This window comes from Chelonia mydas, chromosome 4 (assembly GCF_015237465.2).
Source record: "Chelonia mydas isolate rCheMyd1 chromosome 4, rCheMyd1.pri.v2, whole genome shotgun sequence".
NCBI lineage: Eukaryota > Metazoa > Chordata > Testudines > Cheloniidae > Chelonia > Chelonia mydas.
This window is the reverse complement of record NC_057852.1, coordinates 123,374,725-123,600,811: the sequence shown is the minus strand read 5'-3', so window position 1 is coordinate 123,600,811 and position 226,087 is coordinate 123,374,725. Positions and strand designations below refer to the sequence as shown.

Genomic DNA, 226,087 nt, shown 5'->3' with positions numbered 1-226,087 from the left:
CTGACATTTAGCTGTGTGTGGAAAATCGGACAGATTCCACGTCTGACCAGAAGGCGGAGTCTAAGGGAGCAAACAGAAGAGAGTAAGAGACATCATTGTGCGGAGCATTCTCATCCTAGCAACACCCTCTGCATGAGTGGAAAAGGGAGTGGTGAAAGAACTAGAAGCAGATACTGTAGTTGAGCAAGAGTGGAGCAGCAGGGAAGGAGAAGAGAGTACCAGGCTAGATTGCTAGGAAGGAAGCAAGAATGTGGCAGTGATGACCACATTGATTTAGACCAGTGGTTCTCAACCTATTTACCATTGTGGACTGCACACAACATATATGCTACGTTGCTACCTATACATCTACCCCCTTCCCCCAAAAAAAGGTTTAGTATTTATTATATGATAGCAATACAATTCAAATCGATATAGTATCTTTCATTTCAACACTTGCAAATATCTACCACAAGCATTTTAAATTGGCAAAATTAAGTCAAAACATTAACTGTTAAAATTAATTAATTTACTGTAAGGGCAGCATGGCATGGTGTATTGCCACACTCACTTCCGCACTGCTTCTGGTACTGTGGCTGGGCTGAGTGCCCAGAGAGTGCATCTGCAGAGCCTGCCTGCAAAGATGGGGAGTCTGGACTGCCTCCCATGCACGCAGCCCCCCTCCTAGAGACTCCCCCCCAGCACGCAACACCCACATCCAGGGACTATGTCCCAGTATCTAGCCCCCCATCCAGGGACTGCCCCCGGCCACCAGTTACCCCACCTAGAGTCTGTCCCCATGCACGGGCTGCATCACCCTTCCTATGCCTCATCCCCCTGTACCCCACGCCTCTAGCCTCCTGCACCCCAATCCCTGCTGGTCTCCTACCTCAGCTGCAGGTAGCTCAGCCATGCAGCCCGCCTGCCGCTGGGGTCACTGCAGGTAGCTCAGCCATGCAGCCCGCCCTGCCCGCCTGCCGCTGGGGTCACTGGACCCACGATTGTGCAAGGTGGGTGGCCTCCTGACCATACTGCTGGGCCCCATCCTGCTGGTGGGGAAGGGTTGACACTGGGCCTGATCCTGCACCACCCCATTTTTGCACACACCCCTGCTGGCTCTGTGCCCTGGGGAAGTGCTCCTCCCACCCTACCCTAGTTACAGCTCTAAGAGTGTCACATGGGCCGCAGCTGTGTGCTGATCGGACCACAAGCAGGCCACGGGTTGAGAACCACCGATTCAGACTTTGAGAACAAAAGAAGCTTCTTTAGTGATAAAAATCTACCCATTAGTTCTAGATGATAGGAGGAAGTTTGAGACTCAGGCAGTATTGCCAGCACTAAGCATTCAAATATCATCATCCAGGCCCAAAAAATCATGAAATTGGCTTAATAATTGTGAGATTTAAAAAGATAAGGTTTTTTTTGTTTGTTTTTTTGTTTTTATTTGCCTTCTGATTTTTTGAGTCTTTAGGGGTCAGGTTTGCAAACTTTTATCTGCAATCATGAGGACTAGAAACCTACTTTTTTAAAGAAAGCTGATATTCTCATGTAGTCCCTTGACTCTAGGAGATGGTACTTTAAGAAAAAACACCTACTATCATGAGACTTGCAATAAAATCGTGACAGTTGGCAACACTGCTCGCAAATCCATCCTGAAGCAGGACTAGAAAAGGGAACAAATACCAAAAAAAAAAAGGGGGCGGGAATCTAACTCTGAGACTAAAAGAAGCCTGTGGAACCCATAGACACAGGGTCTGATTCTGCATTCCTTGCACCCGAAACTTCAGTGAAGCCATGAGGGGTGTTAGGGACGCATGGAAAGTAGGATGAGGCCTGCATACAGGAAGGGGGATGCGTGTGAGCCTGTGTTGGTTGAAGCAGCAGCAGAGATGTACCACGCCAAGTTAAGAGGATTTTCACCATTGTCCAGGTCTATTCCAGAACTGGAAAGATGGAGAAAATGAGGTACTCCCCAGAGTCATCCCTGTAGCAGTGACGGAGCAGGACTATCAGCATGAGGCAAGGAGAATTTTCTGACTAAACTGACTAAACTGACTGGCAAGGACTGAGGCTGTTTGTGACAGAAGGGAGGCAGAACAAAGCCAGACTAAACATTTTTGTTAAAATTACAAGTAAGGGAAACCTTAAGTATGGTTTTATTTGCCGAAGCTGGACAGCTAAAACACTTGTCCATGTCCTTGTCCTCGCCTGTCTCAGTTACGGTTACCTCCTCCTTGCTGGCTTCCCTGATGTCCTTATCACTCCTTACCAATCAGTCCAAAACACCACAGTCAAAATGACTTTCCTTTCCTAATCAGATCATGTCACTCTTTCCTTTGATTCGTTGCATGGGTGTCCCCTTGTTCATCTTGTCAGGGTTAATTTTCAAATGCTAAACAACTCAGATGAAACCTACATACATCAAAGATCTCATATTTTTATCTTGTTCCCCGGACCTATCTAAGAACCCCCATCTTCTTCCATGCTCCCTCCAGCCCATGGAATGACCTCCCAATCCCCATCTGCAAGCCCTCCTTCCTCCCCCCTTATTCAAGTCAAAGATCTGCTTTTCCTAGAGACACCCTTCCCCGCAAGATAATGAAAAGCAGATTAACGAGATTTTAAAAACCACAGCAATGCTTCCTTTGGATTGTCCAATGTGTTTTGCCTTTCTGTGTCCATCTTCTAGATTGTAAACTGTCTAGGCCAGGGGCTGTCTGGATATCTGTGTCCTGTCCCCAGCAGTGAGCACACTGTTGTGTGGCAGATCTTGCAAACACTATTATGTACACTTCACTTTACTACTGTGAATATCAATGGAACTATTTGTGCTTGCAAAGATAAGCATGTGTGCAAGCATTTGTGGGATCAAGGTCTTGCTTGGCAAATAAATTATAAGTGCTAGGTTGGGCTGGAGATAGAGTGAAATACTTTATCTTTGTACTTGAGACATGGAGAAAGTGATGGGCTAAGAGGTAGGTACATTATGGTAATTTTGAGGAGAAATCATTGGCAAGATAGGTCATGATTCAATAGCAAAATAATGAACAGGCATCACCACATCTAAGTCTTAGTGGTGTCTTGCCAGTGTCGTTTTTCTCCCTTATGTGGCTGCATTTCATGCCTTGCACACATGGGACACTTTGTCTGGCTTCTTCCCACTATCACCAACCTCTGTTCTCTCCTTTTCTCTCCCCATTGATTTTATTCCTTTGACTCTTAGTGGGTTAATAGCATGTAAGATTATAACCCCCATCTGTACCATTGCACTTACACCTGCACGCACCCTGTACAAACAATGGAGTAAAATTCTTCCTTCGGCTAATTTGTTCTCTAATTCCCAGTATTAATTCCTAGTTATGCGACCCCGAGGAACTGTCCTTTGCAGTGATACCTACACAAAATGTGACAACTGTTAAGCTGCTGGTATGCTAAGGCCACTGCCTGTCATACTGACCATTGTTTCCTTGTACTCCCTTATCTTTCTTTGTCCATCTGTCTCTTGTCTTAAGCTTTGATTGCCAGCTCTTTGAGGCAGAGACCATCTTTTTGTTCTGGGTTTGTAGCACAGTGGGGTCTTGGTCCATAACTAGGGCTCCTAGGCACTATGGTAATACAAATAATTAAATAATAATGATTTATTTTGTCTACCAACTTTTATCCAAGATGGCAAGATTATAGTCGGAAGAAGATTGTTGTCATTGCTGATAGAGACAAGACACGCTCAGTAGGCACATGTGAGGTCCCAGTGAAGGATTCACCTAGAGATAGACTAGCCAGTCCAATGCTTTGTAAGGGCTGAAGTCTGCTCTGAAAATGTGCAAAAGCTGGGAGCCCTACTGTAGGCAAGGCATCAGACCATAGCCAGCATTTTAAGCATTACCTGATTAGGGCAGTTCTAAATGACATGGTGGCAAACACACGAGTCACAACCCCGTACTTCGCTCTCATTGTTGTTACCACCATCAGAGCAGCAAGGGTGGGAGATTTTTCAAACAGAAGCCTAGTGGAAGCAAGGCTGGAAAGGGGAAAAGTGTTTGTTCAATTAATAGCTTATGCAGAGAACACTGCAGCACTAAGCTACCCCTTAGTAGGGGTAAGGAACTTACAGTTTCCTGGACTTTCCAATCGCAGCTACCCCTTTGCATCATTTATGCAGACCACAGACCAGACTTCAGTACCATAATCTGCCTGGCAACAAGCTACCCTTTATCTCCCCCTAGTGGGTCATCACCATGAAAACAGTGAAGATATATAAAATTGCATTCTGGTATACACAGAAATTTCTCTCTCTCTTGCTCCTGCCACTGGCTTTTGCTTGTCAGCATCTTTTACCTCTTTTGCTTTTATGTTGTAATCTGTCTCCCCAAACCAATTCAGTGTTGTCTCATTGCCCTTCTTCCTCATTCAACATTATCTTCTCTGCTTCTGTGTTCTTGTAGCTGTCAAGTTAAGAGCAGGATTTCAGTCATCGTTCACCTGCACATCTACCAATGTGATATATGCCATCATGTGCCAGCAATGCCCCTCTGCCATGTACATTGGCCAAACTGGACAGTCTCTATGTAAAAGAATAAATGGACACAAATCAGACGTCAAGAATTATAACATTCAAAAACCAGTGGGAGAACACTTCAATCTTTTTGAAGTCGATTACAGTCGATGAGGTCGATTACAGACCTAAAAGTGGCAATTCTTCAACAAAAAGCTTCAAAAACAGACTCCAACGAGAGACTGCTGAATTGGAATTAATTTGCAAACTGGATACAATTAACTTAGGCTTGAATAAAGACTGGGAGTGGATGGGTCATTACACAAAGTAAAACTATTTCCCCATGTTTATCTCTCCCTTCCCCCCCCGCTGTTCCTCAGACGTTCTTGTCAACTGCTGGAAATGGCCCACCTTGATTATCACTATAAAAGGTTCCCCCCCCCCCCCCGCTGGTAATAGCTCACCTTACGTGATCACTCTCCTTACAGTGTGTATGGTAACACCCATTGTTTCATGTTCTCTGTGTATATAAATCTCCCCACTGTATTTTCCACTGAATGCATCCGATGAAGTGAGCTGTAGCTCATGAAAGCTTATGCTCAAATAAATTTGTTAGTCTCTAAGGTGCCACAAGTCCTCCTTTTCTTTTTGCGGATACAGACTAACACGGCTGCTACTCTGCAATCAGTCATCTATGTCTGACTGCCAGCATGCTGACATGAGAGCAGAGAAGTATGGCTGGGAAGAGCAATATAAGAATGGATCCAAAGCAAAGTATCCCAAGAAAGCTGGCCCTCTAAAATGGCCATCCTGTGCAGCCCTCAGATGTTCAAGAGACTTAGGAATTTGGGTGCATGGAAGCTCATAAGCCCTGAGCTAGATTTTTTTCCTGTGGTTGATTACTAATGCTTTTTATCTCTAGAAACACTGTAAAGGATTTCATGATCCAAATTTGGTCAACCTTAAAACTGAGTTCATCTGACTGAGAAAATATTCCGGATTCTATCTTGTTGCTTGATTGGTTTATTTTAAAATTTGCTCTTCTGTCGCTGTGATAGGGTGTTCACACCACACCTGAGGGGGTTAAGGTAGTACAGATAGGGTCAATTAACCTTATAGGTTGCACTTGGAGGACAGTCTGGGCTGATAAGGTTTAATTGATGATGAAGCCCCGCTGAGCAGAGGCAGAGTGAGGTGGGTAGACAAAAACCTGTGAGGTGCAAAAGCTATGGAATCCTGTCCCTGAGAGGAGTTGTAGGAGAGAAAGCCTATGGAAGGCAGAAGAAGAAGAAGCCCAGGGAATGAGTAGCAAGGGTTGAAACTGTGTGGACCTTAGCTGATGATGATAGGGTCCATGGACTACTCTGGGTTCCAATGAGCAGGCCTGGGTTCCCCTACCAGTCACTGAGGAAGTGGCCCAGGGTGGGAATAGGCATGGAAGACTGTCTGAGATGGTGACTGGAGGGACTGTGATACCCCAGAAGGGAAAGACTGAGCTGGCTGGAGGGCTAAGTCATGAAGATTGAGCACACTGAGTTGAGAGAGACACACCATGGGATGAACAACTGAAGGAGGGGATGCCAGACCAGGATAAAGCTAGTCCCCAGTGTACCCAGATGGAGGTGAGGTGCCACTGGTGAGTGAACTCTGTTACAGTCACCAAAAAATTAATAGCAAAATACACTAGCCATCAGGGTCATATCTAAAGTTGACTCTGCAGCAGCAACAGTTAATTACCAAAGACTATTCCCAGAACCATACTGATGCTAATTGAGAATGATGGATCTCTCAAATATGTCAAGACAAGATGCTATAGAAATTGATTTATCCAGAGCATGTTTTCTGTCAGTGAGACTGTATTCTACCCTTGCATAGTGATGCACAGTCAAAAGACCTCATTGGTGTAACTCCACTGAAGCCAATAGAGTTACACTAGGGATAAATCTGACCCTATGACATCAAGGGTCTTGCCCTTCTGTAACTACTATGATGCTGTTCTAAGTTTAACACTACTTGAAATGCAAGGTGAAGGTGTCAATATTTGCCAAATAGAAAACAGGAATAACTGGGAAAGATTTGCTTTTCAAGCTTCTAAGGTATGACAGGAAGAGACTAAAAGAAACCGCCAACATTTTTTTATCAGTTCCCTACGTGTCTACAGAATCGTATCTACTTACTTCAGTGACAACCGATTCTTTATTGCTTTTTGCTCCTTTTATCACTAAAAAGTCATCATACAAGGAAATAGATTCTAATCCTTGTTCATCTGCAGCAAAATAGTGTTTAGTTCCAGCTTTTTACACTTGTGCAAACCTATTGAGCTACACAGGTGTCACTGGGGGCAGTGACAGTGAAGACAGTGGTGTTGCACAAAATAAATGAGGAGATAATCTGGCTTGCAGAACCTTTATTTCTGGTAGTGATGTGCAAGAAAGAAAGAAAGAGCCCAATTTGTCTGTTGGTTCCCAGGTTGTGTTGGTTGAGTTTGTAGTTAGAAAGACATACTCTTGCTTCCTTTTGAGAACATTTAATCTGGAAATCATTGCATAACTATACATATGGAAGCCTACATTGCTGATACAGGCCCTTTGATTAGATTGTATGTGAGCTTAGTTTTATTCCATCATTACTGAGAGAGAGAGAACGAGAGAAGTACTGTAGTCTAGTTGCCTGAGCACAGGAATGGGACCCAAGAATTTAAGTGTACTAATCTGGCTCTGTCGCTAACATAAGTTGTGGCCTTGAGAAAGTCACTTAACCTCTTTGTGAAATGAGACACAATCTGTTGAAATGGCTATCTACCATATAGGCATCTTGTGGCGATTAATGTTTGTGAAACATTTTGAATATGAATATGAGCTCTCTCAAGTATTAGCCATTATTATAGAGGTAACAATTATGGCTCCAGAGTTAAGACTGCACCAGGATTCATTATTACATTGATTAGTAAAATAGCTTTAAAAGAGTACTATGCTCTGCTCTTCCTACTGCAAGAATTTTCTTTTATTAAATGTTCTCCCTGGAATAATTCTATTTTTTCAAAACCAACCTCATCTCTAGAATGTTATAACTTGGCAATTTCAAGGCATATTAATACAAATCCAAATGCATGTGTCATAACGCATTGCAGATTTCATCCAACAGCAGAAAATGTATTCAGAATGCAATATCATCTTATCAGTATTCTAACACCATAAGCTTTCTAGCAACGAGCAGGGTATGCTCATTATAGTACAACTGAAAATGGAATAACAACGATTGATTTATAAGACCCTCACTCAGCAATGTCTTAATTCTGAAATAATCTCTTAATGAAATCTTAAACATTGTGTAATGTTGATTTATTACTCTTAAAGGAAGATGCTCAGATCTATGCATCAACAGACTAAACAGCTTGTAAGAGAATGGTGCAACAGATCATGAAGACTGCAAGAAAATGCAGGTTGATCATGTGACTGTGCTCCAAACATTGTCTTATGCAGCCAATCCACAAATTTGGCTGCTCTGAAAGCAAGTGAAAAGCATTATGCAGACGTGTTCTCTCAACTGCTCAGAAATCCACATTGACTATATATAATATTGGTGGGTTTAAGTGCACAGTACTAAATTAAACTACAAACCAATTGCTTACTATAAATCACAGGAAAACATTTAGAAAAATCAGTCTTTAGGAAAACTGGGCCAGATCCTGATCCCTGCTATGCCCCTTTTACAGCCTCTTTGTGCCAATGAGCAGCACAAAATTGCTATCACAGATAGCTAAGAATTCTCCCCACTGTAGCTCACTCTATATGTTATCCCCTCTTCACCACCGGGGCATGGAGTGCACTTTGGGGGGCCTTCCTTGGGGGTGGGAGGACATGGTCAGAATGCTACAGTGATCTGATGGCCTTTACCATTGAGTGTTAGAACAACCATGCAAGCGATTTGAATCATTTTTAAAAAGGTTATGAGCTGAATGAAACCTTGTTATGGGTTGAGTTAAAACCTCAGTGAGATGATGGGTATGAACACACCCTTCAATTAACATTACTGTAAAGATAAGTTAATCATAATCCTCCACATAAGACAAAAGGGTTATATGAACCCACCCAGGTGTTTTGCACTGTATAGACAGAGGGGTGTTCACTGAGTTTTTGTTTGTTTGTGTTTTTGGAAGGGTGGGGGAAAGAAGAGGCAGAACACAGAACCAGAAAGAAACAGACAGCCTGAAGAAATCCAGGCAGAATCCTATAAGCATGGTGTGACCATGAGAGAACCCTAGACACAGTTTCTGCCTTGGGAGGTACTGGTGTAAGCTAAGAAACTAGTCCTTTTGTTTTTGGTTCCTCCTGCATTTGGAGAAGCAGGACTTTGTACATTCCTTGTAAATAAGCAAGACTTCATCAGAGAAAATACCAGACTCTATCAATTTCTACTCCTAACTGGGACATCCCTAGGGCTCCAAACTTTGACTAACTGCTTTGGTCAAAAAGGGTAACTATTATAACTGCTCGTGAAGCAGCTGGGTTTTTGAAAAACAGATAAAATTGATATTGGTTGGGATGGAAAGAAGGCTGGGGTTTTTAGTTTTTTTGTTTTGTTTGGGGAGGGGATGGAGAAAGGAATGTACTGACTCTCACGAAGGGAAACATCAACTAGATACACTGTTGGGGTGGATAACGGGGTCTAAGTTTGTTGCTTATAGCAAAGTAGAAACTGTCTGACTCTCTTTTATGTATTTGTTGAAAGGAAAAAAGAAACTGAGGGTGAATCAAAGTTAGGATACTTGTTCTCTTTAGCAATATGTAAACCGGTCACAAGAGTAAGATAAAACAGAACATTGTGTATTGATAGACACTAAATACTCTCCTACCAGGAAAAGATTAAGATCTCCACCAGCCCTAAATACAAAAGAAAATAAGAAAATTACTTTTATTCATTACTTAAATAGCCCTGTAAGTGAATATGGCACATACCAATGTACATGAATACAATACGGCTAAACACAGATTCTCGGCTCTGTAAAACACTATCTAAACTAAAGCCCTGGTTCTGCAAACACTTACGTGTGTGCTTAACTCTAAGATGGAGAAAAGTCCACTGAAGACAATCCCATCCTAATTTAGCTGTTTAAAAAAAAAAAAAAAAAATCACAAAAGCATCCCAACCTCTCAATAGTGCACACGTAAGTCAGGCCACTGCAGCATCCTTTGTGTGATGAGGCCTTTGGAATGTAATTAATGAGACAAAGTGAATGAGTGTCTAATATCCAGGGACAAACACAGCTACAACACTGCATACAATAACATAATTAATGATTGTGCTAGGAGGTGCTGATAAAACAGGGACATATATCTTCCAACCTACCACCTAAACACAGCGAAGAATTGGAGAGTAGAACCAGAGTTTATTATTATGATCGTCAGCAATGATTAACAGTATCTACTAACCCAAACAATCCAGATCCACTCATTGGGTTGCACCAGCTTCTGTTGAAGAAATCCAGCCTGTGGGCCAGGAGTGGTGGAAAGACCCCAAGGACTAGGGGTACAGCAGCATGGCCACTAGCAATCCCCACTCCACTAGGGGACATGGAGCCAGCTGAAGAAAACCACAAAAGGGATGAACTATCTGGGAAGGAGGCAAGAACATTCATTACCCAATTTGGCATGTCTTCTGGGCAGCCTCCAGTGGCAGTACCACATTTGTTGCCCTTCCCTATTCGTTGATTTCTCCTCTGGCACAGGTCCTGGGTGCAGAGAGGTGCAATTTTCACCCATGTCTCTACAGGAGTGAATCTGACCCAGTTTTGATAAAGCAATGTCGATATATGCAGGGTCTGAATGAGCTCTCCCCTGATGAACTGGAGGAAAAAAACTTCATGAGCTGATCATATTTGAATAGACACACTTACTCTGCCTAGGTGCTTAGCAGATGGAACTGTTTTGGTTTTGAGTTATTGCTGATTATGTACTATATATATTGTATTACTTTTAAAAAAACCTTTGTACTTTGGGGAAATTTAAGCACTATACCCAGATGTACAGACATTCTTTCCTTAACCTGCTGTGACAGGGTCGGGCCAGATGGCTACAGGAGAGTAATTTTTTTTTTTTTTGAAGCAAAAAAAAGGTATTTTTTTTATTTGCATAACACACTTACAAAACAAAACAACAGCATATGCAATGTGTAACACAGCAACCAATCACAATTGTTTTCTCATTAGCTTCAGGGGAGGGAAGTGTTCAAGCTTGCCTGGGCTCAGAGCGGGGGGCTTCCTCGACCCTCATGATCTTCCACCCTTCCGAGTTACCTGGCGGTCCAGAGCAAGGGGGCTTCATCGACTCTCAAGGTCTGCCACCCCCTCGAGTTACCTGGCGCCACACCCGAGTGTCACCAACAATTCCCTCCTCTGAAAGCACCCAACAAAAGGGGCAGGCTGTGGGATGGACAACCCAGGGGGGGAGCACATGCACCCATGTGTGAAAGGACCCCTCTAAGGTGGTGGTGTCCGCAGCAGCAATGGCTGGGGCTGGGGTCCCTTACTCTCTCCCCCAATCAAAGGGTCAAAACAAAGGGAGCCGGACGGGGACACCGAGTAGAGAGCCTTGGACAGCGCCCACTGCTCCTCAAAAGCATCAAGGGAGTCGGTGGACGCCACCCAGAGGAACTCCGCCTGGATACATGAACAGACCGAGGATCGGAAAACGGCCCCACAGTCACAGGAAACTCCATTGGCCAGCCTCCTCTTTCTGGTTTTATAGATGGCCGTTTTAGCCAGGGCCAGGAGGAGGTTAACTAGGAGATCCCGCAACTTTGTGAGGCCATGGATGGGGAGTGCATAAATAAAAAGGTGAGGGGAAAAATGCAACCAAAAACATAATAAAAGATTTGTGAGGACCCGGAACAGGGGCTGCAGCCTGGCGCACTCCAAATATACGTGCGCCAGGGTTTCCCTCACACCGCAAAAGGGACAAGTATCTGGGATGGGGTTGAACCGCACCAAGTACGTGCCCTTGCTCACAGTTCCGTGAAGGAGCCACCAACTGATGTCCCCGACGGGCCTTGGAACCAAGGTGCAATATAGGCTGGCCCACCGGGGCTGCTCACCCTCCAAAGGTGGCAGAAGGTCTCGCAACTTTGTGTCCGGGCGGGACACTCGGGTGAGGACGTGAAGGGTGTGGAGCACGAGTGTGTATAGATGTTTCCTTGGCACGGTTTGGAAGCATACCGGCTGCAGTTCATGCAGCCGGCTCGCCGTAAAGGAGTGAGGGGGTCGATTGGGTCTACGGGGCAGGGGTCCAATTAAAAGGTCCGGCGGGCCTGGGGTAGAGGGTGGGCGGGGCATGCCCTCGAGCAGGACCCGATCGAGGTAAGCTCTGGCAGCGGGCGGCAAAGCAGCCTTCACCTCCTGAAGTACGCGCCGGGGGGTACGAGGTCTGGAGAGTCCCATGCGCCGAGCGAGCGTCAGGGGATCCAGCCAGTTTCCCCGGTCGTAGTCCAGGAGGTCTGATTCTCGTGACTTCTGCCAGGATCAAGCTCTGGCGCACCGAGAGGGACTCCGCCACCTGCACACGGAGCTGGGGGTTGTGTAGCAGGGGCTCCGCGAGGAGATCTGCCCCCTCGGTGGCCGCCACGGACCTGGTTGTTACAAACCATTTCCAAGTCCGGAGGAGGTCCTGGTAGAAGACCGGCAGCCCGGAAAGGTCTCGCGGAAGACCTCCCGGACAGAGATAAAAGAGCTGCCGGTCATATCGGAGCCCTTGGATGCGGCGCAGGATGGCGTGTGCCAGTATGCTCCACGCCGAACTGCCTGCACTATAAAGGAGCCTCTGTAGGGCCTGGAGGCGGAAGACGCAGACCTGAGTGTGCAGACACTTCAGGCCCTGTCCTCCTTCCTTCAGGGGTAGATGAAGAACCCCTACAGGGGCCCAGTGCATTCCTAACCAAAAGAACCCCAGAATCGATGTCCGGAGGTTGGTCGGGAAACCCGGGGCCGGGACCAGGGTGTTGAGCCGGTACCAGAGCTTGGACAGGACTAGTTGATTAAGCACCAGCGCTCTCCCACGAAGGGAGAGACATTGGAGTTGTCCCGTCCATTTCCGGAGCCACTCTATCACCCCGCCCTCTAAACAATCAGGAACCTTCTGGAGACAATTAAGACAGGCTGATTAGAACACCTGCAGCCAATCAAGAAGCTGCTAGAATCAATTAAGGCAGGCTAATCAGGGCATCTGGGTTTTAAAAAGGAGCTCACTTCAGTTTGTGGTGTGTGAGGCGCTACGAGTAAGAGGCATTAGGAGCTGAGAGTGAGAACGTGGACTGTTGGAGGACTGAGGTGTACAAGCATTATCAGACACCAGGCGGAAGGTCCTATGGTGAGGATAAAGAAGGTGTTGGGAGGAGGCCATGGGGAAGTAGCCCAGGGAGTTGTAGCTGTCACACAGCTGTTCCAGGAGGCACTCTAGACAGCTGCATTCCACAGGGCCCTGGGCTGGAACCCAGAATACAGGACGGGTCCGGGTTCCCCCCAAATCCTCCCAACTCCTGATCAGACACAGGAGTCGTCAACCTGGACTGTGAATTCAGAAAAATGGCCAAGCTGAGGGCTGCCGTGAAGTTCCAAGGCGAACAAATCCGCCAATAAGCGCAAGACCCGCCAAGGCAGAGCAGAAACTTTGTCACACTGCATATATCATTTTAACATTAGCATTTAACATTAATAACAAATTTTAAATTTGAATGCAGGGGTAAGGAAATGTTGTTATCCTTATGAGTAAAGGGCAACAGAACTGTACTTAGCATGCCCCAATTGAGAGGTCACCTAAACAGAATCTCACTTGCTAAGTGGGGGTTAGAGATGCCAAACAAATGCCAGTGAAAGAGAGGGTGAAAAGAGATGCTCCTATCTGGTGGCATGGACTCTGCTTAAAGAGTCTCAGACCAGGTCTATACTACAGATCTTTATCGGTATAACTACATTGCTCAGGAATGTGAAAAATCCCCATAGTGACACCAACCTAACCCCCTATGTAGATAGCACTCGGTCAATAGGAGACCTTGTCCCATTGACATAGTTCCACCTCTCAGGGAGGTGGAGTAACTCCATTGATGGGAGAAGCTGCACTGCTGTATGTGAAGACAAGCCCTCAGATACCATTTGACCTTCTCCTCGCCAGTGTTTGAAGACATCTGTTTAGATTGATTAGAGATGAATCACTGATGAGCAGGTCTAGGGCCTAAGCCTGAGACCTGGTGTGGGAACAGGCCTTAGCTTAAATAAGGTATTTTATACACACCATCACCTAATGTCCGAACAGTATAATACAGTTTTTAGCATTGCATTACAACAACAGTGGTGGCAGAGAATGCAGTGGCAGAGATAACAGAAGCAATAAGCCAGTTGCTGAGGCACATGGCAGCAGCAGAATTGTCACTTGATGCCCGCCCCCTCTTTCAGGGAAGGGAGGTGAACCCAACATGAGGGCAGTTCTGAACTCTGGGTCTTTGCTGACCAAGGACAACCAACTGTGAGTGGAGTGCCATGGAGGGAAAGAGGAGTGGTATGTAAAAGGGACATTCATTCATCAGACTTTCACACCACAATGTGGGAAACTGAGGCAAAGGACACTACCCAACATACTGTGTGGTGAGTGTTTGCTTATGGTTACATGCATGATGCTTTCGAATCATAGTTATGGTGCTTTTGCAAATAAGGGTTCCTTTTCCTTTTTAATGAAAGTTTTCTTTTTTTTATACATAGACTCAGTGCTTGTGTGCCAGGAAGTATTGCCTCTTAGAGGTGCCCAGGATTGGTGTTTAGTTTTCCCAGATTACTAGGTAGGATCTTGAGTCAGTTATTAAGAGGCAACTCCTAGGTATTGAATCCAGTTCTTGTTGCTGCCAACCAACTGGCAGAATAGTAACATCCATTAAAATTTTAAAAACCCACTAGGATGTTTTACAAATACCTGTCCTGTGAGGAAAGTGTTTATAACCCTAGTTTGTGAGGGTAGCATGAGCATAAATAAAGTAATGTTTATAAAGTAAATGTTATATATGTGCTCATTTTTATCATTATTGCACCCTTAAAACAGAGTGGATATCCGAACTGCAAGAAAAGCCAGGCTTGTGAATAGGTAGAAAAGCGAGACGCTGATTTTCAGAGGTGCTGAGCTCCCACAACTTGCATAGGAGGGCACTGGGAGCTGTGAATACTCAATGCCTCTACAAATCAGGCCTAAAAGCATGGAGATGTGTGAATGGAGCCGTCCCAAAGGCAGCCAGAGATTGAAGGATTTGCCCCCGGAGAATGCGTGAGTGAGAACTCAGAACAAACCTGTAAAATACCAGTAAAAGAATACTTGATACAGAATACACATAGTAAACAAGTATATTTGCAACAGAATGATTTTTTGAAAGAATATTTTACTCATACCTTTCAAAGGAGGAACAGAAATAGGCAGTTGGAGTTTCAGGAAGTTTAAATGTGATTTCTTAAATGGGTAACTTATTAAAAACCATTAAGAACAGAAATTGCTTTCTATTGTTTTTTAACTTTGGAATTATGTAAAGTGTGGCACTTTATATAAAGCATGTTCTATATTACATATAGTCACAGTCACAATTACATAGATGTCTTCACTTCACTAGAAGAGCAGGCAATTTTATTGTTTCCATCTCAGAATTCCTGCAAAAGAGTTTTGGTGAGTTTTAAAGAGAATGGGAGTTGGAACAGGCCCAATGAATACAAGTAGCAGCATTCAGAGGATGCATAGTTGTTATCATTTGAAGCTAGTCTCGAATATCTCAGTCCTGTGATCAGTGTGTTACATGAGGCTTGGGCTACTGATCAGATATCTGGTCTCCTCTTACAACTTTAGCCTGATCTTCTGCACATAGTGCAGAATTTCATTTGAGCTTCTGGGAATCATTCTATTACACAGAAAATAATTTCCCTTGATTCTATAACCTTAGTGAGAGTTGTAGCAAACTGGCAGTTCTGTCCTGCCTCAGACTCTTTTTGCCCAAAGAGAATAGTTTTTAGATGCTGCTACTCGCAGTTCCTCCCTGAAGTTGTATCTTGCTTCCACGTCAACCAGGATATAGCTCTACCCAGTTTCTTTTCCAATCTTAAGCCAGAAAAAAGAAAAGCTCCCATTCCCTCAACATGCAGAACAGAGAAATGGCCTTCTGTAGTTTTTGTATACTCTGCTAGGGGCAAAATTCAAAGCATTAACAAAGAATTCTTCCATCTATCTAATGACAGGTTTCAGAGTAGCAGCCGTGTTAGTCTGTATTCGCACAAAAAAAAAAAAGTACTTGTGATACCTTAGAGACTAACAGATTTATTTGGTGCCACAAGTACTCCTTTTCTTTATCCATCTATCTACTGCATCTCACTAGTTATGGAAAAACCTCTTCTGTCACTATAAAAGTGTCTGCATTACAGCACTGCTGCAGCACTGCATGTGTAGCGCTTGTAGGGTAGACAGATCCACAGTCAGGCCAATGTGAAAAGGAATTGGAGAGAAAAGGCAGAGAGCAAAAGGAGAAACCAACAGGGGAAAAATGATAGAAATGGATAGAGAAAAAGAAACAGATCACTCCAAACTACATCTGAATTTCTGCCTCACGCATCTTTTGAGGATAAAAGGCTTTCCACTGTCCCACCTTGGGGGTGGTGTGATGCCCGCCCCCTCAAGGGGTAGCTCCAGCAGAGGATCCAGATAACCAAACCTGTTCAGCAAATGCAACATAAATTTGTTAGTCTCTAAGATGCCACAAGTATTCCTCGTTCTTTTAGCCAGATACTCTGGTCATTACAGAAGAGTTGAGAATCATGACCATACCTCTTTGGGTTGCTAGTGCCAATGAGGGTGATAGGAGGAACTGCAATTGTCCCCAGAGCCTGTGTGAGGAAGAGCAAGGTGTGGAGTCTTCTTGTGCACTCTCCTCCATAAGCACCCAAACAGTGGCTGGGCACATTGTGACCCTAAAACTTTTCCTCTATTGAAAGAACGAGGACAACTTGTGACAAGCACTCCTCGTTCTTTTTGCTGATACAGACTAACACGGCTACCACTCTGAAACCTTTTTCTCTATTGAGTACATTCTTAACTTTGACAGTAATTAGTTCTGCTGCTGGGTAAATGGGGGTCAGAGGCAATTTTTTTTGTAGTGGTGTATTTATATCACATGGCTATAGATTTGGAGTTACCAACACAACTATCATGCATCCGATGAAGTGGGTATTCACCCACGAAAGCTCATGCGCCAATACATCTGTTAGTCTATAAGGTGCCACAGGACTCTTTGCCGCTTTTACAGATCCAGACTAACACGGCTACCCCTCTGAAGCTTAATTATCATAATAGGTGCCTGCAGGTCATTCCTGCAGCCTCTTACAGAGAGTGAACAGGAGCATAACCTGACTGGCTAACTCACTGCAGTTTTGTTGTAGCTGTGTGTGTCAGTCCCAGGATCTCTCTCTAATGTCCTGGGACGGACACAGATACAACGCTCCACCTTGTCTCTCTAACTCACTGGAGGCAGATTAGTAGCCACCTGTGACTGAGTGCTAAAATCCTAATCACCAGACAAGGATGGCTGGCAATATGCCTGCAGTGATTTGCAAAGAACAGGCTATGGCATACCTACTGTCATTGAAACAAACCAATATAGTTCAGAGAATTTAAAAACGTCTAGGGTGAAGATGGGGATAGTAACATTTGGGGGGGAAGGGAAGAAAAATCCTACTTTATTCAGTAGTCACAGCAAGAGGGAAAAAATGTCAGCAGCGGTGACCTTTCTACGGTATGGCCTACGTTCTCAAAAATGTCTGCCCTTCCACTCTGGGTGCCTAAATTTAAGATATCTTGAGCCAGATGTGATAGGTATCCACAGTTCCCATTAAAGTCAACTGTTTATGGAGGGTCTTGGTACCCCTGCAGAACAGGCCATAGGCATCTCAAATTGGGCCCCCAAATATTGAAGCACCCAAACATAGTGGATTCACTTGAAAATGCCTGCCAAGACATCCTCCTAAGAAGAAAACAAACAGATTGAGGGAATGAGCAGCAAACCCTCAAAACAGGAAATTGATCAACATAACTACAACCAGTTAAATCTGATCATAACGACTCAAAGAACAATTACCATTAACAGGGCAATGGCATGCTTAAAAAGAGTGAAATTAACCCTTACAACGGGTATACTCATCCTCACCATTCAGCAGTGAGATAGAAAGGATGAACATATTTGCAAAATGAAGAGTTGCTCAACATCATTAAGGATTGCAGAAGATTGTAAGACAATACTATTGTCTTACAATCTATTTAACCCTTAAAATGTTTTATTCTTTGGCAATGGTATACAGTGGAAATACTGGTAGTCTCTCTTCTACTGATATAAAAAAAGCAAAATTTTTCTCAATTACTTGTACGTGGAATTCACCCTGACTTATTTATTGCTAGACAAATACTATATTTAAAAAATTAAAAGTGAGAGCATATATGTGTCAATAATTTAAAGTAAAATACATTATTAGGATGTAATCATCAAAACTACTGTTATAAATCCAGGAAATCCAGAGTTAAGGTTAAATTTAAAATAAATCCACACAAGCTACGGTATAGAAATGCTCAGTTAGGGCACCTAAACTGTCTTATTTTTGTCCTATAGTGATGCCATGTAATAAACAATCATATGCAGTGTTATTTATTATTAGAGAATATTATTTCAGACTGAAGAAACTTTCAGTTATTAAGAATAATAGAAAAAAACTACTATTATTCCTATGCATGAGATAAAGGTGAATTTTAACTATATGAAATGTTTGAAGAGTATGTGTGATCTCACTACTGAGATCACTTGAGACTAAAAAGATTTCATACTTAATGCTAAATTTCTTAAAATATTGATTTCTGGCTTAGTGAAGTGAGGTCTTACACTAGTTGGCATTTCTCTGGCTGTCATATGGTGACTTAACACTGCACGAAATTATCTCGAAGTGTACCATGGCCTCACCCACTCCCTCTGCACCTTTCGTAAGGGATGGTGCAGTGTATATACAATTCCTTCTAGCGGTCTCACTGTGGCAGTGAAATGCTGCACCACCCATAGCATAGACCAATTAATTTTTTTAACGTTTCCAGAAAAATATGCAATCATTACATTTGTTTAAATCGGTTACTTCAATTGAACAAAGGAATACCCAGCGTCATACTCTCTTTATACAGTATAGCCATAAAACTGAAAGTAAGGAGTAATGAAACAGCAGATACTAACAAACAAAAGAGTAATTAGCAAATGAATGCTATTGCCTACTCAAGTCAGAGACCATTTAGCTCCAATGATCTGTTCTGCCACCAGAACATCAACCTGTTTTTAAAAAAAAGATTGGCTAATTCAGAATCATAAGAAATGCAAATGAAAGAATGAAAACACTGAGAGCTCTGATCTGGAAACTACAGGAACTTGCAACTACTGAAAACAGATCAGGGGCCTTTTGCGTCAAGTATTTTAACCCCACCATTGAAAAACATACATACTATGCATCAGATTTGATTGACAATACCAAGAGCCTCTTCTGCATTGCTCTGTGTAGTGATTTAAACCTGTGCAAAGTGAGTTCAAAATTCCTTTGAGCTCATTTTGCACAAGTGTAAATGACGATACAAGGCAGATGGCAGGGGAGAATCAGGCTGAACATCTATTGTGTAGAGAAATGGAAGGATTTGCTTGTATGGTATAAGCTAAAAAAACCAGACTTTTCTTTTTAACATAAAATTTGTTGCATTCATTTATTAGGCAAATGGATTATATATTATCTAATCTACATTAGAGAAATTTGCACCAGTGTTAACTACACCTATGTAGACATATTACACAGCTGTGAAGTCGGGCTTCCATTGGTGCAGTTTACTCATATACCCAGATTACAGCCAAGCTATACAGATGTAATTAACACTGGTGCAAATTTCTCTAATATAGACCAGGCCTATGATTTGAATAAGTGCATACAACATTTTTGTTATAAGAAGTATCTCTATCTTCTTGAGCTTATCTTATGAAAGTAAAATCCTTCCACCAAATCTTATACTGACAGAAGAGGGAGGAAAAAACAAATGTAAGAATCACATTGACTGTAATGATCTTGTACATTTTAATACGTGCAGAATAAAAATGTGATTCTCTTGCATATAAATCTAGGTCTATGTCTGCAACTTATTAGTGTAACTGAGCACAGAATTTGCCCCCAAGAGTAGGTAGGCAATTTATTTGTAGAATTCCACTTACTGGTAAGTAACCTAGTTTTCCCACTTCAGTGTTTTCCTGCGGGAATCACCAGTGTGTTTCATCTCTCAAAAAATAATAGTTTGGGAGTTTTATATTTCCATGTAACATTGTACAAAACTGAAGACACAAGAAAAGATGAGGAAATTCTATGTGTAAATACACAGATTGGGAGCATGGCAGTTTTGTTAGGGTTGCATTCAGACTTCCATTTTAAGTCCTACTTTCTACTCAGCTGTAATAATTTTAATTTTGGAAGAAATTATTTGACTGAAAACATGCTATTAATATATGCTAGGAGATCTTGAAAATTACAAACAAACCCTTTCAGGTGGTACTTAATCCAAATTTAGCTATATTAAAATTTTACAACAGTGTCATGTTTCTTTGGCCACTTTTTTCTCAGCACAGGAAATGTTTAAGAACTCCAAATTTCATACTCGTAGGCAGGGCTCTATACACTTGAGCATAGGGTAGTTTTCATAGAAGAGTCATTAAAAAAATTATTAATGAATCTTCATCATTATGGACAGGACCCCTCCAGCCACTTTGAAATTAAAGCTTTAATTGTTGGGTGATTAAAACTTTAATCACTTGATGATTAAAGTTACCATTACTAAGCAATTAGCACTTAAAGTTTTAAGTGCTAACCACTTAACTGCTAAATGCATTTCAAGTGAAGATGTACCATTAAATACATCTGTAAAAACTCCCACGAACATTAAAAGCTATAGAAATACAAAGTTAAGAGTTATATAAACTAGTGGTTCTCAACCTTTTTTGGACCAGGACCCATTTGTAAACATGGATGGTCAGGCCTGACCAGTGAATAGCTTAAGTAGAAAATATGCAACTGTTTTGGCCCCAACATCCTTATTACCCATTACGCAGCATCATCATCCCCTCCTACCTGCTGCTTTGTATACGCAGCCTTAGCCCTGTCATGAACCTTGCAATTGCTGAAACCTCTCCCCCGTTTACTTCCTCACCCATGGTTTGGTGCTCTGTGCATCCTCCCCAGGAGCAGGGTACCAGCCCGCAGCAGAGCGCAGACCCAGAGCCTCCACCTCTGCATCCAGTTCTCTGTGGGGTACTGAGCCCAGCTGTCCCTGAGCTGTCCAACTTTACCAACTTTTCCGGAAAGGCCAAACGTGGTGTGCCAACCCCCCAGCTTCGTAGCAAGCCTTGCTCAGCCCCCAAGAGAGCCCAGTGATTCTGCTAGCATGTGCATGGGCAGTTCCGGCCCCACCACAAGCACCCAGTGTGCAAGGTGAAGTTTGCATGGGCACATGCAGGGTGCTAGAGGGCCAGGTGCAGTGGCTGCAAAGGCGCCCTGCACAGACTCTCCCCTTTACACAGCTCCTGTGGGACTCTAGGCCTTCGGGACTTTGCTTTTCAAGGCAGGAATAATCCCCCTTCCTACCCTGAAGTGCTTACCAGCTGCCCCAGGTCAGGAAGGAGCTGCTTGGGGCCAGCCTCCCTCTCAGGGCTGCTGCAGCCCAAGGCCAGGTGATGAACCCAGAGTGCTGAAAGTTGCCCAGCAGCATTTGGGGGACAGTGCTAGGGCTGGGCAGAAAACCTTGGCAGCTCCTTCTTGCCTGTGCTTGCCTTCCTCGCCTGCAGATTTCCATCTCCTGCTCTCTCACCTGCTTCCCGCCCAGAGTTGCAACATGTCCTCTGACAAGAGCAGTGGTCCGCTTGCAATGCAACTGGGCGCCAGGAGAGGCCACCACGCACATGACAGAAATAGGCGGGTGGGCCAATAGTCCCTGCCACATCCCTTTCTGAGGCAGTCAGCTGCGGGGGCAGGCATGTGAGACCCTGGCTTTCCAGTGCAGTCTTTCCCAGAATTCTTTGTGCGTTGCATTCGATTGGCTAATCGGTGGCACCTGCGTATTCAAATAACTTCATTGGCATGCATAGTGCTTCACTGAATGTTAACACAAGCAGCATCTATTTAAAAAAAATTAAATGAAAAATATGATCTATTTTTAAAGTTTGGTTGCAACCCTTTTATACATTCTTGCGACCCACTTTTGGATCGTGACCCATAGGTTGAGAAACACTGATATAAACCACTGACACCAACCTTAACATCCAGTTCACAGACCATTAAAAGAGGTAGATTCTCCTTGACTAGCAAACATTAAGGCCCCAATTCTGAAAAGACCGACAAGGTGCTTAATGTTATAACTTTGCATCTGGATTTGTTTCTACTTGAAAAATCAATCCAAACTTACATCAAAGTCATAGATTTTAAGGCCAAAAAGGACCATTAGATCATTTAGCCCAGCAGTTCTCATCTGAGGGGGAAAATGCATCCAACTTTCTAGGGTGCATTGGCAAGCCTTCTCACTCATTCACAGGATCACAATGCCACTCATTCCAATTTGGCACAGCTGCCTCGCCGACATGAGGGAGGTGGCGGCTGGGCTAACTTGAGTGAGTGGTATTGTGACCTGGCACAAGGGTTGTAATGCCTGTTCACACTCTTCAATGCTAATATTGAGAAATACTGCCCTGAAAACTTTGTGGCTATTAAGGTATGCACTTTTAAAAGATTTCCTACCCTATTCACAGCTAGACAGCAGTATCAGCAAGACTGATTTATTTAAAGTAGAATCCCTTTTATTGGAATCAACGTTTTAATGACTCCAGTTCCATCTTGATTACATTGAAAAGATGCATTTTATGAGGAGGAGGTGCCTCCTACTAAAATAAATAAATAGGGAGTGGGGTGTGATTCAAAAAAGGCTGAGAACCCCAATCTAGTCTGACCTTCCGTATAACACAGGACACAGAATTGCATCTAGTTATTCCTGTAGTGTAGTTCTTACATGTTTTTTCTCCCTGTCAAGCTTTTTCTTTGAGTTTAATGGGAGTTGTGTATGACCTTTTAAATAATAATATAAATTTGTGCAAAATTTTACTTACAATTCCCACTGAGTTACATAGCAGCTGTGGGCTCTCAGCACCTTTGAAATTCATGTTGCTTTTATTTAGGTGTCTAAACTCAGGCAACCAAAGTTTGAAAATTTTGACCTGGGATAAACAAGTATTATGTGCTTTGCATCATCAAGTTTGATGGTTTATTACATTAATTCCTGTTTTGAGGTAATGGACATATTTATGATCTGGTATCAAGATTAGCTTTGTCTCCAATTATATTTGTCTAGTTAGAGGTAGAATTATTTTGTACCCCAAGGAAAGAAAAGGAAAAAAAAAAAGATAGCCGGATATGCTTATATAGTACCGTGATAGGCAATATGGATACGTTTTAGATAGTCATGAGTGGTTAAAATGTCTTGGATTTTTTTAAAATTAGTTGTACGGAAGGCCAGAACGTTTCTAATCTTTGTAGGAGTTAAAGTTAGGTAATACTGTTTTTGTGTACAATTCTCAAAAGAAACTATGCTATGAATGCTAGGGTTCATTCACACTTTGCAATTATTGTGACGGTTAGGCCTTGTCCACACTAGGATTTAAAAGGTGATGTTAGCCCTTATTTAATATATTTTAAGGGTCTAAGGTAGGGAAGTAGGATTGCCAACTCTGACTGAAGTTATTCTGGGAGATTTCCCCCCCCATACATGAGTCATTTTCTTAAAATATCCTATTAAAATCTACCTGATTGCTTTCAGTAGTCACTGGGAGATTGATGCTGATGCTGGGAGACTCCAGGCCAATCCATGCTGTCTTTAAGGTGTTAAATAGGTCAAGTTAAAGCACAGGGACAGACTAGCTAACACAACATCCCACCTTTAAATCCTAGTCTAGACAAAGACAAAAAGGTAGAGTTAAGGTTGTTTGGATTCGAATGATGGAGACGATGCCTTCTACTTACTATTTACACCCAAATCCTCCACAGCTGTAGACTGATGTCTAAATGCTTGGGAAAGGCAAGGCCTCAGGTATGAAATGGAGTGAATTTATAACCAAGGGTGAGAGGCAGCAGAGTGTTTACAACTATTGATCTACAAAAGGATCCAGAAAAGGAGGAAATAGTAGGGAGGGAGCCAGAGCATCTGCCCTGGCAGGCTGAGCCGTGGGTAGCCACAGGGACGTTTAAAAGGGAAAGACTCCCTCCATCCCGCAGCAGAGAGGGAAACACTGTATGGGACTCAGCGCAGCCGCCGCCCAGAGGCCCAGCCTGGACAGGGACGGCAGCGCCTGGGGCCACCCCTTAGCGCGGTTTGAGGGCGCAGGAAGTGGGGGGGGGGGAAGGCTATGGGGGGCTGAGGGGAGTCGCTCTGCCTTTGGCGGGCGGGGGGTGAACGCGTATGGGGGTTTCACAGGGGCAGCTCCTCAGGTCTACTGAGCCGTGACTCATGAGGTAGGCAAGACACCGCCCCTCCCCGGTTCTCGGGAGTCCCCACCCCTCCCCGCACTCAGGGGTGCTCTGCGGCAGCTTCCCTATCTATCCGTCCTCCAGGCCCCCAGCGTTTGCAAGCAAGGTCCCGTTACCGCTTGTCGCGGGGGCTAGCGGCCCGAGTCAGAACCTGACCCCGCTCCCGGCCGCTGGGCTGCGTATGCGGGCGGTTCCGTGCGGGGGGATTTGAAACAGCCGCTCCAAGGGCCGCGCGGCGGCGGCATCCAATCAGCGGCGGGGATTTTTCGCGCTGGTTCTGGCCGGAGGAGGGGGCGGGGCCGCCGCGCAGGATTCCCGGAGCCGCCGCCGCCGCCGCTGCTGCCGCCGTTACTGCCGCTGCGTCTTCTCGGCTGCTGCCGTTCGCGGGTATCGAGCCACCGCCTCTCTCCTCGCCCGGCTCCTGTGTGAGAGGATGCGCCAGAGCACAGGTCAGCTGGCCGAGCCCGGCCGGTGTCCCTGGGATGGGGGGAGGCCCCGGGCACGCTACCGCAGGCCCCGGCTGGAGGCGGGAGCGGCGGCGAGGTTGCCTTGCTTGCTCGCAGGGATGCTGTGCCCTGGCCCCGTGCGCTGCCGTGGGGAGGGAGGGGGAGCGGCTGGCAGCGGGGGTGGCCCGCGGCGCTGAGGCGAGGAGGGGGGGCCCCCAGCTTCTCCATCACCCAACGGCGTTATGCCCCCGGTCTCCCGATCCTCGGGAGAGCCCAGCTTTCCCCCGCTTAGCCGGCTCTCCCAGCCTCCTCCTGGGCTGAGGGGGAGGCTCCCCCAACCTCCCCGGTCCCTCTCGCTCAGCTCCCGCCTCCGGGTGGCTCTCGGGGCCCCCTGCAAGCACCCCCCGGCTTCCCCCCCCCGTGCCTGCCCATCCTCCCGCCGGAGGCTGCAGCGGGATTACTGGTGTTAGCTGGGCCTCTGATTCTTGGGTGTTGGAGGAGCGGAAAGGGGCAATGCCGAGGCTGGAGTCCCGGCTGTTGCTGCTTCATTCTTTTTCTAGTTACCCCCCACCCTATCTCTTCATCGCTGCTGCAGGAGGCGAGAGAAAATGTGACGGGATGGGGTAAGGCGCCTGTCGGTGTCACCTCCCTTCACAGGGTGAAAATCAATCAGTGCAATATATATGCACGCACACACAAATGGGAGAAAGATCTACTCGAGGCTTTAAAATACTTCGTTAAATGGTGGTGGTGGGTATAAATGTACCCCCCCATTGCACTGACTGTGTGTGGTGTAATCATCTGAGGGCTGCTACTGCTGCCTTCCCTGTGGGTAGAACTAGGATTCCATGGCAGCAGGAGTGAGAGAGTAACTCTGGAAATGTATGGAGGGGGAAGCCATGTTTGATTTATTCCTCCACCAAAGACTGGTGTGATGATCCTTATACTTACCCCTGCTGCGGTTCATTCCGGACCTGTATGGGAGGCGAAGGCGATCCCTATTAGAGACGAGGAAATAAAATGTTACTGCCAAGACTTACATGCTCATTGGCTCAGTCTTTATTAAGTATAAGAGGATAGGTCTCTCGTAATTTGAATTGATACTTGTGTGTTAAAAGGGGCAGTGGAACTTGTATTTCCAAGGCCATAGTTATAGCTCATCCGTTGTGGGTTATAGCTCTGGGAGTGGGGGAGGGAATTCACCACACTTCTTGATTTTATTTATACTTGGTTCTTTCAAAATATGTCTGCTAAAAGGAGGGGCAAATACTATCAAAAGTATAGGAGCAGTAAATAGATATTGTATTAAAACAGATTTAAGGAAAAAAGGGCCATTTGCTAACAGACCAGTTAGACAAACATGAGGCAGGTATAAGGCACTGCCTGTTTCTTGAATATTTTCCTATTGCTTTGTGCATTAAAATTGGTTTATAATTATTCTTAAATTTAAGATTGAATGCTGCCTATGCTGAATAAACAGGGTCTCTTATAAAAGGGAGATTGAGTCTTTTCAAACCTAAGACAGCAGCCCCATAGTGTAAGTTAGCTATGAAGTGTTTGTGTGGATTTTGCAAGATCAGCTTGCTGGTAGTTCATGTATCATTGTTGTGCTTAGTAAAGGTCCCTTAAATGTGGGAAATACTATTAAATCTGATCAAATAAATTTGCTCTTCTTCAGTATCTAAATACTGTTGTAGTGGAATCTTTATAAACTAATTGTTGAAATTATTATTTATTGTGGTAGTGCCTTGGAAACAGAACAAATGTACCTGAATAAACTCTCTAGTACCATTTAATGAAATTATTTGACCTGTTGGATGTGCTTGGTGAATAAAACTGCTTTGGAGCAGTACTAGTCAGTGCTCAAATACGCACTAAAAACTAAAATGTGACTTATGTTGGATTTATGTGCCAGTGTAGAGCCACAAGGAGTGTTGATGAAATTTTTTAGGTGATATTAATTTATAATTAAATAGTCTTCACCTCTTGGGTAGAAATAAGTTATTTCTTGTTAAGAATATGGGAATAAACATTCACTGCCACCATTACACTCTCTTAGAAATATGCAAATATTGACAGGTTAATAAAACATAAATTTATCCAATACCTTAATTAAATGGAAATGTCAAAAAGGTATAAGTACCGTTTTATTTCCAGTAATTGGAGTGTAGGGGAAGTACTAATACTGACAGTTCATAGTAGTTTTTAGAGTTGAAATTAGTCAAATTAAAAATATAACTATATTTAAACTACTCTCAAATAACTAAGAATCCAACAGTAATGATGTTACAGAAAATGAAAAATGATAGTGTTTAATATCTTTACAATCATGTAAAGTTTCTTTGTCTTGGTATCATTTCAAATATCAGAATATTACCTTAAAAATTGTGTTAGGCCTATGAGACTCTGGCTTCTAAGACGTGGGGTTTAATTATTTTAGGCTGGGAACTTAAAAGGGGCTATGATGTATCTTGCTTAAAAGGCTTACTGAGTTCTAAAATTATGCATTCAACAAAACAGTGCAGGCCTGAAAGAGAGAGCTGTTACTATGTCCCATTGTTTGTGGCTCATTCACTTCTCACTTTTGCTTTGAATGTATTGTGTTTCTTTCATGCCACTAGTATTAATATGTGTCTAAATCTAGACCTCAGTCCTGCAATCTGATGTGTGTGGACCCTTGTGCTCAAGTAAAAATACTTTATTGGTACTCCATAGAGGCAAAAGGCTCCACCTGCCTTGGTCGGATTGCTGGAGAGTTGTGTATGCTGTAAATATTATAGCAGCCCTGCCATCTCCAGTCATTTCTTCTTTCTGATGCTTACATAATTGCACAACAGAATTTTAAATTTAAAGTATAAATATTAAAGACTTGCAAACTTATGCAAATTGCAGGCATTTCCTCCACAGAACTCTGTAAAGCATCTGACTTCTTATAGGGAAAAAACTCAAATCCCCAGAAGAGCTGAGCACTGCACTGTGGAACGCTTCTTAGCTGGTGCCAATGTAAGCAATATGCATACCCTGATATTCAAGAAGTCTTTCTAATGGAATAAATTTGGTATTCAATAGAAAATTTGACTGTTGGCGTATTTGTCTAAGCTTTTGTGCCACACTCATCACTGTACTGTCCTGTGCTTATTTAAATCTTTTAACTTCATTACATTTTTGTAAGGAATAACAGGCTAAGACAAATGAGTTGGCTGTGTGGCTTGGTGTATGTTCACCTGCGTAAGAGATCTGAATGTATAGGTGTCTTTTACCTTTTGACCAATGAAGAGTGGACATATTTAGGCAGAATAAAGTGGATAAGCACATCTACTTTTCTAACAAACATCTTATTTTCTTGTCAGTGGAGTGGCTTTGAAGCCTATGTGTGTCCTCACCGAAGAAAGCTTGACATCTCTGCTGTATAGTTGGCGAAGAGAAGGTGAAATATGGCACCCAAGGATGAATGGCCAAATGGGGAGGAGAACCAAATTAAAAATGTACATATCTAGCAAATTGTGAATGGGTGGGTTTCATTTTGTAGTTAAAGTAGAAAATGAATAGTTGGGAGGCCTTTGTGATTGACAACAGAAAGAAAACGGAAGAAAAGTGTATTGAAATGTAAGAAACGCACCTTCAATCCATAGAGATATTGTCAACTTCAAAATCATACTTCTCTCACTTTTTTAACCTATAGTTATTACAAGTAGCACCTAAGATAAAGTATAATTATACAAAAATCAATTATTTTTATTTCAGATTACTTTGTGCATTTGACAAAAATTGAGAAAATAATAAAAATGGGAAAATGTGATAGTAAAAATTTTAAACTACTTTTAATGTTTTATTTGGCTGACTAGATTTCAAGTTGATAGTGACCCTTTTGAAATGAGCATATAGACTTTACCCTATTAACGTAGGGAAACTTAACTTTTTTTTTTTTTTAAGGGGGGCTGTAATATATGTGAAATTTTAAGATAGGATAGGTGGCATGCACTTGCAAACTGAATGCTGGGCTTTGTGTCATGTGTTCCTATTCTATACCCTACATTCTCAAAACAAAAAGGACAGACAGACAAAGTACTGAGATACCCAAGAATTATGGAGTGCAGATGTCTTGCACATCTCAATACCCTGTGCCTGTTGATGATAAATGAATGTGTACAATGTGCATCAGTGTGCTCACCATCAAATATCTTACCTGATAAATGTCAATTTCAATGTTAGGGTTAAGAAATCAGTGTTTCTATAGTGTATATAAAAAGCTATCTCTTACTATGAAGGGAAAAATATAATAAGAGTATCCAATAAAAGAATAAATATTTTAAATATGTTTTCTCTTTGCCATAAACCAATAACTGTTAACTGTATTGGACCAAAAGTAAGTCTTCTGTGGTTGTGTTTTTTAGTGATTAAAAATAACAGAGTTGTATGGGAGTTATTTAGATAGGCCATGCTATAATGGGCCATAACATTGAACGTAAACATTTTAAAGCATCTGCCTGAACATTTCATAGCAGTGTATTCTGTAATTACTTTAACTGGCTAAAAGGTCTGGAAAGGTAACATGTTAGCTTATACGTATTTCAAAGCTTTCTAATGTTGGGCAGAATTCCTTAGCCTTGGAGCACAGTTGACATATAAGCACTGGTGTTTGACATAATTTGAAACTAAGCAATAAACTATATAGGTGGTTAAAAGAGTGTAAATTTACAAGGTTTCCCCAACAGGTTGTTGTCCTGTTTCTATTGTTTTTTCCCCCTACACTTCAACTATCCTTTCTTTAACTTAACATAAGGTGATGTTTGGTACTAAAAATCAATTGAACTTCCACTTCTGTAGCACAGACTGTAGCTATTTGGTGTAATTCCTCCCATTGCAAACATTGGAGGGATGGGAGGAAAGCGAAAAATTATATGCATAGGGAGGTATAAAGCATCAGATGGTGGTCATATTAAAGATACCTAGATAGAAAGCCAAAGGGCTAATTGCCCCCATAACTGATTTTTTTTTAATTTTTTTTTAAACTGCATGCTCTCTCATGGTGCCTACTTAAGAAATAGCTACTAACTGAAAAATACAGAAGTCTTTTCTTAAGTCTGACTATTTAAACTTCTTCATAAAGAACTCTTAATCAGGTTAAAAGGACCTTACATAATGGTCTTAGAATCTATAGCCTGCTTTGTGTGTCTGTAGAAGCTACCTTCAGTTTGTCTGCTGAGTGAAGTCTTTAAAGTAGCCACAAGTTTGATGCCTCTGTTATCTCAACAGAGAAACTGGCCCGCCTCTGAAACTTGCTTCAGTCTGTACCCCTTGTCAAAATTTTTTGTGGCAAGCTTATGTTAAGTATTTACATCTCCAGTCAATAATTAAAAACATACACAACAAATTACAAACTTACACTTGAAAACAATAAACGATGTAGTTTTATTCAACATTCGAAGTACTGAGATCAAGATTCCATTTTTCTTTTGCAACAATTGATAATATCACAAACAGAAAAATGAGCATTATCCTTTTGTCTTCGTCCTGTCTGTGTTTTATAATGAACCAGTGTTCAAGGAATAGAAGATGAGGGCTAAATAAGATCTTTTAAAAAATAATATTTAAAATCAATTTGAAATATTATGGAAAAACTGATGTGATAGAAGAATAAAAGAATTGACTAATAATTTTAAGAATCCTGGTAAACAAAGCAGTACATGCACATAATCTCCTGTCATAGTGTACAGACCCTGAATGATTTACTGCCAGGTTTGTGATAAGTAGTGAACAAATGTTCTTTGAAATGTTATTCGAGTGTGTATTAGTTTGAGGAGCAAAGGTTTGAGATCATGAAACTTGCCACCTTGATGATATACTATTGAAGCACTGTCCACACTGGCATTCAGAAAAGGCTAAATCAGAGTGTTATCTCTATAGAAATGAATGCCCAGGTTATAGTCTCATAATGGAGACAAGAAGCAGCATATAAATCCTTAAGAGATCAAAGCCAGTATGGGCCTTGAGGATCAGTACAGAATATAAGGTTAGAATATGGATCACTACACTGTAAGTTCAAAAGTGGTAGCACCACAAACTTTGAATCAAATACTTTAGAAAAATTACAGCTCTAATTGAAGAATTTCCTATGAGAAATACGGATTGCCAAAAGTTGTGTTTTGGTAGCTTTTATGAGTGAACTGAAAACACATTTTTTTTTTTTTTTTCAACAGGCAAAATACTGCTGAAGAAAAAACTGAGTATGATCAGTATAGTATTTGGGTTTTATAAAGACATAATATAAAATCCCTGTGTAAGCTTCGAGATACTTCATTGTCAAAAGTTGTCAGGCATCACAGATCTTAATCTTACTGGGGTAGGATCTTGAAGCAAGTTCTGAAGAAAACGTTCTCAGTACTTGTTAATGGAAATCAGTTTTACTTTCTAAATTATCCTTTTTGCTGATGATGTAACCCATACTGAAAACAGACTATCTTAATAATGTATTTACAGATTTGCCAAACATTAGGAACAAGAGAGGAACAAAGTGTAGATCCACTACTTAGTGGGGAAGGAGAGCTAATAATGGACAGCACCAAGAAGTGTGAGATGTTCAATGTTCTGCTTCATTCTCTGCTAAAAAGGTGTTAATTGTGTTAACGCAAGGGGAAGGAATGTACGCCAGAATAGGGGAAGAAGGGGTTAAAGAATATTTTGATAAATTAGATGTATTCAAGTCAGCAGAGCCTGACAAAATTCACTCTCAGGTCCTTACAGAACTAGCTGAAACAATCTCAGAACCATTAGTAATTATCTCTGAGAACTTACGGAGGACGGGAGAGGTCCCAGAGGACTGTAGAAGGGCAAACATAGTATCTACTATTTATTTAGGAAGTTTTGACCAGTTTACAAAATCTTGCCATATAAATACCAGAAACAAAGCAATCATTACAACAATTAGCTTTTATTTGAAGAGACATTATAAAGGAATATAGTCAGTGCTTTCTATTTACCAGAGTATTACCATATTACAAAGTGAGCATCATTACAATACGTGTGTTGTTTCTGGTGGCTTTATTAGATAGAGTGAAATCTCTATACACACATTTAACAGACCAGGCATGTACGTAAAATGTTAATATTTAAAAAATAATTGGACAGATGTGCTGGGTTTTTGCAAGTGAATGTACTTTGCCTGAGTATTGAATAAAAGGTAACCATGTATTTATCTGTCCTCTGCCTATTTTGCTGAGTACATAATTAGTATGTTAACTTTTCCATTACAACTTCCTGTAGTGTGTGTGTATTTAATTTTGAACTATTCCTCTATGGTTGGACTGTTTTATTTTCCCTGTGAGAGGCTCTCAGTAGTTGAACAACTCATAGTATCTATCTTGAAAAACAGGAACAAAGAGGACCCAGGGATTTATAGACCAGTCAGCCTAACTTGGGTTCCTGAAAAGGTACTGGAAGAAATGATCAAACAATTAATTTGTAAGTACCTAGAGGATAATAGGCTGAAAAGTAATAGCCAGCATGGATTTGTCAAGAACAAATCATGCTAAATCAACCTAATTTCCTTTAATGATAGGGTTACAGGCCTAGTAGATGTGGGGAATGGAGAGGGGAGAAGCAGTAGGTGGGATAGATCATGATTTTGGTTATGCTTTTGTCACAGTCCCTTATGGCATTCTCATAAGAAAACTAGGGAAATGTGGATTGGAGATGAAATTACTGTAAGGTGGCTGTACAACTGCTTGAAGAACCATACTCAGAATAGTTATCAATAGTTTGCTATCAACTGGAGGCCATATCTAGTGGGATCCTGCAGGGGTCTGTCTTGTCTGGTACAACTGTATTTAGTATTTTCATTAATGACTTGCAATATGGAATGAAGAGTCTGCTTATAAAATTATGGATGATTCCAAGCTGGGAGGGGTTGCTTGCACTTTGCACTTGCACATTCAAAATAACCTTGATAAATTGAAGAATTGATCTGAAATCAACAAGATGAAATTCAGTAAAGAAAATTGCAAAGTACTACACTTGAGAAGAAAAAAGATCAAATGTACAACTACAAAATGGGAAATATCTGGCTCGACAGCAGTACTGCAAAAAAGGATGTGGGGATTATAGTGAATCACATATTGAACATGAGCTAACAATGTGATGCAGTTGTGAAAAAAGGTACTGTCATTTTGGGGTGACAGGCATGTCATATGTAGGACATGAAAGGTAACTGTTCTGCTCTTCTTGGCACTAGTGAGCTCTCAGCTGGAGTTCTGTCCCATTCTGGACACCACACTTGAAGAAGGATATGGGGTATTACAAAGAAAATGGTGATCAGTTGTTCTCTGTGTCCATTTGAATGTAGGACACAAGAAGTTATTGGCTTAATCTGCAGCAAAGGAGACTTAGGCTAGATATTAGGAAATCTTTCTAACTATAAGGGTAGTTAAGTAGTGGAACAGGTTACCTAGGTAGGTGGTGGAATCTTCACCATTGGAGGTTTTTAAGAACAGATTGAACAAACACCTGTCAGGGTGGTCTCAGTGTACTTGGTCCTGGACTATTAGATATCACTTTTCTTATTGGTTAGTAATGAGAGGTAAGTATGTTTGTGAATTTGAGGTACTTGTGTAAAAACCTACTCTGTTCATGTTGACAAGTATTAGAGAGCCCCAGTCAACAGCCTGATGGAAGTTAAGCAATAGTAAAAGAACAAGGGGGATAATCAATTAAATTATTAGAGCAGATTTAAAATTTATAAAAGGAAATGCATACACAATGTATTTGCCATTGGAAATCCCTGGTACAGGATGTTACTGATGGAAAACGCTTAGATTCCAAGAACTAAGCAAATAAAAATGTCATCAGCAGTTGCATAACAAGACATGTATTAGGAGAAGGAGCTGCACCAATAGGATAACTCAGGGGTCCCCAGCGCGGTGCCCGTGGGTGCCAGGGTGTCTGCCAGGGCATTTTTGTGCACCCGCAGGACACGATGCCGCTGAGAAGCGTTGCCGTTTCTTGGTGGCATTTAGGCGGCAGCGCTTCTTGCCACTGCTTCTTCTCGGTGGCGGTATTTCAGCGGTGGGGTACGGGCGCCTGCCGCAGTCTTCTGGGAATAGCAGTATGCTATTCCCACAAGAAATGTTGGAGACCGCTGGGATAACTAATTTGAGATTAAATTTGTCTGTCATCCAGGGACCGGTAGAGGTTTAGCAATATGACAGACACAATACTTGGAGCCCTTCTGAGAGAGTCACCTCATTGAATTCACTAGCGATCTCTAGACAACTGGAGGAGTGTCATTAGTAGGCTATATTATCCAACCCTCCTTTGCTAGAGGAAGGGCCGCTGTCATGTGGTGCTATTGTGGATGCCCAGAAAATAAGGGAAGCTTCAAGTACAGTCTTGAAAAATGTAGCAGATACAGTTATTTTGGGAGGTTATGGTGGGGAGAGAGAGAGGAGACTTCATAGTGTTTATCAGGTGCTGTACCCTAATAAGAAATCCAGTGTAGTTGCTCCCATGTAGCTTTGGGTGGCCAGGAATTAGGGGGGGAAATGGCATGCTGGTGTTGCCACCAGAATGCGATGCTTGGATCCTGCAGGAGATGCCCACATCTTCAGTGTATGCCTTGTTTTGGTATGAGTGTGTGGTCAATTTGAAGTTCCTTTGCTGGGCTGGAAAAGAGTAGTTCTCCTCACTCTCTTCTTGCTGTGTGGCTGTGATTGGGAGGTTCAGCTGTTTCACTATTGGTATTTAGAGTGGAGATGGGGCTCCTCTTTCCTTCCATTGTTTTGTGGTCCGCTCCCTGGATTATGCTGGTACCACTGTTGCTGTCCAAAGTCTTTCCTTTCTTTCCAATATGGAGAATCTGATCAGTTTCAGTCAAGCTTCCTGTTGTTTTGAGCAGCAGGAGTGAAACTTAGAAGACTTTCTTAAGCAAAGTGAGAGAGAACTCTTCTTCCTCATGATTTTGCAGAGATTATATTTAATCTTTCCTATCACACACACTTCCAGTTCCACCCCCAGCAGTGGTTCTTTTGTTGCAATTGGTCAGGAAAACTTTGGGCAAAGTGACATTGATCAGATTTGTGTAATTATCTTTGCTGCACCAGAAAAGCAGTGTTAGTACTTGCAGAAGAACCCCCGCTTGCCATCAGTGCTTATTGATTCTGGGACTTAGTGTGGTCCCTCCTGTCAGTATAAGGAAATTAAGTTTCCAGTTTCTCCTTGCTTTTCATTGTGGGAACAGGTCTTGAGTCTCCTGAGTTAGGAGGAAATCTGAGCGCTCTTTCCCCTTCTCTCTCAGGAAGTATCTTCTTCTTTTTATAGCTTCCTTACTTAAGCATAGCTGTTGTTAGGTTACTGAGACATGTAGCCTAACAGGCCACAGCTGTCAGCTCCTTCTCTCCAAGCTAGGCAGCTCTGGCAGTCACTTAAAAGGCTGTTTTTTCTCTTGTCACATAGAGAAGGGTTTCAGCCCCTTTTTTGTTCAGGCAGGGATAAGCCACATGTAAACCTTATTTCTCTTAAATGAAAATATACTTTCATATTAGGGTTTGAAACTCTGCTCCTTCTTTAAAAACAAAAAATTGGGGCCAGAACTGTATTGCTAGAACTACTTTCAATATTGCTTAGTACATCTTAGCACTTTTGATGAATAGTTACTGTATATGTGCATATATTGGCCATTCAAATCTTTTAAAAAAAGTACTAAAAGATTTAATCTTTCTATGTAAATGCAACTTATAAAGAGAGTTTGGTAAACTTCAGTGTCTTATGCCTTCATAAGATTCAATTATCCCAGTTTTTATTAGGTTTTTTAATATAACCTGGCATTGCATCTCAAATACATTAGTGTTGTATGATTCTGGTTAAGGATGAACTTTAAAATTCTTGCATTTAGGTGCCTATAACTTTCTTAGAACTTAACCCTTTGGACTAAAGTTTCCCATGTTTGTTTTCAGACAAATGGCACATTTCTTTTTTTGGTAAAATTTGTTTTGACTGTCTTATTTATCAGTGTGTGTCATGCTCTTTAAGTTTTTAATGCATTGATTTGCATTTAGATAACTCAGATTATATTTAAAACATCAGTCTTGCATATATTTAGTAGTCAATGGGTCAGATGCTTTTGTTGTGACAGGATAAATTTGGGTTAGAAAGAAATTGGCCAGTCTGGTGGGTTTGTTTGTTTGTTTTGTTTTTTTGGTGTGTGTGCAAAGTAATTTCTATTGAAGTTAGCAGTAATTTTGCCTTTCTAACAATTGGGGAACGAGGTCCTATGTTAAAAATGTCCTGAGCTGCACGCTAGTGCTGTACTGCAAGAAACATGAAAGTCTAAATGTTTCTTTGGCATCATGATTTTATATAGAAGAGAATCTGAACGACCACGTGTCCAGGATATTCAAATTTAGTATTTAGAAGAAGGTCTTATCCCATCCCTAATCCTTTTATTTATACATGAATCATGTATGGATTCATTTAATTCTGATCTGAGAACAAGCACAAATTTTGAATGATTTCAAGATGGACGAAAGAGGAAGAGAGAGAAATCTCTTAGGATTACAAAACTAGCTTCATCTTATGTTTTCCCTCTCAAAAGACTTCCTACAGAAGATCTGCCGTCTGTTGGCTTTTTTCAACTTCAATTGAAAGCCTGATTTGTAGATGATAAAGGTGGTGTTTGTGGATAAATGTTTTTAAAAGTTTATACACATTGATATATTAGAGGGCAGGCAATTTTTGTGCTGTTCATCTTAGAAGTTTTCCTGAAGCTTTTGAGGAAGTTCAAGTGAAGTTTTCTTTTGATAACTTTCTTCCATTTCCTTGATTTGGCAGAAAAACAATCCCACTTGGCAAGCTCATAATTTCAGTGACACAGAAAAAGCATCTCTGAGATTGCTGCCAAGGTGGTAGAAAAAAATAATAAATAATACCATATAAATGCTCTTAACAATCTGGACAGTAAAACACAGGAATGTGTTTTTGACATGCAGAATAACCACATTTGGCACCTGACTTGCTGTCATATAATAGATGCTCAGCTAGTTAATAAAACTATTACAATATACACAAAATAACTTACTCCATGTATGTAGAAACATTCCATTAATTATAAACGGTATATACAAAGCCCTTGCAAGAACATGCATTTGTCCCATTAAAATATCCAGAGACCTGTTTCTCTGTCCAAATCCCACTTAAAACAAACAAAAAATAAAAAAAAATCTCACTTCATTCAAAGAAAATGGTGTGTTCAGATACCAAAAATGGGTTCCTGTGAAAATAAGTATCCATTGTTTTCATACAGCAAACTACTAGGCCCCGGACTTTCCTGTCTTTCCTCCTTGCTGATGTGCTTGGTGGGTCATTGGTCAGTATCATATTAAGGCATTAACTTGAGCTTATTAGCTATTACTGATGTTTGTTTCAACCTCTCCAGTCTTCCTTTTCTACCCTATGCAAAGCACTCCAAGTTAGAGGTTGGGCTTGTAGCTGTGCTTGTACAACATGGTTTTCCAACAGGAGCAGAGTGATGGTAACCCTAATCTCTGTATCATATTATATTCCTTTAACATTGCTCAATCGGGTATCTCTTTCTGACCATCTCATTTCATTTAGTATTGTTACACTCTCATTCATAACCTCTAAGATCACAGCATTCCTGATGTATCTGCTACTGTTGACCCTCTCCTGTCCCTCCTTTTCTTCTTCCTCCAAAATGGATTCTGTGGTCACCTCCCTCAAGTTTTCTTAATTAATTGTTCTTCTCTCCATTATGCACATTGTTCCACTTAACTCCATCCCTGGCTAACACCTTAGATCTTGCTTCATCTATTCCTTAGCTGCTGAAAACCTCTGAATGGAAACTGGACACTAAGCAGATGATTATGTAGTGAATAAAGGCTTTTTCTTTAATTTTCTTCCATTTTTCTAACCAGTCTTTTTCCCACCTCTCCTTTGAGTTCAGGGTTCACACACTTTGCCTCCTGTATGCTATCTTTTGACTTCCTCCTTCTCACCTTTTATCCCTATGTGCTGACTTTCTCAAGGCTTGTCTGCTTGGTGCTATAATGGACACTGCAAAAAAGGGAGGGAAGATTTCTAAAATGCACCCTGAGCTCCCCTCTCCAGAAACCCCCAACAACCTGCAGGGTGGATTGGATTTAAATCATGATTTAAATCACTAGTCCGGAAGACTCAATTTAATCATGGTTTTCCACATAAAAGTGCGTTCTTGTTGGTTGTTATAACCTTAATACATATTCTTCACAACTCAGAGATAGATGTAGGTTTCATTGTTAGAAGGTACGCACTGTACATTTTTAAAGTGATTTATTTTGAAAACTTTCAAATTAGTTTTACAGCTATAACAGAAAATGAATGATTTTTTGGTTATTTCATTTACCAACAGTAATTGAAGCAGATATTTATGAAGTCATTGGGAGGTGAACTATCTCCAATTCAACAGGTTAATCATTAATATTTGGAGGATTTTCTTGCCATGCTCTATTCGGAGGAGAACATCACCAAACAGACATTTAAATTGTTTTATTTAACTAAAACAACAACGTTAAGTATTCTGGATTTTTTTTCTTTCAACAACAAACATACAATATTTTAGCAAAACAAACATATGTCCCTTGCATCTCACATTTATCGCCAGACTTCTTCTCCTTGTCCAGATCTATTCCACCCCCACTAATCTGTTCATTGAACTTTTTGAAACTTTGCACTTTTAGAGAGAGGTAAGGGATTGACTCTTTGTACACAGATTTATAGAGTTGAGGTCTGTTATTTCTCACCTCTCTCTATTTATTTATTTATTTATTTATTTATTTATTTATTTGAAACATTTTTGCTGTTAACAAGCATGTTACCTCTGGAAACACAAATCCACAGTTTGAAAACTGCAAAACTAAGCCTCTCTGATGGTATCTTCTAGACTGAGCACTGAGTCCCATTGGGTTGATAGAAAGATTAACCTAAATAATCTATACAGAAGCCTGTGGAACCCTGTAAGATTGGAGCCCTAATCCATGAACTGTTGGAACTCTTTTTTAAAAAACTTTTCTTAAACATTACATGAATATATTGTCTCATACTATAGAATTAGAATTTATAATCCCTATTCCATGATATATCTTTGAGCTATAATGTATCTGAATTAAAACTACCTTTAGATAGGTTTTTTTCCCTCAAAAAGCATTTTATTAAAAAAAAAATCCAATTTAAATTTTAAAAAATCAGATTTTTTTTTAAATCATTGATTTTTATCCACCCTGACAACCTGTCCTTGAACTTGTGTGTGTCTCAAACTACTCTACTGTCTGTGCTGTCTCCTTTCCATTTGCCTCTAAACTGGTTACAGTGACTTCCTTTTGTCTAATTCACTCCTTGATCCAATATACACTTTTTGTATAAATTAAATATTGAGAGAGACTGACTCTGTATTACTCTGGTTAGGACACTCATGAGATGTGGTGGGCTCAGATTCAAGTCTTTGTATTGTGTCTCCTGTGTCCCATGTGGAGCACTAATCACTAGAATGAGTGCATGCTGTCTAGGTTTTGAGCAGAAATTCCGTTGTGGACCTAAAATGCTGTCCTGATGAAAGTTTGGTTGAAACTACTAAAAGCTTTGGTTTCAGAGAATTGGGATTTTCTGATGAAAAATTGTTTCATCGAAAATTCCCAAATTGCTGTACTTTTCAACCCTTTCTTCCAGTTCTTGCAATATTTATATTTAAGTGGTGTGATGATCAGAGATCTATAGTTTTCTCTCTGCTGATGTGCATAGGCTTACTAGAAAGACAGCATAGTTTAATTTGATTATTGAAATAATTTCAAGCTGTCTGGTTTTGTAGGTTAAATTTCTTTTGTCAGATGACTTTCTAGTTTAGAAAAATAAGCGAGAATGAGAATCCATATGTTGTTAAAAGAAAAATGTTAATGAATTAGTAGTGAGAATAAAGACAACGGGGTTGTCAAATACAAACCTCTTAATCCAATAGGCTACGCTACATAGTTGTTGATCAGATGTTTGATTAGTCACCAGAGGGAGCTCTTAGCTTCATGAAGGTCTCTGTATATGGCAGATTTTCAGAGAGCTTTTTAGTATGCTAAGGCAATTTAGATGTTTAAAATAAACTACTGGCTTTTTGTGCTATAAAATTAGACTAAGAATTTGGGTGGGAAGTACAAGATTAGTCATAATATATCATTCATAGTAAAAATAAGTGCTCAAAAAGGAAACGTGCTCATTGCAATAACTTTAAATTTCATAGTTTATTCTGTGATGGTTGTCTCTTTACAGTGAGACTAAAAATCTGGCTAAATTCACTATTTGGCTAAAATCATTATTTTTTGTAGGAACAATTCATGCTAAAAATTCCATTGAATCTGAGTATGACAGACTGGAATTTACTAACGTGAATTAGGTTTTCAGTTTCATTTTTCTGTCAAAAATTGAATCACTGTTTTTAGAGGAGAGTTTCTGTCATGGTTTGGTTTTGTGTGTTTTCACAAATTTCCTGTACAGTTACCAACTCTTTAAATTTGCCTTGCAAATACTGCTTGCAGCAGCACTAATCATTCTAATAATTTATCAGGTACTATACTTAATTTGTTTGTTCACAGTAGTGCTTTCCAAATTGTCAGTTTCAAACATCTTCCAATTATACCATTGGGAGAGTGCTTCTGTAGAGGAGCACTCTAGGGATAGGAATTGATGTGTAGCTTTAGGGTTTACCTACATGCATAGCGGTGCAGTTGCAGCGCGTCTGGTGAAGACGCTCTCTGCCAATGGGAGAGAAGCTCTCCTGCCGACATACAGCTGTCCCCGCAACATAAATTATGCCAACATAAGCTGTAGTGTAGATATACTCTTCATACTCTGTCACTTGGAGTCGTACAGTGAGAGAGGTTATGGAGTATGAAATGGGGTGAAAACACAGCATTTCCCCTGACCTTAGGTGAATTTAACTTCCTGATTAATATAATTATTTTTAATCTTTACACATGGAGTTTGCTTTTTTTAACCTTAAAAATTCTTTTGCCATCCAAATCTGTACTGATTCTCACATCTCTCCTTCATCTTACTCCTGACACTTCTTTCTGGGTGTCCCACTACCATCTTATTTACAATGAGAATTTATCTTTTTGGATCATGTAGTCCATCTAGTTCTTTGACTATAGTAGTAGAATGATGACTGTTCAGGTAGGCATAATTACAGTAGATTATCTGTACATTGGATTTATTCAAGAATGCTATAGCTTTTTAAAAAAGAAGTTGTTTAGACACAAGAAATGGCATTCCTTTGTGTAGCCTAAATCGGGGTTCTCTCAGCAAATTTTTTGGTGGCCTCAGAGTGCGGCCACCAACACTTGCTGGTGGCTGCTCTGAAAATTTTTCCTAAAATAATTTAGGAAAAACAAATAAATATGTACATACACATGTCCAAATCATATTAACTTACTTATGTGGTTTTTTTTTTCCAGACTCAATAATAAAAATAATGTACAGTGGTCTCTATTCTTTACTGGACCTAAACGGAATAAAAACACAAATAAGGTGCTTTGCACGTTTTTGTATTTTTTGTTGTTTCTTTCGCTTCTTTGGTTGCTTACTAGCTGGTAAGTTTGCTGGTATGAAACCTGATACTTGTATGTTAATATCACTTTTCACAGCCTCCAAGCTAGCTACTAAATCTGCTGTGAAAAGTGATATTAACAAACATACAAATATCACTTTTCACAACAGATTTACTCAACCCCAGCAAGCCCAGGGACAAATTAAGCCCTGGATTGGGAAGTGCTCCTCCAGCATTTGTGTCTCCAGAGGGGGGCCTTGTGGGAGGGGCCGCTGCTTTGTCCACCCCCCCAATCACCACCCAAGAGGCTGTGGCCACAAGAAAAGCCTCTGGTGGCCACATGCGGCCATTGTGGCTGCATTTGAGAAACACTGGCCTAAATTATCTGTGCAAAAGGCCTCCAGTCCTTACTGTCTTTATTTTTGCTAACTCTGGTATAACACTGACGGAATCAGAGCCATCTACAACAAATAAAACAGTAAAAATGTGACTCAGCTCCACATGTAAACTGGCGAAACATCCCATAAAGACAAGATTTAGAGAAACAGTTTCTTGATACCTTAAACTATTGTTTCAGGGAACAGCTAGCTCTGCAGCACACAAGAGGAAAGGCTGTTCTCAGTGTAATCCTAAGTAACATAAGTAATAGTGACCTCAGTATAACTCAGCTCAACATCTTTGAGGAAAAAATCCCACTGAAAACTAGCACTATGGGACAGAATGTCACAAAGGAGGTATCCGCTGTCGTGCATAAGTCCATCGTTAATTGATAAGGGTTTGGACAAAAGTACTCTATGGTAGACCACTATTCAGTGGTTGCCTATTATGGGTTTTCTTGCACCTTCTTTGAAGGTATCTGATACTGGGCTAGATGGATATGATGTGAATCTGATCTGTTATAGCAGTACCTATTTGATTTATGTCAAAGCAGAACTTGGTTACCTTGTGAATAGGTATTCTAATTCCATTCTTCATGAATTCATAGCTGTGTTGTGCTTTGCCTGTATTAATTATATATGAATCTATAATTAGAATTCTGATCTGGGTCCCGCTAATGTTAAACTATGGTGTATGCATATAGAGTAGCGGTCCCAAAACTGTAGGGTGGCCCAGGCCAGCCCCCGGGGAGGTAGGGAGGCAGTGCCATCTAGCCCTTCTCCACTCCCAGCTCTGCTCCGACCCTGCCCCGAGTCTCAGGCCCCAGCTCTGCACCCGGTCCCAGCCTTGGCCCCTGGATGTGGCTCCGTTCGCAGCCCCACTCCCAGCCCTGACGCCAACTGCAGCCCCAGCTTCGGTTCTCTTACCCCTGTCCGCGTCCACCCCCTCCTACCCCTTCCCCCTCGGGGGCTATGGCCTGGCTCTGGCGAGGGAGAAGGGGTGAGATGCTGAAAAGTTTGGGGACCACAGATATAGGGGTTTATGCTACAATAAAAGTATCTATTTCCCACTGTTCTCTAGAAAGAGAGAGAGAGAAAAGTAAAGCCGGTGCAGATGGTTTGCCTGATGCTTTCTGTTTGAAAATGTAGGGGTTTTAACACTAAAGTATGCTGAGTTTTCCTTTTTAAATTAATTTTAAAAACATGTCAAGATCAGATTATGCAGCTGAAACTGCATTTGTGTATAAAATTCTTCAAATCTCCTTTGTTTTGGGGAATGGATGTCAAATCATCATTAAAAACCTCATTTTAGCTATAGGTTGCTGGTTTAAATTTTGCAGTTTGGTCATTGGCCTGAGGGAAGTGATCTTATTGGCATCCATCCAGTTCCTAGTGGACAAATATCCATATCGTAAAACCACCACCGTAAGTGGAATTAATTACTGGCAGTCTTAGCAGAGAAACCAAGGGTAAAGCATGAGGAATGATCTACACTTTTTCCCTAGAGGGTGGTGCTTTGATGGCAGTGTTGGCCACCATTTGCAATGGCCACTAGTTTGTCCTTCCACTTCCCATGGTGTATCTGTTATGTGAATACACAGGCAAGTTGAGTCTATGGGACTTTTTAATCTGGCACACTTTACTAGAATTAAACAAATTTTTTTTACATGGTTTTGTTACTAATACCATGTTATGTCTAAACTTTTATCTTTACACACTTTATAATGTTTTTGAAATAAATGGAACTGCTTGTGTAAAATATATGAGAAGGATTTGGGCTGTAGATGTTTAAAATTAATACTCTAAAATCACTTTGTTTTCCTATTTGGACTTTGTTAGAGAATGTTCAGTGAAATTAGAATGATTTATCGTCAATTACAACTTGTTAGAATTTTTGGTACTTAAGTACTGGCAATAAGTAATACATATTACAATGCTTAGGTTGCATATTCTGTAGAAAGAAATCTACATTTTAAAAAAAGAATTATGTAGGTTAAAACCTTACAGAAGCAGCTTTAACCAGACACTAAAAATGACAATTCATTTAGCATATTCTTCTATATTTCTGTATTAAAAAAATCTTTTTTGTTTTTGTTTTGTTACAGCAGTGTAAGACTGGAAAGATCTGGGCTGAATGGACTTTAGCATCAAAAGAAGTTCTCCTCTGTTAACTCGAAAAATTGTTAACCACATAAAAATGAAGCAGGTACCAGAGATCCTTGGAAATGCCAATGGGAAAACGCAGAATTGTGAAGTGAATCGTGAGTGTTCTGTCTACTTAGGCAAAGCACAACTTTCTGCCACTCTGCAAGAGGGTGTCATGCAAAAATATAATGGCCATGATGCTCTTCCATTTATTCCAGCCGATAAATTGAAAGATCTAACTTCTCGTGTGTTTAATGGCGAGTCCGGGGCACAAGATGCCAAGCTGCACTTTGATCCCCAGGAAATAAAAGGAGTTGGAACACCACCCAACACTACTCCTATCAAGAATGGCTCTCCAGAGATAAAGCTGAAAATCACTAAAACCTACATGAATGGAAAGCCTCTTTTTGAATCTTCCATTTGTGGAGACAGTGGAGCAGCTGTGTCCCAGTCAGAGGAAAATGAACAAAAACCAGCAAACAAGGAGAGGAGAAATAGAAAAAGAAGCATAAAATATGACTCCTTACTTGAGCAGGGTCTTGTTGAAGCAGCGTTAGTATCAAAGACTTCAGGCCCCTCTGAAAAAAAGGTAGTAAGTGTTGTTTTTTTTTTGTTTTTTTTTTTAAAAAAAAATCTTTTTGCCACTAGCCTTGTTTGTTAATCAGATTATTGCCGCTTGACCAATGAACGTACCAGGTATTTTTATTTCAAGTATTTTGAGTATGCACCTTCCCTCAAACAAGTGAGTCTTGTCGATGTTCTTAAATCCAGAGCCATTTAGATCTTTGGACCTTCACACTGTGCCAAGTTCCTAATACTCTGAATGTTTTCTGGCTATTACTCTTCTATTTTCTCTGGCTTCAAATGAAGTTGAACTACTTAAAAAGACAAATTTACTTGAAAAGACAAACTTAAAGACAAAAGCTTTCAATGGCTAATATAGAATAGTTTGTATAGAGAAATCAAGACTAACATTTATTAGCAGTATGGCCAAAAGAAAGATGCTACTCTTTTTTTTTAAAAAAAATTCTTTTCAATTAAAGGTATAAAATTAAATGATTATATATAAATACTGAATAAATGATAGCTTTATTTTCTATCAAAGCCATGTTTGGGTCCTCTTTGCTGTCATCCTGGGCTTAAATCTGACTTTACAAGAACTTTTATGTTTTGTTTCCTAAAAATTATTAAATTAACAGCATGAAAAGATTTACAAGTAATTTTTTTTTAAATTCGTATCAATTGGACTATTTTCATAAGTATCAGGAATGTTACTCGTGTTCATCTAAGAAATTTTAGATCTAATATACAGGATGAATAATAAACATTAGCACTAAAACATTTCTAAGAATTTTTGTTGACCAAAAAGCATAAAATAGCTTATTGTGCTATACAAGGAAGTACATAAATGTAGCTAAATCTACCAAATTAAGACTTGTAAATTCAGAGACTTAAAACTTTAAATTAAAATGTTACATTTCTCCAAAATACTATGTTAAAATGATCTCATTAGAAAGTTATTTCCAGCTACAGAAAATGCATAAAATGGTAAAATAAGACTGTAACTGGTATCTAACAATTAAGCACAAAGTAAGCACTGAATGCAATCTATCTTCTTGGCACAGTGATCGCCGTAGTTGTTTGGGACAGTGGGTCATGAGCCACTGATGGCTTTGAGTTTCTAGAAGTAGATTTGTGGACCACTTGAACGTATTCAGCAAGCATCTCGGTCTGAGAGAACCAAAAAATCTGACATTTCTTTCTAGTTGTAGCAGACCAACTGATCGCTTTTCTATAAACCATCTATACACAACACTTTGTGTCTATCAGCTGTAAATTTGGCCATTGGATCATTTCCCCTGCAAATTTGATTCTGAAGTGATCCATTGATCATATTTGTGGATGACGTTAAAATTTGAGGTAGCAAAGCCAGAAGAACAGAACGAAATTGTAAAGTGACCTGGAGAGATTAAGAGCGCTTCAGGCAACAAGGAACAGAATACTTAAGTTGGCTGGAATGGTTGCAGAAAGGAGTGGCTCCTCGTACAGTTGAGCCCAGAGACCCTTTTTTACTTGTCTTCGCTTAACAATGCTTCCCATATTTAGTAAGCTGCCAATTAAATGTGCTGTTTAGTGTTTACCCCTTCTTACAGATAATTTAATGAAGATGTTCTTTAGGGTACTGAAGAGATGAGTTTTCTTTAACATCAACTTGCTTCTTTCTCGTCTCTCAGTCAAATGTTACTGTTTTATAGCATGATTCCTTTTAAAACATATTATTTATGGTCCATAGTTCTGTTGTCCTACTGTAGGTTTTCTGTTCTTGAAATATTAGATTCATTATTCTATTAGGAACTGAAATTGGATTTTTTGAGTAGTTAACTGTAAATCACTTGCTTTAAAATTTTTTTTTAACAATGGTATACTTCCTTTTTTCCAATCTGGTTCCACCAGATCCCTGCCACTATTGTCCATGTATTAAAAAAGACTGTGGTTCAATAAGTTAGCTTGCTAATACCCTTAACATCTTGTGCTGAATATCTAGACCAGGAGTTCTCAACTTTTTTTCATAATGTATCCAAATTCCAGTCACATTTGTGATTTCCATAATCTGTCATATTTGCAGCCCAATAACGTTCTCGTACCAACCACAGCAGTTGTTGAAAAGTAACACTAGAAAAGGATAAGTGGCACGTTAGAGACTAACAAATTTATTTCAGCATAAGCTTTCGTGGGCTAAAGCCCATTTCATCAGTTGCATGCAGTGGAAAATACAGTAGGAAGATATATACATACATAGAGAACATGAAAAAATGGGGGTTGCCATACCAACTCTAACGAGAGTAATCGATTAAGGTGGGCTATTATCAGCAGGAGAAAAAAAACTTTTGTAGTGATGATGAGGATGGCCCATTTCAAACAGTTGACAAGAAGGTGTGAGTAACAGTAGGGGGAAAATTAGCATGGAGAAATTGTTTTTAGTTTGTGTAATGACTCATCCATTCCCAGTCTTTATTCAAGCCTAATTTAGTGGTGTCCAGTTTGCAAATTAATTCCAGTTCTGCAGTTTCTTGTTGGAGTCTGTTTTTGAAGTTTTTTTGTTGAAATTTGTTAGTCACTAAGGTGCCACAAGTACTCCTCGTTCTTTTTGCTGATACAGACTAACATGGCTACCACTCTGAAACTAGAAAAGGATTGCATTTTTAGTTGACTTTAAGGTAGTGTAGCAGATTCAAACAAGGGGAGCCAGCCCCACATGACCAAATGGTTTTTGTGGACCACCAGAAATTGCTCCACAGGCCACTGTTGGTGTAGAGACCACTGATGGGGAATAACTCATGTGGACCTCACAATGAAAATATATTCAAATTTTCCATGTATTTCCGTTACCTGCTTATAATCAGCTATAAAAAGATCTATGTTGAACTTCTACAGTTATTTAATGTATGTACAGCACTTCACATTTTCCAAGTGCTAGATAAGTGCCGGCTGCTTGTTGTATAGAAGGTCTTGGAGGAAACAGATTGAACTGCTAAGAAATTACCCTGTCTGGTGTTGCCCAGATAAATGGGACTTCAAAAGCAGTACTTCCCAACCATTATTTATTAACTACTGTTCAGAAGGCAGCATCAGAGCATCATAAAAGCAACTGGGCCAGATCTCATCAACGTTGAGGTAATACCATTGACTTCAATGGAGCTATGCCAGTTTACATCAGCTGAGGATTTGGCCCAGAGTATTTAACATAAAGTGACCTATCATGCATATGCAAAGTCCAGATGATTGCTCTGTGTAATTTGTGGAGAGGCTTCTGATTTCGTCACTGGTACTGTGACCTACCCCTTGTTAGAGTCCACCTTTACTGCTGCAGAGTGTTTAAGACTCTAGGCTTCCCTAATAACTTTCTACTAAATAATTTGCTTTTCTCAAGGCCATCAAGCCTTTCTTGGTGGTTCCTAAGAAAAGCAACCTCTTGAAATAATGCTTCAGTGCCCTTTTTTTACACTGTGGCTATGGAATGTCTTATGATTTTGAGGATTTAGGCACAAAGTGGCTATGGTTACTTGCTGACTTAGGTGGAACTGAACCAACACCTTAGGTAAGAAGTTAACAGTTGGTTCTTCTTCTAGTAGTGTCCCTATGGGTGCCCCATTGTCGGTGTGTCTGCGTCCCTCTGCTGCTGATCAGAGAACTTTGGTAGCAGTGTCCGTTCAGCCCATGCATGCGCTCTGCCCTGGCTCTGCCATGAGACTAAACAGTGTGCCCAGGTGAATCCTTCTCAATTTCCCTTGGCTGGAGATGGAGCTTTAGCTGTCTGTTCGTGGATTGTTAACTTTTTTTAGAATTTGCAAATTTTTAGCTTTCTTCTGAAGCCTCTTTTCTTTCTTTACTTTGTTTACGTTTTTATTTGGCTGTTGCTAAAAAAAGAAAAGACTTTGTTCTTTCATCAAGCCTGGTTGGGGGGACTCCCCTGGACATGGTATGCCTGGCTCCCTGGGCTTCAAGAAAAGTCTCAGTGGCAAGTAATCTATCCCTTTGATTGACGGACACTCTGTGTGTCCTCTGCCTGGGGGAGAAACACATCCCACAGAAGTGTGGTTTGTGTCAGCAACCGAAGCCCAGATCCAGAAAGGACAGAGAACTGAGGCTTAAACTCCTACTCATGGAGTCAGTCCTTCAACCAACCGAGCCATGGTGGGAGACCTCAACTCTCTGCTTTGAAGGGAGGTGAGCCTAAAGGGACACCCGCCAGCCATTCACGTAAGGCCTCTAAGAAAAGGTCCGTGAGTCCCCATAGTGAGCCCCGATCGACCCAAAAACAATCAGTTCAATCAGTAATCCTGGGTACTGACAGCACTGTAACCGTCTAAATCCAGTACCTAGGATTCATGTGGTATTGTCTTGATAGAGAGTGTCAGATTACCTAAGGACCCAGTGGGCAAGAGAAACAGAAAATCCATCCTAGGGAAGGCTCTTGCAGTATGGACATCGGTACTGCCTGTGGTACGCCAGGCACTATCAGGTCCATATCACTGGCCTCTTTGGTACGGGCATCTTGGCAGCGACAACAGCCACTGGTACTGACGCCTTTGGCGTCACCAGACTTCAGTGCATGACAGACTTTTCAGTGTCTAATACTCCAGTACCGAGTTCACCTGGTGTCTTTGACTTGCTGACAACCTCTGCCGTGCACCACCCTTTTCGTCTTCTGAGTCAGAAAGTGAGCAAGAGGATGTGGTCTCCCGCCACTCTTCTCACCCGCTGAATGATGCCCAATTTCACTGTGGACCTCAGTCATATCGTCATCCTGATCCACAGCCTCCCTGGTTTGGTCAGCTGTCGTACCAACCACTGCATCCTTTTCTATCACAGTGGCCCTATTGGGATCATTGGCAAGTTCAAAGACAACAAACCTCCCATAGTCCCAGTGTCACCTATACGCAACCAGGGAGACACCCTCCTTCAGCTGCTGCTTCAAAGGCATCTGAACCCCCTGATCAGACAAGAGAGAAACAGGAGGCTGAAGGTGAGGAGAAAATTACCCCTCAAGCCCATTTCTCATCATCCTCACCAGATGAGACAGTGATGTCCCCTCTGCCATCCGTGGCAGACTGCTTTAAACTGTTGCAGGACCTGGCACAGCGGGTATCAGAGGCACTAAAGATACTACTACAAGAGGTGACCGAGTCACACCACAAGCTAGTGGATATTTTACGTTCTTCTGCCTCATCCAGAGTAGCCCTCCCTATTAACGAGACACTCTTGGACCCTGCCAAGATCATATGGCAGCCCCCTGTGTCTGTCCCACGGACATGCAAGCAGGCTGACAAAAAAATATTATGTGCTGGCGAAAGACTGTTTCCCTTCTCCCACCCACCTCTCAATTCGTTCATAGTGGATGCGGTCAACTCAAAGGGCCCCAATCCACCCACTGTGACCCGGACTGGAAGCACCTGGTTCTTTTGGGGAGGAAAACATACTCCTCGGCTGCTCTTCAGTTCCTCATTACAAACTATCAAGCCTTAATGGCAAAATACAATTACCAGAATAATTTGAAACTGAACTCTTTTATAAAACAGCTTCCTGATTCGCATAAGGAACAATTCAAGGCCATAGTCAAAGCAGGCCAACTGGCGGCTAACACATCTCTCCAGTCTGCACTTGATGCAACAGCAGCACGCTCCATTTCTACTGCCATCATGGAGACCAGCCTCTGCTCTAATGTGCGTATGAAGGAATGGGACCAACTGCCAGCACCAGTAATTCTTTATGCAATGTTGTTGGGCACCAGTAGGATGATCACTGGTAAGACTGATGTTTGAGGAAAGGGAGGAAAAATCTAAGTCAGCAAGAAATCTAGGGATTGTGGTCTGCATCTACTATGATGTTTTCCCATGAGGCTTTCAGATCCATGTGGGGAAAGTCCCAAATCTCTGACCTCAGTTGATATATTCTGGGATTGTGTCCTAATTTCCTGCTCTGTGGCTGACTGTGACTCTGCCACTTGATTCTTACATTCAGTGCTCCAGCAATATTTCACCCAGTGGGAAAACTGCAATATTTTCAGATTCTAAGGCCGGAAGGGACCATTGTGATTATCTTGTGTGCCCTCCTGTACTGCACAGGCCATAGAATTTCCTCAAAATAATTCCTTTAGAAAAAACATCCAGTCTTGACTTAAAAATTGCCAGTGATGGAGAATCTACCATGACCCTTGGTAAATTGTTCCAAGGATAAATTATTGATAGTGAGAATAATTAATGCCCTATTTTCAGTCTGAATTTGTCTAGTTACAACTTCTAGCCTTTAGATTCTGTTACGACTTTCTCTGCTAGATTGAAGAGCCTATTATTAAATATTTGCTCCCCATATAGGTACTTATAAATTGTAATTGTCACTCCTTAACCTTCTCTTTGTTAAGGTACGTAGGTAGACTCGAGGAGCTCAGTTAGTATAATGTACTATTTTGTAATGCCCTTGCTTTGGGTGCTTTCCTGGTTAGGTAGTGGATGGTAATGACATCAACCATCTGTGGTTGCTGACCATGTGCAACAGAGCTTATAGCATTTAGTATAGACAACTTTGTATGGATCCTTTCACCTGTAAGTAATATCAGGCTGGATAAATTCTTGCAATTCAATTTCAGCCTCCTCAATTCAAGATAAACACTTCATTTTCTGGTGTCAAATGTGGTATTCAGTTAGAGCAGTTGTTAGGGAGCTCTTGTAGTAGCATAGCTATGGTAGCATACATGCAGTACACAATCATCAGCCACATGTAGCATGGGGAATAAAATCCCAGATCTTAATCCAAATCCCCCTACCCAAGGTTTTAATCACAGAATGAAGTGCAAATTTTCTTTTGGTAGGTGATAGTACTAGACCTTATTTGATGTACACTGACTAACAATTAGAAGAAAGGTCTGGTTCCATGTGGGAGTGGTGAAGACCTGTAAGCCACTGTTACTCTTCTCCTGATGTTAACTTGGCCAGATTATCCCCGGAAGTTGAGAGGATGATAGACTTTTGGTCTTCCTCAGAATTTTCTCTCCTCCATTCATCCATCTGTAACAGTATGAAAAGGTCTTACTGTCATAGAGATATGTCCGGTACTGCAGATACTTCGAAGATGTGATAGGTTTTTTTGGTTCTTGGGTTGTGGAAGAGTTTGTGTACTTTACTCATACTGTTTAATGCAGTTTGCCAGATTGTGGTTGTTTTCCCCCCAAACCTCCGCCCCTGAGTGGCCAAAGATGTAGCTTGCTGTGAAGAGGCACTTACTTCATATTTTCAAGGTTAACCATGCAGTCTGTAGAAATTTTTGAGGGGTAAAGTGTTCCGTTCCTTTCAGAGGTGGTAATTTAGATGCCAGTGTTGGTACTTGAAATGTTAGCATTGTTAGCCATTTCACTGTTCATCAAAACAAAGAAGAGGAAGTATATTATACGGATCTACACAATCTACTCTTGAGTGACTGCTCATTTTGGGTAGGCCTTTAACAACACACAGCAAAATTTAGGCTGAGTGTAATAGATTTAATTTTCCTGAAGCGGGGCTCAGCTTTCAAAAGTTTGAGGAAATTCTGGTTTCGTGGATGTATTGTGATAACTATTATTTTTGTGAATGCATCTAACGATTGTTAATCTAATAGGCTTCTTTTATAAAAGGTTAACAATAATATGCTGTCTAAGTGGGGTTGGACTTCGGTTTCTCTGGAATCCTTCATTTGACCAGAAGGAATCAGTACAAAAGAGCATTGTTAATGACTTCACTAAATTCTGAATGTGTTGGCAGGAGAGTTAGGGTTAAAGTTTGTCCCTGAACTGTGCACTAATCTAGGTCACCAATCTAGGAAACCAGTTCTATTTTGGTCCCTTTTGACTATTCTTTCTATAACCACCTTAGGTTTTGCAGGTCTCTGTCTCCTTTTACCGGCACACCGACAGTGAAGGATCTTACCTATACTGTTCTTGTATTTTGTGCTTCTCCAGCAAAAGAAGCAGAGTGAAATTGATCTGAGGATCACAAGATGTTGCATTCAACTGCTGCTCTTGCTTGTACAGTACTTTAGGCATTAGCATTAAAGACAGGATCCTTCACAGAGAGGTTCTGGAATTGTGTAGTTTAAAAAAAAAATAAAGGGATAAAATGAAGGATGGTTCTTAGAGTGCTTGTCCATATATATTCTACTCTTGGTGATGCATTTGAGCTCCATGCTCTTGATCAAAGTCTTTTAGCCACCAGTGTCTGTTGAGATTGTGCCGCTTGTGCAGTCATGCACATGTAAAACACCACCCCCCGCCCCAAAGGCATAAAGGGTGGAATGGGGTCAGCAGGCACTCAGTTTCTTCTTTACTGTCTGTGACTGTGAGACAGAATTGAAAGCAATGTCCCTGTCTCTTGCACTCTTGTGATTTAAAACTGATTTTTATATGTAGTTGCCTATTCAGTATAGATTACTAGTTAGTTTAGGATAGCTTTTCTTACTGGGTTTCTGTTCTTGGTAGTTTTTCTTCTTTCATTACCTGGTACTAGGCTTCAGCCCTTACGCCTGCTCAAAAATTGCTGGGATTCAAATACAGCTGCTCACATGGGAGGCAGTCCCCCTCTGTGGTAGACATAACAGGTGCATGTTGTGTTTGGGTGAAGGACATATCAGTGCCAAATGCTTGATTTGTTGTTCCTCTTTCTAAAAGAACCCAAAACCTAAAGGAAACTCATTTAGGCTCTTTCTGCAGGACAAGTTGATGAGGCTGGCCTCTGATCCAGGTAAGCAAGATCCACCTGAAGTGCTCTGTTGACTGAGTGCTATGATCTCCTCTAGAGAGTCCTAGTTCCTGAGAAAATATTTCTCTCCTCCTTCCACATCTAAGCCTTTTTCATCAGTAGAAAGAGGTATTATGCAGCTCCACTCTTGTAAAGGCCATCATCTGAGGAGACTCTTAGGCATGGGCCACCCCCGGCTCCTCTCACAGAGGTAACACAAAGCCTGATGTAGGTCCTGCATTCCAATTTCTGTATACCAGTATTGGCCAAGGAGCACCCTCATGTTCTCAGCTACGGCCTGCTGGGCACTTGGTACCAAAGACAAAGCCTCCTGCTCCGGTTCTGATGACCTCAGTATCAACCTTGTTGGCATAGTCTACTCTGGTACTGACCACGGTAAAATTCCTGCTTACGGTACTGACAGTCTCAACACTGAGATTCAAAGTCCTGGGATATCTGCCTTCTCTGAGTCTCCGCTGTTATGGACACAGTGAACATTCTCCAGAAGTACCAACCATGGATATTTCTCCAGCACTGAGTATGTCTGTGATATCTGAAATATTTTCCCAGCTCAGATCCTGGGACTCCGATGAAGTCGCTGCCTCCACTTAAGGTGGAATAGTTATTCTTCTTTGAGTGGATCCTTATGTGTGTTCCACTTCACGTCGGCATGTGCCTCTCAAGCCCTTAATCAGAGATGTTCAGCCTGCACATGCGCCTTAAATTGCCTCATACAATATCAAGGTTGGAAGGGACCTCAGGCGGTCATCTAGTCTAACCCCCTGCCCAAAGCAGGGCCAGTCCCCAATTTTTGCCCCAGATCCCTAAATGGCCCTCTCAAGGGTTGAACTCACAACCCTGAGTTTAGCAGGCCAATACGCAAACCACTGAGCTATCCCTCCCCCCATTGAGTTATCCCTCCCCGCATGCCACGTCATGCCAGACACCGAGGCTATATAGGGGTGCATGAGTGAACCATCTTTGTCAACTACCTCAACCTGAGCCAGAGCCTTAGCGTGTCTGCCTTGAGCATTCCTTAGGCCAGAGATTCTCAGTCTTTTTCTTTCTGAGGCCCCCCCATCATGGTATAAAAACTCCACGGCCCAGCTGTGCCACAACAACTGTTTTTCTGCATATAAAAGCTAGGGCCGGCTTCAGGAGGTAGCAAGTAAGACAGTTGCCCAGGACACCACAGGGGGCCCCACAAAGCTAAGTTGCTCAGGCTTCAGCCCCACGTGGCAGTGCTTGGGGCCCTGGGCTGCAGTCCTGTGTGGTGTGGCTTTGGCATTCTGCCCTGGGCCCTAGTGAGTCTAATGCCAGTCATGCTTGGAGGACCCCCTGAACCCTGCTCGTGTCCTGTCCAGGGGACTCCAGACCTCTGTTTGAGAACCACGGCCTTAGCCTATTTTTCCTTAGTTAAAATAATCTAGTAGCTGGTAACATAGTTGTTCATATAGTTATAGTTAGTTTGTATAGGGGATTGTTGCATTGTTTTTGTTCTCTCCTCTTTGCCCCACTAGGAGACTTTGTTTTCTTGGAAGGACATGCCTGGCTCTCTGGGCTCCAAATGCTGCCTCTCCTACCAAGAGGCTACTCCTGTAAGCCAGGGTTCTCAACCTTTTTCCTTCTGAGACACCCCCCCGCCCCCCGAAAACATGTTTAAAAACTCCACGGTCCACCTGTGCCACAACAACTGTTTTTCTACATATAAAAGCAGGACCAGTGTTATGGGGTAGCAAGCAGGGCAATTGCCCTATGCCACAGGGGACCTGCGAAGCTAAGTTGCTCAGACTTCGGTTTCAGCCCCAGGTGTCGGGACTTGTTTTCAAAGTGGAATAAAATTTTTATCCTTTCTGCTGAGATGCGGTGTTACCATGGTTACCAAGATACCTGCTCATGAAGGATTTGTGCAGTAGCAAACTGGTGATTTAACAGCCTTGTCTTCTAAAAATAGAAACCGTTAAGAAAATGCTACTTGGCTACTAGAAGCTAAATACTGCAACAAAATTAAAACCAGGAGAGACAAATGTATGTTGTTAAAATTTGATCGTTTGGTATAAAGTTCAAATTTGAGCAGCATTTGTGTTTTAAAAATATATCGTTTCATGGAATTCTCATTGTCACTTCTTAGTCACAGGATGATGATGGAGCAGCTCTCCCCCTAGATCAAGTTTTTTGAACCTCTGAAATGGTGGCAGCTTATTTTGACACAAGCTTTTGTGGGTCCTTTCCCCCTGAAGAACTTACAGTCTAATCAAGAAGAGGAAGTGGATGAGAGATTCTTCAAGTAGGTACAAAGATTAGCTAGCACACATGAGCTGGTATTAATGGGGGATTTTAACTTCCCAGATATGTGTTGGAAGATTAATACAGCAAATGTAATATGTCCTGCAAGTTCTTAGTATGTCTAGGGGACAGTTTTCTGATTCAGAAAGTAGTGAAAACTAGAGGGTCATCCATTTTGAGTCTGGTTTTGACAAACAGGGATGAATTCATCGCGAATGTGAAGGTGGTCAGGAACATGGGGTGAAGTGATCATGATCTGATAGCATTCAAGATCCTAAGGAAAGGAGGACATGAGAACAGCAAAACAAGGACACTGGACTTCAGAAAAGCCGCTTTCAAACAACTCAGAGAAATAGTATGCAAGGTCCCATTGAGAAACCAGTTAGGAAGAATAGGAGTCGAAGTTGGCTGGCAGTTCCTAAAAGATGTAAACGAGAGGCTCAACATCAAGCTATTCTGATGCAGAGGAAAGACCAGAAGAGTCACAGGAGACCAAGATGGCTGCAAAAGGAGCTTTTTAGCTATCTAAACATCAGTAGGGATACGTACAGGAAATGGAAGGAGGGGCATGTCACCAAGGAAGTATACATGGGAATAGCACCAGTGTGTAGAGACAAAATCCGCAGAGGAATGAGTTTTAACATTTCTTGCCGGTTATGAGATAAGAAGGGGTTCTACAAAAATAACAGACAAAAAAGAAAGATGGTGTATGTCCACTGCTCAGTGAAGATGAGCTGGTAATGGAAGATAAGGTGGCGCTGCTCAGTGCCTACTTTGCTTCAGTCTTCACACAAAAAATAACTCTGCTAGTCGGATCACATGTTATCATAGACAAGTAAGGGGACGGGATGCAGATCAGGATAAGTAAAGAACACATCAGAGATCTTCTAACTAATTTGACCGACTTAAGTCACAGGGCCTGATGCTGAAGGAATTAGCTGAAGAAATCTCTGAGCCACTGGCAATTATATTTGAAAACTGATGGATGAGAGGTCCTGGAAGACTGGAAAAGAGCTAATAGTATCCATCTTAAGAAGGGGGAGCCAGGGAACTATAGACCAGTCAGCCTGACCGTGATACCTGGGAAGCTACTAGAGGGATGTATAAAACATTCAGTTTGTGAATACTTGCAGGATGACGGGGTGATCACTAGCAGCCAGCATGGATTTACTGAGAACAAATCGTGCCAAACCAGTTTGATTTCCTTCTTTGACAGGGTAACTGGTTTGATAAGGGGGAATGCAGTGGACATAATATACCTTGACTCCAGCAAGGGGTTTTGATACAGTTCCATATGACATTCTCATAAGTAAGCTGGAAAAAATATGGACTCGACAGAACTACCATTAAGTGGATAAATAATTGGTTAAACAACCGCAAATGAAGAGTAATGATTAATGGAATGATGTCACTTTCGAAGGAGGTCTCAAGTGGGGCTCCACAGGTATCTGTTCTGGGTCCAAACATCTTTATTAATGACTTGGATGTAGGAATAGAAAGCATAATGATCAAATTTTGGCAGGGGGTCGCAAACTTTTTGAAGGATAGGGCTAAAATTCAAAAGGATCTTGATAAATTGGAGAACTGGACTGTAGACAATAAAATGAAATTCAACAAAGACAAATGTAAGGTGCTACACTTAAAAACGAAAAAACCAAATGTGCAAATACAGAATAGGGGATAACTGGCTTGGCAGCAGTACTGCTGAGAAGGATCTGGGAGTTGTGGTGGATCACAACCTCAACACGAGTCAGCAATGTGATGCTGTTGCAAAAAAAAAAAAAAAAAAAAAGCAAAAGCAATTTTGGGTTGCATTAACAGCGATTCATAGTATGCAAGTTACAGGAGGTTATTGATAGCTTGTCGCTGGTTAGTCCTCTGCTGGAATAGTGTGTCCAGGTTTGGTCACCAATGTATAGAAAGGATGTAGAGAAACTGGAAAAGATCCAGAGGCGAGTGACAAAGGTGATCAAAGGGATGGAATGCCAGCCATATAAGCGAAGGCTGAAGGACGGGGTATGTTTAGTTTGGAAAAGGGGGGACATAATAGTGGTCTTCAAGTACTTGAAAGGCTGCCATAAAAAAGATGGAGAAAAATTGTTGTTCTTTGAGTGCTTGCTCATGTCCATTCCATATTAGGTGTGTGTGTGTGCTCGTTTTCCGTCAGTGGTGTACGTAGGGGACTGGCGCCCCCAGGAGTGGCGTGCACATGCTGTGATACAAGGCATGCCACCAGCTACCCCCACCCTCCATTCCTTCTTGCCGCCAGTGACGGTGCTGGAATGTCTGCTGCTTTGACTAGCTTTTCACTTCATTCAGGGTGCGTCTCAAACTTTTTTCCCTGTAAAATACTGTATATAGTTAGTAGTTTACCCTTAGTGTTAGTTCTAGTTAGTTGCTCCCAGACAGGACTCCGGCCTAGGGACTGGGCATGTCCCGGTCCCAGGCTTTAAGCCATGTGATTGTTGTAAGTGGCCTGTGCCATCAGTGACCTGCATGTTAGTTGTTTAAGGTGTCTAGGCGAAGAGGACACACAAGCGACAAGTGTCACATCTGTAAATCATTTAAACCACAAACAACAAAGGAGAGACACATCATGATGGTGCCAGCGACCATGCCAACTCTGGAGTGGAGGTCTGACTCGGCCCCAAGCACTGTAGCATCGGTGCGGAGCTCCCCGTCAGGGCATCTACAAGCTGACAGTGATCCCCGGCCAAGAAGCCCAAAAGGACCCGCGTGGGGAAGATCTCCCCCTTACCCATAAGGGAAAGAAGAGGGCCAAAGGAGAACCAAGACCTGTACTGGGCTGCTCAAGCGCCTCAGTCAGGAGTCAGCCTCCAGCTCAAGTCAAGCAGTCCTAGCCCCTCTCATACTATGTCTGCCACACCGGACAGTGAGCGAGGGCCTCCATCAACTAGAAGTCCCGTCAAGTCACAGGAGATCCTGACGCTAACCGGTGGCCGCCCACACCGCTCTGGCAGTACCCAAGTCTAGGGGTAAACCTGCCTTAGGACTGTTCTGCGTGCCCCGCCTCAGGGCACCATTCCCAATCGCAGGGGATGTTCCACCAGCACTCACCTGCACAGAGCCGTCATGCCTCAGAAGTAGGGAGGCAGGCTCAGAGAAGCCCTCTTTGGTCTCTGGACCCTGGGCACCAACAGCGGGATTCGAGGCGAGGCTCACTGGTAATCTGGCGCAGACCTGCGGAGGCACGCACCCCCTAGCATGAGCGTCGAGACAGACCCTTTGTGTCTCCAATGCCTCGGCACCAGTCATGCAACCGATCGGTTGCACAAACCCACTGGTCACTCGCCGGCACCTGTTGCCAAGACACGAATCCGCACGGTCGGTGAGATCCGACGACCAGCCTGCTCCTGCTCTCAGGCCTGCTCTAGGTCCTGGTACCAGTCGAGCCGCACAAGTCGTAGATTGCTGGTCTACTGACGCCGATATGCCGAAGATCCTCAAGGGCCCAGGTGAGGTACTTGTCTTGATTGGACAGGTCGACGTCGAGGCACAGCAGCCAGCACTGTTCTAACTTCTGCGTATTTCTAATTTATTTTTTTAACAAGTCTCATGGCCTTTATTATGCATAATAAAGTTGGACCTTTATTGTGCATCAAGATCTGTGTATTCTGTGGCTCTCTGCTAGAAACTTTGGAAATACTGCAGGAGCTTCAAAGATTTCTTTTTTTAATGGAAGTTTTATTGAGTAAAACAATAAACACAGATATTTATATTCAGTTATTTAATATTCATTTTTCAGTATGTCATGGGTTATTTTTCTAGGTTTCAAAGTTGATATGCTCTTTAATATGATTGGGATTGTTCGTACCTCATAGCTGTTTTTGGGCTATCTACAGACTTGGGAACTGATCACTATATTAGTTTTACACTCATTTATAAAGTTTTCTTCACAGCCATGAATGCTAGAAACATGCAGGTTTTTAAAAAGTGCAAGCTTGAGGTCTTGGGGAACAATTCTATGGCAAGGGATAAATTCTGCAACAAATTCACCAGCTACAAAATTAGGCAGGGGTAAAAAACAGGGCCCTCCATCTCTCACTTTTTAAATTGCCTGCTGTCTAAAACTAAACATGTTATTTATAAAAAAAAGTCTCTCCTTTAAACAAAAATAAAAAAATAAAAATTCTAACCTTATACATTGTATTGTGTATCTTAAAAATGTTTAAGGAAGATTCTTCTGGGCCTGTATTTTTGTTTTTATTTCCATCAATACAGATTTTTCATTCAGATCAAATCTCTAAGTGTTTTTTCATAATTCCTTTCTGACCTTAAAATCTACAAATCTATTTATCTGGTCTGATTTCCTGTGTACCACGGACCCTGCAATATTGCCAGTATGAAGCCCATAATTTATGGTTGATCTAAAGCAGGGGTCTGCAACCTGTGGCACACGTGCCAATTTTACTGGCACGCTGCTGCCAGCCAACACTCAGCCCGCTGCCTGCCTGGGTGAACAGAACCCAGGCCGGCAGTGGGCTGAGCGGGGCCTGCGGCCGGGACCCCGCTGGCAGGAGCCGGGGGACGGAATCCCAGACCGGTGGCAGGCTGAGGTTCTGGCTGCCGGCCCCTTGTCAGCTGGGGTCCTAGCCATCAGCCCCGCTCAGCCTGCTGCCGGCCTGGGATACCAGCTGCCAGCCCCACTCACCTCGCTGCTGGTCTGGGGTTCCAGCTGCCTGGCCTCTTGCCAGCTGGGGTCCTGGCCGCCGCCCCGCTCAGCCCACTGCCAGTCTGAGGTTCCATCAGGGGGCCCTGTAAATGTAAAATTTATTACTGGCACAGGAAACCTTAAATTAATGAAGACTTGGCACGCCACTTCTCAAAGATTGCCGACCCCGATCTAGAGCATGTCTCTTAGAAGGGCCTCCAGTCTTGATTGAAAGACATTGTGATGGAGAATCCTGATCTCCCTGCCATTTTAGGAATTGGCTGGCTTTAGCCCTGCTTGGATACATGAACTACTTTGGATACAGATGTCTTTTGTTCCCGTACTTGTTTTTGTGTGTTGTTGCCACATGATGATGTAACATCACATTCCCATATAATATCATTACCCTCGTGGACAAATTTGTTGATTTCTCTCCTCCTGTTTTCATCTACTTTAACAACTGTCTCTGACTAACTGGATATCCAGTACCAACTCTCTTTGCTTGGTGACGTTCTTTGCTGGGAGTGACTAGATTTCCTGCAGCATCTCTTATACCTAGGCATAGCCTTGTGCATTTTGTGGTCACAGAACTTGCTGTAGAATCCACTCATTGTTGCAGAATTGTGCTCTAGAATGTAAGTGTTCTCGTGTGTGTGTGTGTGTGTGTTTTGTTTTTAAATGATTTCTAAGCTCTTATGGTTGGGAAGGTCCTTTCTAAATGTGAATGACAAAGTAATGAAATACTGGCTTTCTGATCCTGCAGTCAGCTTGAAACAATAGTTGTAAGGTGTCACCTGGCCCATTCATATAACTTATGTAGACTCTGAAACCTAAGGACAATTTAGATGTTAGCATTGTTAACTATGTCACTGCTCATCATTTTAGAAGAAACATTCAGACAGTATATTTATTCCACAATCCCAAACTACCTTTCATTCCTCTCTTGGTGTAAAAAAAGCTTTATTTGTCCCTTACTGGTTACTAATATGCTCAGTTTCCTCCCACCTCCACATACTCACAAGACAACTTAAATCATAGAATCATAGAATATCAGGGTTGGAAGGGACCTCAGGAGGTCATCTAGTCCAACCCCCTGCTCAAAGCAGGATCGATCCCCCAGTTAAATCATCCCAGCCAGGGCTTTGTCAAGCCTGACCTTAAAAACTTCTAAGGAAGGAGATTCCACCACCTCCCTAGGTAACACATTCCAGTGTTTCACCGCCCTCCTAGTGAAAAAGTTTTTCCTAATATCCAACCTAAATCTCCCCCACTGCAACTTGAGACCATTACTTCTTGTTCTGTTACCTGCTACCACTGAGAACAGTCTAGATCCATCCTCTTTGGAACCCTCTTTCAGGTAGTTGAAAGCAGCTATCAAATCCCCCCTCATTCTTCTCTTTTGAAGACTAAACAATCCCAGTTCCCTCAGCCTCTCCTCATAAGTCATGTGTTCCAGTCCCCTAATCATCTTTGTTGTCCTCCGCTGGATGTTTTCCAATTTTTCCACATCCTTCTTGTAGTGTGGGGCCCAAAACTGGACACAGTACTCCAGATGAGGCTTCACCAATGTCGAATAGAGGGGAACGATCACGTCCCTCAATCTGCTGGCAATGCCGCTACTTATACATCTCAAAATGCCATTGGCCTTCTTGGCAACAAGGGCACACTGTTGACTCATATCCAGCTTCTCGTCCACTGTAACCCCTAGGTCCTTTTCTGCAGAACTGCTGCCGAGCCATTCGGTCCCTAGTCTGTAGCGGTGCATTGAATTCTTCTGTCCTAAGTGCAGGACCTAACTTCTGTGATAGTTTTATACATTTTGATACAAACATTTGTGATACTTCCAAAATTTAATATATATGAGCAGAATAAAATAGTCTATCAAAAGTCAAAGAAAAACTAATTGGCATTATTACTTTTCAGATTATCCAAATTGCAGAATTTCCAGTCTCTTACACAAGACTACTGCAGAAACTAGAAGCCCTTGCCCATAGGTTAAAGGTGCAGCTTGGCATAGATTACACATGTCCACATGTTTATGATCATTTTATAAAGTAACATTTTCTATCCCATTGACATCCTGAAACAGAATTCTCCTATTTGGGAGTTGGACCAGATCCAGGTTAATACAGTGAGTGAAGTGTTACAGGTTGGATTCTTTACTCAACTGTAGCGTTAACTACATAGCGATGTCATCAAGTTGCAAGCTGTAATGTTTCACCTTTTCTGGGTTGAGAAAAAATAGCTAGTGATGTCACACATTCTTATGGATGAACCATAAGAATGGCAGTGGTTGCTTATCAAATTTCTGAGGAGTATAAAAACCAAGGTATTTGAAATGTGAAGGACTAAGGGAGAAGGTAATTTAAAATTACAACTTTTACTTTTGAGCCCTCTCCTGCCCGTTTCTCTTCCATCTTTTTTTCATAAAGCTGGTACCCTTAAAGTATAACTTTCCACTTCAACTTAATTGTGATTATGAAGCAACTCTGTTTCTCTTAGTTAAGAAAAAATGAATGAAAAGCAGCCCAACCACTTTTCAAATCAAAGGCTTCTCTTGGAGATTTATCCAGGAAGCAAGGTATATCTCTTTTGGGATTAGATGTCCACTATACCAGCTACTGGCCATCTGAAAGTGCTGTAGGACTTGCCAGTACTGGGACAAAAGAGGCCCAGCGGGCAGCCATCTTCTGTATACTCCAAGCATCCTATTATCTTGTGATTTTTCCTCAGACTTCAAGTGCTTGCACATGTCCATTCCAATGTAGGTGTATGTGTGCCCTGAGCACAGCTGCTGGAATTTTTTCTCCAGAGGTATCCATTGGATCTGCTCCAGTGTCCTCTGGTGCCACGGACTCATAGCGCTGGTATAAAGGGCCACGCCGACTCTGCTCTCCTTGTGTTCCTTCTTACTGCTTATGACAGTTGCTGGAACCTCATTGCTCAGGCAGTCCTCCTAGTGGTTGTTTCTCCAGGTTTTTAGTGTAAACAATTGTTTGTTTTAGTAGTTTTTAGAACTTAGGCAGTTTTGGATGCCCCCACGCTTAGTGGGGTTGTCTGCTTCCGTGGTGCTGGGGCATGCCTCGGTTCCTGGCTTTCAAACCCTGCGCCTCCTGAGCTATATCTATGCCTTTGAGCAACCCACATCCGAGCTGTCTCAAGTGCTTGGGGAAGTTCACAGGAAAGATGCCTGCCAAGTCTGCAGGGACTTTAGGCCCCAGACCAAGAAGGACTAAGCTGCACGACCAAAGGTCCTCCTCCTGGAGGCAGCCTTAAGACCTGCCTCAGAGCCGTGCTTGGACTCAGCACCTAGCACCTCAGCCTTGGTGCAGAGCACTCTTCCAAAGGCTCTGGACTTTCGGCACCAATCGTCTTCCCCAGTGTCTAAGAAGAAACACTGTAAGCAGCAAGAGAAGAGCCAGAGTACGGAAGGCAAAAGGAGATGGAGAGAGCAAGACCCGGGTCGGGCCGCTCTTCATCCCTGGCACCGCATCATCAGGTGCCTGCAACTCTGGTGCCGCAGCAAGCCCCTTGGACACCTACTGGGAGCCACCTCTGAGCAGACAACACACCAGGCAGTTTGCCGTGCTGTCAACCCATGAAGCTTTTGCAGGGGCCAGGGACCTTCTCAACCTACTGGTACTGGGGTCCCTGGAGGATCAGGACTCAGATGCCACTGAGCAACAGAGAGTTATCACCCAAACCTCGACCCCCGGTGCTGCAGCTGCCGTCCAGGGGAAAACCCGTGTTGTCAGCCTCAGGGTCATCTCGGCAATCTTCTGTGGCATGGAGTGGCAACACACACTCTCTGCACCGCAGCTCCTCATCTCCGTCTTGGAGGTTAGAGCGCCCCCAACATCACGCAGAGACACTAAAGACCTGGACTCTGGTACCGAGCACAGGACCAAGCCTCTGGAGAAAGCCCCACAGGCTGCTGTACGTGTCAAGGAATCCACAGAGGCTCCTCAGCCCATTTTAGCCGCCTCATTCTCCTCTCTGGATGAGGTGATAGTGAGACCAGGAATCTCCCCTCCACAAGACTACCACATGGCTTACCAGGACCTGTTAAAGCAGGTAGCTTTGAATTTGGGAGTCCAAGTGGAAGTGGTCATGGAGACAACACAGTCTCCTGAACATTTTGTCACCGGTGGGGCCCTTTAGAGTGACTCTACCACTTAATGAAGCCATCATGGTCCCAATCAAGGCTCTGTGGTAAACCCCTGCTTCCCTCCCTCTGACAGCAAAGCACACAGAGCGCAAGTATTTCGTTCCCGCCAAAGGGTTTGAATTCCTTTTCTTGCACCCTCTCCTGGGATCCCTGGTTGTAGCAGCCGCCAAAGAAAGGGATTGCCAAGGACAGGTGGGTACTATCCCAAAGCAAAGGATCCAAAGAAATTGGACCTGTTCAGACAGAAGGCATATTCCACATCCACTGGGGGCCTGCAGCTCCACATAGAGAATTAGCAAGCCTTGTTGAGTTATGATTTTAATATGTGGGAGTCCATGTCATAATTCAAGGATGTACTCCCCCAAGACTCCAAACAGTTTTCCTCCCTAATTTGAGGAGGGGAAGACTGGCTCATGCCTCTCTGCAAGCACCCCGAACGCTGCTGATTCAGTGGACAGATCAATGGTGAAAGCGGTAAAAGTGCACAGGAGTTTTTGGTTGCAGTCCTCAGGGCTCCCTCATGAGGTGCGACAGACTATTCAGGACCTCCAAAGGCAACTTTGAAATTCCTGGGACTCTGTGTGCCAGCAGGGTTAAGGAAGCAGTATTATAGGCCACAGCAGACGGGCTGTTACTCTTCTCAGTCAGCCAGATAAGACCAGCAGAGAAGAAAGAGCAGAGGGTTCAGGCGCAGACCTCTTCCCCCATGCTTCTTGGCAGGTCCTGCAAAGTCTGGCCCCAGACATTCAGGGTCTTTGAAATACTCATCCTCTTTCAAGTGCTTGTTCATGTTTATTCCATGTCAGGTGTGTGACTTTTCTCCAAGGGTATCCATAGGGCCAACTCTATTGCCTCTGGAGGCCCGTGCTCATGCACTGGAATAAGTGGTGCCGCTGGCCCTGTGCCCTCTCACTTCCTTCTTACTACCCATGACAGTTGCTGGAACAATATTCTTTTGTGCTTCAGCAGTTTCTTCCATTGATTTTTTTTCCAAACTCTTGTTGTAAATAGTTGGTAGTTTTAGTAGTGTGTCAGTTAGTCCCCTTTCAGGACTTTGTTCCCAGGATGGCGCATGCCCTGGTCTCCGGGCTTCAAGCCATGTGCATCCTGCACAAAACCTATGCCCACAAGTGATCACCACTCAAGTTGTCTAAAGTGCTTGGAGGAGACCCATGTAAAGGACAGGTGCAGGGTCTGCAGGAGTTTCAGATCCCACAGTCAAAAAGACAGGGACATTAGATTGAAAGCTCTGCTTATGGAAGCCACACTGAGACTGGTCTCCAAGCCGAGCCGCTTGGACTTGGCACCGAGTACATCTGCCTCGGTGCATAGTGCACTCCCGGCATGGGCTCTCCCAACACCACTCTACCTCCCTGGTACCAGCAAAGCAGCACAGGAAGTATGCCTAAAGGAGACCAGGAAAGCTTGGGGGCGAGATGCGACCCACATTTGGGCCACTCATCAGCCCCTCAGAGGCATATGCCTGTGGAAGCTATGCCACCCACGGTACCTAGTCCGCTTAGAGATCCTCCAAGTACACCAGGCACTAGTAGAAGCAGGGCACACCTGAGGGAACCGTCCATGCCAAAAGCACCTCTGCTGCTTTTCTAGCATAAGTCCCAATTCAGGATATCTGCAGGGCAGCAACCTGGTTGTTTTTTCACACATTCACAACACACTATTCCATTTTCAGCAGGCTAGAGACAATGCTGGCTTTGGGCGCACAGTTTGTTAATCAGCTTGAACTCCAACCCCACTTCCTGTACAACTGCTTGTGAGTCACTTTCATTGCAGGCACTGAAAGAAAAAATGGTTATTCACCTTTCTGTAACTGTTGTGCTTTGAGATATGTTGCACATGTCCATTCCAAAACCTTCGTCCCCTCTTTCAGAAGCTGTTGGCAAGAAGAAACTGAAGGTGAATGGGGTCGATGGGGCCTTTTATACTGGTGCTATGAGCATGTGGCCAGAGGGCGCTGGAGCTGACCCAACGGATACCACTAAGGGAAAAAATTCCAGCCGCTGTGCTCGGGGCGTGCACACACCTACGTTGGAATGGACATGTGCAACAAATCTGGAAGAACAACACTTAGATAAAGATTAGCAACTTTTATCCTGTCCCAAAACAGAAGAAAAGAAGTTTCTTCTGCTGTCTTCTTCCTACCTCCCTTAAAGGAGGAGGAAGGATCTAAGCATTTTTCTTCTGCAGGAAAGGCCAGTAACATCTTACTCAGGTGCTCCTTCTCTGCTCCACTCAGATAATTGGCAGAAAATTATTGGTGAAGATGAGCAGGGCAGTAAATTGTGCCTTACCTGTCCAGCTACAGGAGAACCTAAGGTACTTGCCCTGATACTCTGGGGGGGGAGGAGATGGTCTGAGCCCAGAGTGATGTGTTAACTTTGCTCCTCTCAAAGGCAAAACAGTGAGACCAATTTGGGGAGAAGGATATCTCTGGTAGTCTCTCACTCTACACAGGTCCTTCTCCTTAGCAAAACAGGGAGTACACACTGCTCAAATTCAAGCTGCTTCTGCTTCAGTTGCTAATGTACTGGCTGTATGCCTATAAGAAATTAGATGGTAAGTTTGTGTCAAAGTACTTGAATTATTTTTCCCATACAAAATAAAATCATCTGGAAATAAAAGTTTTTACCTTTATTTTATTTTTGTGGACCCCCCCCATGTGCTTTTAAAAACACAAAAGCAACTTTGCCATTCTTCAGTTCTTTGTCAATATACTACCAATTTAAAAAACAGATTTTTGTTTAAGGAAAAACAGCTCAACTAAAGTGTGAACTTCACCTATCCTTATCTCTTATATCAGAACACTAGGATTCCACAGATGTCAAGAATTTTGCCTCGGTAGCAGTAGGAATGTTCATTATCATGACAGCCCTTTAAATACAGCCCGGTAACCATCTGAATGCCCAGACTAACTAAAATAGCATTAGACTGGAATTATTAGGATGGAAATGAGTTAGACAGCTTGTGCCAATAATGTATGTTATGTCTTAGGAGGTCTTGTAGAATTGCTGTTAACAAATATTACTCTGCTGTGCTTTCACACTGTTTTTTCCACTGATGTGATGTTAAAGAAAAGTCCTGGAGTGTTAGTTAAATTTATTTTAAAAAACTACAATGAGCTATACAGATCATCCTTAAAGATACCATTACAGGATTTTGACTCTTGGGTCTTGTGCCTTCAGTCAGACTTATACAAGAACTCTTTGGTCTTTTTTTGGACCTCCGAGGCACCTATACGTTTTTTGTGGACTGGTCTACTCCTCACCTTTGCCCAGCCCCCTGACCATGCTCCAAGAAGTGCTTCCAGAGGCTTCAGAATATTCTAGACCGTTCTTTTTCCTTTCTGTAGTCAGTGAAGCAGCTCTCTGTAAGAGCTGCCCAACAATAGCAGCTCTGGCTCTTGTTGCTCACTGCTGTTTAGGTGGACATGAGGTATCCTTTATCTATTTCCCTGGGCTATATCTACTGGCTGCTTAATACTCTAAGGCTGGGGCCATGTTTATACTATGGGGACTGTAGTGGCATAGCTACAGCACTGTAGCTAGTCAGATAGTGTGTACACAGCCTACAGTGATGGAAGGGGTTTTCCATTGCTGTAGGAACACCAGCTCCCCAAGCAGTAATAACTAGGCTTATGGAACCATTCTTCCATTGACCTAGCTGTGCCTACACTGGAGGTTAAGTTGACATAGTTACAGCACTCAGGGATATAGATTTTTCACACCTCTAAGCACAATAACTGTGTTGACCTAAATTTTTGGTATAGACCAGGCCACAGAATCCTGTGCATCTGGTGCCTTTTAAGGAGGGCAAACTAACTACCTTGTAATTTTACTTTTGAGATACTGGATACGGTTGTCAAAAGCACATTAAGTTCTGTTTTTAAAGATTATTAGTAGGGCCCTACCAAATTCACAGCCATGAAAAACATGTCACTGACCATGAAATCTGGTCTTTGTGTGGCTTTTACCCAATACTATACTGGTTTTACAGGGGGGAGACCAGCATTTCTCAAATTGGGGGTTCTGACCCAAAAGGGAGTTGCAGGGGGGTGGGAGAGGACAAGGTTATTATAGGGGGGTCATGGTATTGCCACCTTACTTCCACGCTGCCTTTAGAGCTGGGCAGCTGGAGAGTGGCAGCTACTGCCTGAGGGCTCTACTGTTCTGCAGGCCAGCAGCCGAACTCTGAAGTGCAGAAGTAAGGGTAGCAGTACCAGAACATGCCCTACAATAACCTTGCACCCCCCCACATCTCCTTTTTGGTCAGGACCCCTACAATTAACCACACTGTGAAATTTTAGATTTTAAATAGCTGAAATAGTGAATTTACTATTTTAAATTCCTATGACTGTGAATTGACCAATGAACTGTGAATTTGGTAGGGCCCTAATTATTAAGGCACTTACATCATTTTTGGAAATGGGTATTAGGTTTGTAAATCAGTTGCTTTTGAGAATTTTATCCATTATCTTTCAGGATTGCTATCCATCTACTTATTTCAAATATTGAAATTGTATATATTCTGGTATTAACTCTTTCCAGCACCCGTTCTTTGGAATTTTGTACACATGTGGCTTTGATGTAGTTTGTCAGTTGTTGTTGTATTTAACTGCTAGGGAGCAACTTTTTATTTCTCACTTTGAAAAATATCTGCTGGAATGTTTCCGGGTCTTCTGAGAGTTTCTGGAGTTGAGCATCCTCAGTGGGAGTGGAACACTTGGGGGCCGTCCTTACAGGCCAAAAAGCTTGAGAGCAATGGAACACAATTCTTACTGGAGGGTATGGACCCAAGAGAGTTAGTCCTGATGATCTTCAGAAAAGCTTAATTAGAAAATGAGGAGCTATCCCGTTCATCACATGAAAGGGGTTCCCCTCCTCCCAACCCTGGAAAGCTTTTAAAAAATAAGAAGCGTTAGGCATTATTTCACAACTAGACCAAAAAAAAAAATCAATAGTTAAAAAAGTTAAGTATCATAATCTAAAATCATTATGGTGTAGCTAGGTTTGTTAATGTTTGTGTTTAGGAAATCATGTCTTAGTCATAGATTTTTTAAAGCCAGAAGTACTATTCTCATCTGACTTTTCTGTGAATATCCTGACTTAGTACTACATCTCAAAACACTAGGACTACTTAATTCAATTTTAAAAACACCCTAGATACTTCATCTCATCTCTTCTCTCCCTTTTGCTCAATTCTAACAATCTAAAAGCCTAGAGCCTAGAAATTTTGGTCCACCTTCTGAACATTGGAATGGTGCTACAAAAAGCTAATGATGTCACATTTTACATAATTAAATAGTAACAGACCACTGGAAATGTGAATCAAAATGTAGCGTTTCTTTAAACATAGCTTTAATTACTTATTATGCTAGATTTAAAAACGTGCACTAGATCTACGCGCCTGTTGATACCGAATACAGGAAAATAATCTATTCTGGATAAAGTGAAAAGTTAGACACGGTAGAAATAAAACATGTAAAGAAAGGCTTATGCCAGCGTGTGAATAAATCTGTCTTTATTATAACTCGACTATACTATGATATGGCAAACCTGTTAGTATGTGTGACATATAGTTACAAGGGGGAAATTGTTTTTAGTTTATTCTAAATGCTTTGCAGTTAACTTGGCAAAGAGTCTTAAACCAGAAGTATTTATGCTTTCCTCACATTATTTAAAATAAATAGCTTTGGGAGGGACCAGCTTAAATTGTAAAGATTTTACTTCTACCATTGAAAGCATTTTTTAAAAAAGTGACTAGCAAAAGGGGAAAAAACGTGTAGGCTTTTGCTGTAGTTTGATGTTCTGACATACGAAGACGACCTGATATATAGGAGGATTCTTTTTCCTTTTGCTTAGAAATGTAGGTCCTACGTCGGCTGGAAGAATCTACAGTAGTGTTTTTTTTTTTTAAACTTCATTTGACATGCTTGTCTTAATATTTACTAAACTTTAGTGAACAACACTTTATACAAAGAAAGACTGTTGAAGATTTCATATCCTGTACTCTTCATTTAGGGTGTTAGAGCTCACACTGAACATCCCTGGGTATATTTACATTGAAGCCTGGAGTGAGCTTCCCAGCCCACATACACAATCTCCCGCTAACTCAGCTCAAGCTAGCATGCTAAAAACAATAGCATGGATGTTGTGGCTCTGGTGGAGACTCAGGCTAGCCACCTTAACTCAGACCCAGGGGACTGGGTGGGCTTGAAAGCCTGAGCTACTGCCCAAGCCACAATATCCACACTGCTATTTTTAGAATGCTAGCTCTAGCTGAGCTAGCACAAGTCTGTCTATCTGGGCTGGGAGGTTTGCTCCTAGTTGCAGGGTAGACATAGTCCTTGAGATGTCCCAGAGGTCATCCAGTAAAACCAGGAAAGGAATAAATTTTACATTACTGATATTTCAGAGGTTTAAAAAAAATAATTCTGCAACCAACCAAAGTTCAGATTTTATTATATACAGAAAGGAAGAAAGAGAAACAAACAAAAATGCAAACAGTTTAAAAAAAAATCCTTTTTCAATACCCTTTCTAATACATGTGAAATACTATCTATTTACTACCCTTTCGGGCAAACATTATTGCTTTCTCTTCTGCCATGCTATTTTTTGTCACTGCTATCACCCCAATCTGCCTCTTTCACACAATAAAATTTATAAGCTGTGTTAGTTGATTAATTAGTATTTCTTATGTGTATGCTATTTAATCAAAGTACAGTTTTGAAGGGGGAAATATGATAACACAGTGTATGTTTTCTTTTTTTAAAAGACTCCTGCTAAGAAAGATTCAACTCCAAGTACTGTGAAAGAAGACAAAGTCCATGTGTTGAAGTACAATATAGGGGATTTAGTGTGGTCTAAAGTGTCTGGTTACCCGTGGTGGCCATGCATGGTTTCAGCTGATCCTCTTCTTCATTCCCACACTAAACTAAAAGGTACGTCTTCATTGCTGCACACATTTTCATGGACACAGACATTAAATTCTGGAAATTTCATTTCTTCATTTTGTCCATTCAGATAAATTGAGAAACCAAAATCCTTTGTGCTTCAGCACTTGTCTATGCTGCTTGTCAGTTAACGTCTTACTAGCTAGTAACATCAGATTGCATTGGAAAGAAGTGGTGTTCTGGGGAAGCTTAATTTAAACGGAAATTGGAAAAATAGTTTAGGGAATATGAAGGTAACACTTTCGATAACAATGAATTAATAGAAACAAAGGACTGAAGTAGGAGAGAAAATGCACAGTATAGCTTCTTATTTTGAAACTTGTTTTCAATATTTTAATGTTTGTGTTTTCAGTTAAATCAAAGAGAAGTTGATGTTACGTCAGCAGTGAACAGGATAAATTCTTTTAGTGTCAGTATAATTATTTGTTGCTGCTTTTCATCAGGGCAGAACATAGGTAAGGCCTTGCCTTGTAGCTTTTCTTATCAAAAATCTTCCTTTTCCCCGTGAAGCAAAAAAGGAAATCCTGTCTGCCTGCTAGAAGGATGGGTGGCTGGTTTGTCTCTTCCCTTACATTTTTCATTATGGAGTGACCAGTTCGGGCTCCTCTCTAAATCCAGGACAGTTTTATCAATCTCAAAACGGGTTGAAGTTTAAAAAAAAAAAATTCTATGGAGTTCAAAATAAATTGGACACGAGGTTTCAGATGATGTCACAAAATTGTAGGGTTCAATAGAGTTTGAAACACATTCTAAACTTTGCTACTGTTCAGCAAGTTATGGAAAGGAGGAGAGAGAACCTAGGTTTTACTAGGCTTCCAGGCTGAGATCTGGTGACCAATTTTTAGTTGATTACAATATATTTGAAAGTATCAAGTCTTAGTAGAAACATTTCTGTAGGTTATAAATTTTCACAAGATTATATAGGAGACCTCTGAGGGAAGATTTTAAAAACTGGGTTTGTTTAGTCTAGAGAAGAGAACACTGAGGGGACGTAAGTTTTCAAGTACATACAAGATTGTTACAAGGAGGAGGGAGAAAAATTGTTCTCATTAATCTTTGAGGATAGGATAAGAACCAATGGGCTTAAATTGAAACAAGGGCGGTTTAGGCTGGACATTAGGAAAAACTTTCTAACTGTCAGGGTAGTTATGTGCTGGAATAAATTGCCTAGGGAGGTCGTGGAATTTCCACCATTGGAGATTTTTAAGAGCAGGTTAGACAAACACCTGTCAAGGATGGGCTAGATAATACTTAGTCCTGCCATGAGTGCAGGAGATTGGACTAGATGACCTCTCGAAGTCCCTTCCAGTCCTATCTGTGATGTCAAATGGCTGCTGGAGGCCTGTATTTTACATTATTGTTGGGCAGGGGGGGAATAGCCCTTTTTCTTGCACAAAGAGATGTCAAGTTTAAACAGAGAACTAAGATGTCTTGCCAGTAAAGAAGGAAAAGTTCTTTGAGTATGTTTTCAGCATGGATCTCAGATTCCACTGTATGCGTGCATACACCTGAGATCAAAATCTTTTGAATAGCAGTTTCTGTCAGGGGTGCATATGTCCTGTGCCACCTCATGCTTCTGGGTAAGAGCATAAAAAGCAGAGCGATCACAAACTTCCTTCTTACCACTCAGGCAGTGAGGAAGAACACGCCTGACCTGCTACTCTCTTGAGAGCTTGAACTTGATTTTATCTGTTGCAGAGGAACTTTACCTTCACGTTTCCTTTTGCTTTTTCCTCCAGTTGGACAAGTCAGTCCTCTCTGTATACATTCTTACAGCAGAGCCAGATGCTTTGTGGCCCACTACCACGCTCTCGTGTGGATAGTAAGTCTAAGGGTTCAAACCCTTTCTTTCTGCAAAGGACTGATTCCTTGAAGGATGGATATAGCTGATATTTCTTCTACCTAGGAGAGAGCCACATGCCAGTATATGGTCTGTGCACAAGTCCTTGTCCGCCAAGGTCTGCAAATCCAGGGGATGTTCACGGTACCACGTGTTAGTAATCTATGCAGGTCACTTCAGATCCAGAGGTAATTGACTATCAAAGTGAGGCTGAAAAAAAACCGCATCAGCAGCACTCCCTCAAGCAGGCACCACAACTCCAGGTTTCAGTCAGTGAAAAGGCTAAGAGTACAGTGACCAAGCCAGATTTGGCAATAAAGCCAACACCAGTTCCTCATGAAAAGGTGACTTGGTGAGATGCAGGGCAGATGGAGCCTTAACATAGCTCCAGACAAGGACAGTCCCAGGAAGGAGGACTTGAAACAAAACTCTTCCTATGTCCTCCACAAAAAAACTGGAGTAGCATGTGGGGTACAAGAATAGTACTGACCTTGATTCCCCATGACTGTCCCTGCAGAGGGCTGTGTTACAGCCTGGAGACTCAGTGTCCCGTGTGGAGACATCTCTTGCACTGAAGTGATGACTGGCACTGGAAAATATATCACGATATGAGACAGCCGTTTGAAGAAGAGATCTACTCCTCCTCTTGTTGAGCCACTCCTTTTCTCCAATGTCTAGTAAGCTCCCTCTCCCCACCTTTGAAGAGAATCACTAGGGAGCACAGTAGGCTACCCTAACTGAGACATCCCCCTGAACGGCATTGGGCCAGCCAGCTCAACCAGGCCAGTATTCCTATAGCGTGCCACCTTGGCTATATTGTCTTACTTTTGTCGGCAAGTGTCTAGGAGCAAGACCGTTCACAGACATCCAGAAAGAGGAGGCGATACCCTTCCCTAGTGGCATCAGTGGCTATACCACTAACACTTGAGCCAATAATAGCTTCTGAAAACATGAGGCAACGGAGTGGACAGTGGCAATCCCCATCTCTACCCCAAGGAGTCATCCTCATCATGAGATGAGGCATTGGGCACTAGTCTTCATGCCAGTAACTGACAACTTTAAAGTATTCCAGGACCTCCTGTCCCAACTCTGAGAACATCACATATGTTGAAGAAACACTCATATAGAAGTCCCATTGTTTTTTGATGTCTCAGGCTCTACAGCTCTGACCATGATCTCCTTTCTTATCAGCAAGATGTTCTTTGAGCTGGCTAAAGGACTGTGACAACCCCTGCCATTCTTCCTCCCACTTCCAAATGAGTGGAGAAGAAATACCTGGTGCCTCCAAAAGACTTTGAGAACTTATGTACCCATACAAATTGAGGGTCGCTCGCTGTGTTGTCACTGCAGGGAAATTCCAAGTCCACAATGGCATAGTTAAGGACAATGATCTTTAAGAAGCTGGTCTTATTTGGATGCAAGACACATTCCTTGCCATATGGAGCTCCAGGCTGTGAACTACCAGGATATGTTTGCAAAACAACCCTTTCCCATCTGGGAGAGGGTCATCCACTCCCTGTCAAAACTCCTGCAGGAAAGGAAAGTTATCAGAGAGGTCCAGATTGTTGCTAGAACATCTTTGCAGACCGTTATGGACACATTTGGCACAGCTACAAGATTGATGACCATGGCTGTCAAAATGAGCTCGGGCTCGTGGCTTCAAGTAACTGGCATACCATACAAGGTAGAAGCCTCAGTAGAAGATTGGCCCTTTGATGGAATGGAGCTCTTTAGCCAAAGAACAAAGTACTTATTTCCTTAATGATTCAAGGCCATCCTGTGGTCCCTGAAAACCTATACACCTGGTCTCTATAGGAAACCATGGATAGAGGACACTGTGGTACTCCCATGGTTGAGAGCCAGACTGCCCACAAAAGAAAAGGTCCAGGTATTCCACGCGATTAATTCAACACCATCTGAGGGACGAGATTTGAGGGGAGCATAAAGAGTCACATGTGCCAATCCAGAGCGTGTTTCCACCTCCATGAACCACCTTGCCCCTTTTCCACAGCACCTGGGTGTCCATCAAAGCTGACAAATGGGTAGTAGACGTCATTGACCAAGGCTACCATATCAGTTTCTACTCCTTACCCCAATCCACTCCCATTTCTGCCTCAGCTGGAGCACTGGTTTTGGGGGGAGAGGGATAGCTCAGTGGTTTGAGCATACTTACAGAGTAGAAGGGAAGAGGCTGTTTCTCCTGGTATTTCCTTATCCTGAAGAAAAAAAGGGGTATTTATCCTATCCTAGACCTGAGAAGGCTGAACAATACATGTGCTACCTCAGATGCAGGATGATAGTGTCTGCCTTTGTCATTCCATCTGTTCAGATTCAAGACTGGTTCGTGGCTTTTGGCTTACAGGATGTTTACTTCCACACAGCCATCCACCTGGCCCACAGGAAGTTACTAAGATTCACAGTGGGCATTAATCATTACCAGTACTCTCCATGGCACTGAGAGTTTTCACAAAGTGCCTGTGAATAGTAGCAGCCTATCTGTGAAGGAAGAGCGCTCATATCTACACCTGCCCGGACAATTGGCTGATCGGAGGTGTATCTCAAAAGGAGACAATGGCAAGCTTGAAAAATGCCCTTTTCCTGTGTTAACAGCTAGATCTTAGTCTGCAGAAGAGAAGAATGAGGGGGGATTTGATAGCTGCTTTCAACTACCTGAGAGGTGGTTCAAGAGAGGATGGTTCTAGACTATTCTCAGTGGTAGAAGAGGACAGGACAAGGAGTAATGGTCTCAAGTTGCAGTGAGGGAGGTTTAGGTTGGATATTAGGAAAAACTTTTTCACTAGGAGGGTGGTGAAACACTGGAATGCATTACCTAGGGAGGTGGTAGAATCTCCTTCCTTGGAAGTTTTTAAGGTCAGGCTTGACAAAGCCCTGGCTGGGATAATTTGATTGGGGATTGGTCCTGCTTTGAGCAGGGGGTTGGACTAGATGACCTCCTGAGGTCCCTTCCAACCCTGATATTCTATGATTTTATGATCTTCTGCTGAACTATGAAAATCATCTTATCTCATCACTAAGGATAAGATTGTAACGGAAGTCACAGATTCCGTGACTTTGAGACCTCCATGACATTTTCTGCTTCAGCCCTGGGGTGACTGGGCTGGAGCTGTCAGCTGGTGGGGTCCCAGAGCCCTTTGGTGGTGGGGGCCTTGGAGCCTTCCCCTCCCTTGCAGCGGGGCTTGAGCTCTCAACTCCCGCATTCCACAAGTTTCTATGAATTTTGTTTATTGCCCGCGACCTGTCCATGACTTGTACTAAAAATAACTGACAAAATACTAACCCTGTTAATCACAAATGATAGTTCATTGGGGTCTTCAACTCCACATCAGTGAGAGCGTACCTTCCCACGACAGATTCTTGTTAATGCAATCTCTGTTAATTGGGATAGATAAACCTGAGTATGATGGTACAGATGCGTGTGGGGCTGTTTGGGCCATATGTCAGTGTGCATGCCACGGGCTAGGCTTCATCCTGTGACTCTGGCTCATATCAAGTCCGTACTCTGAAACACTGTATATGAGCAAAAAAGTCATGGTTCCCTCTTCCCATCATCACAGAACTGAGGTAGTAGCAGGAACCCAAGAACATACATGGAGGAGTGCCAGTGTCGGTTCCCTTCTTTATAGTGATTAATCACGGCTATGTCAGGGAAAAATTGGGGAGCCAACTTGGACTACCTATGAATACAAAGGACCTGGCCAATAGAGGACATGAAGCTTCCTGTAAAGGCCCGGAAGCTCAAGGCCATCAGGCAAGCTTACATAGCCATACTGCCTGTTCTCCTGAACTCAAAAGTGCAGGTCCTGGTGGCTAATATGTCCACAATGCACTACATAAATAAGGAGCTATATGCTTTTCTTCATTCTTTTGGTCTGGAAGCTATTGAACTGTGATCATGCTGCCACTGAAATGGGATAACCCTAATGGCTCTTCACCTCTCACAAGATAGCAGCAAGTTGGTCGATTTTGTGAGCAGGCAGTCAGTTACCAGTCACGAGTGGTCACCGCAGAGGTCCATTATTGGAACAGATATTCCTTCATTGGGAAATTTCCAGGGTAGACATGTATGCCACCAACAACAATACCAAATGTCAGAACTCTTGTTCCAGAGGGAGCATGAGCCTGGATTTGTTACTGGACTCCTTCTTTCTCAATGGTCCCAAGGCCTCCTTATGCCTTTCCACTGATTCCTCTGCTTCTCAGGGTGATATTCTAGATTAATTGAGACATATCAGCCTCGTGACTCCCTACTGGCCATGGCAGTTTTGGTAGATGGATCTGGTATGTATGTCCATCTAACCGTCCGTATAGCTCCCAGACTACCCACATCTGATTTCACAACACCACTGCCAGATACATCAACCAGACCTCAAATCACAGCACAGGCGTTGGCTGGTTAAGTACCATGGACAGAGACTGTTCCCTGTCAATCCAGGAAATCCTGATAAAGAGCAGGAAGTAATCAGCCAGAAAGACTTACTTATCAAAATAGGATTGATTCTCAATATGGACAGCCCAGCAGGGGCTGGACCCAGTGCAGGCATCTGTACTGAAGTTCCTCAACTACTTATTGCATTTTAAAGAGTTGGCTTTTCACTTAGTTAAAGGTCTGTCTTGTAGTGATCTGTTTACCATCGCTTAGTGCAGTCTTTTTCAATCATTTCCAGTGGTGTCCAAGTTTCTGAAAGGGCTCTTCCATACTTAACCATCAGTTAGAGAAGCTACTTCTGTTTGGGATCTCAGTATAGTTCTCCTGAGGCTCCTGGAGCCACCCTTTGACGATCTTTCAGAACGCTCCATCATCTCACTCTGAAGGCAATCTTCCTAGTTGCAATCCTGTTGGAGAGAAGAGCTAGCAAGCTATAGCAATTTGTGTGATTCTCTTTACACAACAGTCAATAGAGAGAAAGCGGTACTGAAACTTCCCCCAAAATTCATCCCAAGCTGGCCGTGGAAGTTCGTCTGAATAATTGTTTACCTGTCTTCTTCCCAAAGCCACAGCTCCCAAAGCCTGCAAACTTAACTTCAGTTTAATAAAAGATTTCTGTGTCATCTGGGTGTAAGGAGAAACTTTCTATCCAGACCAATAACCCAGCGTTCTCTAGTTAAACTTATCCTACCTTATTTATTTTTTAAACCAAACATTTTATTGTGGGAGGCAAAAGAAAGAGCCTTTCTAGCCTCTGTTTAGATCCTCTAAATTAATCTTAAGTTAACACCTGGTTTTATACAGAAGGAACTGATTTAACCCACGTATCTGGCACCCAAGTATGTGTGTCATACCTCTGGTTTTGAAGAGATCACCAGTGCTATTCAATTCAGTTACCATGTGAACCAATTTACCCTTAACGTGTGTAGATAGATCAGCTCTCTGCTCTAAGTTTCCTTCCACTCTAAGTTTGAGTGCCTCAGAAACATTAATTTAACCTCCAAACATTCTTGAGGGGAGAAAAGTTAGAACTATGCACAATTTTTGTAGATGAGAACTGGGATACATGAGACCAGCTTATTGTGGTCCAAGGTTACACAATGAGTCTTTAGCAGCGCTGGAAGAGAACCTAGGATCTTTTGAGTCCCACTTTGGTGTCTTAAGCATAAGACCAACATTCCTTTTTCCAAAATAAATGGCCAGCACAATGATCATACTGCTGCTCTGACCTGCTGTCTGAGGGTTCTGTTTGGATTAACATAGGAACTGGAGTAATTTCTTTTACATGAAGCTTCATAGATTAGCTTACTAAGAGAGTCAAACTGTTAAATCTGGATCTTAGAATGAAAACTGGACAAACTGTATTTGTCATTGCTCTGCATGCTGCAATTTACTGAAGGATTTCAAAGTGTGAAAGCTATTATAAACCAAAAGCAACCCAGTAACTTGTATAAACTTACTGTTAAATTTTCAGGACAAAAAAAGAGTTTTCTCGTCAGTATCATGTACAGTTTTTTGGTGATGCCCCAGAACGAGCTTGGATATTTGAGAAGAGCCTTGTGTCATTCAAAGGAGAAGAACAGTTTGAACAATTATGCCAGGGAAAGTGCAAAACAAGCCCTCATTAAAGCTGAGAAAATAAAGGTAAGAGGCTACATCCCCCCGCCCTCCCCGCGTGTGCACACGCCTTCCCCCCCCCCCCCCCCACCCTCCCCCCCCCCCCCCCCCCTTTTTTTTTTTTTTTTTTTTTTTTTTTTTTTTTGCTTTGCAGCCTTTTTACATTGTTATAGAAATGTCATCTGGTATCTAAACCGCTGGAGAAACACAATCTAGAACACTTTCATGACTGCTTGTTTTGTAGCTCTTCTAGTTTTGCATTTCACATTTAAAACACAGAATACATGATGGCTCAGTGAATGCTCATTACTTTTTGCAAATTGACAAATGTCACTGATTCAACGCACAGAAAGATTTATTTAGTTCTTCCTTTATATCAGGACCATTCATACAGATGCCACTGGAATATTTGGAATATAGACATACTGTACACTCCAAGTCTTCTTCTAATTGTTTTTAATTAGTATTGATGTTTTGTAATAAAAAGTAAGCGTCTCAAACTGGCTTATATTTTTCTTGCAGATGTTAAAGCCTGTTTCTGGGAAACTGCGACCTCAGTGGGAGATGGGCATTAAGCAAGCTAGTGAAGCATTAGGCAGGATGACAGTGGAAGAACGGAAAAGCCAAGTTCACCTTTATCTACATTAGGGACAGGCCTCATCTTAATCCTCGAGTGGCAAAGGAGGCTGGTATTTGCTGTGGAACCGTTAGAGGAAATAGATTGAGTCATCTTACTCGAATGAAGAAACCACTCAAGTCTGAAATCGATGAAGGAGTCTGGCATTCCTGGCAAGAGAAGGAGGACGGACATCAAAAATTGCTTGCGACTAATGATGCACAAGAAAGTGGTCAGTCAGGGACTAAGAATACTACCCCCCAAAAGGCATTTGAACAAGGAGAAGCCAAAAGAGGGATAGGCTCTCCCATCAGTAGAAAGAAAGCTGCAGCATCCACTCCACGAAGCAGAAAGGGAGATGCAGTGTCTCAGTTTTTGGTCTTTTGTCAGAAGCACAGAGATGAGGTTAAGTTTTTTTTTTTTGTTGCGCGAATAACGTGTAAGTGTTGTTCTATTTGTGTTCTGTTTTTTTTTACACATATAGAAATCTCTTCCCTCTCTTAGTTGGACAGAACACCTGAAAAGTAAGTTATATTTTTTTACAATGGCAGCCAAACCTACAAGGAATTCCACAGATGTTTAAGAAGCTAATCCCTGTTTCGAAGAGTTTTCTAGTCTAAAGACACAGACAAAAAGTGGTGATGAGGTTAAGGAAGGAATAGAACATAAAATAAAGTGATTGTGATGGTACATTGTGTTAGTGCCATTGTCTTAGTGCCGTTTTTTTATTAATTTACGTTTAAATATTTATCCCCTACTGACCTTTTATTTAGTCATTGTTAGTTCCTCTTTACATTTATTTTTAATGCATAAACTTATGTTCCAAGTACCCTTTCTGGCTTTCTGTTTATCCTTAACCCAGCCATTCCCCATAAGTTAAGTGGATTTATTCAATACTACTTGTACCCTTGTCTTACCAGTTTCCCAAATGCTCTGCTTAGCTACCTAGGAGGGAAGGGAAATTGCAATCTTTCACCACCACCCCACAAAAAAAAAAGCTCTCAACAATTGTCCAAAGTCTGTGGTAGGTCTGTAGTCTAATAGGATGTGGACAAAGGCCCTCCTTATAACCCCTCTGGAGTAAGGATGATCTTGTGTTTAAATGATAATCTTGCCCAGCATCCCATAGGAAGTCTGGTGGAGCCAAAAAATGAAACCTAGCTCTCTTGGGTTCCTAAGCTATTGCCTTAAACACATGAACATTGGTCTCTTCCTGCAACCCTCTTCCTCATTCTGTTTTATTCTGTGCACTGAATGAGGCAGGTGTCCTCTAGGACAAATAATCTCTAATGTAATAAAGTTTTTTATTATATTATCATAACATTTTTATTTGACAGTTTTTTTAAATGTAATTTCCTAAGCTTTTAAAAAAATCAAAACACAAATTCCACTATGTGGAACCATATTGACCATCTGCAGTATGGGTCCTCACCAGTGCTTGATCCCAGGACCTTTAGAGATCTCTACCATTTAAGATGAGGGAATAACTGTTAGCAGTAGTAGGTTGTTGTCCTCTGTGTGGTCTAGCCGCTAGAGGGGAAGATGACACGCACTTTCCTAATGGCTTAATCAGTTATTTGCTAGGCAGCCAAAGAATGCTGGGAATCCGAATTTCTGACTCTGGAGAGGAGAATACTCTAGTGCTTACAGGCAGCCTAATCAAGCGCACAGATTTGGCACATTCATTCTGAAAGGCTAAGGAGATGAGTCTTGGGTCTGCCATATTAGACAGCTGATTTCTATTTCCAGCTCTGCTAGAAATTCCCTTGTGAAACCTCTGTAAAATGGCAGGGAGACATATTACTTTCCTTCCTCTTAAGGTTAGGGTGTGTGCCCTTGCCCAGTAATAATAGGCTGTAAGGTGAATGAAATTAATAGCAAATCGGTGGAAGAGCTGAGACTACAACTGATGATCTTCTGATTCCCAGCAGAGCCCACATTCCCATAGACTAAAAGATATTTAGCAGCTGCTGCTTTGTTTGTGTACCATCTAGAGCAGTTTAGGGAATGCCATGGCGGTGTATAGGAAGCTCTGAGGAGATGGCAGCATGCTCAGTACAGCTGAAATCTTCAAAGATTTTAGGAGCAAGCAAAAGCTCTACTTAGCATGTGTAAATTATGATTTTTTTTATCATCCCCCTGAGTTTTATAACTTGAACAAAATCTGGTTAAATTTTTCACCAGAATAACAAAAAGCACTCCTCTGACTTTTAGGATCATCCTGAATGAGCACGAGAAAATTTAACAAGACAGTTAAAGTTCAGCAAAGTTTTATAAGTAACCGAAAACTGATTTATAAAGGAAATTGTTGGGCAACCTTAATTCTCTAGATGTTGCTACGAAATCTGTCTAGAGTTATCTTAGTAACCAAATGGTTTTTGGAATCCATTATACTCCAATATTACAACCATTTCTATATTTAGAGAAAGCCAACTGGGTTTTGAAAGCTTTTGATAATGGGATGAAATAATCTGCAGTTAGGAACATCTGGATTACTACTCTTTGAATGCTCTTTGAATCAGAAACACATTAAAAACAAAACGCCCCCTTTCAAATAAAGCAGTTCTTCTTGGAGTGTTAGTCCCAATTGTATTCCACTTAGGGTTTACGTATGTGCACCGTGTGTCCGGAGCTGGAGGATTTGAAAGAAGTAGTGTCTGTTAGTCCATGCATGCGCCCTTGCTTTTCCTCATGGTTTCATCTGAGGTGATAAAGGGCAGGGCGGACCAACCGCATATTCTCACCATCACGTGGTCTGGGTCAGCACTATAGTGTGCGTATATATAGAGCCCTACCAAATTCATAGCCATGAAAAATGCCTCACAGACTGTGAAATCAGATCTCTGTGAAATCTAACTATTGTAGGGGAAGGGGAGGGACAGGGCTGGGGGCATCCATCTGGGTGTTCCTACTGTGCCCTGGGGTCCAAGTAGTAGTCCCGGGGCTGGAGAGGAATGGGACTTCCTCTTCCCCTACCTGGCTGCTCTCAGACCAACCTCCAGGTACCTTTTCAAAGGCAGCACAGAAGTAAGGGCAGCAGTCTCATGACCGCCCCCCCGGCCCCCCAACATCTTTACGACCCCACCCCCACAATCACTTTTGGGTCAGGACCCCCACAGTTACAACACTGACATTTCAGATGCCTTGGCTGGGATGATTTGATTGGGGATTGGTCCTGCTTTGAGCAGGGGGTTGGACTAGATGACCTCCTGAGGTCCCTTCCAACCCTGATATTCTATGATTCTATGAAACATATGAAACCGTGAAATTGACTGTTTTTTAAAATACTCCAACCATGAAATTGAGAAAATGGACCATGAATTTGGTAGGGACTTATGTGTATAGTGGGTTTTTTTTTTTTGGTTTTTTTTTTTTTGTAATGTTTAGCTGTTTTTACTCATTTTAGTAGTTATTTAGAGTTGATTTGGGACTTTTAGCGGGAATCTGTTTATTTTTAAACCCTCCACCCCGTACCCATGCATGGGTACTGGACTATGCCAAAGATCCCAGGCTTTAAAATCTGAACCTTCTGCCAGCTGCACCTTCTGCCCATGTTCCTTCCTGATCAGCAACAAACATCAGTGCTGGCTCTACTGCTTGGTAGAAGCCCATATTTCATCCTGGTGCAGAGTCTGCCAGTCCTTCCCAAGTCATACCCAAGAAGGCTAGGATCCCCGCCTCAAAAAGCACTTCATGGAAGTCGCCATGAGACCTCAGTCAGACCCAGGCCAGGAAACCCGGCGCATGCATCAGCCTGAGATAGCCAGGAGTGTGTACCTGGTTACATAGATAGATTACGACTCCAGTGATACCACCACTATGGACCCCATGCCAGGGCCTAGTCAAGAAGTAAGGAAGCATTCACATAAAGCATGGCATTAAGTCTTCCTCTAAACCGAAGAAGGGAGATGCGCCTTCCAGGAGTTCCAGCAATGGGGAAGCAGTGTGCTCCAAGACACACAAGCATTACAAGAAAATGCATGTACCAGCAGATCTGCCAGTGTCAGGTACCAAGCCATGACATTGTCAATGGTCTCCATTAAGGTATGGGTCCTGTTGGCTCTGGGGAAGTCCACCGCTCCGGCTATGGAAAGGGTGCCGTTAATGCCAGGGAGGTCCGGAAAAGTGCCAGAGCCACACAAATTGTTTGCCCTGAGAGAACTGTGATCTCCGTGCCTTCTAGTCCCATCCACCTCTGAGGGATCAGATCTCCCACCCAAGACGTACCACAGTCTCAAAGCATCCTTCATCACATCCTCCAGTGGTCCACACGCTTCCACCAGTTCCAACAGAACTGCCAATGGAACCGGGGTCTGAGCTTCTGTGCTCAGAGGATTTGGAAGAAGCACAGGGTCAGCCCATCCCTTACTGCCTCTCCGAGTACCTGAAGAGACGGTCTACATTGTGGCAATATCCTCTCTTCCAACCACAGAGGAGCCACTGGTTCCCTACACCCTGAGGCCTTGTGCAGCACCCACTGGATCCATCATGCTGGCCCTGTTGGGGATCCAATCCCCAATACTCACCCTCCGAATCTGCCCGTCCTGCAGGGAGATGTCACCTCTCTCTCCATCTAGAGCACCGTCAATTAGGTGCGCCAAACTGATCATGGAGGAAGAACTGCTCAGTCCAGTTCCAGTGCATAAGCGCTTTCCATCTTCCTCATCAGATGCTGCAGTGACTTCAGCTTCCTCTCACGCCCCAGATGACTTTCGGCAGTTCAAACATCTGTGTAGAGTGGCAGGTGACCTTCACGTCGCTCTGGAGGAAGTACAGAACACGCAACGTCAGCTCCTGGACATACTTCAATCTTTGGTATCAGGTAGGATTGCCCTGCCAATCAACAATTCCATTCTTCAGCCAGCTCAAACAGTTTGGCATACTCCGGCCATGTGCATGTCTGCCCCCAAGGGGGTAGAAAAGCGATACTATGTACCAGCTAAGGGATCGCAATTTTTTTTTTCTCATTTCACCCACACCTCCCCTGCTCCCTCCATTCCCTTGTGATACAAGTTGCAACAGAACAGTCCAGACAGCAACACCCACGCTCCATTCTGGCTGATAAGGAGAGCAAAGAGTTGGACCTTCTGGGATACAAGGTCTTCTCCTCAGCAAGCCTCCAGTTTAGGATTTCAAACTATCAAGCATTGCTTGCCAAATATGACTTCTTGAATTATCGCAAACTGGAGGATTTAGTTGAGAAACTGCCATAACAAGATGAAACCCAGTTCCAGCCCATCTTGGAGGAAGGGAAACTATTAGAGAGGACAATGCTTCAATCAGCGGTAGATGTGGCAGACACTTCCTTATGCTCGATGGCTATGGGCATTTCATGTGGAGGAAATCATGGTATCATTGCTCTAGTTTCTCCAGGGAGGTACAAAATACTATTGAGAACCTCCTTTTCAATGAATCTCATCTTTTAAATCAGAAAACAGATGATTCCCTCCACACCCTAAAGGATTCAGAAGCCACACTTCTCTCGCTGGGTATCTACACACTTGCACCCAATCATAAATTTCTACCAACCAGCACCCACACAACCGTACAGGACTTCCCAGTTTTTCCACCATACAAGCCACCATGCAAATGCAGAAAGATTCAACAGTCTCACCTTCAAGTCTGCCTTCACAGCCTTCCTCCTCACACATGCAACCCTTTCAGAGAAGATATTTCTGAGGAACATTAGAGAGCTGTCAACTATCCCACCGTTCGGAGGGTCGGCTAGCACTCTTTCTACTAGCTTGGAGTTCAATAACGGACAAGTGGATGCTAAATATCATCCACTATGGCTATATGATCAAGTTCATAAGGCAACCTCATCTGCAACCCAATCTCTGGCACCTCTTCAGGGACCACTCTTACGACAGCATGCTCACCCCAGAGGTGGACTCTCTTTACTGCAAAGACGGGTGATAGAGCAGGTTCCTCTGGACTATCTAGGGACAGGCTACTACCTACTTTCTGAAAGGCAAAAAGAAGGGCAGTTGGAGACCAATCCTGGATTTCTGTTGTCTCGATCACTTCATATGAAACTTGGGTGAGTGGATGGTCACCTTAGCAGCCATCATTTCATTCTTGGAAGGAGGCATGTGGTTTACAGCTCTCGATATATAGGATGCCTATTTCCACATCCACATCCATCTGGCCTACAGGACCTCAAACAATTCCTTATAACCATAGTAAGGAGTTGCTTGAAACTCCTAGGACGCATGTCATCTTGCACATATGTAGCACAACATGCGTGACTCAGATCTCTCCAAGCTTGGGTAGCATTTGTGTATCAACCGAGCAGGCACAGCCTAGACAAGGTAGTTACCCTTCCACCGGGGATTCTCAAGTCGCTTCATTGGTGGCTCAACCCACACTTGGTATGTGCAGGGGTCACTTTCTCCAGACGCCATCACTCCCTATGTCTAACCACCGATGCCTCGGCATGGGGTGAGGGGCAAACCTTGGAGAGCACAGAATTCAGGGCCTCTGGTCTCTGGAAGAGCTGATGCTTAACATCAATGTGAGGGAGCTCAGGGCGGTCCAGCTGCCATGTCAGGCCTTTCACCCTCTCCTGGAGGGCAAGTGCATATCTGTCCTGACAGACAATACAACAGCGATGTTTTATATCAACAGACAGTGGGGAGCATGCTCCTCTCCCCTGTGTCAGGAAGACCCCAAGCTCTGGGAGTTCTGCATAGCACACTCCATACTCTTGGAAGCGTCCTATCTCCCTGGGTCTCAGAACAAGCTAGCAGACCATCTCAGCAGGTCTTTTCACAATCACAAGTGGTCTGTTCGCCCAGACATAATAAACAATATCTTCCAACGGTGGGGAGTTCTTTAGATGGATCTGTTTGCCACAAGGGGCAATAGGAAGTGCCTACAATTCTACTCCTTCTTGAACCACAGCCCGGGTTCGTTGGCAGGTGTGTTTCTTCTCTCCCTCCTACACCGTTGGTTCACAAGGTCCTCCTCAAGATCCAGAGCAACGGAATCTCGGTGATCCTGGTGTCACCAGCCTGGCCATGTGAGCATGGTACACCATGCTACTGGAGCTATCGGTGGATACTCCAGTCACTCTACCGTTAGTTCCGGACCTCATCACTCAACATCACGGTGGTCTTCAGCACCCCAATCTCAAATCTCTCCACCTCACTGCTTGGAAGCTGCATGGTTAAACCCGCTAGAGCTCACATGCTCAGACCCCGTTGGGGAGGTTCTTCTGGGTAGCAGAAAACCTTCAACCAGAGCTACTTACCCAGCCAAGTGGAAAAGATTTGTGAATTGGTGCTCGCAGAGCCGTATTGCTCCGACACAATTGTCAATCCCCTTTATCTTGGACTATCTCCTAAAGTTGAAACAGCAGGGCTTGTCTCACTCCTCGATAAAGGTTCATGTGGCCTGCCATCTCAGCTTTTCACCGAGGAGAACATGGCTGCTCCATCTGCACTAACCAAATGGTGTGACAGTTCCTCAAAGGGTTGGACAGATTATATCCTCATATTCAGCGTCTCACCCTACCTTGAGGCCTTAACCTGGAACTCTTGAGACTGATCGGGCACTCGTTCGAGCCCCTAGCGACATGCTCACTACCTTTCCTATAAGGTGGCCTTTTTGGTTGCAATAACATCAGCCAGAAGGGTGTCCGAGCTCAAGGCTCTCACATCTGACCCTCCATATTACCATTTTTTTTTTTTACAAAGACAAGTTGCAACTGTGACCTCACCAGGCAATTCTCCGGAAGGTGGTCTCAAATTTCCACTCCAAGCAAGACCCTATTCCTTCTGGTCTTTTCCCCAAAGCCTCATGCCAGTAGCTGCGAGCAGAGGCTCCACTCTCTGGATGTGCAGCATGCACTGGCATTTTATACTGAAATGAACTAAGCCGTTCCGCAAGTCGAACCAAGCTGTTCTGTTGCAGTAGCAGACAGGATGAAAGGCCTCCCAGTGTCCACACAAAGGATATCATCGTGGATTTACATCCTGTATCCAGGCTTGTTATGAGCTGGCAAAAGGTCACTGCCCCCGCTCTGATTGCTTACTCCACCAGAGCTCAGGCATTGTCAGTGGTCTTCCTGGCCCAGGTCCCGATCCAGGAGATATGTAGAGCGGCAATGTGGTCCTCAGTCCACACCTTCGCTTCCTGTTACTCTAGATCACCCAGCAAGCCAGGGACGATGCAATGTTCGGTAGGGCTGCGCTTCAGTCCGTGATTCCAGGAACTCCAACCGCACCTCCTAGGTAAGGCTTGGGAGTCACCATATTGGAATTGATATGACCAAGCTTTCAAAGAAGAAAAAAACGGTTACCTGCCTTCTCGATGTGTTGCTTCTATCCATTCCAAACCCACCCACCTTCCCCTCTGTCGGAGTATCTGGAAAGAAGGAACTGGGGAGGTGGCGGGTTAGCAGGGCCCTATATGCCATGCCATGAAGGTGCAACTCCAGGGGGCTCCAGAGCCGACCCAACGGATGCTGCTAGGGGAAAAAGTTTCTGGTGACACCTAATTGGAATGGACATGAGCAACACATCTCGAAAACAACAGTCACGAGAAGGTGAGTAACCATTTTTTCAGGATGATTAGCCTGGCTGCTGTAATCCCTTCAGTAGGGACAGGAGGTAGGTTTTTGGCTCTTGACCTACAAGGAGTTTATTTCCACATAGCGATAAACCCATCTTACAGAAAATATTTACACTTTACTGTAGGAATGATATCAGTACAGAGTACTTCCCTTTGGCGTTTTCTTGGCCCCAATGGTGTTCTTAAAGCTCCTACTAGTAATCAATGTTCCCTCTAATTTTTTACATCCGTGTGTGGAATGACTTTTGTTATGTGCACCAATATGGAGGTGGTGTGGTGGGGGTGAGGCCGAGGGGTTCGGAGTGTGGGAGGGGGCTCAGGGCTGTGGCAGAGGGTTTGAGTGTGGTGGAATGAAGGCTCTGGCTGGGGGTACAGGCTCTGGAGTGGAGGCTCTGGGGTGGGGCCAGGGATGAGGGGTTTGGGGTGCAGGCTGCGGCAGGGAGAGAGGACTCCCCCCAGCCCTCTCTCACTGCAGCAGCCCGGGGTCGGGGGAGAGGCCCCTTTCCCCAAACATGGCAGCGCTTAGGCTGGGGCTGGGGGAGAGGCACCTCTCCCTGCCTGTGCAGCCCTTGATAGCCTGCTGCCCAGCCCCGTGGCCACGCAGCTTAGAGGGAACTTAGTTGGTAATGGCCACTTACCTTCCTCAGGATTTTAGTCTTCCTGTACCTTGAGACCTGGCTGCTCAGTGGTCTGTTCCATGAAGCAGTACTGTCATCCACTCAGACGGCCCTTTCTCTTTCCCAAGAATTAAGCTCAATGTAAGAAAGTCCATGTTGACCCCTGTACAGAGAATAGAGTTCATTGACAGCCAGGGCATACCCTCCCACGGACAGATTCTTAACTTTATCAGATCTAGTCAGGACCATTCAAGGGAGTCCTCGAACTTCAGAAAGAAACTGTATGAAACCTGTATGAAACTTAAAGGTCTCACAAGATCTCAATTCAAAGCAGTGGCAACCTGTTCTTTGCTTCACTTATCCATGAAGACTACCTTTTTTTAGCTATCACGTCATCTTGTAGAATCAGAGAATTTGGGGCCTTGATATTAGATAGGCATTGACCTTCTATGTAGATAGGACCAAGTAATTTTGGAAGTCTGTTAGACTGCTCGTTTCCATCACAAACAGATCCAGGAGGTCTCTGCTTAGAGACTGTCAAAGTGGATCTCTGTGTGTGTGGTTGCTTGTTATGATGTAGCTGGTGCTTAATCCCCACAGTGGGGTGGATGCGTTCCAGTATCCAAGGTATGTAAGGATGCTGCATGGTCATACAGTACATACATTTTCTAAACACTGTGCCTTGATCCATGCCTTTAATGCAGATGTAGTACTAGGTAATTCAGTCCTGTCTTCAGTTCTGGACTCAATTCTGAAGGTTCTTCCTCCCTATTGGGAGTCATCTGAAGTAGAACACCTATACAGATGCTACTTGAAAAAGAAAAGATGAGGTTACTCAGCCTGTGCAGTAACTGTGGTTCTTTGATATGGGTGCTCCACTACCTGCCCTCCTTCCCTTCTGCTTTGCACTGTTCTCTGTGGGACATTGGATGGAGAAGGAACTGAGGGCAGTTCTGCTCAGTCCTGTGTAGCTTCAGTGTGCGATATGAGGATGTATATGCTGCATGTGCAGGCCCAACAGACACTGCTATTGGAAAACCTATCAAGGGTTCAAGAGGCACATGTGCATCTGAAGTGGCGCACCCATGGGAGGGACATTTTGAAGAACCACGGTTACTGCACGGGATGACTAACCTCTGCTTCCCCATTATAGTTACCTATAGATGGTAATCAAGTCACCCTTTAACCTTCTCTTTGTTAAGCGAAATAGATTAAACTCTGACATAACAAACAACGTAACTCATAACAAGGCATGTCTTCTAATCCTGTAATCATCGTTTTTCTTCGAGTGCTGTCCCTGTGGGTGCTCCACTCTAGGTGTCTGTGCGTCCCAGCACCATTGATCGGAGATCGAAGCAGTGCTTGGTTGGGACGCAGGTGCTCAGTTGGTATCTCCTGTCTGATTGGAATCTTCCTGAGCGCATGCGTCCCGCACCCCCCTCAGTTCCTTCTCAACCGTCCCCGGCTGAAGACGGGACTTGGGGCAGTGCTACTTCTCTTCCCTGGTCTCTGTAGGAAAAAAGTAACAAAAAATATAGAAATAGTTACATCCCAGTTGTTTCCCTTCCTTTAGTGTAGTTACATAGTCAGTTACTTAGCTTAAAAAAAAAAATTTTCACTTCAGACTTGTCTCCTGCTGAGACACTCTCCCCTGCCATTTCTAGTTCGCAATGCCAGGGGCTTCAGGATTCAAAAAGTGTGTTTCCTGTCAGGACTCCATGCCACGGTCCGATGGGCACTCACATTGTGGGAATGTGGGTTTCCCCGGTGCACTTCACACAATGTGCCTCCATTGTACGAGCCTCAAGTCAAGGGCTTAGCGTGACAGGGACCTGCGGCTTAAAATGCTTCTGTTGGAAAAATCCCTGCAGCCGCTTTCGGAGACGGGGAAAGTTAAACCCGCTCCTACGTGCTCCCCAGCCAGATCCGAGCCAGTGGGGAACGTTGCTTCACCCTCTTTGGAGCAACGGCAAGAAAGGACTCTGACAAGGGTAAAGGGTCTCTGTGCTGACAGTGCCACAGGCAGGCGCCTCAGCTCTTTCTAAAGTCTCAGCTGCGGCTTCCGCAGAGGCAGGAACCCGACCTCCCGTACCGGGAAGGTTTCTGCTGCGCTGAGCGCCTCAGCGCTAAAAATAGCCTTGGTGCCGGCTGTGCACTCTGCCCCGGTGCCGACAAGGACGTCCTCACCGACCCCCTCTGCGCTAAAAATACCCGCGGTGCCAGGAAGAATGTCATCACTGAGCCTGCCTCCTACTTCAGCACCAGCAGCGGACCTCCTGCCGGGCACCTCCAACAGAGCCGTGGCACCGCTGACACTTTCACTTTCACTTACTAATGTGCTAGAGCACAGTCCAGGCTCAGCACAGCCCAGGGAGCAGGAGCAAGAGCAACGGTTCCTCACTCAGTGTGACTTCTCAGTGCCACCTGAGCCTAACTCTCCACTCCTGGATATGCAGGGCTCACTCTTCAAAAAGTCACTCTCACCACCTGAACTGGCTACCTTCACTGACAGCGAACCCGATATATAGCAGCAGGCGGAGTTCTCCCCATCTGCCTCTCCTCCTCCACAGGAAGCTCTTCCACCTCAGGCTATGGTCCACAGCCACCAGACTCAGTTTCCCTACTTTGCCCCCCCATGGACGGCACCTGGGTTCTCCTACCCTATGCCTTGGCCACATCCTCTTACCACTCCCTATAAATGAAGCACTCTTGCAACCAGCTGACACTCTCTGGCAAACTCCAGCTTCTTTATTACCTACCTACAGAAAGGCCAAATGTAATTACTATGTTCCTGCTAGGAATGCTGACTTCCTGTTTTCTCACCCACAACCGAACTCTCTCGTCATGGATGCAGTCGCACAAAGGGCAAAACAGCCACAATATCGGCCCACCCCGCAAGACAAGGACCTAAAACGCCTTGACATCTTGGGTCGCAAGGTTTACACATCCTCCACTCTACAATTCAGAATTGCAAACTACTCTGTACTCCTCGCGAGCTACGACTTTGATAACGACAATAAACTTTTTGAATTTGCCTCCTACATTTCAGAAGATAGGAGAGCGGACTTTAAATCAACTCTGAGAGAGGGCCAGTTGATTTCCAGAACGGCCCTACAAGCCTCTGTAGACACGGTGGACGCAGCTGCCCGTACTATTGCAACTGCTGTGGTTATGATCTTCATGGCTTTCTGCATCTGGCATCCCTAAAGATCTGCAGACCAAAGTAGAGGACCTCCCCTTTGATAAAGACAAACTGTTTTCCCAAAAAACTGATGAACTACTTCACACCATGAAAGATTCTAGTGCAACACTGCACACCCTGGGTATTCACCCATCTCTTCCCAGGAGACAACGATACAAACCTTACCAAAGACTGTGCACACAACAATATTATCGGCCTCAACCCAAACCATATGACTTAAATAGGAATCGCTGTAGACCCTCTAAGTGCAGACAAAATCAAGCTCAAGCAACCACCTCCCACCCATCCGGGAATAAACAACAATTTTGAAACGTTGGTCAAGGGTCTGCGTGACCACCCCTTGATTCCACAGCCTACTTGCCCATTTGGCCACCGCCACCAGTTTCCAATGCCTGGCAGCGTATTACACAGGATCTCTGGGTCCTCGAAATAGTTCAGTCCGGTTACTCTATCCTATCCTCCTATCCTTCCCCCTTTCCCGTCCCTCTTCAGGGACCCCTCTCATGAGCACCTACTTCACGTAGAAGTGGCTCACCTTCTCCAGCTAGGCGCAGTGGAACCTGTGCCGACGCAACATCGAGGGAAAGGGTTCTACTCCCATTACTTACTGACCCAGAAAAAGACCGGGGGATGGAGGCCTATGCTAGATCGCTGCCAACTGAACAAATTTGTGAGGATACAAAAATTCAAGATGGTCACACTGGGCACAGTAATTCCTGCACTGGATCAAGGGAACTGGTTCACAGCCCTCGACCTACAGGATGCTTATTTTCATATATTAATTCATCCAGCTCACAGACACTTCCTACGATTCACAATCGGTCATGACCATTTTCAATACAGAGTTCTTCCTTTTGGCCTCTCCACAGCGCCGAGAGTCTTTTCCAAAACTCTAGCCGTGGTCGTGGCTCACCTCTACAAACATGGGATCACGCTTTTCCCCTACCTGGACGATTGCCTCATCAAGGGCAACTCCTATGGCAAGACACTTCAAGCTACCCGTTTCGCCATATCCCTTTTTCACAGCCTAGGCCTCCAAATACACATCCAAAAATCCACCCTGACACCTACACAACAGATCAAATTCATCGGAGCTCGTCTCGACTCAATCCAGAGCAGAGCCTTGCTCCCATATCACAGATTCCTTGCTATCACGCAGCTCATACACAAGCTCTCTATTCGTCCCAGGACACAGGCAAGAATCTGTCTACAGCTCCTTGGTCACATGGCAGCCACCACCTTCGTGGTCCAATATGCTAGGCTGCACATGAGATGTCTTCAGGGCTGGCTCAATTCCAATTTCAAACCCAACAGACACACCTTAGGGACGCTGCAGACTCCTCCTCCCAATGTTCTACCTTCCCTACATTGGTGGACAAGACCAGAAAACCTCTGCACGGGGGTTTCCTTCCATGCTCACCATGGGCGCTTCCCTAATCAGTTGGGGAGCGCATCTAGGGGGGCACAAGGCAGGTGGTCCGCATCAGAGACGCACCTACACATAACTCTCTTAGAGCTCAGAGCAGTGAGGCGAGCATGCCTTCACTTTCTTCCCCTCATAAAGAACAAATCTGTTCGGGTCTTAACAGACAACATAGCACATATGTACTACATCAACAGACGGGGGGAGACCGGTCACATTCCCTTTGCATGGAAGCCATTCGACTATGGAATTGGTGCATACAACATCAAATACAAATCATCGCTTCCTACCTACCAGGCTGCCAGAACACTACTGCCAATGCACTCAGCAGACACTTCTCAACAGAACACAAATGGGAACTTCATCCCGCAATACTTAAACAGCTCTTCTCCCTCTGGGGCACCCCATCAATATGCCTGGGTTGTGGCAAGGAGAATTGAAAATGTCGGCTGTTTTGCTCCAGAGCGGGACTCGGGACTGCATCCCTAGGAGATGCGTTCCTCATCCCATGGAACAACTCTCTCCTCTATGCCTTCCCAGCAATCCCTCTGATACACAGTGTTCTTCGGAAGATTGTAGCCGACAAGGCCTGGGTCATCCTTACAGCCCCAGCTTGGCCAAGACAGACGTGGTATCTTTACCTACTCTGCATGTCCTCCCGTCATCCACGGGCTCTCCCCAACAGGCCAGATCTCCTTTCCCAGGCCAACGGACGGGTTCTTCACCCACAGCTCCAAAAGCTCCATCTGACAGCCTGTTTCCTTCATGGTTCCAAACCCATGAACTAGCCTCTTCCGACCAAGTCCGATACGTCCTCCTGCACAATAGAAAAGACTCCACTCATAAAACTTATCTGCAGAAGTGGAAGCGTTTCGCCCTCTGGTGCTCACATAATCACTTAATGCCCAATACGGTGATCCTCCCTAACATTCTAGACTACCCCCTGAAACTAAAACAGGACGGATTTTCGCTCAGCTCCATCAAAGTACACCTGGTGGCACTTACCACCTTCCATGACCTGTTAGAAGATTATTCACTCTTTACCCATCCCACCATAAAACAATTTCTCACTGGCCTGCAAAATCTCTACCCTGAAATTTACTCAGCCGCAGCTACGTGGAATCTTAACCTCGTTCTTCATGCTCTCATGAAACCTCCATTCGAGCCTTTGGCTACCTCCTCTCTTCTCCATATGTCCATGAAGGTAGCTTTCTTAGTTGCAATAACATCAGCAAGGAGAGTAGGTGAAATAAGTGCCCTGATGGCCCATCCTCCCTACACAATCTTCTCCAAAGACAGTCACTCTAAGACCACATCCTAAATTTCTCCCTAAGGTGGTATCCACTTTCCACCTTAACCAACCGATATACTTGCCTACTTTTTATGCCAAACCTCACAAGACTCCACACGAGACATCTCTGCATACTCTCGATGTCAGGCGAGCAATCGCCTTTTACTTAGATAGGACTAAGCCATTTTGTAAATCTCCACGGCTTTGTCTCCATCACCAAAAGATGGAAAGGTACGGCTATCTCTAAACAACATCTGTCCAAGTGGATCTCTGACTGCATCAGATCCTCTTACCGTATTCAAAATATTCAGCTGCCCGAAGGCATTAGTACTCATTGCACTCAAGCTATGTCGACTTCTGTTGCCTTCCTATATAACGTACCCATTTCTGACAGCTGTAAAGCGGCTACAGGGTCATCTGAACACACATTTGCCAACACTATGCTATCACGCAAGATACCACGGCAGACACCATAGTTGGCCGTACAATACACTCTACAGTACTCACTGTCGCATCTCCAAAGTCCCACCGACTATAGTGGGTACTGCTACACATTCATCTAGAGTGGAGCACTCACAGGGACAGCACTCGAAGAAGAAGGGGAAGTTACTCACCTTGCAGTAACTGAAGTTCTTCAAGATGTGTGTCCCTGTGGGTCTTCCACTCCCAACCCTCCTCCCCTCTACTTTGGAGTACTAGTATAATCGCTCCACGGTAGAGAAGGAACTGAGGGGGGTGCGGGACACAGGCGCTCAGGAAGTTTCCAATGAGACGGGAGATACCAACTGAGCGCCTGCGTCCCAACCAGGCACTGCTACCAAAAATCTCCGATCAACGGTGCCAGGACGCACTGACACCCAGAGTGGAGCACCCACAGGGACACACATCTCGAAGAACTTCAGTTATTTCAAGGTGAGTAACTTGCCCTTGTGGCTCTTCTCTGAGCCCTTTCCAATTGATTAACATCCTTCTTGAATTTTGGGCGCCAAATTGGACACAGTATTCCAGCAGCAGTCGCACCAGTGCCAAATACAGGGGTAAAATAACTTCTCTATTCCTACTCAAGTTTTCCCTGATTACGCATCCCAGGCTCACAGTAGCTCTTCGGGGCACAGCATCACACTGGAAGCTCATGTTCAGTTGGCTATACAGCACTGTCCCTAAATCTTTGTGTCACTGCTTCCCACGATAGTCCCCCCATTTTATAAATATAGTCTATATTTTTTGTTCCTAGATGCATACATTTCCATTTAACTGTATTAAAACAGATTTTGTTTGCTTGTGCCTAGTTTTATCAAGCAATCCAGATTGCTCTGTATCAGTGACCTGTCCTCTTCATTATTTACCACTTCCTAATTTTTGTGTTATCTGCAAACTTTATCGGTTTCTTCCAGGTAAGTGATCAAAATGTGAAAAAGCATATGGTTAAAACCAATCCTTTCGGGACCCCACTGGACATGCATGCACTTGATGATGATTCCCGGTTTACAATTATATTTTGAGATCTATTAGTTAGCCAAGTTATAATTCATTTAATGTGTGCCATGTTAATTTTATATCGTTCTAGTTTTTTAATCAAAATGTGTAGTACCAAGTGAGATGACTTACAGAACACGATTATCTTCTCAACCACACCTGTAACTTTATTTTAAAAAATCAAGTTAATTTGATAGGATCTATTATCCATAAACCTATGTTGATTATCTATATTACACTCCTTTAATTATTTTATTAGTAGAGTCCTGTATCAGGCATTCCAGCATCAATCTTGTCCAGCATCAATATCAGGCTCACAGGCCTATAATTATCCAGGTCATCCCATTAACCCTTTTGAAAAATTGACCCAACATTAGCTTTCTTCCAGTCTTCTAGATCTTCCCCAGTGCTCCAAGACTTATGAAAATCGGCATTAATGATCCAGCGAGCTACTCAGCCAGCTCCTTTAAAACCCTTGAATGCAAGTTATCTGGACCAGCTTATTAAAAATGTCCAACTTTAGTAGTTTCTGTTTAACATCCTCCAGAAATAACAGTGGAATCAAGAGTATTCTCATCACCATATGATGAGGCTATATTATGTTTTTCCCCAAATACAAACCAGAAATATTTTTGTCTTTTCTGCATTACTATTGATCATTCTACCATTTCCGTCTAGTAATGGATCAATACCATTCTTCTTGTTCCTAATATATTTTAAAAAACAAAACAAAAACACCTTGTTGTCCTTAACTTTCGCCATTAATTTCTCCTTGTATCCCTTTGCTTCCTTGTCACTTTCTGCAATTCCTAACTTCAGAATTATATTGATTACTATCAACTTCCCCTTTCTTCCATGTCTTATATATTATTTTTTATAGCTGCCTTTGCTTCCTCTCTAAAACAGGTTCATTTTTTGTAACCAGCAGAACCTAGTGGGATTGTGGCTTTTTGTGCAACTAATAAGGTATTCTTACGTGATTCCCAATTATCACTCAAGTTTTTTATTAAATTCTTCTTTCCAGCTGAATTAGCTCATAATTGTTTTCTGCTTTGTGAAATTGGCCCTCAATTATTGTGCCCAGGGATTGGACAGTAGTTGGAGTAAACTGCAAGGTCAAGTGATGGCTGCTTGAATATTGGGCCACCTATTGTGTTTTTCAAGGAGTTTGATAGGTGGGCTTCTCTGAAAGGGAAGCATTAACTATTTCCATTGGTAGTGGGCATAGTTATTCTATGCTGGTTTTTACTAGAAGGGAGGGGCATGGATCTCATTCACAAACTGTGGCTCTAAAACTTTCCTGGGCTGCTTGAGTTTTGGTATATGTAGGGAGGCCAAACTCCGTAAGGGTGATTTGGTCGATGATACTCTCTGATCTGGGGTGGAATTCTTGTTACTGATTATCACCATACATGTTCAGTTGATCTCATAATGAAATATGCTGACAGCTCTCAAGAGCAGCCCATGCTTGGGTCTGATGTCTGGGCTATGCAGTTTGGGTTGATGAGAGCTTGTTCAGAACAGAGAATAGCTGTGCTGGACATAGCTCTGCTGGGTCGATTGTGGAGGAATTTCATACTTGTTTTGTACCCTTTATTGCAGTGGTGCATTCCTGTAGGAGTGATTTGTGCTGCTGGCAAATGGATTCAGAATGTGCTTTGTGCTGCTGGCACTCTTTCTGCTTCTGCACTTGATTTTGTGAACTTTAATTATCTCATTAGGGGTTGTGGGCTGGTATCAGTAGTAATGGATATCATGTGATTGGACTGCTGTGCTAACTCATTGACGCTTTGGCCTTGTATTTGTGTGGCTTGTTCTTTTAGGTTAAGTTGAAAACCTGGAGAGTCCCTGGGAGTGGACAGGCTTGGGTTGTTCACTGTGCTAATGGGTAGGAAGGAAGGCTTTGATCTTTGCCTTGATGAGGTGGTGGTGAGACAAGGAAAGTGAAACGTTGGCAACGTCTCCCATATCCACTCCTGAGCTGAAGATAGGTTTAAACCTATGTCTAGTTGCATTGTAGGTGCAGAAACTTCCAGGACAGTCCCATGGTTTTCATGTAAGCCATTAGATCAAGTACTGTTGTATAACTTGCATTCCATGTATGGAGATTGAAATAACAGGACAAGGAATTGGGGAGATTCCAGTACTATTGGGCAGTCATTCTGAATTCTTCCAGGAAGTTGAGAAGGTTTCTATATGGACCTCTGTACACCACTAAGCACCCTAAGTGTGTCTTGTCCTTCTCCTCATAGATCATATAGGTGCACTCAAATATTTTTGTCTTGGATGGGATAAATATTTTTGTCTTGGGTGGGATGTTTTCTGCAACTGAGATGGTTGGGAAACAGGACTGCTACTATTCTCTCTCTCTCCCCCACCCCCACTAGTGTCTGTCTTTGTCCTGGGTTGTATAGAGCAGGGGTTCTCAACCTTTTGTTTGTTTGTTTGTTTGTTTTGAGGGGCCCCTCACATGATAAAAAAAACTCCAGGGCCAGTCTCCGGGCTTCAGCTGCCGGGGCGGGGGATTTGGGGCTCCTAGCTTCAGCCACAGGGCGGGGTGCCCTCAGGGCTCTGGACTTCAGCCACTGAGCAAGGAGGAGGGCTTGGGGCATTAACCCTGTGGAGTTGGGAGCTCAGGGGCTTCTGTCTCTCGGGGCTCCCAGCTTTAGCCCCACAGGTTGGGGGACTCAGAGCTTTAGCCCCATGAGTGGCACCGCGGCTCGGAGCTTTCAGCCCTGCGAGAGCACTGGGGCTCGGGGCTCTAGGTTTCAGCTGCAGGGCCCCATGGGGCCCTGAAACCAGCTTGCGGCCCCTTTGGGGCTGCGAAACACTGGTATATGCTGTGCGGTTGGGTATGTTAGGATAGGGTTAGAAGTGACATTGAACCAAATCTTAGTGACGTAAGCAAGGCTGGGTGCTTTATTGAAAATAAGATAATGAATGGTGCTGGTTTTATTGGTGGCTGATCTTGTGTTCATCAGCAGAAAATTTGGGTTGTTGTTTCTTTCTCCATTTAGTGATTTTACTGTTGGAGAATGTGGTTTTAGGGGCCTAGCCTTCGGGTTTCTCCTAGTGTGTGTGGTGCTTTTGAGGGATGCCTCCTCAGACCAGTGATAGCTGGGATTTGGGAGGATGAATAGTACTCAGTCTAGAACATCTGAAGGTGGTTATGATTCAGTTCTCCAGATCTGTAGATCAGAAGACTTGCATGATTTTAAACCACATATTTGATATCACTTTAGTATCCCATTTAATATTTTTAAGCTTTTAAATTTAGTATCCGCTTTTCCATTTTTGTTAAACAGACTTCTCTATGCTACCTTACTTTCCAAGAGTATACGATCAAATCAGGGCCACTATGCTTAAAACTCAAATGGTTTTGTATCCTAAGGATACCTACCACACTTGGGCTTCTTCATACTTGATTAGATTAAACAAAGTATAAAAAGAAAATACAGAATGTAATCTAAAATATGTAAAGTGGTCTGGGAAAATGTTAACTAAATTATTGCCAGCACGTATAATAATTAATCTATCTGCCAAACTACTTCTAAATACTTCTAATTTAGTGGAATCTATGAAGGCCATCACTTGTTTATTCCAGTAGTGTTCACCTAATTTTTTATTGTGGTATTTATTTAAGTTTTGCGAACTATGAAATTACAAGGATTTTTTTCAATGATGTGGTTCGTCCGTACTCAGTATTCTGAATGTTAAAAGGGGTCCAAGTTATTTTTTTAGAATTATTTAGTGTACTTTATAATTCATGCTGCTGAAATCTGTGTTGCTAAAACCTTATTTTTAGGGATAAATGGGATATGTAGGGAATCTTCCAATCTGTACTGTAGTAGTTCTTTATGAATATAGTAGAAATTTTAAGTGGGTTTCTATGTATTAAACCACTATATTAGAATAATACAAGTGTGTACAGCACTCTTTTAATGTTTATCTCTTTAATGTGTGCCCCATTTTTGCATAAACAGGTGGTTGCTGAACATCCGGATGCTTCACGTGAGGAGATTGAAGAACTGCTTGAATCGCAGTGGAACATGCTTAGTGAAAAACAGAAAGCTCGCTATAACACAAAGTTTGCCATAGTGACCTCTCCCAAATCTGAAGAAGACTCTGGTAAACGTAAAACTGTGCTAGTGTACTCTAACTAAATTTGATATACATAGTGATGTTAAACTAAGCACATATTTGAGACCTGTAGGGAAAACAGCTATCATTGTTTTCTGGTTTTAATTCTTGGTGTTTGTGCCAATAGGAAAAGAATGCCAATGGTTACAATAAAAGCAATCCATGAAGTCTACATTCCTTGCTCATTGTTCTACAAAGTTGTTATATGTAAACATTCTACTGTTTAGAGATTGGTGGTTTCTCCTTCTTCTTCTGCCCATAAGCAGTTGCCATTATCTTCACTGCCCACTAAATGTGGGTGGTGGGAATGGGAAAATCAGGCATTTTTGTTAATGTAAACGTATGGGTTAGTTCTTAAGAATAGTTTAAGAAGTGGTTTATAAAATATAACCAGTACTGTCCTTTCTTTATACACACACACACACACACACACACACACACATTTTTAAAAAAGTGTTACCTCATAACATTCATTAGCTCAGGAAGCAAGTATTCCAAACTTTATTCTAAACCTTTCTTCCATTTTGGCATTTTATTGTGGTGTACTGCAAAGCTTTTAGGACAGCATAAGAAATTGCAAGATAACTTTTTTGCTGTTAGCTAAGATTCATGGTCTTGATAAACAACAGTTTATTTAGAATTTTGATATGATAATTTGAGTTCTTTGGAGTAGCTTCCTTGAGAAGGAAGAATGGAGGGTGTGTGGCATTTTCTTGACCCTTCTCAGTCCAGTTATAAATGTCTGGTATACATAGTGTTTTACAGCACTATAGGAAGGCCTGTTGTGGAAGTATTTGAAGCTACCAGGTGCTGCTTTGGGCAGTGACAAGAATGAGAGGGAGTGTGTGAAAGATCGTCAGATTTGGAAAAAGAAAAATGTATAAAAATGGCAGTCAGTTTTGTTATCTTTGTGTGTGAAATAACATTTTGTGGAAAATTGACGAAGTTTTTAACAATTTTAAGTGTCAAATATTTGGATATCCTTTTTTAAAAAAAACAAAACAACAACAACATTCTGTATCTCTCAAGGTTCATCATTGAAGAATATTGGAGAGGCCAAACGTAAAGTGTTTCAAGACTCACCTAAAAGGAGATCAAGATCCAGAAGTAATTGAAATTTGTGTTATGTGCAATTAGTTCATCATTATAAGTAGCTATTGAGTGTACCTTTTATGTAATCACCCACGTATCATAACCTCTTTATTTCTTCTCAGATGTTGTCGTCTTTAACTTTAGAGTTTTAATGGATCCCAAATTAAATATCTAAACACTGTAGTACTGAATTTTGTTCAACTTCCTCAGTGTCATATTGCAAGAAATGTAATTGGAATTGTACCTGTACCAGGTGTTGCTAGTACATATCTTCGTGTACGTTTTCGGTTCTCTATAAATGAAAACATGTCAGTTCAATCGTTCCCCCATCCAGACCTTACCAGAAAACGTATTGGGTTTTTTGTTTTGTTTTGTTTTTTAATGCTGGCTTTTTGTAAATAGCAGGTTCTCCTGGAGCCATTTTAATTTAAGTTTGCAGATTCAGAGCTGCGTTGAATTTAAGATAATAAAAAAGTCCTAAATCAATTGGATATAGAAAAAAACCCAATTTGACAACTATTCTTATTTTTAAGGTTGCTGCCTTTATTTGAAATATTTATCAGAAATCAGTTCCCATTGAAACAGCACACTTCTAGCTGTAGAACAAATTTAAAATGGTACTTTTGTGAAAGATTTTTAGATAATAAATTTATGGTCTGGGACTCTGTAATTTCTCCATGTTGAACATGCAATGTGGCCTCTCAACTGGAGGGTCAATGTTAAGAGTAAATGTAGTAGGTCCCATCATGCACCATAAATGAACCAGACCTCTTTCTAAGCCATTATCATACCAACTGTACCTCAAAAAGGTAGATAACTAAACTTAGTAAGTGGCTATGTAGACCAGTAACTGACCTTTTGTGTTTGAGCTTTACATTAAAATTAATCAAATGAATTATGATGTAAAGAATTCATGTACAATAAGTTAAGTAATCTTATTAAATCTTCTTTAAGGTTTTGGTTCACAAAACAGAAGTATAATGGAGTTTTTAAGGCCTTCTATACACTTGTATGTTTAAAGATAGGAATTGCCATGCAAGAAAAGGCCAATGGTCCATATGATGGGTGATATCCTGTCTCTGACAGAGGCCCCTTAATAGGTGTCTTCAGTCTCCAGTACCTGTATCTATATCCTTGGGAAAACTTAATAAAAGAATGAGGAAGACATTAAAAACTTTTGTTCAGTGGTAAAGCACAGTTATAGCTTTATAGAACAGCTCTATTTTATTTGATAGGACACAAATGTGGAAAATTACATATTCAGATTTTAGACTAGTGCTTATGCAGATGGATCTGTCTTACTAAATAAGTTGATTATTTAGCAATTAGGAGTTTGGATACATTTTAGAACTAGCATTCAGTAATAAAAACTGGACCCTTAGGCATCAAGGGGTTAATCAAATTTGTTAACATTTTTAATCTTTTTTTTAAAATAACTTAAAAGAAATATAATATAGATCAGTTTAAGATAATTTCGAAGTGAGCTTTAGATTTTTTTCATGTAAGTTTCCCCCATCCCCCACCCCAAGGTAACTTACATGGAAATAAAAGAAACCAAAAAAAGAGGACAAAGGAACCTTCAGAAGATTTTGAAGTTCAGGAAGCACCTAGGAAAAGACTCAGGATGGATAAACAGAATAATCGGAAGGTAATTATATCATTGGTTTGTTTAAGTCAATTATAGCAGCACCAATCACTCTGCTATAGTTAAGTTTGTCAGCATTTCCATTTTCAGGATTTAATATTTACTGGTTTTTAACTGCATCAAATGAAGCAACTGTAAAAATGTCTGTTTGGATGCACTTGTTAAAAAGATTTTGTTAATTTAGTGTTGAGGAGGAGACATCTGAAAAGAGGTCCTTGCTAGTTATTTGAACCTAGCTGAAAAAATATACTAATAGAATTCAATTCCCAAGGGCAAGGGCTCAGCCCACTGGTTTTCTTGCTTTACAATTTCATCCCTTTACTGTGTGTCAAAATGTAGAGATGTATATGTGAATGTTACCACCATTTGTCTGAATCAAAGACTGTGTCCTTAAAAATAAATAAAGTACAAATAAACACTTCTAAGAATCAAATTTAAACCTGTAAAGCAGTTTAGGCTGGCATTGTGTCCTGAACTCCAATCTGTTATATATACACTTCAATTTCTAAATTTAACAACTTGTTGTTCAGATAGCAGGCCTTTAACTCGCTCCTCTTCAGTCTCTAGCTTGTTTGTCAGAATTAGATCATTCTCCTTCTTCTTTGAGTAGTGTCCATATGGGTGCTCCACTGTAGGGACACAGACACACCTACAGTGGAGCACCCACTGGGGGACGCATCTCGAAGAACCATCTTTACGACACAAGGTGAATAACTTCTTTTATAGACTTGCCTAGATCACTAGGGATTCTGTTTATAACAGTGAACCCATAGTTTGCAAACATTTAGGCGTGTGCTTAACTTTTTGCATGTGGGTAGACCCAGCAAACTCTGTAGGACTAATCTTATGAAAACATAAGCACGTATGTAAGTGTTTTCCAGATCAGGCCTTAGTAATATAGTATATGAAGACTTATTGTAAAATAGTGTTGTGAATCCCCTGGGGGAAGGAGCATTGTGATCCAGTGTTTAGTAAGTAATTTGGGAGCCCTGAATACATACGTGAATGCTCTTGTTATGCCTTTAGCTCCAGAAGGTCTCAGGCATAGCAGAATGGTTGCTTTCTTATTACTTTGTATGAATTGCCTTTTACCCGTTTCCTCCTCTTAGAAACCTAGAGTAGTTCCAGCTGTCCACTTTATCACCATAAACAATTTAAAGATCACTTAGCTGTCATCCACCTATGGAGTGGTGAAGAGCATTGAAGCTGCACTTCCCGTTCTTTAGTTTCAACTCAGTGGCAGATTTTTAATATCCTCTGTCCTGGGGAGTAAGAAGCTTTGGGATTGATCATGAACCTTTGCTCCTTGTGAAGGAGCAGTGTGTTGCTATTGCTATTCTGTGCCCTTAATTATTCTTTATGAAATTAAATGTTATAGAACGAAATGATTAGGTAATAATACATATTCATAGAGTCTGTCTGAAAAATTTGTAACTTATGGCGCATATAGAAATCACATCGGCACAATGGGAGCTGCATTAAAGGAGCATAAATATGTAACACAAGCAAGGACACTTTCAGTGAAGAGTGAATCAGACCATGGATCCTCAATCATCTTGTTAAAAAATACATCAAGATATTTATGAACCTGATGGAACTATAGCTTCTAGTTGTCTCAGTGATAGGAAGTTTATGTAAACACAGACTGACTTATTCAGCAAAGAATATGGCTTATGGATAGGCAAAACTGCTGTTGGTTTCCATTAAGGTGGGTTTTTTGATCCAGCAGGGCCACTTCTTCCTCTGTAGTCTGGTGTCGAGGTATTCTACAAAAGTTTACCAGCTCAATAATGGATTGACTGAGGAAAATCAATAAATACTTAAGCTTCCTTTAGAAAATCAAAATATATTTGCAGTTGGGTCCTTCCATAATGCCCGTCTTGTTGATCAGATCTGCATCAATTTAAGGTTAAGCAACGTTGGCTACTATTTGCATGATTTACTACCTCAGTGGATCCATAGCTCATAGTTAAGATATTCATGGCAATCCCTGTTGCTTAAGTAATTAAGGGAGGTGCCCTATTTTTGACCAGGTGCAATGTCCACAGTCAAACAGCTGAATGTAAGTTCCCAAATTTCTCAAAATACTTCTTGGCCTAAAATATTTGACAAGTTTCAGTCTGACACAAATTTATGCAATATCAATATTCCATTGAAAATAGTATTTTATAATGGAAATGCTGGCACAACCTTTAACAATAACAGTGCAAAAAAATGACACTGCTACAAGTAGTGACGTTGACGACAAGTATCCGAGACTTAAAATTCAGTGTAGGGTTGATCCTCAAACTTATGTATTTCTGCTGCAGTTACGTTAGTAATGTAAAGGTTTTAGCTTGACCAGTTTGGACAAAAGAATATTAAAGCTGACTGAAATGCTTTGTCTTCATATAGCATTTTCCTTTTCATGCAGGGGTTCATATTTCAGTTTCAGATGGATAGGTTAGACATTGAATATCAAGTTGGGGTTTTTTGTTTTTGTTTGACAGTTTTATAGCCTCTGCAGTTGGTGGTTTATAAAAAATAAACATGCCTAAAATGGAAAGTTACCATAGCTGAATTACATTACAATATAGATCAGGATGTTTGCAAAGACATTGTCTTTCTAATAACAGAAATCCAAAAGTAATTGCCACCTTTATCCAATCACTCATAAATTAGGAGTTTTTTTCTTTTTTCTTTTTTATTTTTATTTTGTGACAGAGGGAGACAAGCAATGACAAAACAGCAAAAACAAAGGTCACAGAAACCTTCTCTTCACAAAAGAACCAGTCAGGTAATGTGGTCAGAATAAGTTTTAATTAACTTTTTCAGTTAAATCATTTAAACTAAACAGGTTGTCTGAGACAGCCATCTAAACTTTGCTGAAGCCATATTGAGTTATATTCATTAAACCCCATTTTGAGGGGTTGCACTCTTTTCTGCACTGCCAGCATTTTGCAGTACTATATTTGATTGAAATTGTGTATTGCTGATTTTAAAGCAGCAATTCTGAAGTTCACCATTTGATGGCACCAAATTAAAACTATTGCCCATTGATATTGTAAAGTAGCAATATAAACCTTGCTGTTCAAATGCATGATTAATTATACATTTATCCAATAAAATAAGTGTATATAGTAAATAGTGACCATCAAACTTAAATTCATGTGTGATTCAAGAACTTCTTTATAACAATTGGTTGATGGGAGGCAATGTGGAGAGTTGAGAGGGTGTTGTAAAACAATCTTGTGTGCTAAATGGTTCATTGATCAGATTTGTTAATCATGCACATGTTTAAGGTAACTTTTTTATAAGAACACAAGAACACATGTATTTAATTCTTACATTCAGTTTCAAAAGTGTTAATACACTGCAAAAAGATCTAAACTAATATACGTGGTATTGTTGCTATTTTTAGTGTAAGCATCCAGTTCCTTTAAAAATAACTTTTTTTAAAAGGGGATGTTAACAAAGTGAATCTGATTTTGCTGAGATCATATAGGCCTTCTAAGTAGTGTTTGAGCAAATTAGTGTTACATCTCTTTTTAAAAAGTCATAAATTACAGAGTATTGTAATTTAAAAATATTTAGCAAGCTCTTTGGGAAATTTTTAACAATATTTTTAGTACATATTTGTTTAATTGGAGATCTCTTGAGTCTTCAAAACAAAACGCATCATTATTTCAAAAACTTAATTGTGCACTGCTTACTCAGTACTACATAGGCGCCCAGAAGACATACCTACACAATTCCTTACCTTATCTGAAGGAATATTTTAAATGGCTTCAGGGAGATAACGTTTTAAAGTTCCAAACTTCACTTTGTAAACCAAAATTATTTTACAGCAACGAAAAATCTGTCTGATGCATGTAAACCACTGAAGAAGCGAAATCGGGCTTCAGCAGCAGAATCTTCAACTCTTGGTTTTAGCAAGAGTTCATCTCCTTCAGCTTCCTTAACTGAGAATGAGGTAAAAAAAAGTGGTGTTCACACACAGCCATATAGTTACAAAAAGTATCAGGTGTAAATCTTTTTTTAAAAACACAGAACAAAAAAAAAATGACATTAAATTCTCTAACCTTGCTCCTAGATGAGTTACAGTTCTGGCCTCTGTAAAACCTGTTAGTGTGTGTATTGCAAATTCATTTATTGTAACAAACGTCCACTTAGGGACTCGGATATTGTGTTTTTTTAAATGTATTTACCAAAAAAGTTTTTGAATTGTAACCCTCTCTTAGAAGCAAAGTAAAATGCCAGTGTGTTGTGTTTTTTCTTCCATGGATTTTATTTAAGTGTCAACTATGTTAATTACATTGTGTAACAAAACTGTCATGTTGCCATAGGTTTTATATTGAAGCAAGTTTCTTGATCCTCTGTATTTGGTCTACGCCAGTCTTGGACAGTTTTCTGAGCAGTGGCCTTTATTCTCTCAGTCTTTTTCGATCTGTTCAATTGGGTACTATTTCTGTGGTGCAAATAACTTAATCTCCAGCATACTTAAACAGGCAGTGAAGGATGTATCTTTTTGATATTTACTTATCATAGTCTTAGGTCTGCCTATTTGGTATTGTAACTCTCTCAATTGACAAAAAATAAATTAAGTGTATATTCATATACAATAAATGGAATCCATTCCAGCAGTCATCTGTACTGTTAAAACAAACAGCCAAAGAATGGTAGCATGAGAACAACCTATGCACGCTTTTCTAAAGGGGGTTCCAAACACTTAGCAGGAACAGACATAGGCAACCTCAGAAGTTCATATTTAAAAAGTCAAATGTTAAAAAAAAATCATGAAGGTTTTAGGTTAGTCAAAGTAGAGAATTAGTGTCTTGTTTGCAAGGCAATAGGACTTCAAGCTGCAGTTCCTTTCACTTCTCCCATTTCACTGTTTTGTTGAAAATCTAAGGTGCTCAGATACCATCATGAGTGCAATATAATATAATATAATATCTAGACTGTTTTCTGTAAATGGCTTATTTTTACAAATTGGAATGATTGCACATTAACTGCTGTGTATAGTTACTATGACTTCAAAAATGTCATCCCCCCCCCCCCCAAAAAAAACAATAACGACAAACAAACAACAACCAAAAAACACAAAAACCCTCAGGAAGGAATGCCTAGTTAATACTAGTTCTCATCTTTATCTGAATCAGCTGATTTCCTTCTTTTGGCTTAAGCTTTCCACTTTTTTGGGGCAACAGTTGAGCCTTTCTGCCTAATGCTGTATGTGTTTGTGGAATTTGACTTGTCAGCCAGATCCACGTAAGGAGGAAATTGTCAATCTGTTTGGTTTAAAATGTATATCTCTTGATGTTGTAATCTGGGAAGACATGTTCTCTGATTTCTAAATATCAATTAAAAAAATTCACTGTCCAGAGATCTTTTTTCAAAGGCTCAGTTGTTTTAGGACTTAAGAAAACCTAGGGTCAAATTCTGTTTCTACCTACAAATGATTGTGAGCCAAATTGTGCAAGCTCATGGGCTGAGTTGGAACCTCTCTGAAATCTCCGCTGCAAACTCTGCACTATGCATTGCAAATGAGATAAGAGGAAAGGAGGAAGAGCAATACACACTATTGCCAGAGCTGTGCTTACACAATACAGGTTTGCAAACAAGGAAGTGAATTATTTTAATGTTTTCTAAGAGAGGTTGGAAAGAAATTTGACAACTTAACATTACTTAAAATAAACTTTTCACAAACAATGGAGACTTCAGAATAATAGTCGGTCATGTGCTGTGTCCTTACCTGGTGTAAATCAGCACTGACTTTAACTTATACCAACTAAGGATTTAGCCTAGTGAGTTTTCTATGATGATAGCTATTATGCCAGTAAAAAAGGAAAACATGCTAGGCATTTGCTTTTGAATTTATTAGTGATTCTTCTGTGAAACAAAATAAGATGTAAATAAACTTCAGATCTTGTGGGTGGTTTAAAAAAAATGTGTAATGTTACTTTAGCGGTTGCATGTTTGGCAATGTAGACATGTGGCCTAAGGGTGTTAATCAACAGAAAAATCTCCTGGTTGGTAAAGGAAAGGGAGTGTTCAAAAATAAATATAAAACAAAAGATGAGGTGATTAAGCAAACTGATATTCGTTTTTATGTGAGAGTGGTGCAAAGCTAATTGATAGGATGCAATTCTTTTATATTAAATATATTTGATCTGCTTAAGCTATAAAAGTGACCACAAAAAATATAAAAGTGTTGAGTTAGACATTGTCTTTTAAGGTGGATGAGAAAAATAACACATACCCTGCTTATGTATGCACACACATTCACATTCACAGTGCAATGTGGAAAAAATTCTGGCCTTCTTGCTCTTTTCAGTAAATGACTGTAGATTGATTCCAGGATGGGACCAGATTCAAATACAACAAAATACTTTTCTGGGATTGTTGGAAGCTGCATTGAGCCCTCTTACATTTGTCTTCATTGCTACTAATTTTTATGAAGGAAGTATTTTAGTTTAAAACAAGGGAAAATAAACTAGTTATATTAAAAGGGACTTTTAAAAAAATTCTGTATAAAATTCACATGAATAATCAATTAAGTCCAAGATTTTCAAGTTAATAGTGACTTTGGGTACCTAACTTGAAATACCTTAAAGGGTTTTGATTTTTCAGAGAATAGATGCTTAGACTTTTGAAAGATCAGGCCCTTCAAGGTGTCTTAAGTTGAGCACCCAAAATCACTAGTCACTTTTGAAAATCTTAGGCTGCATCACCAGATGAAACTTAGTTTTTAATTCTTTTGTAGTTGTTAATGTAGATCAACACCTCAGAAATAAAACTACTGATGAATCTAATTTCAGAGAGAAGTAGTTAATTTTCTGTATATGCACTTTGCATCAGAAATGTTTGTCTTTATATCCCATATGAAATGTTATTTTTGAAGTGAAAGTCTTAACGAATTACCTATTGTGGAATGGAATTAGAATTTTGTTGTAACACTGCAAGGCTATAAAGAATGAGAAAAGTCTTGTATATTATATAGAACAAACTGGTATAACACCATGTAAGTTTCATGATCTTTATGAGAAGACATATAGTTATGTCATTGATCTCTTTTTAGAGGATAAAACAAGTGGTGTTTAGTTTTACTTTTTGGTTCTTTACATAAAAAATGGAGTAATGGGTAAATTTTTATGTATTGCATGTTGGTTCCCTTAGAGTGCAACTGTTTTGTTTTTGTTTTAAGCTCCAGGCCCCTAGGACTGGTAGATTATTGGCACACATCTTTCAATGTGTTTGCAATGAGGCATACCTTTTTCAACATTTCAGTCAAATTTGATGGATATAGATTGCATTCAGTAAAATGGGTAGACTTTTTTTAACATTTCAAAACAGATAAAGTATCATCTTCATGCAGTTTAAGGTATAGGTACATTCCCAAACGTTGACATGGAAAAAAGCGTAAGAAGTATGGGACTTAGCGTATTCTAAGTTCTTAGCCAGGCTGTCATTTCACACACATGGGAACAATGAATTGAGTTGGCCATCATACAGCATTTTAAAGAAACCCATGAAAGGGTTTTTCCCATGCAAGGAGTTTAACAGTATTATATTAATACTGCATAGTAAATTCTTTGTCCTCTTATGGAGAAAACTCTTAACTTAATTAACACCCAGTATCAAACAAGGTGGGTTTCTGTTCATAACTACAACATACAATGTTTAGAATGACATAATGTTCCAAAACATCGACTTCAAGTTGTACTGTTTTTGCATACAGTAAATAATTCTGTCACTATCAATTTGTGGCAGATTTGTTATATCATCTGTTTTTACTGGTGTTAGCAAATACGCACACAATGGAGAAATCTTAAGACAAGGTAAGATATTTGATTAAGAAGACAATCCCAATAAAACGTGTGCAACTTATAATTAAAACACCACTTCAATTCCATTTATCTACACAGCAGTCTAATTTTACTATAGTATACAGATAGAATCCTCAAAATACAATGATTAAAAACATATAAAGATACTATCTTAGGAGGAGAGATCCCAGAGGATAGGGAGAAATGAGTTCACAGGATTTTGAAGAAATTACTGTGCTAAAGAAAAGTAGTTCAAGCTGTTCTTGCAAGCCTGGAAAACTAAAATCTGTATTTCTAGCACTGTTTTTTCTAGCTATCCTAGATAATCCCCTCTGCAAAACAATATTTAAGAATAAACCAAAATGAAAAATCATTGGAGGCCCTCCACAACCTGTAAATCCAATGTCTACTGGAGTTTTTCTTGTCTTTGTCCTGTGCACATTAGCAAGAAATGTTTGCGGGTGGGGGGGATTAACTTTTTGATATTTTTTCCCTATTTCATGCCACCAATAAACATCTGAAATGGGAGATCATTGCAAGTAACAGAATTTTAGTCTTTTACTACTTAACATCACCCAAGGCCTGCAGTAACTGAAGAGACCTGCGTTGCCTGCCATACCTTACTGCTTTATTTGGATGCTTTCATGTTCACATGAGAAAGTTCTAAGCTTGAATGTTGTTCTTTGGCAACACGTTTTTTAAATAGAAAATTGAATTTCTCATGTATTATTCTCATCTTGTAAGCTCTTTGAACTTCCAAAAGTTGAGATTCTGTTTATAACATGTTCACATAATGTAGGTTTTTATTCCGCATCCATCACCATGGTGTCTTGAATACCTGTATGCAATCAATAATATTAAATAAAGTTCCATAGTTGTTGTTTATAATCCAGGAATATTCAGCAATGCATACCTTATCTGAAACTTCAAGCCACTGCTAATGATAAAAGGTGAAACATGTCCTAGAGTTTTTACTGTCATAGTACCGTGTACACTTATGGCACAATATATTTAGAGAATAACATATCCAGTTTAACAGTTCGGGCCAAAACATAAATCTTCAGTTCAGGATCTCCTATACTGAAATAAAAGAAATTTTAACCATAACTCAGTTGGCTCTGTCAGTTTTTCTGTCTCTCTCCACAATAGATTTTTATCTTCTGAATACAGTCTGTCATTTGCACGTTGAGCTATGATATTCCCATATCAGTTTTACTTAGATTGAAAAACCACAATAGTTAAGCTGTTCGAAAAGGTGAACAAACAATTAAAGTAGGTTCTTTACCATAGAAAACATAGTTTTTGGTTTGTCAGAAGTCTCAGGCCTGGTCTACACCTAAAAATTAGATTGACCCTGTTACATTGTTTAGGGCTTTGAAAAATTTTGTGCCCCCGGCAATGCCGTCAACCTAACCCCCTTGTAGACTCAACTGGAATTTTTAAGGTGACCTAGCTACTGCCTCTTGTAAAGGTGGATTGCCTACATCAATAGAAAAACTCTTTCCATCGCTGTAGGAAGCATCTACACTACAGTGGCACAGCTGCAGTGCCGTATGTGTGCCACTGTAGCGTAGACATACCCTCATGCTCAAGTTTACACAGAAAACTATTTCCTGGATTACTATGACACAGAAATCAAGTCTTAGAAGTTGCTTCAGGGCTTAAAGGGTGGATGTCCTTAGTCTTAAGAGTCGTGGAAGTGAATAGCCAGCTTTCAAGTCCAGACTTCCTGAAACAGCTTCTAAACCTTGATTTCTGTGTGATCATAATCCTACTAATGTGTTTATAAAGGAGAGGGAGGCTGCCTGATCGAGGATGCCACTTAAGCCAGCCCAGTGTCTTGAGAAAACTCATAAACTGTTTAGTGGGGAGATGGGGGAGGTCCAGGGATGTCTAGGGAAAGCAAGGCATTTGAGTTGGTCTTGTTTGTAATTCTGTAGAAATGATTTGTTTAACAGATAACAGTAGGAGCAAATGAAACCTTTTTGACATACCCTGTTTTCATTTTAAATATCCATTTATTAAAAATATGAATTTGCTGAGTATTTTTTTAGATTGCTTGTGATTCTAAACATCAGTGCTTAGTTAAAATGGGAAATTGGGAGGGCTAGCTTTTCTGGTACTGGGAACGTTTTTCTTTAATTTCTTGGATATCTGTCTGATTATAAAATGCATAAGCACAATGTTAGAAGATAATAAAAGCAAGCAATACTTAACTAGGAAGTTGTGACTGAACATGTCTTGGGTACAGTGTGAGATCTAAGGCCACATGCTGTAGAGCATTTGGGGAAGTGCTGTTACACATGCACAGTGTTGGTATTATAACAGGCATTTTATGCAAAAATTAAATAATAAAAACATGAAGGGTGAGTCTAAGGAAAAAATAGTTGAAACTAAAATTACACTTCTGGTGGCTTGGAAATCTGAAAGGAGACTGGCTATGTGAGGGGCTAACTCTACCTTGGATTCCATTCTGTCTGTGTATCAAAGGTGGAAAACAAATAGTAAAAACATAACTAACATTTTTACACTTTAAAATGCTGTTTGTTTTGAGCCTTACTATGCTAGAGAGGATTTGCATGTTTCTGGGAAAGCTTGTGTAAGTCAGGGCGACAAGAAGGAAAGGTTCATAATACTAATGCTATGCACAGAAAATGTACTTAACCCTTCCTAGCTCTGCATTTGCTAACACATGATGGATAATATTCAAAACTTGCTTCTGTTTCCTTTCATATTCTTGCATCAGCAAATATTTGCGTTTTTTTCTAGGCCATTTAAAACTAAGTGATGTCTTGGTTTGGGGGGTTTTTTTAAGGAAAAATACATGGACAATGAGACATTCAAGAAGGCTCTATAAATTCATTTTTAAAAATTCTTAAATTTATAGATAATCGTAAACCTAGGACAAAAAAATCTTAATGTTTAATTTTTTAGGTTTGTTGTAGGCTAAGGGCCAGCTGAGAAAAACAAATTGCATTTTCTTGTCTTCCTTTTATTTTATTTTATTTTAAATTCTTGGACTGCAGATTGGATAAGTGCAGCCTTCTTTTGCTTATCATTCTGGTACCTAGAATTCCTATACCCTTCACTCTCTTCCCCCCCCCCCCCCCCCCCCCAACCTACAGCATTTGATGGTTTTGCATTGGCCCCTTGAGGTTTTTGTATTTAATATTTGGAGCTAACTGTTTAAAAAGTAGTATTTTTTTTCTGTAAAGAAGTGTGTATGTGGAGGGAGTGTATGTTGCACATGCTTTTTTGTTTTTTTGTATTAAATGAAACTTCAGAAATAACTTACTTTGGTACGTGCTCATTTGAAACTCAGGCTAAGATTTCCTGTCTGCACTGCCTGACTGCTTATCACAGCGTGGCTGGAGGCCAAACCAATTAAATCAATATGTTCAGTTCACTTTATACATGAGAAATTCCTTTGTTCAGGTGTGGAGCCCATGTTAATACTTTGCGTACATCCACTTAGTTATTATGTGAAGTGGGTGTGTGCAGATAACCTTAATTTTAAAAGATCATTTGCTCTAGTTCCCTATGGTATGGTGAATTGGCTTGCTGCTCCATCGATATCCATTAAATACAATGATGGAACTGGCATCAGATGTTTGATACAAAAACATTGTGATAAATGACTCTACCTGTAAAAGGAATTGCTTTATCTCAAATTTAGATAAAATGCCTAACATTCGTGTGGTATCTATTGCAGTGTCATAAATACTTATCCTCTGAGCCAAGACCCTTCTGATGAATGATTTTTAGTTGGCAAAATAATTATAGCTTGCAACTGGTGGGAGTTTTAAATTAAGAAAATTGAAAAAACTGACTTTTTTTTGTACATAAACACTACTTTTAATCCCCCTTTCCCATTTGTTCCAGAAGAAAACACACTGCCAAACAATTTCACTAGACACATTAAAATTAGAAAAACTGACTCCAGAAAATATACACTGGTTCTTGGGCCTTAAAGTTATCTCAACTTGTAAAGACAAACACCTTATTTCTTCCTTCTTCACTCTTCCCTAGTACCCCCCACAAAAACTGAATATGAGCATACCCTCATCTCTTCAACATCTGTTTTCTCAGGAAGGAAACTGCGTTAGTCCACAGAACTGTTTCATTGTTTTGTAAGGTCCATTGAGGTTTTATTGTGCATTATTATGTACTCATTCTGCACAATGCTGCTCGGCCAAAGTAATTGAATACTGTAGAAAATATTGGGCCAATATTTGCAAAATTATACCCATAAATATGGACTAATATGAACCAAAATTTAGGGTCTGTTACTGGTTTAGTTACAATAGGTTTGTGCATCAAATACTGTGGTAAACAAAGCATTCTTGTTATGTAAGGAAACAATAGTGAAGAGAGCTTTTATAAAAATTGTTTATGTAGCTTTCTTAGAAGTATGTTTACCATTGTCAAAGACAATCCACTAGAACTCTGCCTTTGGTAACCCTGCAAAGGACTGTAAGGCAACTGAAAGGTGTATTTCAAAAAAGAAGGGTGGAGGGGGAAACTTCGTAGGAGATGAGGCCTGAATATGCTCTTTCGTACACCAGTATAAATCTGCAGTAACTTCACTGAAGACAATGGTATTACACTAATACAAAATGTGTGGGAGAAGAGAATCAGGCTTACTGATGACATGCTTTGCTTGATTATATACTATCATGTTTTATATAGCTTTACATAACTTTCAGTTGCTGAAAATCAGGAGAAACATGGCAATATTAAAACAAAATATTTTATAAATGCATCTGAAATTCTGCTTCTTTCAGTTTGACTCAGTACTACAAAGTCTGTTAATAACAAAACTATGGAGAAATTAAATTTTAAAAAGCAATGCACTTAAATTTCTTGAATAGATTCACTTTTTAAAAGATCTCATGTACTTAATCAATATTTAATGTATAGTATGCACAGGGAATATGAGATCTTCAGGCACTAAAGGAGAATTTGTTACTCCTGCAAGTGACTTAATTGAATGATTAATGAGGTCATTGCTATTTAGGTGCCGAGCAAAGTCCCAAAGTAAAATCTTGGCCCAATGGAAGTCAGCAGCAAAACTCTCATTGACTTAAATAGGGCCAGAATTTCACTCCTCCTTTCCCCCAGTTTCCAGTGAAGAAATTATATATTTGATTTCTAAAACTCCCTCCCTGTCAATTGACTATAAATCATTTGCTGCTTTGTCAATACTATGCTGGGTAGATGCTTCAGAGGCCGTCCTTCCTAACAACTTGGGAGAGGAGGGGAGTTAGGGAGAGACTGATAAAATCTTTTACTGATTACCCTATTAGCAACTGTAAGTTTTGATAGTATTCGTGTTTCTATATAGGTTGATGACTCACATTTTATTGTGTACACAATGCACAAAAGAGTAATGGAACACTGAACTTTTAAGTAAGGCCACATCGAAGAAAACTGCCAATTTTTACAGTAAATATTTTAAACAAATGTCTACATTGACTTCAGCTTATTTTCCCATTAGTGGGTTTTTTTTTTTTGTTTTTTTTTTTTTGGTTTGTTTTTTTTAAGTAGTACTGAGTGTGTGAGGAGGAAAATATTCCTTTGTAGGTGTAAAAGGACACATAATAAAATTAAAATTGCAGGCTACCCATAACTAAAAATATCTGGTCTTGCCACTATGAGTGATAGTCACCCTCAATTTTGATTGAACATCAAGAAAGAGAAGTTAATTGTACACAATTTATGCCTTATTAAGGAGATTACTCTACAATTTGTATTATGAATACATGCACATTTAGTGGACTTGGGGTAAATTCTAGTAAATAGGAGCTTACATTTTAACCCTCCACAACCCACCCATCAAAAAAGTACCAAATATGCAGAGTGCTGCAATCTAGAAGCTTGCGCTTGATCTTTTGCTTAATGCTTTCACTATGAAATATTTTAACAGACACATTAAAATAGTAATCTTCTTAGTTATGTTCCACTCTAGAGGTGACTGCATTACAGTGAGTGAACTGATCCTTAATTATACTTTTGTTAGTTTAAAAAAAACCACTTTTGGATTAAAAAAAAGTGCTATGAAATTCTTTCATCACCCAGATTAATCTGAATCCTTCCCACAATATCAGACATTGCTTAGGGCATGAGCAAGGCACTGCCATCTCTGTCTAGCCTGTACACTTTGCATGTGTCCCGTATGTCAAGTCCCATGAGTTTTCACTTCTCTGCTTGGCATAGGGTTTCTTTCAGTTGGCTCCTTTTTACATGTACCTCCTGCTGCCCAATAGCATGCCTACAATAGCAGACACTTTGGCTTTATTCTTAATACATGTACCAGATATTTCCATCCTCTTTTCTGGATAACTTTGGAGATAGGAAATTGTTGAACTCGCTAAAAAATCTTGATGAGATGAGAGCTAAAGAATGTGAGAACATAAAGATTATGATGTGGCAGATATTTGTGAGATTCTTTACATATGAGAGGTTCATGAAGCATGGTTATGAGACATATTTCTCCACCTTCAGAATGACTTCCATCTACCATCTTGCCCTAAGTGGCAGCAAGACTGTTGTTTCATAGCAGCAGCCCACATGAGGCACTTGGAGGCTTTGGTGCAGAGTGGGATATAGGGGTATTGTTACTGACTACATATGAGGCTGATGAGTTTGGAGAGAAGCTTCGATGGAATTGGATTGTTGGAGAGATTACTTTGTGGAAGTGGTTAATAGTCATGTTTGGGTGAGTGTTTCGTTAGGCCTTTGCAGTCTGCCCCCAGTTTGGTAGCTGTGTCCTTTCAGTGGCTATGGGCAAGTCTACACTGCAAAATTAAGTTGACTTGACTTACAGCCACTGCAGTAATTAAATCATTTTTGCATGTCCACACTATGCTGCTTGTGACAGCAGTGCAAATCCTCACCTGAGCACATGCACTGATTTAACAGTCAGTGAAGGGCATTGTGGGGGCGGCTTCTGAAAGGCAGCAACAGTTGATGTAAGCAATGCAGTATCTACACCTTACTACATCAACCTAGGCGCTATGCCTCTTGCTAAGATGGAGTTTAGTGGGCGAGTTACATCAATGGGAGCTACATTTCAGTGTAGACGCTTAGAGTTAGGTCGACATAAGCTGCCTTACATCGACCTAACTCTGTAGCGTAGCCCAGGTTTACCTTAGAGTGACAGGGTTGAACAATGCTACTGTGCATTGAAAACATGAAGCACTTGGAGGATAGAAAGAGGGATTATGGGAAGCTCTGCCTGTCAGTTTGTGTGGTAGTTGTGGACGTAAGCAAGTTATGTGAAATTGTGTTGTGGACATAATGAAAAGCTGATATGTTTGATTTTAGTTCTATTAGCTCTGGTCTACACTTCAAAGTTATGTCGACGTAAGGCAGCTTACGTTGACCTAACTCTGTACGCATCTACACTAAAGTGTAGCTTCCACCAATGTTACACACCCACTGTACCGACTTAATAACTCCACCTCCGTGAGAGGTATAGTGCTTAAGTCGATATAGTTAGATCGACGCAGTGTTAGTGTAGATACAATGTTGCTTACATTGACTCTTGCTGCCTTTCAGAAGCCATCCCATGATGCCTCACACTGACAGTTAAATCAGTGCAAGCGCTCCTAGTGAGGATGCTCACTGCCGACACTAGGAGCACAGGGTGGACATGCAAAAGCAATTTAATTACTGCGGTGGTTGTATGTCGACATAACTTAGGTTGTCTTACTTTTGTAGTGTAGACTTGCCCTTAGTTTTGTGTATTGTTATACTATACAGGTATAACAGACCTGATCAGTGGACACTGTAGGGCCACTGTTGATGGGTTTGTCTCTGTTCAGATATATGATACAGTCTGGAAAGGTATTTGAATGGTGGTATAGTTGTGCTTTTTTTTTTTTTTGGTTCTGTGTAGGTGGTCTTCCTCAAAAGTAGATTTGACTGAGAGTGTCTATGTTATGTTAGTATCCCAGGAAGGTGGTAAGATGCCTTTAGTATTGGTATAGACTGTAGATTGCCTTGTTACCCTAAGTGGGCTGATTAAGTCCATCACCGCAGTTGCATGGAGGTGCGTGGGTTGATCCTTTCTGGTGGTGCCAGTGTTTATGCACATGACTGTTGTATTTCAGGGTCTATGCTGATTTCCTTTTAGCTTCTGGGTTGAGTTTAAGGTATAAAAACCCAAATAGTTTAGCACTTGTCCTCTGCTGTTTTGACATTGAAATATTTCATAGATTACAAAGCCAGGAGGTACCATTTGTGGTCATCTAGTCTGACCACCTGTATAACACAGCCTACAGAGTTTCCCCAAAATAATTTTTAGAGCATATCTTTAATTTAAAAAAAAAATTCAGAGAAGGTCTTATGCTAACATTGCTCTGGCTTAAAGAAAAAGGAGACTGGGAATGAGGAAGGCATTTTCCATGTGAGGATTCTGGAACATTCTTACCCTTTGATGCAGCAGAGGCTATGTTAATCTTTAAAGCGCACTTCACCACTCATCTCTCGAGTTTTTGGGAATGCTTTTTGATGATCTTTCTTTGGGGAGCAACTAGTATTGCTGTATTTTATTAATTTTACATTTTGTAGTTTGTGGGGTTTTTTTTATTGTTAAATCATATAGAGCAGAGTTAGGTGCTCTGAAAGGAGTCAAAACTTAACAGCTCCTGCATGTTTTGTTTAAAAATGATCAATTTGAGCCATCTGTAATGTGAACATACTAGGAGGTGAAAAAATGGGAATACAAAACGGTTTAAATACTGCTCATACAAATTAAAAATGTGATTATCTTAAACATGGTCAGTGTGTCAGATAATTTAAACCAGGATGGAAATGGTTCTGTATTGCCACAAACTCCAAATACTGTCTGTCTCAAACTCATTTTTCAGTAAATGGCTGCTGCTAGTGGTGCACTCAAAAATTTCATTTTCAGCTTAAAACTATATGAAACTAATTATTTTAATTGATTGATTACTTTTCTCAGAGAACAAAGTTTCCTTTAACTATTTAAATGCTGAGATTTTTAAAACCGCTAAACAAAATTCTTCAGTGTTTTGAAATGGGGAAAAATCCTTTAATATGTGAGTATAGATGTAAAACACACGTACGCAGTCCAAGAGGATTACAAGGACATTGTCAAACTATGTTTTTGTCTTTAAAATTACCGTTTTTAATCAATTATTTGTAAAATCCTACAGCCTTTCTGGACCTCAATTATAAGAAATTTCCTGTTATCCAAATCAGGATCATCTCTTACATCAGTTAACATTAACATTCATTCAGTTATCCAAAACTTTATCTGAACATATTCGAAGAAACACCTTTTCCCCTTCTCCTCCCTCTCTTCCCATTGCAATATATGGATTTGAGCCTTTGTGTAAAACTTTAGAAGTTTGAAATAAAATGTCCTTGCCTACAAATTTTGTCTTTCTGCGTTTAGCAAACCGCCCCCTCACCCAAGTTTCCGGGACCACAGAAACTCTCTACAATCCAAATGATCATATTTACAACAGTTATAGTAGGTAAATATTTTGGGCCTTAGAGTGGAGACATCTCTTACCTGTTTGAAAGCATTTACCAGTTTTAGCAGTCTTCCCTGTAGAGCAAATATCTCTTACAGGTAGAAGTTGCAAATAGGTAGAAATATTTTAAGCGTGAACACTGTGTAGATAAGCTAAGATAATATATAGATATCTGGGTTTAAAAAATGGGGTTTTTTCCTAATTTTTCGAAGATGATTTAAACAATCAGGCCTAGGGATCACCCTGCTCTAGGGAGCCAGCTGTGTCACCAGATGTAGAGCATGTACCCTAAAGAATAGGGTTTTTTTAAAAAAAAAATTCCAGTTACATCTGAGAGATGAGCTTGCAGGTGTTTTCCTGTCACTGTATTTCACAATGGTAAATTTGAATATCTGTACCATAGATATCAAAAGGGCTTTAATTCCTGGTTTTGGAATAGGACTAGAGCATTTAGGAAGTCAGCTGGATGTTTTGTAGCTATTGGAGTCAGCATAAAGGGCCATTTCATTTTCATGCAATGTCTCCAAGAGAATTCATTTGTATATTGAAATATGTTAGCTAGGATGACAAGTACCCGAAGTCTTCAGCTTCGCTTTAGTGTAGGGCTAAAGTGGCATTGATAGCCTGCCTCCATAATGTTTTCATTGTAGAAATCTTCAGGAATGCTGCACTACTGTTTTGACTTGGCTTCTGGGTCTGATGCTTACTTTAAGAGGACAGTTTTGCAATCCTTTTTATTTAGAAGTCTTCACAACATGCTCTTCACAACTGCTCTTCTGGGGTGAGGGAGGAATTGATTGCTTGTTAGACTCCTGCTGGTAGGAATATGCAGAGGCCACCCTGAAAAAGGGGGAAAGATGTTATTTACCATAGTAAAGGTGATTCTGAGAGTGTTGCCTCTGCATATTCACACTACAGGCCTACCTACCTTTCCCTTTTCCTTGGAGCTGTGCACTGATGAGACTGAGATTTAGTGGAGCAAGTCAAGGTAGCTGGGGATGTCCTCACATGTTCTAGGCGGGGCACCAAAGTTCAGTTTTATGAAGTGATGTTTCTGCTGTACCAGTGGGGCAGTGCTTTTTCTGCAAGGTATCGAAATCTCAACAGCACTGATTATATGAGTCTAATAAGTGTGAATTTGCAGACAACGTTCTTCAAAGAAACACACTTACTAACACGTGTTTTCTATGCCTTAGACAACACATTGACCATTCATGTGCATATGGTACAATCTGTTACCTTTGACTAGTTATAATAGAAAATTGATTCTAAAATGGCATGCAGCAAGAACTTGAGATTTTTATCTACAGTATTTGTTTAGTCTGTGAAAACAATGGTTAGTCTTTTTTATAGGGCATCCACCAACATGTAACTTCAGTTTTTTAAGAAAATTTACTTTTGCGGTGGCAAAGCAAATAATAGTCTGACACAGTCTTAGTCTAGACTTCCATCTTCATGTTTCCTTTAGTAACTTTCTCTCACAAAACTGATTACACTCAGCCATTTTCCTTTGTGAATTTGATAGATTTAATGCATACATTTAATCTTCAGATCTCGGATGGTCAAGGAGATGAGCGATCAGAGTCACCCTATGAAAGTGCAGATGAGACTCAGACAGAAGCATCTATATCATCCAAAAAATCTGAGCGAGGAGCAGCAGCAAAAAAGGAGTATGTGTGTCAGGTGAGAGACATTAGTTAGTCATTTGTTACTGTTGGATTTTCTCTTTAGAAACATTTTTTTTTTTTTTAAGATACAAAACTGAGACTGGAAATAGGGTTTTGGGGACTCGGGGGGAGTTAATGCTTCATCCGAGCCTGGATTATTTACATCTCTTCAGAGAGGAATAGTTTAGTGATATGAGCACTAGACTAGAAGAGAGGGATTGTTGAATTCTAGTTTATTGCTCTATTTGACCATGGGCAAATCATGTAGCCTTTCCACTTTAGTTTCCATAACTGCAAAACAAACATAATACCTTTCTCAAAGGAGGGCAGGTAACTAGTTAGTGTTAGATTGTAAACCCTACAGCTCAGAGGCTTGTCTTTGTGTGTGTGTATTTGTAAAGTGTCAGTGACTACCACAGTGAGACCCGGATTATGGCCTCTGGGCACTACTGTAATATAAATAACACTTTAATGATGGTATTGGTATAGTCAGGCTTTTTTTAAAAAAATTAAATGCTGCTACCAGTATTTAAAAAGGGATCATTATTTGTGAAATGAGGTAGCGTACATCAGGGAATATCAGGTTTGTCTCCAAGGGCCAAACAAGCAAATTCTCTCTCTATCTAACTCTTTACATATAGTATAATGAAATTACATTTATTTTAAAATGCTGAGGTGACTAATCACTTAAACTGTGCTGTCATTAGAGCGTGGTAGTTTCTAGTAGTTCTTCGAGTGCTTGCTTATGTAGATTCCATTTTAGGTGTGTGCGCACCCACGTGCACAGTTATCGGCAATTTCTGCCTTAGCGGTATCCATTGGGCTGGCTGCGGCTCTCCTATGTGGTGCAATTATCAGGTGCTACCAGCCGTGCGCCCTCTCAGTTCCTTCTTACTGCCCGTTAAGGTTGGTTGGAGCACCTTGTCTTGCTTCGCAAGAGCAGCAGCATTTGTCCATTGACTGGTTTAGTGGTTGTTGTACGTAGTTTCATAGTTAGTTAGTTGATAGTGTGTGATAGTCAACAGAGTCCCACTTGGGAGTTTACCCTGAGCGGGGCATGCCCCGCTCCCCCAGCTTCAAGCTGTGTGCGTCATGCAGCAGGCCAATGCCGATCAGCAATCTGCACAATAGCTGTCTTAAGCGTCTGGGTGAAGGCCACAGGAAAGACAGGTGTACCATCTTTTGCCTGCGGACCCAGAAAGAGCAGGATATTCTCTTGAGGTCATTATTGATAGAGGCTGCTCTTCATCCGGCATCGGAACCCTCCACCGCGGCACCCACGCCCAATGCTTCAGCCTTGGCGTGCATCGCCTGCATGTTCCATTTCGCCCACGCCAAAGAACAGGCTGAAGAAAAGAAAGCCCTCAGCACCAAAGGAGAGAGGGGCCACGGGCAAAGGACTTGTCAGGTCATGCGCCTGCTATGGGGCTTCATGGGGGTACTGTAGAGGTCGGACCCGCCAGGGCCCCCCCTCCCACCCCAGGCAGCAGCAGGGGTTCCCAGCCAGTGATGGGGCCTTGAGTGTCCGAAGTGGTCCCAGTGGCTAAGGTGCAAGGCCGACCAGCTCCACAGGTGCCGCGACAGGTGACTGATATGGCTCCGCTCATGGCACCAAAGGGGAAAACCACTGGGGTGCTGCAGCATAGACTGGTGTAACACCCCAAGTTGCTGGATCGCAGGCGCAAGTCCCTGTTGCTGTGACCTCGAGACCCAGCACAGCAGCCTGTCTCGCCAGCCAGCACGCCTAGATCTCCATCAATATCCCCTTCTACTAGGCAAGGGACTCCGGTCTCGTGGCGCGGCTCCCTGTACTGACGACCCTCTGGCCATAGGTCGCCTAGATGCTGAACACCCTCTCCCAGAAGGTCTCCTTGTCGTTGGCCTCTATCCTGGAGGTTTCATTCAGGATTTCGACGTCATTCGTGTTCGCCTTGGTACCATTCCTCTGGCAGGCGGCATTACTCCTGTTTCCCCTGTCGATTGCCTACCAGGCTCAGTAGGCAGACCTAGGCCTCAGCGGACCCGCCATGGTCACCGGAGGGACAGTAGTGAGGGTCGGACTGACTTTAGCCCGTTGTCAAGACGTGGCGACTTCCCTCCAACTCAGGAGAGCAAGGTGGCTCCGGCCATGGTTCCAACACAGCAGGGGCTGTGGCCCCCCCAAGTTACCGTGCTGGAACCCGTGGGAGGTGCCAATGATGCCAGTCCAGTACTCCCAACCCCTCCTGGCTGCATTGGGCCAGCTGAGGTACTGCCAGTGCCGCAATCAGAACACGGTTCCACGGTGGAAGCAGAGCCCGTGCACCCATACCCTGGCATTGAGGGAGCCCTCCCCTGACAAGGGAGGGGGTGACACCATCTCTCAGGTGACACAATCATCCTCATCATCCCCAAATGAGGCGGTGGCCAGACCCTCCCATACCAGAAGTCCCCCGGACGATTTTAAGGAGCACCAGGCCCTCTTTGAACGGGTGCCTGAAAATCTAGGTCTGCAGATTGAGAAGGTCACTGAGGAGGCAGACAACCTCTTCAGTGTCATCTCAGCCACCACACTGGCAAAAATTGCATTGCCCGTTCACCCAGGTGTGCTCAAAATAACCAAATCAGCGTGGCAAACCCCTCATCTATTCTGCCGACGTGAAAGAAAGTGGAAAAGAAATACTATGTCCTTGCAAAGGGCTTAGAGTATCTATACACTCATACCCACACAGCATCGTTGGTTGTGTCTGTGGTGAATGAAAAGGACAGGCAGGGTCACCCCTGCGGAACGCCAAAAAATGAGGTCAAAAGACTCGACTTATTTGACAGGAAAGTTTATTCGACAGCCAGCTTACAGTTTAGGGTCTCTAAGCACCATGCTCTACTGGGACGTTATAACTTTAAGCTGTGGGACTCCCTTAATAAGTTCACGAAGGCCCTTCCACAGGATTGTGTCCAAGAGTTTGCCGCATTGGTGAGTGAAGGCATGGTGGTGGCCCGGGGAGTCTTCCAGGTGGCCTGGGACGCAATGGACTCGGCTGCTAGGGTGGTCTTATTGGCAGTGGCCATGAGACGTAGCTCCTGGTTGCAGGCTTCTGGGCTGTCCCAAGAGATGCAGACCACAATCAAGGACCTGTAGTTCAAGGGTTTGGTGCTCTTTTCTGAGCTAACTGACTCTAGGCTCCGTGGGCTCAAGGACTCCCAAGCCACCCTCCAATCCCTGGGCTTGCACACCCCTCAGCAGTCCAGGAAGCCGTTCCATCCTCTGCCTCTTCCGACGCAGTCTAGGTCCTGCAGGGCTCCCAGGTCTGGCTTCTACAGATGAAAGGACAAGGACAAAGGGCCTAAGAGGCTACACCTTGCAGTTTATAGCCAACCATGCCTCCCACCCTCCTTCCCCATCCCTCTTCAGGGACCTTTCTCACAAGCAGCTCCTCATTCAGGAGATCGAAAACCTCAACCTACGTCAGAGAACTCAGGGCTGTTTGACTAGCCTGCCGAGCCTTCTACCTCATATACAAGACAGCGTGGTTCAGGTCCTGACGGACAACATGATTACGGTGTTCTTTATCAACAGGCAGGGCCAATCCTGGTTGTCTGCCCTTTGCCAGGAAGCCTTCTGGCTCTGGGACTTCTGCCTACATCACAACGTCCATCTCATGGCTGCTCACCTTCCAGGGTCCAAGAACGCTTTGGCAGATCGCCTCAGCAGGACGGTCTCTTCTCACCACAAGTGGTCCCTTCATCTGGACGTGGTCAGTTCCATCTTCCGCAGGTGGGGAACTCCCTGGGAGGACCTGTTCGTGTCCAGGCAAAACAGGAAATGCTACATTGTCTTCTCGACTGGGGGCATGGACAGAGGAACCCTGTTGGACGCCTTTCTGCTCCCGTGGTCGGAGGCTCTGATGTAAGCCTTCTGTCCGGTGCCGTTGCTACCCAGGGTCCTCATGAAAATCAAACAGGACAGGGTGAGGGTCATCCTCAGGGTGCTGGCGTGGCTGCGCCACCATCTGCTGGACCTCTCAGTGGTGACCCCATTCCAGCTACTGCTCAGGTTGGACCTGTTGTCCCAGAACCATGGCAGTCTTCTGCACCCAACCTGGCAGCGTTATATCTGACAGCTTGGCTGCTGCGTGGCTAAACGCACAGGAGCAGCAGTGTTTGGCCGAGGTTCGGTGCGTTCTGTTGGGAAATAGGAAGTTCTCCACTAGAGCGAACAACCTGGCCAACTGGAAACAATTCACCTCTTGGTTGCGGACAGGTGTTCATCCCGAGCGGGCTTCGCTGCAGCTTATTCTGGACTACATCCTGCACCTTAAGTTCCAGGGCTTGTCCCTCTCATCGATCAAGGTCCATCTAGTGGCCATCTTGGTCTTCCACCCGCCTTTCGAGGGCAGGTCAGTTTTTGCTCAGGCTATCACGGCCAGATTCCTTAAGGGCCTAGAGTGCCTCTACCAGCATGTCAGGGACCCCGTCCCTCCGTGGAACTTGAATCTGGTGCTGTCGCAGTTTCCAGGTCCTCCCTTTTGAGCTGCTGGCTTCCTACTCCCTCCTTCTCCTCTCCTGGAAGGTTGCATTCCTGGTTGTGGTGATGTCGGTCCACCAGGTATCCGAGATTCGGGTGTTCACCTTGGAGCCACCTTACATGGTCTTGCACACGGTCCAACTAAGGCCGCACCTGGCGTTGCTTCCCAAGGTAGTCTCATTCGAGTTTCATTTCGAGCCAGGACGTTTACTTACCAGTCTTCTTTCCGAAGCCACATAGGTCCGAGGAGGAGCGCAGGCTATATGCCCTAGACTTCAGAAGGGGCTCTGCCTTCTATATTGACCAGACCAAGCTGTTCCGTAAATCAACGCAGTTATTCGTCATTGTGGCCGACAGAATGAAAGGTCGCCCTGTATCCACTCAAAGAATAGCTTCTTAGATCCCTGCCTGCATTCGCTTCTGCTATGACCAAGTGAAGTTGCCACCCCCGGCGATTGTCACCACCCACTCAACCAGGGCACAGGCTTCTTCGGCAGCCTTTCTGGCCCATGTGCCTATCCAGGACATCTGTAGAGTGGCCACCTGGTCATCTGTCCACACTTTTCCGTCCCATTATGCACTGACCCAGTAGGCCTGGGATGATACTGGCTTCGGTAGGGCAGAGCTGCAAGCCGCTAAGCTGTGAACTCCGAGCCCACCTCCACGGATACTGCTTGTGAGTCACCTAAAATGGAATCTACATGAGCAAGCACTCAAAGAAAAAACAATTACCTGCCTTTTCGTAACTGTTGTTCTTTGAGATGTGTTGCTCATGTCCATTCCATTTCCCGCCCTCCTACCTTTCTGTCGGAGTTGCCGGCAAGAGGGAACTGAGAGGACACAGGGCCAGCAGTGCCTGATATATCAACACATGGGAGCACCACTCACACTGGCCCTATGGATACCGCTAAGGCAGAAATCTCTGACAACTGTGCACGTGGGCGTGCACACACCTAAAATGGAATGTTTCAGAGTAGCAGCCGTGTTAGTCTGTATCCGCAAAAAGAACAGGAGTACTTGTGGCACCTTAGAGGCTAACAAATTTATTAGCGCATAAGCTTTCATGAGCTACAGCTCACTTCATCGGATGCCCCCCGCTCTCCTGCTGATAATAGCTCACCTTTCCTGATCACTCTTGTTACAGTCTATATGGTAACACCCATTGTTTCGTGTTCTCTGTGTATATAAAATCTCCCCACTATATTTTCCACTGTATGCATCCGATGAAGTGAGCTGTAGCTCACAAAAGCTTATGCTCTAATAAATTTGTTAGTCTCTAAGGTGCCACAAGTACTCCTTTTCTTTTTGCTAAAATGGAATGGACATGAGCAACACATCTCGGAGAACAACAGTTACGAAAATGCAGGTAAGCGCTTTTTATTCATGTGCCAATGCTGACAATTCAGGCATGGAAGTATCACAAGGCCTAGCATGTTAAGTTAATGATTCCTGGTAAGGAGAAAATAAGGTTGCTTTTAACCTTACATAGTCTGCAATTTCCACATGTAGGAAAATTGTTTAAAATCTTTTTGTATTTATTAGATTGAATCTACATTATTTAGCGCTATCTGTGTGTGTGTGTGTCGAGAGGGCATGCATGTAAATATTTTGTGTTTACTAAATACATCCTAAATATTTGTAGGAATGGAAAAAACATTTCTGCTTGGAAACTAGATAATCTGATGGTTGTAGAAGTGTCTTTTCCTCCACTTCAGATAGGAAGAGTGAGAGGAGAATTGGGTGAGAGAAATAATGAAGAAAATAATTAATCCTATATGCGTATTTTTAACGCTCAATACTTTTCTGATTTAAAAGCTGTGTGAAAAACCAGGTGATCTCCTGCTATGTGAAGGCCTATGCTTTGGAGCTTTTCATGTAAGCTGCCTTGGGCTCCCTGGAAGACCAGCAGGAAAATTCATTTGTCGTGAATGTACATCAGGCAAGTCTTGTCCACTTCTGTTAATAAAAAGCCATAGTAGTCATATCATTTGTCCTAACAAATCTTGTTAGCTCAGAGTATGTATATCTGAAGGAACCATTTTTCTCCTGGTGCCAGGCAGGATGGGAGCTCACATTACCATTAATTTTGTCTCTTCATGTAAGTGCTAGAATATCCAGGTATCCAGCATTTTTAGTTGAAACTACGTGCACCTTGAGCTAGTTTAGCATGTGCAGTGCATAATCATAACACTTGCAGAATACTTGTCATCATATGTAATTCCAGAAGACTCAAAACCTGTGGAAAGCATAAGAAGTCCTACAATCAGGTAAAAGAAGTAGGTTCAACAATTCCTGTTCTTTTTTTTTTTTGTCTGTTTTTCCCCTTAATCTTCTCATTTTTCAATCTCCTCTTCGTCCTATAAAAAGCCTAACTGTATTTCTTGCTATTAATCTTGGTTGCTTTTTCTCCTGTAATAACTACTGCTGGTTTATAATACTTAAACATTATTATAGTCCTGTTGCATCTTCAAACAGAAGACATACTGAACCTTGTTGAAGAAAACTGTGAAGCATAATAATGAAGTTTTCAAGACCTGGTTTTCAAGTGGCACAGAAATAAGCTTCATAAACTTTCTCACATTGTAGGCTGATCTTAGCTTCTGCAGAATCACAGGCAACCGATGTTATTGACTTCATTGTTAAAAACAATTGCCCTTATTGTACTCCTGTGGTAGTAAGAGGTTCGTTAAATAAGAACATGTAAGCAAGTCAGTGATTGAGGAGTTGGAGTTTAACTGTGTACAATTTAAACAGTAATTGATTTATATTGTAGTTATATTTTATTTGATTTGTTTTGGGATGGGTAGATTAGAAGCCCTTTAATTCTCAAAGTTATAAAGTTATATGTTCCCCTGCCCCCCCACTGCCAAAAATAGCCTAAGTACAGAAACTCAAGTAAGAAATAGGATGTTACTTTTCTTACTTTTATTTTTAGGTGTTCACACGTGTTTTGTGTGTAAGGAGAGAAAGGCAGATGTGAAACGCTGTATTGTATCCCAGTGTGGTAAATTCTACCATGAAGCTTGTGTGAGAAAATTTCATCTTACTGTGTTTGAGAACAGAGGTTTTAGATGTCCTCTCCACAGCTGTGTGAGCTGTCATGTTACTAACCCCTCAAATCCAAGAATATCAAAAGGTATTCCTTCATTTTTTTCAGAATTTTTAATGAACTTTGAGTTGCTATTGTTTTTGTTGTACATAAAGAATTAAAGGTACCTCTGCTAATTGAGCTATTAATCTTGTTCAACTCATTGAACATACTTTATTATAGTGATGTGGTAGGAGAACTCTGGTTATAATTAAAGAGGCGTTTTCACTCGAAGCCCTAGTTATAGTTTTCTGAAAAAAAATTATCTTCAGATTTATGTATTTCATGATGGATCCCTGATCAAAAGTAATTTTTTTCCTAAGTTGAGTAAAATTCCATATGGCTACTTCTTCTTTATGTTCTTATTTTATCTATAACAATAAAAATTAGGGCTGTCAAGTCATTAAAAAAATTGATTGCACAATTAATCACACTGTTAAATAATACAGTGGTTACAAACCGGTTGATCGTGATTGACTGGTCGATCCTGGAGACTCCCAGTCGATTGCTATCTCCAGCCACTAAAAGTCCGGCGGTGTAGTGGGGCTCCCTTCCTGCCCTGGCCCCACGCTGTTCCCGGAAGCGGCCAGCATACCTCTGCAGCCCCAGGGGAGGAGGGGGAAGGGGTCTCCGTGCACTGCTCCTGCCTGTAAGCACCACCCCTGCAGCTCCCATTGGCCAGGAATGGGGCCTGTAGCCAATGGGAGCTGCAGGGGCAGTGCCTGCAGAGGGGCAAGGCGCGGAGCCACAGACATGGCCCGTCCCGTTCCCCTCACATACACACCCAGGGGTCGTAGGGGCATGTTGGTCCCTTCTGAGAGCAGCGTGGGGCCGGGGCAGGCAGGGAGTCTGCCTTAGCCCCGCTGTGCCGCCAATCGGGAGCCGCCCAAGGTCAATGCCACCCGGCGGGAGCCTGCACCCGAAACCCCTGCCGCAGCCCTGACCCTCCTCCCCGAGCCAGGATCCCATACCCTCTCCTGCACCCCAACTCTCTTCCCCAGCTCAGAGCGCCCTCCTGCACCCAAACTCCCTCCCAGAGCTTGCACCCCTCAGCCCCTCCTGCACCCCAACACCCTCCCCCAGGCTCAGTAAAACAGAGCAGGAGACATACAATTCTCCCCCAAAGAGTTCAGTCACAAATTTAATTAACGCATTATTTTTTTAACAAGAGTCATCCACATGAAAGCATGTCCTCTGGAATGGTGGCCAAAGCATGAAGGGGGATACAAATGTTTAGCATAACTTGTAGCTGGCATTGCAAGGTATTTACGTGCCAAACTGCCATGCGAACGCATGTGCTCACTTTCAGATGATGTAAATAAGCAGCCAGCATTATCTCCCCTAAATGTAAACAAACTTGTTTGTCTTAGCAGTTGGCTAAACAAGAAGTAGGACTGAGTGGACTTGTAGGCTCTAAAGTTTTACATTATTTTGTTTTTGAGTGCAGTTATGTAACCAGAAAAAAATCTACATTTGTAAGTTGCACTTTCACGATAAAGAGATTGCACTACAGTACTTGTATGAGGTGAATTGAAAAGTACTATTTCTTTTATCATTTTTACAGTACAAATATTTGTAATAAAAAATAGTAGTGTAAGATGAGCACTGTCAACTTTGTATTCTGTGTTGTAATTGAAATCAATATATTTGAAAATGTAGAAAAATATCCAAAAATATTTAATACATTTTAGTTGATATACTATTGTTTAACAATGCGATTAAAACTGCGATTAATCGTGATTAATTTTTTTTAGTTAATCGCGTGAGTTAACTGTGATTAATTAACTGCCCTAATAAAAATGTTTTTTTTTCCCACCTTGATAATTCAGAACAACTCAAGAAGGAGTGTGTGCTATGTGTAAAGTAGAAAAATGGTTGGAAAAAATGTTAAAATAGACTGAAATGCCATAAGGCACCTATGTAGTATACCACTTTTATTACTGCTTCAGGCCCCATTCCTTCAGCACTTGCATATATAGTCTTGTTAACGTTAGCTGAACTACTCATACGAATGAGTACTTACGTGAGTAAGAGTAGCAGAATTTGCCCTTTAGTATGTGCTAATTGCAGATCTCCACACATATATTCAATATTGAGTGTATTATCTGGAAAACTATATGTAGAAGTACATGCATAATTATCTGTCATTATAAGTATTCTTTCTTGTGCCTTGTCAAGTTGTGCCAGTCATGTGTCAAAATAAATACTGAAAGGTAGACATCTCTTTCCTAAACAGCCTAGAAATTAAATGACAGATATGGGAGAATGCAAGTGAGAGAGCGTTGGGAATATTTATATAAATAATATAGTGCAATGAAATGCTTAATTTGGAGACCCTTTGGTGAAGCTCTTCACATTAGAATGTTACAGTGCCTTTAATTCAGTGTGGGATCTCTTCTTCCTTAAAAGCAAAACTCAGTGCAGAAAACCTGCATTAATTCAATATTCTGATTGAATTTAAATGCACAGTTTTTAAAGATATAGTGTTTGTCACATTTTGTATGTATGTCTATAGGCTACATTATGCAGCAATAAAACACATTTTTTTGCATGATATCTGCAGCCCAATTAAATCGCAAGTTAAGAAAGATAACATAGAAGTATTCTTCTTTTGCTAGGCAAAATGATGCGGTGTATTCGCTGTCCTGTCGCTTACCATGCTGGAGATGTTTGCATTGCTGCAGGGTGTGCAGTGATCACTTCCAACAGCATTGTTTGTACCAATCATTTCACTGCCATGAAAGGAAAAAGTCATCATGCGCACATCAATGTGAGCTGGTGCTTTGTGTGCTCAAAAGGTAAATCGATATACAAATCTTTATTTTATTATTTTACTAAAAGTATAATCAACATCTAAATATTCATTTTTCACTTTAATGTATTTTATTAAGATATTTAAAGAAAAACACCAGACACATGGTGTAACTTCAGATTTCTTCAAAGTGTTGTTGAAGGTGTTGGAGTATCTTGTTAGCTGCAGGTGTCATGAAGTTTTTTAGGTTTTTTTACTTGACTTTGTCCAACTACCCTTTGATTTAATTGTTAGGCAGAGAAGCTTAATGAGTGCAGCCAGTATGCACAGTGCTGATTAGAACATGGAGGAAGCAAACTACCACACCTGATGACAAATTAAATGAACACTGTGGAAGCTTGTTAAGCCACAGTTTGCTTAGCTTCCCACTTGAAAATTCATGCACACTGTGACAGGGTGCAACCTGGAAATGTGGTATGTCTCACCAACCTGGGCTTCCTCTCACACTGTGATGCTGTGACAAGCTGCAGACCTCCCCAGGTACTGCACTTAACACAGACGTCCAAAGGCAGGGACACACGCAGCTGCATTACATGAATACTTTTGCTAGCTACTCATGAATCAACAGTAGAGAGGCTCCAGCCAATTCCCCACACATCCCAAGCCCTATGACCCAAGAACATAAGAATGGCCATACTGGGTCAGACCAAAGGTCCATCCAGACCAGTATCCTGTCTGCTGACAGTGGCCAATGCCAGGTGCCCCAGAGGGAGTGAACCTAATAGGTAATGATAAAATGATCTCTCTCCTGCCATCCATCTCCACCCTCTGACAAACAGAGGCTAGGGACACCATTCCTTACACATCCTGGCTACTAGCCATTTATGGATTTAACCTCCATGAATTTATCTAGTTCTGTTTTTAAACCCTATTAAAGTCCATAGCTGTACCATCTTTCCCTGGTCAGAAGGCTGACCAGTGTAAGTTTATTACCCAGTCCACCACCTCAATGTGGAGAGGACATGCACCAGCTCTTGTTCCTGAGTAGATTTCCCAAGCACTTCAAGCAAAACTCACTGTTTTAGGTAAAATATAAAACAGATTTATTAACTACAGAAAGATTTTAAGTGACTATACGTGGTAAGCATACAGATCAAAGTTGGTCACCTAAGAAATAAAAGTAAAATCGCAATCTGAGTTCTATAAACTAGACAGGATATGAATTAAGTAGTTTCTTACCCTGATGGTATAGTTCCTTAATACACAAGCTGGGATTCTCCTTTCCAGCCTGGAACCACCTCCCCAGTTCAGTCTTTGTCTCCAGATGTGTTTCCAGGTGTTGAGTTGTGGGGGGAGAGAGGAGAAATGATGATGTCACTTCCCCTCCTTTATAGGATCCTCCAGCTTGCTGGAAAGATCTTTTGCTATGAGGTGAGTCAAGTAGTCTCCATTGTCTACGTGTTCTTTCTGAGAGGTCTCCATCGTATATAGTTCCTGGGGTAGTCCTTGTGCGCATGTATGCCCCTTACTGGGCCATCAACGCTGTCTGGCTTCTCCATTGTTGTACCTGAAAGGCTGACTGTGGGTGTTTCCCAACATATTTCAGTAACACACACATATAGCAAAACTTCATAATTTCTCATACAATGATAGCACATACAATCCAACCAGATATTAATGTTCAACAGATCAAGACTTTTAAAATGATACCTCACAAAGCATGCTTTTCACAAAACACATCATAATTATATCACCATGGTGAATATGGGGTTGCGAGAGTGTTGCTTTGGGGTACCGAATGTGACACATGCAAAATAGTGATGTGATATCCCTCTCCTCAATAAAATTTTATTGGAAAAATTCTGTAGATACTAATTTTTATTAAAATTTTACATACTGTTAAGCATCGTCATAAATTAAAATGGAATTGTTAAAATGGAGTAATTACAATTTGTGATGCATTATCCTAGCTTTTATTTTACTGTTAGTTCACGTGCTAATTTGTGAGACAAGGCGGGTAAGGTAATATTTTTTATTGGCCCAACATCTGTTGCTGTGAGAGACAATCTTTCAAACTTACACAGAGCTCTTCTTCAGGTCTAGAAAACTCACTCAGTGTCATAGCTAAATAGGACTATAAAAACACAGCATATTGCTAGTTTGTATAATTTAGTAATCAGAGTTGTCTGTTCACCCAAGTTAATGAGGATTTCTGTGGCTTTTTCATATGAATGGGTGATGTCCATTTGTTGCAGATCAGTATGTTCTAACCAGTTTTTTTAAAAATGTAGTATGCAGTTACATGCTATTGTGATTTAAATCAGACTGAAATGCTAAACTTTTTTTCCCCCTTGAAACTTAAACTTTCCATCTTTTTTTTTTTTTTTTTTTTTTTTTTTTTTTTTTGTACAGGAGGAAGCCTGTTGTGCTGTGAGTCATGTCCTGCAGCGTTTCACCCAGACTGTTTAAATATTGAAATGCCAGATGGTAGCTGGTACTGCAATGACTGTAGGGCAGGAAAGAAACTCCGTTTCCAGGATATCATTTGGGTCAAACTGGGAAATTACAGGTCTGACTAATAGACTTACATTTTTTCATTTAATATAAATATAATATAAAATTACTTTTGCTGAAAGTAACTTGAAAACGAAGTTTTGTGTGTGGAAATCTGTTAAACTAGGGGGTTGCATGCTTTGGTGCTTTTTGAGGCCAAGGTCACTGCATGAACCAAGGGTTCCTTGCTTGACTCCTTTTCTCCCCCACAACTGTTCTGTGTGCTACCCTGTCATCCTCTTCTATTTCAGGGACTCCCAGCAACTAGGGGCTCTGTGTGCCCCTCAATTCTCTGCCCCCACTCCCGGCCAGGAACTGTTTATCCCATGCCCTTTTCCCCCATACTCTTGTGACTCATTCTCCCTTTGCCCCATGCAGGGGCTCTGTGTGTCCCCTCTCCCTTACCAGGGATCCCCATTTCCCCCATGCTAGGAGCTGTGTGTGTCCCCCATTTCCCTTGAAACTGCTCCTATCTTAGCCTACCTGTGTCTAGACTAGAGTGTCACCCACTGCTTCTGTAGGCCAAGCTCATGGCACACATCAATAGTTCCTTGTATCCCTCTCTCATTTGAGTGATGTTCCCTATTGTATTCCACTAATGGTTATGCACATGCACCCTGAGCTTTTGAAAATAGTATTGTCCGTTGGTCCGCACGTGCACCCTTGCTCTACCTCATGGTTTTGATTGAGGTGATAAAGGGCAAGGGGGACTGACCAGACCCCTCAGTTCCTTCTCGCCACCATATGGTCCGATTCAGAGCGTTATCTGTTCTCTAGTCTCTTGTGACGCACTTTCCTCAATACAGGAAAAAAAGACTGTTCTATGCTTGTATACAGTTCGGTGTTTTGTTATTTTTGTAGTAGTTTTAGTGTTAGCAGTAGGTTTTAGGATTTTAAGGACTTTGGGATACTGTTTTACTGACCCCCTTCATTCCCCAGCACCCACGCTTGGGTACTGGATTATGCTGAAGACTCCAGGGTTCAAGATCTGCACTTCCTGCCCTCGCTCATTTTTGATCAGTGACGAGCACCAACGCTGCCTTTACTGCTTGGGGGAAGTCCACGTTGCATCAAGGTGCAATATCTGTCTCTCCTTCCCAGCCCATACCTAGAAAGGCCGGGCTCTCCGCTTCAAGAAGCAGCTCATAGAGATCGCCATGAGGCCGCGGTTGGATCTAGGCCACGGAACCCCCCTGTACATCGGCTTGAGCAGTCGAGGAGCACGCCTCCTACTGCGGAGTCCCAATCTGGTTCTCCCAGTGGTAAGGACCCCATGCCAGGGACTAGCCATGAGGCAAGGAAGCATGTCATAAGCATGGCAGTAAATCTTCCTTAAGGCCCGAGAAGGACTTTGCATCCTCTAAGTCATGGAAAAGCAGTGCGTTCCCAGGCTCACAGGCATGGCAAGAAGTCGCATAGAACGCTGGACCTGTTGGTCCCAGTTACTGAGCTGTGTGCGCCTTCTGGATCGGTACCACCAAAGTCACAGGAATCATCGGTTCTGAGGCAGTTCTCCGTTCATGAACTGTTTGTCCTGGATGAGGTGATATCACCTCATCTCCCAGTGCATTTGCCTCATAAGAGACCCCGCTCCCTTGCATTGGACTTGCTGCCTTTGGATCGTGTTCCTGAGCGCACCCCTGTGACTCACTTGGTTCTGACAGCACTGCAATTCAAACAAGGCTGTGACTTCTCAGCATTGGAGGACTGAGATGGAACACCAGGTCCGCCTCTCCTGTACCGCTGACATAAATACCAGAAGGTTTAACCTACTCAGTAGCAATATCCTCTCTTTCCTCAGCACAGGAGCCACTGGTACCCCATTCTGTGTTGTCCACTGCAGCAACTGCCGGATCTTTCTGGTTGGCTGTACTGTGTCTTGGCCCCAATATCCCCCCTTCAGAACTTTCCCAATCCAGCTGAGAGGAGCCCCCCATCTCGCCACTCGGGCCTTCATCTAGTAGATGTTCAGAACCAGGATTGGGAAGATGCACCAGCTAGCCTGACTCCGGTGCCGCCGGATCTGGAGCTGTTCCCATTGTCTCCAGATGCAGCAATGTAAATTCCTTCCTCCCCATCCCAGCCAACTACCACCAGTTCCTGGAATTGATATAGAGGGTGGCTGATGCCTTCCACATTTCACTGGAGGAGGTGCAGGACAGCCAACATCAATTACTTGACATTCTTCATGCATCGTTACCAGCTAGGGCGGTGCTACCAGTCAACAATGCCATTCTTCAGCGGGCACGCACTGTCTGGGATACTCTGGCCACTTGCGCGCACACCTCGAAGGGGGCGAAAAAAGATATGCTCCTCTAAAAAGGACCTGAGTTTCTGTTTTCTCACACCTCACCCAATTCCCTGGTTATTCAGGCTGCTACTGAATGGGCTAGGCAACAACACCCACATTCCACTCTGACAGATAAGGAGGATAAGAGATTTGACCTCCTAGGTCATAAGGTCTTTTCTTCAGCCAGCCTTCAGTTTCTAATCTCTAATTACCTGGCATTACTGGCAATATATGACTTTTTGAATTATGGCCAGTTAGACCTTGTGGACAAGCTTCCCCGGCAGGATCGTACCTGCTTCCAGGTTATTTTAGAAGAAGGCAAACGGGTTGGCAAGACAACGCTCCAGCCGCAGTAGATTCAGCGGACACATTTTTGCGCACTGTGGCCACAGGAATTGTCATGAGGAGGATGCATTAATCTCGTTTCCCAAGGGAGATACAGAACACAATTGAGGACCTCCCTTTTGATGAATCTCACCTCTTTAACCAGAAGACTGATTCCCTGCTCTCCCTTAAAGACTCTAGAGCCACCTGCAATTGCTTGACATTTCTACACCAGCTCCCAAGTACAAATTCTATTGTCCACTCCAGCACAATGGTTCAGAGTTCCTCAGTTCGTCCATCTGAGCCTCCCCATAAGCATTGAAATATCCAGTGGCCCCATCTGCCTGGTCCGTCAGCACAGTCTTCGACATCACACACTCCATGTTTGAGTAAGCGATATTTCTGAGTGGCTTTTAAGAGAGCTGTCAACCACCTTGCACCCCACAGTTACCCACCCTCTTTGGGAGCTACCTAGCACTCTTTTTCTACCAGTGTGGAGTGAGGTCTTGGATGTCATTCGGATATGGCTATACGATCATGTTCATGATGCTACCTCCATCCATATCCCCTGTCCTGATCCCACCTTCGAGACCACTTTCATGACAGTATCCTCGCCCTAGAGATGGACTTCCTCTTTCAGAGAAGAGCAATAGAACCTGTTCCCACAACCTTTCAGGGTGCAGGGGTCTTCTCTACCTATTTCCTGGTACCCAAGAAAAAGGGAGGATGGAGACCAATCCTAGATCTCAGTCGTTTCACACACTTCATACACAAGCCAAAGTTTTGTATGGTTACTCTTGCAGCCATCATACCCTCACTAGAAAGAAGCATGTGGTTTATTTCTCTCGATATGCAGGGCACTTACTTCCATGTAAATATCCATCTAACCGTTTCTCTACTTGGCCACAAGATGGCGTGCACATACGTCACCCCATTCGCTCACGTTCACTTCCGCTGTCTACTGCTGTGGCTACAGAGAGTCCATTCCTGAGGCTCCATTTCATGGACAACCTATTGACTGTCCCCCACCCCCAAGGTTCTTTCCTCTCTTTGGTGGTGGACAGACCCAGCTCAGGTGTGCACCGGGATGTCTTTTCTTCTGTCCTCCCCAAGCCTGACGCTTGACAGATGGGGCGCCCAGGTGGGCAAACACATTATACAAGGGAGTTGGACCGTTTGGGAATCCAGGATACACATCAACATCCTGGAACTTCAGATAATGAGAGCAGCATGCCATGCATTTCTCCTCTCCCATCTGCTCCCGTCATGTTCTCATCATGTCAGACAACACCGCCACCATTTACTACATAAAAAAGCAAGGGGGCATAAGGTCACCAGTGCTTTTTTGCAGAAGCAGTTCTCCTCTGGAAATGGTGCATCGCACACAGTATTCTGGTGTCAGCAGCTTATCTCCCAGGGACTCAGAATATGATTGAGGATGCTCTCAGCAGGAATTTCATGGCCAACCACGAATGGGAGCTGCACGACTCTGTGGTCACGGGCATTTTTGACCATTGCGGGACTCCAAACAGGGATCTTTTTGCCTCCCACGCTAACACCAAATGCTTCCAGGACTGTTCCAGGGATGGGATTGGAGCCTGTTCCCAAGGTGATGTCCATGTCATTTGCTGGTCGAATCATATCAGTTATGCCTTCCCCCCCATCCCACCCCCATACCCTTCCTGCCCCAGGTCCTCCACAAGATTCAGCGGGAGAGAGCCATGGTCATCCTGATTGCCCCATTCTGGCCTCACCGGTTCTGGTTTCCTCTTCTTCTCTGTATGTTGAAGCATCCTCCATTTCCACGACTGACGTTCCCTGAACTGCTCACACAACACAATGGCAGGATCAGACATCCTGTTCTGCAGATGCTTCACCTGAGAGCCTGGTTTTTGGATGGGCATCTTCACTAGAATGAGTGTTCATCGGCAGTACAAGACATCCTGTCGAGTAGCAGGAAAGGGTCCACGAGGCGGTCCTACCAAACCAAGTGGAAATGTTTTGTCTCCTGTTCCCATGAGGCCGCAGACATTTGTCTCCTTTTAGACTATCTCCTGTTCCTGAAAGCGTCTGGACTCACTCTCAACTCCATTAAGGTATACATAGTGGTCATTAGTGCTTTCCACCCCTCTGTGGAACGGCAGTCTGTTTTCCTTAGCCCATCGACTGCAAGGTTCTGAAAGGGCCTCATCTGAACGTATCCTCCTATTCTCCCTATCGTTCCCCAGTGGGACCTTAACTTTGTCCTCACAGCATTGGTGAAATCGCCCTTCGAACCTCAGGCCTCATGCTTCTGTTCTCTTCATGAAAGTAACCTTCCTGGTAGATATTACCTCTGTGAGAAGGGTGGGTGAACTGGGGGCCATGATGGCGGACACCCCCCACAACCACCACATTCCATAAAGTTCCACCACATTCCATTTCATTCCATGAAATTTCCCTGCGCTTGCATCCCAAGTTTCTTCTGAAAGTTGTTTCTGGCTTTCACTTCAGCCAACCCATACGCTTACCTTCCTTCTTTCCGAAGCCGCACACCTCAGTGGAGGAACGGTGCCTTCACCCCTTTGATGTCTGTAGGTCCCTGGCCTTTAACCTGCAGAGGACTATTTGTTGCTATAGAGGAAAGGATTACAGTGCAGGCCAGCTCCACTCAGAGGATTTCTCAGTGGGTTTTGGGGTGCATCACCCTGTATCGATTATATGGACTGTCTCCACCTCTTGGGGTATGAACCCACTCCACAAAAGTGCAAGCATCAACTATATCCGCACTTCACAATATGCCACTCATGGACATATGTAGGGAGACCACATGACATATGTAGGGAGGCCACGTGGAGTTTGGTACTTACCTTGTCTTCCCATTATACCCTGGTGCAGGACTCTGCGATGGATGCCTCATTTAGCGTGGCTGTTCTCCTTTCCATAGTTCTGTCATCTTCCTCACACCTTCCTCCTAATTAGGTACTACTTGGCAATCACCCTCAGTTAAATACAATAGGGACAATCACTCTAAGAAGCTATTTACCCATAACTGGAGGTTCTTCAAGATGTGTGGTCCCTATCTGCATTCCAATCGTTCACTCTTTACCCTCTGCTATGCAATTTGCAGCGAAGGAACTGAGGGTGCAGTCGGTCCACCTAGCCCTTTATTGCCTCTGTCGAAACCGTGAGGCAGAGCAAGAGTTCATGCACAGACCAAGGGACACTACTACTTTCAAAAGCTCCGGCTTGACTCAGGGCACATGCGTATAACCATCAGTGGAATATAGATAGGGACCACACATCTCAAAGAACCTCAAGTTGCAGGTAAGTAACCTCCTCTTCCCTCCCAAGGTCTTTGTGTGCAGCTTTCATATCCCCCTCTATTTGAGACATATGTAAATATGTATTGTTAAGATTGTATAATCTGTAGCTGGCTAGATTATATCTTTTCAGTTTGGAAGAGAAGTCTTTCAGGGCGTCAGCATTTTAAACTCCATTGGAACAATGAGTAGAACTGAGTTTGAGGGGCAGAGTGTTTTGCTGGAAGGTATTAATGGAACCATCAACCAGTTCTTTGATCTATAGACAATTAAAGACCTGGTTAAAGCTGTTGGTTTTGTTACTCAGATGTGAGCAGCTCGGTGTCCCCCACTTTCTCCTTATTGGTTTTTGACTTTAATCAAAATCAATAAGGTGTTCTACCCATTGATACCTAGAACATTCCTTGAAATTTGAGAATTGATTGGATGCAGTGTTTAAAATGCCACTGCACTGAGAGCAGGGCCACTTTTTGGGGGGGAGGGGGTAGGTTTAAAACTACTCTATTGTGTTTTGTTGTCAAGTGACTTGCACCCTTAAATCTTGTTCTACATGACACCCTATTCACAGTACATTAAGTAATAATAATTGATTACTATTAAGCTACTGTTGCTAAATTGTCTTTTGGAGGAAGGTTTAACTAAAATGCTGTCCTCTTTGTTTTATTTGTACTTCTGTGATAGATGGTGGCCTGCAGAAGTTTGCCATCCAAAAAATGTTCCCCCAAATATCCAGAAAATGAAGCATGAAATTGGAGAATTTCCTGTGTTTTTCTTTGGTTCTAAGGATTATTACTGGACACATCAAGCTCGTGTGTTTCCATATATGGAGGGAGACAGAGGAAGTAGATACCAAGGAATTAAAGGAATTGGGAAAGTCTTCAAAACTGGTATAGAGCTTTAATCAAACAATAATTAATCTTGTGGAGTGTATGCTTTGCTTTTTTTAAATAGGATACTGAGCCCAGGTCTGCTTATGTAGTATCTCACGTCACAATATACAACAGGAGAATTGTTCAGAATGCTTTAGTTACTATTATTACACTGAATTAAAAGCTTTGTTTCTGAGACTTCTAGCAGAGTATAACCTAAGCAGTGCATTGACAATTTTGCTTTTCTGATAGGCAAGCCTTAAGCATAAATGACCATCCACAAAACTTTAAGAAAATCCTTTAAATATATTGACATCCTGTGAATAAGGAGAGTTTTAACCCTGCTACCTCCTTTTGCTGTACACTGTACTTTATAAGGATGTGTGTATAACAGAATGCTGTAACATTGAAATACAGCAGAGGCTTAAAAGCTGATAATTATGAAGTTAGAATAAATACTACTTACTTCACTCATGCAAAGTCATTTTACATTGGCAGTTAATCTGATTGTTCTTCAAGTGATGGTTCCTACACGTATTGCACATGTGGGTACACATATACCTGAGTCTGGATGCTTTTAGCAAGTAGTGTCCATTGGTCTCCACATGCATAGTTGTTCTCCTAGTGCTCAAAATCAAGAATGTAAAGGGCAGTGCAGACCAGTGCCTCTCCTGTTCCTTTTCTTACTGCCACACGGCCTGAGTTGGCATCCTCCATGTTTGCTTTGATCTTCCTATACTGTGAACCTATGAATACAATTTGTAAATAGCTTTTAATAGTTTAGTTTTTTAGTGTTTTCATAGTTAACATAGTTTGTTCTCCCTGTAAAGAGGGACCTGGGTTCAAGAATTGTCTCCCCTGCTCCTGTTCAGTCTTCTTCAGCGATGACCACCAGCGCTGCCTTTATTGCCTTGGGGAAGCCTATATCGCCACCAAGTGCAGCATCCTTCCCTCCCCTCTGGACACAAGCTCTGGTGTCAAGGCAAAAATTATTAAGCCTAAGAAACTCTCACAGTTGAGTAGGGGATGAGAACATAGGCAGGTACATATCTGCCTCTAATAGAAAGGATCCTTCCCCAGTCGGTCAAAGTCAGGCAAGTTCTCGTGAATGGGCCCTAAAGAATTAGTTCCATATAAACCTAGCCAAGAAGGAAAGGTGAGAAGGAAGAAGTATCCAACGATACTAGCTCCAACTCCACCCCACAACCTAATGAGCAGTACCTAATGATTCCATCTGGAAGTTCAATGCTGGGACCCCATCTGATGGCTCTGATGTTCTCCATGAGGTTTCCCCTAACATTAGACCACCTTATGATCTGATCCTCTGGTACTTTTCTTAGGAACAAACACCAGGGAGGGACTGAAGCCTTTACCTTGCTGGAGGAGATATTCACCTTGTTCGGCACACAGTCTCCCCTAATATTGTGCCCAGCTCTTCTTAGAGATATCCCTACACCTGGGGAAAACATCTTGAGGGGAAGAGTATCCTGCCTTCTTGCAACCACAACCCAGAACATCCTCCCACTGGTACTGTCAACATCATTGATCGAATAGGAGCCTATCATTTCATCAAGAAAAATCTGATACTACAGATGGGGTTTCTCCCCTAAGAGAAACAAGCCCAGTCGGAGGCCAAGGATAGTATTGGAACTATCCGCTTCATTCCAAATATGGCTACACATGGGGCTGCTGGTACCCAATGCCTTGAGGCCTCCCCCTCTGGTTGAGCTTTCTGGTCTTACGGAAGCTTGTGGGATCCATACAGCAGGCACCCTGGATCTGTGCAGGAAGCACACCGACCCTCCGTTCCCAACTGATGCCAGTTGGCTCCATCAGAATTTGAAGACGAGATAGCTGAGCTGGACCCAAGAGTTCTGATGGTCATGTTGTCCTCCTCACTGGATGAGGCGATTGCATCCTCATCTACCTCTCCACCCAATGACCACAAGCAACCAGGAGTTGTTGCAGAGGTCCAGGACACACAATAGGCCCTACTGGACATCATCTGGCTCTTCAAGATTGGCCCTTCCAGTTAACCAAGCCACTTTGGAACCCACCAGATCAGTATGGCACACCCCTGCCTCTTGTCCCATACCCTGAAGAGAGCCTGGAAACAATATTTTGTGCCATCTAGTGGGGAAGAGTTTTTATTCATTCATCTGGTGCCCTACTCCTTAGTGGTGCAGTTGGCTACAGAAAGGTCCAGGGTGCAGTACTCCAAGACTGCTCCATTAGACAAGGTCACTAAATGCCTCAGCCTTCTGGGTAGGAAAGTATTCTCTTTGGCTAGTCTCCAGTTCAGAGTTGCTAACTACCAGGTGGTGGTAACAAAATATGGTCTCCTAAATTATGTCAAATTTGCAGACTGTAAAGACAGACTTCATAAACTCCCATATGAATCCACATGTAAGAAGCTTCTTTTCTTTTTCTTCCTTTATGCCACTTTTCCTGGAAAGAGTCGCGGTGGCAACGTGGACAATAGGGTGGGCCAGACCCCCCTTTCCTCAGCAACAGGTTCAATTTGCTGGAACTAAGGGTGGTCCATTGTGCCTACAATGCATTCCTCCAACTCATCTGATCTCGTTATAGCCAGATGATGTTGGACAACATAACTGTCTTCTGTGTAATCAAGCAGGGGAACAGGATACCTCCCCCTGTGTATAGACAGTCGACCTCTGGAATTAGTTAATCAGATATTACATCACTCTCTCACCAGCATACCGATAAGGTCTCAGCAGACATTTTTCAACAGACCTCAAATGGGAGATTGACGATTCCTTTTTTAACGGGATCTTCAGCTCAAGGCATGGTATTCGGATGGACATCAGGTGTACAGCATTCATGTTCAATAGCAGTTCAATCCAGTGTCAATCAGATCAGGAAGGAGTCTGCCAGGAAATATTATTCAGCCAAATGGGAAGCATTTCTCCTCCTTGGTCACATCATCAGTTGTTTCCAGAGTTCCCTGCTATCCTAGTTTACTGATTGACCCTTAAGACATCAGGTCTCTTTATCAGTTCCCAATGGGTCAATCTGGCAGTAATCAGCGCTTTTCATCCTCCTATTGTGGTATCAGTGGATGTTACTTATCTGTAACTGGAGGTTTTTTGAGATGTGTGGTCCCTATCTGTATTCCATTACCCACACGATAGCCAGATTTGCAGTAAGAAAAGGAAGTGGAGATGTGTCAGTCTGCATTGTCTAATTATACTCTGATTGGAGCACAAAGAGAACTACTACTTGTGTGTGGACCAACGGACGCGGCTTAGTAAAAATTTATGGATTCAGGCACATGGAGTACATGTGTACCTAGAGTGGAATACAGATGGGGAAACCATACATCTCAACCTCCCATTACAGGTAAGTAAACTCTAGTTTTCTTCACTTGCAGTGTAAAGAAAATTGTTTCAGCGGTCTTTGCATATTAGTCATCTGTGTAAATACCCATGTATGTTAGCTTTTGAATGTACAAGAATGCATTCTGTGAAAAACAGTTCAAGCTGGTTGGGTGGAGAAGTTACAGTCTTGGGTACAAAGTAAATTGTGTCATTTATAATAAATACCAGCATAAGCTTGGCACACCATCTGGAGTGGCTCACGACAGTAAGTGCCAGCCTCAGGGCAGACTGTCATGCCCAGGGCAAAACCCCCAAACTGTTATATGTTCTGTAATTGAATTTCACCAGCCCAGAAACAAGTGTGAACTCCTAAAGTACTATAACACTCTTACCGTGGAGTCACAGACAGTCCCCTTGGGTATTCCAGTCTATCTTGCTACCCAGGAACGCTGGACCTTGCTTACACCAAAAATCATATCAATATTCAGGTTACTCCTAGTCCCAAAAGACTAGTTGCTTACCCCTGTCAACTGTACTTCAGATCTCAAATCAAAGAAAATGCTTGTAGCCAATCCTATAATTAACTAAAGATTTATTAACTAGGAAAAATAAATGAGAGTTATTTACAAGGTTAAAACAGGTAAAGATATACACACACAAATGAAATACAGTCTCAGGTTCCAAAAGTTGGTCGCAGCTGCTATAATATACATGCTTGATAGATCCTTTAAGGCTAACCCAAGCTAAACGGTTGGGGACTCCTTGCTTGTGCTTAGAAATCCTTGCCCCTCAGAGTTCAAGCAGTGGATGACCACAACTTTCTTCTGGTCAGGCATTTTTATTCCCCTTCCACAGAGTTCAGACTGACAGAACACAAGCATCTGAGCTGTCTTGTCTTCATGTGAGTGGAAGGGCAATTGACATAGTCTTCATCCTTTTATGTTACACAATGGCTCATTTGATTTCAATGGACCCTCTTTTCTGCAGCCTCAGAACTTTACAGTAGTTAATGCTTCTTTCCTGTTTGGTGAGTTACAGAATTATAGAGATTTATAATGCAAACATTTGCTATTGCTCTATAACATTGGGTACAGATAAGTGAAACTAATATATGCGGCATCCTACAAGCAATAAAATCTAAACACATTCTTCTTACTCTGATATCTATTTGAACAAAATTAACCAGACTGGTTTCCAGCTATGCATTTGTTAGTATTGATTGGGGCCTGGTGCCATGGCACGTCTGCCAGCATCACAAAGCTAAACCAGAATTTTACAACCACTACAATAAAATCCTTGTCCCAGATATCAGACACTGATTAATCGTGTAAAATTCTCATGGTTCTAATTGCTCAAAGTCAATCGAGACTGGATCTTGAGGATCTCAGCTGTTTACCTCTAACCTATATTCCACTTTGAATTTAAGATCATACTGTTTCTTCTGCTTGGAATGGAGGCTGCAGGACTTCTTCCAGAATGGATATCTTTATCTTTTAAATTGGATTGTACATTGTGGCTGCATAAAGTGACAAAGAACCCTACTCTTACTGAAGCATCTCCATATCCCCCCTTAGGAAACAGAGTACTCATGTTTTACCTTTCCACTCAGCATTCCCAGTATGTCACTGAACTAACCCAGTTGTTTTTATTTCTTACTCTTTTATGTTAGCAATTCTTATAATATCCTTACTATAGAGAGGCGTTTCTATACAGATACTTATTTGTTTCTGTAGAAGGGGATTAAAGCGTCTAGAAGGAGAGGCAGAAGATACTATGGGATTAACTAAATAAAAAAGCCAGGGAGGGGCATGGCGGGCTACAGGGAATAATAGTCTGTCTGCAAGTTCTAATGATATAACTTTTTTTAGCCTTGCAAGAAGCTGAATCTCGATTTCGAGAAATAAAACTTCAGCGAGAAGCCAAAGAAACCCAAGAAAATGAACGTAAACCTCCACCGTACAAACACATAAAGGTAAGGTTTGAGGAACTCTGCTGTGGAGGAGAAAAAGGTGGACAAATTTGAAGTTGCAGAATTTATTTTGACATGTATGGATATTGAACTTAAAACAACTTTTAAAAAAATGCATTTCTCTTAATATTTGATCTCCAGCAGTGCCCTAGGGAATCTAGTCTAAATTGGACACAGTTCATGATAAACTCAGTGAAGGTCCAATCTTTGGACCAGGGGTGCAGATATCTTTGGAGAATGAAAGAAATAATTTGATCTGTCTTTGGGGAAAATAATATTGAAATGTTGGTGTGAGCAGCAGTGTTTTGTTTGGATTGGATGGGCAATGTGAGATGGGGATATCACAAAGGAGAAGGTTGCAGTTGAGGCAAGAGGTAACAATCAGGACTTGGAGAAGGATCTTGGTGATAAATTTAAAAGAGATGACTTTTCAAAATCTTGGAGAGGAGAAAGATGCAGGATTTAAGAAGAGCTATGAAGGTGGGGAAAAGATGAATCTGACATTGAAGTTACAATCCTGAGTAGCTGAGAGGACAATGGCAGTGCCTACAATTAAGAGGAGGGAATGAGAAGAGAGCTTAGGAGGAGGAATAAACCTTTTTTCATCATGCTAAGTTTGAAATGATAGCAGGACATCTAGAAAAAGATTGAACACAGGAAGAGGTCACCATGAGAGATGCAGATTTGGGGGAAGTCAGCATGTAAATTATGAAGCTGTGGGAGCAGTTGTGCTCGCTCAGAAACAGAATTGAAAGCGTCTGGAATGTTTAAAGTAGGCATCTGAAAACAGAATTAGGGTTGCTAACTAGTAGTTGAAGAGAAGACACTGAAAGATTCGATGGAAATGTAGGAGGAAAAGCAGAAGAGTATACAGTCACAAAAGCCTGGGGAGAGAATGATCATCTCTGAGGAGCAACAGGTGGATTAAGGAAATGTACAGAGAAAAGAGGTACTTTATCTCACTCCTTGTGACCAAGTTTATGACCTTAGTGAAAACAGAAAAGGTCACTAACAAAGTGAATTTTATATTCAAAGATAAGAGCCTTCAGTTAACAGAAGAAAAGGGTCGTATTGGTCACCTAAGGACAAAAACGACAGATCCTAAAGATAAGAACGAGAGATGGCAAAATATATCAAGGAACTCTATAGTGATAAGCCTGAAAAACCTCAGCTAGATGTGACTCAAGTAAGCCTGCCAGTAATGGATGATGAAATCATGTCATAAATAAAAAAGACTTCTGAATGGAAAAGTGGTAGATAAGGATGGAATACCGATTGAATTTTTAAAAGCATACGAGATACAAGCTTGAAAGGCCTGTCAAGAGGTAATGAAGAATATGTTTATGGCAGGAGAATTGCCAGAAAACTTTTTACAACCTCACTGTGTACAAATCCCAAAAAAGACCAACACTGTGGATTGTAAAGACTACAGAACAATCAGCCTAGCATTGCATTCTTCTAAGATACTTTTGTGAGTTGTTAAAGACCAAATACAAGGAAAGATTGGTAAGGAAATAAGTGAACAATAATAGTGTCAAATAGGGAACAAGCACAATAAACACCATTATGAACTTGAAGCTCTTATTAGAAAGATCCGTTGATGGGGAAAATAGTATATTACGTTTTATTGACTTCCAAAAAGCATCTGACAGAATCTACAACTACAAATTGCTCAGCATATTAAGATCTCTGAGATTGATGGATATGAGCACCAAATAATAAAACAATTGTACTTGAAGCAGAAGATAAATATAATGGGAGATTAAAAAAATAAAAATTTGAGAGATCAAGAGGAGAAAATGTTGTTTCGTGTTACTGACTTTATTTAACATTTATTGAGAGTGTTTGATTAAATGAATCAAAGAAACATAAGGTATTAAGATGAATTGATAGTGGGCGAATTGCATTTGCTGTGCAGATGACAGTGCTTTTGGCTGATTCTGATGAAGTTCATGAAGATTATATATGAATATGGTCTAGAGTTGAATGTGGACGAGACAAAAACTATGGTGGTATACAAGGATACTGTGAAAATGTGCACACTTTCCAGTGAATGATGCAGCTGTACAGCAAGTGAAAAATTATTCCAATTTAGGTGGTGGCATTACAGACCATGAAAATAGGGATACTGAAATCAGCACCACAACAGTAAGACATTCTGGAAGAATAAACATCTGATGAGAAGGGACATAAATCTAAAGACTAAATTCCATCTCTCTTAAAAACTTAGATTTGACCTGTGTTAAATCACAGCTGTGAAACATGGGCATTCGAACAATTGATAATTTAAAAAACTACAATCCTTTGAATTATGGTGTTGTAGAATAATTCTGAAAATATCATGACTAGACAGCATAATCTGAGAAAAAGTACTGGAGATGATTGGAACTGAGCAAATGCTGGTCAGTGATCTTATGAAAAGAGACAATTTAAAGAGCACGTTTTAGGAAATTTAGTGGTTCATGTATGTTTTATGGGGACTGGAAGGTAATGTTGTGACGGCAGAAGAAACATGAGGCAGAAAAACGATGATCTTGGATGGACGATGTGGTATCCTGGGTGTATCAAAAGAACTATTCATTCACAAAGACATTAGAAGAGTATAATACAGAATGGGCTACCCTGGTTGCAAACCTCCAGAAATGGAGATGCTATCTAAGGCCTGGTCTGCGCTGGGGGGGAGGGAGGGGGTCAGATCTAAGTTACACAACTTCAGCTACATGAATAATGTAGCTGAAGTCGACATACTTAGACCTACTCACCGCGGTGACTTCACTACTGCCGCTCCCCTGTCAACTCTGCCTGCTCCTCTCGCAGCGGTGGAGTACAGGACTCGACTGGGTAGCGCTTGGGGTCAATTTATCGTGTCTAGACTAGACATGATAAATCGACCCCAACTGGATCGATCGCTGTCTGTCAATCTGGCGGGTTGTACAGACATACTCTAAGAAGAAAAACAGTTTCAATGGAGTGAAGAGTGAAAACTGGATTACATGGGGGTGTTTCTAGACGACACAGTCAAAGAGCTCTGAGGCGTTTGAGAAGGGTGTGATGGAGAAGAATTTGGATAAATAACTAGGGTCAGGAGGGTATTAGACCATGTTTGAATATAAGTGTAAGGGAGTGGAAGAGAGGGAGTGAGAGAGGTCAGTAGCTGGGATGAAATGGGACAAGAGTTAGAGATGAATCAGAGATATGACTAAGTCCAAGACTGCTGATGGAGAGCATGTAATGGGTTGTGAGATGGGGAGGAGAGCTTGTACTGGATAAACTCTTATACTTGAATATATATTAACCTATAAATGGTTTTTTTAAATCTAACAAGTGTTTTAAAATAATATTTGAACTATTTTTGTTTTATTCAGGTGAACAAACCTTGTGGTAAAGTTCAGATTTATACTGCTGACATTTCTGAGATTCCCAAGTGCAACTGCAAACCCTCAGATGAAAACCCTTGTGGTTTTGATTCTGAGTGTCTAAACCGGATGCTAATGTATGAATGTCATCCACAAGTTTGTCCAGCTGGAGAACGGTGCCAAAATCAGTGCTTTACCAAACGCCATTACCCTGAGACAAAGATCATCAAAACTGATGGCAAAGGGTGGGGTCTGGTCGCTAAGAGGGACATAAAAAAGGTAGGAATCATGACATTTCTCAGGTCCTGATTATGGAATATTAATTTGTATAATTACTTGGTATGTTCATACTAGTGACATTCTTCTATCCGTCAGGGAGAGTTTGTGAATGAATATGTTGGCGAACTAATCGATGAAGAGGAGTGTAGGGCAAGAATCAAATATGCACATGAAAATGACATCACTCACTTCTATATGCTCACTATTGATAAGGTACAGTATTCTACAATTTTTCTTATTTGAATGTAATTATAATTTTAATACACTTTTGACTTCCTTTCCTAAGAAAAACAGTATGGAAGATAGTAGGCCAGAAGGCTTGGCCTATCAATTATGCTTTGGTTTGTAGCCTCACACTCAAAATTCTTTTCACTTTGTGGATGTTTGCTTTGTTCAACACTTAGAAAAGAGGTGATAAGCATTTCTGGAAATGTCTATAGAAGATTCTTGTCATTTTTACTTTCTTGCCTGCAGCAAAGCACAGCAAAGATAAGCATATACCCATTTAAAATCATAGGGGAAAATTTATACGTTTGTTAGATATAGTAAGTCTGTGAATTAAAAATTAAACAGGTCACTTGAAAGGGGAGGGAGGAATTGTAACTGGCAGGGTAGGTCAGGTTTTTTGGTCTTCTAATCTGAGTTTTCAGCCATTACCTTTGTCTCTGTTTAAAGCAGGGATCTGCAGAAAGACACCCAGGAACACCATGCTCTTTTGTAGAAGCTCTTTCCAGAAGTACTGTCTGCATATTGCTCACTTCCAATCATCTTCACTATGCATAGTACAGTTCTCTGTGTCTCTGCAGATGCTCTTACTTTGTCCTGTAGGATTTAGTTACTATCAAAGAAGTAGCTCATCACCTAATGAAGATTAAGCTATAACCATCCAGTTACTTTTCAGAGTAACAGCCGTGTTAGTCTGTATTCACAAAAAGAAAAGGAGTACTTGTGGCACCTTAGAGACTAACCAATTTATTTGAGCATAAGCTTTCGTGAGCTACAGCTCACTTAAGGGGTAAAAATCGAACACACCACTACATAGTTTTAACTATCAATACTGGAAATTTGTAATTGACCCTTGATGTAGCCAACAGCCTGTGGTCATTAGAGTCAGTTTTTCATAGAATCATAGAATATCAGGGTTGGAAGAGACCTCAGGAGGTCATATAGTCCAACCCCCTGCTCAAAGCAGGACCAATCCCCAATTAAATCATCCCAGCCAGGGCTTTGTCAAGCCTTAAAAACTTCTAAGGAAGGAGATTCTACCACCTCCCTAGGTAACGCATTCCAGTGTTTCACCACCCTCCTAGTGAAAAAGTTTTTCCTAATATCCAACCTAAACCTCCCCCACTGCAACTTGAGACCATTACTCCTTGTCCTGTCATCTTCTACCACTGAGAATAATCTAGAACCATCCTCTTTGGAACCACCTCTCAGGTAGTTGAAAGCAGCTATCAAATCCCCCCTCATTCTTCTCTTCTGCAGACTAAACAATCCCTGTTCCCTCAGCCTCTCCTCATAAGTCATGTGTTCCAGTCCCCTAATCATTTTTGTTGCCCTCCGCTGGACTCTTTCCAATTTTTCCACATCCTTCTTGTAGTGTGGGGCCCGAAACTGGACACAGTACTCCAGATGAGGCCTCACCAATGTCAAATAGAGGGGAACGATCACATCCCTCGATCTTCTGGCTATGCCCCTACTTATAGATCGCAAAATGCCATTGGCCTTCTTGGCAACAAGGGCACACTGTTGACTCATATCCAGCTTCTTGTCCACTGTCACCCCTAGGTCCTTTTCCGCAGAACTGCTGCCTAGCCATTCGGTCCCTAGTCTGTAGCGGTGCATTGGATTCTTCCGTCCTAAGTGCAGGACCCTGCACTTAACCTTGTTGAACCTCATCAGATTTCTTTTGGCCCAATCCTCCAATTTGTCTAGGTCCCTCTGTATCCTATCCCTACCTGCCACCGTATCTACCACTCCTCCTAGTTTAGTATCATCCGCAAATTTGCTGAGAGTGCAATCCACACCATCCTCCAGATCATTTATGAAGATATTGAACAAAACCGGCCCCAGGACCGACCCTTGGGGCACTCCACTTGATACCGGCTGCCAACTAGACATGGAGCCATTGATCACTACCCGTTGAGCCCGACAATCTAGCCAACTTTCTACCCACCTTATAGTGCATTCATCCATCCCATACTTCTTTAACTTGCTGACAAGAATACTGTGGGAGACCGTGTCAAAAGCTTTGCTAAAGTCAAGAAACAATACATCCACTGCTTTCCCTTCATCCACAGAACCAGTAATCTCATCATAGAAGACGATTAGATTAGTCAGGCATGACCTTCCCTTGGTGAATCCATGCTGACTGTTCCTGATCACTTTCCTCTCGTGTAAGTGCTTCAGGATAGATTCCTTGAGGACCTGCTCCATGATTTTTCCGGGGACTGAGGTGAGACTGACTGGCCTGTAGTTCCCAGGATCCTCCTTCTTCCCTTTTTTAAAGATTGGCACTACATTAACCTTTTTCCAGTCATCCGGGACTTCCCCCGTTTGCCGCGAGTTTTCAAAGATAATGGCCAATGGCTCTGCAATCACAGCCGCCAATTCCTTTAGCACTCTCGGATGCAACGCATCCGGCCCCATGGACTTGTGTACGTCCAGCTTTTCTAAATAGTCCCTAACCACCTCTTTCTCCACAGAGGGCTGGCCACCTACTCCCCATGCTGTGTTACCCATCGCAGCAGTCTGGGAGCTGACCTTGTTCGTGAAGACAGAGGCAAAGAAAGCATTGAGTACATTAGATTTTCCACATCCTCTGTCACTAGGTTGCCTCCCTCATTCAGTAAGGGGCCCACACTTTCCTTGACTTTCTTCTTGTTGCCAACATACCTGAAGAAACCCTTCTTGTTACTCTTAACATCTCTTGCTAGCTGCAGCTCCAGGTGTGATTTGGCCCTCCTGATTTCATTCCTACATGCCCGAGCAATATTTTTACTCTTCCCTGGTCATTTGTTCAATCTTCCACTTCTTGTAAGCTTCTTTTTTATGTTTAAGATCCGCAAGGATTTCACTGTTAAGCCAAGCTGGTCGCCTGCCATATTTACTATTCTTTCGACACATCGGGATGGTTTGTCCCTGTAACCTCAATAAGGATTCCTTGAAATACAGCCAGCTCTCCTGGACTTCTTTCCCCCTCATGTTATTCCCCCAGGGGATCCTACCCATCAATTCCCTGAGGGAGCCGAAGTCTGCTTTCCTGAAGTCCAGGGTCCGTATTCTGCTGCTTACCTTTCTTCCCTGTGTCAGGATCCTGAACTCGACCAACTCATGGTCACTGCCTCCCAGATTGCCATCCACTTTTGCTTCCTCTACTAATTCTTCCTGGTTTGTGAGCAGCAGGTCAAGAAAAGCTCCCCCCCAGTTGGCTCCTCCAGCACTTGCACCAGGAAATTGTCCCCTACATTTTCCAAAAACTTCCTGGATTGTCTATGCACCGCTGTAGTGCTCTCCCAGCAGATATCAGGATGATTAAAGTCACCCATGAGAACCAGGGAGTGCGATCTAGTAGCTTCTGCGAGTTGCTGGAAGAAAGCCTCATCCACCTCATCCCCCTGGTCTGGTGGTCTATAGCAGACTCCCACCACGACATCACTCTTGTTGCTCACACTTCTAAACTTAATCCAGAGACACTCAGGTTTTTCTGCAGTTTCATACCGGAGCTCTGAGCAGTCATACTGCTCCCTTACATACAGTGCTACTCCCCCACCTTTTCTGCCCTGCCTGTCCTTCCTGAACAGTTTATAACCATCCATGACAGTACTCCAGTCATGTGAGTTATCCCACCAAGTCTCTGTTATTCCAATCACATCATAATTCCTTGACATCACCAGGACCTCCAGTTCTCCCTGCTTGTTTCCAAGGCTTTGTGCATTTGTTTATAGGCACTTGAGAGAACCTGCTGATCGCCCCTCATTTTCAGTATGAGGTGGGAGCTCTCCCCTCACAGACGTTCCTGCCTGTGCTTCCTCCCGGTATCCCGCTTGCCCACTTATTTCAGGGCTTTGGTCTCCTTCCCCCGGTGAACCTAGTTTAAAGCCCTCCTCACTAGGTTAGCCAGCCTGCTCGCAAAGATGCTCTTCCCTCGCTTCGTTAGATGGAGCCCGTCTCTGCCCAGCACTCCTTCTTCATGGAACACCATCTGATGGTCAAAGAATCCAAAGCCTTCTCTCCGACACCACCTGCGTAGCCATTCGTTGACTTCCACGATTCAACGGTCCCTACCCCGGCCTTTTCCTTCCACGGGGAGGATGGACGAGAACACCACTTGTGCCTCAAACTCCTTTATCCTTCTTCCCAGAGCCACGTAGTCCGCAGTGATCCGCTCAAGGTCATTCTTGGCAGTATCATTGGTGCCCACGTGGAGAAGCAGGAAGGGGTAGCGGTCCGAGGGCTTGATGAGTCTTGGCAGTCTCTCCGTCACATCGCGAATCTTAGCCCCTGGCAAGCAGCAGACTTCTCTGTTTCCCGGTCAGGGCGGCAGATAGATTAATCAGTCCCCCTGAGGAGAGAGTCCCTGACCACCACCACCCGCCTCCTTCTCTTGGGAGTGGTGGTCGTGGAACCCCCAACCTCAGGACAGCGCATTTCATGCCTTCCAACCAGCGGAGTCTCCTTCTGCTTTCTCCCCCCAGACGTATCATCCGGTCCACTCTCCGCATGGTACCTGTGGAGAGAACATGAAAACGGTTACTTACCTGTGTCTGCGTTGCTGGTACCTGGACATTCCCCCTTCTTCTTCTGGAGGTCACATGTTGCCAAGCTTCTTCACTGGCCTCTTGGCTCCACTGTGCAACCTGCTCTAAATCTTTAGAGCTTTGTGCCCGTAGAAGCATATCCTGACTTTTGTCCAGAAAATCCTCAGATTCTCGTATGCAACGCAGGGTCGATATCTGCTGCTCCAGACCTTCGATCTTCTCTTCCAGTATGGATACTAGCTTGCACTTTGTACAGACAAAGTCGTTTCTGTCCTGTGGAAGAAAGACAAACGTGGCACATCCTGTGCAGGTAACAACAGCTGAACACCCCCCCCCCCCCCCCCCCCCCCCCCCATATCACCTTCCTACTATGAGCTTCCTCAGAGAAGCTGGCAAGATGTAAGCCTCACTGGGCTCACCCCAGGCGAATTCCCAGTCAAACTCCTGCTGTGTGCTGCTCTGCTGTTCCCCGCTGCTCTGCTGGTTCGCCGCCGCTCAGCTGGTTCGCGGAGCTCTGGCTATTTTTAAACAGCCAGGCCTCCCTCAAACAAACAAACAGACACCCCCAATACCCGCCCCCTGCAGGCTACCACCCAATCAGGCACTCGCTCAGGCTTTCAAACTGCCCTCCCAGCAAACACACACTCGGATACTCACTCAGCAAACACGCACTCAGATACTCACCAATCCCAGGCAAACTCCTGCTGTGTGCTGCTCTGCTGTTCCCCGCTGCTCAGCTGGTTCACCGCCGCTTCAAAAATATCCATACATTTGCGTGCCCAGCATGTGCATGCAGATGTGATAACTGTATGCAAATGACCAGTTAAGCCTGTAACTGGCCATTTGCCGACAAAGTTACTAGATTTACACACACAGAGTCAGAATAATTACACACATGCAATATAAACTGGCCCTAAATTACAAGGATGACGTTTTAATAACGTCATTTAAATACTTTCCTTTTCTGATATGTTGCTTTTGAAATAACAGCAGAATGCAACAAATTAGTAAGTAATTTTGCCTGCCAACTCAGTAAAGTGCAATATAAAGTCTTCGTCCGCTGCCCAGCTTCAAAAAATTAAGAACTCTGAATCTATTATTTCTGTCTTAAACTATTGTTCTACCTGAAAGATATAATGGTACTGTGTTTTTCACATAAGTTTTTGATGGGTCTGATCTCATAGGATGCCAAAAGACTTACCTAAATATAGAGGACGCTTAAACAGCTCTTCAAGGAGTCATGTTTTCAAAACTATTTTAGGCTACTTTCATTATTTCATTTTTTTATTGTATATGGTGTCTTTGGGGTTGTGGAAATTAAAAGACCACTGGGTGTAAGGATGCAGTTGCTTAAAGACAGGTTTCAGAGTAGCAGCCGTGTTAGTCTGTATCCACAAAAAGAACAGGAGTACTTGTGGCACCTTAGAAACTAACAAATGTATTAGAGCATAAGCTTTCATGGGCTACAGCCCACTTCATCGGATGCATAGAATGGAACATATAGTAAGAAGATAGATAGATATACACACACACATACAGAGAAGGTGGAAGTTGCATATCTATCTATCTATCTACTTACTATATGTTCCATTCTATGCATCCGATGAAGATGTGTATATATACATACAGAGAAGGTGGAAATTGCATATATGGAACATATAGTAAGAAGATATATATATATAGATATATAGATATATTGCATATCTCTCTCTCTCTCTCTCTCTCTGTATATATATATGTGTGTGTGTGTATATATATATATGTGTGTGTGTATATATATTGCATATCTATATGTTCCATTCTATGCATCCGATGAAGTGGGCTGTAGCCCACGAAAGCTTATGCTCTAATAAATTTGTTAGTCTCTAAGGTGCCACAAGTACTCCTGTTCTTTTTGCAGTTGCTTAAAGACAATTTACTAAACATTTTTTTTGGCTTGGACAAGGATATTTTTTTTAAGAAGTCTGTGAGGAACTTGTAATGCCTGCAAACAAGTGGCTAATTGACAAATACTATTTAATACGGTATTTTCAAAACATAAGTGTTTCAAATATAGAGTTAAAGGTAAACTGATTAATTTGGTTTTTTATTTTTTGAAGCTTTTACCTGTATAAATCAGCATGCTCACAAGCAAACCTATCCTGCCATGTGACTGTGATAGATGTTGGAAAAATGTGAGCAAGATCATGAGTATTGCTTTGGGAGTGTCTCATTCCAGTTTATGAGAGACACAACAGTTTTCAGTACAACATGTAAAGTTGAAATGTTTGCATGCTTTTGGGTGAAAAGAGCATTCATATCCTTCAAAAATTACATGAACACTTTAAAATAACTTATGTAATTTCTTCTGATGAATAAAATTTTCATTTTATTACTCTTTAATTTCCAGGACCGTATTATTGATGCTGGCCCCAAAGGAAACTATTCTCGTTTTATGAATCACAGCTGCCAACCAAATTGTGAGACTCTAAAATGGACAGTGAATGGAGACACTCGTGTAGGCCTGTTTGCTGTGTGTGATATTCCTGCAGGTGTGTATGCTTGTGTTTTAATACATGAAGTTTAAACCTACTGCTACATAAATCTTTGTTGAATTTCTGTCAAATGAGACTTGATGTGAGACAGTTATGGTTTGATTTAACTGATTAAATTCAGAACAAGTGTTCTTCAGGGAGCTCAGTTTGTTTTCTTTTCATAGAAAAGAGAATGTGGATTCATTCATTTCCTTTAGTAAGCTCATCCTTATTATTGCGCCTTAGACAACCCTAGAAAAGGATGCTTTTTATTATTGCTTATTATTTGTATCATGGTAGCTCCTACAAGCCCATTTAGTATTGGGGTCCCACTGTGCTGTGCTCTTTTACCAATACATAGCAAAAGATGGTCCTTGTCTTAAAAATAATTTTGTTCTTTGAGATGAGATTTAGCATGTGGTTGTAACAATCAGAGTGGGGAAGGGAGGATGTAACAAACAGTAATAAAAACATGTTTACATAGGCCAGCTGTGTGCACACCTGGATGGTTTCACATCAGTTTATATAAAATGTATAATTGAATAAGATAAATATTAGAAGTCTGTACTGGACATCTACCTAGTCATTATCAATGTTTGTGAACTATACAGAGGGAAAAATAAGATGTCTGATCAGAGACCAGACACTAAAATGGGAGAAGCAGAGTAGAACATTTACTTGTGGATTAACTGTTGATGTATTTCGTTGTTCTGTATTTCTCATTTATTAAAAGGAAATGATAAACAGTCTCTTATCTTTTGTTCAGGGACAGAGCTGACTTTTAACTACAACCTTGACTGTCTGGGCAATGAAAAAACTGTCTGTAAATGTGGTGCCCCAAACTGCAGTGGATTTCTTGGGGATAGACCAAAGGTATGTAAAGTGTAGTCTGAATTTAAAAGTATCATCCTTCAAAACTAAAACTAAGTTAAAAATATTGTAAGTATTCAAAAATGCATGTGGCAGTATGTATGTTTGAGTATATGGGAGTTGGAGGGGGTTATATTGGATGAAAACTTTAGCAAATAAAGTAACATCCTCTAAAAACAATCAGAGATCTGCTCCTGAGATCCATAGCAATTGCTATGGGGGAAATAGTACCATATATCCCTTCCTCTTTCTGAGGGGGGTGTGTGTGTGTGTGTATACATGTATATACATTATGCTGTCCACTCCCTTCATGGGAAGGTGTGAACATTATGTTGCCATCAGATTTTTCTATACAGAGGTTCAGTGGGACTGGTGAGGTTTCTGCTGCTGCTTGCCTCCCCTTTGAGGGGTGCTGAAGACATACCCCTACCAAGAAAAGACTGAAGATTTTGCCATTGGATAAGAGAACCTCTCCCTCTGTCATCTCTTTTATCCCCACATATCCTAAAATATGTGACACGGGAACTGATTTCCTGAGGGAATTTCTTCAAAACTTTCTAAGCACCCTGAAATTTCTTCAGGAGACATCCCCTTAGTAAAACTTAACGTCTCTCTGTGTAGAAGTGGGGAGAAGCTGAGTTGGCTCAGCTATTAGGGGAGAGGCATTGATAGACCAACTGTCATTAGATCCTGAAATCAGGTGGAAAACATAGGTAGGAGGAGGCACAGCGAATAGCCTTCCACTGTTGCATGTCTCCTTTAGAGTGTGGCAGAAAGGAAAGGATGTTAGAAGCAGTCAGAAATTGAGCTGAGAGCTCAGGCTATTGGTGATTGAGGAACTGGCAAGAGCACTGTGCGTGGGGGGTGGAAAGAAGATGCTGACTTTTTTTTTTTCTTTTTTTAAAATCACTGCAACAAGCTTCCCATGTCAGTTTCACATTTTGAAATGTATCTTCATAAAGAAAAAACAATAGACTTTCTTTCTTAAAATGGAAGTTTAGGTCTCCAATAGTTGCTTGGCCCCTTTTTAAAGTCCACCATAGCCCAACAGGCCATTCTGACATTATAGTTTACCAGTACTTCCTCCTCTGAAAATTATAATTTTGTGCACTAGATTTCTCAAAGTTCTTTCAATAAAAGCCCATATGAATTTTTCTGAACGAGCAGTTTTGAAGTATTTGAAATGTAACTGACATCTGTGTTTTTCCTATACTGTATACAGGAATGGCATCTTAATCACCTCAAATTTGGTCAAAAATTGTAATCTGGGCACAGGCCAAATGCAAAAATGAAGTGAAAATAACCTGTATTGCAGTTTTTAGGGGGAAATGGCAGAGGAAAGGAAAATCAAGCTCCTAAAGGAAAGAAAGTTTCAACCTTAACTATGGAGAGGCTGCTGTCTAATATTTGGTCCTTGATATTGCTCAGTGCTACACGCTTCAGAGGGAGGATGTAAAACCTCCACAGTGCCCCTAGTTATACCTTTTTAGAAGGGTTTTTTTACTCCAGCTTGTGATCAGCTCACACACAGAACCCTGCAGAAATTAAACATCACGGGTCAGTTTTAGCAAGCTTTCTGGTTTGCTTGGTAAGGTGGGCTTATTTGAACATGTTTTAATGCAGCCAAATGTGAGGTTATATGTACAGCCAGGATCAAAATATGTAAGTCACTCATGGGAGATAACCATCTGAACATGGGCTCTCAGTGTGATGCTATGACTGACAACAAATTTGATCCTTGGATGTATAACCTGGGGAATACCCAGTAGAGATGCAGTATTACCTCTGTGTACAACATCAGTGAGACCATGGAATAATGTGTTAATTTCTGGTGTCCTCTCTTCCAAAACATTTTGAAAAACTGGAAGAGGATCAGGAAAGAACTGTAAGAGTGATTTGAGGTCTGGAAAGCCTACTCTACAGTGAGAGACTAAAATAAGCTTGGTCTATTTAGTTTATCAAAGAGAAGATTTATAGGTGACTTGATCATAGTCTGAGTGGAGCAGATTCCTAATAGTAGAGGAGCCTTTAAGCTAAAGGCATAGCAAGATTCAGTGGCTGGAAGTTGAAGCTACATACATTCATATTGGAAATAAAGTACAAATTTTTAACAGTGATAATAATAAATCATTGAGACAACACATCTTGGAATGTGGTGGATTACTATCCCTTGAAGTCTTTAAATAAGATGGGATGTCTTTCTAAAAGATATATGCTCTAGCTCAACCAGACATTAATGGGCTTAATGCAGGAAGTACTGGATGAGTTTACCTGACCTAGATTTAGCAGATCAGATTATAAAATTGACCATTTTTGCTTTAAAATCTGAGACTGTTGTAACTTTTTTTTTTATAGCTATCATAACTGCAGATGTTCTCCTTAATTCAAGTGACTGTCTAAAAATATTTTTATGCAACATACAATTAGCTGGCAAACTCACTGGCTAGGTTTCTAGGCTGTTGCGGCAAATATATAAGAAAGTTTTGAATTTTTTAAATCCATTTTATTTTTCTTGCCTTTTTAATATTGAGTGCTCCTCTTGATCTTATAACGTGGAAAGGATTATGTAGGAATACCCACTTAGTTTCTCGATATCATTTATTTTATATGCTGCCACTCTTCTGCTTTGTAAAATATAGTTCTAACATTTTTTTCTATGTATTCTTTTGGTACTGCTAGAAAAACTTGACAGCCCCAGAGACTGAAGTCCTCTATCCACCAAACATGCACACATGGCTGGCAGTAGGGCAGGCTTCTTCATAGTGTCCTACTAATGCATTGTCTCAGCTTTGACTTTGCAAGGACATCATCTCGGGATAAGAGGGTATCCCAGTAGTGAATCAAACCTTGGCCTCCCTGTTGTGACTACCCATGAGGAAGTCCGTTAATGCCAACATATGGGAACTGGGAGCCCAAACTGTCTTAATCTCTTCTAGTACAGAAGCCTTGCATGCTGCAATCATCCTTCTTTCCCTTCTCTGGCCCTTTCTAGTACTGCAACTTAATTTTTTAAAGATCAAGTGACCAGATGTGTTTACCTTTTTAAAATGTTTCTTTCTGAGTTATTTCCAAATATTTTTTCAAAATTGGGATCTAAAAACTTGTAATTTCCTTCTTTAGAATTCTTCCACTAATTCTTCAGAGGAAAAAGGCAAAAAGACCAAAAAAAGAACTCGGAGACGTAAAACAAAAAGTGAGGGAAAGAAAGAGTCTGAAGATGACTGTTTCCGTTGTGGGGATGGAGGTCAACTTGTATTGTGTGACAGGAAGTCCTGCACTAAGGCATACCATCTCTCCTGTCTTGACTTGGTGAAACGTCCTTTTGGTGAGTAAAGCATTTGTGAAGGGTGGGGAAGGAAGGAAGCTATATATAATAAACTACTGTCTTGAAATATGTCTCATACAGGGCTTGCAAAAATATTCATTTATACACTGCACCTTTTCAGGACTGGTCCCTTTTCTGAAATCAAGGGCTTTTTGTTGTTATAATGAGTGCTATATTTGTAAATGGGGTAGGAGTCCTTCTTGAAGATGAAGATCTAGTAGTACTCTCTCTCATGCCTTTCTGGGAAAATTACCTTTAGTTTAAGGAACCCAGGCAGTGGCACTCATGTCACTCAATTAGGCCAGGGTTCTGCTATCACACAGAAAGTGAAATCATCCCCAGAAGAACTCATAAACTCAGATAGTTCAAACTAAAGGATAGTTTCCTTTAGCATATGCTAAAGGAAAAGCAGCAGCATCTGGGCTGAGGTAAGTACAAGGACTTTTGGAGTGGTGGGTCTCAAGTTCTGTCTCAAATGTGGTTGAGTGAGGTTTGTTACAGATATCTGGTCCCAGAACTGAACCTGCTACGTGAAACATGAAAAGGAGAAGCAAGCAAAGCCTGTCTATTCAAAGCCAAGTAAAATTATGATCAAGCCAATCTCCCAGAGCATGAGGGGTTGGGTGAACATGGAGTTGGTGATGTGGGAACTCTGCCTGTGACCAAAGCTTGGAATGAAGGGACCAGTTGTACCAGAAGACAATTGGTGCCAAGACACCACAGATACCAGTTGCTGAAAATGTTAACACTAAGGATGGTCTAAATCTATTCAGTATCTTGGTGCAGAGGAGGGTCATTTCATGGTTTTACCTTAACTCCAAGGAAGAAAAATACCCTTGAACTCAGTAGACCTATTGTCTGCACTCATTGTTTCTAAGGGTATGTCTACACTACGAAAATAGGTCGATTTTATAGAAGTCAATTTTTAGAAATCGATTTTATACAGTTGATTGTGTATGTCCACACTAAGCGCATTAAGTCCGCGGAATGCGTCCTCACTACTGTGGCTAGCATCGACTTACGGAGCGGTGCACTGTGGTAGCTATCCCACAGTTCCCTCAGTCTTCACCACCCATTGGAATTCTGGGTTAAGCTCCCAATGCCTGATGGGGCAAAAACATTGTCGCGGATGGTTTTGGGTACATGTCATCAGTTGCCCCTCCCTCCATTAAAGCAATGGCAGACAATTGTTTCGCGCCTTTTTTCCATGCAGACGCCATACCACGGCAAGCATGGAGCCGACTCAGCTCAGCTCACCATCACTGCTGCTGTTGTGTCCTGGGTGCTGCTGTCAGCAGACAGTGCAGTATGACTGCTAGCTGTCATCATCCACCGCTTCCACTGCAATTCTGCTCTCCTGCTCTTGTAAATGAGCTCAGTCTCGATAGCAAATTTCTCCATGTTGTCGTCATCCACCGCTTCCTCTGCAACTCTGCTCTCCTGGTGCCATGAGTCCACCTCGCAGGTCCTCTCGTCGTTCTGTATAAACATCTATTCTCGTGGCATCCGTTGTCATCCACCGCTTCTGCTGCAACTCTGCTCTCCTGCAGACACCATACCACGGCAAGCATGGAGCCCGCTCAGCTCACCACTGATGTTAGCATTGTAAACACCTCGCGCATTATCATGGAGTATATGCTGAACCGGGCTAAGAGACGCCAGCATGAAGACGATTTTGATGAGGACATGGACACAGACGTTCCTGAAAGCACGGGCTGCGGCAATTGGGACATCATGGCAGCAGTGGGGCTTGTTGATACAGTGGAATGCCAATTCTGGGCCCAGCAAACAAGCATAGAGTGGTGGGACCGCATAGTGTTGCAAGTATGGGATGATTCACAGTGGCTGCAAAACTTCTGCCTGCGTAAGGCCACTTTCCTGGAACTCTGTGAGTTGCTTTCCCCCGCCCTGAAGTGCAGGAATACCAAGATGAGAGGTGCCCTGATAGTTGAAAAGCGAGTGGCGATAGCCCTGTGGAAGCTTGCAACGCCTGACTGCTACCAGTCAGTTGGGAATCAATTTGGAGTGGGCAAATCTACTATGTGGCTACTTGGATCACAGCAGCCCCATGTAATCATTGACGTTCTGTTATCAAGGGTAGTGACTCTGGGAAATGTGCAGGATGGCTTTACTGCAATGGGTTTCACTAACTGTGGTGGGGCGATAGATGGAATGCATATCCCTATCTTGGCCCCGGACCACCTTGCCAACCAGTACATAAACCACAAGGGGTACTTCTCAATGGTGCTGCAAGCACTGGTGGATCACAAGGGACGTTTCACCGACATCAATGTGGGATGGCCGGGAAAGGTGCATGACGCTCGCATCGTTAGGAACTCCAGGCTGTTCGAGCAGCTGCAAGAAGGGACTTACTTCCCAGACCAGAAAATTACCGTTGGGGATGTTGAAATGCCAATAGTTATCCTTGGGGACCCAGCCTACCCCTTGCTCCCATGGCTCATGAAGCCGTACACAGGCAGCCTGGACAGTAGTAAGGAGCAGTTCAACTATAGGCTGAGCAAGTGCTGAATGGTGGTAGAATGTGCCTTTGGACTTTTAAAAGCTCGCTGACGCTGTTTGCTGACTAGGTAAGACCTCAGCACAACCAGCATTCCCATTGTTATTGCTGTTTGCTCCATAATATCTGTGAGAGTAAGAGGGAGACGTTTATGGCAGGGTGGGAGGTTGAGGCAAATCACCAGGCCTCCGATTTTGAGCAGCCAGACACCAGGGTGATTAGGAGAGCACAGCAAGGCGCGCTGCGCATCAGAGAGGCTTTGAAAACCAGTTTCATGACTGGCCAGGCTTCTGTGTGGCAGTTGTGTGTATTTCTCCTTGATGCAAACCTGGCCCCTTTGTTGATTTTAATTCCCTGTAAGCCAACCACCCTCCCCCCTTCGAAATAAAGTAACTACTGTTTTGAAACCATGCATTCTTTCTTAATTTTTAAAAAAAGGGAGATAACTGACAAGGTAGCCCGGGTGGGGTGGGGTGGGGGAGGAGGAAAGGACAAGGCCACACTGCTTATTGTAGCCACACTACAAATCAAACTGTTTGAATGACAGCCTAAGGTTGCTTGGGCCATCCTCTGGAGTGGAGTGGCTGGGTGACCGGAGCCCCCTCTCTCTCTCTCTCTCCTCCCCCATCCCCTCCAGCGTTCTTGGGCGCCTGGGTGAGGAGGATATGGAACTTAGGGAGGAGGTCAGGTGGTTGTACAATGGATGCAGCGGGGGTCTGTGCTCTTGTTGGCTTTCCTGCTGCTGCACCAGATGCTTCATTATGTCCGTTTGCTCCCTCATTAGCCTTAGCATCGCCTCCTGCCTCTGCTCTTCTCTCCTGCCTCTGCTCTTTGTGCTCATTTAATGCTTTCCTAGCCTCTAACACTGAATGCCTCCATGCATTCAGCTGTGCCCTATCAGTGCGGGAGGACTGCATGAGCTTGGAAAACATGTCATCGCGAGTGCGTTTTTTCGCCTTCTAATCTGCAATAACCTCAGGGACGGAAATGGTAGGGGGAGCCTAGAAACATTTACACTGGGGAGAGATAAAAAGGTAGAGTAAAATTTTAATATGTTGCATTTCTGAGAACAAAAGGGAGTCTCTCTTTCACAGTGAATTAAGCAATTCACAGCAGACATCACATGTGCTTTAGGTACAAAGTCACATTTTGCCTTTCATATTGAGCGCCTGCCGGTATGGTGACACATCACATACGGCTGGGCAACAGAATTCGGTTTCCATGCAGCTATGGTAAGGCAAAGGGTATGCGGGGTTGGCTTCTTACGCATAATATGTGGGAGTGGTTTCAAACTGCAGCTCCATCCTTTCCCATAGCAAGCAATGGGTTTGGTTTCACATTTAAAAGGAGGGGTTGTGGTTTTCGGAGGATGTGCAGCACACACCTCCCCCCACCCCACCACGTGTCTATTCTCTGGGATGATCCCTTTTAGCCAAGCGCAAACAGCCCAGCATGAACATGGTCCTTTTACTGTTCCCTTACAAAAATTCCCCTATTTCATTCAGGTGACCATGAATGATATCACTCTCCTGAAGCTAACACAGAAAGATATAGACTGAATGTTGCTTGAATGCGACCAAAACCCAGGACCATTCAGTGCCATGCTTCGTGCTGCAATGATTCCAGATTACTTTCAGAGTACCTCCAGGAGAGCTTCATGTAGATGTCCCTGGAGGATTCCTGTTCCATCCCCAGACATGTGAACAGACTTTTCCAGTAGCTGTACTGGCCACGAATGCATCCCAATTCTTCAGGGCAAATCAGACATTAAACACTATTGCGTTTAAACCCTGTACTGTAGTTACAAATGTGAACTCACCAGAGGTGCCTTCTCCAGCTTCAGGGTCGGAGATCCCGCCTTCAGCGGGTATTGACTCCAGGGTGATGAAAAGGTCCTGGCTGCTGGGGAGAACGGATTCACCACTTGCCTGCTGCACGTTCTCCTCCTCCTCCTCCCTTGCAGGTGTCCACGGACAGTGGTGGGGTAGTGGTAGGGTCCCCTCCTAGCATGGCATGCAGCTGATCATAGAAGCGGTATGTATGGGGCTCTGACCCGGAACAACTGTTTGCCTCCTTTTGTCTTTTGGTAGGTTTGCCTCAGCTCCTTAACTTTCACGTGGCACTGCTGTGTGTCCCTGTTGTAGCCTCTGTCCAACATGCCCTGTGAGATTTTGGCAAATATATTTGCATTTCTTCTTTTTGAACGGAGTTCAGCCTGCACGGATGCTTCTCCCCATACAGCAATCAGATCCAGTGTCTCCCTTTCGGTCCATGCTGGAGCTCGTTTGCAATTCTGGGGGGACTGCATGGTCACCTGTGCTGCTGAGTTCGCCACGCTGACCGAACAGGAAATGAAATTCAAAAGTTTCTGGGGATTTTCCTGTGTACCTGGCTAGTGCATCGGAGTTGAAAGTCTGTTCTGAGCGGTCACAATGGAGCACTCTGGGATAACTCCCAGAGGCCAATACCGTCGATTTGCGTCTGCACCCCAAATTTGACCCAGCAAGGTTGATTTTAGCACTACTCCCCTCATCGGGGAGGAGTACAGAAGTCGAATTTAAGAGCCCTTTAAGTTGACTGAACGGGATTGGTTGTGTGGACGCATTCATTTTTAAATTGACCTAACGCAGCTAAATTCGACCTAACCCCGTAGTGTAGACCAGGCCTAAGTTGATGTTCCAGCTTATGCTGCCGGGGAATTGAATACAAGATTGAACAGCTCTGGGTGGATGATTTAGCATGATCCTGCTCAATACAGTCTATCATGCAGGATGGCATGTGAAGTTCATGTACATCTAGTTGTTCTTAGGCCTTTGAATCCATCTGGCTGCTCATTGCCACTTGATAGATCAATTCCAGGAATTGGATGTTTGTTCCTTCAGACTAGGGTGGATAAAAATCAATAATTTTAAAAAAAAAGTGCAATTTTTTAAATTTAAATGGGATTTTTTGATTTTGTTATTTGAATTATAATTTTTTCTTTTTTAAAATAAGCCTGTTTGAAATGAAATCTGAATTTAATACGAATTATGTTAAAGACTAAATTTTTTATAATCTCTTAAAACATTTAAAATAAAAAATAAATATGCTGAATTCATAACTCTCTATCGAAAACTTTGAGTTATAGCCCGCTTTTCTATATAAAAAAGAACTGGGGGAGGTGGGAATCTAACTGTTGACCTACTCTGCCATATTTATAAAGCTTATGTAATTTAGGGGACTTCCATTTTCGTGAGACTAGGAACTTTTGCTCCAGTCATTTTCCCTTAGACATGTTTGAACATTTTCCCAGGCTAACCTGAAATAATTAGTTTAGTTTAATTCACTAACTACAGTTAATCCCTCTATTTAGTTGTAAATGTGAAACATATTTTGGACACACAAACTTCTCTTATCAAAACATTTAAGGTTGTTTTGTTTAATAAAATAATTGTATATGCTGTTTTATGTGTTCAGTTGAATTCCAGTTACTGTCATAATGCAAATTATGAGCAAAAAGTTAATTATCTAGTAAACAAGTAACATATCATTTACCATTTTCTAACATAATAAAAATGTACAATTAATAGGAATTTGAAAATATTAAGCTATATAATTACTTATAGTTATTTTTTTGCTAACTAAGAGGGTACACTATGTACCTGTATCTAGTGTAAAGATTCTATTTAGTTATAAATCAACATGTTTTAATGGTTATATCAACAAATGAGAATGCACTTTCTTTAGAAAATAACTGAAGTACAAATGGAAAAGTTGACTAAAGTGGATGATTTAAATTGAGGCTTTCCACTTGGTGATTTAAACAGCAGATTTAAATCAATCCACCCTGCTTCAGACAGTTGGTTCCAGAAGACAATGCTGACATAACCACTCCTGGAAGATGATCACTTTCCTTGTGGTTGATAAAAACCTTGCACATTGGTTAAAAACCTTGCACAATGAACACTGATCAAGCATGTGCCCCTCCTGTGCCTGACTGTCTTGGTTGTTATGGATATGGTGCTATCCAAGGTGGGCATGGAAGAGGAACTAACACAGGACTGGAAAAGACCTCCTGTGCATAATCCCATTTACAAATTTAACAAGCTCCATCTGAAAACTAGTTAGAAGTTGTTTGCCCCCACTACTGCTGTTGGAAGACTACAGAAAGTCACTCCTCTGATGGTAAGAAACTTTCTAATTGCCACCTAAATTTATTCATGGCCAGTTTATAGCCATTTGCTCTTGGTTCAGTACTGTCCGTTAGCTTAAATAGCTTATCCCCTCCTGCGCTTTATCCCCCTGATATATTTATAGACAAAAATCCTATCCCCTCAGCCAAGGCTAAACATCCAGACTTTTTCTATCTCCTCTTGTGAGACTCACCATTCCTCTGATCGTTCTACTAGCTTTTCTCTGCACCTATTCCAGTTTGAATGAATCTTTCCTGGACGTGGGGAGCAGAATTGTACCCACTATTCCAGATGAAATCTTATCAGTGCTTTATTCAATGGCATTAATACCTCCCTATTTCTACTGAAAATAATTCACCTCATACATCCTAGGATCATATTTGCATATTTTCTGGCCACATCATCTTGGTGGCTCATGATCATCCTATGATCAATCAACACACCCAGGACTTTTTCCTCTTCTGTTATTTCCAACTGATTAGCCCCCAGCTTATAGCAGAAATTCTTTTTCGTCCCTAAGTGCATGACTCTGAGAGAAATTCTAAACTTTCTGGAAAGTGAGCAGATGGGGATAGCAATGAATGCTGCTGAATCTTGCTTATTGCCTACTATGGTTAGAAATGACTGAGAGGTGGTTGGAGCTGTACCACATAATATCCTGAAGTAGAGTGCTGAGGACATAGGGTGTCTACAGATCCCCCCAGGACACTGCAAATGGATAGTTTCAGTGGTATCTGCATCACCTGCAATGAATATCCATGTAAGAAAATGCTCAAAGAAGAATTAATTTTCCCTACATTTAACTCTGCACCACTTGTTTATTTTTGTTTTTGGTGGTCAAAAACTTCAGAAAAGGGAAAAGAGAGATGTGCACACAGAAATGTGACACAAACATAGATTTAGAGATGTCTGTCAGTTCGGTGCTGGAACTTCTGGGATGGATAGAGGTTTCCAGATACCACAAATTAACCGAAGCAAAAGAGCAACAGCATGGAGTTCACTGACTTTATTTGATTTCCACATGAACAGAAGTTCTCATTAGAAGGCAGAAAGCTTTTACTATACTGGACTGGAACTCAGAAGATACTGCAAGTAACCCCCTGAATAATTTATACTGATTTGACTCTGGTGCTGTTTAAGTAAAATGGGGTCAAGTGTGCTGTTCAATGCAGTCTACTGAGCTTACCTAAAAGTACTCTACTATTTTGCTTTTAACAGAGTAATTAGTAACAGTTAAAATCTCCAGTTATATTTTTTTTATAACTATCCACTTTTTTAAAGCAAAGTCAGTATTTATCATGCAGACATTAAAACACTAAAGTTATACTTTGCCTTTTTGCAACATGAAGTTTATTCTCCTGTTAACAAAGAAAATCTCAATTTATCTAATGTTCTTCCTCTTTAATTACAGGAAAGTGGGAGTGTCCTTGGCACCACTGTGATGTTTGTGGCAAGCCTTCTGTTTCTTTTTGCCACTTCTGCCCAAATTCTTTCTGCAAGGAACACGAAGATGGGACAGTACTAAATTCTACATTAGATGGACAGTTATGCTGCTCTGAACATGTTCTTGGGGTAGATTCTGTTGAAAATCAGAAGACTGAGAAACCCCCCCAAAAATTGACCAAGTTGAAGCCTAAGAGAAAGCGAAGAAACAGATGGATGAGAGCTGAATGCAAATAATAATGAACTGCAGTTTCTACTGCCAACACTATCTTGTAGATAAGTTGTGAATAGGGCCAGGGAAGGACACAATTTTACATATATTCTGTAAAGGTTACATTTGGGTGAAAAGCATTTTTTAATCGACTGAGCCAACCACAGCAGTCTTCTGCTGCATCTGCACTGATAACGAACTATGGCATACATAGTTCAGAAATTTTTCAGGACAAACCAAACTTTTTACTCAGCATTACAGTTACACTTGAATTTTACAAATGTAAAAGGTTCCCTCCAATGTTTTTCCGTTTGGAGGCAAATTAAAATCAAACCAGGTAGGCATATAAACTTAGTTCTTGAGATAGTATTTGCCAGCCAACAGATGTTTAAAATAGTGTATCCTTGAAAGATGTTATTAGTTCTCAAGTTGTTTGAAATAAGAAATGGCTTAGTATGCAGTCCCAAAGAGATCTGCTTGCCTTGTATTCATTGTGGAGGAAGTGCTCGAGTGCCATGCACAACCCAGGAGAATATCTCAGTATAACCACAGACTTTACAATTTGTTCTTACTCTTAACAAAATGGCTGTCTAATTGGTTTTAAACATCCTTCCACCAAGAAATATGGTGCACAGTGGAAAGAAGCACACTGTACTAGCAAGGGGAAACCTTGCAAGAGATTTTTTTTCTATGCTCTTTTTTTCCCTTCTATTTAATTTCAGCTAAACAGAAATACACTTGATCTGGCAGCACTATACAAATCCAGACTTAAGAGAGATTGTCTTGCAATCAAGGCCCAATATTTAGGATAATTGTGTTTTTAATTTTTAAAAAAAGCTGTTTTTTCTCAAATTCTGTGACCATTTTTTTGTTCAGAGGCAAACATTTCTCCGCAGTTTGCAATCCAAACACTGCATCATGTTAGTGCAAAAAAAAAAACAAAATATGAAATGGAATAGTCAGTTAAATGAAAAAGCCAGAAAAAATTTAAAAGTAAAATAGACTTTAAACTAACACAAATGACATAATTAAATATAAAATTTAACCTGATTGTGTTCCTTTTTCAACAGCTTTTATGCAAATGACTACTTGACTCAGATAGGGCAGATTACTTGAAGTCATTTCTTACTGGTTTAGGAGTTCACCACCTGGCTTTTTACCACCACTCCATTATTTCAACAAAGCTGTTTCAATTTTTCGACTCCCATAAGATTTTCAAAATTACAATATACATACATACACTATTTAGGCTAAATGGAAATTATTATAGAATTGGGGGGGGGGGGTAAAGAAAAATATCTGAAATTTTACTTACTATTTGATGCTATTTTTGTCTACTTGCGATATGGTTAGGCAATGTTACAAACAAGTTTTGACTCGTGCAATCATAACTCAGCCCACATAAATGCAATATACACTCCTATGCCCATTTAATAATTTTTATATGTTCTAGCTTAGTTTGCCTTTAATAGTGCGGAACCTCTGTGTAGCTCCTTTTTAATGAAGCATAGCTATATCATAAAAATGTATATTTTTTTCAGGGCTTGATTGCAGATCTAGCTTTAATTATTGAAATCGACAGCTGTTCCCCGTATATGAAAACTTTGTGACTGTCATTTTATTAGAAAATTTTAATTGAAACAATTCTAAAATGTATCTTTACCCCATGGTGAAATCTGAAATCTTTTTATTTTTGTTTTGTGACTGAGCAACTGCTTTGTTTTTTTTTAATCAAAATTTATAAACACTGTTGGAAGGTTAATTCTTCCTTTTTCAACTAATCCTTTGCTTGAAGTAACACAGTTCAATGTAGGAAAAAGTGTTACATTAGTGGTTATGAGATTTTTACTTCACTTTTAACAAATCAATATACAAAGACTTCCATATGAAGTAAAAATTGAAGGTTTCTCAAATTTGTCTGTGAGGAACGTTCTTTCTTCTGAGGTCCATTCTTATATTGCCAAGGCTGAAGCATAGACAGGTACCTAAAATGAAAACCAAAAAGGTATGCTGTATATTCTTTCAGGATGGGGAAGGGAAGTTAGATATCTTTTGAAGGGGGGAGGGGAGGGAGCAAAAGCAAAAAAGTTTTTCCTGATCACTTCCAAGCAAAATGAAGGAATTTGGCGTAATAAGAATGAATATTTCAATATTTGTTTTCTTTGGATAAAATAACCTATGAGGAAAGGTTTATAAGTATACTTTTTTAAATAAGTTATTATAAAACTTACCTTGAATTCTAGTACTTTAAAATTTTTATATTGTTCATAGGTTTGTAGCTTTGTATCACCTCATTGCTGTACTAGTTCCAGTGTTGGAATAGTTGTGGTCCTGTTCCTAATGGGCAGATGTCCCCATCACAGAAACCACCATCAGAACTGGTATTAATTGTCACCATTGCAGAGACCAAAAACTGAATGATTGTGGAATCTGCCAGTTTATCTTCTTGGTCAGGTTCTGAAGCACATTAGTGCAGCAGTGTGCACTACTACCATTCATGCTGTGCTTGTCTGTGGATAAATAAAGACTTCAGTCTCCATGGCTGTCAGTTCCAACACTTTTTCAAAATTTAGAGAGTGATTTCCTGCTGTCTGTGGTTTAATCTTTCTACTTTCTTCCCAATCCTAAATTATTTGGACCAATAGTTACCTGCATCCCTGAGAAGAATAAACTCTAGAGCTTGCTCCTCTAGATGTTTACTTAAAGTTAGTTAAATTAGTTAATTATTGAAAATCCTATTCCTTCTATTGATTACTTACTCTTGAAATTGATATCCTTTTCAAATATGGGTCAAATTCTCCCCTGATTCATATCCCATGCAACCTTACTGAGCTCAGCAGGGTTGCTTTGAATGCAGCTCAGGGTATAACTTAGTCTGTGGTTCAGTAAGATATTTTAAAACATCTTTTTTCATGAATACTTTCTACACCTTAAGTCTTAAAAAACAGATGGTCTCCTGTAAAGGGACACAAGAACCTTTAGTAGCCAACATCTACAAAGATTGGGCATCCAGTTGTAAAGTACTCTAAATACCAATTGCAACATAAGCATGTCATGAAATTATATCAGAATGTTTACATTTCATCTCAGCCACTGAGGTGTATAAGCTAATTTTTTTCCAGTGAATTGTGCTACACTTAAGTTGGTATACAATAGGCAAATTAAAATAGGTTGTTGCTTCCTAATCAAATGAGAGACAGTATAGAAGTACGGTTTCAGTTAAAACATATCAGAAGTATTTTTATACAGTCTGGAAAATATAATCAATTGAATTGCATTGCTGGTTTGTTTTGTAGTTTGCATTCATGGTAAGTTTTTAGGGGCTTTTATTTTAATAATTTTAAATACTGGAGTTACTTTAGAGAAGTATTAATGGAGATATTCTATATTGCTGAGTCATTATTCCTTGACAACCCTTTGAGAAATTTCAGTGTCTTATTAAATATTAAAGTTCATTCCTAGTTATCTTATTTTTGAAATTGCCAGAATTTTTGAAATTCTTGTTTGGAAAAGTGAATATAGTGCAGGCTCTGTTCTTATCGTAATCTTTTAAAAAACAATTAAATGGTGTATATTGTGGAAATACGTGAGTGTATTGCTGTATCAGTAAGGCTCGAAAGGACTGTGGCTTCATAATGAAAATTTATGCTTCAGGATTTTTTTTAAAAGGTTGATTGGAATTAGCACCATTTTAAGCTTTTATCTAGGTATTAGTGGTTGTGCTTTAGACTTCGCTGTTATGTCTTTCAGTTTGTTATAGGCAGAGCTGGCAGTGTAGCCCAACACTTCCCATTATAAGGAGGAATTTGCCTATTTCTGTAGTCAGTTGCTTATAACTTTGCAAAACTTTAATCATTTTCCATGCCAGGTTACTGTCAGGCTAATTTTTATATTTATTTTTTTCTTATATTTTTTAAGTTTCAGCAAAAATAGTCAGCTATTCCCAAGAACAAGATTAGGAAAAATTGTGTTGTTTTGCCCATGTTGGAAAAAAGATTTTCACATTTTTTTTTTGTTGAGAAATTTGCACATTCATTCTCTGGAGCAGGAACTTCAAATTGGATATGGAGGGGTAGCCTTTTGCTTTTCCCATGAAAAATCACCCAAATTTGGCCAGGTCATAAGCCTTTGAAAGATTTCCTATTGCTTATGCTCAGTAGAGAGTTGTTTGAGTTTGGCAGCTAAATTCTGTGCAGATTGTGTATACTGAGCATGCTTCATCCCAGGGTTGCAGGGACTGAACAGGAGAACTACCCTGCAATTGCTCCTCGTGGCTGCTGCTGTGGACCAGGCATAGGATCTGAGCAGGGAGTCCATCTCCCCTGAGCTTTCAGTGTCACCCTGCTGAGCCCAGGCACTATGGAGGAGGAATTGGGCCTATTCAAATGCAGAGGGGGGACAAGAGCAGCCAGACCTGAATGAATAGAGGAAATTGGGACAAGCACCCTTGAGAGAATAAGAGACTAGGGTGAGGGGGCTGATCAAATGAGCAGTAGTGGGGAGAACTGAGATTAAATAGAGGTGGGGAGGACTAGGATTGTGAGTGAGTGGAGGGAAGGTGAGATGAGATGAGGATGGGGAAAACTGAGATTGTCTGGGCACAGAGCCTGCTGGGGAAACTAAGATGCAGAATTGCAAATAGATTTTTATACTATGATACTTAACAAAACTGGATGCATAATGTGTACCAAAGCTCTCCAAGTTCCCAGTCCTGTTTCATGAGGTTGAATTCCTACTCTAAGGATCTGTGAAAAGCATTGTTTTAAATTTTTTCTATATTTTTCTAGTACTTAAATTTGAACCAGCTCCATTTTATACCTACACAGCAATGTCAAATTGTCACCACTTTTGTTTCACATAAGTTTTTAAAGATGAAACTAGCAATATTCAGACTCTTAAGTATATTGAGGTATTTTATACTCTGAATTGAGTACTAATACTTGAAAAAAGTGGAAAACAAGACTTGAAACAGAAAATAATTGAGCAGAATAACACTGACTATTTTCTATGTAAAACTGTTTTAAACAAGACTTTCTTACAACCCATTTGAAATGTTTATTGTATGAACTAATTCAGTATTTCAGTTATTTTCAGGTTCAGGCACTTAATATGCATACCTCAAGGATTTTTCATTTCAAGGAAATGTAATAGTTGTGTAATATTGTAAGAGTAAATACACTCGTGGGGCATTTTCTGAACTTGACCATTTTTTAAAGATAGAAGAATCTTAGGACAACTAAGTATACCAACACTTCACTGGAGTTACTGTGTTGCTGCTAAGCATATTTATTTATAAATAAATAAAAACATATTTATTTATTTATATGAAAATGCTTAGCAGTAACATAACTTTTAAAATTTATATATAATTTAAAATTAATGGAAAATTTCTTTTTAGGGCTATAATATAGATCTTTGTGGCTTTGATACAAGTTAAAAGTTTTGTGACTCTTGGAAAAGAAAGGAATAATTGTAAAGGTATCTGGCCAAACTCTGCTCCAGTCAGAATAATTGTGAATTAATTAAATGTGTGCCGATAGATAAAACTAGTGCATGTGGAATGTTGCTGTTTGATGATGGCTCTTTTGGGAAAAATGCATCACCTGACATCCCTGGTTCCAAAGCAATTTCTCACTAAGGGGTCATTCCAGCTCCCTATAGTCCATCAAAATATTCCCATTGACTTCATTAGGAGTTGGGTCAGGCTCTAAATATGAAAAACTGTGCCTGCCTAGAACTGAAGAGCTGTAAATCTGCTCACTTATACTTAACGGCAAAGAGTCCTGAGGGACCTTATAGACTAACAGACGTATTGGAGCATAAGCTTTCGTGGGTGTAAGCTTTTTGTTGGATGTATTCACCTACGAAAGCTTATGCTCCAATACGTCCGTTAGTCTGTAAGGTGCCACAGGACGCTTTGCCGCTTTTACAGATCCAGACTAACACGGCTACCCCCGATACTTGTCACTTATACTTAGAATCCTTATTCCCATTTGCAGTGGCTAGTGTATGAAAAATCCGTACTTTTTTTATTTTACAGTGCTCCAGTGTCTGATGGGCATACTACAGTAACATATAAACCAAGGTCTTTGCCCCAGTGAGTTTACAATCTAATTTACAATGCACTTCAGGCGGCAGAATCCAAAAATGCCTCAACTGCCCTGCTCTAATTTACTTGAAAACAGAAAAGCTCCACAGTTCCTTCCCATGTACTTGAGTCATTTGGCAATGAGTCTGGCATGCTTTCTGGCTCCTTTTCTTCCCTAGGGCAGAATCGGGGTTCTTATAGGTTTTCAGTGCCACATTACTTCTCTGATTATATAGGAGAGGATGAGGACCCAGTATAGAACCAGGCCCTTACTCCTGACTCAATTGAGCTAAATTACTTGTAAAATCTGTTCATTGACTAAAAACTGAGATGGTTAGAAGGATGCAATCAACTTATAAATTCAGACACCAATATTTTAAAACTTAGTATTGTTAAAAGTAACACAATGTGAGAGACCGGGATATGGGTTGTGGTGACTACTGCTTGGAACAGGAGTTAATCCTAGTGGTTATTGCAGGAGTTGGTAGCCAGGAATAGAAGTCTAGGGTCAGAGCTGGAGTGAGGGGTCAGAGCTGGAATCAGAGTTGAGGGTCAGAGCTGGGTTACCTGGAATGAGGCAAGTCTGGGTTCAGAGCAGGAAAAAGACAAGAGCAAGGCTGGGGACAAGTAAGCACAGGAACTAATGCAGCTGTGGGAGCACGCTCGGAGCAATCATTGGCCTAATGCTGCTGCTGGGCTTAAGTGTGTGCCTCTTGGTTCCTGTAGCCAATTAGGCAGTCTGGACAATGAGGTGATTCTGCTGTGAGTCCTCTGTTGCTCAGTAAGGAGGTGGAGCTAGCTGATCCCAGGCTTAGTTGCAAGTGTTAATTCCTGTATACAGTGGTGGTGTCGCTGTGTTGGTCCCAGGAGAGTAGACACACAAGGTGGGTGAGGTAATATCTTGTATTGTCCAAACTCTATTGGTGAGAGAGAGAAGCTTTGAAACTTACAAAGACCCGAAATGTTGTATCCATGACAGCATGTTGCATATGTTTACCTTTTGTAGTCAGATAGTATGTTGTGTTTTATGTGGGTCTTTCATACACCAGCAGGGTTTTTTTAATATGTGTAATACACAGCACATTTTTGTAAAATAGATATATACAGAAAGGAGAAGCCAGTATTCTGAGATGATAGAACAGCAATACATGTGAGGAGATGAAAGCAATTTCTTCATACACAGCTGGTTTGGAAAAATTAAATACTTCACTGAGAGAGACTACACATGGTAAAGCCTCGACACTGAAGTAGTTGGAAGGAGTGGTTTTTGTGAAATTCATTCCATCCCTACAAAGCTGGAGTAAAGTGGGGCTGAGCGAAGACAGATTCCATCCCCAGTGCAAGAGGTAACACCGTTAAAGTACAATCCCCTATTCCTCCCGCAACATATGGTCTGGAATAGTTGCTGCGGCTGCTTTATATGGGGTGCCTATTAACTGCATCCATGTACAAGCATGACTTACTGCCCTCTCAACAGTGCTGCTCTTTGTCAATGTATTTAAAGTAGGTGAAGTACACCTTTGTGACACAAAGAGAGGGCAGTAACTTCCCACCAGGGCTGTTCTGTCCATTCCTTAGGGCTTTTGCAAGACAGCTAGCATGGGCCCTCTAACTGTATGAATTCCACCCTGGTAGAAAGTGACAATAATGCACAAAGAATGGTGGTATTACACCATGGTTGAAATCCTGGCCCCACGGAAGTCAATGGGAGTCTTACTTAAATAGGATTAGGATTTCTTCACCTCATTCTTACACAGAAAGGAATTACTTACATAGTTTTTAAAAATCACTTCCAGTAAAGGTGCATCAACGTGCTTTTTTCTTTGGAGAGAGGTGTCTCATGAGGATGGGTAGATTAAAGAATGGTTGGTGTTAGCAGTGGCTGAAGTTTTCTGTACAATTTGGGACAGATCAAGTACAGCACTGCATATGTTGTAATGACTGTAATCAGTCATCACAGATAGGGCCATTATTTTGTCATAGGCTTTCCAGTAACAGTATCTAGTACAGTTCTGGTTGGTCCTATGACAGATGCGTAGAAAGCTGCTTTGAATTACTGTAGTGCTTCCCAACATTTTCTGAACAGACGTCTGATTGAGATGGAATAGAGGAAAGACCATCGCCACCTCCTCACACTTTAGTTGTTGTATCTGCTTTTGTCTGTCTGTTTTCTCTCTTGCTCCTGTCTTCTTAACTTGTATTTTCACCTTTTGGGTATGTGTATGCGGCCAAAAAAAAAAAAGACTTTTCTCAGTAGTGAGTCTCAGCGTCCAGGTCAACTGACTCGGGTTCACACTTGGGGGCTAAAATATAGCAGTGTAGATATCTGGGCTCGGGCTGAAACCCAGCTGGGGGTGTGTGCTGAAAGCCCAAGTCAGTTGACATGGACTCTGATATTTGCTGCTATGGGTCTGTTTTTGCAGTGTAGACATACCTTTTGTTGCTCCTTCTCCCCAGTGCTATGTGCAGTTCGGTGGCTCTGAGGGTCTGCGTTGCATGTAGAGCTGAGTGCCAGGAAGGAGGAGGAAATGACTGTTGGGCTGCTTGCCTGATGAGGGAGCCCTATAATAGTGAGCAGCTTCTGCAGCCAGTTCCACTGGGGACTAGCAGCAAACACTGGAGAGGTGTTTTTCCATAATTGCCCATCACTTTCCCTGCAGATATCCTCTCACAGGTATGGGAGAAGGGTGAATCTGGGATCATGCAGCTTTCTCTGGCCCACTTCTGCCTAGGGGAAACAGTCACGTTTTTGGAGTGGAAGAAGAGGTTCTATATGCTCTTAAGAGGAATTATGTTTGTGTTAAGTCCTGCCATGGTAGGAATAGCTAGCTTACTGTAAAGAGACCATGTTATATGATGCTACCACATGCTCACTCATGGTATTGTCTGTTGTTGAAATTGAGAGGATTGCCATGACACACAATTTTCTTCCTTGGCAGTGGGAGTGATGATGTGCAAGGATGCATCTGTTCTTATTCTTGAATTAAGCCAGACCGGCACAAATCAAATCACTTTCTAAGTTTCATTTTTGTTTACATTTTTGTTAATTGGCTACAATTAAATATTTTGGCTACACAAACAAATCCCCATGGATTAATAATGTCTTACATTCTGCCCAGACACACAGTACTAAATAAATATGTGTCAAATCACCAGACATGAGAAAAGAAACTGAGAAAATGCTTGTGATTTTTACAACTCTGTACAATCCTAGCCAACTACCAGCCGGCATATACTGGTTCTGTGCGCCCAGTCACACCATAAGTTGTGTGTGGTCTCACTCCTTTTGATAGTAATGGAGATTTTAAAGTTTTCCTGCCATTTTCCTGCCTTTGTTTCAGAATTATTACAGACACAAGAAGGACTGCACCTGGAAAAATGAAGAATGAAAATTATTGTCAGGAGGGAAGGGAAAAAATGTCAGAGGTTATTTATTCTGAGCTTTATTGATAAAGCAGTCTCACACTCTGACAACTTAAGGCTTTATTTTCATGTAAATTAGTGCAAATTCATTATGGGTAGGTATAATTTCAGTTCTCATAACACAACTTTGAAAGTGCAATTCTACTATGAAAGGTGACTGTATAAAAATGATCTTATTCAAATCTCCTTTTTGATATGCAGTCTCAGTGGCAGACTGTAATGACAAAATTAACTTGGCTGCTCTTTCACTGTTCTTCTGTGCTAGTAGAAAGAGGGCTGGCTTCTATTTAATATACATCCCCAGAATTCTTTTTCTGAGTTGGTTATACGTATTCACATCTATTGAAAGACTTGGCTGAGAAATTAGTTTGACCTGCAGAATCCCTATAATCCTGTAATGAGGCACAAGGAGGAAAGAACCAAGATTGACTGATTCTAGCCTGAGTGTGCAGGATTGTCAGAAAAAAAATTACTTCTAAACTGAGCATGCTGGACACGGAAATAATTGACATATCAAGCTCTCCAATGCTATTTTTAGTTGCTTTTTGGGAGAACCACACTAGAGAAACTGATCTTAATTACACATTTATGCTCCTCTGCTATGATGCACCAACATGCTCACCCAGGGCAGAAAGATGTCCAACTTTTAGATTCTGAGTGAGCAAATGCAAGCCCGTAGTAAATGTGTGGGTTTACATCAGCTCTGAATTTGTCCCATGAACCTTTATGAAATATTCCCTAGTTCTTGTGAATTTGGTATTTTTCTATTTAGTCCTCGTTCAGGCTAATTTAACTGAGTGTTGAATGGTTTTCTTCAAAAGCATTTCTGATGGAAAAGCCCAGGAGTGGTAGGAGGTGAGGCCAACCTGGACAGTCTTTTTCACACAAGCCTTTTTTAAATATATTTTCCTGCCAAATACTTATTTTAACTGCTACTTTCATGACAACTTTTGAACGTACAGGGCTCCCGACTCTTGAAATGCTATTTTGACCCCTGCTGGAACCAGCATGGCAAGGAGCTGAAGGAGGAGACAATCCAGCCTTCAAATGATTTCCTGTCTCGGCCAGGCAAAACCCCATCTGACTGGCTGCCTTCACCACATCCCCATCTCCTGGGGAAGAGCAGCCAATCAGGTCTGCTGCAGGAAGCAGGCAAAGCTCTCCCCTTTCCTCGTGGAAGCTGAGTGGAGGTTTTGGGGGAGGAGGAAAAGGAGTGGTTCACACCATTCTCTTAAGGCGGGGTGGGAAGGAAGCCATGGAAGCTTAGCAGGTCTGGGCAGCTCTGCTCCCTCTTCTCCCTCAGTGAAAAGTGGGTCATTCTGTCCCTGCACACACACTTTGTGCGCCCGTCCCATCCCTGGAACACCATGCCTAAGAAGGGGATCACTGTAAATGCTGTCCAAGGCCTGGGTGAGGAGTGGAAGAGAAGAAACCTTGGAGGCGCACTGAGGGACAAGAGGTAGGGGGAGGGAGAGAAGAGGGCAGAATTATTCGCTGAGCTCGTGATGGCGGAGATTGGAGCTGGAGGGGAGAGACAGAATTAAGTAGAATGTTTGGGAAGAAGCTGGGAGCTCCACACCATCAGGTGGCCAGCAAGAGTTCCTGAAATAGGGGCCAAAACAATCTTGTTGTATAAGTTGGGAAAATTGGCAATGCTGTTACTGCCATTTCTTTGAATATGTAGCAGTGTGGATCCCACTGTAGATGCACACATACCTGATGCACGAGATCAGATTTTTTATTTTTTTTTGATGGCAGTGTCCACTGGGGCTGTGCAGGATAGGGTGGCTGTGACCCTCCCTGAGTTCCCTCTTACTGCCCATGGCAGCAAGACAGAACCTGGTACATGTATGACCTGCTAGTTCTTAGCTTTGGCTAAATTTCATCAAACCCTTCATAAAAACCCTCATAACTTTTTTGATTTGGGATCGATGATGACACTTTTCCCCTCAAAACACCCACACGACAGCAGGGAGGAACTTGGGAAAATAATTAAGGAAGGCCAAATTGGCTTTACAGGCAGTAATGGATGCCTCTGACTTGGCAGCTAGATCTGTGGCCTTGGCGGTGATGCTGTGTAGAGCATCATGGTTCTAAGTATCAGGCATGCCTAGGAAGGAGTAGGCCATGAACGAAGACCTGCCCTTTGAGTGTGTGGAGTTACTCTAAGTATACTGAACGAGGAGTACTTGTGGCACCTTAGAGACTAACAAATTTACTTGGGCATAAGCTTTCGTGGGCTAAAACCCACTTCATCGGATGCATACTGTGGAAAAAACAGTAGGAAGATATATATACACAGAGAACATGAAAAAATGGGTGTTGCCATACCAACTGTAACGAGACTAATCAATTAAGGTGGGCTATTATCAGCAGGAGAAAAAAAACTTTTGTAGCCAAAGAAACAATGGAATCAGGATGGCCCATTTCCAACAGTTGACAAGAAGGTGTGAGTAACAGTAGGGGAAAAATTAGCATGGGGAAATAGTTTTTACTTTGGGTAATGACTAGGCATCACTGATGACAATCGGTTTCACTGAAAACTTCCCAACCAGCTCTGTGCTCTATAATCCCCTTAGCTTCACAACTGTCTTTCTATTGGCCATCACCTCAGCGCAGAATCAGCGAGCTACAAACCCTTAAAGCAGGACCTCCCTACACATCCTTTCATAGGGACAAGGTGTTTCTGAGACTGCACTCTAACTTCATCCCTAAGATGGTCTCTAGGGTTTCACTGATTAGTTGAGTAAAGCACCAGTGTTCTTCCTGAAGTCACATGTGCGCAAGCTACATTTGATGGATGTTTGCAGAGCCTTATTCTATTACCAGGACAGGACTAGACCTTTTAAGTCTGTCTCCTCATCTCAGTGGCTGTATCTGGCTTGTTGAATGGTCAAGCCATCTCATCATAGAATTTCTAAATGGATCACAGTGTGTCATTAGGTGTTCAGCCTCTTTCCCTCTGATTATTAGGGCACCCTCCACCAAGGCACAGGCAGCATCTTTGGCCTGCTTCAGAAATGTGCCAATATGTAACAGCTGTAAAGAACAACCCACCGACTTCTGTCAAATGTTACACCCTCGATAGGCAAGTGGTGACTAGAGATTGGACTGCAACCCCGGAAGCTATTCTTATGTCTTTAAAGCTGCTGTCTCATACTTTTATCATAATGTACTATTGTGTTTTCGGACAATATTTTAGGGATATTAAGAAATCTAATGAAAATAGGCTAAAGAATCCTAGGAGGGACCATAATTAAGCGACACAAAATTAATTCCTCTGAAAACAAAAATGCAAGGAACAAGCAGTGGCCAAAAGAAGAGAACCCACACAAGAAATGAAGGTGTCAGAAAACTAGTCAAGAATATACCACCAAGGGAACACCTCCACTTGTTTAAACAAGAAGTTACCCAAGTTGCAGGTGGATTGTATTCCACTTTTACTATAGCATAAATACTACTCACCTGCTGAAGAAACGGCTAGTAGTACAATGGTTAGAGGAGCCAGTTCACAAGAGTTTCCTGCCTTATAAAGAAATGTTTCCATACAATACTGTGGTTGAGTGCTCCCAGCTGGGCAGAAGGCATTAGAAGGACATGCAATTGGGTTCACATCTGGGCTCTAAGGAATTGAAAATACAAAATAGGTAGCTTCATCAGACAGGTAAGACTGTATTATTTGTTAAGCGCTGACACTGCTCAGCATGGTGCAGGACACTAAATAAGCCAGGAGCAGTGGGGGCTGAAGCTGGGTGCCCCAGCACCCCGCCCCTGAAACTGAGAGCTGCACTGGGAGACCCCCTCGCCCATACACAGCCCCTAGCTGCACCCTGAGCGGTTTTCAAACTTTTTGAACTGAGTCCCCCCTTTGAGTTATATGTTTTGGTTGCGTCCCCACAAAGCCCAGACAGGCTGGGTGACCACCTGAGTGAGTCAGGGGGTGGAGGTGGCGCTCCCTCCCTGGACCCCTAAATAGAAGTAAAACTGTCTATATCCAAGAGTCCACCCCAGCCCAGAACCCTGAGCTACCCCTCCCTCCCCTACCGAGCCTGGGTGGTTTTATAGCATGTTGAGAGGGGCCTCAGCAAGAAAAAGGTTGAGAACCCCTGCCTGAAATTTACAGCAAGTGAAGAGTGGTAACTTCAGGTTGGTTAAATAGACTCAAGTCATGCATGGGTACACTCAGGATGGCACCATTACTTGTAGGATTTAGAACAACAGGTCTGTTACACTGCCTTGCCCATATTTCAAGTAACACAATTAATGGGCCACTTTCCAGTCTTTAGTTTCCCACAAAACTCCCAATGGAGGATCAGTGGAAGCTTCATGTGTGGAGCAAGGATAGGTACATGACTCTAGAGGTGGCTAACATTTGTGACTACACCTCTCTAACATGGCTGTGTTTACATTTTTTTTTAAAGCAAAAAACTAAAAGAACCCTACAAAGGAAGGGGATTGAATAAAGATGGTGTTAATTGTAATAGATCAGCTACATTTGGTAAGACAGACCACTGCTGCGGCTTAGAGAGACTTACAGGACAGTAATAATTTTCTGGGCATTTGTCACAGCTCTCCTTGCCCCTTTGTACTTGGTATTCTCCTATATTGCAGATCTCACATTTGCTGTCGCTGGCGCCTTTATATGTACCTACAAATCAAAAGAAGCACAAAATGAGGGGTAGAACTAGATTATTGGGGCTTTTGGTATCAGTGCATGGTTGACCTATGCTTTAAAGGAGTGAGAGAGGAAAACTGCTGAAAACATTTAATGCACGAAGCAAAAATTGGGCTCTCAGTTGGTCTTTCTATGGTGATGGGCAGAGAAAACTAAAAGAACACATGGGCTTGGGGAAGAGGGAGGAAACCTGCATTTTTAAACTTGGCAAAGAGTAAGTTTGAGTCATGAGTTCAGTAGAAAACAGAGAAATACTATTCTGCATTTTCACATATTTCAAAACCAATGATGAGAACAAGTTGCAACGTTCTACGCTGGATCCAAAGTTCAGAGGTGTTTGTCAATAATTGTGGTTTGAATCCATTTCTCCTATCCAACTGAAAGTTGATAGCTGTTTAAAAATTGTTAAATGATGATTAATTTTTTTTCATTTTCTGAACTTCAATGTTCATAAGAACTATGGGTCTTTAAAATTGTGGGACTGTATGTTTGCTGCATTTAATGTTTAATGTATCTTGTGTATTTGAAAACACTACTTCACTATGGAACTTCCTGGTGATTTTTAGCCCTGCTACAGGGGCTGTAGCATAATGCCGTATCACTGACTCGTATGTTGCTTGGTGTTTATATGAGACAGTATTGAATAGAGGCTAGAAATCACATTTTTCTAATTTTCCCCTTCATGAGCTGCTTGTTTATAGATTTAAGCCAGGTCTACAATGTGAGTACTGGCTTAAGAATACTGGCATACTATCCCAGCAAAGCTCTTCTAGTGGATGGAGCACTTAGTGACTGTGCTTTTGCCCATATAGCTTAATTCATCCCCTGTGAACAAAATAAATTATACAGGCAAAAGCACTGTATTAGGGGTTTTTTGCTGGCACAGCTGTATCAGTCAGGGATTACATGTCATCACACTCTGTGCCACTGCATATGCACAGAATTCATGTCCCCCACAGATTTCTTTTTCTCCACAGAATATAGATTCTGTTGGAGAGGTGCTGCAATTACAACTTTCGCCTACCAAGGGCTGCTGTGATCCCAGAAGAGACAGCAGCCAGCTAGTGGATAGGGAGGGGAAAGAGGCTGCATTCCTCACAGTGGGGCTAGGTAAGGAGGCATGGGAGGGACAGAGGGGGCACTTGGGGTTCTTGGCGGGGGGGGATGTTACACTGGGGACAGACGGGCTCAGGAGCTAATGGGGTGACAGCATTGAGACAGGGACTGAATGGGAAGGGAGCTGCAGGGCCACAAGGGGTAGCGAGGTTACAGGGCCATATGAGGATGGGGCAGATGTGCCTGAGGGAATGGAAGAGGCTAGGGGTCAGCTAGGGTCTGCATGGGGGAGGCTCCCCAACTCCATAATAATCCCTCTCCCCACCAAAAAAACAACTGTTCCATACTTCTCCCACCCACACCCAACAACCCTCCAGGTTCACTCCCAGGATCCTTCCCTCTTCCTCAGCTCCTCCATTACCCCGATTCCCCTAAGCCTTGCACTGCTTCTGAGAGGGGCAGAAAATACATTTCTGTACTGTAGTTTAAATGAATTACTCAACGTTCTGTATTAATATGCCTAGTAGGGAGTCCATTTGTCAAACATTTCTTGAACTATTTTATTTTTGGTCTCCATTGTTACAGACATACTTGCTGACAGGTATTTTGAAATAAATTACCAAAATAATTGAAACTGGCACAATTATATTGTGTTGTTTTGACAAATAAAATATGCAGAATTTTAAAATAGTGTGCAGAATTTTTAACTTTTTGACACAGAATTCCCCCAGGAATAAGTAGAAGTGGTTTTGAGTCTGCTGTAACCAACCTAGGGTACTAGCGAACAAACCCATTGCTGACCATGATTACCAGCCAAAATCCTGATGTATTGGTGCTGAAAGCAGTTTTCCTGCCAGCGTGGTAGAAATAAAAGTTGCAAGAACTCTTCTGCATTAATGATGAAATGGTGTGTCCTGCAAACGCTAGCCCATAAACCCATGTCAGCATTGTTGCTGAGAACAGGTGCCAGCTGCTGGCCAGTTTGCAAGTAGAGATCAGCCAAAACCGTCTGCAAGTTTTATTCTCTAAATAAAGCTCATTGTCCTCCACCAGAATATCAGCTGCATTTCCCTTCTTTTAATTAATTACCTGGCAGACAAAGTGCACATTCTTCAGATGCTTCTCCAAGGGCCTCTTCTCCAGCGGGGCACATGGTACACTTGCTGCAGTTGGTAGTACTTTGGAGAGAAGAGGAGAGAGGAAAAGAAATCTACAAATATAGCTGAACTCTAGCTGAATCATTGATACAGCATGTAAACTGCATGACGCTGAGCAAAAGCTGACTAGGTCTAAACTATTTGGATGTTAATGCTAGCTTTATTTCCCCTTCGGGCCTTAAATTAAGAGCTGAGGCCTTTGTCTATATTAGGGTTTTAACTCGCTGTTTGACTGCATTGGTACAAACTTCTAGTGCAGACCCCTGTAGCTGAGGTAAGCTACACCAATGCGAGTCACAATTTACAGCACATCTACAGTAGGGATTTATATTCCAGTGGCTGGCACCCTAATGCAGACAAAGCCTAGGCCTAAAGGTACACATCAAAAGAAAACACAACAATGGGGAAGGGGAGAAAGAAAAGGGGAGTGGCCTTATGGGATGTGAAACCTTCACAAAATACTAATTAGTTCTGATAACTTCTCAGCATCCAAGCTCATCACAAATAGAGTTAATCACCAAATGCCCCAGTTTTCTTAAAACAAAAGGCCAGTATTTGCCAGCTCATTATTACTTATTTTCTTTCTCACCCTTCCTTGCCCCTGAGGAATTTTTGATAGTGAATTCTCAAGTTCCTCTCCATCCAAAATTATTCTCATGCCTTTCCACCAAGGAGTTTATATGCTGCCCTCTTCACCTCTTTTGTTATCCAGGGAGTTTAATCATTAATATAAAACCACATCTTGGACTGCGGTGTGACTGTCAACTGATGGGAGTTTCTAATTCTATTCACTTTTGTTGGCTGCTTGTCTGCCACACGACAGCGTAGTCTGGGTAGAAGGGGAATCCTGAACTGAAACCTCCCATGCAGCAGCTAAATATGTTGCCATTGCACCATCACTGGGCCAGCCTCATGGCACAACTGAAATGCATGTATAGGGTCACCATTCGCTCATCATCACTGACCCACTGAATTTTTAGGATCTTTTACTTTAAGTCAGTGTTCACTACAGTGTCAATTTCAGTTAAGGAGAACAGAATATTGGAATATTTAAGAGAGTCTCTCCAACAGCCAGATCCCCCTTAAAACATTGCTCAGTAGGGAGATATTCATCGATCAGCGTGAAAAACAAGGATGCCTCCCTTTTTGCCAGTTGAATTAGTCTCTTGAATCATTTGCCAATAGTAAAAGAATCCTACTACCCTTTCCCACACCCCTGAAAAATCATATATGTATTTCTTACTTGCAAAATGATCCACGTGGACAGGGCATGCAGAATGCTGAATTTTTCTGGAAGCTGAAATACCCTAAAGAAACAGAAAAGAGGAAACTTCCCTGTAATGGCACCAGTCACTCAATTATCAAGGTTACAAGGAGTTAAGATGAGTCTCAACAATGACATGTAAAACCTTGTTGTGTGTTCTCCTGACAGTGATCTGGGGGAGAGGGGTGTTTGAAAATTTTTTTAAGGAGCCCTAAAACCAGGGGAGAATCATAATGACCTTGCAATACTAGTGTGACATCTAGGAGGCTCAGACACTCCACTTCAATCTAGTGCTATTGCCAAGATTTAAAACTCTGTCAGGAACTGCAAAGTGACACTTTGTGCACCTGTGATGGGTAGGCAGGCCCTGCAGAGCTTCTGGTATTGCACAGAGTGCTCCATCCCCATTTTACATTGAATCGAGTGAAGGTGAAAAAGGCTATTGACAAAAGTGCAGGTTTGGGTATAGGCTACCAGCAAGTTCTCAAGGATGTGCAGTTGCTGTCCTATCTTCCCATACAAAAGCTATAAGGAGGGATGTTTTGCCTGGACTGAGGAAAGGCAACTGTGCTTCTGACCCAGTCATCTGAAGTAGGAGGAACTTACTCTAATTGGGGTACATGAAAACCTGGCTTCCCCTCCTGAAGAAAATCAAGAGGACCGGAAGAGAGAGAGAGAGACCCTACAGGAACGTTATCACAGGCTAGTACAGGTGTGAGGGGGAGCATAAGCTATTTTGTTACACACAAGAACAAGGTGATATGCATGGTTTGATGGCAATTTTCCCATCAAATTAGAAAAATATATTAGAACAGTCAAAGGAAATGGAATCCATAGTTCAGTTTTTTGGTCTGAAAAAACAATCCTGTTACTGATAGGTTTCAGAGTAACAGCCGTGTTAGTCTGTATTTGCAAAAAGAAAAGGAGTACTCGTGGCACCTTAGAGACTAACCAATTTATTTGAGCGTAAGCTTTCGTGAGCTACAGCTCACTTCATCGGATGCATACTGTGGAAAGTACCACGGTTTGTGTCTATAAAAACGTCTTCTGTACTTTCCACAGTATGCATCCGATGAAGTGAGCTGTAGCTCACGAAAGCTTACGCTCAAATAAATTGGTTAGTCTCTAATGTGCCACAAGTACTCCTTTTCTTTTTGCAAATCCTGTTACTAAATGCTACTTTTTTCTTTTAAGTAATCTGTTACTGTAACCAATTATAAGAAAAATCTTGTACATTCTGGCATCACAGCACACCTTGGAAGTGCGTAAGAGTCAAAGCATACCTTTTCCACATGGTCTGCAAGCTGGTGCCCCGGACTCATTGGAATAAGAGCCAGGCTGACAGGGCAGGCATGCAACACTTTTCACTAAACTAAAAAGAGAATTGAATCAAGTTAGTTCAGTTTTATCTATTTTTCATGAGGAAAAAAGCTTCAGTCAAATTTAAGCTGCTTAAATGGAGGCTTCTGAGCTTGGCAGACCTATTTGTTTGCTTGTATCTGGTGCATCTCTAGGAAATACAGAAATAGTTTAAGGAGGATGAGACAGTTCCGGGGGGAAAACCCAACTGGAACTAGCCTGAGCTTTACACATTCAGTTAAGAAATGAAGTTCTCGATTGCATTAATACTAGAGATTGTTTATGCATATCCTGCAAGCTTTACGGATAAGTATTGGGAGGACAAGATTACAAAGTCCCACCTTCAAGGTAGTTAGGCCAAGATTTTAAAATGGGTGCCTGAAGTTAGGAGCCTAAGTCCACACTCAGGCTTGCGAGAGTCCTGATTTTCAAAGGTGCAGAATGCTCAGCATCTACCATTGATTTTTATGGGAGCTGCTGGATATTCTGCACCTTTGAATATCAGGTCACTTCAATAGAAGCCTCAACAAGGATTTAGTAGTCTAACTTGAGGTATCCAGTTTTGAAAATCTTGGCCATACAGCCTAAATGAGACCTGAACAGGAGCTGGGGATGGTAATGAAATATGTTCTCTCCTTTTTTTTAGGAGAAGAGGTGCATATACTGGCTAATGTGTTTCTTATAGGCAGATCCAAATCATATCACTTTTCTAAATGAGGAATTTCCTTCTCAGTTTGATCCCTCTCCTCCATGACCCCTTAGGTATCTTTTCCCATTCCCTATTACTAATGCCACCTTGGAACTTGCATTCTGATCAGATATATCATGTTGTTACTGATTCTGAGGCCTGGTAGAATTCACTGCATACCTGGCTGGGGGAAAGAGGCACTGAATGCAGCTTCACATTGCAGTGGACTAGCAGCTAGCTCCAGCTGAGATTTGTATTAAAGGTAAAAATTAGGAGACATAGATTCAGTGGCAGAAACATTTGTTCTTGGAACTGTGAGATCCTTATTAAGGCATCACTGGTAAGACTGAGAAACCTGGTAATCTCTTAATCTCTAGCTCAGGAGTCCAATTGTGGCCATTGTAATAGCTTAATTGCAAGAATCTAGCTTGGCGTTTGATAAGGGACCAACCCCCTGTCTTAAATTAAAGTCACCAAGAGAACAAGTTACTGCAGAGCCCTCCACCATCCATGGGGGTTTCATAAACTGTGTTGAAGGAAGAATTAGGTGCTAAACCATAATCAGCTGAAGCTTTTGGCACCCAAAAAAGCTTTTGGCTTTTTGACAGGACCTCTTATTAAAGTATTCTAATGCATTCTGCAGCTCTGAGGCTGCCTGTACACATTTGTATATGTCTAATGTGTGTAAATGGCCAATACATGCTTCCAAATGAAATATTTGCACACAGCTGATCAGTGAGTCACAACTCACCATGCACACAGAGAAAAGGTCTAATTTCTACAGGAGACCTAAGATAAAGCAGATGAGCCTAGACAAATTACAGCTGCAACCAAGTCAAGACTGCACTATACCACAGATCCCACTTAGCCTATGAAGTCTGGACAACCTGAGGACTGGTTTCTTGGGCCAACACATGTATTTGTAGGCATTTTGATAGTCACGGTCACACCTTGCAATCATTAATTAAGCCTCACAGCACGTAATTGAGCCAGTGACATACTATCCCCTTTTACAGATAGGAAAACTAAGATGCAGAGAGAGAGTTTGCAAGACTCCTTTGAGTTACCCAGGAGGAAATTTGTGGAAGAGCTGGAGCAAAAAACCCACATCTCTTGGTTCCCAGCCTTAGCCCTGATCTACACTACAAGTTTAGGTCGAATTTAGCAGCGTTAGATTGATTTAACCCTGCACCCGTCCACACGACAAAGCCATTTTTGTTGACTTACAGGGCTCTTAAAATCGATTTTTGTACTCCCCAACAAGGGGATTAGTGCTGAAATCGACATCGCCGGGTCGAATTTGGGGTAGCATGGACACAATTCGATGGTATTGGCCTCTGGGAGCTATCCCAGAATGCTCCATTGTGACCGCTCTGGACAGCACTTTCAACTCAGATACACTAGCCAGGTACACAGGAAAAGCCCCAGGACCATTTGAATTTCATTTCCTGTTTGGCCAGCATGGCGAGCTCATCAGCACAAGTGACCATGCAGTCCCAGAATCGCAAAAGAGCTCCAGCATGGACCGAATGGGTGGTACTGGATCTGATCGCTGTATAGGGAGATGAATCTGTGCTATCAGAACTCTGTTCCAAAAGACAAAATGCCAGAATATTTGCCAAAATCTCCAAGGACATGATGGACAGAGGCTATAACAGGGACCCGCAGCAGTGCCGTGTGAAAATTAAGGACCTCAAACAAGCCTACCAAAAAACCAAAGAGGCAAACGGCCACTGCGGGTCAGAGCCCCAGACATGCCGCTTCTGTGATGAGCTGCATGCAATTCTAGGGAGTGCCCCTATCACTACCCCACCCCTGTCCGTGTACACCTGCAAAGGTGGAGTCTCACACAACAGGCATGAGGATTTTGGGGATGAGGAAGATGAGGAGGAGGATAGCGCACAGCAGCAGGTACTGGTAAGTGTACCTTTGTAAATATAATATATGGTTTAAAAGCAAGCATGTTTAATGATTAATTTGCCCTGAAGACTTGGGATGCATTCACGACCAGTACAGCCCCTCCTTTTTAAATGGCCAACCCAACGGGTGCTTGGTATGGGAAAGGAGGGCACTGCTGTTTGAAACCATTCCCACATGTTATGAAGGTTGAAGAAGCCAAAAGACTGTGGCTTACCATGGCTGCCTGCAAGCCGAATTCTGTTGCCCGGCCCTGTGTGTGTGATCTCTCACACCAAACCAGCAGGCCCCCAATATAAGAGGCAAAATGCGACCTTGTACCGAAAGCACATGTGCTATGTAATGTTAACGGCTTGGTTCACCGTGAAAGAGTCTACCCATTGTTCTCTAAAATGTGTCTTTTTAAATACTACTCTCCCTTTTTTTTTCCCCTCTCATAGCTGCAAATGTTTCAACGCTCCCGCTATCATCTCTGTCCCAGAGGCTAGCGCAGATAAGGCGGCGAAAAAAACGCACTCGTGATGAAATGTTCTCTGAGCTCATGCAGTCCTCCCGCACCGAAAGAGCTCAGCAGAATGCATGGAGGCAAACAATGGCAGAGTCCAGGAAAGCAGAAAACGAACGCGAGGACAGGAGGGACGAGCAAGATGAGAGGTGGCGGCAGCATGATGAGAGGAGGCAGTATGCAATGCTGAGGCTACTGGGGGATCAAACTGATATGCTCCGGCATCTGGTGGAGCTGCAGAAAAGGCAGCAGGAGCACAGACCGCCACTGCAGCCCCTGTGTAACCGCCCACCCTCCTCCCCGAGTTCCATACCCTCCTCACCCAGATGCCCAAGAATGCACCCAGCCACTCCACCCCAGAGGACTGCCCAAGCAACAGAAGGCTGGCATTCAATAAGTTTTGAAGTGCAGTGTGGCCTTGTCCTTCCCTCCCTCCCTCATCCACCACCCAACCCGGTGCTTCCCTTCCCTCTCACCCCTCCTGGGCTACCTTGGCAGTTATCCCCCTATTTGTGTGATGAATTAATAAAGAATGCATGATTTTGAAACAACAATGACTTTATTGCCTCTGCAAGCGGTGATCGAAGGGGGGAGGGCAGTTGGCTTACAGGGAAGTAGAGTGAACCAAGGGGGTGGGATTTCATCCAGGAGAAACAAACAGAACTCTCACTCCGTAGCCTGGCCAGTCATGAAACTGTTTTTCAAAGCTTCTCTGATGCCCAGCATGCCCAGCTGTGCTCTTCTAATTGCCCTGGTGTCTGGCTGTGCGTAATCAGTGGCCAGGCGATTTGCCTCAACCTCCCACCCCGCCATAAATGTCTCCCCTTTACTCTCACAGATATTGTGGAGCACACAGCAAGCAGCAATAACAATGGGAATACTGGTTTCGCTGAGGTCTAACCAAGTCAGTAAACTGCACCAGTGTGCTTTTAAATGCCCAAATGCACATTCTACCACCATTCTGCACTTGCTCAGCCTATAGTTGAACAGCTCCCTACTACTGTCCAGGATGCCGGTGTATGGCTTCATGAGCCATGGGAGCAAGGGGTAGGCTGGATCCCCAAGGATAACTATAGGCATTTCAACATCCCCAACAGTTATTTTCTGGTCTGGGAAGTAAGTCCCTTCCTGCAGCTGTTCAAACAGACCAGAGTTCCTGAAGATGCAAACGTCATGTACCTTTCCCTGCCATCCCATATTGATGACGGTGAAACGTCCCTTGTGATCCACCAGTGCTTGCAGCACCATTGGAAAAGTACCCCTTGCGGCTTATGTACTGGCTGCCAAGGTGGTCTGGTGCCAAGATAGGGATATGTGTTCCATCTAGTGCCCCACCACAGTTAGGGAACCCCATTGCAGCAAAGCCATCCACTATGACCTGCACATTTTCCAGAGTCACTACCTTTAATAGCAGCAGCTCAGTGATTGCATTGGCTACTTGGATCACAGCAGCCCCCACAGTAGATTTGCCCACTCCAAATTGATTCCCATCTGACCAGTAGCTGTCTGGCCTTGCAAGCTTCCAGAGGACTATTGCCACTCGCTCTGAACCGTGAGGGCTGCTCTCATCTTGCTATTCTTGCGCTTCAGGGCAGGGGAAAGCAAGTCACAAAGTTCCATGAAAGTGCCCTTACGCATGCGAAAGTTTCGCAGCCACTGGGAATCATCCCAGAGCTGCAACACTATGAGGTCCCACCAGTCTGTGCTTGTTTCCTGGGTCCAGAATTGGTGTTCCATGGCATGAGCCTGCCCCATTGCCACCAGGATGGCTAAATTGCCAGGGCCCGTGCTTTGAGAGAAGTCTGTGTCCATGTCCTCATCACTCTCGTCACCACGCTGCCGTCGCCTCCTTACCTACTTTTGCAGGTTCTGGTTCTGCACTTACCGCAAGATAATGCGTGAGGTGTTTACAATGCTCATAGCTCCCACAGTGATCTGAGCGGGCTCCATGTTTACTGCGGTATGCCGTCTGCAGGAGAGTAAGAGAGCAGAGTTGCAGCGGAAGCGGTGGCTGACGATGGATGCCACAAGAATAGATATTTATAGAGAATGACGAGAGGACCTGCGAGGTGGATTCAGGAGAGCAGACTTGCAGTGGAAACGGTGGAGAATGCCGATTAGCACCGTGCACATTTCCCAAGGAAGAACACACGTACCCGAGAGCCCATGACAGACAACATGGAGAAATTCGCTATTGAGACAATAGCAGCAGAGCAGAGTTGCGGTGTATGACGATGGTTAGCAGCACCCAGGAGGACCAAAACGGATCCCCCAAGCTGCAAGAGAGCAGAACTGCCAGCAGCACCCAGGGCACAACAGCGGCAGCGTCGGTGAGCTGAGCGGGCTGCATGCTTGCCATGGTATGGCGTCTGCACTGAAAAAAGGCGCAAAACAATTGTCTGCCGTTGCTTTCACGGAGGGAAGGGTGACTGACATGTACCCAAAACCACCCGTGACAATGTTTTTGCCCCATCAGGCATTGGGAGCTTAACCCAGAATTCTAATGGGCGGCGGAGACTGCAGGAACTGTGGGATAGCTACCCACAGTGTACTGCTCCATAAGTCTATGCTAGCCACAGTAGTGAGGACGCACTCTGCGGATTTAATGTGCTTAGTGTGGACGTACGCAATCGACTATAAAATCGACTTCTATAATATCAACCTAATTTCATAGTGTAGACATACCCTTAGTTTTTGATTAAGTAAAATCTTACATTTTCTACTGTTGGGAAACCCCATTAACACTGCTCCTGCAGCCCAACTGGGGGCAGCAAAAGAGATCCTATTCCAGGAAATTACTATTAATCATGTTTATTTCTGTAGTGCCTAAGGGCGAACCAAGAACAAGAGCCCATTGGGCTAGGCACCTGTACAAACACAAAGTAGTAGACCCCATTGTAATGAGAGAGAGAATACACAATCTGTGCCTAACCAAAAATACAATCCCAATCACAACAGTGGTCTAGAGACTTACTTAGTGTAATATCCTTGTGGGCAAAGCAGACATGACCGTTGTCCGGCTAGAGGCTGATAGTGACCAACTGGACAGGATATGCAATCAGTAGGGTCTGCACAGGAGCCCTCTGAGCAGCAGAAACAACCCAATGTCTCTAAAGCAGAATAAACATTTTTTTAAAAATGACATTTGTATCCAAAGATAAAACACCAGTTTTTAAACCACAGATCAATATCATGAATGTAGAAATATCTTTGTCTAAGTGGGCCTCAGACAAAATTATATATATATATATAATGCACCCTCACATAATACTAGGGTGACCAGATGTCCTGACTTTATAGGGACAGTCCCGATTTTGGGGGCTTTTTCTTGTATACACACCTATTACTCCCCACCCCCGTCCCGATTTTTTACACTTGCTATCTGGTCACCCTACATAACACGGTAGGATAGAAAAGAAAAAATATTGAATTTAATATTAAAAATCAGATTTTAATAATCCCAGAGTACTTGAATCTGCTCAGATTGGCACAAGAACAATTGCTGAACAGAGAGTATGTTATAGTCCAGGGTCTCAAATCTGTTGTCTCCATTGTGGAATCTTTGTAGTTAACAAGGCTACTTTTAATTTGAGAGACCAGGAGGTTTTTCCTCACCCTCACTCTAAAAAATAATTTTAAAAAATTACTTTTGATCATTGATTAATGTAAGTTTAGCAGGAAATAGAACTGAAGCAGAAACCCCCAAAGTAGAGAATTCTGCCTTAAGAAGAAACAGTCTTCTGAGCATGCGAAACTACATTACTATTCCCACATCATAAAAATTCTATCAGTCTTAACTCTACAAAACCAGTTTAATCTACTTAGAATAATTAGGTAGGATTTGCCATGCCAGCTCTTGGTTCATCAAATCTGTTATTGTTCCTCTGGCAGGAACCAATGCCTGCTACTTTGCAACAGAGCATGTGGGACAGGAAAGATTATAATGGACCCAATTGTGCGAAGTTGTATACGGTGGTGTGGGCAATTAGTTCTTGACCTCTGCAGAGATTGTCTCATGCCTCGAAGCATCAGAGCTGGTTATCCCTCTCTTAGCATGCCCTGATACATGTTTTATTATCGATCCTAACATTATCCAGTCTGGTTTTAAAAATAAAACTATGGTATTTATTTAACTGATCTCCTGCTCTAGTGAATTTCATAGGTTGACCACATGTGGTATTAAGGAGAATTTCCTTTTGGGTGATTTTTTTCATTGTGGAACATGAATTCCTATTCTTAATACTTTAGGCATTAGCAGAGAGCAGGTATTCAGCATTGTGTAGAGATGGAGATGAGGTCCCCACCAACAGGCTGGTTAGTGGAGACATTTGCCATCTGTTTCTGGTCTTTATATTCATTGGAGCTTTTTAATTCATTCTTATTACCTAAAAAAGTGAGCTTAAAAATGGGAAAGAAAGTGCACACTCACCCTTAAAGGTGACCTGGAAAGGGGGAAGCAGGTTGCCCTTTCTTGCTTCTTTAAAGGGTATGAAAGGGGTCTGCAAAGGCTTATTTTTCTTGTTTGATAGTTTTTACTTTAGAAAATCAGAAATGTCAAGTCTCATTGCTGAGGGGCTTCCAGTGTAACAGAGGTGGACTGGGAGCACTCTCAGCACTTAATTGAAGGGGCAGAAATACTGAATCTTTAACAGCGGTTTCTTTCCGATTGTTTGGAGCAAATAGTTTGAAATTGTTTTTGTTCATATCTACCATACTTAGAATCACTTCCCCTCTCCATTAGCTACGTTTCACCGGCATTGTGTTTTTAGGTTGTAATCCTACCACTTCTTCAATCAACCACAGTGTCCTCCAAGTTAGACAGGGTGAACAAGCCTGATGTCCTAATGTAAAAAACGAGTAGGGGGAAAAATCTGAGCCCTTTTTTGTAGCATGATACAGCAATAAAAAATAAAATCATACACCCAGTTTTGTCCCTTTTGCAATCGCCTCAATAGACAAAGTAAGAGAGCTGCAGCTGGGAGGGAAAACTTTTGAATCTTACCATTGCTGGGAAATGTTCCTGGTGAACAAGCTGTACACGCTGTCGTGTTCACTGCACTGCAGTTTGTGGAATCCACAGTGCTTACGAATGGAGTGGCTGATGGAACCCCAGCAGACGCTGTCACGTTTGGAGCAGTAGACAGCATGCTGGTAGGTGTGCCATTGGGGGTAGCTGATGTTACCCCAGCCAACTCTGTCACCGCTGATGTTAGTCCTGGAGAAACCTGAAGAGTGGTCCCATTTGGAATAGTGGATACGGTTGTGGCAGATGGCACCCCTGTAGTTTCCGTGGGGTTTGCAGTGGTTGACAGCATTTCAGCTGTTACTGTCACAGCTGTAGTTGATACCGTAGAGACCCTGACAGTGGTTGCATTTGGAGCAGCTGACGAAACACCAGCAGATGTCAGTGGTGATCCCGTAGAGACCTGGGCAGTGGTCATTTGTCCAACAACAATACCTAAGAGGGGAAAAAGTCATTGTTAGTGGCTCAGATAGTGTACTCCATGTGGGGAGACAACTCGGTGGAGACTCATTTATCTAGCAAAAAGAAAAGGACTTGTGGCACCTTAGAGACTAACCAATTTATTTGAGCATGAGCTTTCGTGAGCTACAGCTCACTTCATCGGATGCATGCTGTGGAAATCGCAGAAGACATTATATACACAGACACCATGAAACAATACCTCCTCCCACCCCACTCTCCTGCTGGTAATAGCTTATCTAAAGTGATCATCAAGTTGGGCCATTTCCAGCACAAATCCAGGTTCTCTCACCCTCCGCCCCCCCACAAACAAACTCACTCTCTTGCTGGTAATAGCCCATCCAAAGTGACCACTGTCTTCACAATGCGTATGATAATCAAGGTGGGCCATTTCCTGCAGAAATCCAGGTTCTCTCACCCCCTCACCCCCCTCCAAAAACCACACACACAAACTCACTCTCCTGCTGGTAATAGCCTATCCAAAGTGACCACTCTCCTTACAACCTGCATGAAAATCAAAGTGGGCCATTTCCAGCACAAATTCAGGTTTTCTCACTCCCCCACCCCCATACTTACACATACTCACCAGCAGGAGAGTGAGTTTGTGTGAGTATGGGGGTGGGGGAGTGAGAAAACCTGGATTTGTGCTGGAAATGGCCCACTTTGATTTTCATGCAGGTTGTAAGGAGAGTGGTCACTTTGGATAGGCTATTACCAGCAGGAGAGTGAGTTTGTGTGTGTGGTTTTTGGAGGGGGGTGAGGGGGTGAGAGAACCTGGATTTCTGCAGGAAATGGCCCACCTTGATTATCTACGCATTGTGAAGACAGTGGTCACTTTGGATGGGCTATTACCAGCAAGAGAGTGAGTTTGTTTGTGGGGGGGCAGAGGGTGAGAAAACCTGGATTTGTGCTGGAAATGGCCCAACTTGATGATCACTTTAGATAAGCTATTACCAGCAGGAGAGTGGGGTGGGAGGAGGTATTGTTTCATGGTGTCTGTGTATATAATGTCTTCTGCGATTTCCACAGTATGCATCCGATGAAGTGAGCTGTAGCTCACGAAAGCTCATGCTCAAATAAATTGGTTAGTCTCTAAGGTGCCACAAGTCCTCCTTTTCTTTTTGCGAATACAGACTAACACGGCTGTTATTCTGAAATTTATCTAGCAGTTAATCCAAATCCATTTGCTTTTTTGATGTTTGTTTGGAAACATTTTCTCCATTATGCTCAAGGAGTGATGCAGAGAGAAGCAAACTAAATAAAAGTATATACAATAATTAGTGGTCTAGAGAAGGTAACTCGAGTGCTTCTATTCTCCCCATCTTATAAACACAAGGAGACCTTCAATTAAGCGACAAATTCAAAACTGATAACAGAAAATATTTTTCACAAAGTGCACAGGTAGACTGTGGAACTCATTGCCACAGGAAGTTGTTGAGGCCAAGAATGTAAAATCGAGAAACTGATTGGATATTTATAGGAATAACAAGAATATCTAGAATTGTAATAACAGGTATTGAAGGGTATATTGAACCTCATGTTTCAGGGCTCATGTCAATCTCTAAATCTCATCCTGATCTCTAATAGTTAATGGGAGGTGAATTATCCTCATCTGCCCACTTTGGGGTTTCTTACACCTTCCTCTGAAGCCCACTGTTGGAGACAGGTACTGAACTAGGTGGACTTGTGGTCTGGTCCATTCCATTTTATTCCTTATATTGTTCTTATCACAGGATATCTGAGTGCCTTCCACTAGTGCATTAAGGGATGTGCCTAACATCTGTAACTTACATGGTTCATTCTCTCTCATATCCCCTCCCCAGGGGGAGAATTGTGTGTGCAACATAGTGTTTTGGTAGGATTTTTAATGTCCATGCTGCTTGGGGTTTACATTGGAGAAGGCAGGTCACGGAAGTGCATTTTGCACTTGGAGTTGAAGGTGATGAGGTTTATGATGGACCTTAGTTCCTGGGGGAGTTCATTCCAGGCTTGGACTGGCCTCCTGAGAAAGCTATGTCTCATGCATAGATGAGGTTTACCCTTATACTAGAAAGTTCCATTGCACCTAAGGAGCGAAGTTGTCAACCACAGTCTTCATCATGGTGCTTTAGGTGATCTTTTTAGATATCCCAGACCTGGTCATTGAGTGCTTTGATGATAAGGCCCAAAACCTTCAGATTTGATTGAATATTCTCAGGGAGGCCGGTTAAAGAGAGTGGAGAACAGGTCTGATGTGCTTGCGGTAGTCCATTTTGCTGAGCAGATGAACTGCAATGTTCTGTACTTTGTTGGAGTCTCCTAAGGGCTGGTGATTTCTTGGCGAGCTATATTGTATAGCTGTAGTCCCGAGGAGGGGTGACAAAGATGATCAGGTCATTGTCTGCCAGGGTGGGACGGAGAGTCCTATCCAACCAGAGATGATAGAAAGCATTACTTGTAGATGCTGCTGTGTGAAAGCTTAATGTCAGTGAGGAACCCAAGAGCACTCCTAAATTATGGACTGAACTACTAACCAATCGTAAGTATGTGCTTGAACTGAAGGAGACCTCCCCATGGCATGAAACTCTTCAAAGTGTTTTTCCTTGACCACCACTTTAGCAATTCCTATTTTCGTAGGAATGGGATGAGTCTAATACTGGATACTGTGGAAGTATCTGCAGGCAATCCACAGTACCTGGGGCAGAACAAACGGCTCTCCCAGCATTATATTTGAATTGCAGGAGCTGTTCACTGGAGGATGATCCATTTTAAAAAATATAATCTACAATTCTGCATGCAAAAAGCCTACTTTTTCCTCACTGGGTCACCTTTAGGGCATCATAATTCTGAACTATATCACCATCTGTACAATGCTTGGATCAGCATCTGAAAGGTTCTATTCTGTAAGGTTCCTAATGCTTTTGCTTTTACACTGCATAGCTTCGTGTGTTTGGAGAGGTGGATTCCTCAGAATCTTGCAGGAATGATTGCAGTTCAGATTGCTTTGCTGTTACATGTAATAGGTTAAAATATGTCTTCTTGTTAAAAGTGAAATCTACAAGACTTTGACCTGGGAGTAGCCATTTTGGTCCTGCTACCCATCCTTGAAGGGGAGAAAGACCCATTAAACTAAAAAGCAAAGAGAGTAGCAAGATTATTTAAATTTAGCAACATAATGATTAAGGCATTTCAAAAAAACAGCAACAGCTGTCACATCAGTGTAGAAGGAGGGAGTGCAATAGATCAGGAAGTTGGCGTGGGGATTTTTTAGGTACTTTTTACAATAACTAACTGCTGCTGCTGAAATTGTGTGAACTGATACCTCAAAGAAGTAACACAATTATGAGATTAATGGATTTCTTTGTTCCCGCCTCCTCAACGCCTTAGCCAAAGAATCATCATTGTTACATCAGTGTCTGGAAGCTGGATCGGGCATAGATACAAAATGTCCAAAAACTGCTCACAAGTTATTGTGCTGGTGTTAAGAGAAATTAATTAAACATAAACAAAATTCTTGTCATAAACTGCTGGGAATTTCAATTTGAATAAACGGACAGCTCTTGATAGTAGATCATATCCAGTACTAAGATATTGTTGAAGTGTGTAGTACAAAAATAACATCTTAATTTTCAGAATAAGCCAGTGATTCACACACTGTAATTTTACTTATTGAATTTTCCTCTGCTTAACCTGATGTTTACCCACCTCGTCCTAATCAGCATCCATTTCGGAGGCTCCAGCATAAAGGGAGCATGTGGAACTTAAATGTAAATTGCAGGGGAAAGGACAAGTTTAAACAACATTTAAGAACTGCTGCAATGTTCAATTTCAAGGAAGTGAATGGATCAGTTTTCATCAGAGGTATAAGCTATGGAAATAACAGGACATGTACACCATGGGGAGGCTGCATGGTCTAGTGGGGATGGCACTGAACTGCAAGTCAGGAGACCAGGATTATACTTTTAGCTCTGCCACTGACCTGCTGTGTGGGACGAGGCAAGACACTTCACCTCTCTGAGCTTCTTTTCCCCTCCACCCTTTTTCTGTCTTGCCTATTTAGATGGTGATTTTTTTTTCAGAGCAGAGACTCTCTCTTACTATGTTTTTGTACAGTATGTGGCATAATGGGGTTGCAATCAGCTGGGACTGCTGGGGCTACTGTAACGCAAACACCACCATCCTCATGGGAATTCAGCTGGTTTGCAACCTAAAGACATTTGAGAAATACAACTTTAATTTCTACAACAGAATTTAATTTCTACAACAGAATCATACAACTGAACAAATGGGTCCATTGACAGTTAACCTTTAAGAACTCTGGCCTTTTAGTCATATGAAAACTGTTAAGGAAACTCTTCTGTGCTTTATAGAGGTTAGAGTTACACTGACACTAACTTCTTTCAAAGTAACAGCGTGTTAGTCTGTATTCGCAAAAAGAAAAGGAGTACTTGTGGCACCTTAGAGACTAACCAATTTATTTGAGCATAAGCTTTCGTGAGCTACAGCTCACTTCATCGGATGCATCCGATGAACTGAGCTGTAGCTCACGATAGCTTATGCTCAAATAAATTGGTTAGTCTCTAAGGTGCCACAAGTACTCCTTTTCTTTTTACTAATTTCTTTGTTGATTTGGAATCTGAGATCTACAATTTAAAAATATTTAAGCCAAGGAGTACCTAACATCTTAACCATTCTCCATGTGTGCTCCGTATTGATTGTTGTTTGTCTAGTCTGTTAAGATTGTCAGCTCTTAATGGCATGTTTTCCTAGGAGCATATTCAGTGCTTAGCACATTTGGGGTGCTATGCAATAAATGTTTCTGTAGCAAATTAGATTGTAGTGTAACCAAGGCCATTCAGGCTTTCTCAGTACTGAGCCGTTTTTTCCTATTAACTTTATATTAAAGTTTTAAAATTTATATACAGAAATAACAAACTGTAGGTAAACTTCTCATAATACATACACTTTTTATAATAGATTAACCATTTGCTACTTCACCTTAGCTATATTTGATACATTTAATTATATAAAATATTAATGTAATCATATATATGTATGTATAACAAATGTAATCAAAATATAAATCAATTATTTGTATTACACAATTTATAAACAACACAATTTGTTTATAAAACTCCAACTGGTTAAAGTAAAATTATTAAAATAAGATAAAGAATAGAAGCAAAGTTCAGAGGAGGGGCATACAGACAGGGAGGGAAGGGAGAGGGTAGAGAGGAGGGGGGGAAGAAACGGGGACCATGCATTTAATAGGATCATTCAGATACTTCCAGGAAAGCATCTGACATCTGAGAATTTTTCTTGGGTATTTCTGTTACAGTATACAGTTCTTTCCATGGTGGCCAAGCTTATAATGTCTATGCTCCAGTCTTCAATTGTTGGTGTTTTTTGGATTTCCAGTTTTGTGATACTAGGCTTTTAGCGATTATTAGTGCTCTGATGAGCCAAAGCTTTTCAGATTTATTCAACTTCTAATTAACACCCATTAGTTTTAAGATTATATGTTTCTCTTGTAACACGATTTTATTTGATAGGAAGAAAATTATCTCTGCAATTAAGTTCTGCCCAAAACATAAGGGTATCGGAGCATTCCCAGAGCATATGGGTTAAGTGAGCACATGTTTTGAATAGTGGGCGAGGGATCCATGCATCATCCATATGATTTTCTGCTGGATTAATCTTAAACGGAGGTCGAAGGAACAGTTTGGAGAACTGGCTAAAATGTGTTTCCATTGGTTAGCAGACAATAATTGACCTAGTTCCTCCTCCCATTGCTTTTTTTTTTTTTTAGGGAATCCGTGTTTAATTCAAATTTGCTAGCCAAGTGTGCATATAGCGTTGCCATAGGTCGTGGCAGCCTGAGTAATATTTGGAGAAGTGAAAGCAGTTCAGGTAGTCAGGGGTAGCGCAGGCAATGGGGCCAAACAGATGGGAGACGCCATGTTTCAGATGGATATATTGCCACTCCTCCTTAGTCTCCAGCCTGAACCTTTCTTTTAATATTGTAAAAGGGAGGAAGGTGTCATTTCCAGTAAGTCACTTTCCTAATACAATCTGGCCAAATGATGGGGTTTTACATAATTTTGAGGTATCCCAGATAGAGGCCTTGATACATAAAAAGGGGTGATTTTTAAGTTTAGTCAACAGTGGGCACCAAGTATATTTGGCTGCCACAATAGTTGGTGGTTGTTCTTTAGGGAATCAGTAATAATCCCAAGGCAGCACACTGGAAAGGGGTAAAGGAGCAACCAATTCTGCTTCCAGACAGAGCCAATCCAGGCCTCTACAGCATGAGGGAATGAGCCACTGTGCTGCTTGGCTGAGAACTATTGCCTGATGGTAAAGTTCAAAGTTGAGAAATCTGAAACCACCTGTTTTGACAGAGAGCTGTAATCTCTGTAAGGAAAGCCTGGGTTTGTTTCCAGCGCCACACAAGAAGGACTGAACATGGTGTCAATTTTGGTAAAATAAGTGAGGAATATGGATAAGGAGGGAATTCAGAATAAAAAGGATCCTGGGAAGGGAATTCATTGTGATTGTTTATTGGTCCCCAAAGGCAGAGAGTTGGTGCCTGCCATCTATTGAAATTGTTTGATAAGGGCATGATTAATGCAGCTAGGTTAACCTTGACTACGTCTCTAATTTCCTTAGGGAACAGGATGCCAAGATATCTGAGGTTTGTCTGTTGCCATCTAAATGTCCCTTTAGGAGAGTCACTTCCAACTAGATCCAATGAGATTCATAGATTCATAGATTCATAGATATTTAGGTCAGAAGGGACCATTATGATCATCTAGTCTGACCTCCTGCACAACGCAGGCCACAGAATTTCCCAAGTAACTTGGATCTTACCCCATCTAAAACCCCTCACAGGCCATTGGGCCTAGTTTACCATGAATATTTATTACCAAAGCCATGTTATCCCATCATACCATCCATCCTCCATAAACTTATCGAGTTTAATCTTAAAGCAAGATAGATCTTTTGCCACCCACTACTTCCCTCGGAAGGCTATTCCAAAACTTCACTCCTCTGATGGTTAGAAACCTTCGTCTAATTTTCTAATCTAAATTTCCTAGTGGCCAGTTTATATCCATTTGTTCTTGTGTCCACATTGGTACTGAGTTTAAATATTCCTCTCCCTCTCTGGTATTTATCCCTCTGATATATTTTATAGAGAGCAATCATATCCCCCTCAACCTTCTTTTAGTTAGGCTAAACAAGCCAAGCTCCCTGAGTCTCTCCTTTCATAAGACAAGTTTTCCATTCCTCGGATCATCCTAGTAGCCCTTCTCTGTACCCTGTTCCAGTTTGAATTCATCCTTCTTAAACATGGGAGACCATAACCCTGCACACAGTACTCCAGGTGAGGTCTCACCAGTGCCTTATATAACGGTACTAAGACCTCCTTTCCCTAGCTGGAAAACCTCTCCTGATGCATCCCAAGACGACATTAAGCTTTTTTTCACAGCCATATCACATTGGCAGCTCATAGTCATCCTATGATCAACCAATACTCCAAGGTCCTTTCCTCCTCCGATTACTTCTAGTTGATGCGTCCCTAGCTTATAAACTAAAATTCTTGTTATTAATCCCTAAATGCATGACCTTACACTTCATCACTATTAAATTTCATCCTATTCCTATTACTCAGTTTACAAGGTTCATCCAGATCCTCCTGTATGGTATCCTATCCTTCTCTAAATTAGCAATACCTCCAGCTTGTATCATCTGCAAACTTTATTAGCACACTCCCACTTTTTTGTGCCCAGGTCAGTAAATAAAAGATTAAATAAGATTGGTCCCAAAACCGATCCCTGAGGAACTCCACTGGTAACCTCCCTCCAACTTCACCCACCACTCCCACAAAAAACCTCACACCTATATCTGTGCTATTGAAGTCCTCAAATTGTATTGTAGTTTAAAGACCTCAAGGAGCAGAGAATCCTCCAGCAAGTGATCCGTGCCCCATGCTACAGAGGAAGGCGAAAAACCTCCAGGGCCTTCCAATCTGCCCAGGAGGAAAATTCCTTCCCGACCCCAAATATGGCGATCAGCTAAACCCTGAGCATATGGGCAAGATTCATCAGCCAGATACTACAGAAAATTCTTTCCCGGGTAACTTGGATCTTACCCCATCTAAAACCCATCACAGGCCATTGGGCCTATTTACCATGAATATTTAATTACCAAAGCCATGTTATCCCATCATACCATCTCCTCCATAAACTTATCGAGTTTAATCTTAAAGCAAGATAGATCTTTTGCCCCCACTACTTCCCTCGGAAGGCTATTCCAAAACTTCACTCCTCTGATGGTTAGAAACCTTCGTCTAATTTCTAATCTAAATTTCCTAGTGGCCAGTTTATATCCATTTGTTCTTGTGTCCACATTGGTACTGAGTTTAAATAATTCCTCTCCCTCTCTGGTATTTATCCCTCTGATATATTTATAGAGAGCAATCATATCTCCCCTCAACCTTCTTTTAGTTAGGCTAAACAAGCCAAGCTCCCTGAGTCTCCTTTCATAAGACAAGTTTTCCATTCCTCGGATCATCCTAGTAGCCCTTCTCTGTACCTGTTCCAGTTTGAATTCATCCTTCTTAAACATGGGAGACCAGAACTGCACACAGTACTCCAGGTGAGGTCTCACCAGTGCCTTATATAACGGTACTAAGACCTCCTTATCCCTACTGGAAATACCTCTCCTGATGCATCCCAAGACGACATTAGCTTTTTTCACAGCCATATCACATTGGCAGCTCATAGTCATCCTATGATCAACCAATACTCCAAGGTCCTTTTCCTCCTCCGTTACTTCTAGTTGATGCGTCCCTAGCTTATAACTAAAATTCTTGTTATTAATCCCTAAATGCATGACCTTACACTTCTCACTATTAAATTTCATCCTATTCCTATTACTCCAGTTTACAAGGTCATCCAGATCCTCCTGTATGGTATCCCTATCCTTCTCTAAATTAGCAATACCTCCCAGCTTTGTATCATCTGCAAACTTTATTAGCACACTCCCACTTTTTGTGCCCAGGTCAGTAATAAAAAGATTAAATAAGATTGGTCCCAAAACCGATCCCTGAGGAACTCCACTGGTAACCTCCCTCCAACTTGACAGTTCACCTTTCAGTAGGACCCGTTGTAGTCTCCCCTTTAACCAATTCCCTATCCACCTTTCAATTTTCCTATTGATGCCCATCTTATCCAATTTAACTAATAATCCCCCATGTGGCACCGTATCAAACGCCTTACTAAAATCTAAGTAAATTAGATCCACTGCGTTTCCTTTATCTAAAAAATCTGTTACTTTCTCAAAGAAGGAGATCAGGTTGGTTTGGCACGATCTACCTTTTGTAAAACCATGTTGTATTTTGTCCCATTTACCATTGACTTCAATGTCCTTAACTACCTTCTCCTTCAAAATTTTTTCCAAGACCTTGCATACTACAGATGTCAAACTAACAGGCCTATAATTACTTGGATCTTCATTGCTTCTGACTTATCCCAATTTATCTTGTAGCCAGAGAACTTGCCAAAGTTATCTAATGTTTGTAGGATATTTGGAATGGATTGATCTGGATTTTTAATAACTAGGAGGATGTCACCTGCATAGGGAAGGATTTTTGTCTCTCGAGACCCTGATTTGATCCCTTGAATCCCTTGGTGTTCCCTAATTAGTTTTGCAAGTGGTTCTAATGCTAGATTGAACAGGGGACGGGGAAAGGAGCATCCCTGTCTGATTCCCTGAAACCAATCAAGGACGGAGTTTGTGAATATTGTGCTATTTGTTAGGATACAAGAGTTGTGTTTGGAATATAACAGCTTTATCCATGAAATAAAGGATTTATCCAGGGTAAGAAACAGACATTGCCAGTTCACTCTGTGAAAAGCTCTCTTTGCATCAAGTGAAATGATTTAATGATTGCATGGAGATTTCTAGAGTGTTGAATGCCATAACATTAATCAACTAACGTGTGTTATCTGAACCATGCATATTTTATTAAATCCCACCCAATAAGGGTGAACCATATCTCTCATTTTTTCAAATCTCTTAGCCAATATTTGTAAAAGTATTTTTATATCAATATTGATTAAAGAGATGGGTCTATAGCTATTACACTTTTGTGCATTGTTACCTGGTTTATGTATTACAGCAATTAGGGCTTCCCTCAGAGTAGGCGATAACGTACCTTTCTTGAAGGCATCTTCATAAATGTATTAGAGCTTAGAATTCTACCAATGGCCATCAGAGCCGGGGGTCTTGCTAGGACTCATTTCCTCCATGGCCCTGATTATTTCCTCTGATGGCTGCTCTTCTGAGATGTGTGGGATTCAATGCTGATCCTAATTAGAAACAGCAATTCTGCAGTATCTTTAAGGAAGGGCACTTTGGTGTCCATACCTTGACCAAAGACCTAGGCATGAAGTCCCCCTCTTTTGACTCAGTTTACCTTAAAATCTGAAGTCAATTTTCTCCCCTTGGGAACACATGCCAATGAGGTGCCCTGGTTCCAATTCCAGTTTTGCTAAATGGGTTTCACAGTAAGCTGAGTGGTGCATTGGTATGTGCATTGGCTCTAGCATACTATTGGGCTCTCCTGGAATAAGTTTTCAGAAGGAACCATTATGATCACGTAGTATGACCTGCTGCAGAACAGCTCCTGGATGTTTGTCTTGCCATGGAAGTTTGTCTTCAAGCCACAAGTACTGAAGTAGATTTAAGTTCCCTGGATTGCACAGGACAGTTGACATTTTTAAAATGAAATCTTTTGTTGAAAATAGCTATTTTATTCAAAAACTGCAGGGGGGGGGGGGTGGCAAAATCTGACAAAACTGCTGAAGTTTCTAATTTTTCACAAAAATTGTGCTTTTATAAAAGTATTTTTTATCCAACATTCTAGAAATTTGGTGCTGATATGGTTATTGAAAATTTTAATTTACCGAATTTGGTGATTTATTCTGCTTTCTGGATGGAAGGAATGATTTTTTTTAAAAGATCACTAAAAATACAGCTGAAAAACGTCCAGAAAGTGTTGAAGATGGGACAACTCATGTCAGCTAGGCCCCCAACATTGACCAAACAGCCTTTATTTTTCCTGGAAGTTCACTGAACTCTTTCAATTACAGAGCCAAATTCTTCCTGACTTACAGTATTTGCAACCATTGATTTGTAAGGCAGGCATTCTTTAGCCTACAGTTTGCAAATGAAGCCTGGTGGTTTGCTGAATTTCCTACCTTTGCCCCCCTCCCCATACATTGTCTGCAAATCTGGAGAAAATAATCATTCAATCCAAGTGAAATAAATCAAAACAGAAGCTACATATCTCAGGGAGTATAAAAAAACCCTTTGTTTTACTAAAGAATGAAAAGGTGAACAAGTGGCTTCTGAGTGGGAGAGCATCCATATTTGCTTAACTCCTGGCAGAGCAGGGACTGCAAGTCTTGCTCATTTATGTGTTATATCTTTGACAGATAAAACTACAAAGTTAGTTATTTGAGCAGCTTAACGCCCTGGTACGTCGCTTTAAAAATGCAAGCCTGCCCGTTTCAATAGAGTAGCAGGATGTATTATTTGTTTGTATTCCAGTAGTGCGTTGGAGCACCAGTCATGCCCCAGAGCCCCCTGGTGCTAGATAGTACAAAAAGACTGTCCTTGCCGCAAAGAGCTTACAATCTAAAGGTATAGGCCTCCACCATGCGGACAGACAACGCCACTTGGCATAAATATGATACATATTGTAAAGAATACAAAGTTCTTGGAATCCCAACAGTAAAAACACAAACTAATCTAAAATATTTGTTTATAGACTAAACAGAGGGACACATTCTGCCCTCAGATACATGAAAGCAACTCTCATTGAACTCGTTGGGAGCTGTGTATCGGAGGGTGACATCTTGCCCATAGCATGTCATCTGTTGTAACAGAAAGATAAGTATGTAAAAACCTCTTGCAATATGTTCGGTATCTATGCTTTACTTTGCAGAAAGACTGATTATTCTGTGTACCTTGGAGCCGCAAGGGTCATTTTCTAACACTTCCTCCTGCTTTTTTGCAATTCTGCAAGCAAAGTACTTTCCTGATTATTCAGGATTTAGTTCAACTTCTAAGTCTTTCTTCCAAAATATTTAAATTTAGCTGAGCAATGGGTCCAGCCATATTTGTTTTTCAGGGCCATTGTGCCAGCTGAGTGTTGCTGTATATATTTATATCCAATTGCAAGGCTAAATGTTTTTAATCATGTCTTTGCAGCCTGTTTTCCTTTCCTCTGTTCCCTCACCCTTTTCCCTGCTGTTATACATTGCTTCAGAAACCAGGAACTGTATGAAAATGCAAAGCCCCTTCGTTATCCCAGTGCAACAGTTTAGAATCATAACTAGTATCTTTCTAGACCAGAAAGAACAAGTGTCACATTTTTAAAAGTAGTTACTTACCCATCAAACAAGCTGCACCTAAACTCCAAAGCAGAGACCTGGGACATGAACCCATTTTCCAAGTGAGTCACGGCTCCTCACCAAGTGAGAGCAGCTGCTAAGCTCCTACAGCTAACTGTTTGTCCTTTTTTTAGTTTTTGTTCCCAATTCCATCACCTGACTCTGATCATGTGGTTGAGTCAAACCAAACCCCCACAACAAACTAAGCAGGATTTACTTTTGAGAAGTGTCTTGTGTTTCAAAAGCATAAGTCCAAACTAAATATCGTGCAGAAGGGTTTCTGTTCACTCTGAGTACCTGCACTGAAATACATGTACGAGAGAAGCTCTCTGGAAGAAGTAAAGAGCAGAATAAGCAGCTGTTGGATCCAGCATACAGAGTTCAGAGGGGCTATGAGGCTGGCTGCTGTCCAGCCCCCATGATCTTAACCTCATCGACAAGCATTACATCACTTTTGACATACTCAGGATTTCCCATAACAGGACAAACAGAAACAGCCCAAAGAAGTTCCCTTTGTAATTGACACTAAGGGTGATGTAACTAAGGTCAGATGATTTCTGTGGCCAACCTCAAACAAGTTTACTGGCATGACAAAAGTTGCCAGAGTTGATACGTCAACTATTTGTGAGTAGCACAGATCTTACAGTGCTTGGTAGGTGAGAGGTTTAATGTAACAAATCCATGTCCCATTGCTGCCCCATTTCTGATTCAGGCGTTGGGTGCAAGATTATTATTATTATTATTGTTTGAGGCTGGTTTTTGCTGTGTCTCTCTTTTCTTTGTTGTCTTATACTCAGTTCTAGTAATTAGGGGAAGTATCTTATATACTTTCATTTTATATATTTAACTAGAAAATCCCACTGTTTCAACTTTTCTTTTGCCATATTGATTCCAAAATCAATCCTTGGATTTCTTGGGTATTTGTCTCCCAGTTTCTAGTATTGCATGATTGCAAGCACTGGTTCTATATTTGGAAAGGGTCTATCTGTGGTTTGTGTAATTAAACTGTGGTATGGTTAGTGTGAAACTTCAGTGAAGGATCAATAGCAGTTTAGCTTGTTGTGGTTTTGTTTTTTAATCTGTTTTTCCCAGTAAGGAATCATTTAGAGCTAAATATAGTGTCTGAGCACTGTTTCTTTCTTACTTTGTTCAGCACCTCAAAAGGATTCAGGGTTGGGCTCTGATACTTACCTACCTCCAGAGTCTGCCGTCCATACTGGGCTGCAAGTTTTTATGAGAAAAAGTTCTCAAGAGATTTCTGGTGTTTCCTGTGGAGATTTCCCCCTCCCCCCCCAGCAAAATTCTTGAGAGCAGTCTCACATGGTATTTAATCACTTCTGGTCAGGTTAGGTGGAAACCAGAAATTGAAATGTGGGGTAAGGGGGAGAAATACTCTGAACTCTGCCTTTAAAAAAAAAATCAGTTTTTTAAAAGTTTTGTTTTATCTGACCTCTGTTTGTGTTCTTATTCCTTCTACTTTTAAAGAGAGACACACAGCTGTTTTTGGCTCCAAAAGTTACACTCACATATAGCAGCTCTGTCATGCCTGCCTGCAGTCCAGCTGTGATCTTGTGCCTGTAGCTGGGCTGTGAGGCATGGGCAGCTGGGGTTCTTCCTCCCAGCTGACAGGGGTGTGATGGGTTCCCCCCTCCGGGTGCCACTTGGAACTGGGGTACAACTGAGCTCGCCTGACCCACCAGCCTGGGCTCCCTTTACACTGTACTGCTGTGACAAGCTGCAGACCCACTACCAATCTCTCACTTGAACCTGCACACATACAGGTAGGGGCACACCCAGCTGTTCTAACATGCAAAAAGGCTTTCTGACTAGCCCCTGCATGGGAAGGCTTCAACTAAGGAACTGCCTTGTTACTCAAGTGCACACCCCCCTCTGGAGTACAAACCCAAAATTGTACCATCTTACGCTGCACAAAGAATTGTACAGCGTAAGCTCATGAAATTCACCCCCTCCCGCAATGTGGAGAGGGAGATGCAACAGCTTTTTGCCTCCCAGTTATGAATTCCACACACTGGGTTTTAGACAAAACAAAAACAAGTTTATTAACTACAAAAGATAGATCTTAAATTATTATAAGGGATAACAAACATATCAAAGCAGATTTCCCAGCAAATAAAACAAAATGTAATCTAAGATTAATATACTAAAGAAATTGGTTACAAGTAGTAAATTCTCACCCTAAATGGTGTTTCAGGCAGATTGCAGAGACTTCCTTGCAGCTTAAAACTCCAGATGTACCTTTCACAGGCCAGACACCCTCGAGCCTGGGTTCAGTCCTTTCTTTCCCAGTTCAGTCTTAGGTGTTTACAGCAGTCATCTTCAGCAGGGAGACAGTGAAAAACGAACTCAGATTCATAGAATCATAGAATATCAGGGTTGGAAGGGACCTCAGAAGGTCATCTAGTCCAACCCCCTGCTCGAAGCAGGACCAAGTCCCAGTTAAATCATCCCAGCCAGGGCTTTGTCAAGCCTGACCTTAAAAACCTCTAAGGAAGGAGATTCTGCCACCTCCCTAGGTAACGCATTCCAGTGTTTCACCACCCTCTTAGTGAAAAAGTTTTTCCTAATATCCAATCTAAACCTCCCCCACTGCAACTTGAGACCATTACTCCTCGTTCTGTCATCTGCTACCATTGAGAACAGTCTAGAGCCATCCTCTTTGGAACCCCCTTTCAGGTAGTTGAAAGCAGCTATCAAATCCCCCCTCATTCTTCTCTTCTGTAGACTAAACAATCCCAGCTCCCTCAGCCTCTCCTCATAAGTCATGTGTTCTAGACCCCTAATCATTTTTGTTGCCCTTCACTGGACTCTCTCCAATTTATCCACATCCTTCTTGTAGCGTGGGGCCCAAAACTGGACACAGTACTCCAGATGAGGCCTCACCAATGTCGAACAGAGAGGAACAATCACGTCCCTCGATCTGCTGGCAATGCCCCTACTTATACATCCCAAAATGCCATTGGCCTTTTTGGCAACAAGGGCACACTGCTGACTCATATCCAGCTTGTCGTCCACTGTCACCCCTAGGTCCTTTTCTGCAGAACTGCTGCCTAGCCATTCGGTCCCTAGTCTGTAGCGGTGCATTGGATTCTTCCGTCCTAAGTGCAGAACCCTGCACTTATCCTTATTGAACCTCATCAGATTTCTTTTGGCCCAATCCTCCAATTTGTCTAGGTCCTTCTGTATCCTATCCCTCCCCTCCAGCATATCTACCACTCCTCCCAGTTTAGTATCATCCGCAAATTTGCTGAGAGTGCAATCCACACCATCCTCCAGATCATTTATGAAGATATTGAACAAAACCGGCCCCAGGACCGACCCCTGGGGCACTCCACTTGACACCGGCTGCCAACTAGACATGGAGCCATTGATCACTACCCGTTGAGCCCGACAATCTAGCCAACTTTCTACCCACCTTATAGTGCATTCATCCAGCCCATACTTCCTTAACTTGCTGACAAGAATACTGTGGGAGACCGTGTCAAAAGCTTTGCTAAAGTCAAGAAACAATACATCCACTGCTTTCCCTTCATCCACAGAACCAGTAATCTCATCATAAAAGGCAATTAGATTAGTCAGGCATGACCTTCCCTTGGTGAATCCATGCTGGCTGTTCCTGATCACTTTCCTCTCATGCAAGTGCTTCAGGATTGATTCTTTGAGGACCTGCTCCATGATTTTTCCAGGGACTGAGGTGAGGCTGACTGGCCTGTAGTTCCCAGGATCCTCCTTCTTCCCTTTTTTAAAGATTGGCACTACATTAGCCTTTTTCCAGTCATCTGGGACTTCCCCCGTTCGCCACGAGTTTTCAAAGATAATGGCCAATGGCTCTGCAATCACAGCCGCCAATTCCTTCAGCCCTCTCGGATGCAACTCGTCCGGCCCCATGGACTTGTGCACGTCCAGCTTTTCTAAATAGTCCCTAACCACCTCTATCTCCACAGAGGGCTGGCCATCTCTTCCCCATTTTGTGATGCCCAGTACAGCAGTCTGGGAGCTGACCTTGTTAGTGAAGACAGAGGCAAAGAAAGCATTGAGTACATTAGCTTTTTCCACATCCTCTGTCACTAGGTTGCCTCCCTTATTAATTAAGGGGCCCACACTTTCCTTGGCTTTCTTCTTGTTGCCAACATACCTGAAGAAACCCTTCTTGTTACTCTTGACATCTCTTGCTAGCTGCAGCTCCAGGTGCGATTTGGCCCTCCTGATATCATTCCTACATGCCCGAGCAATATTTTTATACTCTTCCCTGGTCATATGTCCAACCTTCCACTTCTTGTAAGCTTCTTTTTATATATTATATCATTCCCCTGATTTAAATAACTTTTGCATATGGCGGGAACCCTTTGTTTCCAAACTTAGTTCCCAGGCCAGTCAGTGGAAAAACACTGGTATTCCAAGATGGATTCCAGTATCAGGTGACTTGATCACATGCCTCTGTAGGGCCATAGCAGCCATGACTTGGAGGCTGTTTACAGCATCCCCAGGAAAGCTTCCCAAGAAGGTGGGAGATTAGCATCTTCAAAGACCTGTTGTTCTCTCTAATGGCTCTTCCTCACAGCGAGCCATCTAGACTGATTGCATTCTGTCTGGGGGCATTTCCCAGGTGTAAACACACTTGTAATTGATACATAGTCAATATTCCTAACTTCAGATACAGACATGATAATGCATACAAATAGATAATCATAACCTATCCAATGATATCTCACATGCCTTATCTTGCACAAAATACATCATAATTATGCCATACTCATATCATAATATCTCTATGAAGAATATGGGGGGCGTAGTATCATAAGGGGCACTAGGTTCCAGGCAGTCCCAGTGCTCCCCCAACTTGCACCAGACCAGCCTGAAGCCTTTGGGAGGTGGCTAAGGCAGCAGCTGGTGAGTAAGGTGACCAGGTACATGGGGTGTGGGGAGGAGTAAGGAACAAAATGGAGTCAGTTGGGAGGCTTCTTGGGGGGGAAGGCAGAATGAGGGAGGCAGCCCCAAGTTCCCATTGCCCCGTAAAAGCCCTCCCCAGCCTCTTGTCCCATCCACAACCCACCCCGACTGCCCTACACTATCTCCGAGCTGCCCCTGGATTCCCTCTCTCCCACCAATAATACAGCAACCAACCCACTCACCCTCCCAGTGGTCCTTGACTCCCTACAAAACCCTGATCCCTGTTGGCTTCCCAGCTGCCTCTAGCTCCCGCTCCCTCCCACCAACTCCCCAGCCCTTTTTGCTTCTGAGGAATCGGTTCCAGCCTTCCCACACCTGCTGTCACAGCTCCCGAGGGTAGGAGAGAGGAGGGGAAACCCTATGAGGTAAATAATTGACTTGTTCTCCTATTAGGAGGGTGTCACGGTGGAGCCGCACAAAGCTTGGCCGTGCTGCAATGGCTTGTTGACACTTTGGAATAATGGCTCTTCAAACTTTTCTGTTTCTGCTAGCACTGCCCTGCCCTGAACTCTGGCCTATTTGATTCCTTCTCTATGCTGCTGGTTCCCTGGATTTCCCTGCAGACCTGGTGTGCTGTTTAAGAGCTGCATGAAAAAGGGCAGTGGTCCCTTTAGGCTCATTGGAAGGTGCTGCTGCTAATTAATCATCTTCTGGTCTTGGTTTAAATCCCTTAGGAAGTTTGGCGGTGAAAGGCTAGCTCTTCCATTTACAGTGGCATAACAAGGCCCCAGAGGGCCCTGGTGCAAGACTAGGTGCGGGGGAGGGTGCTTCTCGATTCCAAAATCTAAATTTTTTTTACCCCTTGTTACCTCAAGCGGAATAAGGCAACACTTCAGAAAGGAAAACTTTAGAAATGGTAGAGGGGAGATAAAAGGAAATCCCCTTTTCTCAGAAGGACAGACTCCACTTCCTTCCATATATGTCACCGGTGGATTTAGCTTACAATAAGGGTATTCCTTCCTTCCTGTGCGATGTAATAAAAATGAAGAAACGACAAGGTAATATGGTGCAAACCTTAAGTGTATTAAGGGCAAAGGTACAGAAAACTGGGAAAAATGGGGGGGGGGGGGGAGGAGCGGGGAAGAAACACAAACTTAACCATACAGTTTTCAGAGTAGCAGCCGTGTTAGTCTGTATTCGCAAAAAGAAAAGGAGTACTAGTGGCACCTTAGAGACTAACCAATTTATTTGAGCATAAGCTTTCGTGAGCTACAGCTCACTTCATCGGATGCATTCAGTGGAAAATACAGTGAGGAGATTTATATACACACAGAACATGAAAAAATGGGTGTCATCATACACATTGTAAGGAGAGGGATTACTTCAGGTGAGCTTTTACCAGCAGGAGAGCGGGGGGGGGGGGGAGAAAACCTTTTGTAGTGATAATCAAGGTGGGCCATTGCCAGCAGTTAACAGGAATGTCTGAGGAGCAGTGGAGGGAGCAACCTTGCTGCGGGATAGATGGCACTCTTCTCTCTAGCTCTGGAACGTTGGGGAGACCCGACTATGCATGTGCTGCCGCGGGAATGGACAGCACTGCGCAGGCGCTGAGCAAGATCTAATATAATCTCTAAAGAGGGAAAAGTTTTGAGGGAATAGAATGTTGGGGGTTGGCTCTGGCGGGAAAAGCTGGTTTAGTTCGGTTTGAGCCAGAGGACTCCAGTGTCTAAGTTGTAAACAAGTTTGCTTACAAAGATGGAGTCCAAGGGTCATAGTTCATATACTCCATATTAGGTTTTATTAAAGCCAGTGATTCACTTAATATTACTTCAAAGATATATTATTAAAACTACTAATTGAACATATTAAACATATACCAACATTTTTTTTTACTTCTTTATACCTAACACCCCAATATACCCCACTGCTCGGCTACATTCCCATTCCCCCTCATAACTGTCCCCACAACACTCACCACCAACAACGTGCCCCTCTCCACTGCCCTGGGACCTTTCTGCCCATTCACTGGTGCCCCTCAGCTCGGTACTCTGCTTTCATCTGGGCTAGGCCAGCTCCTCCTGGTCCTGGCTATGCAGCAGCTTTGCTCACAACCATCACCTGCCCTGCACTCATACAGCACAACCCTGTGACCTGGCACATGGGGTCACAGTGCCACTCACTCAAATTTGGCTGGGATGCCCTCATGATGGAGGGCAGCTGGGCCAAACCTGAGTGGCACTGCGACCCACATGCATCTGGTTGCAGTGCCATTCAGATTTGGTCCAGCCGCCCCTCTGTCTGACAGAGGGGCCATAGGGCCAAATTTGAGTGAATGGTGTTGCGACCCCATGTGCAGGCAAAGTGCTCCAGCTGGCTGGTCTCCCTTAAGCTCGTGTGTCCTGGTGCAACTGCACCACTTGCACCATTGTAGCTACACCACTGTCCTTTAAAGGGGAGGAGGAGCAAACATTGGCTTCTTACATTTCCTACTCCTGATTACAAGACCATTTGTTACTGGGGATGCTATTCAGCCCCTTTCTCTTCCTCTTGTATGGTAAGTGTTAATGCCTAGCAACTTTGATTGTGTCTGCAACTGTGGAAGAACTTTCTTGTGTCGCTGTGTTTGCAGAATGTTAAATACCGACAGCTACAGTCCGCTTATTAGAGCATGATCAAGCCTGCAGCTTGACCACAGGTTGGAAAGCAAACAGCCCTGTAGGTTTCCTTGGAAATCCAAACGGAACCTTTTCCACGGACAGGCTCACACACAACTTCCTTTAGTGTTGTCTAAGGAAGGACAAGTTCTGCGCCTTAAAGATCTCCAAGGTCTAAAGGGGGAGGGTGAAAGGCTAGAATGAAGTTGGCTAGTTTCCTAGGGGTGCAAACACTTTTAGCTTATTTATTCTCTCACCCTTTTCAAGCAGAAGCTTAGACTTGCAAATGCTTAGTACCTCATGCACACCCCTAGTGTGAGGTTTCACACTCTCAGCTCATTATGAAGGCACTAGTCACCAATCCCTAGCTGAAGCTGCATTCTGAAATGGGCTTTTAATGAAGTGTAAAGTTCTGCTTTTCCTCTACATGTGGCCTTTCAGTGTGAAGTCTCACAGTGGGTTAGCTTTTATGGCCTTGGAATTTTCTAAGTAAGTTGTTTGATTTCTTTTCATAAATTTTTAGTGGGAAGCAGCCAAATGCATATCTTCTGTGGGGTAAACCCTTCTCTAGTGTACACATAAAAACTTGGACAGCAGCTACACCTTTCAGTCAGATTTTATCCGATAACAGGGAAGGTTTATTGTTTCGGAGAAGTGCAGCTGCTGATAGATGGAAACTTCTCTCGCAGTAGCTGTACTTCGAGGTATAGTTCAAGGATCCTCTTCCCCCACAACAACATTTATTTCCTAAACAGGCAAGATTGCTACACACACAGTGTACTCAACGCACAACCACAAAAGCATGGAAATGAAAGTTAAACTATCTTAGAGTATATGCCCCCTACTCCTCAATAGGCTAGCACACACCTGTCATACACCCACAGACCATATATAATGTGTGTGGCAATCTTAACTCTTTCATAACAAAGTCCTTCACCAGCAAGACCCCTGGAGATATTTTTGCAAGTCCCTTCATTGTCTTCGTCATCGTCTTCTTAATTATTTGTATTATCATAGCACCTAGGAGCCCTAGGCATGGACCATGACCCCATTTGGCACTTACATGGACCAAGGAAACTGATACTCACCAGATCTTCAGAAATAAGGTTCTTGATCTTTCAAACCAAATGACATGATCTTGAGCAGCACAACAAGGGCTATGCTAAGAGTTAGGCAATTTCATTTCAAGGCCTTGTCTTCATTTAGGACATCTTACCTTATGGAACTGGAGTTCTTCCGGATTAGTTCTCTCTGGGGTATTCTCTTTGGGGTCCCCATGTGCTCCCTAAGCCCTGGACTGGAAATTATTCAATAGCTGTATCTGCAGGTTGCCTCTGTGCCTCATTGTTCTCAAGGGCATAACAGGCAGCATGGACCAAATGCCTCTCCAGTTCAAATCACGTGATCACGCCAGCAGAGAAGAGAGAGGGCGAGTGGTGAATACCAGTAGGGATCACATATCTCAAATAACTCCAATTACTATCATGTAAGCAACTTTCCTTTCTTTTTCCAGTGCTGATCCCTATGAGTGTTCACGATGGGTTGACTCCCAAGCAGTGCTCTTTGAAGAGGAGGGTGCCAGGAAACATGCAGTACTATAGAGTGGAGGATCTCTGAGCCAAAGGAGGCACTGGCAGCCAAAGCTTGCCTGGTCAAGGTGTGAATGAAGCCCCAAGTAGTTGCTCTGCATATCTAAAAGAGGGGGATATACTATAAGAAAGCTATGGATGTCACTTGGGTTCTTGTAGAATGGGCCCTGACAGTTTCAGGAGGAGGGGTTTTCATCAGATCACAGCAAAGGATAATGCAGGAGGAAATTCACCTAGAGAGCCTTTGATAGGAGATCAATTTGCCTTTCATTCTTTTGGCAATAGCAGTGAACAACCTTGGACACTTCCTGAAGGGTGCTGCTGTTCTATTCAGGTAGAAGGCTAGAGCCCTGCGCATGTCCAGAGAATGGAGTCTTGTCTCCTACATACTGTGGTGAGGCGAAGCATAAAACCCCAGAAGGTGAACAGGCTGGTTAAGGTGAAGTTCAGAAGGTACTTTGGGTATGAACTTTGGATGCAGTCACAACAAAACTTTGTCTTTGTGTAATGTCGGTCTGTCCTAAGGGCTCGGAGCTCCCCAGCCCTTCTAACAGAGGTAATTTGCTGTCAAGAAGGTGACTTTGAAAGACAGGTGCAGGCAGGAACAAGAAGGTAAAGGTTCAAATGGTGGTCTCATGAAAGCAAAGAGGCTGAGGTCCAGATCCCAGATGGGCTGGTTTTGAAACCAGAGGGAATATCCATATGATGGCTTTTAAAAATTTTTCAGCCAGTGGGATGTGTAAATGGGATAACAGAGGTGCACACCATCATGTAGCCTAACAGAATGAGGCAGGATCGGGCTGGCGTATGAGTTAAAACTGGTCGATGAAGGAATCAGTCATGAGGTAAGTAGGCCCTGGCTGTGACCAAGTTCAGGTCCACCCTGATGAATTCGATTTTTTTGCCTGGGTGTCAATATGGACTTACTTACAGTTATGGTGATCATAGAATCATAGAATTTCAGGGTTGGAAGGGACCTCAGGAAGTCATCTAGTCCAACCCCCTGCTCAAAGCAGGACCAATCCCCAACTAAATCATCCCAGCCAGGGCTTTGTCAAGCTTGACCTTAAGAACTTCTAAGGAAGGAGATACCACCACCTCCCTAGGTAATGCATTCCAGTGTTTCACGACCCTCCTAGTGAAAAAGTTTTTCCTAATATCCAACCTAAGCCTCCCCCACTGCAACTTGAGACCATTACTCCTTGTTCTGTCATCTACCACCACTAAGAACAGTCTAGATCCATCCTCTTTGGAACCCCCTTTCAGGTAGTTGAAAGCAGCTATCAAATCCCCCCTCATTCTTCTCTTCTGCAGACTAAACAATCCCAGTTCCCTCAGCCTCTCCTCATAAGTCATGTGTTCCAGTCCCCTAATCATTTTTGTTGCCCTCCGCTGGACTCTTTCCAATTTTTCCACATCCTTCTTGTAGTGTGGGGCCCAAAACTGGACACAGTAATCCAGATGAGGCCTCACCAATGTCGAATAGAGGAGAACGATCACGTCCCTCGATCTGCTGGCAATGCCCCTACATATACATCCCAAAATGCCATTGGCCTTCTTGGCAACAAGGGCACACTGTTGACCCATATCCAGCTTCTCGTCCACTGTAACCCCCTAGGTCCTTTTCTGCAGAATTGCTGCCGCGCCATTTGGTCCCTAGTCTGTAGCGGTGCATGGGATTCTTCCGTCCTAAGTGCAGGACTCTGCACTTGTCCTTGTTGAACTTCCATCAGATTTCTTTTGGCCCAATCCTCTAATTTGTCTAGGTCCCTCTGTATCCTATCCCTACCCTCCAGCGTATCTACCTCTCCTCCCAGTTTAGTATCCTCTGCAAACTTGCTGAGGGTGCAATCCACGCCATCCTCCAGATCATTTATGAAGATATTGAACAAAACCGGCCCCAGGACCGACCCTTGGGGCACTCCACTTGATACCGGCTGCCAACTAGACATGGAGCCATTGATCACTACCCGTTGAGCAAGACGATCTAGCCAACTTTCTATCCACCTTATAGTCCATTCATCCAGCCCATACTTCTTTAACTTGCTGGCAAGAATACTGTGGGAGACCGTGTCAAAAGCTTTGCTAAAGTCAAGGAACAACACGTCCACTGCTTTCCCCTCATCCACAGAGCCAGTTATCTCATCATAGAAGGCAATTAGATTAGTCAGGCATGACTTGCCCTTGGTGAATCCATGCTGACTGTTCCTGATCACTTTCCTCTCCTTTAAGTGCTTCAGAACTGATTCCTTGAGGACCTGCTCCATGATTTTTCCAGGAACTGAGGTGAGGCTGACTGGCCTGTAGTTTGCAGGATCCTCCTTCTTCCCTTTTTTAAAAGATGGGCACTACATTAGCCTTTTTCCAGTCGTCTGGGACTTCCCCTGATCACCATGAGTTATCAAAGATAATGGCCAATGGCTCTGCAATCACATCCGCCAACTCCTTTAGCACTCTCGGATGCAGCGCATCTGGCCCCATGGACTTGTGCTCGTCCAGCTTTTCTAAATAGTCCCGAACCACTTCTTTCCCCACAGAGGGCTGGTCACCTCCTCCCCATGCTGTGCTGCCCAGTGCAGCAGTCTGGGAGCTGACCTTGTTCGTGAAGACAGAGGCAAAAAAAGCACTGAGTACATTAGCTTTTTCCACATCCTCTGTCACTAGGTTGCCTCTCTCATTCAGTAAGGGGTCCACACTTTCCTTGACTTTCTTCTTGTTGCTAACATGCCTGAAGAAACCCTTCTTGTTACTCTTAACATCTCTTGCTAGCTGCAACTCCAGGTGTGATTTGGCCTTCCTGATTTCACTCCTGCATGCCTGAGCAATATTTTTATACTCTTCCCTGGTCATTTGTCCAATATTCCACTTCTTGTAAGCTTCTTTTTTGTGTTTAACATCAGCAAGGATTTCACTGTTAAGCCAAGCTGGTCGCCTGCCATATTTACTATTCTTTCTACACATCGGGATGGTCTGTCCCTGTAACCTCAATAAGGATTCTTTAAAATACAGCCAGCTCTCCTGCACTCCTTTCCCCTTCATGTTATTCTCCCAGGGGATCCTGCCCATCAGTTTCCTAAGGGAGTCAAAGTCTGCTTTTCTGAAGTCCAGGGTCCGTATTCTGCTGCTCTCCTTTCTTCCCTTTGTCTGGATGTCCTTTGTTGGAAGAAAGATGGAGGCAGAGGAGACCTTGGAGTCTTTCTACGGGGAGCCAGAATATATATCCCCAGAAGGAAGGGTAGTTTCAGCGGTTGAGGGTGTGCAGTGACATCTGTTTTGTCACTAAAGAGGTTGCTATTCTCAAAGGGAAAGTCCTTCATGGTAGTTTGGACTGGGGAGTGCCATTAAAGGATACTTATTGTGATTTAGTTTCTGCTAAAAATGAGGCAAAGCTCAGAAAATTGCCCTTTGGTTACTAACTTTGTCACCACTGAACTGCCCCAAATTCAGTCCAGTAGCTGAGATGAGATATTTTGTACCTCATCAAACTCAGTCAACCAGCTCTTACAGAAAGATTTGTCTGAGGAAAAACAAGTTAGCATTGACACAGCAATAAAGCAAGATCTGAGAGAGACAATGCACTGCTTTCCATGCACAAAGCACTTTACAAACATCTCCTTAATCCTCATAACAGCCCTGTGAGGCATTATCCCTATTTTAAAGAGTGGGAGACTAGGACAGAGAGGGAAAGCAACTTGACCAAGATCAGAGAAAGTTTTGTTTCACATCCAGGATTAGAGTTCAGGAACTCCTGCAGTCCAGTCACTAAACACAAGAGCTATAATTAAATAGTTCAGGAAGTATAAGATTTGAAACATCATGGCTGGATACCTGAGGGGTTAGGTCAATGTTGAAAATCCAGCTGAGGTAATGAGTAGGTACTTGGAGGCCTACTTGGAATGAGGCTGTTCGCATAGTCCATGCATAGGAAAAGCTACCACCACAGCTGCCAACCTTGTCAGAAGTCTTGGGTGGGTCAGGAAGGACTGTATGAATTTTTGAATGCTTTGGTTTGACGATACAAGTGGTGCCTCCAGGTCAGGCATGAGGTGGTTGCAGTGTGGGAAAGTTTGCATTGCCTAGAACAGGTAAAACAGCAATCTCTGTTGTTAATCTGGCACCCTTTACAAGGAGATTTATGTAGGAGCTGCAATTTTTGGTTTTAAAGCTCCTTAAAAAAAAAAAAAGGTTACTGCACCTGCCAAAGTGACCACATGATGGCACTGCACGGTCAGGAGTGTTTCAATCACTAAGATACCTACTCCTGGGGCGATTCTGGGTGACTGCGCACCTGCAGAAAACACCCCACCACCCGCAGAATTCCTGTTTCCCTGCAGAAAACGGCAGGGAAGCAAAGGGAAGATGTGCTGGGCGGTGGGGGTGGTAAGGGGGCAACCATGGGATTGCCCCCCTCCAACCAGACGTGAGGCATGGGGGGGTAAATGGGGTTACAGGCCACTGCCTCCACCCCCCACACTACTTCTGAAAGCGCAGAGCTGCCCAGCTCAGGGAGGCTGCGACTGGGCTCTGCTGACTCTGCAGCTGAACGCTGCCTCCTGGGTCCTAGTGCCAGTCAAGTTCCCCTTCTGTGTGCTGGGAGCCTTCCTGTTTTCCGTGCAACAGTGAGTGGCCGAGATGGGGTGTGGGGAAATGAGGGAAAGAGGCAGTTGGAAAGGAAGGGAGGGGATTGGAGAAGAAAAGGGGATAGGGAAATCGGAAGGGGGAGCCTGGCATGTGGCACCCCCTTGGCAGCTGGGGCTCCCCTGTTAAGCAGGCCCACTGAACCCTCACTCTGACAGACCCTACCCCTCCCTAAATCTGGACCCATCTGACAAGCCCCCCACAGCATACCCCCATCCCACTGAGCCCCAATCAACTGCACCTGGACCCCCACCCCATCAAGCCCCACTCCCCCAGCCTCCCACACCTACCCCCCCCAAGCCCCAACCATCTTCACCTGAATCCCCTGAAGAATCCCATTGCCTCTGTGCATCCAGATCTCCCGCTGTGCTGACTGCACCCAGAGTGCCCCACACAAACCTCTCACCCCACACTTGGATCTGCCACACTAAGCCCCTCCACATTTGGATCCTGCTGGGCTGAGCCTGCCTACCCACACCTGGTGCAGAGGGGCAGGGCCCCGGCCTGTTGCTGGGGCAGGCCCAGCCCTTGCACTGTGTCATGATCAGGTGCAGCCTCACTGCTGAGTCCCTGTCCTGTGGGGGGGGGGTGGGGGGGGCCTCAGCGTGACCTCCCACCACAATGCAGCCAGTGGCCTGGACTCCCCACTGCCAAGCTGGAGCCACATTTATTTATCGACAAATAAAATTTGCAGAATTTTTAATTTTTGGGTGCAGAATTCCCTCAGGAGTAGATACTGTTTACTAAATCTATTACAGGGCCGCCAGCAGGCTTCTTAGAGTTCTATAGGCTCCATAATGGAGAGACGGTAATTAAAAAAAAAAAAAAAAAAGGGCAGGGGGGAAGGATTAGATAAAGAAATTGCCAGCAACCACCATTTAAACAAATGACTTTGAAACAAACACCTTACGTTTATTTTTATCTCTATGGTATAGATTGTATTTCTGGATTAGGAAAGAGTCACTGGGATGGAGGTAGTGGTAGAAAGTTACACACCCTAGCAAAGCCAGGATTGCTTACCATATCTAGGGTATGATGGTAGGAAACCTGAAGGGTGAGCGGTGTCCCATCTGATACAGCACCAATCAGGACAACGTGGTTGGTGCGGATTTAAGAACCTAGACAGTTAAAAAGGAGGCCAAGAGCTACATCATTTAGAACTTGAAACAGTAACAGTGCCAGTTAAGTCAATCACTGCTGATGTTAAGAATGCAGGATGAGCATAACATTTCTGCTACTCAAGTCAGGGAGCAAACATACTGGTCATTCTGAAGATGCTGGTACAGCTACCCTGCAGTAAAGTAAGCTGTACAAAGAGGGCTATATATTAAAATTGAGCCTCCTGATCATTAGAAGGGGTACTCCTGTTTTGAAGTTGACATGTTTTAAGAGAAGGTCAGACAAACACCTGTCAGGGATGGGCTGGATAATACTTAGTCCTGCCGTGAATGCAGAGGACTGGACTAGATGACCTCTTGAGGTCCCTTCCAGTCCTATGAGAAATATTTTCATATCAATCCCACATGGCTCCTCTGAGAATGGTCATGACTGAGACACCAAGATTATTAACAGGATTCACTACTGTCAATCTCATTAACAAGCAGTGACCCAAACTAGGCACAAGTGACATCTTAACAATGGCAATCTATCCTGCATGTAGTTCTATATCAGGGGTTCTCAAACTGGGGGTCGGGATCCCTCAGGGGGTCACAAGGTTATTACATGTGGGGGTCGCAAGCTGTCAACCTTCACCCCAAACCCCACTTTGCCTCCAGCATTTAAAATGGTGTTAAATATATAAAAAAGTGTTTTTAATTTATAAGGGGGGGGGGTCACACTCAGAAAC

General features: G+C 42.5%; 2 protein-coding genes across 2 annotated transcripts; one reads left to right on the top strand and one right to left on the bottom strand.

Annotated features, from left to right (window-relative positions):
• The first annotated feature begins 27,969 nt into the window (after positions 1–27,969).
• Positions 27,970–172,955, top strand: NSD2 (nuclear receptor binding SET domain protein 2). Its single transcript, XM_043544808.1, is given in 30 exon segments — positions 27,970–28,055; positions 43,600–44,228; positions 70,824–70,989; positions 78,763–78,779; positions 78,782–78,889; positions 78,891–78,932; positions 79,428–79,523; positions 79,525–79,599; positions 79,601–79,627; positions 79,629–79,659; positions 79,662–79,714; positions 79,717–79,926; positions 100,088–100,232; positions 101,274–101,351; positions 102,866–102,984; positions 105,685–105,757; positions 106,809–106,933; positions 121,847–121,978; positions 128,282–128,405; positions 129,402–129,602; positions 132,173–132,352; positions 134,719–134,875; positions 141,457–141,662; positions 146,851–146,954; positions 150,317–150,586; positions 150,683–150,799; positions 157,736–157,877; positions 158,626–158,732; positions 161,850–162,054; positions 170,156–172,955. Coding segments are annotated over 29 exon segments (4,179 nt in total). The 5' UTR covers positions 27,970–28,055; positions 43,600–43,628; the 3' UTR covers positions 170,425–172,955.
• A 6,703-nt stretch (positions 172,956–179,658) lies between these two features.
• Positions 179,659–210,695, bottom strand: LOC114018533 (furin-like protease 2). The gene is made up of 9 exons (XM_027818342.3): positions 210,453–210,695; positions 197,533–197,988; positions 195,505–195,640; positions 189,345–189,433; positions 188,041–188,104; positions 186,730–186,818; positions 184,445–184,557; positions 183,375–183,531; positions 179,659–179,856 (listed from the first exon to the last, which is right to left on the bottom strand). Exons 1-9 carry the CDS (start codon positions 210,505–210,507, stop codon positions 179,705–179,707), a joined length of 1,311 nt encoding a protein of 436 aa, XP_027674143.1. The 5' UTR covers positions 210,508–210,695; the 3' UTR covers positions 179,659–179,704.
• Between the last annotated feature and the right edge of the window lie 15,392 nt (positions 210,696–226,087).

What these genes read in the sequence shown, in the direction of transcription:
- LOC114018533 (XM_027818342.3), bottom strand. Translation starts at nt 210,507, where the DNA reads ATGGGTTCATGTCCCAGGTCTCTGCTTTGGAGTTTAGGTGCAGCTTGT. An exon ending in TTGCAGACCATGTGGAAAAG is followed by an intron (nt 188,105 to 189,344) that starts GTATGCTTTGAC and finishes CTGTTTCTTTAG; the next exon opens with GGTATTTCAGCTTCCAGAAA. An exon ending in CCACGTGGATCATTTTGCAA is followed by an intron (nt 186,819 to 188,040) that starts GTAAGAAATACA and finishes TTCTCTCCAAAG; the next exon opens with TACTACCAACTGCAGCAAGT.